We start from the raw sequence: 288358 nt of genomic DNA, 5'->3' as shown, positions 1-288358 counted from the left end.
TTAAACAGGATTTTTTCAGTCTGAAGATCACATTTGCTCAAGATGCAGACCACCCTGACCTCTTATGCAACAGCATAAAGACATTTTTTGCCAGAGGAAAAATTAATCAATGCTCTGTTTCACATATTAATTTTAGTCATACTCATGCTGCCATATAAAACACTGTGACAATCAATGTCACTTATGTTGTGATTAAGTGGAATGCACTTAACACTGCCAGTGATTTTTAGTCATGGTCTAGCTACTGGAGTAAAAATTGCCTGAAAAGTGAAAGACTGCCTCGATTGTATGCAATCAGCATAATTTTTTCTCATAAATTTTGGATAACCATAGATTACTTGAACAGAATATGTATATACTCCAAGATTTTTTATGTTTTGTAGATTAATTAGGTGCAGAAATACGTTGGAAGATGACAAGTAAAATATTTCAGAGGAAAACTTAAATACTAGCGTTGGCAATCAGCCACAAATGCATTTCAGCTGCTTTTCCTAATGACATTCATTGCTCAAAACTATCATTAAATACGTTCATAGTCTGCAAATGAGGTAATCCTAACCCCCTTCTTCCAAAAGGCAGCATGAGATTTGCCATTGGTTTCAGCAGCGACAAGAAAGAGCCTGGGGAGAGCAGTATTCACTTGGAGCTTCGGCCACAGAAGTGAGGTCTGATGCTCGAAGACTTGTCCTCAGCTTTTGTCAGCAAATTAAATCCCTGGATAGAGGATAATGATATGGTGCATATGTCTCACATGAATTATCCAACCCTTCACCCAGTCTGGTCTCTAAGGATTTTGATGGCCCTGCACAATTCCACAAGAGCCATTTTTTGCTCACCATGAACAGTGTTGTGTTTCAACAGTAGGAAGTACTGCAGCTCAGACATGGACAGTCTTGAGTGGGACCTTGCACAGGACATCGTGACTTTCTGTCACTGTCTGTTCATTACTATTTGCTCCAATTCTCATGAGAAGGATTTTTCTGCAAAAAGGAAAAGACAGGAGCCAGGCTACTGGGTAACAGGTGTGATTCCCACATTTTCTGAGTACCAAAACATGAATAAGTAGATTGTGCCTAGAAGGCATTAATTAAATTCCTCTGGTAGGTGCCATGGTATTACCAAGTGCTTTGTTCTCTATTTATTTATTTGTTCTGAAGTTCGTAGTTAAGTCTCAGACACTTTTCCTACAATCCTCTTGTGTATAATTACCCACTAAAAGATAATTCCAGAGCAAAATCCTGGTCCCACAGATTAACTCGCAAAAATTATGCCAATTGCCTTTATTGTCAGACAGACAAGTTAAAACAGCCTGAGCCCAGAGCTTCTGGCCTGCCTTTAGATATGCTTTTAACACCTCAATATGTATACTACTTTCCATCTTCAAAAACATCAAGTAATAACTGAAGGTAAGCCAAGTTTTGCTACCCAGGTGTGAGGCCCAAGGGACACCCAGCAATCTGGTATGTACTCAGACCTGCACATCAGGGCTACCAGAGCTCCTTGTCAGCTGACGCTTATGGAAGAAAAGTTCCAAAGTGGAGGCAAGAGATAAATGGCAGGATTTTCAATGGGATTTGCACCTTCTTATACTGGATTTGATATCTAATACTTCGTATCCCCACAATAAAAAATTGTTCACACAAGCTTTAGAGGATAAATGAGTTCCCAGAAGTGAATGAGAGTAACAATATTGGTTATTTAAATGTACCTCTCTTTATTTTACTTTAAAGACTAGGAAATATGAAACACTACGAGATTATTCACCTGTTCACCAAGGTTTTTACTTATCTGATGATGGTAAGGCTTGAATTGAAAACCAAGGAAAAAAAGGCTCAGCATGATCTTTTTTTTTCTTGACAGGCATTACAGAATGATTTCAAAATATGGCTTCCTGGTAAGAAGTCTACATCAATAATGTATTGGATAAAGAGCTGCAGTATTCCTGATTGTTTCCATGTCTGCTATTTACAGCTGTGATATTTATACATGTACCATGGTCTATCTATGTCAAACATTGTGAAATGGAACCATCCTTCCCAATAATAAGCAAATAAAAATCATATTGGGTTGTTACAATATTTACATACGCAATCCCTCTCCCCCTGAAGATTAATATGCACTTTGTCTAACTTTCCTCCAAAATCAACATTTACTGGGGACATTAAAAGATTATGTCCCCATAATCCACAGCAAACAATTTTCCTGCAAGTCCCCTCTACTGTCAGATGTACTATAATCCTTCTTTCACTCTATCAAATGTAATCCTACTTCTACATCAGAAACCAAAACACAGATGCTGCTGCTAGGACACAGCTTCCTTCCCCCACCCGCGTCATGTCTAACATGAAGAATCCTCCCTTCAACTGCGGCACAGGTTAACTCTGCAGCCCACGTTACATATCTATCAGTTGGAGCAGCTCCAAGCAAAACAGATCAATGTCCTAAGATATTTATTTTAATTTTAATGAACCAGAGGTAGGTTTCTCTGCTGTTACCATCCCAAACTACCTGGTTTGTTATTGTGCAGAGGAATCCATTTCTTTCTGTACTATTTGTGTTTTAGATTTTCTTTTCTTTCTATAAATTACAGTAAAGAGTGCATGATTGAAAACATATGCTCTACTGTAATTTAATATGAGGGTTTTGTTGTCATTGACAAACCACTTAAGTTGAATCCACTGTATTAACAGGCCATCAAAACTCCCTACATTGCATTACCATCCAATATTCAATTTTCTATCTTGAGTTATTCTTTAATAAAATATGAAGTGAATCACTGCACAGCAGGCACCTCGCCAGGCAAAAAGTTATTAAATCAAATGCAGGAGCCATAGGTTTGGCTAAAACACAGTACTAGTGGTTGCTTCATTTCTGCTCTGATTAGTGGCAAGATTTGTCAGAACACATGCCTTACCTCTTACCTGCTCCTGTGACTTATAGCCCAAAATGCTCTCAGCTGCTCAGTAAGGATTTTAAAGACATATGCTTTTCAAAGACATCTGATTTTTTTTTTTTTTTGCTTGGGACCACCTACAAGAGTCCTGTGCTACATTAAGTTTTACATACAGATCATGCAGCCACCTTCAGTGCTGTCAAAAATAATCAATTAAATATTCCATGCCTGACTCAATACATGGCTATAGTCAAGAGGTTTCTTATTATTTAACTACTAGGAATTTTAGATGACGATCCCATTAGGTGCTCTGCCTCCTAGATTTCCTGCTGCAAAAGAAAAATGGCATGGAGTGTTTTTCTTTCTCGGGAAAATTTGATTACATTATCCAGAACTTGACATCATTGAAACAATTTGCTCTAATCAGAACAACCATTTCTGTCCTTATATTGTATCTGTTCCTCTTGACTTTAGACATTGCAGGTTGGAAAGTGCCTCATGCTTTACCAGTAGGCCTTGTGAATACTGAAAACCAGTTATTCAGTACTGCTGGCATGTATTGTATGTAACTGATGCTAAACCTTAATAGGAAAACCATGACCTGGGCAACAGTAGACTGACAGATACAACATGACAGCAGTAGAAGAACCTCTTCCTCTCCCTTGAAGTCAAAGGAGGTCCATCAGTGAGAAATCCACATTAGGAAAAGGAGCAAAAAGGCACCAGAAGGGTTTCTGAGACCAGGAGAGATGCAGCCAGGATATGAAACCCATGCCAAATAGACATGGGAAGGCTGCTATGAAGAGCAGGGAGTGGATGCAGACAAGACTCAGATATGATGGAAACAGAGAGAATACAAGTTTTGATCACAGTTGGGAAGAGGTCTGGTCAGTGATGAATGGTGTGAGAAGAGAACTAGGGATTGATTGTTTGCTCCCTCTTCCACCACAACAGCTAGGTGATAGCAAGGAAACTGTGAAGAGGCAAGCCCAAAACAAACAAAAGGAGATGTTCTCAGGTGGTGTAGTTAAGCTGTAAACATCCTTTCTTAAGGATGTGGGTGTTAAAAGGTTGTATTGATTCAAGGGAAGGCTTGATAGGTATCTGGAGAACAAATGATCTGTGTTGAAAGGAATATAGAGAATAAAACTTAGAAGGTATCTGAGTCTGGTTAGAGATCAGAGAGTGCTTGGGGAACATAGTGCATAGCTCCTCCTGCTCTTACAGTCTTTCCTAAGCATCCACATTTGGCCAGTATCAGTGACAGGATACTGGATTTATAGGTACCTTTAGTCTGGTCCAACAGAACCACTGTCATCTTCTGAATATGAACGTCATGGCTGTTTACCATAGATTTCAGAAAACAAGCTGGAAGCAGACTAATGAAATTTAATTAATCTCAAACAACAGACTCACAAAAGGTTTGCTTAGCTGACATGCCAGTCATTTCAGAAAGCAGTCAAACTCAATATGGTAGAGTTTAATGAGTTGACTTCTGAAATCACTTCCGAAATGCTGAATTCTTCATGAACAATTGAAAAAAATCTACATCATGCAAGTAATACGAGGCTTATCTTGGCAGCTGTGATTGGCTGTGACAGGTTGAAAGTTAATTAGGAAGCTTAACTAGATCTGATAAATTTCTGAGTTTCGCCAGATGTTAATCCTGATGAAACATTGATGCATAAACCCACTCTAGTACCAAGTCACACAGATGAAAGGACAATTACAGCCCTCTGCTGCATGCACAGGCTCAGCAGCTGCCTCTATCTAACAATCTCATTTCAGGCACTTGTCTCAGGTGCTCATGGGTCTTCAGAAGCACTGCAGATTAAACAGGGCTGCCCTCAGTGCTTGTTCCCTTCCTCCTCAGACACCATCACCTGTGACAGGAGAATGAGCCACATTTGCATTCCTGACTAGAGTCAGGTACTTGTATAAAGCTGATACCCACGTCACACTGCACAGGGCACAACCTGGAGTCACAGAAAGACAACGCAGAGATGCTGCTGTACTATCACAATGCTAAACCACCACCAGACAACACTAGGGAACCTGGGCACTGAAGCTACCACGGTATCATTGTCCCCATAACTAGCCTCGTGACATGTTTTGTACAGTCCTTTCTGTTCTTTTCAGCAGCTTTCTCTGCCCAAAAAGGAAGTGCAGGGTTGTCATGAATGAACTATGGGCAGAGCACATCAGGCTGCAGTGAGGTAAGGAGGGAGGAAAGTCTCCCTTACTGCAGAAGGCTGGAGGAGAAGCAGCATCTACGTCTTTGTCTTCATCAGGAAATGGAGGTCCCCAGAGGGAGCTTGCAGCAGCAGGGAGGTTAGCAGGTATCCTTATCCACAGCCCCCCAAAATCCCACTGGGTCCTTTCTCCAAGAACGTTAGCAGTTCTGTTGTACATGGCAGAAAGCATGATCCTCTTTGGTATCATGTGCTGTGACAGAGCCTGATGATACCACCTGTCGTAACTGCAGGTACACTTTGTCACATCACATTTTAGGAAAGAAGCAGAAACATTCTCCTCCCCCACCCCTTCCCCTTCTCCTGAATCAGAGTTATTGCATTTGCTTCAAAGGTCATGAAAGAAGCATCAGCCTTTCTGAAAGCTTGACCTAGATTTTTACTGGCTTCAAAGGTCAAGAGAGGCCCTTTGACAGCGATATAGGACTGAAACCATCTGACGTCCATACAGCTGCTGGGCTGCACTGCCTCAAGGCTGTGCAATTCAGGCACTAAATTTTGTTTCAGTTTCCACTTGGTCTTCAAGATCAGCTGGGAATTGCAATAATTTAGCACACAATGGAATGAGAAGGACCACATCTGAGAGAAAGGAATACAATCCCCTCACATCAGAGATAAAAGTGGCTCTTTTGAGTCATGGTTGTTGCCTTCAAAGCTAGAAATAGAAAGTCATCAGGATTTTTTTTGGTCCTGTTATCATAGGGGAGATTTGCTGAATGATCTGAACTGTTTCTCCTACATACTTTGGGGGTCTGAGGCCCAATTTATCTAATACTCAGCTAGTTTCAGCATGTGATGCTGTGGATGAAATTTAGGTCTACAACACGAAGAATGATTCTAAATAATAAAACACATCCCTGTCAAAGGCAGTTGCAAAATGGGAGTGATCATGTTGTGCATATTTTTACAAAAAAAAGCTCAGTACAAGCTTGCTTTGTGTTAATGTTGAGCATTGACTCAGGCTGTAGCTCTGCTTCTTTCATGATTTCATCTGGCAGATGAAAGATGCTTAAACATCTGGTAAATTCTTCCTGCTGTCACAGTTTGCCTTCTTCAGTGCTGTGACCCTGGCCCATCAGTGAGGTCTGGGTGACCCAGGGGGAAATTGATGGTCGTTCCAGCAAGTTTTCTATATTAAGCAGTCCCATCTCCCATGTGGTATTTATGAAATGGGTTCCTGGGTTGCCACATTTAAGCAGATTGGGCTGAAATATAGTTTAAATACAACAGTGGAAGTAAGTTCTTGCACGTATATTTCTTTCATGTTTTTCCCTCCCAAGACCCAAAACTGTATAGTTTGCACAGCTTTTATAGAGTGTGTGTCTACACAAAGGGGTTCAGACATCCCCAAATGCCTCTTCTGCCCTGCAGAGGACAGATGTCTGATCTGCTGTAGGATGGTGCTGAGGCAAGGTAGGTCAGCTCGGCTCCCAGGCATCTGGGCAAGAGCTCCATCGGTTCTGAGCAAGAGCAGAGCAAACCTGTGTCTACCAGCATCCACCATCAAGACAGACCCACTTTTAGCATTTTTTAATCAGTCTTCCAAAAAAACCCAGTTTTTCCATTTGCTTAGTACCACCCACTTGAGTGCGGTTGCACTCTGGATTTGGACTGTGTGCACTGCTGAGACAGGAATTCACGCTTCATATGTGCTTTATTATCAGAGAGTAAAGGATTATTTATATCTAACTAAGGCCTTAAGACAAGACTGTAATATTGTTAAAATTTCAGAAAAGATCTGGTTTATATTCAGACACTATAACACTGCAGTCAAAACTGGTTAATAAAAAGCTTTCATATCTGAAACAAAACGTTGAAATAGATTTCTTTTTCCCATATTAAAATTAAGGGTTTTCAGCAGTTCAAAACAAACTCCAGAGAAAGAGACAGAAATATACAGGAAAACCAGACATCATATGTTTTAAAGATAGGCCTTGAACAGAACCTGTGAACGTCACCAATGAAGGCTGTAACCTCAGGTTTACTCTGGTAAACTCCTTACCTATGGTTTGGACCTTGAAAGTTTCTCTGCAGACTGTTTCTTCAGACTATTTTTTAACAAACCAACCTTTTTCAAGGATTCTGTGAATAGACAGCATTACGTATATGCTACAGGACAGAGAAGGAGGTGGAGGGGGGGAAATCAGAACCCAGAAAAGAGGCAGGCCCAGAACTGTGGGACACAAATATAACAGGTAGCTGCTGCCTTCTCCTTTATCAGGCCACCAAACATATATATCACTAGCTTCCATTTTAGATAGTTCACATCTGGCAGGTTCATAACAAATATGTTATGAACATAAATGATTTTTGCATTTACTTTAAATTGGAGTCACCATTTTTTCTGTCTCTTAGAAAGACTGCTGTAATTACTGCCTTGTTTTCCCATCAGAAATGTCTGCATTTCAGAGTTCAATATTCTGCGGTCTAGAAACAAATATGACAGATATATATGTGATTTCTGATATTACCCACGCACAAAAGAATTTTAAGGGTTATTGATATGAAAAAAAATTGTGGCATTTCTAATCTAGGAGAGTTTTTTCTTTTAGGGTTTATTCATAACCTGTATGTAATACTGTGAAAATACCTACTTTTCAATTCCTCCCAAACATCACTAGATGGCACTAAGAGCCCCAGCAATTCTTGGTCACAGGACAGTTATAAAACCAAATGCCTTAGGCTTCACTGTGTCAATGTTTCATTACGATTTACAAGACTTTTTTACTGAAAGCAAAGCAGTTTTAAACACCCGTTTATCATATCATATCACATGTGCTCTTCTAATGGATACTGATTTCTCATTTTCTCAAACATCAATATAGTAAATAAATAATTCATACATTGAAAGTTTATGGATCATCCTTGCACTTACTGAAAGCCAGCTATGTTTTGAAGTGCATCGCCTGGAGTCTTTGATCGTAAGATTGTTTTATATCAATATAAATTGTGGTATGTAGTAACATGGTAGACTGGTTAACAGAATAGTTTAACAGCGATAGGATCAAACTTAAACAGAAGCAAAGAAAATGCTGAGCACAGATCTAAATGGCATCTCTCAACTCTGTTTCTGTACGCAGTGTGCCAGCTGCCAAGGACCCAGCAAGGGGACTCTGATCAGAACGCAGGTCCAGGATTTTTATCTCCAATACATCCACATGCAGTCGCCAAAGGAGATGATGTGACCTTAGAAGCTTTTATCTGAATCTCTCCGTAGCTGCAAAATTCAGATAAGCTGAAACTAAGATACAGGCTACTTTTTACCATCTTTTGGTTTTCCCAAGGCAGAATTTCACTTATTTTTTGCTCTTCTCTAGCAAATTGCTCCCCAGAATTTTGTTGACTCGATCTATGCAATTCATGCTGACTTTCTGCCCATTAAATAGTAAGAAAACTGACTATTTGATGAAAGTTTCACAAAACAGCTAGTGGCTAGTGTAAATAACGGGTGATGGCAGACATTTGTCAATACCTAGTTTTAAATTATTTTTGAAAGTGTGTGGAGAAACTTGTCAGTAACTAATAGGTGTGTCTGGGAATATTGTTGGAGTTTAAACAGTCGTGGGACTTAAGACCAGGGGAAAAAAGTCCCTTAAACCAGATCATGAGAGAAATGTTTGTTTCTCTACATGGTGGAAACACGAAGCATTTCCTAAGATCCTAACAAACTCCCTGATACTCTCATGGCCTTGGTCTCTCTTGCTCTGTTCCTGTGTATTTTTAATGCTTCTGGCTTATTATACGCAAATATTTGAAATTTCATTGTTGTAGGAAGGGTTGTGCAGTTTCTAGTACACTGCAGGTGTGTTGGCCAGGTGTTTCTGGCCTTTCTGAATCTACTGTGATTGTTTGAAGACCTTTATGATTGCTGTCATTGAATGATTACCTGCAATTTCAAGGTACAAGCTTTGAAGACTGTTTTAAGCCTCTGCTCCTACTTTCACTCACTATTGATAATAATATAAAATTATAATACTGCAACACTAGGAGCTGTTGTTGATAGTGGTAATAATAATTTCTCCCTCACAAATGACACAACATTCTCTTTTGCTAAAAACTCACTAGCCCCACATCCCCCAAACTGAGTTGAATAAAATATGACACAAAGTTCACCAGAACATCCTAACTGTGATGAGGGGAGGGTTATAAAATTTATAACATAGGATTCCTCTTCGAAAAGAAGTGACTTTATTTAAAAAGCAGCATCGTTATTATTATTTTAGAAACCTTGGCTTTATTCCCAGTGGGTGTAAATATGAAAGAGCACATCACCTTGGTGCTCGAGTATGGTGGTGTAACTGAGCTCAGCGTCCCCTTCCCCATGGGCAGAATCAGACCCATTGGGTCACAGCTGCTGAGCAGCCTCAGAAACCTCAGTCGTAGGCTCCTGTGGGGACAGAAGGGGTTGTAAGCAGAAGGAGAGGACAAGATACTTTAGTAAGGATTTCAACACATACCGTCCAAGAAAACTATTATCTATAGAAAAAAACACTGATTCCAAAGTAGAGTTTTTGGTGCAAAAGTTAACTTTATCCAAACCTCCTAGTAGAAACCATATAAAATTTTTTATGTTTATTATATGAAAGTAATTAGCATTACTGAAGTGAGAAATTGCCTTTGTGCTGGAAGGCGCTGCTGAGTATTATAGACCTATTACAACAAATCTCACATTAAGCTGTGAATATGAAAGTGCCTATGAAGTTTCTAGTCTCTCTAAATCATGAAGGGTACGTTTCAGAGGTAATTCTCAGCACTTTGGATAAATGACACTTCCCTCTAGCCGTAGAGGATGAATTACTCAGCTCTTTCGTTGTTGTATCTTTCCTGCAGAGGGAATTACAGAGAAGACCTTTAGTTTAAATTCTGTTCACGGTAAGTAGAGCTACAATACATACATGTATCACATGTACGTATCACATTATTGGTGGCAAATTATGCATTCATAAAATGAGAATGACCTGTTTACACACGGTTCTCACAAGACTAACATCTGCAAGAGGAAAAAGAAAAAAGAAAATTTAGAGTTCCCACGAGGCAAAGTAATTACACGGAAAAGTCCTAAAATGTAATTTCACTATTTGCCCTGTAACATGCCAAACACCTGCCAGATCCACAATGCTGGCTCCTGCAGGAGCTGAGTCAATTTGGCATTCTGAAGTGTTCAGCGTGTTTCAGGAGGGCACCTTGCTGAGCCTGATACTTCATATGAATAGACAAAATCACCAGTGATTGCAATCTCTGAAGGGAAATATTGCCTTCCATTGTATCTAGATCTTATCACCTAAAGTGGGTGTAATTTGAAAAGATGCAAGGGGATGTAATCAGCTTGGAATGTGCTTGTGCAATTCTTGAACCGGACTTGCAGCACCAATCTTTAGTTTAATTGCATTACTGAAGCCGTAAAAACTGTCTGAATTAGAAGAAAATTATATGTGCAGTCATAGGAAAATCTTGAATATTAAGATTTCCTTTGGGAAAGCTTTTCCCTGTCAACCTTTCTCTCCCATAATTAAACTATTGTGCAAACATTCAAAGCAACCTCTATTAGTGAGTTTATATTAATAACAAAAATCACCACAGACACAAAGCAGACATGAAACAAAAAGATTTCTGTTGCTCTTGTGTAATTCTTAAATCCTGCATATAGCTTTTGCTAGAAAGCTGAGATTCCACTCTTTCCCTTAAAGATGGAGGCACCTGTTTTTATCAGGAAAAGATTAGCAAACGCTTGTTTGAATCTTGCCATTTTTAATACAAGCCACAAATATTGCACACGCAGGCAAAGTCTGACTAGTGTATTTTGGAGGACTGTAAGCAGTCCAACCAGAGGTCAGCTAATGAAACGAGGAAATTTTTCCTTCTCCATGGATCCCTACTCCCAGTCTCCGTATGTGATTCAGCTAATCCCTACGACCCACGTGCTATTAATAGCTGTACTTCGTTTTGTTACTGAACCAGATACAATACCATTAGCACCATGTTAAGGACTAGCAGCTATTCCCAATAGTATTTTTTTTTTTGTACTCTTCTATAACAAAGGTTTGTTCTGTTCATTAAGAAATTCTTCTCTGGTACAATTTGGAAGAACTTTTCCCACTACCTTCAGCCAGAGCAAGACACTATCCAGTATATTTTGTTTCCCTACATATTTTAACAAAACTTCAGTGAATTCATTGTTTCACTGAAAATTCCATGTGATTTCTCTGGGGACAGGACATTAGCACATGTGTTTGTCTATATTGTATATATTAGGCTTTTTCCCCAGGACCAGACTTTCATAGATGACAGTAGCCAATAAACACAGGCATCTGTTTCTTTTCTTGGCTGATGCTGAGTTTTCTTCTTATTTTTTATTTGCTCATATCTTTGTATTTGGACATTTGTATCGGTTGGAATGCTATTCACAGTCCTGAGAAACAAGAGTGTCTACTTCCGTACCATCCGGTTCTCCCACTCAAAAAAGGAGCAGCATGTGTCCCTCTCCTTCTCTCCAGTTTTTGCACAACTAAACAAGTCTAAACTTCTCATAATAAAGAGAAGCATTTAGAAAGAATATCATAACATTGCATATTACTAGTTGAGCCAAGCAGTAAGAGCTTCCTTCAGGCTGAATCTATTGCCTCCAGGCAAGGGAACAGTCTATGGTCTGGATGAATGAGCTCAGCGAACAAGTAGCCAGCTAGGCTAATCCTTAATAATAAAAACCCCTCCCTTACTCCTGAAATGTAGATGCCTTAATCAGGGCATCACTAAAGAGCTTCAACCTGTCCTAGCTTCATAGCCTTCTTCTAGAGTCATCACCAGAAAGACAAAGCTGGTGTCTTCATTATTCTTCTCTCTGAAGGGATTCATACTCCCTCCTGGGTCCTCAGATTCACAGTTCATGGTTTGGACTGTACCTGTTAGAAGCTGCCAGATCCAGTAGCACATTAAAGGTGGGGCTGCCACAACTTCATGGCCCCAGGCCCCAGGCCCAGCCAGCAATGAGGCTGAGCATGTACGCCCAACAGGCACACGCACACAATACATATATACATGTTCGTAAATACGCATAGATATAGCTACACATGTACATGCTTGGCCACACAGACAGAATGCACAGCACTTAAGCAAGCACAGCGCAAAAGACATGACCCTGTTCCCCTCTCCAGCTGATCAGGATGAAAGCCCATTAGTGCAAAGCAAATAAATACATGCATATGACCAGTAGCTGCTGCTGGATCCCAGCCTCCACTGCAGCTGGCAGTGAGACATAGGCACCCCTGGGCTGCCGTGCCAGTCCAGTGGCTGGTACTCTGACCTGCACACACATGCCCCCCTCCCAGTATATGGACACATACACCTCCAGTACACACACCCACCATGGGGATCAGGCACAGGGCATTGCCAGATACAAACTGATAACCACATTTTTTCCCCTTTCCCCTCTATTTTTCCACACTTGTTCCTCCTCAGACGACCTTGATCCCTCCCTCTGCCCCACCTTTCGTTCCTCCCCTAAACATCCCACAACAAGTCTCTTACATGCCCAAAATGTACTTTCCAGCATAGCATAATGGGTCCCATACCCTTGGAGGCAGGAGCTCCCCAGCTCAGTCTGTGAGGCTGTAAGTCTGTAAGGGAGAGCCTGCCAGGCCATGGGGTGATTGCTGCCCTGTGGTAGCCCAGACAGTAGGTGTACTAAGCTGGCACTGATGAGGTTACTGTGTTCCTCTGCCTTACATTTTTCCCCTACTCCTTCATGTCTATGGAGATTAGCCTTAAATCACATAACCTAAAAGTCCCACTTTGCACAGAAATCATTACTCACTAGGCTAAAATAAGTATCTGCCCCTGGTCTTTTTTAGGTGAGTCTTGCTGTCACCCAAGAGAAACCTGGGTCTTCTGGCAGCGTGGTGATGTCAGAGAAAACATCCATCTAACAACAGAAAGCATGGATTTAAATCCTGTGGTGCCATCAGACCTTTACATGTAAGTAGGACAGTCTCTGCTCTCATTATGTATCATATAAGGCTCTCGTTAATGCTTTGTGTAAGGGTCAGAGCACAAACCAGAGGCCAGGTCTCCTCCTTCCAGGTGCCTGAATCATCAGATCACTGACTCATTCTCACAATCCCCATCTGTCACGCCCACTGCTTTGATGAACCCACAGTTTCCTGCACAACATGCACCGCCATATACACAGCAAGTCTGGATGCTCTTCTGAGAGTTTAGGCTTGCAGCTTCCAACCCCCATCAGTAGCAGAAGAGGCAAACCCCAAATTCTTTCCTCTTGAATGCTAATACTTGAACATCTGCTCAAAGCACAAAAAGAAGCAAAGTAGCACTGCCAGCACACTCCAGCCATGTATTTGGGAGAGATCTATCTATCTAATCATTATAATATAAAAGCCTACAGGGCTGAGTCCCGTCTGAGAAACACCACTTTACAAATCATTATATGGCTTAATGTGAAATAGTTGCTGAGCTTTTGTAGATGCCAAAACTTACAAGGAAAAAGCTTGAAATACCCGGCCAATATTTTACGTTGGAAATATGAATACCTGTGGACTTAAAGTATCTTGAGGGTTAGATGGCAATTTTTTAAGAGCTGGATTTTGGGTGTCTATCTACAATGGAAATTTGGAACAAAGTGACTGAGACGGCCAACCCTTCTGTACCTGTAAAGCCTATCTGGCATCTACATTTATTGTGGGTCTACCTTGTAATCCTGATGAGTCGATTGAACCTTATCTTTGCAGTTGAAATATAGGCTCCCAAGCACATGCAGAAGTGCCCTACTCCAAGCTGCTAGGCCTGTGAGCTCTCGCACCCCCATCCAGCACATGTGCTGACACATCTCCAAAGAGCACAGATAAAAGCATGTGCACCCAGCACCTGTTTCAAGAGATAACCGCAGCTTAAGACAGTGAGTCATGCAGTGAGTCACCACCTGAACAGGGACCTCACCTGTGTTTCTAGAATTTCAGCATAAGAAACTTGAAATATTTTTTGTTTTACTACAAGACAAATACATTCAACACTTCCAGCTATAATACTCCCACCTTTTCTCTTTACCTTTGCAACCTAATGCAATAGTCCACTCTAAATTGTACCAATTCTTCAGAAAAAAGTACAAGAATAGTCTTTTCTTATCTGGTTAATTTGCATATGTGCTTTTTTTGGCTGTGGGGTTAACAAGCATGTAAAGAAAGTAACTTTTATTTTGGATAGAAAATCAATATTTCTGTCACCAAAAGAAAAATATCTGGGTGTCTCCTTGGAAAGGTTAAATGATCCTAGAAGTTCTACTCCAATAGACTGACATTTTTTAAAAAATCACCAACTAACAGGAACACACTAACAATTGTTATTTCTTCTAGCCAAAGTTCCCAGGGCTTTTTGCAGCCATTATTCAATAAAAGCTTCCTCACAGCCTTGTGAGAAAAACAAGCATTACTTCCCCTACTTTCTGTATAAATAAACAAGCTCAAGCAAGGTAAAGTGACACCAGGTAACACAGGAAAGCTTCAGTCCCAAATTACTGCTTTATCTGCACCACGGGAAGAAAGGGCTGATATCAGAAAATCCCAGTGCTATTTTATAGTCAAAATGTATGAAACGACCTGTCTATGGATTCATCATTAACATACAAAACTATCTTCCTACGGACAGCAAACCTATGTAATTAACCTGGGGTTCATTTGTCATGCGTTTTTAAGAAATAGAAGGCAGAGAGGGTGATCTTTCCTCCTTCCCATTAACCACACTCTCCTAAGGAAGACACAGTGGATGATGTCACAGCTGTGCCTAAGCACTCTGCACTAAGAGACAAGATTATTTCACCTGCAGTTTAAGAAGCTACTGGTAATAGGAAGTTCTCACTGCAAATATGATGTAAAATATGTCAGCTCAGGCTTCAGGCTAGGTTAATACAAGAAAAATTGTTTTCCCTGGCAAATGCCAGGAAAGGAACAAGCACCTTGGCAGTCACCTGCCTTGGCTGGCATGCAGTAACTTATTAAGGTTCAGAAACCCACTAGTGTGCCTGAACCATTAGAGACAAAACAACATATTACTCTAATTAAAATGCAGCTCTGGAAGCTGCCCTTCAGGAGTAATGGTATGTGCAATGCTGGCTCGATTCTGTTTCATACAGGAGGGAGAGTGATTATGCAGAGTCATGAGTTCACTTTATAGATGGAGGAATAATATTAATGATGGAGCTCTTGGAAACAGAGAAGCATGTGCAAATCTTGTAGGGTAAGAGATTATACCGTCAGTGCTGAATAAAAGCTTGCTAGGTACTAAAATGGTTTATTTTTAGTGGGCATTTTAAATGTCTTTTTTCTGCATTAAGCTGTACCTGCTATAAAGTATTACAAGAACTTACATGGCATTTATTTTGTAACTGTTTTTCTTCAGAAAAAAACTGGCATCAGGTTGGCAGCAGGTGGGTCCCCTCTGTTTCACTCTATTTTGGGACTGCTTTGAGGCAGAGGTGAACAGGCAGCTGGAGAGGGTACAGGACTGGCAGGAAGAAGAAGAGAAGGAAGGAGTGTCACAGGCTATGACCCATCTTCCCCAGGCGAAAGCCACGGGAAGCCAGGCCCCTACTGCTATTGCTGCTGTTGTGGGAGGGCAGGGCACTGTGAGCTGGGAATTATTGCAGGACAAGTGGCCTCAACACACACTGTAATCACCCCTCTGTCACTCCATAACCCCTAGATGTTGCAGCGGCTTCCCTGGACTCTTCCTTCAGCAATCCATCCTGCCCTCTTACCTTCTGCACCTTTTTTACAGAAGAAATGGCCAATGCACTTGGGCAGGAAAATTGAACTTGCTTGCACTGCAGAGGAGCTGAGTTGAATGTGCATGATCCTTCATGGACTGATCTTTCTTCTCAGCTGCTGTGGCTGTGTTATCCTGGTTCGCAAACATTCCCACACTGAACTAGTGATCAGGATGAAAGAGGGTTTCAGTCTCCGCTGCACGGACCTTTGATTTCTAGAAAGTCAAAGAAACTTTATTTTGGAGCATGCTATAAATAAGAAGGCAAAGGCAAACACTACAGAGAAGGAGAAATAATGGCTCCATTTCACGTTCTTTCTCCTGTATAAACATACAGAAATTATCCTATGTAAGTAGGAGGGGATTAGGTAGCTTTGGGGAGGCAGAACATGTTGAGGAATTGCAGCCTTACAACTGAAAGCCAATCCTGAAGTAGTCTTGTGCTCCACAGCACCACCCTTTTGCTTCCCGTGCTAGAATTGGGTACTAGAGAGGGAATTGCAAGTGGTCTGCATCCTAGGGCGATCCTTAGGGAGTTAGACAGCCAGCAGCAGGCAGGAACCCAAGAAATCCATCACAAGCACTTCGTAAAACCTCCTCATTCAGCCTACAGTTTTTCTCCTTTTTGGAGATTTGCTACCTGAGGTGATGTTTTGCTCTGTAGTAGCGATTTTTTTAAGTAGAGTGTTACTGCAAAGCTCAGTAATTAATCCAAAGGTTTCTGACAGCAATCTGCTTCATTCAGTGCTTGGGCTTCAACTGATAAAGTAATTAAAAAACCCAGAAATGGACTAAAACCAACAGGTTTTGGAACTCCATTCTTTTGAGGCAAAAGTGACCATGATTAGCCACTACGTTGCTCCATCCTTCTTCCCCTTCCCTGTTGACTAATACAGTACTGCAAAGGTACTATAGCTCATAAACTCATTAGCACTCACAGGCAAAATGCAAGAAGGTGAACATTCTGTAATGGATTTCAGAATCATCATTGAACTAGAAGGATGAAGAAGCAGATGAGACATTGAAATGCACTCTGAATTTAAAGGGACACTCTTAAAGTCGTCTCAATTCATAGCTAATATTGTACGGACAATTCACTGAAAGGAAGAAATGTTTCATATGTGGAAATAAGCAGGAAGCCAGACACAGAAACAAGGAAAGAACAGTCCTGTGAAGGCAACCACCTTCCATTTCAAAACCTCTGCTTCTCCCAGAGGTACCTGCATTGCCACTGAATATAATGGCAGTATAGTTGTGCCTGCTTTTTCCTTGTATAAGGAGTTATTTTTAATTCAGGCTAGGGACAGCAATAACAGTGGCAGCCTAAGAATGTTTCTTAAGGAAAGGGGAAGACCAGACATCATGTGCTATATCATTTGACTAAACCAAATCCAGACATTAACTTCTCTTGACAAGAATCAAGAGTCTTCAAGAATATTGTGCTGCTTCAAATGACAGGATGTCAGGGTATTCTTTGAAAATAAACTATCTGAGGAATTTCGGGGGTTTGCCTCTCTGTGGATGATCTGTGATATGAATTTCACACTGGTAGCCACGTTGGTAGTGACTGCAATTATTCCTTGTCCACATTTGCAGCTATTTTTTTGTCCAGCACCTACTTGCACACTGTGAACTTCAGCAAAGGATACTTTGTGTGTGTAGGTCAGGCTGTGTGCAGACCAGGCTCTTCTGGGTGGTGCGTAGATCTTGTCAACACTTTTCAAAAGGACATTCAGTCAGAGTAAGCAATTGCCAAGAATAGGGAATAATTAGTATGTCAGCCAGACCACTCTGGAAAGCAGGTTTCCAAAACAAATCTGGCCTGATTCACAGCATTAGGACATGGCTTTGCCCTAAGCAATGTTTGGAGCAGCCAGTCTGTTCCTTCTGGAAAATGCATGAGCCAGAATTCCTCCCTTGGAAGAGCCAAAAAAGGTGATGCCACACTCAGCTCTTCCTCCCTACAAGGCAGTCACATTCCCAGGTCTCTACCTAGGAGACACAGAGATGCTTTGTCTGGGAAGTGTCACCATAAAAAGCCAGGTATATTAGCTCATAGTTTTGCCCCCACTAGTCTCATGGCAGCTGGCAGAAACTATTATTTATTTCCACCTTGGAAACAGGTATTTAGAAAGATGTTTCCTTGCCTTTGTACACCCACTCACATAAATGCACTGAGAAAGCAATTGCTCAGGCTTGCAGAAGGTGTTTCCAGCTGGGCACTCCACATAGCTCCCTTTGCTCTCTGCCCAGGAAGGACTGACTGAGGCATCCGGTCAGCATTAGCTGGTTAAGTGAGTTTGCAACACATGGCAACAGTGGGTTCATTTTGCTCTGACTTTTGCCACAACTCCCCCATGACCAAATAGGTAATCGAGTCTGTCGATCCATCCATCCTAGTGACAGTTTTGGCTGGATACAGCCTCATATTCCCCTCCAACTCATGCCCTTTGATGCAATGCAGAGATTTATTACTGTGAAAATATCTTTTCTGAAATTGAATCCCTTTGAGTACTGAGAGCCACATTTTGCAAAGGGAAGGCAAATGAGAACATTTTAGCAGGTAACAAATGGATGACTGAGCTCATGGTTTTTCTCAGAAGGCATCCTTGGCTTGTGGTCAAATGATTTTGGATACTAATCTGCTAAAAATAATGTGGTGTCTTGCATTCCAATGACAGGATTGTTATTCTACAGATAACACTTCAGGCTGCATGAGAGAATGTGGTTTAGTAGGTCATGCCCTTGAGGGATTTTTTTAACGGGAAATAACTTCTATAAAACCAAAAATTATTTAGTAAGATATTAATTCCTCACGCTTTTCTGCAGTGAGAACACCCAAAGGCACACTGACATAGACTAGTAATTTTTTATTCTGTGAGCATAATTTCACATCATGCTTAAGCCTAAATTAGTTCACAGCATCTTCTTACACTTCATATTTTTGTAGGCATTAACTGTGTGATTAACCCCGGTGTTCCACAGGAGGTAACGTGCCTCATGCCATAGGTCTCCATTGCAGCGTCTAGACTCTGTAGGAGTATCCTGATGATCAGTGACATGCTCTGTTTATTGCTGTGTGAATCAGCTGGTTCCACTGCAGAAACGAGCGGGTCTGCATAAAAATGCCACACATGAAAATTACCCAAGACTGAAAATGACAAAAGCATCATTAGCTCTGAAAGCTACAGCTCACAGATGGCAAGAGCTCTCTGATGCCATCTACAGAAGACACACAAGAGGGAATTAAATGGGCAGGCAGCTCCTGCATGACTTCAGGCCAGGCCAATCAGCATGGGGTTTGGCCAGAAATCCTTTGAATTTCTGATGTAAAGCTAGTGAGCTCTCTTGCCTGAGCCAGTGTTGTCCAACTGGCAACCTGTAGTCAAATCTGGCATATAGGACACTTCCATCTGGTCTCTTTCCTGGAGGAGATGGGGTAGCTATTCAAGTATGAATGACACTTGAAGAGAGAAGTGCCTCCTCTGGAGGCTGTGAATGAGCTGCCACAGTGCTGCTGCTGCCTCTGGCAGGCAGGGGCAAAGACAAACCTTCCAGCCATTGCTGCCTTCTCCCACTTCCCCCTCACTGCCTACAGCAACAGCAGATCTCCCTGAGACAGGCATGGCGTACAGTTGAATCTGCTCCTTGTGGCAAGAAGTTGAGGTAGCAACAGTTTCCAGGAGGTGTGAGTGGCTGGTGGAAAAAGAAGAGAAGGATGCCAAAAAATGGTGAGTCTTTAAAACACCCTGAGCGAACTCACCACCTTATCCAAACTCACAGTTGAGACACTTGGGCCAGGGCAAGGTTTGAGATTTCTTCTCAAGTGGAAGGATATCCCTGGTGCTCAGATATTTCTCAGATGTCCTCACAGAGCTGAAACCCATGCTTTGGTCTGAGGACTTGCTCTCTCCTTTGTCTGGACTCCGCTGACTGGAAACCATCCTGGCTGTGGAGCACCATCCTGCCTCAGCCAGGCATTGCCTGGAGAAACAGACAACAGAAACAGGGAGAGCACCACCCCTAGAGCCGAATCTACTTGGCTAGATAAAAGAGTTCTTGTACTGGGTGGGCCAAACATAGAGGCAATATGACACCAGAGGGTAAACAGTAAGGGAGAAACACCATGATGCCGCCAGCAATACTGCAGCTACAGGGGACAGTACCAAGCCAGGAGCACCTCCAAGGCTCCTTTACAAAAGCAGGCAGCTGGAAATGGGTCTGCCTGAAAAAAGCCCTGGGCCCAAAACTTCACTAGCCACTGACAACCATCTGAAGGCAAAAGGAAGAAAAATTCAAGGGTCAAAGGAAGCCTTCAAAAAGGAAAGATCTTACTGGCAGGACTCTCTAATTCACTATTCACATATGCTAACTGTTCAATTCTTCCTAAGTTTTCCTCAGGTAGTGAAGGTTTTCCTGTCCCCTTAGCAAAGTATTCAGTGCTTGTCAGAGATAATCTGCTTTCCATTAAACCTGGTTAGGGAGGCATTTGGCTTTCTCAGGTTTCAGGGTGAAGCTTGGCTCAGTTTTGGTTTATCAGTTTACTGAGGCTTTGAATCCTGCCCTCATTTTTGAGTTTCAAAGTCTAAGGCTGCTTCCGAATAGCATGAGATAATGACATTTACTGGCAAGAAAAGTTGCTCATATCCTTAAACCCTTGTGTTCTTCTCCATACTCCTGGTTTTAGTTTAGCAGATTAGCCAGTGCATCATAAAGTGAGGGACAGAATGGCCCCGTTCATACACTCCCAATGAATAAGCAAACCCATCCCCCTCTCAGTAATTCCTGTAAGGGTGCTTGATTTGACTTGTTGACACCAAAGGGACATGGGAAACATGAAGGACTCACTTTCTGTGTTTCTCAGGATTATGGCTGAAGAACAATTACAGCTGGAGAGCTGTTTTTTCTAGCACTATGTGTGGTCAGTGCATCTGGCTGCTTCATAAATGCTTTGAGAGAACATTCCAGCATTTGTGGAAAAAAAATGTTAGTTTTGAGTGTCTCTTTTCCAAAGAGATCACGTACTGGTGTTCTTTCATAATGACCATTTCTATTGTACCAGATGACTGATGGAGCATTAATCAGCTTATCTGATAGTCTCTGTGTGCTAGAGCGACATTTTCTCACGCTATTGCTATTGATCCATTACCGTCCCATTAGCTTACAGAATTGACTTATGGAGCACTTTAGACATAGGAAAAGCAGTTACTACACAAAAGTGCCCTCTATTTTTATTAATACACTAGAGCTAAATTCTCAAGGGTTGGCTTGACACCACTGATAAGCAAGAAACTGTAACCTGTCTGCCACTTATTCTTGTAGGTATGTGATACATCTGCGTCTCCTGGTGGAGTTAGTGCTGACCTGAAATGGGATGTCCATTGCTGGCAATAATGTCTCTCTTCTGAATATTAATGGAGTAACTTTCTAGAGGATTACAAAAAGATAATGCAGAGTCTAAGTATGGTATAGTCTAACTTTAGCAATATTTACATTTCTCAGCAAGGCCCTTTCATTATCGACATCAGTTGCCTCTGTCCACTGTCAGTTCCTGCTCCAGCACTGACAAGGATAAAGATGGTCTAGTGAAGAATATTTTACATAGCCTGTTTTGGACAAAAAAATGATACTTTTGGATGCTACTTTTGGTTTCAGTGGACACATAGCTCAGCTTCTTTTTCACTCTTGTATCTGGAACCTGAACCTACTCTCACTGAAGACAGGTGAAAAAATTCCACTGATGTCCCAGGAGGATGATCAATCGCCATAGCTCACATTATGACAACAAGAACCTAAATAAACACCAAGTCTTTCACACAGGCAGGTCTGGCTTTGGGAAGAGGTGAAGTAGATAATAGTGGAAAAGTCTATGCTGGCTCAGCAGCTGTGACAAAGTGGCTCTTGCAAGGCCCCATTTGTTCTGACTGGTTCAGAGAGTAGAGACAAAGCAAGCTCCACAGCCCCAGTAGTACACAGCTATCTGCTGCTCCCTGCACCACTGCCCTTGCTCCGTGCCTGCCTCTGCACCTTGTGGGGAGAGCAGCCACACCAGCAGGAGGCCTCTCAAGCACCAGGGTGAGAGCTTCCCAGGGACTGAGTTAGGGCTGATGGGACTATGGTTACCCAGATCCTCCCTCGAGCCCTTCTTGTAAATAGGGGTAGCATTTGCCTTCCTCCAGTCCTCTGGGTCATCCCCCGTTCTCCACGACTTTTTGAAGATTATGGAGAGCGGCCTTGCGATGATGTCAGCCAGCTCTCTCAACCCCGTCGGGTGGATGGCGTCAGGGCCCATCCATCTGTAGGGGTCAAGCTCGAGTAGTAATTCATGTACTAACTCTTCCTTCGCTGATGGTGGGTCGGTGTTTGCATCAACCGGGAATTTCATTCCCAAAGCCTGAGACCTGACAGTGTTGGTAAAGACAGAGGTGAAGAAAGTGTTGAGGACTTCTGCCTTTTCAGCATCGTTGGTGATTGACTCTCCTTTTTCTGTTTAACAGTGGGCCTGTGTTTTCCTTCTTTTTCTGCTTGTGGTTGACATACCTGAAGAAACCTTTCTTGTTATTTTTGACATCTACGGCCAGTTTCAATCTGAGTTGGGTTTTCGCTTTTCTAACTGCATCTCTTCATGCTCTGACTATGCCCTTGTAGCTCTCAATGGATAATCCTCCACTCCTCCATCTCTGGTATGCTTCCCTTTTGGATTTGAGTAGGCCCAGGAGGTCATGGTTGAGCCAAGACAGCCTTTTGCTCTGCTTTTATGAATGTTATGAATTATAAACCATACATTAAATCTATTTGACTTAAACCAAAAAATTTTCTCTTTCAAAAGCTAGGAGCTCTTCAGCACCATAAGAAAACAGTAATATCTAAGTAGGCAGATGATAATTACACTGTTTCTTTATCGTGCCTGTGAATCTAATGCACATTAATTGGAGTTTTACATGTCACTCTGAGTAAAACCTCATTCTTCAAGGTGCTGAACAGCTTGCCTAACACATGGAGGTGGTAAGCACCACTTCAAGGTGCCAAGCTCCTGTGAGAATTGGGGCCCCCTGTTATAACCCAAGGCTTCTCCAGCTGCTTAAGAGCATTTGATACATCCGTTATAAATTCTGTTTCACGGTGAGAAATCCTTTTATATTTATCTGTCTCATCTTCATGTTTCACTCTTGGCTATCCAGACTTTACAGAGAACTGTGAGTATTGTCAGACTTCTAGGGCTGACAGCTGAGTTTGTAACCATCTTCCTGCATCTTATTTAGAAAGTAATATATAAAAATGTATTAATGTAATAATAAACATGTATATAGTAACTGCAGGCCATATAATAAAGTATTAGACTGAAATCCCACACTCTAAATTCTTTATCTAGCTCAATTCTTTTATGACCTGACTAAAAGTAGAAGTAGGGCTTATTTTTCTTTTGGCCAGTACTTCTCTGTACTCCTGCATTTGCAGTTGCTGTTTCACACCCCGATCCACTGATAACTAAGAACAGGCAAGAATTATCTGAGATACAATTTCATTACTGTAATGATAGCATCCAGGACACAGTCCTTTGCTATTTAGTTGTTATTGCCCTATCTCATGTAATTTCTTGTCTTTCTGACAAGTGCACAGAAGACATTTTATGTCCAATATACATGATAAATGCTTGTCTGTATGCTCAGATGATCAAAATTTCAGCTAAGTTTTTAATTTTGGTAGTGTTATTGTAAGCCTCTTGTCTTTAAAATACTTCAGGTTCAGTCCATTGTACAGTTTCCCTGACCAGGAGCCTTCTGCTGTAGTATTTCAGCTTCCTAAGCGTGTCACTACACATCGTCTGCATTTCTGCTCCCACAGGAATTCCATTTCCTAATTGCATACATAAACCATTGTATTCTTTAGGTACACTGCTCAAGACTGAAGTTCTCAAGACAGGATCTAGGACACCTGGGCTAGTTCTTGCATTATTACAAAAGAAGACCTAATTTTCACAGCTATTTTAGTGGTGCAGTGTTTTGAAGTAGCATTCTGCTTATTTTTATCATTGTACGGTACTTGAAGAAACAAGAAATTATGGATTTCCTATTAAAAAAGGAGAAATCAAACAACTTTTGAAGCCTCCTCTCAAAAATTAGGAGCTGGAGAGTACAATCCATTACTTAATTCTATTACAATTTTCTGCTCATATCAGTGTTGTGCATCAGAATGTATTACCAGCAACTAGCTGAAATTTGTTGTAGACGTTTCAGTTGCTGCAACGAGTGGTTTTTTCATAGGTACACAGCAGATTGCTTTTCTGGATTCCACTGGACAAGATCGGTGGGCTGTTTGAATTGGGTACCATATCATACAGAAGTGATACAGAATGATTCCAGATTTACCAGCTTTACCTCTGATGTGTTAGACATTGTCCAGGCTTTTGCCTCAGCAACACAAAAATTATTTGTTTGAGGAGTGTGACCGTATTGTCATGAGTTACTGAGCATTGATACTTTTCAGTAGTAAAGGCAGGGTTACGTTTTGCTCACCAGGAACAATAAACTAAAAGAACATTTTCCCCACAGTTGTGCTCTGACTGTTATCAAAACTGATTCTATGTAGTTGTTCTGCTACAAAAATTTGTACCTGTTGTAAACTGATGTAAATACAGAGAACACAGACTGGAGATCTAGAGCTGAATGTGCAATAGAAACACAGGAATGTCTGCAGATGCCTGCACTGCAGTGTTGAAAATTCATAGTGAAGTTCTTTCTCCTGGAAAGTTTTGTCATTTATGTCTCGCTCAGAGCCATATGTGCTCTGAATCTTTATGAAAAAAAAACAGAATGAGAAATGTCTTAGTGGGTTTCCTTAAAATAAAGATCTTTTCCTGTATATCACCCCCTTCTAAGCAGACTTACTTTTCTATCTTAATGCTTGGAATGTATTATAGTCTTTAAAATAAAAAGGTAACATCTACTCGCATACCACAAAGCTATTTAAACTTTTTAATAAATAAAAAGGATAATAAATGATAAGAAATAGGAATAAAAATCTCTAATTGTTATAAAAAGCTGATTTTAACATTAATTTACAATAATATTACATAATTATGCTTTCTTGCTAGAACAATGTGGTCCCTTCAGAAGAGACATCTATTACTATGAGTCTTTTAGCTGTTTAAGTGATCTATTAGGTGAAAGCTCTATGACTAACTGCTCATCTCATTCAGTGGCAGAATGTAAACCTTTCAAAAGCTAACCTAGCATATGGTCACGGTTTTTGTTCTGTTTTTTGGGTGTTTTTTTTTGGGGGGGGTTCTTTTTGCATTCAGACGGATGAAGGATTAATTTCAGAGCAAATGAAATGCCTACTATGAGAAGTTGCATTCTGAGGCCCTGCTCAGAATGACAAGGAAATCAAGGATGGCTGGACAAGCCTTGGGGCCAAGGAAATCAAGGATGGCTGTAGCTTCACTTCCCCTTGGCAGACACCTTTGGTTAGGGAATTCCCCAGGGCTGGGGATGGCCTGAGTTCAAAATGTCATTTTGCTTTGGGGCAACTGAACAAACATCATCTAGAGGAATGCTCTAATCTTCTGAGCCCAGTGACTGTGTGACTTTGATTTTTTTATTTTCTGGTCACTTGCCCTTACTCAGTTCAGTTCAATGTAAATAACATTGAATATTCACTGAGCACAAGGGGTCTTACTGTCTCTCTTGTGCTATTCTTGTCCAAGATCACTGGCAGGGGAGGGATAGTCCTGAGATGTTCTTGTGGACTATATTGGTGCAGCCCCACTCAGGGTAGGTGTGTGGGCAACAGGCAACACTAGGCAGTATCACAGCTTTGAGGGCAACTCAAGGTGAGCAGAAAGACCAGGACTTTAGGTGCAGGTGGGGGATATATGTGGGAGGCCATAACCATTCAACTGAGGTAACAGGATGAATGTGCCCTGAATAGATGAGGATTACAGGAGGATAAAACATTGTAAAGTCACCTAAAGGTTACAAAACAACTAAAGGTAGCTGTGCCATCCTGTTGGGGTTAATAAGAGGACAGCAAGTAAAGCAGGGTAAGTGAGAGAGGACAGTGTGGGAAGAAAGAAAAGCTTTGACTTGCTTTGTTTTACAGGTACCAGAAGGAAATAATGCAGTATTCCTTTCTTTTGTCTATGGTTGTAAATGGGAGAGGGGAATGAGAAGGTATGCTTCAAGCATGCTCATCAACAGAGTGAGAAGTCAGGAAAGCAACTCTTGTTTTGTTCTTTATTGGTTCTGGTGGGAGGAAGGGAGCTGGTGAGGGAGGAGAGCAGATATTATCTGCATGTCAGTTGGAGGAGCAGTGAGAAGAGTGGGAGGACAGTGCAACCTTTTGTAGGTTTCTGAGATGAAGAGAGCTGTGAAAACTTGAAATCTAGTTTCCCTTCATTTGATCATTAGTGTGTGGGACACAGAAGAAAATGAAAATCTTCCATTTCATTGTCCAAGGGGCTTTCAGAAAGAAATATAATATTTATTAATGTTGTCATGTCCTTGTGTTTATTGTACTTACTGTATTTATTTTTGTGTTAGTATTTAGTTGGATTGTATTGCACAACTTGTAATGTGGTTAATGTTTAATAAGCTGATTCTAAAGGAATGAATGGAAATAGGATGTTTTTATGAGGGGGAGGAAGAAATTAGTGAAAGGAAATTACTTTTTTTTTCCTTTTTTTCTTTTTTTTTTTTTTTTTTGAAATGTGTTTGAAGAAATTAAAGCAGTGGCTTTTGTATGTACTCTCTATGAGGATAGAAATTTCTCCTTATGTCCAGCCCATTCAGTCTGTGAGTAAGAATACATGTAATATCTTACTGTAAGACCAGTCAGTCAAGCCATCTGTGCCCACACTGTCTTTTACAGAGGCAACACAAGATGCTATTTGGAGAGAGCAGACAGGACCACTCTCTGGAGTCCGTTCCCCTTAGAGTTCCCCAGCATCCACAAGTCTTGGTTAAAAGATGTCAGAAGGTAACATATATTGCTGCCTGCTCTGTTTAAGGAATTTGTCTGCTCCCTTTCAAGCCTGTGATAGTGTATCTCTTTTGTTGGTTTTAAACAAGTTTCACCAAGCGCTCTCTTGTCCTAGCATTGCAAGATTTAGTGAATTTCACTATTGCATTGACCTTTTCCACCATCTCCATAATTTTGTAAATCTTACTCCTTTTTCCTTTCAGCCTTCTCATTTCCTTATTGAACAGCTTCAGCCTTTTCAATCTTTCCTAATAAGGCTGCCATGACATCCCCTCAATCATTTTAGTTGCCTTTCTCTGTACCTTGTCTAACTCCACTGTGCTCTTCTTGAGGACACAGAAATTTTAAGTTCACAAGAGGAGGGTTTTACATAGTGGCAAAATTATGTTCCCTGTCTTATTCTCAATGCCTTTCCTGATGATGATCTACATTTTGCAGGCTATTTTTGTCTGCCACTGAATACCAGGCCAGTGATTTTGGTAAACTGACCATGATGTTTCCAAGATCACTTTCCCAAGTTGAAACTGCCAATTCTGAATTGTGTGTGTAGTGTGTAATAAATAATTATTCTTTTTTATTAAAAATATTCAAAATTTATTCTTTTCTAAATACATTGTTTTTCATTTAGAGAGAATGAAACTAATTTGGTGCCTTTTGGTCCACTCAGTTTTGTAAACTCCTTCTGGAGTTCCTCACTGTCTACTAGAAGAACATGGTGTCATCTTCAAACTTGAGGATTTTGCTGCATTTCCTTTTCCTGATGGTGAAGATATGAATAAATCTGATCCCAACAACAGACCCTAAAGGACTCCATTGCTGATATTTCTGCAACCTGGAAAGCATTAATCTTTATCTCCCATCCTTCATCTATCCTCCAGTCAATAAAAGGTAGTTTCCTGCAATCCTGTGGCACTGTAAGGGGTTTTATTGTAACCTCTGGCATGTAATCTGGTCAAAGGCTTTTTGGAAATTCAAAATACTATTCCCTTTTCCATGTTATGGAACTCCAGCAGGCCAGGGAGGCAGGATACCCCTTCACCCCATGCATACTGACACTTTTTCAATAGGCTGTTTATCGATGTATCCAGCAATCTCTTTCGTTATTATAGACCTTTTCTACCATTTTCCCGTGAGTCAGACTCACTGCTCTGTAGCTCCCAGGTTCCCCATACCAGCACTTGCTGTAGATGGCCAACACGTCTGCAATTTTATGTCTCATTTCCTTCTGAACTCTTGGGTGAATGCCATCTGGTCCTGGTGACATTAACATTTATATCTTCTCTTTGGTCTAAATACTTTTAGTATGCCTGCTTCAAACCAATCTTCCCCATCTGACCTCTCTGCTGTAAAGGATGTATAGCTATTTTGAGACTTCCCAAGATTGAAGCAAAGAACTTACTGAGTTTCTCTGCTGTGTCTCTTTTGTCCCCGATCACCCCTTACTTCCAGTCCTCAGGCAGTCCCATTATTTTCCATCGAGGCTTTCTGCTTATCTGGATAGGGCTGCTTGGCCTCCAGGAGTAACAAGCATGCAGGACCTTCTGGTGTGCTGTCTCCTGTTCTCCCCTGTAAATGTTCAAGTTGTAGAAAACATCGGTATTATCACCTTGACTGGGGTCAAAGCTAACAATTATGTTTACCTGCAGTGCTTGATGAGGACATGCATAATGAAAAAGATCATAGCATAGTAATTAATGACTATTTTTTAAATGCTCAGTAAATAATATTATTTATCTATATCTCTTGCTTAAATTAAACTATAGGCTGTCATTAAGAATGTGTTTGTACTGCATCAGGTTAAATGTCCATCCAGCCTAGCATCCTGACAGTGACAGACAAGCGTAGCAACAAGGCGTACTCCTCCAGTTGCTAACAATTTGCGGTTCAGAGATGCAGTGAACAATTATTCCCTATTCATCTCCACTATGACACTTATGATTTTATAGGCATCTATCATATTGTATCTCAGGAGAATGCTCCTGGCTGAATAGCCTTGCCGATAAAGCAAATCTTTTCCTTTCTATTCCATCCATTTGATCATTGGAACACGTTGCCCAGAGAGATGGCAGATGCCCCATCCCAGGAAACATCCAAGGTCAAGTTGAACTGGGCTCTGAGCAACATGGTCTAGCTGAAGATGTCCCTGCTCATTGCAGGGGGCTTGGACTAGATGACCTTCCAACACCATCATATGATTCTATGATTCTATGATCATCCTGATCCTTCTCTGGACCTTCATCTAGGGATTTTTGGTTTCCTTACCTATTATCGCATCCTTTGCTTGGTTTTAATTGTTTTGTGCAATTTGGGATATTTTTTGTCTGGAGTGTAATGTGAAAAATAGGGCATCCTGCAAACTTGTTCATTTTCTTCCCTAGAGCTCCAAGTAGCTAACAGACTCTGGCACAGGGATTTGCAACTCCTTCTAATCGTGTATACCTGTCCACACTCCACATTCAAAAAACATCCCACATTTTCAGCTGGGATTTCTGCGAATAGAAACGTGCATGCACACTATGCAGAGTGCCCATCATGGCTGTTCACACCCAGTTAAACCTTACAGCTGAACTAGCTTAGTTAGTCAGATGCTCACCATCTGTCAGGAAACTAATTCTGTAAATGAAATGGAGGCAGTTTTTCATAGGATTAACAAAATGAATCAGCATATCATGTGGTGTGAGGCATGCTAGAGCAAGAGAGTTATGTGGCTGCTAGCATGGGAAGAAAGGGCAGGAGCAGTCCTCTGGGAAGCCGCGACCCACGAGGATGGCCAGACTGCACCCATCACTGGTCACCACAGGTGGACCAGGTGCAGTTGCAGATGGGTTGCAGAGTTGAGCTGGGTGTGTGCTGCAACCTGGCACATTCTGGACAAGTTGGACTTAGTGCACACTTGCACAGCAACTGTATTGGGTGTCCCTGCCCTGGTGTTGGCAGCGGGGGGCTGCAGGGGTGGTCTCTGTGAGAAGAGACATGGGACTGCCCCTATGTTGGGCAGAGATAGTTCAAGCCAGCTCCAAAACAGACCTACCACAGGACACAGCTGAGCCTGTCAGCCAAGCTGGTGGCACCCCTGTGAAAAAATATTTAAGAAAGAGTTGAAGACACTGCACAGCAGTTGTGAGAAAGAGGAGTGAGAAAATGTGAGAGAAACAGCCCTGGAGACACCAAGATCAGAGAAGAAGGGGAGGAAGGAGGTGCTCCAGGTGCCAGAGCAGAGATTCCCCTGCCGCCCATGGAGAAAACCAAGGCGATGCAGGCTGTCCCCCTGCAGCCTATGGAGGATCATGGTGGAGCAGATATCCACACTGCAGCCCATGGAGGACCCCATGCCACAGCAGGTGGATGTGCCCTGAAGGAACTTGCAGCTCATGGAGAACGCATGCAGGAGCAGGTTTCCTGGAAGGGGCTGTGTCCCATGGGGACCCATGACGGAGCAGTCTGTTTCTGAAGGACTGTACCCTGTGGGAAGGACCCTTGCTGGAGCAGCAGGAAATTGTGAGCAGGAAGTGGCAGATAGGAGCTGTTATGGACTCACTGCAACTCCCCATTCCCCTACCCCCTGCACCACTTGGGGGAGGAGGAGGTAGAAGAGTTGAGAATAACAGAGTGAAGTTAAGCCAGGGAAGAAGGTCTGGGGTTGGAGGAAGGTGTTTTCATTTTGTCTTTGTTTCTCACTGTCCTAGTCGTGTTTTTTTTTTTCTTAATTGGCAATAAATTAAATTAATATTCTCCATGTCGAGTCTGTTTTGCCCATGATGGTGACTGGCAAGTTATCTCCCTGTCTTTATCTCTACCCATGAGCATTTTCACCTTATTTTCTCTTCTTATCCTGTTGAGGTGGGGGAGTGAGAGAGCAGCTGGGTGGGCATCTGGCAGCCAGCCAAGGTCAACCACCATACTCCGTAACACATGGAATATCTTAACTGCAACTGACTTTTTGCACCTGCAAAATAGAAATACAAAGTACTTATTTCTCAGGGCTGCCCAGTCTGGGAACCTCAGTCAGAGCAGTAGCATCCAGTCTCATTGTGAGACATCTGGAAATCCTGGCAAAAATGTGGTGATGGTGGAAAAAGAACAGGAAAACCCAGCAAATTATTACAAGGAATGATAGAGCTGGCCAGGCTGTACCAAATAATAATCAAGAAAATGTAAGAGTTGATTTATAAGAGAAGCTGATGCAAGATGTCATCCCCAGTCACGGACATGGGAACCACCAGTCCTGTGTACAGCATCACTCTTTCTCCTCCTTACACTCACAGCTGCAGTCAACCTCTTCTGCTGGGCACCCGCCCTGTGCCAGTGCTGGATGGGGTTCCCTGGGGACAGCCAAGAATGGGCTGGCAGGTTTATATGGACCTGGGTGTTCTGGTTAGTGACGAAAAACCTGGGATGCAGTACACCCATGTCACTGCAGGTTAATGCAAGCCTTCCTCTGCCTGTGTTCAGAGAAAAGTGTACCAGATGCAGCCCATGTGGCCCTGATAGCATGCAGCAGGAATGTTTGAGAAAAAGATGGGTTTTTGGACTTTACAGAGTTGTTTATTCAAGTGGGGACTTTACTTTAATACAGTTTGCAGAAAGCTTGGACTTGGTCCAAGCCATCCTTGGCATTTTTCCAACAGGAGGGATTGTTATAGTTTTACTTTCATTGCAGTTGTGGGTATGGTAGGGGCTTGCTAGTTGTAAGTCTTTGCTGTTTCCCACTCTTTCTAGCTTTCTGTTTGTACAGCTGTAATCAGAACATTAAAGAGCTCCTTAAAAGCTGCAGTTAGGTACTGACATTCTCTTCATGATTCTGCAGAGTTTGTTCTCAAGTTCACGTCTTACAGGACATATGTTTAAAAACACATGACGATACAACTACCACAAAGCATCATTCCAAACAGATGAATAAATGAATGAATTATTAAGCTCTGTAAAACCACGGTGTTTAGGAGAAAAGAGCTAACAGCAGTAATATAGAATTGCAGGTGCTGAATCTGCCTAGTTCAGGTCAAATGCCAACAAAGATTATGGCCACCCAGAGATGCTGTCACGCTTGCTAAAGTCAATGGAAAGATTCTCACACACTTCAGTATGAGCTGGACCAGAGTCAGCCATTTCAAAGATGACAGGTAATTAGCACACAGTGCAAAAGAATGAATTTGAAGTAAATTGCCTTGTACTATTCTTTAACAAAATACACTACGCTTTTAAAATTTGTAATTATTCTTTCTCTTTTTACTCATTTCAGCGGCTAAGAACATAATAGTTACTGTAAGATTATTTGGATAGCTGATTGCTTCATTACTAAAACTGAAAATGAGTACAACTCCAGCATGCTGATGATCACGCCCTCTCTGGAAATATGCTTGAAATTAGCTTCCTCCCTCCTGATACAAACATTGAAAAAAAGCAATATAGTAATGCCAAGCATTCACGTGCCTGTAAGATGTCCCAGTTAGGGCTCTTCATGCTATCTCAGTTTGTTCTTCCTTGTGCATAAGTGTTATGATATCATATTGAATTGTAAGTTAATTACAAGATAATCCAACTTCACAAAGGGAATGGGTGATGCACTGGGACAAATCTGGAGCCTGTATGGGTAGAGGCTGTAGGCTGCTTCCTTTAAACACTTAAATAGACATGCAGTGGGTAAGCCAGGGAAAAGCAGGATGGCAAGTGATGACCTTAAGACTAGATAGTTGAGTGCTTTTTTGGGGGACTGAATCCTAACCTGCCCTCAGCTACAGAGTGCTTCTGTGATTCGAGACTATTTTTGGTTTACATTTAACCTGTTGTGTGGGCCAATAAGTGATCCTCATACTTTGAAAATTTAGGGCCCTAATTTTTTTTTTTAACAGTAGAAACTGGCATATATTTTATATTGATAATTCTGGGTTTCATTTCTTTGTCTTTGCCTATAGAATGAGAATAATGATACCACATAATGTAACAGTCTTATTGTGGAGATACCTATAACAATGGGTTTGAATTACTTAGCTTATTCTATTAACAGCACTCCTGAAACCTCTGTAAAGGAAATGAGATTTCTTTTTAATCCATATCACTGGATGAGGTGGGAAACTACTGCAAAATGGCAGTACAGTTTCAAACTATTAAAGACGATCACAATGTCTGTGCATCAAAGGAACAAATGAAATTTGCACAACGATCTCCAACTCTGTCATCCTCTAAGTTCTCACCATGTGAATTTAAAATATTTTCTCTATTTTAATGCACCAAATTTGAACATAATTTTTAACATTTAACTTTCATTTCCAGTGCCCACTTAATCGCCTGAACTTCTGGAAAAGCAGATAGTAATAATAAGATCATGTCTTATTCAACCATGTCCTGGGGTGCAGCAAGCACTGTATTGGGCTGGTCAAGGGAGGGGATTGTCCCGCTCTGCTCTGCACTGGTGCAGCCTCACCTTGAGGGCTGTGTGCAGTTTTGGGTGCCACAGTACATTAAGGATATAAAGCTACTAGAGAGTGTCCAGAGAAGGGCCACGAATTTGGTGAAGGGTTTATAAGAGAAACCGTATGAGAAGCAGCTAAAGTCACTTGGTTTGTTCAGCCTGGAGAAGAGGAGACTGAGGGCAGACCTCATCATGGTCTGCAGCTTCCTCCCAAGGGGAGGAGTAGGGGCAGGCTGATCTTTTCTCTCTGGTGACCAATGACAGGACCCAAGTGAATGGCAGGAAGATGTGCCAGGGGACGTTTAGGTTGGATATTAGGAAAAGGTTGTTCACCCAGAGGGTGGTGGAGCACTGGAACAGGCTCCCCAGGGAGGCAGTCCGGCACCAAGCCTGATGATATCCAAGAAACACTTGGATAATGCCCTCAGACATGGTGTGACTGTTGGGTTGTCCTGTGCAGGGACAGAAGTTGGACTTGATGATCCTTGTAGGTCCCTTCCAACCCAGGACATTCTGTGCTTCTATGATTCTAAGATGCTACACTAAAAAGAGAAGAGTCACAAAAAATTACAATAAGTTTGGAAGCTGTTTTCTGATAGCAATATATACATGTTAGTTATTATAATATCTTTCCTTCCAATTTCTTTTTTCTGTGGCTTTTCTGTGGCCCAGATTATTAACATTCTGCCTCCCTAATTCCTTTCTAGATTCCAAAGGCCCTCAATGAATTTAAACACAGCAGTATTCTGTTTTGCTGTCATGCTTCACTTCCAGAGCTGAGTATATATGGAGATTTAAAATGCAGTCAAGCTTTGCAAGCACAGAAAATGATGCTTTCCCAACTCTAATGAACTTCTGTGTCAGATTCTTTTCTCATTTAGCCATGTTTCTCTACAAATTCAACCATAATGGGCTCTGAGCATCTAAAATTTAAAAAATAAGATACTGAAATAAAGTATGGCCATTAAAAATGCTGTATAATCTTAACAGCTAATACTAACAGCCATGCATGAAGTCAGAAGGGGATGCACGAGAGGCTAAAGGAGCTCTTCCTATTGGAATACGTAGTGGTAGAGGATGAAGGGTCCTGCTAAGCTTCTGTCCCGACAAAATGCTGCAGGGGAGAAGCCCTACCAAAATTCTGCACCTGCACAGTTATTGATCTGCTGATGTGCTTGCAGCTGTCTTCCTACCTGTCATGTTGCACTAAAAACATCTGCCTGGAAGGCTTTACTCTATAGGAGACACGTAGTGAAGTTTTATACATGCAGCCTTTGCTTTGGACTTCCTTTGGGACCAGTAACTCATTAAACCATAATGTTGTTCTAACATAATGGGACTCAAAATATTCTTGGCAAAACAGCATTTTTATATAATACTGCTATTCCCTTCATCCCGAGCAGCTAGCCAAAAATGGTGGAGTTGCTGGCTACTCTTTCTGGAATCAAAAGTGGTTGGCAGTGTGTTTCTTTGTTAATGTTCTCTTTATTTTTAAACACGTACCAAACTCCCTATCTTTGCACTGAGGAAGAAGAAAGAGAAAAAAAATAGATTATTCATTCATTTTTAGTTTTCCTTCAGTCTACACACACCCCTAAAAGTCTGCGTCCATCCATCTATCTCTAGCTGAGGTCATGCTCTAGAGCTAGGGTTAATATTTGGCCTCTGTCAACCTCACTGTTCCCCCATACTCAGCCTTCTCTTGAATGACCTCAGCTTCACCAATCTGTCTTCTATTAATAGCACCCAGCTGAAGCCCTTCTGCTTTATGCAGTCAAATTTTTGCATTCCAATAACTAAAACTGATGACAGACATCCTGGTTTTGACTGAGGGTTGACAGAGATTAATCTGGTACATCATATAAATTAGCATAAGCTATCTAAAAATTTTCAAAATCTGATGTGCCAAGCTTGCATTTACCTTACAGTAAATGTAGAGATCATGGCACTAAAAATAAACTTTGCCAGGATGGAGATTTCACTTTTCTGTCATTAGATCACAAAGACACCTCAGCTTCCACATAACTAATTACCCACCTCAGCTCCTAAATAACTAATTACCCATAAGTTGCAATATCACAGAAGTAATCATTTTTAAAAGCCAGTCAAGTAAATAAAATTAATTTTCCTGAGTAATTAGCCAAGCAGCTATGACTGAGATTCAATTAGAAATTGAATTATGCAGAGCTTGTTTTTGCTGATATTAAAAAAAAAAAAAGCTGCAGTCCATCCCTGGAAGCCTTTGGGTTTTGTTGACATTCCTATCAAGACAACTTCAAGAGTAAAGGCTTCCCTGCAGGCAAATAAACAAATATATTTCTGAGTAATTATTATCACACTTCAGGTAGTGAATGTTGTAAGCCATGATGCTGCATGCTAAGTGACTGACTGCTAGCAACATGGAATTAGCCTTTAGAAATGCTCTGCCTGAAGTGCTGTGTGTTTTTTAAATCAATTAAGAAGCAGTAATAAAGAGCAAGATCAGGTTTGGGTTTTTTTTTTTAAGATATCCAAGAAGGAGAAATGATGTCAGAAAACTTCCCCTTATACTCTGCATGTGACATGGTTACAGTGCCAGTATTTGTTTTCCCTTGAGAAAATGGTCAGCTCTGTTTTAGCAGTGCAGAACAGAACAGAGCACCCCTTCTAGTGACCCTTCTGCAACCACAGAAGGATACAGAACAGTAAGAAAAAAATGCCTTTTTGAAGTATAACAGTTCAAACATTTTCTTGGATGTTGCAAAATTTGGACAGCTATTTGTACAGTTCACCTCAGTTATTTTAGGCTCCCAACTGAAGTGCCTAATTTGTTGCTTTACAGCCAGTGGTGACAGAGATACACCTTTAGAGAGTGACTCAGTCAAGCCAACTGCAAGTGCCTATCGCTATTCATTGATTACAGAAAGGACCAAAGCTTTTTGGAACATGTTTATGATTTTCAGAGGTGTCATAGGGCTGATGGAACTTCATATTGTACACATAGCAGAGTACCTTGTAAGTACAGCCAGCCCACAGATAATAAGACTGCACCTCTGCTTGTTATTATTTTACATAGTAGTACATACTTCAAGCTGCATCGGGGAGGTTTAGACTGGACACTAGGAAAAATTTCTTCACTGAAAGAGTGGTCAGGCTTTGGAACAGGCTGCCCAGAGAGGTGGTGGAGTCACCATCCCTGGAGGTGTTCATAAAACGTGTAGACGTGGCACTTTGGGACATGGTTTAGGAGGCACGGTGGTGTTGGGTCGGCGGTTAGACCTGATGATCCTAGAGGTCTTTTCCAACCTTAATGATTCTACAATTGTATGATGAATTTCCAAGGATATAGGACAGCCTATTCTTGGTCCTGAAGCAATTTTACAAACAAATATTATATCATAATATAAAAATAACCCGTAAAACAGATTAACTGTAACTATGCTATTCTATGCTATTTCATCCAGTCTTACAGTGTTAAAAATTATTCTTCTAGATGACACAATTCCGTATGTGTTATGGTACTTTTGCATAGGAAGTCATATACCCAAAAATTACAGATGCAGATAAAATACTCAAACATTGCTTTAAACTAAAGACAGAAACTGTTATGTTAAATTAGTTATCTCAACTATACTCCAGCACCATGCATTGTATTGAACATTTAGAAAATGGCTTGATACTTTCTGACAATCTGTACAGGGCCAAATGCAAATGGTACAAGAAGGTCCAACTCCGTTTGCGTCATAAGCATTCCATCTATTTGCCTGCAAAATAGTAAATATAGCCAAGGAATGTCAAAAGGTTAAGAGACCACCAGCAGAGCAGAGCATGAACATGTATTATTGTCATGGTTCAGCCCCAGCTGGCAACTAAACGCCATGCAGCTGCTCGCTCACTCCCCCCACCCCTCTCAGATGGGTGAGAGAATCAGAAAAGCAAAAGCAAAATAAAAAAACAAACTTGTGGGTTGAGATAAGAACAGTTTAATAATTAAAATCACAGAATGACAGAATGGTAGGGGTTGGAAGGGACCTCTGGAGATCATCTTGTTGAACCCCCCTTCTTGAGCAGGGACACCTAGAGCAGGGGGCACAGGAACGCGTCCAGGCACGTTTTGAATGTCTCCAGGGTAGGAGACTCCACAGCCTCCCTGGGCAGCCTGTTCCACTGCTCTGGCACCCTCACAGGAAAGAAGTTCTTTCTCATGTTTAGCTGGAACTTCCTGTGTTCCAACTTGTGCCCATTGCCCCTTGGCCTGTCATTGGGCACTATTGAAAAGAGTCCAGTGCCATCACCCTGACACCCACCCTTTAGATATTTATAGGTATTGATGAAATCCCCCCTCAGTCTTCTCTTCTCCAGGCTGAACAAACCCAGGTCTCTCAGCCTTTCCTCATAAGGGAGATGCTCCAGCCCCATGATCATCTTGGTAGCTCTCCGCTGGACTTGCTTGAGCAGTTCCACATCCTTCTTAAACTGGGGGACCCAAAACTGGACACGGTACTCCAAATGTGGTCTCAGTAGGGCAAAGTAGAGGAGGAGGAGGATAACCTCCCTTGATCTGCTGGCCACACTCCTTTTAATGCATCCCAGGATACCATTGCCCTTCTTGGCCACAAGGGCACATTGCTGGCTCAGGGTCAGCTTGTTGTCCACCAGCACTAAAATAAAATAATAATGATTTTTATGATAATAACAATAATGGTAATATAATAAAAAGGAAAAGGGAAAAAGGGAAAAACACAAACGATACAACCACTCACCACCCACTGACTGACACTGCCAGTCACCAAGCTGCAATTGCTGCCTGCCTTCCCTGGCCAGCTCCTCCCAGGTAACATACTGGGCATGACATTACATGATATGGAATATCCCTTTGGCCAGTTTGAATCTGCTTTCTTAGCTGTGTCTCCTCCTGTCCCAGCTTCTTGTGCACCCGGCAGAGCATGGGAAGCTAGAAAAGTCCTTGACTAATATAAGCACTAATTAGCAACAACTAAAACATCGGTGTGTTATCAACCTGATTTTCACACTAAGTCCAAAGCACAGCTCTATGCCAGCTGCAGTGCAGAAAATTTACTCTATCCCAGCTAAAACCATGACAATTATCTTATACCCCTATTATGTATGATAACTTGAATATTTTCCATAATACAGTCATGACACTCCATGGTATGTTTATAACTTACTGTGGATAAAAGTTGCCACTAAAAAGTCTTTGTCTGTGGTTGCTGTTCAATATCATCTTGGATACCACAATATCTCCCTCTATTTTAAGAGAGAAATGGAAGTGCTGAGGTATTTCTTTGCAAATAGGGTCTTCTTTATTCTGAAGTTTGTATTATTTCCCTCCTGTGGGCTGTACGACACAGACACCTTTCACACAGTTGGAGATTTACTTGTTCACCGTGGGTCACTTGGCAAGACTAAAGCCTTAACCACTGTAGTAACTAAGCAAATAGTAATAAATAGTAGGTAACACTGTAGTTAGAGTAAGTAATGCATGTACACAGAACATCACATCAACCTTGGCGTGAAAGAAGAAGAGCAGACCACAAGCTAAAACTTTCTGTGGTGTCTGTATACGGACGAACATAAAGAGAACACACAGGCTCATCCAAAGAGTGATGGGCAGATGGACAAATTAACCAATGACTCTCATAGGGCTGCTTTGTGGCTGTGGCTGTTATCAGTGAACTTACTGGAAGGGCAAGGGCAAGCAGAATTGATTGCCTGGTCCTTCCCAGCGCATTGATGGGCAGGAGCGGCTCTAATAGAAGCATCTCATCTGTCATCCAGTTTTGTGTCTCTTCTTGGGGAATCAGATTAGGCAACAAACAGTCAAAAATCACTATGGCTCAGAAACAGTGCTAAGAAAATATGACTACATATAGAAACAGCAACAGATACAGTAATGCTGTTTCAAAAGTGCAGTTAAATTCAGCTTAGTTTTCTGAATCTGTTGCTCATCTGAATTGAATAGGCTCATGGTGACTGAAAGGGGTTGTAATATAGTCTGCTGAAATAAGTCCTGCAAAATAAGTAAGGTGGATTTCATCCAGCTCTCAAGAGAGACACATCTTCATCACAAAGTCATCGCTGATCCTGCCACCAACTGGCATCTGTGCAGGCAATTTCAGCAGAAGAGCTGTAAGTACTGCCAGAGGACAACGAATGAAATCTTCACTGCTTCTTAGGGATTGTCATTTGGGACAGGCATGAGACACGCTTGCAGGAGCAGAGAGCAGTGAGCGTCTGCATGTACTGCCTGACAGCCTGCAGCTCCCCCATAAGTCCAACTTATGGCCGCTTATCTATCCTTATACGGCTTTCATCACTCAATTACTTGAGCAGTGTGCGTGTGTGTGTGTGTGTTTGTCCCATGTTTTGTGAAGTACCAAAGTATTCCTTCCCGTTTTCTTTCAAATGGATAAAGAACTGAGGTGAACATGCTAAATGACTTACCAGCACATATAGAAAAGTCATTCCCACTCCCACTGCAGTCACTAGGCACAAAGCCAGTTTCTTGAGGTTTGTTTCAGGAATGGCTGACTTCCACCTGGGGTGAGCAGAGGTCTTCAACTTCCAGGCCTAATGATGTAATACATTTTATAGGTTTGATATTTTGCATGTATTTTTTTTTAAGAAAGAATAAGACAGAATATAAATTGCCCTGTATATTCTAGGTATGTAGGCAAGAACACTATTCTATTGTTTAAAAATTATAATACCAAGTATGTAATACTGTCATTATTTGTGATCAGTGTTTTGTTCATCCATTTTTTATTCTTTTGATATTTCATTCAGGATTTCTACAGCCAGTTTAATCAGCTATTAAATTGGTATTTCTGCCCTTACTAGAAGAATTCAAGTGATCACTAATTCAAGTAATCAAATCTACTGAAGAGAAAATAATAAACTGCTCTCCTCAGAAATAACTAGAGACAGACTTCTGCAGGCTGTCTCTTGGAAGAAGTCTTTGCCAAGGTTACTCCTCAGCAACTTACAGTATTCCTTGTTCAAACTAGGTGTTACTAAACCTCACTTACAATCAAGATTTAAATGCCCCCATATGATGCAGCAACATATGGATAAAGAAGTGTGGTGTATAATAAATACATAATTAAAAAGCTCTGTAGGCGCTTAGGCAATTTACTAGACTTACCATATTTCTCATTATTCTTATGAAAAAAAAATAGCACTTCAACACAGGAATTAGAGAAATTATTATTAATTTGCCACGTTTCATCTACTTGTCAGAGTAAAATTCTTATAGACTTAGATCAGCACCAACTTTTATCTCTCAAAAGCAAAATGATTCAAATTTTTTCTGTTGTAGAAGTATCATTGCAAAGGAAATTATACTAAGGTTGTGTACAAAGGTGCAGTGTTGCTATCTTTGTGAAGTTGTCCACCTTTTCACCTGTTTGCTTTGTTTTGGCAACCATATTTCAAAAATAATCTGCTTTAAAAATACAAGGCGTATTTTACATACAATCCTGGAAAAAAACCAGTTTGTTAATTAAATGCACTTATTCCAGTGAGTGTCCCAGCCTTTGTCCCCACAGGAAAGATATGCATTCAAGTAAATATCAAAAAAGTCCCAAATCTTGTCCTGGAGCTAACAAATCATGTGACAACTTTATAATATTTCTTTTTATCCATGTCCTTATCTTTATTTTATGAGTATCAACCTTGTCTTCTCAAAACCAGGTTCCATTTTCACAGTTACTTGTGAAGTACACAGTTGCCAGCAGTTAAATATTTAATAAGAGATGTCAAGGCTACAGTGTAAAATGCTGTAACCTGTTACCACCACATTAATATTCCTTTCTTCAGGAAAAATGTTCAGGAAATTTAATTAGATATGTTTCTTTTCTCAAGGCCTTAGCTTGAAGATCTTAAGCTACAGTAGCATTTGACCTAAATTATTTTTTAATCTGTAGTTTAAAGTGAAAATTGAGGCAGTTATCTCACACAAGGTCTGCATTTACATCACAAAAATCATCCCAGCTAACAGTTTCAGTTTAGCCCAGAAACAGAACAGCTTGCAAGCTCTACATCATGGCCGAAGTACTTTGGCAAAACAATGTGGAAAAACCTGTACTTGTACAGACTTCCACACCTCGAGCCATGCAGTTAGGGATCAATTGATATCCTTTCATAGTTTGTTTTACAAGCTAACAGGGATAATAATACGGTATTTACTGATGTTGCAATAGCTATGTCTTGCAACAGTGTTATCTTCAAGTATAGGTGTGGTTGTGAGTCCCCCTAATGAACCCACAGGTCTGTGGCAGCAAAAAAGCGAGAAGCAAGAAGCAGTAAGTATATCAGTTTGTGATAAAGCCCTTTACTATTGCTCAACTTACTCAAAACTACCTCCTCTACACAATGGAAGTGACCAAAGTGGAAATATACTGTACCATACCTCTGTGTGCACAGCCTGCTCAGATTCAGGAAGCTCTATGGGCACGTTTCGTAAAATCGTAGAATCATAGAATGTCCTGAGTTGGAAGGGATGCACAAGGATCATCAAGTCCAACTCCTGCCCCTGCACAGGACAACCCCAAATTCACACCATGCGTCTAAGGGCATTGTCTGAGGGAGAGGATCTGTGTCGCATGAACCCAGCAATGCTACTGGCATGTGTGTGACAGTATCTCGCTCTACTAGTGAGTCTAATGCAGCCAGAAAAAGACTGTCTTTTCCACACTGCCTACTCTATCCCTGCAATCTTTTTTCCGAATAACACAGTTCATACATACTTGCGTGGAGTCTGATGTATCCCAGACGCATTACAGCTATTGTGCACATGCAGACTGAACTTTCAATGCATGTGCTGCAAATCGGTGTCCAAAATGTGTCCTACTTCCAGTGCATGTGCAATTCAGTTGCGCAGTGGGCCCCACATGCTATAAACCTCTCATGCTGTGCCTATACACTATAGCACATGTACGCACTTGAGAAATGGCTGGATGTCCTGGATTTGTGGACATGAAGACACCCAGACACTGAGGAATCATTGACAAGTGACAAAAAAGCAGTAATTCAGAAGGGGATTCATAAAAGCAGCAGCCTACTGTGAAAATGGCTGAAGTACGAGTGTGCACGCCTGGCAGAGCAGCGCTGCAGACTAGTTTTCCAGTGTGGTCATGATGCGAGTTCAGTCGTAATGCCAGACCACAGTGTAACTGGGGAGTGATGACCATATACAATACAAATAAACTGATTTAGGTTTTTAGATTATTTCAGAGAGCTTGGAAACTATTTAGACAGTGTATCAACTAAACTGTGAATACCAAGTCTGAGGGAATATATTGGACTGGAAACCCATGTCAAAAATTATGAGCATAGATGTAACTAATCTTATACTGGTATTTCTGACTTCTCTGGGTGGGGTGGGGTTCTCCACTCTGCCACATTGACCTGTACCTAAGTTTACTTGTATAAAATGCCTTTTCAGCTGTGTTTTTCTGACTGGCTGGGTACTCAATGGAGTGAAGCAGAAGACTTGAGAAAGTTAACTCTTTCTCTTGCATCCAATATTTCCTTTTTGTCTGCTGGAGAGGTGTTATGTTATAAGACTGAAAAATCCTATCCAAGAGCGAGAATAGTTACCAACTGAGTTCCTAAGTACTACAACATAAAGAGAAATGAGAACTGTCAAAGCAAGCCAAGAAAAACAGTAGCAGGAGCCCAAAGATACATAAATTTTCAGATTGAGTCAAAACCACCCAGAGTTTTTGTATAAATAAAAATATAGGATTTCATTCAAAAATAGCCCATTAAATGTGAAATATTCCAGTACACTAGATGAAAGTGTATCCACAGACGGAGTGAATCTGCTCACTTTGAAGTCAATGAGAGTAAAATTGGGGCCCTAGTATTTTGGAAAGAAAATCAAGGAATAAGATCATCCTTAAGGCAAGAAACTTGAGTGTGGGTTAGCTTAAGAATGCTGTAACAGACAGAAAGAGGAGCTTGAGCTTTGAGATATGCTCAGACACCAGCCTTTCATCTGCTGGCCAGTTGCTCTGTGTTTTCCATCTATGGCATAGTAGTTGTTATCCTGTAACATAACTGGATGTTTGGCTAAGTGGGAAATAAAATTTAGCTACTATATAACAGATAATTTGGTCTTGGATAGGACTCTGCCAGTAACCCTTGCTCACATTTGTTGAAATGTCATTTCATGTGCCTCACACAGTCATGTCCATAATAGGTGTTGGCCAATACAGGCAACGGGAAGTTTGCCATGATTTCAAAGGTGTCAGGATTTCCCCCATATTCATCACATGGCAGTATATTTGGCATGACAGCAAAAATTATATTTAAAACTCATTTATTATGTGCAAAGAGTATTAGGTAAGTAGTCAAAGGTGAATCCACCCAATGCCTCATCAGTGCCAACACATAATTATCTTTACACAAGGCACACCCTTTTGCTTAGCTTACTTTCGAAAATACACATACTTCTCAATTTTAGTCAAGTGAGTGGTAAATTACCACTGTCTTATGGTCTCGTAAGTGGGCAGATTAAGGCTATCTGCTTGAAATCCTTCTCTATTGAAATCAATAGGAAAACTTTCATGAATGTTTCATAGTGCCAGGATCTCATGCTCACCCAGAGGCAGTGTCTGAACATACTGAGCCTACTGGCCATGACTGTTGGCTGGAAGACAGTCAGATGTTTTATCACCTTCAGCAAATATTTACATTCTGCAAATGCGGAAAGAACCATTATACTTTTCTTTAGGAATCCGGAACTCGTATCCTCCTTAATAGATAAGTCAATCTCATCGTCCCTTTAGCTCAGTATTTGACAGTGGCTAGTACTATACACTTGGGGAAAAAAGGTTAGGAAAAAATAATGAGTACAACATAACAGGGTTTTTTCATAGTATGCCCTGATATCCTGTCTATTTGCAATAAAGAAACTTCCAGAGGTCTTGGTTTCAACTAGACAGTTGTGTTTAATGTTAATCAAATAGAATTTCAGAAAATATAATTTTAATGGAATCATAGAAATGTTGGTTAGAAGGCACTTATGGAGGTTGACGGGTCCATCCTCCCACTCAAAGCAGGACTATAGCCAACGTTAAATCATGTCAGCTAGATTTTGTCTAGTCAGGACTGGCAAACCTGCAAGGTCAGAGATTCCAAAACCTCTCTGGGTGACCAGTTTCTCTGCTGAGCCATTCTTATAGAGATAAAGTTATTCCTAATGTCCAAATGGAACCTCCCAATTGCAGTTTTGTGGCTGTCTCTCCTTGTCAAGCTATCTGCCACTACTGAGAAGAGTTGGGATCTATTGCCTTTGTAACTGTCCTTCACGCAGTTGTAGGCTGCTGTCAGACCACTCCTGAGATTCCTCTTCTCCAGAATGAACAAGCTTAAATCCTACAAGCTCTGGTTTATGAGATAAACTAAGCCTAACCAGCCAGCTGATAAGCTATGGCCTATCAGTCAAGTGTCTCAGGTCCTTGACTGTGTTGTGGGTGCTATCCAGTTCTTGATGTCCTTCTTCAACTGGTGATCCTTAAGCTGCACATCACATCCCAGGGACAGCCTCACCAGTGCTGAATAAGGGGGATAAGGGCTGTCACTGATCTACTGACCAGTGTCCTGATAGAGCCCAGTATGCAGTTTGTATTATTCACCATGAAAGCACAGTTACAGAAGGATGGAATAATTTAGATTGGAAAGGTCTGCTGTAGATCACCTGGTTCACCCTAATGCACAAAGCAGGGCTGGCTTCAAAATTAGATTAAGATGCTCAGGGCCTTCTCCAGCCAGGCTTTGAGTATTTCCAAGGATGGAGATTCCACAGCCTCTGTTGGCAGTCTCTCCCATTGTAGGATTTGTGTCTATCTGGTTGATTTCTTCCTCGATGCAGGTTTTGAATGTAGACTCTTGTCCACTCACTGTGCAATTCTGAAACTAGCTCTGTCTTATCTTTAAACCGTCCCTCCTTCATTAGACAGTTTAAAACAGGAATTGGATTACCCTCTTGGCTTTCTCTTCAGGCTGAACAAACTCCCTCAGGCTTTGTTCATCACATGCTCCTACCCCCTCACCATGTTAGTAGCTCATACTCAGCTTAGCATCTGCTGTGACCCTCACTGTCCTTGTCATCAGTGGTGCTACTCAGTCAGTTAACTCTCTGTGTGGGGATATCCTGCTCCAGGTGCAGGACTTTGCACCTCCCCTATCAAAACTTTATGAGGTTTCTTTTGGTCCAATCATCAAGTTTCCAAAGGTCTTTCTGGACTGAAGCTCTACTATTTGGCAGGCCATGCATTACCCCAACTTAGCTGACTGTTAGTAGTTTGCATTACATTTAGTAATTCTAATTTTATATTTTTCTATATTTGACATTGTGCATCATGAAAGGGATATTGGAGCTTTTCCCAAAACGTTTTAGTGTGGGAATGCCAAACCACCATGAATAACATGAATAGCAACTCGTCTTTTTGGAAAAACATGGTGTAGCTTTTAAGTCACTACCATCTCCATAGCTGTTTTCTACTGTCCGTTTCCTTTCCAAGCCAACAGCAGAATCAGTACATAGGTCATTTTGCCATGTTAGGCTAAATTTGAGACAGAGGCAATGCCTTCACACAGAAGTAGATAAGAAAGTCACATACTCCCTCTGAGAGCTGAGCTGTAAGGGCAGTAAGTCCCTTGGTTTTAAGGGTAGCATGTGAAAAGTGAAAAGTGAAAGGAACAGGCAGAGAAGGCGTTGTTTTCATTGCCTGAAGACAGAACCGGGTGTTCATGTAAGGCACAAAAGAAGATATTTTATGTTAAGTAAGACTCTTGACAGAATATGCTGGACTGTGCAATAGTAAACCTGATTACACTGATATGTTTTGTCATACTGAGCGAACCAGTAACATTTCCATGTCAGTTTTTTGCCTCTAAAATGGAATATTACTCATTAGTACTTCAAGGATATATTAAAAAAAGTAATCAGTTGTTAAGTACTGTGAAGAAAAGCATTAGTAACAGCAGTGGTATGTAACCACATCAGTATGGGCATTACTGCTTTGTCTTAGATTCAGGTGTGACCTTTATCATTTAGCATTTATACGCCTATATGTAGCCAGACTGCCAGAGCCCCATTAATATATGCATAATTTTATAAAACAGCTTGTGAAAACAGATAGGCACTCTCTTGCAGTATTATGCTCCGATCAGGAATACAGACTTATTAGAGCAGCGTGAAGAAATACAGATTTTTCTTCCAGTAGAAGATTTTAATATTTCAAAATTTGGAATGAAACCAAGGAGTGTTGAATCTTTTCATGGCATGATGCCTCAGCTCTGGGGCAGCCTGTCAGCATCGCCCCCTGCATGTCTGGGGAATCGGGACTGCCAAGAAGCCACAAGCTGGAAGGTTCTTCCATCCCAGCTCTCAGCACTCTGTCAGCCCCAAAGCGAAGGAGCCTGTAAGCCTGAGATCCCCTAGAACCAGCCAGAAGGGCTGTTGAGAAGACAGACAGGCAAACTGGCAGGCTCAGTTGTCTTGGAAACGTGCCTGGATTCCATTGGAAATTGGTCAAAAATGGAAATTCTCTTGTGGAACATTTTGATTTCAATGAATGGCATATCCTGATGAGAAAATGTTTCATTAGAAATTTTCTAGCCAGATTGTTCACTGCTGGAAGTAGATAAAGCTATTTTATGGATTTATTTATTTATTTATTTATTTATTTATTTATTTTGCACTCCCACGTGGTTTGGTAGGATCAGATTAACGAGCAAAGCACTCTGAACATGCAATGTCATTTGGTTCTGAGGTTTTACTCCATGAACACCTCCCTCTGGCTGAAATCTAAGTTCCAGCTCCACCTTTTAGATCCACAGAGAAACTGTATCAAGAGAAGCACACTGTTACCAAAAGATAATCAGTTGTTCTCTACAGCTACATTTCTTTTATGCCTATAAGTGTTCTTAAGTTCAGAACAGCTCTTGCACAATTAATTGAACTAAAGGCCTGCCTCTGATTAAAGACAGACATTAATACCCAATCAGTCTTAAGTAGGAAGAGAAAATTTCCTATGGAAATCCTGGTATATGTTTCTGTAAGCAGTTCATGGTCACGTAGAGAGCTTGTAATAGTGCTACAAGGAATAAAATCTAATCCTCCAAAAGCAGCTCCAAGAAGTGTAGGATTTTCTGGTTATGTTCTGGTTATTTCAATTTAAAAATGGTAACATGTAATTAACAATCATTCTGTGACTATAAATGTGTTTTGTGGTTAGGTGGGCAGGTATCGCCTAATTGCTGTGAAATCACTGAATATTCTCTTAATGCAAGAGAAATTTTACTGCAAATACTATGAAGACCAAATGTCTTTCCTCAGACAAACATCAGAGGCCCTATCATGCTAAAGAGGAATAAAATTAGTTAAGTAAGTGACCTAACCAAGGTAACAGGCCATATAGATAGGAGAAAAGCAGTGGATTTCATATACCTTCATGTTAGTGGGGTTGTGGACTCTGCCTTTCATGAGATTTTCAGGAGCGATCTTGGCATACAAGATTTAGAGAAAACTGCTATGACATGGGTGCAAAACTGATGAAAAAAACCTGCACTCAGTTGTGTAATGCCAAAATCCCTTTGTGCTGTGTTATCCACAGCGATCTGTCCCAGTTCTAGTACAGACCGCTACTCCCATTAACGTTCCAGATGATGGAGTATCTAATTGTTAAATAAACAGATAAAACCAATCTACAAAAGCCTGTGAGGACTTCAGAGACCAGGATTAACTTCAAGCAGATCTTGACACATAACAGAAATAATATAAAAAAGACAGGCTACAGTTTAGAGTTAGAAAAATGAGTTGTATAAATACAGAACTGGAAACTCTCTGCAGGGTAGCAGCTGTAGAGAAGAGGATGCAGGGGTCGTACACAGCCATAGCAGAACATCAGTCAACAAGATTGCCGTGGCAAAAATGGAAGAAAACCTCATGTAAGAGAACTGTGTGCCATAATTTTATGTTTCTAATGCCTAAATAGGGCAGTTGTGTTGAGGTTTGGCACCAGGTTTCAAAGAAATTGTAATCCAGAGAAGGAGACTGAAAGTCTGGAAAACATGATCTGTGAACAGGGATTAGAGGAAGGGTGACTGTTCCGTTTTCTGAGAGAAAACAGAAGAAAGGTCTTCAAACATATAAAAGGCTAATAGCAAAGGTAAAGGAAATATATGGTTCTCTGTCATCACTGTAGATAGAGGAAGAAATGAGCTTGCACTACAGCAAGGGCAGTTTAGGTTAGATATTAGGATCATAAGCATAGGTAGGTAACGGTATGGATCACTTACAGAAACTAGATTCTCCATCAGCAGGTGGAGATAATACAAATATGAAGCAACAGTCATAAGGAGAGGTTTCTGTATTACTGATTCTGATGGGAAGATGGATTAGGTGACCACTGAAGGTCCCTTTCAGCTTCTTCCTAATACTCTATGAAAACTACATGTGAGTTTCTCTGATCAACCAGCAACAGTTTTGGTGCATTCTAAAAGGAAAGGGTTTAGGGATAATTTAAACCAGCGTACTGGGAGAAACATCTTCGGTGAATTTTTAACAGAAATACAGTACTTTAAGAAGAAAAGTACATCAAAAGGATGCTTTGTAACACAAATCTGTTACAGTAACACTTCTGTCTAGTGTAAATCAAGTGACTTTAGCTTCAATATGTCCTGTCTAGAAACTAACTGTGCAACAGCATAACAGACTCTCACTCCTCCAGTATTTTCCTTTCCTTTCATTTCATGCTGTTTCCATTTGCAGGATAAAAGACTGATTGCAAGTAATAACAGTCTAGAATTCAAGTCTCGCCTAGATTATTTTTTTAAAAAAGTACTAAATAGATTTTCCTTTTGACAAGCCATATTGTCAAAATAATAAAAGGAAGAAAAATCCAAGAAAAAGAAAAAACCACATTCAGGCAAATACAAACAGTAAATAACAAAATTGCTGCCTTATGTTTTGGGAGTGTTGCTAGAAAGGGCCTTTAGTACTTTATTTAGGAAGTGCAAGCCATTTTGTGCACTTAACACAGGCAGGCACATGTACAATCACACATCCTTTGTAACTGATGAAATTTTCTACAGAGACATAGGCTTGAAAGACAGGGCATGAACTCAATGGTGAAAGAAGTTCATGCTTCTTTGGAGAAGATGGCTTTCCTCACAAATGTGGGACCCTCTGCATTTTTTTCTTTGAGGGAGGGGAGGATCTAGGAGATTTCGCTGCCTGGACAATCCACAAACCAGTATTTAAGTTGAGACATGAACACAAGCCTAACAAACTGGGTGAACAGACCCAGCAAAAGCAGATTAGGAAACACCCTGGCACCTGCACTGAACTACTTACAAGCTGCATCTTCCTGTACCTTATGAGCTCTTTCTCTCCTATGCTGTTTGTACAGCACAATGCCATGAAACAGAGCAGGCATTCTCCTGACATTATTCTTTGTACTAAAATTTAAGCTATCTGTAGTTTTATCATATGGAAATATATGTTTTTAAAATTCAGTGGAAGCCATATTGTTAATTTGCCAGAAAATCTACGGTATTACACTTGTACAGTATTGAGCCCAGCAGCATGAGAAACAGTTAAAGTGCTGATGTATGAGGAGTGAGAGTCCTGCTGCAAACAGGAGGTGTCAGCTCTGACAAGGCATCTTGCTTAATGAGACTGTTGCTAATATTGGCTGCTTCTTACACCATACTACTTTGACTATTGAGGTAAGCCTCCTTCAAAGACAATTGAGTTTCAGTGCCCAGGTCAAATCTGTGGTAGGTGGAAGTAATCAATGAGAAATATTCTTTTGTCCTAAACTGCCAAGCTCAGAAAACCACCATGCTTGCGACCAGATGACCAGAAACCCCCTGCTGCATTTGCTTTACTGCTCAGCAAGGCTGAAACTCTGCCCCAGCTGGACTGTGAAGAGCTTTTGAGACAGGAGTTGGCTAGCTGCAGGCAAAGCTGAAGTCTGACTGCAATTCCCTATGAGTGTTACTGTGTTACTTTGAGACACTCAGCAATAGCAGTGAGATCTATAGAGGCATAACACTGGTGGGAAGATGAGAACTGAACAGTATCAGAGGGCATACGGGTTAACTGAGGAGCTGCCACCTTCCAAGTCATTCCAGAAGTTCTCACAGTTCTGATTCTGTTCCTCACAGCTGCGAAGTAATGCCATCTAACCTCAGTGTCCAAACTGTCACAGCTTCAGTATTTTAGTCTCAGAAGAGATCGTTTTTACAGTGTGATTTTATGGTTAATGAGTCATAAGCTCTGCTGCATCACCAGGTATCTGCTCCTGGAGTTTCCACAGTTGCCAGGGATCCTTTCATTAGAGCTGAGCTGCTTGTACCAGCTGAACAATGATGCAGCCTAGTCTGGTCTTTGAAAAAATCCCTTTGGCCTAAAACCAGCTGCATTTGGACCTGCTTCACACAAAGTGTGTTTGCTATCCAAGTTCTCTTTTTCACTTTCAAGGTCAGTCAGATGGCCCCAATACCAGTTCTGCAACGCTCTGTGGTTAGAGCTAGAATCCCCCCTTCAGGGCTGTGCCTATCAATCTACAGCTAAAGATACAATTTCTTTTCTGTGGTCTAGCCAAGCATGACAGTAGCGATGGGGTGATGACCAATGCCTCTGCACTTTTTAGCTTACTCACCATTTGAGGCTTAGAAGCATGGGGTCCAGTCATTCCATGCTGGTGACAACTGTGTGAGCTAGCAGAATCCATAATTATACAGGCTGCTTTCCATTTCTCGATATGTATGATTTAATGGGTTTTATTAAAGGGCCCAGCTGAGTGCAGGCTTTACCCCCCAGATATTTCCTGGGGTGCCCTGGCTTTTTGCCCCATCATTCTGGGAGTTTCTTCACAAGGTGGGATTCTTTCCTTTCCACTACAAAAGCACAGATGTGACAACTACTGACAATGGTTTAAATGTTGGTGAGATACGGAGAGTTGTTATCATGATGAAGCTCTAAGGTGTGGCTGGACATGAAGAGACTGTCCACCAATTCTTTTCTCATCATTTGAGCTGTGTTGTGAAAAACAGAGCACATTGCTCATGCAGGTACACAGGTGGAAGGAAAGAAATTATGATGAAGGATGGAGGCTTCTAGCAACAGGAGGAGGTAGCAGCTGAGGGGCCAGGAGCTTGGTCCAGCAGAGCAGTTGCAGCAGCTGAGTCTGACCCCACAACACCACCAGGGAAAACTGGCAAGTGATAGCAGGGGCAGGCTCCCTGCTGGGGGGAAGGAGGTCTCCATCAGCTGACCTCACCTGCTGGCAAAGGGCTTTTTCTTCTTGCTGGGCCTTGTATCTCAGATATTGAAGAAGGACTGTTGAGGCTTGTGGGGCCTTAGACTATTATCCTCTGCTCCTCTTCCACATGGGCAGCAATGATATTACCAGAGGAATCCATGAACATATCAGACATAACTTATATGGCTGCGGTCATGAGGGTCAAGAACATACAGGCTCACTCAGGTGGTTTTCTGCTTGATCCAGCCAGAGAAAAGAAAGAAAGGGTCTGAGGAGAAGGTGACAGATACTGCAGACACCAGCTGGCTCATGCAGCTGGTATCAATAACAGGGATTTGGTTTTTATGATTATAGACCCTATCTGAGGGTCAACAACTGCTAGGAAGAAACAGGATCCACCTGACAAAGCGGAGCAAAAGCAACTCTGCCAAATGGCTGGCCAGTGTGGTGAGGAGACCTTTAAATTATGAACGACAAGGGAGGGAGATGATGACCTACAATCAAGTAAGGAAGTGGTGGACCAGTTTGGCAAGGAAATGGTGCAGGGTGATGTTGTCGGGGACTAGAGACTTGTCTTAACATTGTTGGCAGGCAAGTTTCTCTAACAAAGCCTGATCACTACAGCAGCTGAACAGAACAGTTTAATCACCAAGGTTGACTCGACAGGAATGTGTGCCCTGTTATCTTGGAGTACATGTCCTCCACGCATATGCTCAGACTCTGCCCCCCGCCCCCAACCCGGACCACCCGGACTCCCCCCCGCCTGGACTGGACAGACTGCTGCAGATCCATGGTGATAGCTATCGCAGCAGGCCCACCCTCTCCCTCCCTCTCGTTCCCTTTTTCACCTTTTTTTTTTCTCTCTCTTTCTTTGCTTTTCTCTGGCGTATCTATTTTTGGCCGAATAAAGTGACTTGGCACTTGACTCTGTTTTGAGTCTTAATTCTGTTTCCGAGAATGTAAAAGGAACCTAGTCACAATAACACATTGGAGTTAATCAGAAGTTAAGCCCAGCCAGGCCCAACCTCCCAGGATTATCTGAGATCAGTTGGAAAGCAAGAGGGTTTAACCTCTGCCAAACTGTTCAACCCAACAGTGGATCGTGACATATGTGTAATCAACAGAACAGGGTGAAAGAGGTCGACTTAAGAAAATGCATATCAATAAGAAAATGCCAACAGTATGGCATTATAGGGAAAGCTCTCATACCTTTTTGGGAAAGCAGTACCGCTGGGTGCCCCTCTGAAGTGCCTGTACATTAATGCACACAGCATGGAGAACCAACAGGAAGAATTAGAGGTCTGAATGCAGTTGCAGGACTACAGTGTCTCATTGGGATCACAGTGATGTTGTGGGATAGCTCACACAATTGAGGTGGTGCGATGGATGGGTACAAGCAATATAGCAAGGACAGGCTGGGAGGGACGAATTGCCCTTTTTGAGAGAGAGCAGCAGGGATGTGTGGAGCTCTGCCTTGGGAAAGGTATGAGCTGGTTGAGAGCTTATGGGTCAGGAAAAATATCCTGCTGAAATAAAGTATTGATAAACTTGGAAGCAAGATTTATATGCTTCCAATGAGGAAGAGTTGTAGTTGGAAGAGTTTCATTGTGTGGAAAAAGGGGAGCTCTCAAGCTATTGCAAGATGTTCAGAGTGGTGCTTGTGATGACCTTTCACAGTGCAACTCATGAACAATGCCATCTGTAGTGTGGCGCTCTCAGGGCATCTACAGTTTCCAACTGGTGATGTTTGTCCTTGATCAGAATGGGTACAATCTCTGTTGAAAGAGTTCCTCAGATGCTCCTCATCTAAAACTGCAGCACTGATTTTGAGGACTTCTAAAGCTCTTTGGGAGGCTGCTTAGATCAATAATGTCAATTGTGGGAACCATCAGATCTCCACACCTACAGATTGGAGGTTTTGCAAAAGATTGCCATTTTGCTCTTTATTACTGCACACAGATTTTGTGTGGGTCTCCAGCTCATTACACATGGCTTATAAGACCTCAAGCCAGCAATATTTCACTGCATCTGCACTAATACCTATGTACCAGATGTTAAGACAAATTATGAGTCCCATATGGCAAAAGAAAATTACCACCTTCCATTTCCTCCTAAATGACAGAATATCCTGTCCTCGCTGGCACCAAATTGTCTGATTTCACAAAATCCATTATATTACATAAGGAATTAATAGGATATTGTATACAGGGAACAGCTCTTGTAACATTTATGGTACTTTAACAAGGAAGATAAAGTTTCCTCTAACCTATACTGCCTATATAATTCACAGAAGCCTTTGGTCTCTACTATTGTCAGTCTGTAAGAGCTAATACCAGATGCATTCACAGGGAGAAAAATGAAATAAGAAACCCTGTGGTCAAAATGTGACATTATTTTGGCAATTGCAAGTACCCTGACTCCAGTGGAATTTTACCCATTTACATACAGATTTCCTTTCATAATCATATGCACTTAACTTGAAATAAAAATTGTCCTAAATAAAGGGGAAAGAAAACCCCAACCAAACACCCAAATCTGAAAGTTTGGGGATGCTTGGACTTGGAGTTTATTTTGACATTACAGAAAAAGGAGGTATCTGTGAAAGATTGATCAGGATCAGTGCATCAGTGACAAGACAGGTTTTCAGGTGTTCAAATCCATCCTCCGGACTTGAAGTTTTGGATTACTTCCATATCCATCCTTTCTATCCACTGTTACTCAGATTTCTTATATCAGAGACCTGACGTTTTGGCTGTTTGCAAATTAACTTCTGATGGCAACAGGGCAAGAAATCAAAAAAATGAGAAGGTATCTATTTTAAATACCTACCACATCATAAGGTGAACACTAAATAATACATTCTCTTTCAGATACACATCCATACTGTTTATATAAAACTTGATGACAGCAGCCAGAAAGATAACAAAATGTTGTTGTATAAGGGAAGACTTTTCCATACACGTTCTTGCCTGTTTGGAAGAGGCAGGAGAGGAGAGAGGAGTGGGCTTCATGTTGTGCTTATACATTTTAGTTTCTATTTATAGTTAAGTGACTCACAACCTGGTGAAAATCACATTTTCCTATTGCTTTGAGGCAAATTGCCTGGAGCATTCTCTAAGTAACTTCTCTTTTTTTTTTTTTTTTTCTTTTTTTTTGTTTTGTTCTGTATAACATGTAAAAGATGGCTTAGGCTTTGCCCCTTATTTAAAAGAGCACTGTAATACTGATCCTATCAGATACAAAGGTAAGTGTTTCCTATGATTCTGCTGAGAAAATTAACCTGTATGCCACAGATTTCCCAAGCTTCGGAGAGCTGGGTCTCTGCCAGCAGTCTGAAACTGGCTCACTGAAAATTTCATGGAAAGATCAGCTAAGGCAGAAGTATTAGTTTATAGCATACGAACGTGAAGTTTAGACTTACAGAAAAAAGTACTTTTAAAAAGCCATCAGAAATTGCTTTGATACCAGAACTGAGACTCATGACTGATTAGCAGAACATCTATTGCCAGAGGCAATAATCAACAGCCTAAAGACAAAGCACCTGAAAAGATTTGCTTCTGCATTTTACCCTGTTTTTGTTTATCCCCATTAGCCCTAGGATGCTAAATAGGGCACGTAGCACACCTAACTTTCCTGTAATTACGTGAAGGAAATGTTTCCATTTTCTTAAAAAAAAACCCCAAACATAGTGCAGTGCTATAATTTCACTTAGTAAAAGTGAGTAGGTATGAGAGAGACAAGAAAGCAAGTTCAGGTCAAATGCTAGAGACATTAGCGAAGAAACTTGTCAAAGATGTGGGTAAGGCCAACAAGGTCATCTTTGTTCAGGCCCAATGTGCCCAAATTCTTAAGATATTTTGGTTTCTGATGTTTGCAACATAAATAGTTACTGCATGTTTTTCTCAGAGTTTAACAGTTTAACAATAAAAGCAAGCTGGTTTATTGTTTTAAATAAATATAAGCATTTTGGATTTAAAAATTGTAAATTTAGAACATGTTACGTCATGATGAAACATTTGGAATGTATCTGGCTATGAAACACATTCTGTTTCATACTGGATTTCTTAATCCAAAGAAGCAAAAATGGTCAGTTAATCACAAACCATAGTGAAAAGGAATATAAACTCTTCCAAGTACAAATATTATTTGTATTTCTTATGGAAGACCTCCACTTAATGGCCACAGCCATTTCGTTATAAGGTAAATTACAAAAAAAAAAAAAATTAGAAAAAGAAAAAGAGGAAAAATTGTAAGGCAAATTAGGACAAAAAGGGAAAAGAGAAACTCGGAGACTTCTTGAGACACGGTGGGGTCTGACATACTCCGTCTTCTTTGGGCTCCTGCCAGCTGCCACGTTTGCAGGGCACTGTGACTCTCCACCCTGTGGGCACTGTGGCACCCTTTCAGCCGCACAAATCATCAGAGGGATTTAATCACGGCCATTCTCAAGTTTTATTACCTTCATTTTGATAAAGACATATTTTGAGGTGTTGGTTGTTGTGCAGATAGTATTATTTCTCCTTCTAATAATTTGATACTTCTGTAATCTTTTTAAAACGTTTGCTTCTACTGCAAATATTTGCTTATCGAAGGAGCCAGCCTCCTTTAGCATACTGACCTTAGTTTTCTGTTACATAGACCGCATCACCCGGTAAGTAATAAGGGGAACGTGGTGGAATTTCATATATTAAGCACTGAAATAACTGTCAAACTAAGATATATCTAGATCATCATTTGGAAGTGAAAGCTATAGTCTTTCTCTTCTTGAGTAATGCTCCCACTGGTTATGTCTTTGCTCATTTTGAGATTACAGCATGCCCAAAATCTCAATGTGTTGTGAGAATTTACTAGAACATTACTTGATGTTCAAATAACCATCCCATACCAAGGAGCGGTTGTTATCAAAACACATTATTTTATACCCATTACAAGGAAGATCTGTTGACTAAGTATGGTTAAAATAAGACATGGAAACTTCCTTTTGTCTACCTGACTTTGATGGCATGTGGTATGCCCTATATATTAGCTGCGGCTTTGCTCTCTACTATGAGAAGTGCCACCCTGCTTGTGCAAAAATGCTCCCTGTGTGGTTTGACAATAGCGGCATTGACTGAATCTGGCTGCCCGCTGCCCCAGAACTTTCTATACCCACCCTAGCAATAGCTCAGCTGAGTGAGTCAGACCAACAGAAGTCTTCTTCCACACAGTCAAATGGTCAGAGCCCTGCCAGTTTGTCACCATCATGGCGGGGTTAGAGGAAAGGCAGTGCCAAAATAAAAAAAAAAAAAAAAAAAAAAAAGGAAAAAGAACCAAAGAACCCGCAGCCACAAAGCACAGACAAGAATAACGAAAAGAAAGGGGTTACCTTTTCTTCTCATGCAATAACACAGATCAGTTCTGATCAAAAAGTTTTTTAAAAGAAAAGCTTGGGTTTCTTTTAAAGCAGAAAATGCTTTTTCTGTTCGGTAACAGGAGATAACTTCTGGTATGTTTGTGGGGTGGGAAAAAAAGGTGTTTAAAACATAAAAGAGATATAGACATTTCAAACAGCCTCCCAGACCCCCCGGCCCGGGGCACCAGGCTGACTTTTGGGCACAGCTGGCACCGTCAGTCCCTCACTCGTGGCTGCACGCACCCAAGTGAGTTTTTGAATATTAGCCTTCATTACATTACCCAAAAAGCTGTGATTTAGAGCGGCCCCTCCCGTGCCAAGCGCCTGCGCCACGCCAGCCGGGATCGATCCGTGTCCCCCTCCCCAAGGCGCCCGGGACCGTGGCCCGGGGGGCTCCCTTAGGGGCAAGGGGCTCCGCCGCCGCCCCCAGGCCCGCACCCACCGGCGGAGCCCGCCGCCGTCCCGCACTCGCCCGCCCCGCCCAGGCCGGGTGGAAGGGGCCTGGCCCCGAGCCGCCCGCGCCGCGCCGTGACTTGCGCGGAGCCCACCCGTGACCAAGCGGGACGGCCCCGCCGGTGGCGGTGGGCGGGCGGGCGGCCGGGCCGGGGCGCGGCCCCGGGGCGGTGCCGCCGCCGCCCCGGTCCGCCACCGGTAGGGGGCGGGCGCGCCTCCTCCGCCCCTTCCCCGGCCTGTGGCGCGGCGGCGCTCGGCTCGGCTCGGCTCGGCTTCCTGCTCGGTTGCCGGCAGGCGGGCGGGGGCAGCCTCCGCGGCGCGGCCGCTGAGGGGACGCTGCGCGACGTGCTCGTGGCCGTACAGCCCAGGTGGGGGCTCGCGTTGTCCGTGGGGCCGTGCGGGGTGGCGGCGGGGGGAAAGGGGGGCAGGCGGCCGCGCTCCCCTCCATGGGGCAGCCCCTGTCCCGCACCGCCGGGCATCCCGTCTCTCTCCTCTGCCCGGGGCCGCCGCCGCCTTTCCTGGCGGCGCAGCTTCCCCGGGCCGCCCGGCCCTTCCCCCGTCCTCTCGTAGCCGGGAGCTGCCCCGGGAGGGGCGAGGCGGGCCGGGGCCCCGGGTGCGGGGCAGGGCGGTGCAGGGCAGGGCAGGGCAGAGCCGGGCGGCGCCCCCAGGCCCCCCTCAGAGCGACCGGCGGGGCGGGGGCGCCGTTCCCCGGTGCAGGGGTCGCCCCTTCGTCCTCTCCTCCCCGTTCCCTCCCTCTCCTTCGGGGGCTGCCGGGCCGGTGGGAGGGAGGTGGGGGCTCCCCGCAGTGGGGGCGCCCCGGTGCAGTTAAATAAGTATTTGCAGAGTGGGCAGCGTCTTGCTGCTGAAACAAAGACTTGGCGCAGTGGAAAGGAGACGGGGCTGCTCTTCGGTGTGTTTTTTCGCTTCTCCTTGGCCGCTGAGTAGCGGATCGTGGACGTTGTTGGCGAACGGGTTTTAAAGGTTCAGCTCCTGTTTGACTGAAACACTAAATACCCCGTTACAGAGAGCAGCCGTGAGCTGATGGAGAATACGTTGTGCACCCAGGTTTGCAGAGAGATACCTGTCGAAGCGGTCCGCGTTCCTCTGGTTCCTAGCCTCTGAGTTGCTGAAGTAGGAAAAAATATAGTAACTGTATGCATTTCTTTCTTTTTGGTAGCTAACTACTACCCTATCTTAAGTTAAGGTTTTGCCTGAGCTGCCGAGGGGGGCTGCATAACTCACCTGATGTCTTGATCTTTCAATTTTTTTTTCACATTTAGAAGAGTTTAAATGATAACGTAATAACTTCAAACTTTTGTAAGGTTCTCTGCTTATACCAGGTATTCTTTGTAATACTGTGTGTGCCCCGTAATGCCACGCAGGCTTAGCGCCTGTGGTGATTCTTTGCTGGTCCTCTTCTTTTAATTCTCCTACTGGTATTAAATAAATACTTTGTTATTTAGGGGGAAAAAACCCAGAAATGGCTGGTTAATGACTGTCCACAAGTCTTTTTTTGTTGTTGTTTTTAAAGCCTGCAAAACTAATCAAGGTATGAATGTCTGCATTAGCGCATTAGCACATCCCCCCGCCCCCCCGGGATTCTTTTAACTGTGAAGAAATCTTTTTCATCTGTTGGTTTATATGGTTGTCTGTGTGGCAGAACAAGTTCTGTAACTTGCTTTAAGCCTGCAGGTAGGCTCTTCACAAGCTAATAATAGCTTGGTGGTGTTGTGTAAGAACATCCAATGACTTTGGGATGGAGGAGACACCTGGCTTTGTGAAGGCCACTGCTTTCATCACTTCGGACCAGTCCTGACCATTTCACCCGGTAGGAGTGCAGGGTAGATAGTTAGAGAAATCACCTCATGGTGCCCACAAGTTACTGCCCGGCCTCTCTAGGGGCAGCCTGAGTGCTTCAGGGAATACGTGCTCTATGGAATATATTCTCAGTGCTTTAAGAGAAGAGTGATAATATAGAAAGAGTTTGAGAATTTAATGTAACTTCGGCAAGCAAATATTTAAAAAGTGAACTGTTACTACCGAACGTTTAGTTTCTGATTTTGTTCAGAAAATATATTAGCATAATATATGGGAAAGGGATTCTTTCCTGTAAGATCACAAGTGGAACAGTACTATTTAAATAGCAAAAAAATACCGATTTGCTGACAGATTACTTCATAGTCTAAAGCTTAGGTGTCCATAAGATGAATCCGCAGCAGCAACAGAGAACTTGTTTCTTAAGATTTGAACTGTTCAGAGGTTGTCGTTCAAATAGAATTTAGGGTATGGTTTTTAAACCTACAGTCCCGTTGAAGTTGGAGGGTTGACATGTAAGGGCTGCAAGCCTTACCACTTCTATCAGCGATCAGTGTCTCCATGAGCCCTAATATAAGTGATATATGTGTTCAGTTTTGAGTTTTTTCCACTAAATTGCTGAGAAACTTTAGAATTTAAGGCATAATTATCGTAAACATGCGTATTTTCTCTGCCGGTGGCTGGCTGCATGACCCTGTGACAATCGTTTTCCTGTCAACAGCACTGGAATTATTGTAATTGTTTCATGGTTTAGAAGGATCCCTCTGGGAAGTTTCATGTTGATCTGAAACCAAGACTGTCCATAAATTCTCAGGATTACTTTAGGAAAAATGTATTCTGCAGCAGTGTCAGAAGTCTTACAGGGAGACTTCATGAGATGGCTGGAGCAAATCTAACAGCCTGATGCTGTACTCTGCTTCCTGACACTCAAGTGTCGGGATTAGCAGACACTACTAGTCTGGCAGGAATTATGTTCATTCTTTTTTACTAGGTTAGCTTTCTTTAGTGAGCAAAATCGTGTGGGGCTGGGGCAACCTGGCAGGTGAGCTCATTTATCTCGAACTTTCTGCTTCCTAGTACTGTCCAGGCCTGAGACCCAGTGACCACACAAAAGACCAGTGATGAGGAAATAACTTTAAACTGGTGTTGGTGCTTGAAACCTCATTTCGTAGCACCAGAATTTTCAACTGGGATGGATGTTAAAGCATCTGTAGCCTATAAGTAGGTGTTCCTGGCTTCCTACTTCATTGTGTAAAATGCTTTGTCTAACCACGAATCGAAGCATAGCCTCCTTGTGCTTTTCTTAATGGTATATGTGTCCCGAAAGGACTTCAGGGTTGTTTTTTTTTTTTCTTTTTTCTTAAAAGAAAAAAATATTTTTCTGGATAACTTGTAGTTCTAATTCTGCCCTTATTTTACCCAGGCTTCTTGAAATCCAGTCGCACTTAAGTTTTTGTAAGGAGTTATCAATAGTTACTTTTTTGAAATGTTCAACTATTTTTGCACCCCATATACAGTGCCATATTTCTATGATACAAAAATAGTTTACATCTTCATTTGCAGTCAGAGCTGCAACTCAGCTTTTTCCAGCTCCTGTTGGAGCTCAGTGCCAAGAGGATATGGAAGAGACTGTGGGAGAGGGAGCAGCTTTGGAAGGCTATCAGGACAGCCGGAGCTGCTGGAGTAAACTTTGCCCCACATTTAGCGTGCACTGCTGTTGACTCAGTTTTAATGGCAGAAAGTTGCACAATGTATTTATATGTACAAAAGCATGGTAGTTCTCATGAGAGTCCAGTTAAAATCTTCATTAACATCAAAACAGATGATACGGTCTTCTCTCTATTCATAAAGCCTTGCTTTCTTCTTGTTACTGGCTGACGTCCTTCCTTTCTCCTGCCCTCTCTCCAGTTTTCTTTTTTTCTGAGGAGAAAGTAACCATCTCCTAGTAACAGAGACTTTTTTCCTTGATCTGTTTTGGTATCACCAGTTAATTGAGTCATCATTTGTCAAACATTTAAGCTGGTATAAGCCAGTACTACCGCTAGAAAGCTGCGGACCTGCTCCCACACGCTTATTTCTGCTTTTGGATCAGCCCAGATATTCTTGCAAGTACCAGGGGAGGTGGTTGAGGGAACAGCCATGGCTGGTGGTTTGCTTGCTGGTCAGCTGAACGTTGGTGACACCTGAATGGTTTTGAGTCGACTCAGGCAGAAATTTATTACAGGAATTTCTGTAATAATTAGTGAATTTCTCTTACAGCAGCGCGGTCCAGAGAGGTATGGTGTCAGGAGTTGTTACAGTATACAGTGAGCGCATATCAGCCTCTTCATGTCAGCTGTGTATAGTGTCTCAGTGGTAAGCTCGCTGTAGTAAGCACCCTTCTGTCACTGAGGGATGCTCCTCCTCAGATAAGTTTATGTGTACTTAATGTGGCGAATTTCTCCATAGGTGACATGAAGTAACTTGCTATCCCACATAGCTTTAATTTTTCCCACCTATGATAGTCCTTAGATTTTAAAATCTCCAAGGATAGAAGATGGCTGTGTTGGATTAGTTAGTGGGGTGTGTACCAATGGTTAACTAAGTATTTAAGTATACAAAGTAGATATATTTATACATAAAAACATAAAAAGAATACATTACCCCTCAAACTTTTTTTTGCTGTGAAATTAATTATTCTCTGGTATGGCTTAATGTGTTTGGTACTGGTTGTTGGAAGATTGCACCTAGCCAGGAGGTAGGTTATGGATCTTTGTTCTAACCCCTTCATGCTAAGAAACCAGTCCAGAAACTGCAGTTTTTGTTGCTGTTTCCTTGTGTCTTGAGTAGTAAGAAGTGAGTCACTCTGGTGGTGTTAAGGATCACACGACTTACACTCACAAGTGATGGCCTGTCCAGTGCTAATATGGACCAGTAGCAAGACATGCCTGTACCACAGGAGCACTGCGATTCTGAGTGTGTCATGCAGGATGGAGGTTATTAGTCACCAACGGCAGTCTCATATCTGCAATATGAGCCCACTATGCCGTGTCCTGTGGGTGTAGCGTGGCCCCTCTGCGTCTTGGGCCTGCTGTGCTCCTGCTGACCCTTCTTCCCCCAGGCTGATACACGATGCTTTCTCTGCATCACCTCAGCCAGTGGTGCTGCCTTTCTGTCCTGCAAAAGGCCAAAGCCAAGTGCTGCCTCACATGGGAGATGAGTGGATGAGAAGGTGCTCTGTGGTAGAGCAGGGGTTTCTGTATCTCTTAGAGCAAGGGGAGGGAGAGATACCAGCAGTGCTCTGAGCTGTGGTTGTCACCTGGGAGTACTTTCCCCAGAGGCACATCCCAGCTTCCTGGTGAGATCAGCTTGCTGCTGAGCAAAGGTCAAAACTCTCCATCATGCAGCCTCAGATCATGCTTAGTTTTTCTTGAGGAAGCTGAAATGCTTGGTAGTATCATAGTGGGTTTTTTTTTTCCAGCAGCAGCATGTGGTGATGTTCATTGCTACTATTGGTACCCTTGATCCTCTCTGCCTTGCAAAGTATATAGGAGCTCTGTGCCTCGCTGTGTCTGTGGTCTTTGTGTGCAGCTCTGTGATGAGGTCGATACAGTGGTCTGTCCAGTAAATGAATCTCACTCGTAACGTCACTATCTCATTCTGACATCTTAAAGCTACTCTCTGGACTCTGGTTGTGCTTGGGGAGAATAGTGTGGAGGAGCAGATTGGTCTTCCTGCAGTAAACTTGGCCCCTTAGAGGAAGTATTTGTAATGCTCCTTTCCCGTTCTGCTTGCTTGCTTGCTTGATAACTTTATTTAAAATGGGCCCCAGCGTGAAGAGATGTGGTGTAACCATAGCCTCAGATAAATTTCTGCAGTGGTCTTTTATGGTTATATCAAGTCATAGTGATTATATGTATGTTAATTGTTCTTCAGACCCATAGTCTTTGTGTACGGTAGTTCTATTGAGAATTGCTGTATGGGGCAGAATAAGATGCATGGTAGTGATGCATTATTCTGATAACAGGCTTGGTAGTTTTTTATTGATAAAGATGTGAAAGCTGTTGAAAGGCCTACTGGATTCTGGCAACACCTTGTTTAGAGTGAGACCTGGTGATCTTGCAGATAAATGCGTTGCAAAGCTTTATTTACTCCTTCCTGTTATGAAAAGACTGAACAGACTGTGTCTTACGAAATCGAGGTGGTAATTTTTTTCTAAAAAAAATCTGACTGAAAACAAATTGGTGGTTTTGAACTTTTGAACAATTGGCAATTGCAGCAGTGCTTCAGTCACAAAATATTTTGTCCATCATTTGGCAGAAGAAAATGTTACACCTCACTCTTAAATCTCTATTGCCAGGTTTATGTACTTCTCTGGTGAAGTTGGAAAGCAAGTGGATGAATGAGATTCAGCAATTTGTCTTGAGGATTTCTGAATCTGAATTTCTCTGAGGAATTTTATCCAACCCTATGAAACACAGGGCTAAGATTCTCTTCAGTAGGTACATCAGTAGCAACGGTACAATTTATCACATACAAATAGTATGGATTTTAGGGGCAGTAAATTAAACTCTGTTTTTAAGTATATGGACAAGCAAATTTTGTGGAATATCTGGGAAGTGTCTTCCATACTTCCATACTTTATCGATTGGGTGCTTATGAGGTTTGGGGTTTTGGGTTTTTTTTTTCTGTTCTGTTTGTTTTAATTGCAAAAGGAATGTGTATTGAGTTTCATTCTCAGTGGGGAGAATGCCTGAGTACTTTTATCTCAGGCTTCCCAGGATTCAGGAGAATTTTTCTGTGTTTGAGGCTGACTAGTTTGTGTGTTGCCTAAGGTGAAAGTACTGGATTGATACCACTGGCAAAAGCTTGCATGGTCAGTGATTTGACATGTCATTTGGGAAACATTTGTTTTGTACATTAAGTATCAAAACGCTCTGACATAATGCTTCTTCTCATTTATATTTCCTTTCTTAGAAGTGAAACCACATATCAGTATTTACAACATAGGTCACGCAACAGTAGCTGAATTATTTTTTAATTTTCAAATAAGTTTGGGTTTCAGTTGCTAAATTTATCTGGGTTTCAGTTGCTAAATTTATCTGGGTTTCAGTTGCAGTTGATAGAAGTAGAATAAAATCTTGTTTTAACTAGCAAACCCTTTTGGTCTAATTCAGTGTTGTCAGAATACCAAGCTGAAACTTACATATATATGGAAGAATACAATTCAGGTGGTATAATTTTTGTAAGAAGGTAATTATTATACTTTGTGGTAGTATTAATCTCAAAGGAGAAAAAAAAACCCAAACGTATCTGGGAGTCTGTAAGTTGTTCCATGTGGACAAACCTTTTGCCTGTGTGGAGTTCTGCCCTACCACAAGATATTCATATGGATGTAGGAGTGCCTGTAGGGAGCAACTACTTGGGCCACAGCCTGTGTCATCGGAAGACACAAATGGTGCATGATTATGCAATAAAATTGAACTACAGTAGTTACTTCTTCAAAGATGTAATTCTTTTCTCTGTGTGCCCTTCACTGGTTTCGAATTAAATGAATTTTGTAAGCATGGTGGAAAAACTAAGTGTAGTCTAGCAGAAGGGTAAGCATCATCTGGGTGAGGAAATGCATCTTGTATTTGAATAAAATTATTATATTAGAAGCCTGGATTCCTAGTCAACTTTAGTCAAAATCGTTCCAAGTCTCTCTTGGCTGTTTGGTCCGTGGCACGTGGTTCACATTGGCACAACCACTGTTTTAAAACCAGAGCTCACAGAAGAATAGCTAATGTTGTCCCTGACTTACCTAGTTCACTGTGCAATATTGAGTAGAAAACCACCACCGCTCTGAACTGCTTGAAAACAACAGACTGAAATGTCTGTTAACAGAGGCTGGATTAAACAAAATGTTTCACTGCATTTTACCAGGTATGCAAAGGTAAAATGGTGGGTTTTTTAGCTGTTCTCTGATGGGGAAAAAAGTATCTGCTAATCATTGAGCAAGGCAGTTTGTGCTGCAAAAATAAACACTATCCTAATCTGCTCAAGACTAGGAAATAAAAGTACAAGCCTTTTTCTCTCCTTTGGTACTAAGTAATTTTGAATGCTTATCTAATTCTAGTACCGTGTGCTTGGTATGCTATTCATATTAACAGATAGTAAATACAGATAAAACCATTATATGACCATTTTTGAAAGCATACAAACTTTTAGATCCTGTTTGGGGAGAAAATTTCCCTCTGAATTTAATTCAAAGCATCCCAGCCTGATACAGATTTAGTATCACATATCTGGGTACAGATTTGCATCTAGTAGTTAGAAAGATGGGGTTAATATTGAAGGGGATGCTAACTCATGCCTTATAGACTACACAGGTTAAGAAAATCTGTCTTTTGTATTTTTCCAGACTTTCATGATGATTTACAGTCACCTTTTGTATTTCTTGTTTATCCATGTAGCTGGAAATTTGTTTTTATTCAATATTTTAGCTACAAATAGATAAGCAGTAACCAGTGGATACTGAGAACAGTCTACCTCAGCATCTTTTAAAACAGGTTTTTAAATTACACCTTGGTGGAGGTAAGAGACAGAGGTGTCTATTACTTCTGTCTTTGCTTTCACAGTTCCTTGCAAAGCAAACCTGATTATTTTAGCCCTTAGTTGTTTTATTTAGGTCATGTAATTATTATCTAGATTCTTCCATTAGGGGATTATGCTTTAAGATGGACTTAGAAAAAAGCTACATCTCGGTTAAAAGTCTAGATAGCACGTAGGGCAGAGCAGAATAATTCCTTTTTGTTTCACACACAGCTCTCCTCTTGGTGCAGTTCACAATGAGCAGTTACACTTTTGCAGCAGTACCATATTGTTGGCCGCAGTGTTAGACAGCTGCTGTAACCTCTCGGATCCTTTTCTTCATTACTGCTGCCTGTTTTATGGCACTTGATGTCCGTTTTGAAGTGTATTACTTTGTGCTTTATTAAATACCATTGTTGATTTTGGGACATCTTTCTAATCAGCTAAGGTCAGAATTCAAAATTGTCTTGACCTTCTAAATTCTTGCCTCTCATATTTGCTTGTTTTTATGTGTCTGTTTCATAAGTATAATCTCTGCATGCCATCAGGTTGCTTATGGAAATACTGTTATCCTGGGGATGAAGTAGACTGATTTGTATGTTTCATTATTATCCATAAAAACATTTATTACAATCATACTTGAAAAACCTTTATAAACAGGAGTACGTTGCAAGTGGCCAAAGCTTTCACACAGTAAGTAGGGCAGAGGCTGTGCCTGAGTGTCCCCCACAGCACTGTCTCTGGGCAAGAGCGTTGAGCAAGGCTGATAAAGAATTGACTGAATTGAATTGCATTCAGCTTGGGACTGAAATCTGGACTTTGTTCAGCGTTATGTCAGCGTGGCACTATTAATAAGGACTGTTTGTGTGTATTTTGTCAATTACTTCACCTCAATAAAATTTTCTCTTCCACTTTGATTCTAGAAAAAAAAAAACCTGCTTGATGACCATAATACCTAATACATGAATGCAGAAAGAACTCAGTCTTGGCATGTTAGAAACTTTATATCTTCTAATAAAACACGTTAATGACTTGCTTGGCAGGGTTGTTATAGGCTCATAGTTTTCCTAAATGAAATTATAAGCTCCCTGTGTGAATTACCTGCCTGGGTTCCCTCAAGACACACAGGTCACTTTTAAAAAGCAGGTATCTGCTGCTCTACTGACTGAAGCTAGTTTTAGTATGTATCAAACTATGTGCAGTAGCTATGTGGATGTATGTACTAAATTTGCCAGATTTGTGTTGAGCCTGTCATCCACGCACAAGTTAATCAACAAGTGGAGCAGAGTAGGGGAAAGCCCCTTCTCTTTTCCTTTTCTTTACTGTAAGCTGCTGTTTTCTCTGGTTTTCTACTTTTATTATGTTGCCTATGTATAGCATTCTGGGCTGTCCTGGGGATTGCTTGGAATGGCTTTGGCACTGGAAACCACAACATCTGGAAATTGCCTCTGCCTTGGGACAAAATACAATGCACAAGGATGGGTGGAGTAGAAAAAAAGCAACCAGTAACCTCAGCTCCCAACTGTCATTCCACATATCCACTCCCTAGTAGTTTGCATCCAGAATAAATAACTCTTCTGCACAGATGGACGTGCAACTCCATGCAGGGAACTGGACTATGACAGGCCAGCGTTCAAAAGGATTTAAAAGCTGTAACTTCTTGTCTTCTCTGGTTCAGTGAGATGTCTACCTTTTCCTTCCTATTCTTGAGGGATTGAGGAACCCATACACTGGGCTGTGCTGGAAGAGCAATTTCTGAACTTGCTGGTATGGCAGGACCAGATTCCTGCCTATCTGCTGGTTTTCTCTTCACTTTTGTTGTTGAGTCCATCATATTCTGCCAGTTCAGAGAGAACTTTCTGTGTCAGTCTAACAAAGCATTCCCTCCTTCTTTGTTTTCTACTATTTGATATTTCTCAGCTTTACATACTGGAATTTTACCATCTTGCTGGACAAGCGTGGCTGGCTGGCTGAGCTTGGCTGAAGGTTAGCATCATCAAAGCCTTGTAAGAAAAAATATCTGCCTGCTACTGACAAGGGGCGTGCCTCCACCAGCCTATAGACCGCAGCCTCTTTGTATTTTTGGGCTCTTTATTCAGGATGTGGATATGACTTACTGTGGTTGAGAGGTCAATGGTCTGAATGGCTTGCCATTGATTGTTCTGAATGCTGGCTGCTGTTAATTGGTGGTGATGGGCAGCGGGGTTCAGAAGCTCTTTGAAGGATGTGGTTGCTGCTGAGAGAAGATGTGTTTGTACCTTTAGCACTGAGATCATAGGAAAAGGAGAGCATGCTCCTCCAGCCTCATGAAAGGTTGCATGAGACTCCTTTGACAAGTAGGAATATCAGAAGTTTAATAGAATAGCTGAAAATCAGTGATATTCATCTTGTGAGCAAATGCATGTGCCACCTGCAGATATTTGACTATGTTGATTGTAACTAGAACTTGTTCTGACTTAAACCACCTTTACCGCTGTCCCTGATAGATGTAAGCCTGCATTTTGCCCCACCTTTCCTTCCAATAGGCCACCCTGGGGAATAACAACTTCCTTCCTCTTGACAGAGGAAAACCAGCATCTGAAGGCACTGGTTTTAGGTTCTTCTGTGGATAGCTTCTTGTTTCAATGCAGTTGATGCTGCATGTGAGGGATTTTTGGGTTTCTTTCCACTGCCCAAGTTTTAGACCTTCACTGATAAACCTTTTAATTTCTGCACTAAGAAAACAATCTGAAGAAAAAGAAAATCTATGTTTCACAGTCGTAATGCTTCCCCAAACCAGCCATTTTGCTTGTGACTTGCAGATGTTGATTGCTTCTCCTGCCTGTTTTGTGGTACACTCCTTGTGCTTCGTGTCTGTATAGGGTTCTGCTGTACTTACCGGGACTGCCTATAGACCCTGCCGCAGGCAGCACTTCTTGCCTCAGTCTCTGTGATAAACGTGAGCCTTGTTGTACTGCCTGACAGAGATACATTATGTTAATGGCTTAATAAAGTGGTTATTTATATTATTGGACATTCATAAGTCAAGATGATACTTAGGTTGTAATTCTGCTGCCCATACTAGATGGAATCTTATGTCAAAGAGGAGAAAAATAGTGTCTGGGGTTTTTTAGTCCATTCCTAAAGCAATAAAAGGAATGTTATTGCTACTGTTTTTGTGTATCTGAGTCTGAGTAACCTCAGTTGTGGTCCTGTGTTTGTTCTTTTTATTTTTTTAAATGATCCTAAAATATGGACTATTAGAAATTCCAACTCCATTTTATATCCCTTCTGTAATTCCAATTTTGAGGTCTGATACTAAAGGTGTGGATTAATGGTCTATAAGCATTCATAAGAGCTCATGGGCTCATTTTATTTCTGGTCTGTCTTGAATTAAAAAAACCAATAAGATAATACTGTATAGGAAAAGGACTTGGCATTCATAAATTATTCTCTTGCAGCTAGAAAATGCTGTGCAATGTTTATCTGTAATGTAGCATTCCTGTATTTATTCTCTAGATCAAAACCCACAATTTTTTCATGCGGAACCTCTACATCACTTCTAAAATTTCTTTCAAGTTGAGGCATAACACACTCATTTTTACTTTTTCTAAATTAAAAACATTTCACACACAACAGATAAGATGCATTTTTTTAATTTGTTGATTGCAACAAATAATGATCACAGTCGGGTGGATGGGGTGTTGGGATGAAGACATTCTGCAGTCAAGGTTGGATCACGTGGTTTCACTTAGTTTCTGCTTTTTTGTTTTCATATTCTTTCATGCTTTGAAGTATGTGTTTTTGTTTATAGTAAAACAAAAAAGCTTTTTAAAGGCAGTGTTGAAAAGAGAAAAAAGCTTGTTCATACTACAGATGGTGGTGTTTATATTAATGTTGATATATTTCTGGGGGTGGGGAGGGGAGAGAAAGGAGCTTGGAACAATTCTGTTCACTGACTTTGAAATAAAATGAGTTTATCTGCCCTGGCAGGAAAAGGCAAAAGAATCTAAGACAGATAAATACTAGCCTTTCACTGGGGAAAAATATCATATATGGATATAATATATGTGGCTAGAAATATAATGGATATGTTATGTCGTTAATATGCTATGAGAATTCCCTTGTAATACAATCTTAGCATTCAAAACCATTTGTCTGCTTTTCAAACTTTGTTGATACTTGTTTTCAAATTCTTATGGAGTAGAAATAAATATTTCTATACTTGTATTTGTTTTTTCCTGTTTATTTCTCTGCTGACCCTTTTGTTGGACACTTTAAGCAATAGCCCACAAATACTGTTTTTGGCAAAGAGGTTCTGAACACAAATAAATGAACTTACTGATACTGATTAAGTGAAGGCAAAAGGTTGTGTAATATCAGTTTTTCCTCCCTAGCATAGACCAGGAGAACTATGGGGGGGTTTTGCGATTGTTTCCAAATGATTTGCGTTTCCTGACTTCTAATCACAGTAGATTTTGAAATAACTTCTGAGGACAAAAGTTTTGATGGTTTTTGAAATCATGGCATGGGACTGCAGAGTGTTAGGGATGCGGTAGCTTTTGTGATGGGGTTGTGGGATGGCTATTTGGATTAGAATGATAGTTTATTACATGTTTTCAAATTTGGCCTAAGTATAGATGATCAGTAAGATCCCTGAATGCCAATAGTTTTTCTTTTGCCATATTAAATGTAAGTAGTTATACATCAAAATCAGAAATAGGTTGGGGTTTTTTTACCCAGAATGGAAGTACTGAATACAGACTGGTATTTGTCTGCATGCCTCGTATTTTTGAAAGTAACTGTTGGCTTCTTCTATTTTTATCATGATAATTAAGAAAAAATGAGATGGTTCAGTTGTGTACTGTTTTCAAGCAAATTCTAATATCAGTTCATTGTAAAAATTTTTTTACATGCTTAAGGAACTTATATGTTGTAAAACAAATTACCGTGTTTCTATTAGATGTTAGTAAAATTCACAATGTTTGCGAAATGTGATTCACATAGGTAACATGTCAGTGTTGGGGGTGCTGAGTGGCTGTATGCAGTCATCCTTGCTCTGCACTTCTTGAATCTAGAGTAGGGGGAAACTAGAGACAGATGTCCATGCTCAGTGCAGCATGGGCACCCACGGCTGAGCATGGCCATGGTGCAGAACCAGCAGCAGCTGTGGCTCTACGGGCAGAGGGCAAGAGATCTGGTACAGCCCAGGAACAACTGGTTGCTTGAGGAGGAGGTGGCAGCCTTTGAATCATAGAATCATAGAATTGTTAAGGTTGGAAAAGACCCTTAAGATCATTGAGTCCAACTGCTAACCTGTCACTGCCAAGTCCACGACTAAACCGTATCATCAAGCACCATGTCTACCCTACCTCTCCATCCTCCAGGGATGGAGAGTCCACCACCTCCCTGGGCAGCCTGTTCCAATGTTTGACAACCCTTTCGGTGAAGAAGTTTTTCCTAATATCCAACCTAAACTTCCCCTGGTGCAGCTTGAGGCCATTTCCTCTCGTCCTATCGCTTGTTACTAGGGAGAAGAGACCAACCCCTGCCTCGCTACAGCCTCCTTTCAGGTAGTTGTAGAGGGCGATAAGGTCTCCCCTCAGCCTCCTTTTCTCCAGGATAAACAACCCCAGTTCCCTCAGCTGCTCCTCATCAGTCTTGTTCTCTAGACCCTTCACCAGCTTCGCTGCCCTTCTCTGGACACGTTCCAGCACCTCAATGTCCTTCTTGTAGTGAGGGGCCCAAAACCGAACACAGTACCCGAGGTGCGGCCTCACCAGTGCCGAGTACAGGGGCACCATCACCTCCCTGCTCCTCCTGGCCACATGATTCCTTTGAGCAAAGTCTGTGTAGGCTGTGGCCGGTTTGACTTTACGTAGTGGCAAGCTCTTCTCAGGAAGAAACTTTTGGGTGCTTACATGGTGTTTGCTCGTAGGCAGTGGTTTTCAGTTTATTCTGAAATAGTCTCAGTTCTAGGGTTGGTGCTTCTGTCACCATTGACCATCACGTGAATCTTCTGGATGCTGCTATGAGTGACAAATGTGTTATTACATTCCTGTAAGGCATAGACTAAAGTATTAGAATAACTGTTCAGTTTCATTGAATGCAATTTATGCAGTATCTAAAGGCCAAAATGCTTAAATCTTTTCTCTCCAAAGCATAGTTTGCTATGTTATGTTGCCAGATAACATGCATCCCAAAGTTGCTAGGACTTGGAAGCAATGCAGATGGAGTTGACGACTTTTACCGCATAGCTTTAGGAAATCAAAAGCTACCTAGATACAACACTGATAAATACCTGTGTCACAGATTGAAGGGTTGAAAGTTGAACGGAATTTGTAGTGGTTGATGGAATTAAATTAATGGGTTTTCAGAACACTTGTTTCATGGAGTACCAAATGAAAGCGATACATCAGAAATCCATCCTAGATCTTCTTCCCTTTATTGTGAGCATTAAGAATTAGGTATTAAGGACAATCATCATTACAGTTGTTGGCTAGAAAACCTGTGGGTTTTTTTTACTGTTAACTCATCACAAAAGTGCTTATTTGGCTGTAATTACAATGACGTGCTTTTCTTTTTCCCTAGGTGGCTATTTTTAATGCAGTAGTATCATTATCTGGCTGAGGACTAAACATGAGAATAGCAGGCAAGTATGCTCAGTAAAATCAGACTTTTGTCACTTGTGAAACAAGTACTATAGACAGGATTAACAGGTTATGACAATAAGGTTTAAAAATTAATGGCATAACAGGCATTGCTGTTCTATTTAATTGATGTTAGTGAAACTCATTTTGGAATTTGGGATGGTCTAAGAGCAAGCAGCTGGTTAAAATGCTTCAGCTGATCTGCAGTGGCTGGGTGAGGTGCCAGGACTTGACATACTTTGGCTGCTAATTCTGTAAGATGATGAAGGAATAAGGAAATGGGCAATTGATGTCTTAAGCAATTTCTTTTTTCCCCCTGCCTCACACCCCAACCAAAAATGCTGTGCACTATTATAATATAGCGTCTGAAACTTCCTGAATGGTTACTGGGAGTTTGAAAGCTATAAAAGCCTTTCCATAGAGGTAAGTTACTGTAGTACAGCATTTGAGAAACTGATTTTACTTGACAGAAGGTGTAGTGATTGTAAAAATAAGGTCTTTGCCAGTATAACACTACAAAAAAAAAAATTATTTTAGACATTTCCTTGCAGTAGAATAGCCTGTGTGGCAATTGAAGAGTTTTGAGTTTCTGCTGCGTTGCATTTATCAATAGCTGTCGGCTCTTCTTGGAGATAATGACACTTTCTTTACCAAGAGAGTTGCACATTATCCTTCTAAATGCATGAAGTTAATCCTGATTTTTGTCACTACTTCTAAACTTTTTTTATTAACTTCAATACATATAACTGGGAACAACCTGCTAAAGTAAATCTGATAAAGAACTGGAAAATGCTGCAATTTTTAGAAGGTAACTAAATCACCTGGAAACTGACTTTTCCAAACCTTTTTTACTATTTTTCTTCTTTCTTCCGTCTAACTACTTTTGTTGCTAAAACCCACAAATTAAGATATGTTAGTTCCTATAGAATGGTTAACGTGTAGTGAACAGGCTGGTTTTGGTTCAAGTGCTGAACCAATTTTCTACATTTCATACCTCTCCCCTAGAGGGAGCGCTCGCAGTTCAGTTGAAAGGCTCAGGATATAGAGTGGAGGGGATGTTTAGTGCTCAGACTGACTTCTTGTTCATCTTCCCTACTATCTACTGAAATAACATTCTCCCCAACTGCCACTTGCTAGATGACACATTCCAAAACCTGGTACCATCTTGTCTTTTTCAGCAGTGCTGCTTTGAAAACCGTTTCTCCACTTCTTAATGCATGTTCAGATCATCTGTTTTCTCTAGTGCTTACACATGGTTCACTACCTTTCAAGTGCAATAATCTTTGGAGTTCTAGCATAATATTTTTATATTAAGTTTGCATCTGTGTTTTCTTACATGGTACATATGTGCTGACACACAGAGGAAGACCGAACTACAAGCAACCAAAGAAGTTGTATCTCTTTCTTCATTTTTCTTTTTCTATCCGTTTATCTCTTTTTAGCCTTTTGGAAGGATTGATTAACATCTCTCATCCTTCTGAAAGCTAATTGGTTTATTTTAAGGTTTTCTGAACAGCCCATCACAGAAGCAGTCTGAGATCTACAGGAGTATGTTTGGGATTTTTTTTCTGAAGGGTTTATTTAGCCAGCAATCTTGAGAAACAGAAGCATGCTGTAAGGTTGCTTTTTCCAAACAGTTTGACATTCTGGGGTGAGACAGGCAGGCAGGGTGTTGATCAGATGCCTCCTCACCTAACTTCTACTCTGAGTCACTTAGGATTTTACACCAAGCATTCTGTAAAGATCTATTGAAAATGACGCTAAAAAATGGTGGGGTTCATGGTAATACTACATACACCTGAATTTCCGTTTCAGATGTAAACTGTTGTGGTCTTGTGCTTCGCGCTCTCTTCCCAGGAGGTAGTTTGACTGTTCAGCACTGGAGAAAGGCTTGTAAAACTTCAAGCTACCTGAGGCTTCAACATATTAGAAGTGGGAGGGGAGAGGTTCTGCTTTTTAGTACTTTTAAAATTAGCTCTTTTGAGTCTTCAAACTCATTTTTTGAAGGTCAGTAATTCAGATTTGTTGAAAAAGAGGTGAGGAGTCTTTTTTTGTTTGATTGGTTGTGGGCTGTTTTTGTTTGTGTGCTGGTTTTTGTTTGTGTTTTTTTTTTTTTGTATGTAATGCTCAGACCTGACTGACCAGAGCAGCCAAGCTACAGTATATGAACAGAACCCTAATCACTCAGTCTTGACCATACATTAAAATAGAGGTAGCTCAATTTTGGGGGTTGGGAAAGAGGAGTGTTTGTGAACAGTGAGGAAACAGGTACACGTGGCTGAGAACAGGGAAGTGGAATGGGGAGAGGTGTGAATTTGCCCTTTGGACAGCAGCCAGTTAGATCAGTTTAGTTAGTTGTTTTCTGTTGAAATCCAGCTTAAAAAAAAAAAGTCTGTGGTTTCTGTTGGCATACTGTGATGTCAGGCAAGCATGATGCTGGAGAAAGCTGAGAGCGGGGTATGCATTTGGTTTAGTAACCTGATGGACTGGCTCAGTTGCACCTTACGTTGCAGTGTCAATTTCCTGCAGATTACTTCTGTTCAGTTAGTCCACAAATGATCATCCTGTTTGAGTTCCGCTTAATGTAATCTGATACACATTTCTCCTGCAGTTAATTTTGGTAAACAATGTTATCATTTGCAGATAATTTTAATGAAACTTTTCTATGCTTTTGAATAGGTGCTGCAAAGTTGGTGGTAGTCGTAGCGATATTTTTATTGACGTTTTATGTCATATCTCAAGTGTTTGAAATAAAAATGGATGCAAACTTAGGACACATATTTGGTAAGTGATGACTTTGTTTTCTCCGGACATCTATTAATATTTACTTGAGCCATAATCAAGAATATCATATTCATTTTGCTTAAAACTTTTACACTTAAGAATTCTGTGGTTTTTTTAATGTGTACCTCTTACTTTTTATAGATATTACACATATATAAACATAATGTGTGTATTAAGCTATTTTCTGTATGAAAATAACCTACCCGTAATTTTTTAAAATTAAGTTTTAAATTTAAACTAATTAAATTTAAATTCATTTAATTTAAATTAACCTACCCTCTTAATCAGTTTGATTCTTTTGCCTGCCAAGTATGCATAATTTTACATGCTTTTTCTGTTTACTGGTACTTACAGTCCTAGTCTGGAGTTGTAAACTTGAAGACTTGAATGACTTTTATGGAAATCTGCACTCTGCCTTTCTGCTGCTTAAGCAGTTCAAAATTTATGTTTTGGGTGGGCTTTTTTGCTTGCACAGGTATACTACTGTGTACGATTGAATGTGCGGTAATCAAAACATTTCACATGCGCCCAGGTTCTACACAGAAAAGGATTAGCAGCTGAGGTGACTTAAAATTCAAAGTCTGTTTTGAACCAACTTCATCTTTAAAGGGGCTTTTTGTTACAAAATCACCATTTTTGGTACATGGGCAGGATTCATGTTATTTAACTCCAGATTACTGCAGTGTGAGCTGACATGTGAACCAGTCGCTAGAGGCATCTTCAATAATCGTTGAAGAGACACGGGTGTCATTAAGGATTACAGACGTATTGTAGATATGTGCATGATGAGGTCACTTGTCTCTTGGGATAGGAAGAAAGGGAGTCCTGAATGCTTGGGTTCAAATATACCTGAGCTGCAGGCTTCCAGTGTTAGGGAAAAGGAATGCCATCCTGGTAAAGCTGTAAGAAGAGAATTAATTTCACTTTAGTGCCCACACCTCCACAAGCCCCTGGCGGTTTGCATCTCCGTGGACCTTTCTGTTAATCGGAGAGTAATAAATTAAGGCAGTGCTTCTAAATGTGGTTCCTGATCATTTTCATTCTTTACTGTGTAAAGGTTAATGTTTTACTGGAACATAACTTTCAGATGTGTTTGGTACTTCATGTCAACCAACCTGTCTTTATAGGGGTACAGAAAGGTTTTAAATTTATAGGATATTTTATAGCAGATGACACTTTAATAGTAACAGCTTGTAAAATTTTCTTTTTGCATTTTAGCTAGATCAGCACTGGATGCAGCTGCACGCTGTGAGTATTCATGTGCATGTGTTATTGCTGTGACTTGCTTTTGCTAATTAATAAGACTGTTGAATTTTCATAGCTAAGAAAGTCTTAATTACACTTTAAACATAATCAGAAACTCATTTCCCTCTTTTCCTGATTTCCTAATATCCTGGTAAAGTCTAGTTTTTGCCAGCATTTCACTTGTAGTTTTGTCTTGTGACTTTTGATGACAGTGCCAGAGCAAGCAGCAGGGTGAGAATAAGAGATAGAATAATGAGGTAGTGCAGGAGACCCAAATTATTTTAAGCTCCTATGAAACTGCAGATAAGATACCATTTGTCTTGTCTTTTTTCCTTGAATTCCTTCATAAAATTAACTGATAGTTCTCTGTTAGCCTACCTATGGTGTTGTCCCTAAAATTCTGGTTTATTTCCTTTTGAAAGCTACAAAACCTCCAAGATACAAATGTGGGATCTCTAAAGCTTGTCCTGAGAAGCATTTTGCATTCAAAATGGCAAGTGGAGCAGCGAATGTAGTTGGACCTAAAATTTGTGTAGAAGATAATATGTAAGTATTTTCACCTGTTGTTTCTAAGAATCTCTTTCAAATGCTGTCTTGGATCACTTTGCACACAAAATCAGTAGTTTAAGTGGTTCTTTGTCATTTTGTTTTGCCAATGGTTTGACTACATGAAAAAATTATATTGTATTATAACTTAATCTCTGATGAAGCACACTTAATACTCTGCAGTAAATGCAGAAAACCAAGTTATTTTAATACATGCAAGATGGCTTACACTTTATTTCAGGTTTACAGACTTAAGTATTAGTTAGACTTTGTCAAGTCAGATACAAACTTGCCTTGAAGTAACTTATTCTTGTGCTTCTAATAGCAATTCAGTGAATTACTATTTTTAAGTAATTACTCTTGATACTTCTAACTGAATGTCACCAGCTAAAACTGCTGTGGAATTGTCTTCTGCAAGTCATCTTTCAAACTGTCTCTTTCCATATGTTCCAATGTCAGAACATATTTTCCACTTTTCTTTAAAGGATTATTTAAAAACGGAAAAATAGTATTTTAATGATTGGTAGTTATTTAATTGTGCTGATGGTAGCTGAAGTTAATATACTTCAAATAATTGTGAAATGAGGAAAGGAACTGCTTGAAATATAGTTTGGTTTTGAGTTTGTCTGGTGTTTCTAACAACTATTTTTAACACAGTATTATCAGTAGTACTGTGCCTAGAGTAGTTAACTGAGTACCTTTCAGTAAGCTCCATAAGAGGAATATTAATATTTATTTTTAGACTCTTTGTTTCTTTGCTCTGAGGTTGTTCCTGCTTATTGTCACCCAGAGTGTGCAGCTTCATATAACACAATCACTCAGTAGTACCTGTCATGTGTCAGAAAAGATACGATTGTTAGCGTTGTTGGAAGGAGATTTTTTTTAATACCAGTTGCCCTTTCAAGCCTTTGCCTTCCATTTGCATTTAAACTATTTTACTGCTTTAGCTGTTTCTCAGCCCGCACTATGAGTACAGCATGGTTCTGATAGCACATACGGCAGTTAGCGCTAATGAATTCTACAGCAAATGGCAACTTGACTGTGAACAACATACCCCATGTAATATAGTAAATAGAATAATTATTCTATATAAGAATAAAAAGTATTGGTTTATATTTTCCATAACTGTACTGTCTGAAGTAACTCTGTAAGATTAATCTTGTATGGTCTTAAAGAGAAGACTGTTTTTAGCACTAACTCTAGCAATTAAGATGTAGCAAAGTTGAAATGGGAGCTTTTTTCCACAACTAAACACGTGCAGTTTCTTCGCTTTGTGTTATTAGTAGAAACAGGAGCACCATTCAAATTTCAAGCTGTTCTTTGAGGCCAACTTAGCTCAAGCTTGCTCGCTTGTGTAGGCGTGTGTTTGCAGCGGAACGTCACAGTGTAGTCATGGAGCACATGCAAAGTGAACATGAGCTCACCGTTGGGACGTACTAACTAAAAGGTGCTAGGTTTTGCTTTCCATTCTTAACCATTGATTCGCTTCGTGACCTTGGACAGTCTTATCTAATCTCTCTGCATGGTATTTTTGTTGGTGTTACAAAACGTGCTACCTTGACATTCTGGTTGCTAGGAAGTGTAATGTCTGTGAAGACTTGGGGTGGTTCACTGATTAAAAGTTGTGGGAGTGCAAGTAATATTTTAACTTCAGGATTGTAGGGTGGGTTTTGTTTGTTTGTTTTAAATGTCTTGCTTACTGGTTAACCAAAAGAGATTGTTGTTCCTGTGGAGAAAAAAAAAAATCCTCTACAGGATATTTCACAGAAGAAAGTGATGTAAAGACAGTAGTTGCTGGCAAGAAATCCTCAGTTCTTTTAATACTAGTGTGCAGCTTGGTGCATAGCTATTGGAGTCTTAAGTCCAGTTGGCCTTGGCAAAAAGCTTTCTGAATTCCTTCTGAGGAGGACTTGTAATGTCTATTTAAATGTCTACCAGAAAATTTGATTAATTTTATATTATCTCCTGCTTTGCTCATAACGCATTTGATTTCTTTCAAAAGCTCCCATAACTTGTTGATTGTAAATTGTTGGAAGAAATCTAAAACTGATGAACGGCTGCCCTCCTGTGGGAAAACTGTCACATTACAGCTGTAGTATTGTAACTTAGTGCACAAGCAATCTCGAGTGTGTAAAGTAGTATCCCAGAGCTCTGAAAGAACTTACTGCCTCTTCGGTAGCTCTTTTTTTTAAGTGACATTTTGTGAACTCACTCCTGCAAAATGCTTTTTTTCCTGATTACTTTGTATTCTTCATACTTCCAAGACAAGGAAGCAGGGAGAAGTTTTCATTAACTGGTCAATGATAGTATGTAGGTTTTTTGCTGTGTATTAAGCATAAGGACGTTGCTTGGTTTATGAGAGCACTAAAGGTGCTGATATAATTCAGAATGCATTTAATGTCTCAATTTTTCTTTTTAATTATATAGATATTTTGGTGCAAAATAGGAATTCTGCTGTATAGAAGTTCAGTTATAGTCTTGTTCTTCTAATTGGAATGACAAATTTTTCTAATTTGAAAAAACATGCTGTAGTCATCATCAAAATATTAAATATTGTAGTTGCTACTTCATGGGCTTCTTTACCAGCAACTTCTCCATGCAATTTTACTTCTTCCAGTAGGAAGCCAGTTGCATGACTGTGCTGCAGTAACCTTATATCAGAATGTTGCACTACATTCCTTTAATAACTAGTAATTCTTGTATCCATACTTGCAGGATTTTTTGTTGTCTGAAATCCATTTTAACTTCTGTGATGTATGTGTGGATTTTCAGCATCTAGTCACCCCAGTATTGAATATTTTGTCTGCTATTTATTTACAGAGAATTTTGTAGTTAAAAGGAAGTCATTATTCTTCTTGGAAAATTGAATGTCCGTTAAATTTTATATGATTAAAGGAATGTGTTCAGAACTTCACTGCCTTTTTTTATTTATGGTTTCAGTTTTTATTTGCCATATGTTTTTGTTGTTTAGAACAGATGCTAAGATGTGACATGAAAATCATGTGATCAGAGAAGAAATAGTCTTCCATAATGGCTAAAATACTTCTGGAGTTCCTCACTAACCAGAACTAAATTCTACATTCCAGCAGAAAATTTCAAGTCTTCTATTTCAGAAGTTATTGAATTAGAGTTTTAATTTTAATCAGAATTTTTGGCAGATGGTATAACTTAGAGGACTAACAGAAGAATATGGACTCTTTCATCTCTGCTTACTAGCTCTTTAAAACCTAAGTCACTGTGCCAAGAGTTACCATTAGCCGGTAGTCTTTCACGGCCTCTCTGAACTACTAATACTGAGACTGTTCCTGATAGTTGTCTATTCAATTTGACATTCCTCTAAATTTTGGCATTTGTCTTCATCCTGGCTGCAAAAGATAGCATCAGAGAGGAGGATTTATGTCATAGTTCTGTGATAGACCATTTCTTGTGTCTCGCCGATCACGAAGTTAGCACGAGAAAGCTGATGTTGCAGCTGTGTAAGGATGCGGTCCGTCCGAAACATTGCTTAGAACGATGTTCAGACGTGACTTGGACATCACGTGATCACAGAAGAAATGTGAAAAAAAGTTTTGAACATAACAGGATTGTATACATCTGCAGCCCCTTCCCAGAGCAAGCTGGGGAGGTTAAAGAAATCCTGATCAGGATGGAATTAACACATCTGTTAGAGCGTGTTTGTAATTAATGAGATCTGTGCACCTATATGCTTACGCTTTAGGGGCTTTCTTGAATCTCAGCTGAAGACTTCTTCACTATCTTAATTTATGTAATTGTTTCAACCCTTACTCCTATTTCTCCTTGTATACGTTAACTCTAGCTTCAGAATGTTAATGCTGGGGCCCGGCAGCAGAACAGAAATCTTATACAGTGCCAGTGAAAAGGGATGAGGAGGTCTGGAAGCTTCCTCTCACTGGAGCGGTATACCCACCATGACCCAAGGCAGCACAGCGTCCTAGCTAACAGTCTTGATGTTCCCTTTAGCTCTTCTTTACAGCTCTGAGGGGCTTCCATCTCATAATGCATCTCTTTCCAGCTCCTTTGCCACTCCGAGTTTGGCCAAATAATTGCTGTCATAGATCATGACAGTTTTCTTGGGATGTGTAACTGTACTCTGAGATTGTATTAATTGTTTAAAGTCTCATCAGTGTATTACCTATTTTTCTTGGATATAGCTTTCCTGTTATAGGTATAAGTAGCTAATTGCTTTGACTTTCTTGTTTCTTAGTGTGGTGCTGCAATATTACTTTTAAATGCCTCGTTCAGTCAGCTTTTAAACTGGACACTTTTGTTCATCATGTGCTTACAAAAAAGCTTAAAATATTGGTTATGTGACTGTGCTAAGCTCCTCAAATTATTATTTGTTTCAGGCTCTTTAACTGCAAGGAATTTTCTTAAATACATTAAAACACTTTATTTTTTGTGATACTTCTAATGTACACACATACTTTGAAACCAAGATGATTAAGCAATCAAATGAAACAGATACAACTGGGGTTATTTGTATTGTTCTCAATTCATTGGTGCCAATAACAGCACACAGATTAGTTCAAGGAGATTTTGTTTTGTTTAAGTACTCATGAGCATGTGGTCTTTCAACTATGTATCTCTTAAAATTTGATTGATCCTATTTAAAAAACAAATATTTCACATCAGAAAATTGTCCTGTTAAAAGTAAAATTGTTTATTTTGTTTCAGTTTAATGAGTGGAGTTAAAAATAATGTTGGCAGAGGAATAAATGTGGCCTTGGTCAATGGTAAGTGACGTCTTAAGTGAGCAGGTTGTCTTAATTTTCAAACTGTTTCTGAAATTTAAGATGAAATACTAAGGGATGGTGAAAGGCAAGCAGGGGGAGAAAAGAAAGTTTTCAGTATATTTATACTGAAATAATGTCAGATCTTAGCCCTTACACATTTTTGTTAGGAAATAGAAAAACTAAGTGCATTTACTTCTAAAAATGTGTGATGAAAATAGTAATGTGGAGTGCTGTGGCGGCTATCTCAGTGATACATCAGACAAACTCCTAATGCACGTATGAAGTGGAAGACGAAATGCTGCTACTTTCGGCTTTGTGTGTTGCCACTACTAATAAAACTTTATAGATTAAATTCTTCTGTTGCTCTCTTCAGTGAAACTTATTTAACAATTCTGTTACTGCATGGAAAGACTAGCTCATTATGCCCTAGCTTGCTGTCAGTATATTCGATTAGTCCATATCTAGAGATCTTGTCCCGTTATGTAATTGGGTTCAGGATTCTTAACTTTCATTAAATCCAAACAAATTTATCTGTGTGTCACTTTGAAAGCTGAACTGAATGATGGTACTAGCAGTTTTGTTCTTAATGTGTAGGAAGCAATTCCTTGTAGCACTGAGATAGCACTTTGTCATTTCACTGCAATATAAATTCATGTTATTTTTGGATTGTACTCAAGTTTACATCATTTAAGGCATGACTTGAACAATACTCACCTAATCCTGTTTTGCCCTCCTAAATTGTCTCAATCTGTTCAAAACCAAAATACCTACCTTTGTATTACACAGCTGCCAGTCTTTGTGTCTTCTGAACTTTAAATGAATGTTTGTATTAAAAAGAAAACTCCGCCTTCCATCAAATACTGCATTTTAGACGTGATAGTAAAAAAAGAAGCTGAGATTACTGTATTGTCCACCTTCTTCTATTTGTTTTGGATATTTAAATCAACTTGAGAATTTCCATGCACTAGCAACACATGCAGTGTAATTTTAATCTTTCTTACTTTCCAAGTGGCACTAAAGAAAGGTAACCTATAGCTGTGCTATCTATTTTTGCAAAAACAGCGTATTTTAAAAAAAATCAAATCTATGAAGTGAATTATCTTTATTGGTTTTAGAGGCTGTGGCTTTTTGTTTTATATTCCACTTGAAGCAAAATCAGAAGTTTGCATCTTCTCTCTTTTTTCCCTTCTTACCTTTTCCTGCACGTTTTAACAAACTACTCTGCTGTTTAAGGAGCAATCTTCATAAAAGATAGCGTTACCGTAGGAATTGATTTATATGGTGTCTTCTGCAGCACTTTCTCTGAAAGAGTCATTAAGAGGAGTTGGGCATGTTGTCTGTAAAATAATTTTGGCTATATTTGATGACACCAAATATTTATTTTCTTTTCTTCCAGGCAGAACAGGAGAACCATTAGACACTAAATTCTTTGACATGTGGGGAGGAGGTAGGTGCAGTTACTGTAGCTGGTTAGAAAGAAAATTTAAATGCCCCTGTTTTCTTTCCTTCCCCTCCCTTCTCCCTGCTCTCCCCACTGCTCCCCCCCCCCCCCCCCCCCTTCCAGGCTCCATTTACTGTGGTGGTTTAAGATGATAGTTAAGGCAGTGCTTTGCCTCTACCTTTTGTAATAGTGAGGAGTATGCAGCTTAAAAAAAAAACACAAATAGTTGAGGTGGGAGGGAATGGTATGGTTAATCAAACACTTGTTCTTCTGAGTAGTTCCCACTAGTGCTTATGTCTTTACACAGTATGGATGAAACTACATAAAAGGAAAGAGTTCTCTGATGCATTTTATCTTTCTTCCACTTAGCATCTTTTTGTAAATTTATAAGTACATTTACAAATATTCTTAAAAGGAGTGGCTTTGCAGGAGGCATTGCAGGTGTTTAAATATGGAATGGTTGCTTGTTATTAAACAGTTTTGTGTTCTGTCTCTCTTCAGATGTGGCACCATTTATTGAATTTCTGAAGTCCATCCAGGAGGGCACGATAGTATTAATGGGAACATATGATGATGGTGCAACCAAGTATGTCATTAATTTATATAGTAAATATTGCTTAAACTTCTAAATGCCATTTTATACTGAAAAAAAATGCATTCTTTATCACACAATCACTTTTCATAAAGTTCTGTTCTTCCAAGAATGATGGATTTGACGCTATGCTTTCAGTTTATTAGTTTTTATAATGCTGATGTGATTTGGGGACAGCAAGGATCAAATTAAAACTAATGGGTTATGTACGTATTTACACAGAAAACTTAGGTGTATACTTTTGTGATCCCAACAACAGAGAAACAATAAATTAGGTACTAAATTAGACCCTTTAGCAGAAATATCACAAGTGTTCAAAAATCTGAAGAGGCCAGAGATTAATAGTTGACTGATTAGCAATCAGTACCCATAATTCTCAGTACACGTAATGGTTTTTCTTGTTCCTTGGAGAAAAGACATTAATACAACAAGATGACAATGTAGCACATATGGTCAGTCCAACAAACTGCTTACTCATAGCTATGAAGAATACATTTGCATGTCAGGCATAGTACTTTTTTTAAACTATACCCTTATCCTCCCCAGTTCCTGAAGACCCTGTAGCTTCTAGCTGCTCTCCTAGAATTTCTCCCCACCTCTTGGGGTTTTTTTGGTGTGTGTGTGTGGTTTTTTTTGTTTGTTTCTTTTTGGGTTTTTTTGTTTGTTTTTAAATGGATGCTGCGAAGGATATCTGTTGTCTTGGAGATGTTCTGATTTTCCTATTGCTGATAGCTCATTCTGTCTTATCCTAGTAAATGCAGATATGTCCAGACATAGGAATGTGACTGTGAGAACATACTCTGGTGGAAACTGGTCTGTTCCATCCAGCACTTTTCCAAAGGATTGCTTTTCGCCTTGAAAATCAAGAGGTTTTTCTTTTTCCCTTTTCCTCTGTTGTTTTAATAACATTTAACTTTTTTTCTAATATGCTCTGTACTTTTTGGTTCAATCTGTCATCCACAGCTTTTCTGTATATTTTTTTTTATATCGGACCAGGTTTCCTATTTCCTATGACAAAATCCTGACTTTGCAGTAAATTTTTGCATTAAATTCTTCAGTGTCTGTACATTCACTGCTTTTAGAAGAAGCGAGCAATTTAATGTTTCTTTATGTTAAGGCTGGATCTTCTGTCTGTTTTTCTACTCACTTGTTTTGTTACTTTTATTTTTGCTCTTTTTCCTTTCTTCTTTGTTTTAGATAAGTACAGTTAGTTTGCTTCAGTAATCATTTCACAGCTGATGTTTTTGAAAGCTTGTATGTAGATGATAATGTCAGCTACACAAGAAGGTGAATTTGGCCCATTCATGCTGACAGCCAGGAACTACTGCGTATTAGTGATATTACATAATTGGCCAAAATCTTACCACTGGTGGTTGATGGTAATCATAATCACCGCTTCTTGAAAACAATTAAAATTGTGAAGAACCAACATGTTTAAAAAATAAAACAGAAATCAAAATAAAAATATTTTAAATATAAGGTGCCCTAATGCTCTAGAAACTTGGAGTGCGAGTTGTGCAGATAACCTCCAAAGAGCTTAATCATTTTCATAATAGCTAAAGTGAGTCATACAACTATATCTCAGTAAGTAGTAATAATCAAAAGTGGTGTGTGTTGTTTAATAATTGGGCAAATGTAGTAACTGAAAAAAAGAAAGAGAGCTGTTGTTCGGAGGTTTTGGCATGATAACTTATCCTCCAGAATCGTTTTCCCTTCCATACTAAAATTATCTTCCTTGGACCTACAGGCACTGAACTGTGCTGTGGGGCAGCATTCTGACTTTTGAAATAATTGACCCAAGCAGACAAGAACTTCTTTCATATATTTAGGTCATTCTTCTAATCTAAAATAGCTTTTACTTTATCTAGACTTCAGCTTGAGCATGCAAACAATGTTTACTTTAAAGGTTGACTTTTTTAGTTGCTTGAGGAATTGCTAACATGACTTGCGATGTATGTATAAATTCTCATAGGAGAGGGTTCTTGGCTTTTTTTGATGTACTGATAGGTTTGTATGCTGGTTCCTTGAGACTATAATATTAAAGAGCAGAGCTCATTAGATCAGGTGATTTCAAAACTAGCCTTATCTAATTCTGAAAGATAGATCTTCCCCAATATTGACTGACTTAAACTATATTTAATCAGATTAAAGCTGAATGGTCTGTTGAACAATGAAAGCTCTAAGGGCATGTGTATTATTCACATACTGAACTTCTCTGTTTTGCTCAAGGCTTAATGAGGAAGCACGGAAACTGATCGCTGAATTAGGAAGCACATCTATTACTAACCTTGGCTTTAGAGACAACTGGGTCTTCTGCGGTGGAAAAGGAGTTAAGACTAAAAGTCCATTTGAACAGGTCTGTGACTCTGTAGCATACTGGTAATTTAACAGCTTATGTTAATTAAGGTATAGCGTGTTTTATAAATACCATGCATTTGTTCAAGATGAATATCTGTTGCAGTACTGGCACACAGTGTTATTTTCAAACTTATTCCTAGACTAGCCTCTTCCTTTTAAATGTACAAAAAAGATTCTTTGGTGATTCACAAATAAGAAAAAAGTCTTATATGGTGTAGATCTTAGTATCCCAGTATTTAGATTATTTATCTTTTTAATGAATGCAATTTAACTCAAAAACTAAAAACTTGCTGCCTAACGCTTGTGTTTTAGGTGCACTAACAATGGCAGACATCTGATAGATAAGTGGTAGTTAAGGCGTTTGTGTTCCCAGCTATTCACTTTGCTCTTCTGGAAAAAATGATTGCTGCAATAGCAAAAATCTGTGAAACAGAGTATGTTTCCATACTTTAGCTGTTAAAATTCAACGTGTCATTGTTGCCTTTAATTGCCAGTAAAGGTAGTTTTCCACAAGGAGAGTAAGGAAGTTGTGTTTTTTGTGAGGGAGTGGGAACTACTGCAGGAGCAGTGGCAAACTCTTGGAGGCACTAAAGTCTTACATGACTGCAGATGGTTGCTTGATGGAAAAATAAACCTCTAATTAAAAAAACCAAACAAACTGAACATTCAACATGAAATAATGTTCTTAGAATTCTGACTATTCATTTTCAGTGCTGTGTAAATTTAGTATCCTTATTCATTTTTTCCTAAGGGTTCATGTTTTAATGCAGTTGGTCTTTTTTTTTTTCCCCATGTCTCTTTTCCTAAATAAACATCCACAATAAATTTTAAAAATGTTGTCCCAGTGTGGTTTAACTGTTTTAAGCATACCCTTGTCTGAGCAAGTTACATTAAGTGGTGAATACTGAGAGATCGTTACATTTGATACAGAGCACAAGAGGCTAATAGTGATGTATTCTCCTTGTCCATGGCCTGAAAATAAGTAAATAAAATGCCTTTTAAAGCTGTGAGTTAAAGCAACAGGATAAATGACTTTACATTAATGGCAGGTTGATGTTTTCTATTTATAGCATATAAAGAACAACAAGGACACAAACAAGTATGAAGGCTGGCCAGAAGTTGTTGAGATGGAAGGCTGTATCCCTCAGAAGCAAGACTAAATGAAAACGAAAGGAAATGAGAGAGAATATGGAAGAAAATGCACTTTCTGCTTATTATTAGGGAGAGGGCAATGAAGGAGACTGTACTGTAAATAATATTTTTAAAGCATGCTGCAACCATCTTGTTGGTGTGTGCATGAGCACCGACATTTTGAATATTGGGATTATTTATTGCTAACTCACATAGAAATCCTTTTTGTAAATATGTCCAAAATAAAATAAACATCAAATTATTTCTATGCAGATTTCTTAAAAGCACAGTATTTAGTTTGCCTGTGGTAAATAATATCTTGTAGATCAACCGGCTAATAAATTGCATATGCGGATAATAAACAGATCCTGACAAATGTCGTACTGTCCTCTTAACAGCGTAATGTTGCTGTATGTAACCTTTGTGGAATATGTAGATTTTAGTGGTAAGTTAATAAAGAGCTTTAATTTTTTTTATCCTCTGCCTTTTTAATGGCAGCATCACTTTTTATTGAAGTTATTTGGTTATTCTAGTACCAAGTGCTCCAGAAATTTATTTTGTAGTCCCCCATCAAAACTGAATAATCAGCAAAGGAAGAATACATGATAGTGGAATACAGATATACCATGAGAAGCACAATATAAATTATTTTTATTAGGGGAGGAACAAAAGTAAATATATAAAGAGTGTGCATGATATTTAAAATCAGCTTGGAAGGATTTGTACTTAATGTGAAAATAGTGTTTACTTTGTAGAAGACACTTGGCATGTTATGCAGCAGTACTGTGGCTAACTTGTTCAGTTTTTATTGCAATTTTTGCACTGCTGCTTAACCATTGATTCTACCTATGGCTGTTCAGCTATAGGGGCTGGTTGCCTAGTAAATGTGAGTAATGGAATAGCTTCCTCTTTTAGTTGTAACATCAGTAATAGATCTCCCATCACAAAGAGCCTGCTAGAAAGCAGTCTGCCTTCTAGTGAGAGTTGTTTCGGGGTACACAGTTACACACTTTTACCACCTATGTCACAGCTGATGTGAGCTGGGGCACTTTGTTCTTACAGGGACACGGTAGGGAAAGCATTGTATCTTGGGTTCTGCAATGTCCGATATTTAAACTAAACTGACAAGCTTTCCTTCATCTTTTTTTTTCTTTTACTTTTTAAATGGAAAAAATGGACCAAGTTGAAGTGGCCTTATTCTTTAGCTCGTATCAGAGCTGTGAGAAAACATTGCTTTCTTTGGAAACTTCTGTTTCTTTTAAGTAGGGCCAGCTTGAACTTTTGCTGAAATGCAGCATGATATAACTGATGGTGTTGGTATTCACCAAACGGGCTGACACAGAATTGGGTGTAATCTCTGGGAGCTTTGTGTCGTGAGATCTTGTGTATAATCTTCAAAAACTTCTAGCCACTACCAATGGGCAAAAACTACAAAGGATTTTTTCATGAGCCTGCTGTGTGAGTTGGAACACAGTGTCACTCAAAATACTACTATTGATGTATTCTGAGAGAATTTTAGTTCTGTGCACTAAAAATTTCAAGAAATATTGGGAATTACTTTGTAAGCCAAATAAATAACCTGTGATACCAGAGTAAAACTGGATTCTGAGTTGTTCTGTATGTTCAACTAGCTTGTTAAATAATGTGGTTTTCTCTCAAGTTTAATGTAGAACAGCAATAAATGCGCCTTATACAGTGAAACTGCTTCTGCTAAATCTTTCAGATTTTCTTGTGTAGGAGGACATGTCAAAATTGTAGATTTTTTTATGAAAGTAAAGCCCCTGTTTCTATCAATTGGAAAATAACTTCTATTTCATAACATTAAGCTATTGTGGAAAACTAATTGTGTAAGTCCTGGAATTTTTACAGAAGTACAGTTTTGTTGGTGTATATGCCAGGATTGAATATGTTGCTATGCAGAATAATATAAAAATAATTTTGAAGCTACTTGGCAGGGTCTTAAGAGAAAAAAAAAACATTTGTACGCATTAATAGTTTCCCTGGACTGCTCTTGTCTTCATTTTTTTTTGGTTTTGAATGCCAATGAATATTTCATCTTTCATTAAACTAAAAAGTTTACATTTCCTCTACAGAATTAAATGGAGAGGAAATAAGACTAAAGGCAGACTTCTTGTAGCCCTTGTATCTTTTAAATTTGTGCCTTTTTTTCAGCAATCTGAATTAATTAAATATATAACTTTTTAACCACTTAAAGTTGCTCTGGCCACAAACATTCTAAACAATGGATTTTAAAGCAATAAAATGGTAGGATTATTTTTGTAACTTCATAAAAAATTCGATTCATGTGATTTTGATGGATATCTTCTGCTTATTCTCTAACCCATGTCCTCATAGCTGCATCATCTATTAAATAAGACTATCTTCAAGGGTATAAAACTTGCACTGGTGTGGCCATGCAAATGGGGTCTCCTTGCTCTTGTCCATCATCCTGGTCTGTTGACTTCTGTTGTGGTTTAGGCCCAGCCAGCAACCAAGCCCCACGCAGCCGCTCGCTCACGCCCCCCTGCAGCAGGATGGGGGAGAGAATCAGAAAAGTAAAAAGTGAGAAAACTCGTGGGTTGAGATAAAGACAGTTTAACAGGTAAAGCAAGAGCCACATGTGCAAGCAAAGCAAAACAAGGAATTCATTCATTCCTTCCCTTCCCATCAGCAGGCAGGTGCTCAGCCATCTCCAGGAAAGCAGGGCTCCATCACGCGTAACGGTTACTTGGGAAGACAAACACTATCACTCTGAACGTCCCCTCCTATTCCTTTTTCTTCCTCCAGCTTTATATACTGAGCATGATGCCATACGGTGTGGGACATCCCTTTGGTCAGTTGGGATCAGCTGTCCCAGATGTGTCCCCTCCCAGCTTCTTGTGCCCCCAGCAGAGAATGGGGAGCTGAAAAGGTCTCTGACTAGGGTAAGCACTACTTAGCAACAACTAAAACATCTCTGCATTATCACCACTGTTTCCAGGACAAATCCGAAACACAGCCCCATACTAGCAGCTATGAAGAAAATTACCCCATCCCAGCTGAAACCAGGACAACTTGCCATAGATCTAGTCATGCCACTCTGTCTTGAGTGGGCCAGTTACAGTATCCTCCTGTTGAGGTAAACTTCCTGATGCTTACTCTTAAGAAGTGAGAATTTCTGATATTCTGTGTGCATTTCCTTTGAGTTACCATGCACAAAGATTACTTCTCTGGCTTCCCTGGTCTCTCCCACAGCTGGTAGTAGGAAGTAGTTGCAAAGATTAAAGCATTTTGTACTGGTAGCTTCTCCCAAAAGTACCTCTGTGTGACAGATCCAGGATGCATATTTTCCTACATGAGATGATGGGAACATTTGCAGAATCTTGCAGACTTGTTGAGACCAGAGCAGTGAGGGAAGGAAAGAGAATGATGGTGGGGAAGTCTACCTCAAAAAGTGCAGCTGTGACAAGAGAGGGGGAGGACACAAGAAGGTTGTAACTTCATCTTTCCTAAGGAGCACCTGGGTCAGATCCAAACCACCTGAAGACTTCATTGTAAACTCAATTGCTGTGCTAGTGTTGCTTTATGTGGATAATAGGAGTCTTAAAAAAGAAGCTGAAGGGGATCTCTGCCTTGATAGGCCCTCTGCAGCTTCCCTGCTCTCTTTCATGATCAAACTTTTTTTTTTCCTTTTCCTCTGGAAACAGCAGAGCCTTTCACAGCTTTACTTTCCTGAGTGCTATTTTGGAAAAGCTTCCCTTTTCCTGGCATGTTTTGATTTCCAGATGCCTTACCATGGCACTTAGTTCCCTCAAACATTGACATGACTACTAAACGCTTGATGCACATGTAACGTCTCCTAAATTGGATTTTCTGCAGGGTGAGGGTTTTTCAAGGATCAGTGTATTAATAAAAAAGAGGCCAAGTGGATAAATTCAAGGAGGAAATTAAGTAATAATAGTGCCACCATAAGTGTTGACTGACACTCCTGTGTAAGGATATGAAGGGTCATAGTTCCTACCTAAACTGACTTGGGTCATGGATACCATGCAAGGGGCTTTTTATTGATGAAATCCTCTTCAGTTTTATTTCTGTAAGGCCAGGCTAAGGCCATACGCTAGCCTTAATGTAAGGGACCTGGCTAAGAAAATCGAAAACAAAGAAAATGGAAAGGCTGGATGGGAACTTTGAGGCCAAAGCAGGAAGGTGCAAGAACAGTTCTTGGCCTGTTTGGTGATACCATAAGGTACAGTAGCTTCTGATGCTGTACCAGAGTCATGAGGGATACTGCTGCTCATCTTCTGAGCAACGTGCTAAAAGGGCACAAAGACCTGGGCTCAGCTGCCTCCCTGCAGGCAAAAAAAAATGAGGAATGACAAAAGACAATGTGCTCTAGCTGAGATGTGTCATTACATTTCTGATTATCTTAATATTAGCTTAAACCCACTTTTAGTTCCTCCTTGCTGCTCCTGTAGTCAGCCCTTTCAGCCTTGCAAACAAGATCTTGCCAAGCTACTCTCCATCATTTAGCAACAGTCTCGGTTAACAGGAGAGGTCCCAGATGACTGGAGGCTGGCCAATGTGACACCTATCTACAAGAAGGAGGGTCCAGGGAACTACAGGCCTGTCAGTCAGCCTGACCTGGGTACCGGGGAAGGTTATGGAGTGGTTCACCTTGAGTGAGCAAACCAGGCATGTGCAGGACAATGAGGGGATGACGCCTAGCCAGCATGGCTTCATGAAAGACAGCTCCTGCTCAACCTCCTCCTATGACCAGGTGACCTGCCTCGTGGATGAGGCAAAGGCTGTGGATGTCTACCTGGACTTCAGCAAAGCCTTTGACGCTATCTCCCACAGCATCCTCCTAGAGAAGCTGGTGGCTCATGGCTTGGACGGGTGTATTCTCCGCTGGGTAAAAAACTGGCTGGATGGCTGAGCCCAGAGAGTTGTGGTGAATGGAGCTAAATCCAGTTGGCAGCTGGTCACAAGCGGTATTGTTCAAAGTATGTGGAAAAAGGAACTGGCCAATTGGGAGGAATATAGGAATGTTGTCAGGGTATGCAGAGATGCGACGAGGAAGACCAAGGCCCACTTGGAATTAAATCTGGCAAGGCATGTCAAAGATAACAAGAAGGGCTTCTTTAAATACATCAGCAGTAAAAGGAAGACTGGGGACACAATGGGCCCACTGCTGAACAGGGAAGGGGCCCTGGAAATGCAGGATGCACAGAAAGCGGAGTTACTGAATGCCTTCTTTGCCTTGGTCTTTACTGCTAAGGCTGGCCCTCAGGCACCTCAGCCCCCAGAGAATAGAGGATAAATTGGGAGAAAGGAAGACTTAACCATCGGTTGAGAAGGATTGGGTCAGAGATCACCTATGCAAACCGGATCCTCGCAAATCCATGGGCCCCGATGGGATGCACCCACGAGTGCTGAGGGAGCTGGCGGATGTTCTTTCTGAGCCACTCTCCATCATCTTTGAAAGGTCGTGGAGGACAGGAGAGGTGCCCGAGGACTGGAGGACAGCAAATGTCACTCCAATCTTCAAAAAAGGCAAGAAGGAGGACCTGAGAAACTATAGGCCAGTCAGCCTTACCTCCATCCCCAGAAAGGTGATGGAGCAGTTCATCCTGGAGGTCATCTGCAGGCATGTAGAGGAAAAGAACATTATGAGAAACAGTCAGCATGGATTCACTATGGGGAGATCATGCTTGACCAAGCTGATAGCCTTCTATAATGATGTGACTGGCTGGGTCGATGAAGGGAGAGCAGTGGATGTTGTCTGTCTTGATTTCAGTAAGGCATTTGACACTGTCTCCCATAACATCCTCACAGGCAAGCTAAGGAAGTGTGGGCTGGATGAGTGGAGAGTGAGGTGGACAGAGAACTGGCTCAACAACAGAACTCAGAGGGTCGTGATCAATGGAGCAAAGTCTGGATGGAGGCCTGTCACTAGTGGTGTTCCTCAGGGGTCTGTGCTGGGTCCAGTCCTGTTCAGCATATTCATCAATGACCTGGATGAAGGGACAGAGTGTAACCTCAGCAAGTTCGCTGATGACACCAAGCTGGGAGGAGTGGCTGCTACACCAGAAGGCTGTGCTGCCATCCAGCGAGACCTGGACAGGCTGGAGAGCTGGGCCGAGGGGAACCTCATGAAATTCAATAAGAGCAAGTGCAGGGTCCTGCACCTGGGGAGGAACAACCCCATGCACCAGTACAGGCTGGGGGCTGACCTACTGGAAAGCGGCTCTGTTGAGAAGGACCTGGGAGTGCTGGTGGACAGCAAGGTAACCCTGAGCCAGCAATGTGCCCTTGTGGCCAAGAAGGCCAACGGTATCCTGGGATGCATTAAAAGGAGTGTGGCCAGCAGATCAAGGGAGGTTATCCTCCTCCTCCTCTACTTTGCCCTACTGAGACCACATCTGGAGTAGTGTCCAGTTCTGTGCTCCCCAGTTTAAGAAAGACAGGGAACTCTTGGAGACATTCCAGCGGAGAGCTACCAAGATTATCAGGGACAGGAGCGTCTCCCTTATGAGGAAAGGCTGAGAGACCTGGGTTTGTTCAGCCTGGAGAAGAGAAGACTGAGGGGGGATTTCATCAATACTTATAAATATCTAAAGGGTGGGTGTCAGGGTGATGGCACTGGACTCTTTTCAATAGTGCCCAATGACAGGCCAAGGGGCAATGGGCACAAGTTGGAACACAGGAAGTTCCAGCTAAACATGAGAAAAAAACTTCTTTCCTGTGAGGGTGCCAGAGCACTGGAACAGGCTGCCCAGGGAGGCTGTGGAGTCTCCTACCCTGGGGACATTCGAAACCCACCTGGACGTGTTCCTGTGCCCCCTGCTCTAGGTGTCCCTGCTGAAGCAGGGGGGTTGGAGGAGATGATCTCCAGAGGTCCCTTCCAACCCCTGCCGTTCTGTGATTCTGTGTGTGATTCTCTTGCCCAGGGCTCAGTTCTGGGGCCATATCTGTTTAATAATATCTTTACCAATGATCTGGACAAGGGGATCGAGCACGCCCCAGTAAGTTTGCATGTGACACCAAACAGGGCAAGAGTGTTGATCTGCTTGAGGGTAGGAAGGCTCTGCAGAGGGATTTGGACAGGCTGGATCAATGGGCTCAGGTCAATTTTATGAGGATTAACAAGGCCAAGTGCCAGGTCCTGCAGTTTGGTCACCACAACCCCATGCAGCACTACAGGTTTTGTGAAGAGTGGCTGGAAAGCTGCCCGGCGGAGAAGGACCTGGGGGTGTTGGTTGACAGCTGGCTGCACATGAGCCAGCAGTGTGCCCAGGTGGCCAAGAAGGCCAACAGCATCCTGGCTTGTATCAGGAACAGTGTGGCCAGCAGGAGCAGGGCAGTGATCGTGCCCCTGTACTCAGCACTGGTGAGGCCGCACCTCGAGTACTGTGTTCATGTTTGGACTCCTCACTACAAGAAACACATCGAGTTGCTGGAGCGTGTCCAGAGAAGGGCAACGAAGCTGGTGAAGGTTCTGGAGAGCAGGCCTTATGAGGAGAGGTTGAGGCAACTGGGGTTGTTTAGTCTGGAGAAGAGGAGGCTGAGGGGAGACCTTATTGCTCTCTACAACTACCTGAAAGGAGGTAGGCTCTATCCCAGCTAAAACCATGACAGGAGGTTGTAGTGAGGTGGGTGTTGGGTTCTTCTCCCAGGTTACTAGTGATAGGATGAAAGGAAATTTTCAGCTCCCCATTCTCTGCTGGGGGCACAAGAAGCTGGGAGGGGACACATCTGGGACAGCTGATCCCAACTGACCAAAGGGATGTCCCACACCATATGACATCATGCTCAGCATCTAAATCTGGGGTAAGAAGAAGGAAGGGGGGACTTTCAGAGTGATGGCGTTTGTCTTCCCAAATAACCATTACCTGTGATGGAGCCCTGCTTTCCTGGAGATGGCTGAGCACCTGCCTGCTGATGGGAAGGGAAGGAATGAACGAATTCCTTGTTTTGCTTTGCTTGCACATGTGGCTCTTGCTTTACCTGTTAAACTGTCTTTATCTCAACCCACGAGTTTTCTCACTTTTTACTTTTCTGATTCTCTCCCCAGTCCCACTGGGCAGGTGGATGGGCGAGCAGCTGCCTGGGGCTTCTTTGCTGGCTGGGGCTAAACCACGACATGTTCCCAGATGCAGCCAAATCATCCTTCCCATTGGAAATCTTGGTGGAGGATGTCTTGATTTATGGCTTTTATATTTAAGCCCTCATAGCTGTCTCAAAAACACCTAACACACAATGTAGCTAACTATACCTTGTGTTAAGTTTTGTGGTGTATTAAAAATAAAATCAAAATAGTGTGTTATCCTTTGAAGTATGTAGAAATGAAAAGTTTCTTTTAGGGCTTTAGAATATATATAGAGAGGGTTAGGGATCAGTACAGAGCACTGTAGTAGTCCAGCCACATTGTCAACTGTGTAAAATGCATAGAAATCACTCCATCCTCTACAGGAACTTTCTGATCCCTGGAGGCAGCCCAAAGCAGCTGGTTAGTTCTGTTCCTCTTCCTCATCTTGCAAGTGGTTTAGAGTGGTTTCTTAGCATTGCAGTTATGGGATAATCAGCAAATGGAAAAAAAAAAACCTGAACCCAATTAATATTTCAAGTTTAAGTGGGCAGAATTGTGTTACCCCAAATATGGTCTCAGCAGAGACTATAGTACAGTTCTGTCTTGCCTTAGTGCTCTTTAGTCCTGAGTGACCAAAAGCAAGGATGACTTCTTAAAGAAGCTACTTGTAGTTGTGGTGCCATAAAATCATTGATCAGTGGAAAATGTGCCTGCCTTGAAGCATCAACCCTTCTTACTGTACATGGCTTGCTTGTTTTCCTGAGAGAGCACAACATTAGCACACTGTGAGGGATCATAAAACTTCTACAGGAGGTGGCTGTAGCATTGAATAATCCCAAAAGTTTGGGTCTACCTAAATCTCTTGCATATAAATCACTAAAATGGATTTATTTCACTAGCTGCTTTGCTTGCAGAAATTCTGTCAATACTCTTCGTTCGTGCCGTGTGAGCTTTTGTTTTGTTGGTTTGTTTTATATTAAAATCCTGGAGTTTTCAATGCATTTGAAGTGTGAAACTGTAGTTGGACAATATTCTGATGTTGGCAGCACAGTCAGCTCAAGGAGTTACTACTCCTGGTCACCTCCCCGAGTTGTTACCGCCATGTCCTCAGTGCAGTTTGCTGCTCCAAACTGAGCCAAAGCTATTGTTTGTGGAGTGTTTCTATGAACCATATAGCTAAACCGATGGATGGGCTGGGGTCAGGGCAGGGGGTTGGGAGCCTGGGCACACGCTCAGCCAGCCTCGCAGGCAAACCCAACCTGCCATAAGACTACAGCCTAAAGCTCCAAAGTCAGCAAGAATAAAACTTAACAACTTAGGTCTCTAAGTTTCTGGTAACTTCTATTGTTTTGCTGCCATTGGCATAATCAGCACTGACTAACCAGAACTGTTTTTTAAAAACCCAAATAGCACATCTTAAACTGGAATTGAATAGTATCTTGATGTTGTGTTCCTCTGCACGTTGATTCTCTTAATGACATATATGTCCTCTGAAAACTCAGTTTGTTTAATGTCAAAATATTATTTAGCACATACTGAGACACAATAGAGTGTCAAATTAATTTCTTAGATTATGGGGCAGATTGGTCCATGCAGGAGAATAGGACATTGTTTCAGTTGTCAGCTGTTTTTTGTGCCACTGACATGAGGCACGATGTACCTTTCAGCACAGAGGGTAAATCATCATCCACATAAATATTACTGCAGTCTGGTTTTGACCCCTAGTATAGCGTCAAGCTTTTTCTCTAGAAAACAGAAATGCTCATGAAATGTGTTTCACTCTGCTCTGCAATCAAATACAGATTTTCAGAGCTTTGGGGAAAATGATTATAGAAGTCTTACCCAATCAGAAGTTTCAGCATTTTAATTAAGGCGTCCTGATACACACATTTTAAAAAAATACAAAAAAAAGTTGGTAAACTGATGATTCTTGACATATTAATAATGAAAATGTGCAGTTCATTTAAAATTACACTGTATAGTCATAAACACAGCAAGGCTGAGAGGAAAATGAAATGGCCAAACCATGAGTTAGGCTCTGATCTTTTAGCCTGTGACAAGCTGTACTTGCGCTTGCAGGCTCAGGTTCAGCAGAAGGTTTCACAAGGTATGTGGCACTGCCTTGTAATGAATCGCTCATCTCTCTCCAGTTCAATTAGTGCATCTAAACTCCACGTATGTGTCTGCCTTTACTCTCTTAGGTGCTTTATTTGTTACATCTCTTAGCTGTGCAAACAAAGTGATAGCTCCCCTTCACCGAAGACCATCCATTTACAGTCAGCCCTGGCATTCAAATTCCACCCTCGGCCAGAGGGATCACCAGTCAGCGTTACTGCTAGCTGTGAAATGAATTGCAGTCTCATGTTCCTATCTGCCACCATATTTGCAGCCCTGCAGAGCTGACAGAGTGGCCAGAGAGGATTAATTCCCGTTTCATTCTCTGTTGAGTAAACCATTGGTTATTTAACAGAACTACCTGTGGAGTTACACAGTTGTTGATTCAGTGTAACAGCAGACTGTGGGACAGGCACGAGTATTTTAGTACTAATTATCTGTAGCTTTAATGTGGAGTTCACAGGCACCATTCCTTTCAGGATTAATTTATTTCAGGGGCGGGTGTGGGTGGGTGCTGTGAATATGAACCACAAGAAAATGTGTTTAGTAAATGCAATTTTAGCCAACTGATTATTGTAATCTTTGCCTGTCCTTGAAAAACTGTACCAGGCTCTGCAGCAGGACTTTCCCTACAGTAGTCATGACTCAGACGGTTACTGTACAATCCTCACTGGCAAACCACAGTTTTCAAACTATGTGGGCTGAGAAACAAATGCAGTGACCAGGTAGCCAAAGCATTAGGCTGATGACCGAGAGACCTGCCTATTCCTTTTTTTTTTTTTTTTTTAAACCTAGGTCTGCCACTGCTTTTTCAAGTGACTTTGAGCATGTAATTTCTCCACAGTTTCCCATTTATAGTCAGAGTGTTACGACTACTATCCTCCTTAGTGATGCTGATTGGACATATGGGTGTGGAGCCCTGTTTCTCAGTTAGGTACTGTTAGCTATTGCCTGCTTGTGCCGATTCATGACCAGTAAAAATTGTGAAAGTGTGTAAAATTCTAAAAATTGCTATTGCAAATCCTTACAAGAAATGAAAAATAAAGTCATGATACTGCATTCACTGTTACTACTGCTACTGCATCTGGGCACTCCAGATCACCTGGCAGGACAAGCGGGATACAGTCAGGAAAGGATTCACATTTAATATTTTTGGCAGGTTATCTAGAACAAATAATAACATTTATTCCACTCTGATACTTCCTGATATTCCACCCTGTGTGATATCTACCATAAGTTAGAGGGCTCAGACAAACAGTGCCTCATTCGGCGTGAAGTCTGTCACAGTGGGTTGATCCTTTTACATGTTTTTAATAAACTTTAGCCAGCAGAGTGAGTTGGTATGAGTTCCACACTTTACAAGACCTAGCCATGACAGTTTTGATCTATGAAGAACCACCCTAAAGTCAAGTTTGCTATCTTGTAAAACCTCTACCTTCAATGAAATCAGTCATCTCGGCTCCGTCAGAAGCCTCAGCCAAAGTGGATGTCCTTTTAACAGCATTTCCTCTGAATGACCAATGCTAATTGTTGCTGTTTACTTTACACATACATTTCACATACTTGTCATTCACTGAAAAGTGCTGCCCAGCACAGAGGCATTCTGATAGCAGTGGAGACAATCTCCATGTACTACACATCTTTGACAAGGGATCTCCTACAGGCAAGGACAAGATGGTGTTCTTCAGTTGCTGCTGCATGCACAGGCTGGCATGTCGACAGACTGACCAGCTGTATTCTTGCAGTAACTCCTCTGATATGTCAGCACTTCAGTCAACAGCACAACTCGGCTCTTAAAATATGTAGCCAGTGCACATGTATTTCTGTTTTCAAAATAACATATATCATTTTCACTTTCAGAAGAGGTTACAATTATCCTTTCTTCAAAAAGTAAACTTGTGGCATTTTTCATAGGTTTGCTACTTTTCACAAACTGCTGCTCCATGCACAAAAAGGCAGTGTGAGGAAACAGGATTAAGACCTTTCCCCCACTCAAACTGTGAATTTCTTTCCATTTTTTTCTTCTAATCTTGCTTGCTCAGATAAGCACGCACGTAGCTACTTTCAAAGAGAAAGGACGTATTATTGCAAAGCTATACAAGAGTATTATAAGGCTACGTGTTCAAAGTCAACAACCTTGATTCTCCAGTCCCAGCACTGGGAAAAAACCTCCACCCTATTAAACTGAGTGAATGAGATTCATCCCAGTGCCGTATGCCCACAAAAGTAGCTGAACCACGTCATAAGTTCCTCTTTGAAAGTGGAGGCATGCTGTCTTACAGATGGTTCTTCCTCTCACTCTCACCCAAGGAGAGCTTTTCCAGAGTGTGGAAGAAGTAAAGGCAGTTTTGTGGAATAAATACTGCAATAGATGTCAGCTAATTTCCTTACTTCTGATGCTACTGCAAAACAATGTTCATATCCTGATCCCATCCAGAATGCTGCCCATCCAGAACCAGTTTTATGGCTGTAACTTAGATAAATTACAATGGAGGTTAACTTAAACAACAATTTCAGCTGTGATAGGTAGAGGGGCTCATGCTCCCGCCTCCCCAATGCACTCAGCTTTGCTTCTGCTTCCCCCTCCAAGGCCCCGACGTTAGTGCAGCAGGAGGGGGGAGCAGCAGCCCCTCAGACCGCATGCACTTGCTCTCACCAGTGATCCGCCCTTGGTGCAGAAAGGGTAATGCCACCTCCCATGAAATAGCTCTCTTCAGGTTATCAGAGGCAAGATGTGTCCTGCTGCTGCCAATGGAGCTTCAAACCCATGACCTTGTTTGCTCAGCCACTGTAGCTTTCATAAACCATGTGCGTTGCCAATTGCCTTCATTGTCTTTTGTCAGTCTTTGAAAAAATAAACTCCTCCCCTCCACAAAACCAGGGAAAAAAAATCTTTTATTAACAACATTTAAGAATAAAAAGATATTCTTTTTGGTACTAGATGATCTCTGAAAAATAACACAGTGTCAAATACTGGCTAGCCAAGCAGGCAAGAGACACCCTGACTGCATTGGCTGCATCATGACTGCCCCCAGTCTCCATGCAATGCTGATGAGAGTGCCCTTCCCCTTCAAACCCACAGAAACAGCCTACCGAGATTTTTTCTCCTGGGCAAATCCCTGAAGCTGACCTTAGGCCCAGGAGTCCAGGACCGTTTACTCCCCACTTCCTACCCCGTCAGAAGTTAAGGTATACTGAGAAGTAAATTGGTGATTTTCCTTCCTTTATGGCTCAGGCGTGGAAGAACCTTTAGGTCCAGTGAAAGGTAAGGTAGTTTTGAGACACAGCCTGGGGCTGCTTCAAGAGACAATCTTTGTCTCCACGCTGAACTCTGAGTGGCTGGTTCCTGCTGGAGCCCCATACAACAAAACGGTGATGACCTCAACACTGAATTCAGTGGAGGTACCGCTAGAAGCAGTCTCATGTAGAGCACCGAGGCACTTACCTCTGCCAGCAGCTTGACGTAGGGCAGATTCAGAAAGAGAGAGAGGTGGTCTCTACAACACCTTCATATCAACAGTGATCAGTAGCATGTCCCATCCATGCTACCAATAGGTGCTGTGGCACGGCCTGTGGAGCCTGTGGGTTTACCTTCATTGCTGGAAGATGGCAACAAGCTGGGGCTCACAAGTCTCTTTTCGGGGTTTTCCACCAGGATGTGTCCTCCCCATCCAAGTTTTCCCAGGGAAGGGATTGAATCTTTCTGTGACAGTGACAGGTATGTTGAGCACCCTTCCCATAAACAGCAGATTTTGTGGCCTCAGGATAATTATCTGGCTAGATCAATGGAGACAGACTGGCTAAATGTGGAGGGAAGGTCCAAAAAGAACCAGCAGATAAAGGACCACTTGGTTGCTGAACTGATGTTCCTAAGATGCTCCACATGAGGCAATGAAGTACCACAACACAGAAGATTTTGTTTACTTCTTCCTGACCTACCCATCCAATAAAGAGTGACAGGGAATCTGGTCACCATCTTTCATGGGAAAATAATTGACAGCTGGGAAATGAATTCCTCAAAGTAACTTTGAAAGCCTCAACCAAACGTCTAAGAAGATTTTTTTTCTAAAAACTAACCATTAATGTGGAAAAAGTTAAGGGATTGCAAACCCTTGCAAGTCCCCTTGACATCAGTGGGAGTTACCGCTTGAGCCAGGATTTCACTGTTTGCAAAATGGATTTAAAAGAATATAAAAAGTGTACAGAATATTAATTAACTGATCATTTCGGAAATCATAGTGTTTCTCATCATTGGGTATTAACTGCAATAATTATAACCACCCTGATGGTAAAAAAAAAAAGAACATTTATGTAATTCTCTGACTAATTTCCCCCTGCACATGCAAATAAAAATCAATTAAAGGCTACTACAATAGTAACAAATATCTAAACAACATATGTCAAAGGCTGTAATCTTATCACATTAGTTTTGGAAACCTTTTAGATAACTTGCATAATTTAAATATTTACAAAATATAAACTTTCTTGTCTTATCAAAAATAGGTCTTTGCACATTTAAACAACAGAAACCCTTTCACATGATGCTTTTTTAAGCCAGACATTAAATCATTGCGGAAAAATAAACAACCTTTCACAGATGTAAAATAAAATTGAGCCAACATATGGAGGGGGAGAAAATGTTATCAATAACAGTTTAAATATTTTAGTGGTGTGAGCTGACCCATAAATTACGCACTGAACTTACTTAGGATGCAACCTAATGAAAAGCTCTAGCTGCTGCTTCTAAAGAGAAAGCAATGTTTTTGGTTTATGGCAGATATCTTTGGGCTGAATCTCGTATCGTTAATTGTGAAAATGATGGTGAACCACCAGCAAGATGGTTGAACTTGGCAGGTTATTGAATACAGTCTAATAGTGGGGTGATGAATGGCTGATTCACAAATTGTGTGTTCAGATACTGACGATATGCCTCCAAACGATTTTATTTCCTTCAAACACCAAACTGTATGTCTGCCCCTCCTCAGAACTGTCCTTTGTGTGTTTGAAAGACAACCTATAAAAAAATCCTGATGTTACTATTTGGTACACCATTCACATTCATCAAGCTGTGCTCCAGCCCCTCTATTCTGGACACAGCTTGCTCCACGCCAATGGACTCTTCTCTTCCACCCAGGCAGTGCCCAGCTCTCTGTGGTCACACATGTTATGCAGAAGATAGCTTTCTCTTACACGCCCTCTTAACTCTTCAGTCTCTGGCTAACAAGATCTTGAGTTTTCTCCAAGATACCTACTGACCACAGGGATCTTCAGGATGTTGTATCTATTAAAGACTTGGAAAGTTCAGTATCTGTCCCTGCTCATGGAGTTACATGTTCAAATGTGTCATTAGGAGTCCTTTTTTTTGTTGTTTTAGCTGTCCCTGTGTACAGGCTGCTGTTCACTCAGTTGCTTTTTCATACGCCAAATGTTGGACTACCTGTTGTTGGCAATACCCATTCCCCCTGAGGCTGATCCCCCTGCAATCCCACATGGTAAGAGTAATCACTGCGTTTTTGTGTGTACCAAACAGTGCGGGATGGCTTGGCCATGTTTTCTGTACTTCATCTTATTTGCAGGTGTGCACGTCGGTCATGGTCTCGCACCTCCGGCAGCGCACGTAGCAGCACCAGACAAACTTGCATTCACACCTTTCCACATGCCTGACAACGTGGGTGTTGTACCCACGCCCACAGCAGAGGAGGTTGCAGCCATCGGGTCCCTCTGAGGTGCGGTTACATTCCCTTCCCTGAGTCCCAGGGATCCCCAATTTTTGGTCTTCGACACAGTAATTGGGCGATTTGTTCACATACAGCAGGTCTTCTTTCCCAATTGGTATTTTTCGCTGGCTTTTCTCTTTCCTGCGTAGCGTTTTTTTCAGTCTGTCTGATATCTGTATGCTGTTTTCATACTTTTCCTTTAAAAAACGGCCAATCTTTTCAAAGGAGGACATTGTTTTCCAACAAGTTTTCACAGCACAGGATCCAGAAACACCGTGACAACGGCAATCCACTGACATCAGCTTTGCTACAGCCTGGAAGCAAATGGAGAACAACATTTGGACGCAGTCTTTCATTCCTTAGGAATACTGCCCGACATCAGTAATACAGAGGTCTCAATATATTTAATATTACAGCTGCCATTGCAATTTCAGTGATGGGGAAGCCAGAGCACAGGACGATACATGCTAGGAATCAGGTTTCCAACTCCGGACTCCCGCTGTGGGAAGCCTGATCTTGAGAAGTGCTCTGCATTTGCATTTTGCAATGGTGATAATGTAGCAATATCAAATCACAATAATGAAAGCTTGTATTTCTGGATGGCTTTTCATTCTGTAGGATCCTAAATACCTGAAATCACACATCCTGTGTCACTTCTCCTACCGCTGGAATGCAAATGGCCCTCGTGGGCAATAGTAGGAGGGGAAGCAAGGACAGGGCAGGTGATGGCACCATTCCTACGTCGGAAGACATTTACTGGGCAGGTCTGTGCCATCTTTTAAGGGTCCCTTGCAGCTACCATCAAGATCATTAAACTTTCACAACAGTCTGTAACTAAGGCCACGGGAATGTCTTGAGGTCGGACAACAGTGTCTGTGTGACCAGCATGGCTCAGCATTGGAAGCAGCGCAGTGCACAGCCTGGAGGCGCCTTGGGGCAGACCTGTGTTGGAAGAGCAGGAGGATGCCCACATCTCTGAGCTCCACGGGAAATCTAGCAAATGAGCCACTGTGCTCAGCAGAGGCATGTTCAACTCCAGTATTCTGGAGCAAATCTCAGTGCTTCCCACTACCAGGATCAAGCCCTGTTCTTGTAATTTAGGCATATTAGTAATGTCATGGGTTTCTAGTGTTCCAGGTTGCACAATAGTCCTATTTAACACAATCTGATAGTTGCACTCACATTATTTTATAACTTTTAATGTTTTAGCAAAATTTCCACAGTTATTACCAACATTAAAATACCTTTAGGTGGGCTACTTTTCCACACCCATGCAGATGCAAACACTGGGCTGAACAATAACTGACCAACAATGGGAATCTGCAGCCTGCATTAAGCTTTTGCAACGCTCAAGAATTTTGGCTCCATTTATACGAGACCAAGCCTCAAAGAACTGGAATCTGTAAACAATCAGTAACTTTAGCTGAGACTGCAGTTCAAATAGTCAGCAAACAACAAATATAATACTTCCTTCTAGAATATCTAATAGTTATATTATAAAATTATACAATGAGTCTTGTGACACATCTCACATTATAGTCTGGAAAAGTGCACAGAAAAATCATCGCATGCACAGATACAGCAAAAGGACAAGGTATCATAATTTTGGGGTTTTTTTTGTTTTACCTTTCCATTAACATACTCTCTGGAGCCATTCTGTAGACTCATATGAGCCATTGGTTAATGGTGTGGAAAGCCCATACTAGTGTCTTCCATTTTACTAAACTTTTCCCTCATATTTAATTTCCCCAATAAAGGCAATTGGGAAAAGTAACAGAAAGAGTGAATTTTAAGTGAATTCATAGTAAGTTTCTCTTTAAACTTCTCATGGAGCAAGGCCAATACAGATTCAAATTATTATTCTGTGGAGGAACCAATATTTTCCACAAAGTGGGGAAGACAAAAAGAAAAAGCCAACTTCATGCTGTTTATTAAAATTCACCCTAAACCTTCACTGACCCCACAGCCCCCACAAATATTTATCACTGTCAATCTTAGCCTTCTTCAAACTGTCTTAGGAAAGAAAAAACAGAACACAAATCTATCAAACACCCTCATCTGTTTTTTCCTTAGAAAGTAGTTTCATTTGTGCCTGTTCTTAAGCCCTGATTCTGCAGTGAGACCAGAGCCCTGAAATCCGGCCGAGCCCTACTGGCCCTATGCAAGACTAGAAATAAACTCAGGTCCCAGACTGCTTATTTGTAGCTCAGGCAGCACGAACGCTGTCCTCAAAGTTTCAGAGCTAGTCAAGGCATGGAGTAGATAAAATGACCCGTTTCTACCCTGTGTGTTAAACTGGGACTTTTCACCATGATAAATGTGGTCACTGAGTCCAGTGTGGTTAAATCCATTGATTTCAGAGGAAGCTGAGGCCTCCTGGCACATTCTGCCCCAAAGATATTGACACAAGCCTGAGCTGATATTTGAATATAACTCTACAAACATTATTAAAAATACACATGACCGAAGTATTTGCTTGGAGTCACATCTCTGATTAATGAACAGGACCTATTTGTTGGTAGAGGTTACTACAGAAGCCAAATAAGCAAGGCATTCAAAGAACCATTAGCAAGAAAGAGCAGGTGTATGCTCTGACCTAGAACAGCCATTAGCCTTTGCAAACTAAACCTGGTGAAGTGATGCACCAATGCAAGAGATATTTCCAGGTGCTGTGGATTGCTTTGGGAATTGGAGATTTTTCCCTATCCTGGAAGAAATAAGAATACTGCAACAAGCAGACCCACACCCCAGAGCACACAGAGGCTCTTTCAGTGGCAGATCAACAGGCAGTAATTCTTGTAGATACTTATCTTCTCTCCTTCGCAGGCTAGTTTCTGTTTAATAGACAGATGTGGCCTTGTGCTTGTGTCTCTAGAATCTATCGATAAGGAAATCACTGGGTAGTCAGAATATGCATCATTAAGATGTAACGGTGATTGAGGCAGATGAGAATTTGAGATCCAAGGATAGAAAGTCTTTGTTAGAATACAGATAACCTAATAAAATGTCAATGGAAAGAGAAAGACAGTATTTACACACAATTCCAAACAGAAGTGATTTAATAATATTTTCCGATTTCTAATGATTAGTCATTTTTATCACGGCAAGTAAGTAGAATCTCAAAGTAGTTTGAAACCACATTGTGCTATAAGATTTATAAGGTTGCAGATGTAATCCTTGCTTTCTCTGCAGTATGCCAGGGTGCTAATTAGGGAAGAAACAACAGGGGGAAACTATACGATTTGGCTTGAGGAAAGAAGTCTACTTCCAAGTCTGCTAGAATCAGGCATAGTAAAATCTGTACGTGTCAGAAGGATACAGAAATTGTCTGGGGAAGTGCTGGACATGTCTGCTGTGTGCTGAGGGCAAGTTACTTCCACACGGGCAAGTAGCCCAGCAGAGGACACATAGAGTCTCTCTCTGAGGATAAATTAATGAAAAGTAAAGGGAGACAGAGTTTCTAAACAGCAGAAACTGATGTTGGAGTCTCAGGCTGATAGGAAAATGTAAAAATGTAGCATATATTAGCAGTGTATGGAAAAATCAGATCAATGCAGGAACTACAAATGTGGTTGAGTGTGAAAGCACTGAGAACATCCATAGCAGTTACAGACATTTGTGGTTTTGTATTGTGTTGCTCAGGATTCTCACATGAAGCTTTGATACAATCTGTTATAGAATGATTTATGGTGTCATTGCAATTGTGCATGACCCCCAGCTGCTCCGATGGGCAAGTTTTCTGGTTGGACTCCAACGTACTTTGGGTTGCCTCTACTGCCAGCACAGCGAGCTGACATCTTGCTTTGGCGGATCACAAAACATGCCGCTGGATTTCAGACCACCTCATGAACTTTAATGAACAGACTTCCATAGCTGAACACTTGGCAAAACTTCGGGACTAGGAATCTTTTCTTGCTGTTTCCTTGCAAACAAAACTAAACGGGCGCCTGTGGAGCCGAGGCAACCTTCTGGTGGGACATGATCAGTGTGGAACTGAGCTGAATCTACCTGAGCTGTTCCTCTTGCCCCTATTGCCACTCGTTGCCCTCAGCCCTGGTGGTACTAGCGCAAGAGCACAGGGTTAAGTGATGAACTAGATACGGTGCTGAACACTGATTTGTGTTAAAAATTAACCTGAAAAAAGACCATTTTTAAACTGACTTCCTTTCACTGATCCAATGCAATTAACAGAGGGAGTGGCATGGGGTGGGAATGTGCGGCTAGCACAGGCAGATGGGTAGAAAGCAGAGACTGGTCTGCAACTAAGGAAAGCGTCAGCAGAATCAGAGTTTGTATACCTCTTAATGCCAATTAATGCTTAATAACTCCAAGCTAAGCTGTCTGTTTGCAGCCACTGTTCTCAACTGTGAGACGGGCTGCCAGTACTTGTTTTGCAATGGGAACCGATGCCCGTAATCAGAGAGCCTAATTTAAGCCACTGGAAGAAGAGAGCAGGACTATTCATGAAGACAACCACACATCCCACTGGAGGTACAGCACTTAAGAACAGTTGCAGACTGTTGGTGGGTCTGTAACCAACCCTCAAGTATCTGCAAAAATAAACTCTCTGATGTGCCAACCTATTTCAGTGAGAGAACACAAGGCCTGCAGATCAAATAAATTTCCACAAGTGCAGAACTGAGCAGAAATTCTTCTGTCAGTGAAAGAATATTACTAAAATGATACTCAACCCATACTGCATGACTCCCCTTATCCTTTAATTTAAGGAGCAGAGGTACCAAACTCACATATGCCCATCTAGGTATACTGAACATTGCAATGCTAAAAGATGATGAACATTTATCTTGTGGCAGAATGAAACTGAAGCTTCTGAGGTTCAGGTCAATATCTTAAACAGTGGACAACTCAGCCAAAGGATCCTTACTGTTTTAAAATTGAAATATCTTGGATTTAACTATGAGATGTAGAAATGTAAAATAGCATTTTGCACAGAAATGGGAAGGGAACACGAGAATTCTGTACTTATCAGTTCCATTTGTAACTCCAAACAAACACAGAAGTATTGTCCCTGGAAGACTGTTCTTGCAAGACACAGAACCAGAAACATGATAGTATTTATTACAAAAGGTCATAAGGCATGAAAATATATTGCGAAACATCCTCCTTGTAAGCCCCAAAAAATGAAGGTCAACATTTTCCAACATCTCCTAGTTAAGGATTTTGAAGCTACAAAAATTGAGAGTTCTGCTAGACTTTACTTCAGCTGATATTGCTGCTAGAAATCCCAAGTACCAACAATAAACATTCTCTTTCACTGGGGCGGTGGTCAAAATATTTGCCTTATCCTACAGTTTTCTGTTAAGTTACAAAATATTTCTGCATGGAAGCCGACTAAATACTCTGCATATTTTCTTCCAAGATAATGAGCAACAAATACACCATTGATACAAAATCAGCAAAATAAGGACCTTCTGGCCTTTCAGGCTTGCAGTCGATGTTTTTTTTTTTTTTTTTAAAAAACCACCACAGTGAAGTGTCTTGAAAAGGAATGAGTATATGTATCGCGTGCACCAAATGGGCCTGTGACAGCACACTTTGAGACCCTTGTTGGTAGAGCTCAGCATTGTGGAAAGCCTGAAATCCTGAAAGGTGCTTAGACCTGACGGATCCTTTTGGGCTGGATTCCACCACATTCCTGGAGACTGACGGCCTAACCTAAAACTCTGCTTTCATGAAGTCATGTATAGTAAGAGATATCACTCAACAAGAATTGCAATAGAAGATACTACAGTTGCATGACATTAAAGATGTGGACTCAGAATCAATTATATTTTCATGCATATAACCAGCATCTAAGATAACTCAGACCCTGTCAGAAATCCTGTCCATGGAAAATGAAGACTTGTTTAACCACATCCTCCAACCCTGTGTAGCTTTAGCTCACTGTTTGAAAATACAGTATCTTCAGCTGAATGCACTCTTCCCCTTTGCCGTTCAGTCCTGTCCCTGTGACGCAGGTGGCCCAACTGCCTGTGTGAGCACTACAGAGGAAATCAGGGAACCGATCCATATTTAAAGAAGTTTATCTTCTAGGTTCTCTGTGTGTGTGTTTGTGTATATGTGTGGTTTTAAAGCTGAATGGTTCCTTGGTATAGCTCCCAGGGCAAGACCGCAGACAGATGTACTGGCACACCTGCAGGAGTGAGTGATAAGCATCAAGGATGGTGTTGGAAGACCATAAGCGAACACTGTCATTGAAGACAAAAGGACAGCAAACCGCTGCTGCTGCTAGCACAGAGCTAGAGGCAGACAAGAGAACAGGGTATCAGAGACACCTCTGTCTCTGCTACCTAAACACAGAAATCGCATCTCTGTTTCTCTTTGAAGTTCTTCTGGAGCCTTTCACTCTTCTTCCCTACACTTTGACATTCACCCTAGTCCATGAAAATGACACTGTCTAATGACAAACATGAGTATTAAAATAAAAATTAATGTCTGTACTGTATATTAAAAGTCATGAAATTGAGACACATTTTTATGGAGATTATTATCTCTTCCCCTAACTATCTCTTTCTCCAAACATGATAAATGACCCTTTGCTCTTTCCCTAAGGAAATAATCACTTAATCTTCTGTTCCTCATATTAACACCCCCTACCACACAATACCAACCACCTTTCCTTGGAGATGATTTAGCTGACTGGCAGCTAATCAAACTCACAGTAACTGTTCTCAGCATCTACTTAGTTTTAAAGTTTGCTTCTTCTGCTTCAGTCCTGAAAAGGGCCTATGTCCCTGAAAGATTTTCTGATTTTCCAACTATATAACTTAATTAAATAAAATAAAATATATTACCTTGTAAACTGTAAAAATTGGTTTAAATTAAAACAGTGTGCAGTGGTACCACCATGGCTTTTATGATGGCTTACTATGGCTATTCCCTGTCTGTGGCTGATAGGAAAGTTGTTTTCGGTAAAACCCACTGATGCTGCTTCTGGTTACAGGAAATTACTGAGTCCATCAATATGCATAGTCAAAACCAGAGGGTCTCCATTTCTTTTCTTCAGTTATAGCTGTGTCACGGCACAGAACAGATTTAAAGTATTATGGGGCCAGGGAGAGCCATTAAACACTTACGAAGTTAAAAACTCCAAGGTAAAGCAGAGAAACTAATTTTAAAGCAGGAACCAGAATCCAAGTCTCTGCCATTCCAGGTGTAAGCCCCAACCACTAGATTAGAGACTCGCATCTCTATGTTGGCTGTTTCTGTCTCTGTTTATCCTCCTCTGAAGAACAGGAAAGGAGAACCCAATGTCACAACCCCCCAACACACACATTTCCTCTGCCACTGTGGGTTTGAAGTCCTTTGGGGTGAAGAAGCGCTATCCAGTATCCTCTCACTTCTCTGACGAACACCCTAACCAGTGAACTACTTTAAAATAGAGGTGCGATTTCCATCCTGTCTTTTAAAAGAACAGGTTAACTCTCAATTTCCTCTCGATTCTAGACTTCTGCTCCCACGTGCAGACCCCAGACTGTGGGTGGGTCACAGTGTCCAGTCTGCCTGCTCGTTCAGTGTTAGAGAGAATTAAAAATACCGGTCATGATAATAAAAGAAATAACTCCTAACATATTATGCTGATAACAAGGCTATTTCAAGTTTGCAACAGAGTATCAAATATCCGTTTGAGAGTACTCTGATTAGCACTTCAGATCTAATTCTTATTTTGTGATTTAATTTTAACCTGTGAAGTTCAGTTACTTAATTAGTTAAAACCAGCTCTGATTCTGGCTTTGTACCCATTTGCTTTGGCAGCATTAGTGCGGTTCTTGCCATTGGCCCCATTTGTACCTGCAGTCGAGGACAGGACTCATTTCGTTGATGCCATTTTGCCAATGAATCCAAACAACAATTGCTGCCATTTCCGAACGGTGACACGTACCTGCCTCCCAGCCTCGTTGTTGTGCAGGTTCATCGCCGCCAGTCCGCTCCCGCTTTTGCCCGTTAAGTTCTTAATGGGCACATCGAGGAACTTTCTGCTGAAGGACATTCCGTAGTGGATATCATCGGAGCAGCCGCCCCAGTGCCAGCCCTCGCTGGCCGAGCCACCGTGGCGCAGGTTCGTGTCGCAGGAGCACTCGGTCATGTTTCCTGCGCTGCACGATCGCGTCACCGAATGCACGAGGCCCGCTGAGGTCACTGCGTATATGAAGGCGGTCTCCTTTGTGCCTACAAAGCAAGGCACGAATATGTCACTTCATAACTCCCTCTGATTACCTTCCTGGCGGAGCTGTAGAAAGCGATTTTACAAGCCAGACTATTATTAAAAGCGAACAGTTACAAGTTTAAAGTCATCACGGCTTGGTCTGTAGAGTTAACTTGTTTAAAGCAGTGGATGTTCACATCCAAAAAAGACTTCAGGGCCTCTTGACTATGCTATTAACGGTACAGTTTCTGGCTGCTTGTACCATGCGATTTTTGGTAAATCCTTTCTAAATCTGGTTGGGACTTTATTTGCCCTAGAAACTTTCAAGCCAATTAAGTTTGAATAAGTAAATAAATAAATGAAAACCCAAACAAACCACACCCCAAACCCTTTACTCTTCACTCAGCTTTTCACTGTTCATATTGATTTGAAGAAGAAGAAAAGGTTAGTTCAGATCTCAGAGGAGGAACCTGAAGCTGTCACGATCCTGGGTTACTTTGGTATAGGGCCAGAACTTACCTCATGCTAAATTTAGTCAACATTGAGGCTGTTCTAACTCACAAGGTTGCAAACAGCCCCAAGAATCTTAAACTAGGCAGAAATCAGGATGGCACAAGAATATTTAGGCCGTGTGCTTTTCTTAGAATAAGCTGGCCATGGGAAAGACAGCAGTATAAAAAGCCTTTAACTGTTCCTATTATACCTTAGAAGAATCATGGAGGGACCTGCCTGGGCCTCTTAAGCCAGTCCCACTCTCCAAGACTTCTGGCATAATGTGTCACAGATCTTTAAACCATGTCAAGCAAGGTATGCTCTCTCAGCAAACCAAAAATCAATGCCTGGCCATTAACTGCAGCTAAAATGTCACTGTATGACTTTTCACTGTTGTAAAAACAACTTGTTATTTCCAGTCTCCCGAGCTCCTGCTCATGGGCAGGGAAGTTCCTGCTTGTGTCTCCTGTTGGTATTAGTCTGTGGTGCTGGTACCATCATAAAACGTTTCCGCAGGACATGCTAGTGAACCCTTGTGGGTTAGCGGTGTTACTCATTTATGCATCTGTAGGAAGAGTCCTTCCCATTGGACAGAAGGACTAACATACAATGCATATGGCTATATATAGTAGGGTAAACTGCTCCCTGGTTTTTTATTTCTATTTCCTTTTTGGAATACGCATCATTTTTTATCACTCATTTTACATTTTCATGATTAATATTTGGGTTTTTTTCACTGGTGTATTGTAGGATAAAGTGAAGACTGCACAACCACAAAATGAAATACTACAATACTTAAGTTCACATCAATGGCTACACCGAAAGCATTGAGCTCTCAAAAGAAACTTGCAGGATCAAGACCTTTGATACTGCTATTTGACACAAACAAGATGTCCCTATTTCAGTGTAAATTTCAGCAATTCTATTATTAGTTCATGTAACGAAAGCAGCTTTGGTCTTGCCGTGCTGAGCAATACCACCTAATTGAGCACATATGATACACTTTAAAGTAACTTACGTGGCATTTGGTGCTGTGAGCAGATTTTTACTTGCAATCAAGTGACTTTTTCAAAATATTACGTGACATTGCCCCACTCATTTAGCAATTATGACATAAGGGGATAAACCCAACATCGGCCTAAGAATAACAACATTTCAACAACAGTTAAGTGGATCCAGTTGAAGGCGCCGTCATCCACGGGCGCGTTAAGCAAAAAATTACAATAAGCAACAATAATTTTGGAAAGACAATGGCAGGTTTTGTCTGCTCGGTGCATTTCGTGTACCTGTGTCAGCCTCCCGGGGCGGTTGCGGTACCCGCCCTCCAGGGCGGCACTCCTCCGCCCGGCGGGACGCCCGCTCCCCGGCCCGCCCCGCCGGAGCCCTCGGGGAGAGGGGAACCGGGCGAGCCCCGCGCCCCTCCCTGCCCCGGCGGGGCGGCGGCGGGCGCACCTGCGGGCCGGCGGCCCCGGCGGGGCGGCCACTCACCGCCGCCGAGCCGGTGCCCGAAGGCGGCGGCGGCCCCGGCGGGGCGGACACTCACCGCTGCCGAGCTGGTGCCCGAAGGCGGCGGCGGCCCCGGTGGGGGCGGCGGGTCCGCGGCGGGCGAGCGGCGGCGGGCGGCAGTCCCAGCGCTCGTATCGGAACTGGCTGCGGCACTCCTGGAGGCCCAGGCGAGCTCCCTCCCGGATGGCGGGCACCAGCTCCGGCTTCTGCTTGCACAGGTCCTGCTGCCGGCGGCTCAGCGGCGGGCTGGCGCAGCCCGGCTTCTCCGGCCCGCCGGCGGCGGCGATGCCCAGCCACCTGCAGAAGCAGCCCCGCCGTCAGTGCCGGGCCCCGGCGGGCACAGGGGAACGCGCAGCCCGCCTCCCCTCCCTCCCTTCCCCCCTACTCACATCCAGGTGCCGGCGGCGGCGGGGCAGAGGGCGAGCAGCAGCGCTGCCCGCAGCAGGCACGGTCCGAGGGGGGCCCCGCGCCCCATGGCCGCCGCATCGAGCCCTGCCGCCCCGCCGCTGCCCGCCGCCCGCCCCCCCGGGGGGCCGCGGGGTCCCAGGGCAACGGTCGCCAGTGGCGCCCCGCTACTCGGCTCTCTCCTCCTCGGGGGGCAGGGGACAGCCGGCGGGAGAAGCCCGGGCCGTCGGAGAGCCCTCCCGGGGAGGACGGGCCGGCGGGGAGGGCGGCAGGAGGGGAAGCATCGGGAGCGCTTGATTCCCTTCAAGGTGAGAAAGTTGGGTTTGATGTTTTCCCCGGCTCTGCCTCCCCCGGCCGCGCATTGGCCGCCCGGGGGCCGGGGCGGGCCGGGGCGGGCCGGGAGCGCGGGGGCTGCGCGCCTCTCCGCGCCTCTCCGCGCCGCGGTGCCCCGGCGCCCCGGCCGGCACGGGGGAGCTGCCCGCCGGCCCCTCTGCCCTGCTGCCCCTGTCCTCTGGCGTCTGAAGCGCTGGGAGCGCCTGCGAGGGGTGCTGGCGGGGGGCCGGGCGCGCCGGAGGGGGCTGCGGGCAGGGGAACCTGGAGGGCTGCGCTGATTTCATCCCCAGAAAGAAGAGAAGGCACAAAATGCTGATGTTAATAAAATGTAACATTCCCCGCACGTTTTATTCAAATTTCCTAATGCTTTAGTAGCGTTAACTGGCTCCAGGGTCGGCATCAGCAGTCATTAGGACAACATTTGTCCGCTCCTGTTAACTTCAGTGACAGACTCTCATCAACTACTACCTCAATAATTGTTAGTTACTCATTTTACACATTAAAAGCCAATGAGTCAGCTAGCACCTGATAAAGAGCTGGTGTTGGCACTCTGGACTTTCAAGTCCTCTTTGATCACAATATATTGCTGCTTCCTTCTGTGTAAGTGAAACACCTGCACTAAAAATAATCTGGGTAAAATGGCAGCTCTGTAAAGGCTTTGATTTGACACCGTTGTAAATTAGCAAAAAAGGCTTTTTTTTGACTGGCAGTGGCTCTAAGTGAGAAGCTCAATAAATCATCTCAAATGACAGATGGACATCTTTAGGAGTACAAGTACAGAAATAATCACATAAATGTGGTGTTCCCCCTGTCTTTTTCCCCATGGATATGCTGAGGTATTTTAAGAGCACAGGCTGTGGTACATTTAGATCTATAAAATTATGGCTCCTTCCTACTTCATGCTCATTTGCCTGTTCTTAAAGGGTCTCCAAAGCACCACCCGTTCTGGGCAGATGCCGTGCGACCCCACGAGCTATTTAAACCTTCCGATACGGCTTGTTTTCTCTGTTCTGAATTGTAGTCTGGAGAGCATCTGCTTGCGGTTGCTGAGGAACTTAGTCCGGAGCGAGGGAAATGGATGGAGGACCACATCGGAACACAGGGAACTGACCATGAAACAGGCCTGAACGAGCCAAAACTGTGTGGGCTGTGTCAGAGACTTATCTAATTATTCCAGGACACATGGTTTATTTTATCCTCATTGCTGCTTCCTGGTTCCACCTACTACAGTTAATTCAAAGCCCCTGGTCTAGCAGCCGTGCATTTCTTATGTGCTTCTTGATCTGCTATATGCATTTATCATCCACTCTGAAACGATTTTTTCTTGCCAGTTCTTTTAACAGGGTTCTTCTTTGTGGTTTGTTTGTTGGTTGGGTTGTTTGGTTGGTTGGCTGGTTTGTTTGTTTAATTAGTATGGAGCTTTTGGTCCTCAATTCTTATAGGTGAATTTTTCTCTAGAAGCTGCAGATTCTTATATGCTGATAACAGTGTAAGATTTAAATTAGAAAAATACTGATTTCAAAAATTCCAATCCTATTTGTAGCATATTTTATATATGATACTATAAATAAATTACCTCTGTGCTGGGTTCCTGTATGCTGGGATCTTATTTTGTCCACTATTTTTTTTTTTTTCCCCTACAATAACCATTAAGTAGTTAGGAAAACCCTTTGATCATATGCACTCCTGTAAAGTGAAACAGTTGCAGCTTGGAGGGCTGACACTAAAACCAGAATTAATATAAATTGTAAGGGACTCAAATCTCTAGCAGCGACTGGAAGCAAACCACATTTTTCCATGACCATCTGATTTAAAGAAGTTTGGATTACTATGTATTTGTGTCCTAATCCCCCATCTGCCTCTTTTCCCATCTGTTTCCCTTACAACCGCTCCCCCATTGCCCACAGCCCCTGCACCTCCTCTCTGGGTGTTCCCCCCCCAGGTCCCCCAGCCTCTTCCCTTCTCCTGTCTCTCAGATCCCTCTGCCTTTTGCACCATCTCTCTTCTTTACTCCCTCCAGCAATATTCTCCTCCCTGGGCAAAAGCAGCACATATGGGAGTATTCCTATACAGGAGTATCTCTACAGTCTAGAGCTATATGCGTGCATGCAAGTCGGTTAGCTGCTAGGAAGGGAAGGGCAACCAAATTACTTTGCAAACCTGCAAAGGGACACAATATTTGGAAGTACCCTGCTGATCTACCAAAATGTATTGAAATTTTCCAAACATTTCTAAATTCTGTAATTCTAATTCACTGGTGCTTCAGAACCCTCTATGCCTGCAGAGCATTGACCTCATGAGTGTGATGCAGAGACAATGAACCAGAATCCAAACCAAGGTCAACTGCCAAGCTTCAGTGGTCAAAATTTAGCATGAATCAGGGAAGATAAATTTGACTTACCGCTTATCTTACCTTCTCTGGACAAGGTGGAGCTATCTGTGGCTATTCATACTAAAATCTCCATATTTCTTCTGTTTTAGAGAAGGCAATACATTGTTGGTAAAAGAAAAAAAGAAGGAAATGTGTCTAAGCTGAGCAGTATTTCCTGACTGGACATTTACTGATTTACTGTTTAATGATGATTAATATGATCTTGACAGATCAGTTACAGGTATGGATTTTTTTTTTAATTCACTGGTAGATAGAGAAGAATACTTAGTTTTGCAGAATCTGTGTGAATAAGCAGATCACTTGACAGATAATATGCTTCAGAGATAGACCAATTATCTCTTTACAAAGTTAGTGGCTAGTACTCTCACTATAATCAAGGCCTGCCATCTTATTTACTAGATGCAGGTACATACAAAGTTAAACACTCTTAACTTTTCTTAAACAAGTCACTACTTCTGAAAGATTGGTTCAAATTATTTTCCCTCTCCTGGAAGTTCTGATGTCCAGCAGATATATGAAAAAATCAATACACCACAGTAGACTGCATTATCCCACCTATACATATGGGCCCTACTGACCAACAGGATCATTATCCCCTTATCTTGAAAAACTGAGCAGAGATAAATGTGCCTTCCAAACAGAAAAATCTCCCATTTTCTCTAAATCAGATTAGCCCTTCAGCTATGGGCTTTATCAGGTCTGGTGACCAAGCACAAATTCTACACTTCTAATGCAACAAATGTGCTTGCAATCCCTCGCAGTGCTTGACTGCACAGTGATGCCCATCAGCCCCGGGAGCTGGGAATGTGCTGAGTCTGCATTGAAGAAACTGGACCCGCGGCAGTATTAGGTGTGGTCATCAAGGTCTGTATGTGTTGTTTGCCATGAACTCTTCTGAGAAAAGCACCCAGGCTGTTTTCAGAGTTCATGTGCAGCAGAGCCTTGAAGTAAGTGTAAAGGTCACTGTCAGCAGCTGTGAATTGCTATGTGCTCACTTATCAGCCACATGGTCTGGGGCAATACCCTGATAGCACAGCGGTATCGCAGTTGTCCATGTACAGCTCTGCATGCTGCCAGGGTTACTGGAAATTGATAGCATGATACTGCAGCATCTGCAAGCCAGGCTTGTGCCTTGGGAGGCCTGACTCAGCCCAGCCATCCCATGCCTCTTTCCTCTGCTTCCACTCCCTTCCTCCGTGGCTTCACAGTGCTGCTTCACAAGTGAGCCACCTTGCTCCGGCAGCGGGGAGAGGGCTGGAGGCAACCCATGCTTGCATCCCGCTCCCGGGCAAAGTAGTGTTGCCTGAGCAAAGCTCTCACACCGTGGGGGCTGTGAAAGTACCGTACCCTCAGCAAGAAAGGACATGAGGAGAGATGTGCAGTGAGACCCCAGACTTCAGGGCAGGGGTCCTTACACTCTTGGTACAGTGCCCCCTTACGCTGCAGCATCTCTATGAGTTGGCATCTCAGCAGACAAGTCTCAGGCCCTCCATAAGCTCAGACTGATAGAAGGAAATTTAGAGGGCAAAAGAGATGCCCCTTCTCCCGTCCCCCGAGATCTCCATCTGCCTCTTGTCCAAAGGTTTAGTATTATTGCTGTTCTCAGTGCTATTTTTCATTTTAATTTGTATAGCCTGAAAGTACAGACATTCTTTGCTAATTTAGACCTGGCATGCTGAGTTCATAAATGACTGGGACAGCAATTAAAGTGCATCCAGTAACAGCACGGTGGCAGATGGAGACCTCACAAACAGGCCTCACAAACGTGTAATGATTCTAAAGCTACCCCTTAATATTATCTTTATAACAGCTGCACAAATCAGGATACAGAACTGCATTCTCTATGTTCATGGATATGTAAAAAAAGGAGAAGTAGAACGTGGAAGGCAAGGAAAGAGCAGATGTCTCACAATCCCTTCTGTTCCTTACCAAAAATCCAGAAGAAAGCTAGTTTAGCCCCCAAGTAAATTTTCTGGAGCCCATAACTCCAGTGTCAGTTGCTAAAAGAATTACTGAGCAATCTGGAAATCCTAGAAATCTACATCTATGGGTGATGCACTGCCAGAAAGTCAGGGCTGAGGACGAGGGGACTCAGGCTGACTCTGGGGTCTGATGTTCCCTGTGGTCGCAAGTCTGAAAGCAGCATCCTGGACTTACAGATATTTACACGAGCGCTTGATATCTGCTCATATTTTGGAGGATACTGGAAGTCGATACTGCTTTCTTTTGAAGCGCTGTTGGCAAAAGCTGTTCCCTGACATGGACGGTCTAAATGTAGGTATTTTCTAGAGTTACTCCAGAAAGATGTATTTGGCATACCAATATTAAGCAAAATGTGTCAAGGGAATGCTGGTAATGCCTCAAAGTGTAACTGAGGGGGGTGTGAAAGATGTGGAAAAAAAAAACCCTTTTAAATTCTGATTTCACCCACTGCCTAATTACTACTAAAAATTAAAATCACTAGTAAAATTGTGTTTGATAACAGTGCACCTTTATGCCATCAATGAATTTCCGTGGTGGTTTTGAGGAGGACAGGAAATGCTCTAGGAGATGTTTGAGTATGAAAACCGGTATCTTTCACTGACATAAAATTTGCTTAATGTTTTTCATCATACTTAAAGCAGCGTTATTTAAACTTCTTATTTTTTGTTTTGTTCATAAAGTGTATGAGATGAGAGGAGGATTGGTGGACTGGCTGGTGTTGCAGGACTTCTAGGAGGTAATTATGGAGTTTGGTGAGAAAAAGTAGCTCAGTTTTGTAGAAGAACCCAAGTAATTTAGTGGAGAGGGAAAGTCTGGAAGTCTTCCTTATTTAGTTTTTAAATCAGACTCCCTTGAGGGTGTAACACCACTGCTTTGTTGCTGCATGTGGAAGCTTTATACAGAGGTTCCTGAGATAAGCAGCGTAAGATATTCCATGTGCGTGCGCATGTGTGCGTGTGTGTGCGTGCACATGCATTGTGTGCACAGAAGCAGCTCCCAGGCAGGTTGCTGTATGTTAAGTATACAACAGGTAAAGAAAGGAGGGGGAGCTGCTCCCCTAAAAGCAGCGCAACTCAGTTCATATTCCTGCCCCAGCTACTAATCTGTGTTAACACTTTCCGCACAACTCTCTTAGAGCAACAATTTTGCTCTATCTCATAATAGCGACATGATTCACACGTACAGAACTATTGCCATTCTGTGACAAGAGAACTGAGATTCAGAAAGATATTTAATTTGCTGGATCAAATGGCACATCATCATCAAAACCATGATTACAGGCTCAGTTTTTCATTGCTAATTCATTTTCTAACAAGTTACTTGTCCTTTGAGTAAGAATATTGACAGAAATGGAAGCACCTACTCTGTAGCTGCCATAACATAAAGCTGGCACTCAATTTATTATATTCTCATTCATTGAGGTACAGATGCGTGCTTAATCCATAAAGCACTTGGTCCAGCCATCAGACTACTTGCTTCATATGTGTGAATTTACCTACAAGGCCACTTTCAAAAGGAGGAAGCTCAGGAAGAAATGGCATGGAATGGTGTTGCGTTGACAGCCACAGGATGCTTGTAGCTACCTGCTACCTGCGATGTGGTGATAGGAAAGAATGAAAGGCCTAATTTTTCCAGTTCACAGTCTTCCAAGTTATATGACAACATTTTAAAAATCCCATGCATGGGATTCAAATAATTCATTATCCACCCTTTCTCCCAACTTCAGTGATCTTACCTGTTTCAGTGCATTAATTTAATCTTTTCTGCCTCAGCATTTTTCTTTTAGACACCCTAATCCTCACTTCATGTGTTGCCCCATTCCTACTCAGCACTTTTTTGATTGATAAAAATAACATAAAATAAAAATAAAAAATCGTACAGCTGCGTCCTGAGTAATCCAAGGCCCATGTAAAATTATATCTTTTCACCACTAATGAGCACAGCAGATGTTAAAAACAAAGGTGCAAGAAACTCCCTAGTAAGAAGGTAATCTGTCCCTTCATAAAGGTTCATTTTAGTGTCAAATGATTGCAGGTTGCCTTGAAGTATCAGGTTTTATAACACTTAGAAAATTTTTGATTGGGTTAACTGATAAGCACCTAATGCCCCCTTGAATCTTACTAAATCTTACAAAACCAGTGTTACACGTTACCAGTTTCCTGAGCCGCTTTCTTACTTCCTCTCCTTAGTGATCCCTCCTTCCCTCTTTCTAACATGTTTTTTTTGGCTGGGCCTGGCACTGGAGTATTTGAACCCACTTAAAACTTTTAGCACCGTTGTCACAGAGAGTCTTTCAGCTTTGGAAATCTTACGGTGTTACATCCCTGCAGCTGCGATATTTATACACTGTTGCATGAGACAGGGTGGTTGTGCTTTTAAATGTGTGTAGCCGCAGGCAAGATGCCAAAACCTACAGGGTTTAGGCTGTCCCCAACTAATTGAACTCTCTGCTAAACTGGTGAGTTATCAAAGTAGCTGGGGTTTGACATCTTAGCAACCTTGTAATAGCATAGACCAAAATCATGTGAAACTGAACGCTGGTGGAGATAAAAGGAAAGAGTTTAGGTTGTTTGGAGATGTTTCTTATTGTTCTAATAATTATTTTTTTGAAAACTTACTTTGACTCTTGTCTTTTGAGATGTTTGAGTGGTTGAACAGCTGCAAAAATGTCCAGTGACTGCCAGTGAAAATAGGGTCAGTGTGGAGCTTGAGCATCTACAATTTCCCCTACTCATGTGAGCAGAGGGGAGTATCCCTTAGCACAGCATGGACGGTAGTAAACGTGCCTTGGGATTCATCCCAGAGAGTAGGGCAAGTCACCCTCCACCCCAGTCCAGTTCAGGAGCTAGAACAGACAGTCTTTGCTGGGAGAGGCAAGTGGGAGGTACGTGGTCTGATGTTGCCCTGGAGGGTCCGGGTGACGCTAGGACTGCATAAACACCAGCAGCTCTGAAGGAAGAGTCTCGGTCCCTTCAAAGTGTGGTGGCTAATCCTGACCCCAACAGTGGAGTCGGGCAAGTTGTCACTCCTGCCTCTCCTCACCTGTCCTGCAGAGACACACGGCTGCTGCCCGGAGGGCTGGGATCTCTTGCCGGTTGCAGTTCCTGCGGTATGTGAAAGATTCCCCAGAAGAAGCGTAAAAGAGCTCACAAACATGGCTGTAAAATTAAGTGCTGAGGTGCCATAAATATCTGTTTTTAACAGCACACACAGTATTAAGTTTCTGTCTTCAATGAAAAATTTATTTACAGCCTCAACACCAAGTTAATGACTTATTCTGTCTAGAAATTAAGCATATTTGTATAGTTTCAATATGCTCACTGCAAATGCTTTCAACTCTCATTATTGCTTAGAAAATTCAATTATCTTGTGATTCGAAATTTTCCTACCCTTTTAGGTAGTGAGAGACAACAGGCAGGACCATCAAGTCTTTTAATTTCTCATATGTGTAAATATTAACCTATTTCATTTCCTAAGTATCCTCAGCGGTTGTGGTAGAATTTACTCTCTCTCACCACTCTGCCTCAGCTGTGCTCGGCACTTCTCTGTGTGAGAGCCTAACAGGTGCTGCTTTACTGCTGCTGAAGTTTTTATATCTATGGGTATTTCTACAGAAGTGATTAGGAAATACGTTTGGATAATGAAATGAGTGTAAGCTATATATGACTACTCAGAATTGATTTCCAGCGTCAGACATCCCATTATCTGTGTTTTAATGGAACATACACCCTCGTCAGCCGCACCCTGGGGGATGTTATCTGCCAGGGTCCCAAGACAGTCCATTCATTCATGGGCAAACATCATGATGATATAAAACAGGCCTGGTCCAGCACCAAAAAAAGAAGGGAAAATGAGCCTGTTTTCTGGAAATTATTGTTGCTATCTTCATCTCATCTTGTGTTTTCCAAGGCTTGTTACACTTCTTTAATATCTCTTGGAGCAAACGGGAGGAAAGTGATAGGGGCTTTCTATTTTTATTGTCAGAAAGTTGACTTGGTAACATGCAAATCCAGTCTCTCTGTGCACTTGTCTGTCTAACCCTCGGGCTATCCAGAATACCGTCGTATGCTGGCCAATAATATAGGCGATTCAATAGGAAAGATTTGCAGACTGACTTGGTGATATTTGGCTTGTGTTTTGAAGCACAATTTAATGGATTCATGATTGTAGGGAAAGCTTAAGTGTGCGATTCAGGTGCAAAAATATGTGAAAAAGAACTCAATATATTTTGGTTTATTGTAGCTGTCACAAATTTTCTATTACCATGGTTTTGAAGCACTGATATATTATTTTTATTTTTACATTTGAGAATGAAAATGCTGTTGTTAGCAGTGCCAACAATAATGTCTCCATTGATGTTCTTCTTCTGGTAAATGTAGAAACTGAGAGGTAAAAACATACTGACAAGGCCAAAACAAAAGTATAAACTGAATCTGGAGGAGAGAGAGTAAATAATTTTCATTATCTTTACCAGTATAGATGATGTGTACTATTATAGAACCAGCAATGGCAAAAACTAACGCAGCATAGTTAGAAGGGAAGCCTAAATACAAAATGTTTGGTGAATCATATGTATTCAAAATGGAGAGGAACATATTCTCAGATCTGGTTATAAAAAAACCCAGAGACTGCAAATATTCCATATGGTCTCTATTTTGTATCTGTCACTACATTCAAGGAATAAATGGCACTATCTGTGCAGTATAAATAAGACAGAAAAATAAATGTCTGCTGAATCAAACTATATCAGACCATATTTATGTCATATAAACTCAACAGTAAGTGTCTACTGGATCAAAACCCTGCAGCAATATTGGAGGACAAAGTTTCATTGTATTATTTGTGGCTATAGAGGGTCTGTATATTAACTTTAAATTTACCTGCCTTACAAAAACAAGCAAACTGGTTTAAAAAAAAATCAGATGTAGAAGTACTCCCTAACTGCAGAATCGGTGAGTTTCAGAAAGTGGCCAGGAGCTATGGAAATGACTTTTTTATAGAACTAAGTTTTAAGACACTTAAAGCTATATGTGAGGTGATGTATTATAAGGTAAGACTGGTTTACAGTAAGACTCCTGAGACCACTTACACATGTGTGAGTGTGAGAGCTGGTGCAATATACTCACCAAAATCCCGAATCTGCTATGCTACAGGAATACAACTCCACCTATTTAGATCAGGGGTCTCCACCTCACGAACACAAAATTTTCCTTCCTTTAGTACGCTGTCACTGTATTAGGACCAATAGAAAAGGAGGACGTGGCTGTGGAAATACACCAAGTGATTTAACCTATACAGGCATATACATCACCCTATACAGATAAAGGGGTGGGCAGGACGCATTTCTATGAAAACAGAGAGTTGATGAAATTCATGTGCTAGCAAACAAAACAAGGTAGATGAAGGAAGAGATGGCTTTTGTAAGAGAACATGGAAAACTGAAATGCATTCCCACCTTTCTTTGATTTTCATCTTCTCACGGCTTTTGCTTCTAACAGATTTTGGTCACGCAGTGGACCCCAGTTGTAAATAGAATGAGTCTTAGATCAGGAGAGGTGTGCTGAGTCCAGAGGCTTGCTGAGATGTGGAGGTTGTTGTAAGTCGGCTCTACACCTTCTGAGGAAACAGCTGTGCAACTTGCCCCTCTGTTCCCTGGCAAGATAGTCTGTGACCCTTATGAAAGTGGCTGCTGCACCCAGGCACACCGGCTTGCTCACAAAACCTTCACCACTTGTCCACCAAAAGAGAGCTGATGGAGGCCACAGCTTCACCAGCTGAGAACTGAACACTAGTCAGCAGGATAAGGTGGTGTATGGAGACCATAAAAATGAGCTCAATCACCTGTCTGTTCACAGGCAGAGGGAAGGGGAGATGGAAAGCATGGAATCCCATGAGAACAAAGACAAAATGATGGAAGTGGAACAGAAAGGCTGAAAGATTTTACAAAGGAATATTCAGTAAAAGGCAGGGAAAGTAAAAGGCTGGGAATGCTTTTGTAATAGATCAGGAATTGTTTGTTTTCAGGATTCATCAAGATGAGCCAGGAGAGCCCGTGAATTGCTTGCATGCAGTCATGTTCATACACAGCATGTGTGCATCCAAGTAAAGCATGAACAAATCCAAAGAACTTTGGGCTTCAGAGGTTTGCTGTTTTCTGGCCATCTGGAAGCCCTTTTGGGAGATCCTTTCAAATTAAAATGTCAACAGTTGAATGAAGGAGTCTAGACATGAGGAAAAGGACGCAGGTAGCTGGTCCACATGTTGGAACTACCTGCAAGACATTAATACCAAACAGCATTATCTACATTCTCGACTAGATAGCTATAAAGTGTTTATGGATCCAGGAAACAGGTCCATTAATAGCAGTAGAAAATTTGGCCATGACAGGGCATTTGCTTAGATGCTTTCATAGTAGTTGTCTCTAAAGCTGTCAACAATAACCTGGAAAGATACTGAGCACTTCTTTTCCTTCAAAAGTAATAAGGTATCATGCATGAACAAGCCAGGATTAGACCTTAGATTTCTGTCTATTAAGTATAGATTGCACTGCCATTCATGTTGTGTGGTGAGAACAAACCTCCAAATATTCCATCTGAAACTAAAAATATAAATAAGGCTTGGCTCCTCAGTATTACTTGGTGAAAGATTTCAAGACACATATAGGGAAAAATCTACTGGTGGTGTGTCCTAACATTTTTACCAGAGCCCTTGTAAATCAAGCCTTGATTTTTCTTTCATTTTATATTGAAGTGACCTGCCACTTGGACATTAACAATTGAACTTTCACTTCAGCAAATTGTCTGTGGCTGAATTACTGTCAAATTACTTACATGTGCCAAACGACTTTTGTTCCTGTCAGTTTTCCTTACCTGGATCTTCTACACTCTGTGTAGAAAGCCTTTGCTCAGCAGAGGCAGTGAGAACCTTGAACCAGGCAACAAATAGTTGGTGTGGTGTTTTCACTTACAAATGTCCCAGAAAATATGTGGCCAGGACAATGGAAAGGGGCAGGATCATCCCAGCTTCCCCAAGCCCCAGAACAAGGCAGAGCCCTGATTACGATGGAGAGAGCAAGGCTAGGTCTTACATTCCCAAATGGGAGAAACTGAAGTAAGGTCACAGCAGGAAGCACCTCTTCAGGACAAGAAAAGTCTTGCTAGATGTGCAAGTGCTAGCCTTGGCCGGTGTACAGTCCTCACTCACTTTGCCTGGGGGGTGCTAACTGTACCGACTCTCTCCCAGTAGCTGCAGGACCGTACTCCGTAGTTTTGTGATGGTGGTTCTGTCATTTGAGCAATGATACCTTACAGGCAGGTCAGCGCACCTGAATTGACCTTCCCACAGTCAAAACACAACTTTTTCTGGAGGGTATCAGCCCAAACTGTGAACCTGGGGGAAAAATAATGACTATATGGTTGATATTCTGTCCCTCAGACCCTAGAAAAAAACCCGATTGCCAGGGTCGGGGCAGCACTGAAGACAGTGTGCCCAATGCAAAGTGCGGTAACTGCCTTGCACAAACTGTGCGGTGTTGTTGAGACAGCCTCCACTCCAGACTGGCTCCTGTGGAGCCACAGATCACTCATTAAAATGACTTGCATCTCTACTGAATTTTAATTAAGGAAAGTGTGAGGAGCAGGTGTTAACTTGTTTTATAGACTCGTTATAGTCCCTAGGGACTCCCTAGTCACAGTTAGATATAGTTACTGAACATTTAGATGTTCCTGATTTTGACACTTTTCGTCTCATTTACAGACCTGTATTTATAGAGGGTATTTATTCATATTAATTTAAGGATATTGTTTTGAAGCCAGGCATTCAAACACCTGGAGCTGCAGGGCAAGTCCATCAACAGGACTTCAGTGGGGAAAGATGCTGTTTCTTTCTGTAGCTAACTTGTGGAGAGATTGTCCATCCTACTTCCAGCTCATCATTTGCCTTTCCCCTCTATGTCTTCAGGGGTGCTACCATTCACCTACTGGCATAGCTGCTATCTAACAGCTTCCCAGCCCAAATAATCTGAAATTGCCAAGGTTAGTTTACACACTTTAATTCATAGAGGTCTCTTCCAGCCTATATTGTTTTGAGTGAACTGGGTTAGAGAGCAATTGCGTGAACAGCTATAAACCACAAAATAACAGGGCAGTAATGTCGGGGGTGTGCTTGTGTGTATAAGGCATGGAGAGATGCTCAGAGCAGTAAATTCTTCATAGAGCCAAAATTGGGTATGTGACCATGTTTTTTTGGCTTGGGTTTCCATCACCTATTAGATCCTTTTACTGCATAGTACCATCAGATGTTCTACTCGCCAGGTTACCCGCAGGGCTGGCTTCCCTCTGAGCCAACACACTGTTAAACAAGCAAGCAGCCCCAGAAGCAGATTTTGAGAATGTACCACCCTAGGACATGCTGGGGAGCTTGTCCTGGTGGTGGTGGGCTTGTGATCAATTTCCTGGTCTAAATGAGCAGAGTGGGGATGTGAAAATGTCTTCTACCCACACAATGAATCTCACAACCACTCCTCTGTATAGCTGACATTCATCTCTCAAAACTTTAGGCACCTATCAGACAATTCTGAGAGTTACTTTAGGTTCCCTGTAGAGTAAGCAATATTGTAGAAGTAAAAGACACCTCCAGAGAATAATTCAGATCTTGGGCTTTCTGTAATGAGTACAAAGAAGCATAGTGTGACCACACTTATAATTAAAATGCCTCAGTTAAATATCTAGAGTTAAGGAGAAATCCAGGTTCTGGTGTCTGAATATAGATAGTCTCTAGAAGTTGTCATCCTTGACTTCCAGGCTGTGTTTTGAGTATCTCTGCAGGCTCTGTTGTATGCATTTCATAGCTGAAGGTGTGCTGTTTTGACAGCTCCATCAGGGCTTCAGCACTGAACTGTTCTAAAGACTGAGGAGCCAAGCAGACAGCATCATGGGGTTACTAGACCCTGACTACTTGTTACTGCACAGAAATGAAGCAATGTGGAATTTAATGACCAGTAATGGGTAGAGCAGTAAGACGTGTTTGATTTGACAGTTGGACTTGATAATCTTGGAGGTCTTTTCCAACTTTAATGATTCTATTTAACCTTTTATCATCAGCAGTAAGCCCCCTTGTATATATGTATTTTATAAAAACTGGGCAGGACACAGTCCACAAAGGATGTTGAAACAGGATTTTACAGTAGCTAATAGATACCATTTGCTGTAAAGAGAGCACAACAAAGGCCCTAAGATGAAAAAAAAACCTATCAGTCCACACAAATCATGCTCAAAATTGTAATCACTCCAGTAAAAACTTTAGTAGGAGACAACATCACATTACTGTATATGAAGATGTGACTGTGATTCTCTATTTTAATGGAAGCCAGTTGTGGGCTAGATCATGCTGGGTGTTGCATTGTCTTATGACTTGCAAGGTCAGGTTTTGAAGGTTTAAAGTATTTTCTGTCCTATTAGGATAAAAAGGGATCAGCAGGTTTTTTTGAATACGTTGGAGGCATTAAAACTATTTTAACTAAAGCCATTGATGATTAACTGTAAATATACAGAATCTTTGGAGCTGGCATGTAGAAGTGAAGGAAGAAAACCCTGCAGAAATAATAAAACTTCTCTGATCTATAAGACAATTTGACTACCATCTGGGGAGGCTGCACAGCCGTTATCAGGCAGAGCAGAAATATTACTTTAAGCTCCTTAATCCCAGAGAATCATAGCAGAAATATGGAAGTTGATAATGACAAGTACAAAAGAAAATATAAAAGACATTTAGGAAGAGGGCAAGTGAGAAACTCCGCCAAATGCAGATCTGGTCTTCAAACCCTGGCAATATCCCACAGAATTTACTGACTTTAAAGGGCTCCTGACAACTTTAATTTTGCCCACTTGATGTGTAGTGAGCTCTTCGTAACTGCCCTGACTTTGCCAAAAGGCATCCTGAGACATCAGTCAAGGATTTTAGTTCTGCAGTCTTCAACCAGGATCTGCCCAATATCCTGAGAGCAGGACCAGGGCAGGCGGTGCTGGCAGACACCAAACCAGGCACTGGGTGTTTTAACTGCGTTGCCTGTCACTGCTCAAGACAGGTAAAAAAAATCACAGTGTTGAAAACACCATCTGCCATGGGAATTTTGTCCCCGTAATGAGGTATATGAAGGAAATGCCTAGTGCAGTGACTGTGTGTGAATGCAGCCCATCTCGCTCTATTAGGCAGGAACATGCAGAGAAGATCCCTCCCTTTATTTCATTCAAGCAAGCAGTGGGAAAAAAGCTTGTCAAAATTTGAGAAAAGACCCCATTACCTGAGACTCAGCTGAGAGGGACTGAATTCTGCTCCTAATTAAAGCAGTTCAATTCTAGAAGAAATAAAAGAGATGCTGAGTAGGTGCTGTGTTTCACAGAGACCTCAGTCCAGATTTCATTTAAACATATATTTTATCTTCAGTTAAGGACCAGTTAACATGGTGTACCTTGCCAAGGCTGTTGAACATGTTTGAGGGATTGCAGGAAGGGCTGCCCACAGCTGCCAAGGAGCTGGCCAAGCAGCCGGATGAATGAACCTAGAAAAGGGAGAAGTCACTGCAATAGAAACTGGAGCTGCAGGAGCCCCCGCTGTGTTGCTATGGGCCCATCTTGCCCATTCAAGTTAACGTCTTAGGTAGTTTTCTAGAACACTTGGCTCTAGGTACTGGCCTAGGCTGACACACGTAACGCTATTGTTAGTACCACCAAACCACAGGCGAGTAAGGTTAAAATGCATAGCATCTTTTTACTGTGTAGTCAGGACTTTTCCATTCAATGAATAGTGTGAAGGTACCAGTAAATACTGCAGGATATGTACCAGCACCAGTACATACATATGTCTGCATTATACGCTGACTGTTCTGGTGTTTTGAAGTGTTAAGCCATATTAGACTTAGATACTTAGAATAGGTATTTAGAATAAGAAATAGAAAAATTAATGTATTCAATATTGTTATACCAGTTGTGTGATCACGGGTGTATAACTATTCTTTTCGGTCCATGCAGAGTACTGGTCATTCTGTCCCTGCATAGCCCCAGCCATGGCTGGATTAATCACCATCAGAGCTAATCAATAGAAAGAATAAATACAGAGAACTATAGTTAGACATGAAGATTAAGTGCTGATTGTAACATCTCTGTTAACTAAATATAGGTAAGGTATGTAGATGAATAAGTAGATAAATATAAGGGTTGAAAAGTTAACTTCTAAGAAATTAGGAAACATAAATGAGACATCGAGCTGACATTCTAAGAAGAAGATCAAAGGACCAACAATGGACCAATAAGGCTCATGATCAGAAGCAGAACTGAGACGATGATGACAAGAACTTGCTGAAGGTGGAAAAATAAGAACTTTTAACTGACCAGAAAAATGAAGAACTGAGAACACAGTGGAAACTTACGATGGACTTTGACAGTGACATAATTATCAGGGAAACCTATATAACCTGAGGGCTGTGTCTTGTTAGTTGCCACACACTGAGGTGGTGGCCCGACTCTGAGTTGTGATTAATAAGGCAAACCTAGTGGTACATGAAGATTTACACAGGTAAAGATGGCAGCGGGGTTTGAAAGATGGTTTGGCTTGGTAAAGGAAAGATTCATGAAGAGCTAAGTGTTAGTGCACACTAAGTACTTACCACAACACAGCTGTTTTAAATTCGTCAGGGAAAATTACTGCCCTAGAGAAGAGGTTTGCTCTACCCGTGCTGTAATCAGTAGATCTTTTGCTGTTGGAATTGACAAAAACTTTAAGATAACAACATTGATATTTTGAAGATTCAGCCAAATTTGCAATAATCATCTATCAGATTTCTAGAAGTTGCTTCTATGATGAAATGGAAACTTCTCAGGTCATCTGAAAGAAAGGTTGATGTGGAGTAGAGCAGGTACAGATAGTCATAACAGGGAGGTAAAACAAGCCAGATACAAGGCTAGCAGGCAAACAAAAAGGTAAGACTATATTTTTCATGTGAGCCTACAGAGGCTTGTTTAGCAGTTTGACTCTATGCCAAATACCTCACTGTACCTCTAAAAAATTGCTTTACTCTAAAAAAGTAATCTGAAAGATCCCTGGACTGCAGTCAACTTAATATCACACATATCTGCATCTTCAAAGCATTCTCTTTGGCTCAGCATAGCAACAGAAACATAATTATTAGTGGTTATTTCAACTTTGAGGTAATTGGATGCCCCACTACCCCACCCAGTAAGCAAATAAATTGACTTTGATGTCCCTTTAATATGTCACAGAAGAGAAAAATAAAGGCCTTCTATTCAACAGTGTGAAAGAGATTGCTCTAAAGATTAACATTTTCAAATTAATATTAAGCATAAAAATAGTATTCATAGTCCATTCTTTCAGCTCCTTGTTGTATTTGAAATACAGCATCTCTGATGACAGAGCTGACTTGTCAAGGCATTTCCCTACGAATAGTGAAATCTGTTTTATTATAGTCAGTTATTGCAAAGATACTCACTGGGATGGACTTGATCATGGTGGCCATCTACCCTGCAATGCTCAAACGTAAATCGCTGTTCAACGTCTAGGGAGTTACACAGGAGATGAGGAGTTATAACTCATTGGACACTGGTACATCATATTGCAGCTTCAGCTAAAGTTTAAAAGGATGCAATAGCAGGTGAGATTACTGCTCTGCATGTCAGAGTATTTATTGTTTTGCAGCACAGTTCCAGTCTGTCTACCTGTAGCTTAAAGTATACCCTGGTTCCACCCCAAACTCCACGTGCTGCTGGGCAGATGTTGAGTAGGAAACACCACTTCTCAGTGTACTTGTTCCCCAGCCTGATTATTTCAATCCTACCACAAATTCCAGGGCCACTCATATCAGTATTAGGAGGTGAAACTCACCGTGACAATTAGGTCCCTTGCTATTTTAATGGTAAGTAATGGGACTAAGGTAAATATATGGGAGGAAAGATCCTACATTATGAATCAGTCTTAATATATTAGAATCATTTTAATGCTTATTCAAGCAAAATGTCACAGCAGATGTGATAATTCTAGAGCAAACCATTGATAGAAACACATATGTTCTCACTGGAATTCAAACATGATAATTCATTTGTTGTCTTAATCCGTAAATTTTAATGTGTATGAGCAAGTGATGCTTCCATGTCAATCTCAGCTCTCTTCATTCACATACCTAGAGATGTTAGATATATTTTAAACTTAAATAATGAAAACTGTACCTTGGTACCTATTTTAGTCTGCATTCCCTTTGTTTATTCCTAAGATTACATGGATCATACATAGTGTCGGAAAAAACTTATTCAAGGAACTCGTTTAAATAAAGATCAATTTGCAAATTGTACCAATGACTTTGTACAGATACATATATATATGTACGTAGACATGTAGAAAAAAGAAAACACACAGGAAAATTTCCACTTGATACATTTGAAAAATATTAAGATTTGGAAAACATTAAGACATCTGGGTGTACAGCACATGTAAACCATTTTGTGGTGAAACCAGAAGTGATGAATTGCACATTTGCTGATATCAGCTAGAGTATAACAAAGTCAGCTCTTTCCTCTTCATCATGATAGCTGATGCTTCAGCAATAGGCTTTGATTAAAAAAACTCAATGTAAAAACCCAGTTCACGTCTTAGAAACATCTGTGTACAGAACAATAACAGTAACAGCATGTGGATTTAAATAAGCTACAAAAAAACCCATATCTTAACAGAAGCAGAATTGTAATACACCTATCATTGATCATCTTAATACCAAAGACACCTGGCTGTATTTTGCATCTAATAATATTAATGACATGATATTGAATCCTTCAGCTTTAAGGTTGTGCAGCCCTGGAGTTCCAGACCCAAGATTATATATTATATCATTTGCATACAATTATATCCCTTATATAATCATATTGCTCAAAACCAAATGCTAACATTTTCAGTGTTTATGTACAGCTCCTGACCCATCTTTCATGTAAAGCTCCATGCCAGGGAAAACCTTACATAGAAATTCAGGGACGTTCACTGTAAGCACAGCAGCAGCATATTATACAGAAACTGAGATAATCACACTGTCTCAGTAAATGCAATGTCATTGTCTATATTGGGAGCTTTTTTTAATATAGCGGAAGGTCTCCTAAATTAAGATATGCCAGAACCTCTTTTTGAGGATCCTTCTATCATCTAGGGAAGCCAAACTCCATATTGCATGACAATTTCCCATCATATCTCTACATATCTTATTGAAGAAGCAAGAATTCAAAGTACTTTAGCTGGGGATACAGACTGTGCTGAGTTTAAGGATCTTTGGCAAATCCTAAATGTGGTGTAACAAATTTCTAGCCCTACTTCTATTTAGGGCAGCCCTTCTGTATGCTACTAAGGCCAATAAGATGGTGATTAGTTCTGTGTTATATTTTTTTATTCCCTGATTTGCTTGTGCTTTCCTTTCCTAAAGGCAGTAGAAGCTAATTGAGGATTATATGTAAAATTGTGAAGGAGGGAGCGCACCACAGAGCTCAGCAGATCCTTCATTAGACTTGTATTTTCCTGGTCTGACTCTAGTGCATGGTGGGAGAGAGTGGTGCCTTGATTGCCTTCTCCATGATGGATTCATAAAAATCCATAACTGAGTAATTTGTAGGGACAACAGTCTTATTGGGTGCCATTAATGGATCACCCAGGTGCTAAGCCTGGACCATGCTTCGTTTCCCATGAGGGTACCACAACTGTGAATGAGTGTGCTGCCAATGCTGTGGCAGGAGACCAGCAGACAGTGCCCCCCCTGCTGTGGTAAATCCTCTCCCTTGGGGTTTCACCCAGAGCAGGTCTGCAAACATCGGTGATGTAGCTGGGCTACAGCATGAAAAGTCGTGTCCCTGCCAACCATGAGATGCAGGCAGTATATTCTGCTCCCATCACATCACACACTCAGATTAAAAACCAGATCCCACAGTTCTTACGTGTGCTTGCAAAGGGGATTTTTCTTCTGTTTGTTGTACTGGCTTCACACATTGGCAAGTATTTTATAAAAAATCATGGAAGAAATGGCACTTCTATGTGGGGAGAATACTTGCTTGGCTTACAGGCCAAGGTAGACACTGAAGCACATAGCTAAGCAGTCTTCCTGCATATGGCCACTCTCCTAAACCGGGACCATAAATAAGGTTATGTTAACATGTTTGCTATATTTACATGTTACATTGAGACAGTTATAATCAGTCTCAAGTCTAAGTACTCTGTCTCTATATTAGGTTTAGAACATGCAGAAAATAGAGTAGACATCTGTTCTAAGATACAAAGAAGGGGCGTGTTTTCACTAAAAACACTAGAGTTCAAAACTTGGCATCATCACTAAAATGCTAATAGACATTTTCCAATTGTATAAACCAAGTGTCTAAATAGATATTGAAGGGGAACCCATCCACATAAAATAAAACTCTTTAAAATGGAATGTAGCCCGTTTCTAAATACATTCAAATATTACAGTATCTCTACAAATAGAAAACTAGACAGTGCTGAAGAGCTAAAGCAGTCCTTTCCAAATCATTCAAGTGTATGTATTTCTCTTTCTTTTCTTTCTTTACTATCATTAATACACAGCTGCTTGAGCTACAGCTGTTCTAGCCTTTCGCAACTGTTCAAGTAACTTCCCCTCTTCTCTCCTTTGCAACCCTCCACTTTCCATTTTGACACAACAGAGTTGCCAGGGCATATCTTGATTTCATAAAGTTTTAAGAAAAGTGCCACATATCCCAAACTCCATTTGTTGTGTCTGCAGCCAACCAAGGAAGCATGTAATGAATTCACCATGGTCCTTCAATTGTCACCCAGGTAGTGGCACATCTCTAGTCCCCATGCTATATCCAAGTGAGGCTATGTGCTGACAAGATCCCTCTTACTTGCACAGAGCCTGCTGAGAAGGATTTCAGAATAAACTTGATTTATTGGACCTCGGACATGATATGGGGACTGAGAATTTCTTGCATAGTCCTCCAGTTGTGATGGCTTGCTTTGGCTGCTGAAATATTTCCCCAGTGTATAGTGCCTTGATAACGTCATTGTTATGTGTGGACTTTCTTCAGAAGGATTGGATTTCACCACCTGCAAAAGAAGTGACATATGTGAGTGCTTTCTGCCTGCACCTAGTAAGACACACAGCTGTGTGTACAGAAATGCCGAGACGGTTCTCCACAAAACAGGTCCTGATACCCGTACCTTGAGCTGCAAGTTGCTCACAAATAGTATTTTAGTGGGCCAACTTGTTATGTTACATACTAATTAAAATGCAAGATCTTATTCACTTAAGCCTTGAAATCTAAATGTGTAGTTCCATTATACTCAGCTGGTTGATTCTGTAATGCCTTTGTATATTAGACTCTGTATTCTTCATTAGGGAAAATTTATCTGATCAAAAAAATTAATACTTAATAGCTTGTCTGTATATTTACCATGGGAAAAAATAAACTCAGGACACTCCTGACTTGCAGGAAGGTTTAAACCCTGCTCTGATCCCAAGCACTGGAGAAATATATTCTGTGTCTCAGCTGTGAGCCCTGTGAGAATGTCTCACTCTCAGGTCTTGATGCAAACCTGGCCCAGCTCCATGTTGAGATGAAAACAGTCATATGTCATGTTTCTCCAAGACGGGAGCTACAGTGTGATTAACATCCCTCTCCCCAGTGCATCACACTGACATAACTACCATGTGGTTCACTAACTTAGTGCAGAAGAATGCTCCTCATTGGCCCCCCCAAATATGTAAAAACTCTGGGATTATCATGTTCAATTTGTATGGAATAAACAAGCATCAATGGGCCTAACGAGAAAGCAAGGGAAAGGTATGGTTGTCATGAGCCTAGTGATTGTGGGGGTGGTGTCCTGTGAGATGCTAAAGGTCTCATTCCAGTGAACACACCGTCACTGGTGAACAATGAAGCAACTTCAAGAGAGGCAAAACTTCAGAACCTTGCACAGGTGCAGGACAGAGTACCTTGACCCAGGCGTTGGCAAATCCAGAGACAGCTGGAAAGGGCCCAAACGGTTACCTTATTTTTAAAAGAGCAAATATATGCTGACTTCTTAGCTCTGATGCCTGTCGGTTTTCCTGCTACATCAATCACAGCAGACACTTGAAAAAGGAGACTTCATTTATTGATGCATATATTTATGCAGAAGCATATTAGCTTTTTAAAATATATTGTATATTTATTGTCACTGAACAATGAGAAACTACGTTCATATGTAACGAAGCTCACAATGAATTAAACAACTCATACAAAATTAAATGTGAGTGAAGGAATAACATGAACAACGGCTTGAAAGACTGGGCAGAGAGACTATGAGGGAGCTGGCTGAACTAAAAGAAGACCAAGAATTAGCCATGTAGAAAATGAATATATCCTCTGATCAATTCGATACAGCTAAGCCAAGGGCTGTTATTTGTTTTCATGCAGTTACTGCAGGTTCATTTTTCTAAATTAGTGCCTTAGAACTTACAACTATTTCAAAACGATGCCACCTTGAACCAATCACCCAAACTGCATTCCTGTTAGGCATAATCTCCCAGGAATGCAATCTAATGTTCATCCAGCAAGCAGCCACTGATTAAGATACCAAAATCCCAAGGTTGCTAGTTCTTATGTTGTGACCATTATTTCATTGCCATTAAATTAGGAAATAAATCTGAATTAAAAAATAGGTTCCATAAAGGTCTTTATAACTGCTGGCCAATCTCTCTCTCCATAAGCATTTGTGAAGAATGAGGTAATTAAAAAATCAGGTTTGCATGTGTACATAGAACTAGAAGTATGTCTGGACAGCAAGTGACAAAGTTATGCAAGATTTTTTGTCCCAGATCACTATAATCCTTTTGTGAGTCCAGATCCCTTGGCAATCTGAGTAAAGATTGTAGGGTCTACAGAGCTGTGGATTTCTATGTTACCAGGGTGACCCGAGTCCCTATGAAATGGGTTGGTGGCGACTCAAATAATTTATCAGATGAATCAGGGGAAATGGCTTTCTGTTTGGCCAGCTAGTGAGAACTAGACAACTGTTGAATACATTTCCGTTCATGTTTTTCTGACTGCACAGAATGTCCAGCCCTTTGCTCCTGCACGGCCATGCTTTAGCTCAGATGGCATTTACAGAGGGGTGCCGTCTCCTGGGAGCTTAGGGGTCATTTTTTAACAGAAAGAAAGTGAAAGTACAAAGCAGTAGATTTAATCCATTTCATCTGGTTTCATAAAACATGAAAAGTGCTGGGTTTTACACAGTGTTCTTGGCTCCATCCTCAGCGGCAAAATGCCATTTTCCTGGTGCAAACTGCTTCAGCACCTGATGAAACTCCACTGGCCAGGATGCAGAAATAAACTAATGACAAAACTGTTAAAACTAACGAGGTATCAAAAGCATTCAAGATCTTTCTTTTTGCTTTCCTCCAGGAGCAAGTCTGGTTTTGGGGGCTGATGGATTCTCCTGAGCACATCTATACCTCTTTCAGGCACAATGGCCTCTCAAGCCTCATTAACAACAGCTCTGCGAGCCAAATTTTCCCCTGATCCTCCCCAGAAACACATTCTGTTGAGATTCCTCCGGCAGAGAAGCAAGGCCAAATCTGCACATGACCTCATACAAAATGATGGAGGAGTGCATGAAAAATGCTGATGACCGATCACGTCCTGCTGTTTTCCACCCAGTTCCATACAAAGCATCTGAAATATTTCACTTTGAAGCTGTCCATTTCACTGTGGAAATGGTGAGCATCAGCAGTGACCCATGAAGACACCAACATCTGGGTTCTAGACAAAAAAGGGTCAATCTAGCTGTCTGGGTGAAATGGAGGGAGGCATTTACTCTACGGGACTATTTATCCATTGTATAAATATCTGCTCTGTGACTTACTCCCTCTCTTCCAGCTCCATTTGGACTGAGTTGTGTTCGTGCCTCTCTGATGTACTGAGCAGAGCACATTAAAGGATTGGTTAACTAACCACGCCTGCTGTGTTTGGTCCCAAAGCAGGACAGAGGCCACAGCAATGGGCTGAAAACATCTGAGCTGCTGAGAAGCCTGAGGTGGAAGCCAGCTGTGAGGTTGACACACAGCACGTGAGGTTGACACGCAACACGTGAGGTCAGATGGGTCTGATAATGCTCCCAAACCTGTGTTCAGTCCCAGTGAGCCTCATACTGGAACAGAGTCCCAACCAGTGGCAGCTGATTTTCTTCCCACTCTCTTTTGAGAATGCATTTGTTGTCCAGTAGACACGATATCTCTTTCTGTGATATTTAAGGAGAAAAATCAAAGCCTTATAGTTATTAATTATTGTATTCTGCTTTATGTAAAGGTGACTGCTATGGCTGGGAGAATTAAATATAATCCACTGGCAACAAGAAAATAGGCTTGCTATGCTAGTCCTTGGCCAGCAGACACCACAAGGAGACTCAGAACCTATGCTTGAATTTTACTATCATCACCACTGAATTTCAGTTTAAACTACTCCTAGGTTTAATTAGCCAGAGTATATTTTGTTTTCCATTGTATACTGTGAGTGTCTGACAAAGAAAACCTTATTTTTAGATCTTTGCTATTTTTGATCTTTAAGGAAAATATTTCACAGCTGTCCTGACATTTCTTCACAGCAAAAATTAGTGCTTCCGCTTCCTTCCTGGTGTCACAGCCCACCTTTGCCTGTGAAGCTCTACGGAGCTTCTGTGCTAACCCTGCACACATCCAGGTCCTGGGAACAGCCTTGGCCAAGAGTGAGGCTTACAGAAAAATAGGCATGACTTGGCAAAAGAAGCAAAAGGGTTTTATCCTTCTCCTGAGAGATTCAGAAAACATTTGTTGGTCTCTCTTATTTGAAGTATTTTGTTTAGACAGAAAACAAATTCCTAAATTCATGCTGGAAAAAGGCTAGCATTTCACTTTTGTGGGTGACAGTCTTTTTTAATATTTATGCACTTTGGAAAACTCTAATAAAAAATGTTCTAGGATTTTCTCCACAAGAACTAAATTATGGAGTTCTGTCTTCTAAATGACACATCATATTGCTTGTGTCATTATTCTAGTCAGTAACCAAATGACTGAGATATTGCTTCCAACTAGTAGCTTCTTACTGGCTCAAAGCCCCTGTCTGACTGTGAAACACCATAGAGCCATTAACTGTCGGTTTCAGAGAGACATCTTTTGTTGCATCCTTTTTTTCCCTCCAGTTTTAACTTTTCTGTAACAATTCCTTCTCATTCTATATTTCATTCTGTGAGAGAATTTGTACGTGTCATCTCTCTTTTGATGACGCAGAGGCAACGAAATGTTCCTGAAAGGTACCACAGTTCAAGTTTTATGGTCCTAAATAGATTGTAATGGAACAAATTGAGGTCGTTTCCTAGTCTTTTGTTAAACAGGAAACCCAGATTCAGTTCATAAGAATGAAGATCCTTGTAGCATCACAGGCAACGTCATAGTGTGCTAAACATGACTTTTTCTATAGAGGTTCCAGAAAGCTTCTGTGATCTAGCAACAAATTAAGGTACGGGGTTACTGATGATCTCAGTGCATGACTCCAGTTTTCAATGAAGAAATACTTTTTACTGGGAATCAGGAACTAAGCATCTGGAATGATATGAGTCTCTGCTATTCCCCAAAGCTTTTTCTGGTTTCCAAAGGGAGTAGTGCAATATTCATGGCCCTTCATTAGGGCAATGAATGACATGTTCGGATTCTCAGCAGACTGACCCCTCATAACAGGGACCAGGGAACTGGCCTTTTATATTAACGATTTGGTGTCATGGGTATGAGAAAGGACTTAGGTGGAAGATACAGGAATAGTCTGGTAGCCTCAGTGAAAATTCTTTACTATCATATGCAAAATTACTGTAATCAGCCTTAATGGCAAAGGGTACCTGCTTACTTGACTACTCAGAAATTACACTGTTTTCATTCGGCGTCACTCCCACTAAGTCAGGGTTGCACTTCTTCATTTTCTATACATAAGGTACAAGAAATCCAACACTAAAATAGATCCCTCCTTTGCTGATGGGGAAGAGCGCTCACTATAAAAAAACATACCACATACTCAAAATACATCTTAAAGAAACCAGAAAAACTTTAAATACCTTGTTTTTCAAACTTTTTACTTTGACTGGTTTGGCAGCCTCTGGGTTGATTTTGCGCCTAGATATAGTAATGTGTTTGCTTATTCATTTTTTATTTAATCCATGGACTCCTGTAATCTGTAATATATAGTGAAGATTGCTTGCCAGAACTTTGAACGAGCAGAAGACTATGTTCTCTATTGCCCTACTCATATATTTTACCATGTCCCTGTTTCACCAGTCCAGTAGTTATAAAACAGAAGACTGAATTTCTATAGATTTCAGACAAAAAAGAAAACAGAACTATGGGCAGATTTCTGTTTGTATAGTCAGTCACTATACCTATCCCAGATAACTCTTCGTGAGACATATGAAAACAGATATACAGCAGTAAGATTGGTCTTTCAGTTTTAAGCTCCATTTTAAATGTACCTGTGGTTCGATGGGAGTCTGCTGACCTGCTCAGTTAGGAAGGCTTAAGAAAAAAACCTGTGAGACTGAGGTATGGCAAAAAGATGAAGTAAGTCCATGCAGAAGCAGCTGGGATATGTAACGCATAGCAACATCCTTTTATACAGCTTACCTTTGCGGAAAAGCATGCTTGTTTTTATTTCAAGGAATCACCACCACAGCTGCTCAGCCCGTCCCGGGCGGTATTGCACTCTGAGCAGTGAGGGGCAAGTGCTGCCGTACAAACTGCTATCCCCGAGGATGTTATTCGGCCTAACTTTGAGTCACACATGCAGACCTTGATACGCACCTTTTTGCTTCTGGCCACCTGACAGTTAAAATCTCCCTTAAATACCTGGGAATGATATAAGCATAAACTATTACCTCATGGAAATGGCAGCCACACTTCCCTTGCAGGAATTCTTTGTAACGTCCCATGGTGATGACAAAGGTGTCAACAACTTCATAGCCGAAATTTTTTGCTGTATCCAGAATAATCAAGTTTTCATTCCACAAGTTTTGCACTTCTGCCTGTATTCCAGACAAAATATTGCAATGTTTTGTTAGAAGGACTGTTGAAAGGTTATTTTATTCTGCCACTGAAATGAATAATAAAACTGCTTTTTTGAATAAAGCAATTATGTTATACTCCAGATGTGAATTACTATAAATTCACTCTTGAAAGTAGCAATTACCCTGAGACTGTTGTAGATTTTTGCAGAAATTTCTTAGAATGGATTTTGCAGCATAAAGATAGTTCCAAGAAAATGTGAAAGTTTCTCTCTTAATTATGCAACAAATCGGGTTGATTTCACAGAATCACAGAATCACAGAATGGCAGGGCTTGGAAGGGACCTCTGGAGATCATCTTGTCCAACCCCTCTGCTAGAGCAGGGACACCCAAAGCAGGGGACACAGGAACACATCCAGGTGGGTTTTGAATATTTCCAGGGAAGGAGACCCCACAAACTTTCAATAAGATCTAGAGTAAAATCAAGTTAGCAGTAACTATTTTTACTTTTCAATAGTTGTGCAACTTCCTTCATAGAAAGAATTCAATGTTGTCTAAAATATAATTACTGGGTAACTGTTTTTAATATATACTTAGCTAACCTGAGGTGTAATTCAGAAAAAAGTTTCCTATTGTAAAGTTGTCTGTAACAAATGGTGAGTTTGTTCCTGTAAAAGAAAAATTCAGCCTCAAATCAAAGTCATTGAGACTGTTGCTTAAAAAGGAGTATCGGGTCATGGATATGTTAGAAATGGTTACACTGAAGAACAGATTATTTTTTCTCAAGATAATGCAGGAGGGCCAGGAATAGAAAAAAGATCAGCCATGTATTTGTCAAGGCAGTGGATTTGACACTGAAGACAGAAGGGCTTTGAGAGTAGCTGGGGTAATCCAGAAGTCCAGAGCACCCAAACCACACGGGTAATTTGGCATATGATTACAATACTGAAAGGGAAAAGAATGTCGGTTATGCACTGTAGTTGATTTCTGGAGGTTTATAAACTACCAGCTGAGAAACAGAAAAAGGCATTCCTGGGAAGCCTTTAATAGTCTTTCTGTCCTTGCCTCACCTACCTTTGATCAAAGTTCTGCTTCTTGCCCCTAGGACTGAACTTCCCTGAAAGCTATGGTGGGAACTACGACAACATTTCTTCATGTTGAGTCCAACCATTTCCCTATCGTATCCTAATATGGTCATCTGGATAAATTATGGAAATGGTTGGAATCAAGAAGACGACATTCAGGAAAGACAAGGCACATAGCACTAACTTAGAATGAAGGAATGGGCAAAAACTGACAGGGCAGTCTCTGTAGCAAAAAAAGAAGGGTGAGAGTAACAGTAAGTCTGACTTCACTTAGTTAACAGTAAGTCTGTACTGACTAAATGAGTACAGCAGTGTGTTATGGTTGCAAAAAGATGTGGGCGCCAGTCCCCAGTGAGATAGGAGTGCTACACGTAAACTGTGAAAGCTAATAATTTTCTCTTTTCAACACCTGTGAATAGCTGGAGCGTTACACGCAGTGCTGGTAGGCACCATTTACTCCGTTCTGCCCTCCGGCACTTCTCAGCCCTGTCTCATCCAGGCATTTTATGTGTTCAATAGAGAACCACCGTCCAAATTGTAAATAAAAATATTGAATTGAATGAGTTACACAGCACACTGAAATGAGCCCATCTGTTACCCTAAAAGTCTTGGACATGATTTAAACTGACTGTAACATCCTATTAACATACAAATAACAGGCTAGATTCACCAGCACATTCCAGCTGCTCTGTAATGTTCTGGCTTCATAGGTTGGTTAAGATAGATTTATGGAGAGCTGTGCAATGCAGCCAGACCAGTGAATCTGATCCAGCATTAACACGGAGGAAGCCTCAGCAGGACCAGTGCCTGACATGGTACGAGGAGCAACCTGCCTATTCCCAGCTCGATTTCTCTACTTTGGCAGCAGCCTTATATCGGAGCTTCTGGTTCCTGGGATGTCTGACTGAGCATGGCATCTCGAGAGCGCTCTGATTGCAGCAGAATCCATGAAATAAGGCAAATCAGTTTGAATCTGCATCAGCAAGCCATATGACCAAATACAAACGTTATTCCTTCTTTGATCCACTTAAAGCTTGCTCAGCAGAGGTTGTAATATATTTTGACTGGGCAGAAAAATTATTGCTGAAATGACAAGTCTTCTGTGAAAATATGCTCTAAATATACTGTAGCTTACCTGTGATAGAGAATGTATTCCATCCACTGGGAGGTGAAACCCCATCCCTATGGATTTGATAATTACCAGGATATTTGATAGATTTTCCCTGTATGGCGAATAAGAAAAAAGACACACATTTTACTTAACAGACACATCAAAAGACGCTTCATTTTTATTTTTTCAAAGTCAGTTAAGTGTACCCCCATAAGAAAACAAATGCAATGTTTGTGTTTAAAATTTTTTGTTGTTTCTTATAACTTATCATATCGAGACTCGGAATAACACCAAACACAACGTTACCTGTTCAACACCTTTTGGATAATTTGCAGGTGATTGGAATTAAGCCACTGAACACCACCTACGATTAATACGGTCTGGTCTGTATTCTCCAGGGGACGTGATCTGAAACCCAGAAAGGCAAAACAACACATGTTGCCTTAAAACAGATGGCAAACATTTTAACTGCATTGCTTTGCATTTCAGTGAACTGTATCTGGCATCCTGATCAGAGGCCTGATGTTGTTTTCTACTATTTTTCAACCACACAATACGGTCTGTATGTGTTATGTTTAATTATTTACTGACTTTAATTGTTAAATGTGTTATACACATTTGTGAATAGAATGAGAATACAAACAAGCCAGCAATAGAGTTTGTACAGTACCTCTGCAGCAGTTGTTCTAGTGCTTTTTCAAAAGTTGGTCTCTGGTTTGCATTCATCCAGAACTGGGGGTAGTAGGAGTAACTGATAAAGGTTTTCCCCTCATTGATATTCTGATAACATTTAACATCATGGGTCTTTTGCCATTCCTGAAGAGTCTTATTCACTCTTTCTATTAGATAGTACATCATCCCTCTGTTAGTTGAGTCACCTATAAAAAGAATCTTTGGACGGAAAAAAAGATATGACTTACTTGGAAGTCGTACTCCCCAAAACCCAAAAGCTAAGAAAAGAATACAGCTAGATTTTTAAACCCCTCTCATAATGTCAAGAAATAGATCCGTGAGCTGCCAGTTCTCCAGCCCTGACGTCTCAATACTGAAGTTCTCCTTTAGCAAAATCTGTGTGATCTGATTAAGAAAAAGCTACATTACGTGTTTCAAAGACAAAAAGTACAGGTTATAGATGACCATAGCTGCACAGTTAGTCCTTAATTTTTCATCCGTGTTGATAATTTCTTTTGCCTAAGTTTATATTTCCTTCAAATTTCTAGTACAGAGTCTCCTGTGATTGCTTGCAGCTTCCTGCCTTCATTCCTCCAGTTTCTCATGTGGTTTGTTCCTGCACAGCATGTCTTTGTTAATGTCTGTCTTCCATAAATGTGATTCATTAGAATTTACACCAAAGTAAAACACACACACACATATATCAATGGATGCAGCTGCTGCCTTATTTGTAGAGGGATGGTCTTTCTGCAGTTTCAGAGGGGGAAGAAAGGGGGTTATTTTGGTGGCAGATAATCTGAATGGAATCCTGGCATATGTGATATGACCACCAGGAAACATCGTGGCCTGAAGGGAGTAGTTAAAAGTGCTGTCAGGGTGACAGAAGTACTTCAAACATCAGCGGTCTTTGCTGGGCTACTCTGATTTGCAAATGAATGAAGAAGTCAAATTTGGGCTTGCTCCTACCCATCCTGTAGACTCCTCTGACAAATCAAACATCTCTGTATCTGGAGACCACAGAACTTAACATGTGGGTTTGTTTTGGTTTTTTGTTTCTTTTTTTAATGTAATTGCCCTATTTTTAGTGGATAGGAGTAGCATTTCCACCTAATGAAGCAGACGTGTAAGCAGTGACAAGAGTCCAAAGGGGAAGAGAACCCAGGTTAACTGTGGTTTGCCAATGAAACTGTGTGTGCAGTCAGTTACTGCCACAGTCACCCCAGCCAGAAATCCACTCAGAGGAGCACAAATGTAAAACTGGGAGTCAGAAACCCCACAGAGCCATAACGCGGTACCAGCCTTGCTCCCTGGCACTCAGGGTAGTTGGCACCTTGTAAGTTAGGTTTTTGTTGTGTTTTATTTTTTTTTTAATTTGATTTGGGATTTGATGTTTTACCACTTCCACCTTGAATATTTGGTTATTCAAATAAAATTAAGACTATACAAGATTACATGTTTAAGAATACATTTCCAAGGCTTTTCTTAGAGATTTTATATGGTGAAATTATCTCTCATCTAATATATCTCTATTTATCTATTTCCTTTGGGAATGTCACAGTTTTAGGGAGTTCCCACTATGAACCAATTGTCAGCAAAACCAAGCCACAACAGCGTACCAATGATGGTTTCCACAGAACAGAAGCAGTTTCAGATGAACATTCTTGGATCTGGTGCAAGGGCCAAGAATAGGCATGACAATGACTTGAACATCTCATGCCCTGCCCCTTGTGAGCTGCAGAGAAGCCCTTGATAGATTAGGTATGGTAGCAGACAAATTTAAACAACCACTGAGCATATAGATGGTCTTTTACCTCCTGTCCTGGACCTCTCAAAGCTGCTTCACAGAGTGAATTCTTAAACAGCTGCTGTTCATGCTTGGACTGCACAACTTCCCTCACATGCAACAGGATTTCTAACTCTTCACATTGTGTCAGAAGAAACCTCTTTAAAGCAGGCTTAACATGACTCAGAGAAGTCAAGGATCCTTGGGTCCTTGGAAGGACCGGTTGGATATTTTCTCTTTCCCTCTCTGACAGACACAAACATGCTCAGCTATTTACAGTTAGGAAGAAAGTCTACACTTACAGTATGTCCTAATTCTAAAGTAGGTTAACCTGAGGTTTTAAATTATTCTTTTAACTTGCAAAATCTCTTAATGTCTCCAGTGTGTCTATATCCATGTCCTTTAATTTCATAAGTCCATCGCTGTAGTATCTAGATGTACATCTATTTAAAAAGCAGTTCTCAGATATTAGCAGGCAAGGATATCATTAAGTTGCAATGTGGGTGAGAACATTTCTGTAAAAACACAGTGCATCGTTAGCAGAATAACAAACAGGCTCTACCAGGTTACACATGTACAGCAGTTGGTAGAACATGCTAGCTTGTTTCTCTTCTACTTCTAATAACATATGATACCATTTGGTTATCAGTGCATATGAGATTTCTCATTGCAAAGCAGCATATTCAGTTATTAATTACTCTCATTTGTCAGATGTGGAATTTTTACCTCAATTTTGCTGTGACTAAGATTCTAAGAGACATTTTCTCCTTCTAACTGTATTTGGTCTACTACATCTACCATTGAATTCAAATAGCAAAACAACACCCTTCATGGGAAAAAAGAAAGAGGAACTGTGGCCAAGGCCAGTGACCATGATGCACAGATGTCTGGTTTTGCCAACACTGTGTATTCTCTAGCAATTTGTGTGAAGCATCATTCTAAATATTTTCAACATCTCAAACACTGCAGAGCATCAAAGACCGAGATCAACTCATCAGCCTCTTTCCCACTTTTTCATTATGTCAAAAACAAAGCCAAACATCCCCCACCCCCAAGCACACATGCACTCAATTTACACTATTAAATACTTTAGCATTGTAGGGCTTTACAATTTCTACATGTACACACCCACACACCAGCAGTGGATCCATGAGTGAGTTTTCAAGTCTGCCCTGAGGTACCCAGCTAGCCAGATTTGCAGAAGAGCTGGCACGATTCTTTAGAATACCAGTACCAGGAATAAAAAGCTATGTAAGATCACTTCTTAAAGTGATAGTTCTAGCCCTTAGGTGCCATTATGCTGGGCACCATATGAAAATATCAGGTAGGCCTTAGTTATTTTCTTGTCCTGAAGAACTTGAAGGGGGTTACAGGAGTCAGAGCAGATTCATTTAGAGTAGTCAGTATAACCAGACAAAATTTATAACCATTAGGGCCCAAGCATAATTCTTCAAACATTATCACAAGACTGACTGTTCATAGCCCATCTCTGAAGGAGTAAGTTCTGAGTCTCAGAACACCTCCATTTTCACTCTTTCACTTGTTATGAAAGCAGGTCAGGAAAATAGATCAGACAGCTAATGCTATTGGCTGTCTGGGTGCCCATCTGGGAATGTACACTTATTCCTAGGAAAAGATGTGGCTGAGGAGGATGAGTCATGAATGAGACAGATGGAAACATCACATTGGTGAGGAATACAGGTCATTTCACTAGGGAAATTAACCTGAACACTCAGAAACAAGTGTGCTAAGAGAATAGTGAAGACTTGATGTAAGTGGGGAAGAGAGAAATGAGCCAAGGTGGACTTGTGGTCGTACTGAAAACCAGATCAGAAGTGTAGGTTATCTTCAAAGATGCCAGTCAATTATAACAACCATATTAGCTTTCAGTCAAGATGTCTCTGACTGTTCAGGCAGGTCTGAGCCATATCAGGACTGTATGACTGGAATCATGCAAACCTGTTTAACTCCAGCTACCACTTTCACAGTAAAATCATAGCACTGTTGAAAGGTATGTCATTAAAACTAGGATTGCAGTATGTGAAACCTATGGTGCCTGCCCTGTAGCCCTGATGGAGAGCTCTGAAGTCTGTCTGTAGTCATCACAGGAGGGTATCAGCAGTCACGCTATGAAGACTCTGTGTGCTGGGATTTTGAAGGGAATGCTCTCCCATAAGAAGACAGAAGATCTCAGATAGAAAGATGGGTGTGCATTTCTTGTAACCCAAGGCATCCCAGGCTGGTGGATGCATAGGACAACAAATCTGTACACACAGAGAACCCATTTGTTAAGACCTTGTCTGCATCTGACAATGTGCTTCAAACTATTGGTCCAACCATACCGAGAGACATGAAAATCCTGGAAAAATAAACAAAATCTTCTTTTCTTCCCCCTAAAAAAATCAGGTGGAAGAAGAGAACATTTGTCAGTAATCCTACCTGCTTTTCAAACTGCCCTTGGGCAGAGCTGGCCAAGCACGTTTTCTTGTGGTATGCAGACCATCAGAAAGCATCTTTCAAAGCATCCACCTTCAGCAAGTCAGCTGCATTTTCAGCAAATGCTTGGAAGACTCAAAGGCTAAAACAATTCGTGTTTAGCCCCAGGAAGAAAACCTATGCCCTTCAACTAACCCAAAGCTTTGATGAAATAAAATAATCATTCAATGTAATTGAATGTGTGGTAACTATGGCCATATTTCTGTATGTTTGCATGAACTTACTGTAGTTTGCGTGTCATGTAGTATTAAATACGATTTGAACCAGGGGCTCTGGGGATGATTCTGTATTTAGCTCTATGACAATAATGAGCAAAATTATGGCTCAGGTGTGTAGAGTATGAAAATTTATTTACAGTCTGGCACAAGGCTTAGTCATGTACTGTTCAGGTCAATGGGGCATTTGTCTGCAGGATGACTAAAGGATCAGGCTTACATAGGTCTATAATTTTACCAGACAAAGAACAACACTTTCACGCAGACAGATGTTTTCAGTGTCTTCTGTTGCAAATGTTTGGTGTGAAAAATTCCATTATAGCTTACAGGCTTTAAAAGATTGCATAAGCATAGAGGAATTCACTTCTTAACCAGACCTATCATTATAAATTAACCACACTTAGGAAATTTAAACACCTGTAAGTCCAAAACACTACTCAACTTTAAAATATTGTTAAGAAATTATAAGTTAAAATTCCTGTTTTAACAGCTGAATTTTAAGTACTTCAACAAATATTGCCTTTTCATATTTCCTGTTCTTAATTACACATGACTCAATGGTACTTTATTATAAGGCTAAACTCTGAGTAGTATTTCTCAATGATAAACAAAATACATATCCCCCCTGCTGTTGAGGCCAGCTCTCTATATACTGCTAATTGGGTAAATAATTACCTGTTAGAACCCCCTTTTCTTCACCTATTTTTTAAAGTTCTGTACAAAAAACAAAGCATCATGTCTTAATAGAATTGTATAAATCTTACAGCAAAAACTCATTAGTCACAGTTACAGAGGATTTTGTTGAGCCACTATAATAGAGATATAATATTTTTGTTATGATTGTCTAATTCTTTGCTTCAGTTAGGACATACATGTGGAGTTCTCTTAGAACAACACAGCCTGGATCTCGTTACTCTTGAGTTTAAAATTGAGGAGAAAAAGGACTGCAGGTATTAAAAGTGGACTGAATGAAAATCTACTCAGCCAGAATCACCTTAGCCTCCACATGTCAAAATTTTCCTGTTTACTGTGTCTGAAATGCAAACATATGACTGACTAGTCTTGCTAACACATCATAAAGCAAAATAAGGCCTCATAAACTGTTTTGTGGATGTATATCCTTTCTCATGTCTCCACCAATCTGAGCGTTATTGTTTCACTACAGGTGGTCTTATGTTTTTATGAAACAGAAACAACTTAGCTCAAACCTAGTTTTATATGCACACAAATTAAAATAGCAGTTAATGATGATGTGAAATCAATTGGAAATCATAGCCAGGGCAAATGAATTTCTTTACAAAGAAAGGAGATAACAGTTTTAGAGATGAGCTCTGAAAAACAAATCAATTTTAATAGAAGACATGAAAGCCGCCTGGAGTTAGAAAACAAATTAGAAAGCATTTCTGGAAGCTTATTTATGATGCAGAGAGGAAAAGTACTCTGTTTTGGTGACCATAAACATATTTCATAAACATTGACAAATGCATAAAAGAAATTAATGAGCAAGAGACATATCTGAGTGCCGCGTTTTACTCTTGTTCTATGAAACACGAGAAAAACAGAATGGTTGCATTTAAAGATACAGTTGATCTTAAATGTGCTGCATTTCAGCCAAGAAGAGCATTCACTTTACATCTTTTTAAGTGCAGTCGGATCAGGGACACTGCAGAGCAGTCGTTAACTCATTGTATGTTTCCCTTCACATTCATTAAACATAGAAAGACAAGGAGGCCAAGGAGGGTTTTTTCCTTTCTTTTTTTTTCTTCTTATTTTTTTTTTTTTTGAAACAGAAAATTAATAGGGGAGCATAAGAGAATAGCCTGCAGTTATCGTAGTTGGAATCTGACAGCACCATAGAGATTAACACCCCTTATTTAAAAGAAAAGACATTATGACAGACACTTATGCTGTTTATAATGTTTTATCATGATGTTTTTAACTGTAAAAAGTAAAGTCAGCTGATCAGAATCCTGAAACCAAATTATATTTTTTCTAGGACAAAAATCAGGGACTTCAGCCTATTGAACCACAAATGTCACTACTTGCTTTACCTGTGGTCCCTGGTGAAATCTTGCATGACTCTGAATTTTTTATGAAGGTATTCAGAAGTGAAATTCAGTCATAAAATGCTGTTAGTGTTTTGAAGGAATGTATGATGTCATTTGACCCAAAGACGCTACAGACACGTGTCTTTGCTCTCCTGAGGAAGGATTGGTAATTATGTGGGGTGTATGGAGGTTTTATTGCCTTAGTTCAGAATGAACTTTGAGCAAGAATTCAGATGTAGTTCATGATAAATGACTCCTTTGTAAAGGATTCTGAACTCCAGAGACCGAAGTTACACAAACCAAACAATCAAAGTCTGGTGGCATACTAAAAATCCCCAGAATACAGGGGCATACAGATTAGTTGAGCCCATTTTGAGAAGCGGACACATGAGTGAGTTCTGTTGTTCTTAGCTAACTTCAGCAAGTTATAATATAAATCAAACAACATTCTAGATCATCTCAGTGTCCTCACTTGGCTGATGATTTTTGCCCTAACGCTTTGTACTCCTGCTTTTTTTGCAACCTGCCTAGATTTCCAGTGTTGAAACCTTCGGCTTATTTTATTATGGAAAATATGATGTCATTAGTTTGAGAAGTCAGTGATTTCTGTAGCACTTAAAGACAAAGTATATAATGGTTTGAAACCAAAGTCACAAATTAGGAAATATATATATTATAGATGGTTACCAGAATCTCTTGTGTAATAAAAATGTATGTGTTCACAAGGATTATATCTGGCTGGCTACTCAATAGCTCCCTTTAAAAAAGATCCAGGTTGCTTAAGCATATATAATATCGTACAATACAACTGACAGCCAGAAGTCTTTTTCAGTGACTACCTGAAAAAAAAATTCTTTTTCTACTTCATTGCTTAGACTCTGTAAAGTAATTGTAAAGTTTGTCTTAATCACAGGCAGAATCAGGACCTTATCACCCAAGCAGAGGACCATGTTTACTCATCTGACTTAGGTATGAAGAAAGTCTCTCTTAATTCTTAAGATCTACTGACATGAGGGAGTTGGTTCAGGCTCTACATTTATTTATTTGGTGAAAGAAACAAAAAATGTTATTGCAAAACACCACACAAAGTTAAAACCACTGGAAATTGATGACAAAAATAACTTAAAAGGGAAAGATATAGGAGAGATATACCAAAAGGGGACCATGAGTTAGAGTGATTGCTTTAAAAGAATAAACCTGTTAAATAGACAACTGTGTAAAGGTAACAGGAGTGATTCAGCAGATTTCTACAGAGCAATGAAAGTTATCAGACAATGACAGAAGACTTTTGCAAAAGATGCAGAATGGGAAACAAGTGCAATTAGTTTTACAGAAATTTTTCTCACATAGTGTTAATGTAGATTGCGTAGGATCTGGCTCTTATCTGACACTAGAATAGATCAGTGACCTCAGAGGGTCAGAACATAGCGGAATCTGAATTAAGAAACTAAGGTCACAAACATTCATTTCATATACGTGGTTTTAATGGACCCCTAACAAATGTTGTCCTGTTTTTGACACTGGTGAATGTAAGTAGTCAGATTCAGGATGTGAGAATGTCCACATAATCCTCCCAGCAGTACCCTGGCAATCCACTTCTATAGTGGCATACTGTTCCTCTGCTGTCCTTCAATTGTCTGACCAAAGGGTGTTTGCTTACTGAAGCAGCCCGATGTCTATGCAAATTAAAGACCAAACCAAAGCTATCAAATTCTTCTATATTTTTTGCTGTGGTCAATCCAGAAGTGCTTGTTTCGTACATGAGAAGCAAATCAAGCTTCTCCTCTGTGATATAAACCTATGTTTTTTTAGAAAAATATGTTAGGAGAAACCCGCAGCTCTATGGTAATGGAGAAAACCACAGGCAGAAATAAAGCCAAATGGCAACGAGGGACTTTGTGCAGGACAAGAAATAACCAGAAAAGAAGGAGGAAATGTTAACTGAAACACTATTATTTTTTTGTATTTGTCTATATAGAAATGCTCTCAGATTTTACCAAAATGCTACTTTTAGTTACTATTTTCTTACCTAGACAATACACTATAAAAATCTTTATAACAATTAATTACTTACTTTCTGGATACTTGTATCCTCAATAAGGTACCTGAGCCTCAGATCAGAGCTCTCTCTCAAGAGTTTTACAGTCATAGCATGCTTATTAAGGAGACCTTGTATTTCCAAGCAATCACCTTAGAAGCCTCACTACAAGAAAAGAATGTGCAAGAAGACTTGGTAAGATTAGTGTGCACAAGCAATGCCATGCATTAGGTATGCAGCAGAAGAAACCCAACTTGCATGTCAAGTGTGAGACAAACTGTGACAACAGTGCAAATCCATCCTCCATTTACAGTCCTTATATACTCACTGCAGGTCTAACAGGTAACCACGTACATCGTAGGTCTTGAAACTCCATTGGTGTGACCTAAGCTCCCATGAGAAATGGCAGCAGGCCGCTGTGTCTGCATATAAGGCTAAATTATAATGGTTGGTTTTTGTCGCTGTGGATTTTCCATCTGAATCTTCCTCCAGTTATAACAAAATGGGATTTCTCTTACACATCAATCATAAAATTGTTTTTAAAGCTTCAGAGCACTAAATATCCAGGTAAATAAAAATTAATTAAAATGTAAAATCTGTTACATACCCTTCTGCCCTCCACACAGCGCTGGAGCTCGGGCTTCGCCAGCACAGAATATCGGCAGCCATGAGGCTGCCACGTTATTTCTCTCCAGTCGCAGGTCCTGTTGTCAGAGCAGCTGAGGCAAGGGACTATCCACTGCCCTGGAAAACAATAATGGCATGTCATCATCTCCTCTGTATTTTTATGAGTAGTCTTATTATACAGCAAGCAAGATGTTTTTGAGTATTTTGTCATGGGAATTTTCCTTAAATTAAATGCCCCCCAACCCTTTGAAGAGACTATTTCCTCCTCTGTGTTACGCCTTTTTCATTTAGCAAGGATGGGAGTTTCTCCATTCCATGAAAGAGCTGCGAATACTCAAGTTTGACAGTCATGTGTAAGTTCATTTTTCATTCACCTTGCCTTTCTTGTAGCATCTTGCCCTTTCTCCATAGAAAGTATATGAGACAGAGAAAGGGAGTGAGGAGGCTGAATGGGAAGACAAAATATTCACATTCAGAAGTGTCTAAAGGGAAGATTCATTCACATCTACCACTAAAAATCTAAAAGTTGGGTGGTTGATTGAAGCTAGATTTTGAGAGCCCCTTGAGAGAAGAATGAATCTAAGATTATGCAGATAATGAGAAAGGATAACTTTCTCTTGGAAATACTAATTTCTTTAATTTGTAAAGAAGCATCCCAGACTACACAGATACATTTCAGAAGATGAAAGTAAGGTGAGATGAATGTCTGTGTAATTTACTAGAGCCCGCTCCCTATTAAAAACAAAATATTACAGATTAGGAGCATAAAGTGGGATTACAAAAGTCAGTGGGTTTTAGGTATCTCTTATCTAAGGTTGAATAAGTTCTCTAAAGCTATTAATTTCCAAAATCCTGCTGGAAGTCAAGAGTAGTTTCTGAACGAAGAGAGAAAACTTTCTAGTTGCCTTTATATTCAGATCAACACAAGAAACACTTTTCTCACCCATACAAGTGCACCATCCTGACAATACCTCCCAGTGTCTATGTAGCTTTGCCAGCAAAACCTGCTTTTGTCTCTGATTAAAGCTGTTATGCAAGGAAAAATGCAGAGGCCTACAGGTCCTTGTGCCAATGCCATCAGGCCTTGCTAGCACAGCTGGGTTTCTCACTGCAGCCCAGCAAACGGCTCCAAAAGTGAATGTTTGCAGAGCAGACCTGGCCTTAGAGTTTGTGCCTGCCACTGCTACCAGTCAGCAGCTCAGAAGCCAGCCGGGTGCGCTTTGCTGTGTGTGACAGGTTGCTGTGACACAAGAAGCCACAGCAAAAACCCAAGGCTGCTGCCTATCAACAATTATCAGGCCAGGGACTGAGTGGGAGGCTGAGTGAAGCAACCCTGCAGGATCCCAGTGGCCTTGGGAGAGACAGCTGCTACTTCAGGAGCAAGGGAATTTCTAGGGAAGCAGCCTGCACTTGCACTGAGCAAAAGTCCCATGCGAATATGTTTTGCTAAGTAGCAGGGTGAGTTGTCTTAGCAGAGAAAATAATCCTTCTAAATAAAACCAACAAAAATTGTTTGTATGGGAGCCTGCACTGGTACATCTAAGGGCAGAATATATCCCACAGTGCTACAGCCATACAGCTGCTGCTACTTCTGCCCCGTGCAGAACACGGTCACCCCACCCTCAGATATACTTGCAGATGATGTGGAGCAAATAATGGCAGATTGGGACTAAACAAAAGCCTGGACACTGACTTTACCGTGCTGTGGATCAGTGAGCACAGCTCAGCTCCCCTTGTTCAGGGTGCCTCCTGGAAACGGCCACTGGACGAGCAGCCCGGTTCAGCATGGCGTAAGGAGAGGAAGGAGGGATGCTCAAGCCCATGGTGCTAGGGTGAGAGTGGGGAGTTGGAGATGCCCAGTGCTCTTTGCCCAGAGGAGTTCCAAACTTGCATCACCTGTGTCCTAATCACCTAGCCGTTTGTCCTTAGGGATAACATTCCCCACTCTTCTCATCAGCCGAGGACTGCTTTAAAGTTCAAAATTCATTAAGGCAGGAAACTAGCATGCTTGTAATCTGGTAATTTATTTGGAAGAAAAGACATCTAAAGTTTGGTCCCTGGGTGAGATTCTATGTAGATTTTTTATCTAGAAGTTAAAGTGAATCTTTATCTAAAGGTACAAAGTAGATAACTAGGTTCTGGAGTAGGGAATGCTCTTCTGGTCCCCATCTGGGAAACCAAAGACTGAGTTTAGATGATTCTTTGTTCTTGCAGCCTCCAGTGCTGGCCATTTTGAATCCCTTCCTCACGCTAGCCCTTCTTTGGCTTTGAGGTCCCTTGCTCCAGGCTGTGGCCTCCTGGCCACCACAGGGGCCAGGCATGCTTTGACACTCCAAGATTTCTATTGCTACTTGTGGAGCTTGCCCTTAGCTCCTGCCATGCTCCCTCCGTACCCCATTTGCAATCCGTGGTTAAAGGGTCATTCCCAGCTTCATAGCAGTCATATGAAGAGGCTGAAAAGTGCAAGGTCTCAGCTAGCACAGCAATAGGTGCCATGCAAACACCTCTTACCGCTTTGTGCCTTTTAAGCAGCAGAGCAGGGACAGAATGGCTGGCTGATTTGAGGTCTGGACTCAGAGACTACCACTGTTGAAGAGCGCTTCATAAATGATCTGAAATTTGTTTTGGGTAGTGGTTTATATTTAAAGAATATATGAAAACTGGGCAGTTTTTTCCTGACATTGTAACTTTTCTTTCAAACCAAATATGTGAAAGTTCTGGCAATGTCTACAACATCTGAGATCCTTTGTTTTATAGGATTTTCTTCTTAACATCCCATACATTTATGAGCCAATCTGGTTTTAGGTAATAAACTAGAAAAGTAGAACTATATAAAATGAATATTGAGGAGCTGAAATGTCTGAACAATAAAAGTTTAAACTTTGGCAAATGGAAGTCGTAAGTACCTTTTGAAAAGCTTCTTCCAAATATTGTGTTTGATTTATATCAATAGCTCTCTAGGTACATTAAGAGTAAAATCCCTCCATTTTTGGCATCTGCTAAAGGTTAGTGGCAAAGGTAAAAAAATGGCAGAAGAAGGATATATGGAGATAAACTCATGTTTATAGGAAGCACTGACAATTAATGATAATAGAATAGTTGCAGGTTTTATATTTATATATATTTTTAAAATGATGCATGTAAGTTTATGCATTTTTAATCCAATTATTAACTTTTCCTATTATAACTTCAAAAAAGTTAGTCAATGTAAAAATAACATTGCATTAAAAGATTAAATGAAACTCATATAAAAGAAGGAGACAACAATGAAAAGTTGCAACCAGTCAATAGTAGTTTGGAAATTAAGCTTATTTTTTATTGCAATTATAAATTGCTTTTTTCCCTGTGTACATAAAGTAGCAGCATGCAATGCAGCTTTCAGCATCACTTCAATCATCCTGTGTTTTGTGGTGCTTCAGCTAAAAGAGTTAGCATTGGCTCTACCAGGAGAAGGAAAGTTTACCTACAATTCACGGAGACCGAGAGAGAGCAGTTGTTAAAGTTTATCCCTGAATTAAAAACTTGTAAAACCAAAGCTTTGTGAAAGCCTGTAAGTTAGAATTTTCATGGGAAGAGAGAAAGTAAACTGGATTTTTGGCTCAATAAAGCAGTTTATCTGTTGTGCACATAAATCTTGTTCTTAAAATATGAGATAAAATAATGCCAGTGTTCCTATAAATGGTTCTCCTAAAATGGTATGAACAGAAATATACTTTTAAAAAAAATCTTTAGGACTGTTTACCTTGTATTTTAAAAATATTAGCCTAAAGTTAAAGAGTTTTAACTCATAAAGGCTGTACACTTAATTTGATAGCTTTGTTTCTTCTGAGTAGGGTTTTTAGCCTCTTTTATTTTTATCCAACTTCCATTGTCACAGCCACAAATGCACATATTTTGCTTTCAAGATCAAAATCAAAGCTTTTCTATAGTGCCAAACAATCATCCATATAAAAAGAAAAAAATATGCTAAATTGACAACTCCAAATTTAAATGTTGAACCTAAACTGATGCTAAAAATAGTTTGTTGATTTATGACTAGTTTACTCTTACATTTGGTTTCTATTTGGCATCCTAAGTCTTTTAAAAAATGTTTTCTCTGTGAATAGGGTATAGAATTTTTTTTGGCCTTCAGCTGCATCTCTGAACAACAAAAGTGAAATTATTTTTAAAAGGATACAATAAATGGCCTTAGGCCCACAAACTTATGTCCAAACTGAAATTTACTGTTTGTAATCAAAGGAGACACTCATTTGGTTGAACATCGGTTTATGTCTCTGCTGGACCTAAATCCAGATAGCTGTTGATTGCAAACAGAGAGCTCTTACAGAATCATGTTAAACTGGGTACAGTTGTGGGAAATCTGGAAATCTGGATAAAGCTAAAACACATATGTCGCAGCAGTGAGGCAGAACATTAGAAGTGGAGCTGTGATCTCTTACCCACCAGACTTTGTAATTGTCTGCACACCAGATTTCCACAGACTGCCGTAGCCTGATTCACCTGAAGGAATTAGCAAAGCTTGGGGTTCTTACGGTCTCTATCAGTTGTCTCTCTCTCTCTGGGAAGCCAAACACATGGTTAGTGCTTGTTGACTTCTGTATTACCGATAATACAACAATACTGAAAAGAGACATAATTTTCCTATGATACCTGGTTCAGACCCCATTGAATCAAAGGGGTTTTTTCTGAAGGAAAATGGATTTTTGTTGCTATAAAAATCATAATTTTTTTCCATGATCCAAACAAGACAAAAAGAAACTTCCCCTGTTGAATATTCCAATTTGTGTTTATTGATTAAAAAAAAAACAACCAGAAAGAAAAAATAAAAAAGAGAAAGAGAAAGAAAGAATTGGTGTAAGTTAAGTGCATATTTGGTAAGGTGCTGAGATTCCTCCAAAGAATCGTGCTGTGGTGACTAGAACAGGAGGCGGTCAGTTCTGCCTTTGGTTAGACCCTGAACTACTGTCTCTGCACTGCATCAGACTAGAAATGAGACATGAAATCCTGGTTGTACTGAACTGCAAAGCAGACTTCTAAGTTTTACCATGAACTTCAAAGGACCTAAGGTTTTGTCTCTATCTCTACCTCAGCCTCTGCCTATGTCTGCACAAATGCAAGCTTTTGCCAGCATAGATGCATTTTGCTGAGATAGTACTTCAGCATCCCTATACAACTAAGCTGTTCCCTGGTGTAAGAACAATGTATGATGCTGACTTCTGCAGAAGTTTTCAGTTTTCTTCTGAGAGGAAACAGGACTTTGCTTGGCTTCTCTGAAAATTTAACTTATTTAAGTAAAAGAGAAGTTGCTGCTTTAGCTGGGAATTTGCAATGGCTCCCATACATGTTAGAAAAATGTTCACTGCCAGGACTGGGACATAGAATCACAGAATCATTAAGGTTGGAAAAGACACTGAAGATCATCAAGTCTAACTGCCAACCCAACACCATCATGTGTCCTAAACCATGTCCCCAAGTGCCATGTCTACACTTTTTTTGAACACCTCCAGGGATGGTGACTCCACCAACTCTCTGGGCAGCCTGTTCCAACGCCTGACCACTCTTTCAGTGAGGACATTTTTCCTAATATCCAACCTAAACCTCCCCTGATGCAGCTTGAGGCCATTTCCTCTCGTCCTACTGCTTGTTACTGGGGAGAAGAGACCAACCCCCACCTCACTACAACCTCCTTTCAGGTAGTTGTAGAGAGCAATAAGGTCTCCCCTCAGGCTCCACTTCTCCAGACTAAACCACCACAGCTCCCTCAGCTGCTCCCATCAGGCTTGTTCTCTGGACTCTTCACCAGCTTTGCTGCCCACCAGCTTCAGAGCTTCACCCACTCAGTTGCCCATATCATTCGGTTTTTACAAATTTGGAATGATTTTCCACAAAAAAACATGCTTTCCAGTTCCAGTTGGAAGTTGTGATGTACATTAACACTATACAGCCCCTTGTTGCCGGTACTGCAAACTCCAGTTCTAGGCTCATTAGACACCTCTTGGCAATTTTCACTTTATGAGCAGAAATTATTCTTCCCTGTTTAATATACTTGTCCTCTGAGACTACATTTTCTGAAGTTTCTTTCCATTTTAACTGTGTATTTTATTCACAATAAGGTTGTAAATGATATTTTATGTTCAGCTTCACTTAGCTAGGTGCAGTATTCGAAAGAAGCGTGTTATGTATCAGGAGAAACAGATTGTCTGGCAGAAGGAGTCTTCTGTGGATTTCGTTTGGGCTTTCTAGTCAGGAACCTTATGCCTTGATAGTGTAGCATAGGATAGGTTGTGCTTCTTTATGATTCACAACTTGCTGTTGATTAAAATACACTGCTAGGTACAACAGTGTCTCCTTTGTGCATTCCCTTCATATAACAAAAAATTAATATATGCCACTGTTGCACAGGAAGTGATGCATTCAGACAGTTCCCACATTCCTTTTACTTTGTAATGATTTTTCCATGAGTTTGTGCAAATTTCCTGCTGTGAGAAGCTGTTTCTATCTATGGCAAGATAAAAAATACAGTTGTGTTAGTGGACTATACAGGAGTGTTGGGTTAATTTTTCATTTCTCTAATAAAGAATTGAACAAAATTACTTATTGCCTACTCCAGCAAGAACTTAAGCTATGAATAGGACTGCGTACCTGAGCAGACCTGTGGATTACTCAGATTTGTTAACGTACACTTGCATAAATCTTCATGCAGCTGTGACCTAAAGACGAATACCTGTCTGACAATCTGTCGTAATCTGGGTTCTCACTAAACTGAAGATGTGTCCTGATGGTATATGTTATTGCATAATGTTTGATTTGTCCATCTTGTTTTTTAAGGTGTCAATATATGTAAAAACACATACTTTACTGTGTGAAATGGGAAAATTGTTTTTGTTTTTCCAAAATAGAAGTGGAAATATAAAATTCAAATGGATCAAAATGTTGTGGGTTTTTTTTTTCTAAAGCTAATTTTTTGAGTAGAAAATCCCTTCCATTTAGAATCAAGAATTTTTATTTTAAATGGTTATGATGGAAATATTTCAATGCATTTTAAAGGCCACATGGCGATAAAAGAAGCAGTGGTGGATCACCGATTAGAAATTATTAAACAAAAATTTGTCATATAAACTAATTAACCTGATTTTAAAAACCTGCAACTATTAAAAGTGATTAATTAAATTTATTGTGTGTAAGTTAGTGCATGTCCCCAGAGAAGGGGAACCATTTTTTTCTAGTTTTATTTTGATGAGGCGCATGAGTTAATTTTCAGAAGAAAATTAAGTACAAACCTTTTGTGTCTCCAGCTTCACAGGTCTTAAATACCGTCTGTGAAATTGCTGAGAGGTATTCATGAGACAGAGGCTGCAAGCCACAGGACTCCTCTGGACGAATGCGAGAACCACAGTCCTGAATTAAAATGAAATCTGTGAAAATGACAGAACTGCACCCATCCATATGACTTTGAAATCCTTTTCAAGGACATTTAAAGAGGGAAAAGTTATTTGGGGTTGGTTCTCGAATTCATTCATCCGTTGCTCTTCAATATATATTTTTAATATGAAATTTAGAACTCTTTTTCCATTCAGACAACAGTTTTGTAATAAATTACCCCAATCCGCAGTAAGAGTACAAGATATTACATTTGCTAAAGATGTAAGAATATTTATTAAGGCAAACTTAAATAACATTGATGTAATGTCATGTTGTCTTTATTTATTGTACAATCTCTACCTATTTGCCCTTAGCATTTTTGTATGCATACCTGCAGTCATATGGAATACATTTCTGTGATGAAATGCCCCAAATTAGCTTCAGGAAACACAGGTGCATAAAGAAAGAAAAAAATCAGGAAAAGAGAAAGACAAAACAAAAATTTCAAGACAAACGTATCTGAGCTAGTAGAGAGGTTACAAAAATTTATTAGGGGCACTGAAGGAAAGGATTTAATATAAATTTAAGCTTCTGACTGGGTCATCATGTGAGATGTATTCCATAGTAAACCTGAGACACTACCATAAGGTTGACATAAATACTTATGTTTAAAAACATTCAACCTTTAATTACTTTTCTTCATAGAAAAGAATCTGACATTTTTTTCATGTTCTAGTTAAAGAAGAGTTCACTAAGACCCATGATTAACACAGAAATAATTTATCTATGTTTATACTTGGATACAGAAATATGGCCTGGTTATTAAACCAACAGAACATAGTAAAGAACTAGAGACTGCTGATGCAATGGCATACACTGCAAACACACTTCATAAGGGGCTGAGTTTCTCACATTTTGAAAATTTCTGATAAATTTTACAGGCATTAGCAGAAACATATATGAGTATTAATTAATGCCAGATGTCTGAAAAATTAGCAGTAACAGCCTAGAATACCAATCAATTTGAAATTATTTTTCTTAAATTTTTCAAGTGGAAAACGTTATTGGCTTTTAGAAAACTTGAACACTGTTCTTTATGGAAGGCCAGAGGTGCCAGCAGCTCCCAAAAATATATTAAGAAAAAATCCAGATAAATAGTGGTTCCCTACCATAAGTTTTAGCACATGTGGGTTATTACATTTAAAGTAATGGCCTATATCAACTTTGTGCCTTATAGTTATAATGCTCAAGCTTCCACTGACACAATATAAATGACATCACAGCATTTGTGACATTAGTCAACTCTTTTGGTAATTTTAGATGTCTACAATATATATGGCTGCATGAGTTGCTCATCTTAGTTTTCCTTTATCGTTTCTGCAGAGAAATACCATTCCTAGGACACATTTTTAATCTGTTTTAGATGTGCATTTCAGGATAAAATGAATCACATCCTAAAAATGCCTTTCTCCCTCAAGCGTAAAAAGAGTTTATAACAATTCAGCGGCATATATCTGCATTAGTTCAGATGAATCTCTCTTCAAATTACTTTGTAAAAATACTCCTCCTCTATAATGCATTGCCCAAACTTGGGCTACTGCCAGTTGTTTCATCAGAAGATAGGAGCATTCTGGGGTCCCTGTTAGCTTAAGAAATAGTGTTTGCTATCTCACATCTCATTGTCTCACTCTAGTTTCTTTATTGTGACAAGCTTACAAAAAGACAATGAGGGCTTTTTTTCACCAAAACCGAAAAGCTGTAAGACTGGGACTTAAAACAGAGATCAAGATCGTTTTATGTCAGGCGAAATTATTATGAAAATTTAACCATGACAATCATCACTTAATGTGCTTTTATTTTTAAATAGTGTATGAAAAGTGCAGTTGTGGCCTTTTCTGGCTAAATTGAATATTAGTCATGGTAATATTCAACAATTCAAAATTTGCCTTTTTAAAGAATTACATATGCTTAGTACTACTAATTAGTTACAAACAAACTACACAAATGGAAACACACTTTTACTGGAGTATGTTGATTTCAAGAAGGAGTATTCCTGAAACAAAAAAGAATAATAAAAAATGTAATCTCTCCAAAAAGAAATTTTTTTTCACTGGTCTTTTCTTCACTGAAGTATGCTGATGTCTATTTTTATTTTCTAAAATGATATTAAAATAAATTTGGAAACTGTCATGTAATATCATTCACCGTTTCCATGAAGTTATGCTACATTTAGGATGCTATGCCTAAATTGGACCAATGAGCAAATGACAATTATGTCCTAATATTGTCAAGGTGAAACTTTACAGTAGGATTTGTGCCACTGATACAGGTGGAAATAAGAATCCATCCTGGAATTTAGTAAATACTGGTGGGTCTTGATTATGCAATGAAAACCCAAAATGAAAGAGTTGTCTCACAATTATTCTGGTCTCATTACATTCCATTGTGGGGGGAGGGGGGAAGTAAACAAAAATCTTCCCACTGACTTCAAAGGCTTAAGGTCATTTTTTGCACAGAAAGTCAGAGAAATGGTAGATTGTGTGGGTTCTTCTGCACAGTTGTCCTGTTCTCTGCTTAATCCTCTATAATGAGGGAAAGCTGTTATGACAAAATGAATGGCACGGTATCTTCTAGTGTTAAACTGTGATGTTGTCTTGGAGCCTCTGGGTCTGGACACACTGTACAGCTATTTGACAGTACTCCTTCAACTAACATTAACATCAGAAAGCTCCTACCTTGCAGTAAAACAATTTGCACAGGACTTCACAAGAAAGCCCGAAATTCCTGAATGTCCTGCCATTGCTCTCAACATAGTGTCATAAAATAACTTAACAGGGATTTTCTTGTTCATACGTCTGCCCAGGGTATGTGTTTAAACAAACAACAATTGATTTTAATTGCATTCCTTGGACAATATCATTAACAACAGTTTCATGCGTCTGTTTTATTACTAATCTTAATCAATATGCAGGTCAAACTATGTAGCTGATTCCCTTTGACTTTGTTGTATTTTTAAAGTATGCAAACCACGAATTTTAAGGGCCACGGCTTGTGTTTAATATGTAATTCACATCTAAAACTATAGAGTCATGAAATACTGTGAATGACTGAATAAGCCTTATTTGTTTCATCTTTACTTCTGTGGGAGACCAATCCTTTATCATCATTAACATATTTAATATAAAGTGCAAAATTAATCTGCGGCAGCCACAGACTCACCACAGCTCCACCGATGTACAACACATTAAGGGCTTTTCTAACTGTCTGCAGATTTTTAAAGGTTTTCTTCAGGTGCTGCAGTGATATGACACCCTTCTTGCCTTGTCCAAAGATGAAACATCTTGTGGTCTTAAGTATGTTTACAAAAGATCACTCATGGCAAAGATGAGAGCCAGACATGTAAACTTAAATGATAGCTCTTTCTCTGTGTCTGTTGCCCCTGCAAACCTTCATTTTTAGAATGCAGACATAAAAAGGCCCTTGAAATGTCTGGCCTAGAATCAAAAGAAAAATTCCCCTGCATTACGTACTTCAGTGCACAGTTAGAATCGACTCTTTATAAGACAGGTTTGGCATTTTACTAGTAAAATTTCTTTTTTCTTTACAGCAGATTTTCTGGACACTAGCAAATAAAAAAGGAATAAAGCTTTCCTATGTACATCTAGATAGCTTTCAGTCAACATCCGTTGATAGATACTTAGTGAACATTTCTAGAGTCCATTGGCTGTGTGAAAAAAGAATTGTTTCTGTTCAGAGCACACTACAGTGAACTTGATTCTTCATAAAGAGAATAAGTTTTAGCCTTTATTAAAAGATCACACAGATTTTTGAGCCTGTTACACTACAGTTTTCTCAAATTATTAATTTGGAGCTATTCATACATAAGTTATTTCATTTATAGTCTAGGTTCCTGATTTAACAGGACTGTTGTTTAGCTCAGCTTCCAATAACCATACTGTATTTTGTTTTGTATATTTATTGTATATGCATATGCACACACAGTTTCACTCAGGTTTACATAAATATTAAAAAAAAACTTACCAGTTTTAAAAAGATATAGATGTGTGTGGTTGAGAGGGGTGGTATGTGGGATGACCAAAGCATTTTAAAGATCATGCATTCATGCAGCTAATATCATGGAATGAATGTCATATAGATAATACCATTGTAGTTGCAATTATGCTTTAGATTAATAGTAGTAAATTAACTATTAATGGATTTTTACTTGCTGTTGTACCTTTTTGTTACCTCTGCCCTAATGAAAGGATTATTACTCTGAAATGGCAGTAATTGCCTACAGATTAACCCTATAAACTTCCACCAAACTGGAAGCAGTTAAAAGGAGAGAAGGTAAGAAGCCTATGACTTTCCTGGGAAAACTCAGTTTGATTAGGGACAAACTGTCCATCTGTGTTCATTCGAATGGTCAGTGCTCCGGCAGTGACAGAGCACCAGATAACAAAAATAAAGTCACTTTTAGCATCTACAGCTGCTACTACCTTTCAGCTCAAAAAGGCATTTTCAAATAGGAAGGTAGCCTTTTCAGAATTTTTCGGGAAACCTAACTCTGTCTGTTCAACGCTGTTGCTAAAACTATCACTTTCAGTGGGATTAGATTTATGTTAATGAATTGAATGCTTTGGATACTCCCACCCAGGATGCCTGTATCTAGATGCTACACTCAGGTTTCTCAGTAAAAGTCCTTCTTGCATTTATATTAAAACACCTAGTGATCAACAGGAACGGTGGGCTCAACACTTCAAAAACCAGGTCATTTCTGCTTAGGTACTCGTGTCTGAAATTGCACCCAGCCCAAATCATTGAAGACTACAAGACTAATAAAGGATCAGCATATCAGAACGTTTTAAACTAAACAACAAGAGAATATAACTAAGCTCAGAGGAATTCATTTTAGCATCGCATACAACCAACATGTCAAAATCCTACATCTTTTTAACATCCAGAGCCCACACGTGTCTGGGAACTAGGGAATGAGATAAACCTGATTCACTAGTTCTTGGCAAAATAGGGAGGAGACCTCTCCATCCATTGAGTTCTGACCCTGCAGTCCTTCGGCCAGCGTTGCCCATCAACCCAGCAGGCCACCCAGCCACCTTCCCTAAGGCACAGCAGCCCTGCCTCATCCTATGGTGCTGCTGGGGCTGCCTTATTTCTTTTAGTTGTTTACGTTTTAGACATGACAGGACAAAGCTTTCTGTGAAAGAGGTAATTTTGAACACCTTTCTGTTGGTCTTTGCAGGCTCGCTAACTTAAGTTTATTTGATCTGGTTCTATTTAAGCTGGCCCGAGTTTCTCATAAAATCCTTTCATGTCTCTTTAGTCCATCTTTTTCTACTACTTTACACATAACTAAAACTGGATGAAAAGTGATTAAAAATGATGCTATGGAAGGAATTCTAATAAAATTAGTCAAAGAATGAGCTCATGAAATAGTGAAATTGTATCTTATTGCTAGGGAATAAATTGTGAGCAGATGGATTAGTTCCACTCTATCAACTTTATTAATATGGCAGTAATAAATGAAGGAACAGTTGGCATATTGACTTCTATTCAACCGTCTCCCTCTGTCCGGCTGCATTATTCAGTGATAGATGAACCTCCAAAGATCTGGAGGCTCAGACTTGTTCAGTTCAATACCTAAATTAACTAGATTGAACTGAAACTCCTGGGTGTACAAAATAGGTCTAGAAAGCTCTCACAAGGAAAGAGGCAGTCTCCCAAGAAATTTCACTTCACTACTGCTTTTGGCTGGGAAACAATGACTATTATTATTCATCAAGCACTGTCTAAGACATAAATGAAGACACTGCCTACATCAAAAGACACACAGATCCATTAAACAGAGACTATAGGATTAATGGGTCGAACTGATGGAGTAATGTGTCTGTGTGTTGCAGCTATGTTTTAAAGGAAAGAAACTGCCACCACTGTGTTTTGTAAGGAACCTAATGTGTTCCATCTGCAAAAATGGGATCATATTTCCCCAATGACCCCAAAAGCACTGTCACAAAAAACACACTAAAAGACTATGAGATGCTCAGTACCACAGGGATCTGGTGGGGGCCATAAAAACACTTTAGAAAAGGAGTCTGGGCACTCACAGGGTTGGAACATGCAGTGCACAAACATCAGTAGGAGACTGGGAATGATATGAAAAGCTGAGATACTGGCCATATTGTCAAGGTGTGGTGGAGACATCAGAGAATGGTTTGAAATGTGGATAAAGTGCAGCCATCAGTCTAAATTACTTTCAAGTTCTTACCATTGCTCTTCATGTTGTTGCTATAATTCTTATTATTTTATCTGAAGAATAGAAGCATACCATGAATTGCAGGATTTTTCTCTCAATCACAAACTTCTGCATAGAAGTATTTTCAGGGAATAATGTCACATGCTTCAACCAGTGACAGAAGGATGTCATATCTACACAATATCTTTACTATCTGCTACAGAGCTTTTGAAAATCCCAGTAGGTGCCCCTCTACAAAGAGAACTGCCTCAGAGCACATACACATTATATGGACAAATAAATTTCATCTTGACACTAGAGCAGATGCAAAGTGGCTTTCTCTGCACTGAGAATGCTAATCCCACAGAAAGCTAAGAAACTGTTTTGAGAAATAAGGACTACTTATAAAGGGAAAATATTGCAAGTTTCACAGCACTATTTTAAAGTCTTTTATGTGTGTGGAGAATATAAAAGAATTATATCAATCTATGAAGGATTTTTAGTCAATTCTATTTTACATCATGTTTAATACTGCACATAATGTCATTTAGACTCTCTATCTGCCTCCCTCTCCTAAACAGCCAATAGCCAAAAGTTCTCCATTTATGAACCATAGAACAAAAATATTGATGAGGGGTAAAATGCATGACTCTTAATCTAGCAAAGACTTGTGAACTATGATTCTGAACAGCTCAGAGATGCAGCAGAATTAGTTGAAGTAAGACACCTGAATGTGAAATCCAACTCATTTAAGAATAAAATATTATAAACACAAGTTTTGGAAAATATTTCAAACTGTACATAAAGATAATGACAGCTTTTTTTTTTTCAATATTTGAAGCTAACATCTTCATGGATTTTTCAACTGCTTTCTGAGCAAACATGATTTCCTAATGCAACTAATGATATTTTTTTCCAAGTAAGAACAGTGATGGTTTCCAGCGTGTATGCTTTATAAACTAAAAACACAAAGCAAGAAAAAAAAGGAATGAAAAGAATTTAGTGTTTCTTCCTCCCTCAAAATGAAGATAAAGCAGGAACAAGGAATAGAAGATAAAGAGAGGCATTTTGCTATTTTAGGTTCTGGTGGTTTTTTAGTTTAAAAAGTGAGATGGTAATGTTGACCTGGAGACTTTAAGAGCTGCATCGGTTTTGGATTCCCACTTAGTCCTCCTCTTTCCCCCTGTCTTTTCCCAGTGCAAGCTCCAAATGTGAAATGACTTGAATTTTGCCAAGTCCCCGATCTGAAAATGGGGAATAACTTGAGAAGACCCTGTGCTTTGACAGAAGTAAATACTTTATGTGATAACCAAAGCAATTATTAAGTATTTATGGTGTTCTCTCAATAAAGTACTGATGTGGCCCTGACTCTTTTCCCTGGTTAGGCAAAAATGTATTATATTAGCTGGGAAATCCACAGCTTTGTGGCTATTTTTAAGGAACGTTCTTTTCTACCCTCCCATGCTCAGTGTATATGGCATTCACAGTTCACATTGCAGAGAGATGAATACTATACACCTTCCTATGTGCAAGAGGTGTTTGAGCTCTAGCCTTGTGCCTTTGATTTTAGACTAAGACCTTTATATCACAGCCATGACAGACACAACAGAACTCAGACTGAACAGCTACCACTGCATTCAGAAAGCAAGAAAACATATGAGAGGAAGAATGAATTGAAAAGCATTACTGTTCATTCATGAATTCTGAAACTGAAATACTCTGACAATGAATTCAATGCACTGAAAAAGCTTATGTTAACCAAGGACTTGGTCCTGTGAACTATACATCTGCTAAAGCTACCGTTAAAGCTGCTTTTCTTAGTAAGTAAAGCTTGTAGATTTGAACTCAGTGTTTCATGGTGTACCATAGCAAAAGTACTTCTTTCTCACTTTTAGCACAAAATCCTGTAGACCTTGCTAGAACATCTATTAAGTTTATTTAGGGCCTGGGGCATACTGAAGGTAAGATTCCAAGGAGATATTTAGGATGTTGGGGACCAATTCACAACTCTGCTTCTTATCTTCTGTACCAGCCTGGGCAGATGAATTGGACTTCCATCCAACACTACTCACACCTGTCATGTATCATCTCAAAACCCTCACTTAGTTGCCACCATCCTCCTAAGTGCTTATGTTTCTTCTAGTGGGCACAGGCAAAACCACCCATAGCTCAGCAGAGCTATGTTAGTCAGCCCCTTTACAGAATCACAGAGTGGTAGGGGTTGGAAGGGACCTCTGGAGATCATCTCCTCCAACCCCCCTGCTTCAGCAGGGACACCTAGAGCAGGGGGCACAGGAACACATCCAGGTGGGTTTCGAATGTCCCCAGGGTAGGAGACTCCACAGCCTCCCTGGGCAGCCTGTTCCAATGCTCTGGCACCCTCACAGGAAAGAAGTTTTTTTCTCATGTTTAGTGGAACTTCCTGTGTTCCAACTTGTGCCCATTGCCCCTTGGCCTGTCATTGGGCACTATTGAAAAGAGTTCAGTGCCATCACCCTGACACCCACCCTTTAGATATTTATAGGCATTGATAAAATCCCCCCTCAGTCTTCTCTTCTCCAGGCTGAACAAACCCAGGTCTCTCAGCCTTTCCTCACAAGGGAGATGCTCCAGTCCCCTGCTTTAGCCCTAACAGAGTTTAAAAATCCCTTTGCTTGATCTGATAGGCATTCTCAGGACATGCCACTGGGAGTTTGCAGTGCACAAAGCATTAACTGGTATTTCCCTGGTAGAACATTTCCCTGTGATATAGTGCACACAGTTTAAAGTCCCTCTTTTCACTGATTTGCAGCAGAGGTTTCAGTTCAAGCTCCCAGTGTCTTCCCTCAAGTCAGTGTGCTATAGGCTGTTCCGGGCAGTTCTGTCTCAGTCTCTCCCAAGGAAGCTGTTTGCATTTGCTTTGTACATACAATTAAATACTGACTTGTAAAGAGCCTTGAACCTGCTCCACCCGCAGGCTAGATGTGTGTAAAGAATGTAGGGTGAAACTGGATGGAGGGAGCACCGCCAGGCTCCCTGTTAACTGTTACCTGCAAAAGGACTGACTGAAGTAGGTACTTAAGTCCCTGAGAGAGCATGTGGCAATTCAAAGTGGAGGACAGGCGCTCCTGTAACAGGAGACTGGATGTTTAACTCCCAGAGAAAGGTACACTTAAGACACATTCCTTTCCATATGATTTTCTGCAGGGCAATACATCTGACTCCCTAATCATTCCGCTGGCTTGTGGAGTCTTATTTTTACAGGCTGAACTCTTCTATTTCAAATTTTAAAAAGGGTTGTACCCAGACACTTTTTTGTGTGTACTTTCTTCCCCCAGTTGAATCAGATGTTCTACTAAAAAAAATTCAACCTTTTTCTGCAAGCTTTACCTCACTAACACTCTCTACACAATGCAGAAGGAGCCTGGTTACACTGCTTGGACACAATGTGTTTCTGTAGGCCTCAGGATGCTTAAATCTCTCTCTTCCCAACTGATTGCCCTGGATTCTCCTGCTCATCCCCTGAACATGAGAAAACGAAGGTAATAGTGATTTTTTTTCAGCAAAATATTCATAATGAACAGCAAGATGGTGACTGCCAAACAGGATGCAGAAGAACTAAGTTCTGCAAGCCAGTTCAACAGGAGGACTGATTTTGTTTCTTTTTACTTCTTCTCATTTAAAAACAATTGGAACGTCAGGATTTCCTTTCCTAGTTTAAATTGAGCTTAAATTGGCCCAAAGGATTGAAAAGATATTAGTGAGCCATGGATGGACTGACAGCAAGATTTCAAGAGCTTTGTTACCTTGGGAAAGTAGACAAAAACAAAGCTAAGGAAATAATAAATAAATGGACTAAATATATAAAAAGGCAGAAAAATTTTTTATTTTGTTTATGTGATGTTGGCTGCAGGGTGAATTAGAATGGGTTTTGTTTAAGAAATTAGTGCACATATTGTTTTATACAGAATGTTCTCCATGGCATACTAGGTTTTGGAATACTCATCAGAGATATGTGTGGTCTGGGGAATGTTGAGGAGGCTCAGAAACACCCAGTGGAAGGCCTCAGAAACTGTTTTCCCAGATAATGCCAAAAACCCCAGCATGTTCCTGCCTTTCATGTAAAGACAGTCTATGTGTGGAGGCCTCACTCTAATGGAAATCACACTTGTATCTGGTGGGCAACAGGAGGTATTTCCCTTTGCATATTTACAGTCTGCACTGATGCACATTTGAAGAGCCTGAGCACACATCCAGCTTCTTGCAGGCATGCACTTTGATGTTGGCTGTCTTTAATGGTGTCTTAGGGAACACACAGGGCCAGATCCTGAGACCAGTTGTGTTAAACACCTGAGTCATTCAATTCAGCTCCCAAGAGCCAAACACCCTTCTCTTCAAAAGCAATACCCCTGGTGAAAGAACCTATGCTTGCTCTCCAGTGAGAGTGGTACAAATGGTTTGTCTGTTCAATACCCAGTCTGTAGTGAAAAATATCACCCAGCTATAGATGGTCAGAGGACATATGGGTGTGCCATGGGGCCAGTCCTGAGCCTGGGGAAGTCCATTTGGTGGAAGGCCACCTCAGCAACTGCTGCTCTTCACCTAAAAGATGCCAAGAAGGAAAGAGGCATGTGAAATAGATGTACGCTGGTGGCAGTGCCCCCATTCTGGGCAGGCATGATCCCTAACACCTTGTGCTTTCCCGCCAGATCAGTGGGAGGCAGGTCATAGCAGCTGGCAGCCCCACAAGTAGCAGCCTGACCCTTCTGTATTTGGCTCTGGTTTTAACGTGGCCTTTGATGAAGGGCCCATCTCTGATAAAAGGTCCATCTCTGAGGCTTTCCTGGCCAAATATCAGCCCCTTCTCTTATTATTAAGACATTAGGCTGTTTGTTTAAGTGAGTCAAGAGACAGGTTCAAAAATCTTGAGAGGGTCTATTTTTAGAAAAAGAGCATTTACACATATCTTTCTAACTGTAACCAGAAAATATTTTATGAAAAATCTATTACTGATGTAAAGTTTAGAGCCTTGTTGCATACACAAAGAAATGGGAAGGCTAAAATTAAGAATGTATAAATGACACTAGAGAAAGTCTCTGTGCAAATGTCCAGGACAGACGGACAGTGCATGGATAGGTCTCCATTCAACACTATCCATATCTCAAATTGAAGCTACTTATATTCAGAAGGTGCTGTATAAGCCTGTGGTAGTATAGAAGGGAAGACCATGACTTTTACTTTAGAGATAGATAGATAGATAGATAGATAGATAGATAGATAGATAGATAGATAGATAGATAGATATGAGAGTGAGAGAATGTGAAGAGCTAAGAAGTGGTGGGGTTCTTTTTTCTTCCTCTTCAGTTAAAAGCTTCAGTAAAAATACAATACTTAAAATGAAATCAGTCGACATGATTCAGGGTTAAGGCTTCTTGTACAATGCACACAATGAAGACTATATCAAAACAAAAAATATGATAAATGTATTTGTAGACAGTATCTGGTTATCATTTATACTTCCCTTTTACCACACTGTGGCTTACCATGAAAAGCATGAAGTCATGAAGGACTGATTTGCCTTTGAAAATCCATATATATTTCATTCAAAAGAACCTTTGAGTTAGAATATTTTCCTTGCTGTCTAATAGCTATGTCCAGTACTAAATTTTACATATCCCCAGCTATTCATTTAACATGCACAGCTGGGAGACAGGAGGAAGACAGGCAAATCTGTTTTCCTAGAACACCTACAAATCTGGCCATGTAGTAATTTATTTTCTAAACTCTAATGGGGTCAAAATTGACTCTAATGAATTTGCAGCACACTTGCTGCTATAATCACAGAAGTGAATTTCACGGGTTTTTTAGTAATCATGATCTTTTTCAAAAGATACTGATTAAAGGTTTGCCTTCTGGTGCACAGCAGACTGAAAATGCAGGCTCCTTACAGCTTGATGGCTTACCGAACAGCAGACTGCATGCAGGTAGCTTTCACACATGGACAGAAACAGATTGCGTGCAGTTAGTGCCAAATGAGCAGATTGAAGTTAGAATTCACCCTGCTTTCTCCAACAGCCTGCTCGCAGTAATTTACTATTGCATGTTCTTTTCATTCAGCTAAAGTAATCAAGCAGCCACTAGTTGAACAAGGCCCCCTCACAAAAAACAACTAATTACTTCTGAAAACTGAAAAATGTGCTTAGTGACGATGTTTATTCTACTGCACAAGACATGATAAGTGATGCTGAGCTGAAGCCTTGTTTTGGTCAATACCGAGATCACATTAGCACAGAGATGGAGCACAGTGGAAATAGAAAAAAAACCTTAAAAATCGAAATTTAGGCTCCCTTAACAATGTACTGAGGCAGTTAATTACAGCTTATTAATCACATAAGTTCTCCTGACCTCCACAAATAGTTTTATACAGCAATTTACTCTCCCTAATAGACAGATGTCTGGAAGATTTCAGTGATTCACTTCAGGTCTGGGGAGTAATGAAGAGGAAGATAATGCAGCCAGTGCAGCACTACAAACATAACTGAATCAAAATGACTCAGGTTGTTCCCCACAAAATGTCATAAACATGTTAACTACTGTTTTTCTTGCAAGGACAGAGGTTACACTTGGGTCTGGGCAATGTTCCAGGCCCAGGCGGTGACCCAATCTACACTCGCCAAGATTCAGCACTTCAAAGAAATAACTCGGTGTAGAGCTAAGAACTCCTCTACCTTTCATATGTATTTGGAGTCAGCCTACGAGGCATTTTTGTGTTTAACTTTCTTGTGTCCACTAATAAAATGAATTGCTGTAAATTCTAGTTTCTGGAGGTGTAGAACAAGTTTTTCCTTCAGCAAAGTTGGCATGGATACATTCACATCCCATAGCAAACCCTCCCACATTATAACTCACATTGTTTTCCTGACTGATAGGATTATTTGATTACAGGCAATGCCCCCCTGAGCAGCTCTGAAACCATGGATTGAATATTATCTTATTGTTCAAATATTTTTGCCTAGACAGATGAACAGTATAGCTGATGGATTGCTCTTGGCCTGCCCATACCCCCGGTTGCTAACCAGATACTTTTCATCTTCCTACTCTTCTTCGGTAAGATACTGGTTATCTGGCAAGAAGAATTTTGCTTGGAGTGTTTGCCCAGTAGTAACTCAGCAAAATCCCTACAAATCCTGAACCAAAGGCACAGCTCAGATTCCCTCTAGCACGAGCTGTCTTCCATGTGGCAAAGGGCATCCAGAACCTACCGTGGACACTGAGACCCGGCCTTGCTGCAGACTTGGCTGTTGTGGAAAACAAACATTTCCAGTTCAAAGCAGATGTGGAGGATGTACTACAGACAAAAGGACTGAGATAATGGAAGGGACCTATTCCAGCAAATATTAGGTTACAGTATATTATGATACAGCATACATTAGATATCAGTATATATACACCGTAATATATATGAGATATATTATACTAATTTAACAAAGGTTAAATTAAGTATTAGTGCAAGGATGCTGTCATCTCACTTTTACTTCTCTTTAATTCCTTCCTTACACATCATTTCTACAGCCTTTTTGTCATTTGACGACAATAGAGGTTGTATAAACTTTACAGTCTTTTTTATAGAAATACACAGATGTGGAGTAATCTTGCTGTGCTGATTCTACCATACTGATCTTTACCCTCTAGCTGCTAACACCCCTTTCTCTCATAAAAATGGCAGTTCTGCCTGACTGAATCAGGGGAGGATACTTGTAGGAGAGTATTTATGTTTGATAATTTCTTATTTCTTTTTAGCTATTTTGATATTACTAGCATGAGGAAGACAGTGAGAAATCTTCAGGGAAGATCAGAAGGAGGAAAGGGAAAAGGGAAGGATATGAGTTAAATAAATGGTAAATGAGTTTCTTAGGCTCCATGGCTGTCTAGATTTTCCATGTTATGAAAACTGAATAGAATTGCTTAAATAATTGTAGCAATTGCTAAAAAATTTTAAGAAAAACTTTAAAATGCCTCTATTTTGCAGTATTAAACTTGCCTTCGATTGTGTTGGAAGCATTACATAGGAGGAAACAACTCAGGATTGACTGCTGGTCTGAAAGCACTGTATTACTATTTTCATATATAGCCCACTGAAAGGAAAACATGTAGCAGATAAACTCTCTTACAATTTTGCACTGCAAAATGTCCATACAAAGACTGATCTTAATAGATCACCACATAGAGATTATGGTGATTAAATAGCCTTCTTCTAGGCTAATGAACTACAGTGTCTAGCATGCTGGGGAATGGAAATGTATGCAGGTCCAACAAATTACCTCAATGCAGCTATGAAAACCCAGAAACACCGAGCCTCCAAATGGCCTTCACATTGCCAAGTCCAATGCCTTGGGGATGACTCCACTTTCTCCTGGTAAAACAGTATAAACTCCTTCACTGTATCATAGTGCAAAAGCAAACCTTCATATCAATGAGACTTGGATGTACTCTAAGGCATTTCTTGCAAAGCAGAAAAGCTGTCTCAATCCTCTTCTGCCTTTCTCACCCTCCAGTAACTGACTGAAGTAGTCAAGTTAGTTCTGAGTTGAAGCCAAACAAAAAAGGTGCTATCATTATTTATGAGTGCTGGTGGGCCACTGGCAGTGTGCTGTTTTTACAAGAAGCTGGGCATTTCCCAAGATATTTTTTTTCCTGTCTTCTGCTTGACCTCAGTGGCAACTGTTGAGTGTAATTATCTCAAAGGTCCACAAGGCTAATGAATACCTCTCCACAGCAAATACAGTGAGTGCCAAAAGTAATCTCTATCCTTTCACAAGGCTTAATAGTGGATGCCTTAAATGCTACGACCTAATGCAAGGTGTAAGTTCCCCAAGCACTCATCTTTGTACCCTACCAGATACAATTCACATACATAAGTTTTCTTCCAATAAATCAACTCCTCAGATCTGCTTGTCCTTCTTTTCTGAAGTACAAGCTCCTTATCTGAAGTTTTGCTCACACAGACAGTAATAGTGTCAAAAAAAAATACAATATCAGATCATGCTATGCTGTCAGAAAAATGACAAGTAAAATGAAAACATGCTGATCATAACTTTATAATGATTTTATCTGGAATAACTTGCCACTTGCAACACCCATATGCGCAGTGTTTAAAGGGTTGTCTGACCACATACTTTTGCTCCACATCTGTCAACTAAGAGCAGAGATCTGTTTGCACGGTGTAGCACTCTGGAACATTTTGATACTCCCACAAGTATTTCTGGCTTATAAAGCAAGAAACGGGTTACCTTGAGGCTGTGGTTTGTTCATCTGTGGTTTATATGTTACAGTTGTAACACTTTTCATATTTTGTAAATTATATTAGTTACTTCAGATGTCAAATGATATCATTTAAAAATTAAAAGACACTTCTAATCATTAATATAAACTAACATATACAGCTTTGAGTCTTTCACATCATAATGTTTTGCCACAGTCAAAGAGCACATCTGATTTGTTTTATACCTCTCAAAAATATGCATCTTCTTCCATACAGTTCACAAAATCACAGAGTCACAAAATAATTTGAGTTAGAAAGGACCTCAGGAGGTTTCTAATCTAACCTCTCACTTCACAGAGACTCAGCTATGAGATCAGACCAGGTGGCTCAGGTTTCTTTGTCTATTCTGGTCTTGAAAACCTCCAAGGATGGAGCCTGCACAACCCGGCTCTGCAGTCTCTGTCACTTGACTGCCATCAAAGTGAGAAATGTTCCCTTACATGCTCCCAGCCAGAAACTGCCCTGTTTCAATTCATGGCCGTCGGTTTTTGTTCTGCTGGGCAGCTCTTTCGTCAAAAGCCTAGCTCCCTCTTCTCAGCAACCTCCTCTTAGATATTGGAAGGCTGCTATTAACTCTCCCTGAAACCTTCTGCACTCTGGGTTAAAAAAGACCCTCTCTCTCAGCCTTTCTTCAGAAGGAAAGTGCTGCAGGCCAAATGTGCCCTTAGGGTTTTTTATGTTGTAGCTTGGCAAGCATGAAACTACCTGAGAACTGACAGTGTTGAGATTCGTCAGAAGTAGGTATTCCTCTAGTTTTGTCAGAAAAGGATGATTAGTAAATATTCTGGGAATTTATATGCCAGACTAAGCCTAGCGGAAAACACAGCTAAGAGATCTCTGTACTCTCTTGAGCCTAATGAGTAGTGCTGAGATGTAAGAGATGCAAGTTCAAATCCTTTATGTACTGATTGATGGGAGTTCAGTTAGTGGTTTAGGTAAAAGACTCTCCAGTGGGATAAGCAGAGACTAACTTTAAAGTAGGGGTCCATCTGGCACAGGGATTCTGCTCCACTTTAGGCATAGTTTGGTTTTTTTTTAAAAAAAAAAAACCAATGAAAAGCTTTTTACTATGAGCTGTAATCAGAATTCCTAATATAACCAGCTGCACACATTTTATTTGAAGGATTGCACGTTTGAAAATTCCTCTATTTGATGTTACTAGTATTTTAACTCCTACGTAGATAATTTGTAGCTTCAATTAAACAAGGAGCTGTAATTTAGCCCTTACTTGGAGTTTACAGTTAAATCTGGTCATCAGTCACCGTTCTGGTCTATAAAGACAAAATATATTTAGCAATCCAGAACTCAAAATATGCATTCATTTATATCAGCCTCTGTCTGCTTCATTAAGGAAATGGACATGGTAGATCCATTTGCAGAACAACCTTTACAAATATTTCACAGTAGTTTTCTGAGTTGTGTAGTATGACAACAAATGCGATTTATTAGAGACTAGCAATAGCACAAACCATTACAGAAACACAAATGAAGAAAAATCTATTGCAAACCTATCTGCAGTTACAGCTAAGGGCTTAGCAATCAGTCACTACGATCAGAGTGTCCTAAACAGTAAGAGTATTGAACAAAAATGTCTCTCTCCATCTTAACATGTAGTCCAGAAAATTAATCTACAGCCTGTGCATGGAAAGCTACCGAGGGGTAGGCTCTTTGACTGTCCTTTTACTCTGCAGAACTGCTTGCTCCAGACAATAATCTCTTTCTTATAAGGGGTAACAAACAGTATTTCTGTGTTTTAATAGATGTGATTCGCTTAGCAGGACAGAGAGGTGAGACGTGACAAAAATTCCCAGGTCTGTGGCAGAAGCTGGAGCAAGTAGGCAGGGTAACATCCTGTTCTTGCTAAACACATGCATGCTTGCCATTCACATCTTCCTGCCTTAAGTTCACGTGTTTAAGGTTGAGCACTTATATCAGTGCTTTGCTGGGCTGAGAACAAAATACCCAGCATTGTGAAGGAACAACTACTTCCATTTCTGCAATTGCTGGTGTTGCAGGCACAGAGCCTTCTTTCTGGAGTATCCTTATTGAAAGAGCCCCTTTCACAGATAATAGCCAGGAAACTTGCAGGTCTTTTCTGAAGCTGCAAGCCAGTTTGCAAAAATTGTGGAAAGGTAGAGTACAAGCTCAATGAATGTCTTTTTTGTCATCATCACCTAAACTATACTTCTGGTTTTAAAAGCGATCGTGATGTCTGATCTTTGAGAAGGGGAAAATAGGGTTGCTATTTACTTCAAGAGGTGCTGTTTTCTTTAATGTCTGGACGGCATGGGTTAGGTTCTCCAACTCACTCCCTGGAGGATTGCCTTTCTCCATTCAATTTACTGAGGACTCTGAGGGACTAATGCCCTAGCTTAGGCATCTGAGAGAGCTGCTCAGATTTGGACAGGGATGAACATCTCCATTTTGTCCAGGGGATCTTCAAACACACTACAGACATAGGGAATTCAGATAAATAGGGAAGTATTTAGGATAACTATGAAATCCAAAGTTGTCTTAAATTTTTTAACTACAACATTTTATGACAGAGACTAGCTATTGACACAAGAGTACTGTATCATTCGTAACTTGGATGTAAAATGATGCTTTGTCCCAAGTTCCTGTTTAAAGGTGTCCTGTAAGTTATGAGATAGCAGCTGAAGCCATCTTTAGTCAAAGGGTAGAGAGTCGCAGCTCCAGAAGTTGATTTGGATATGCCAAAATTAATAGCCCTCTGGAGGAACCAGAATAGTGTCCATTTGCCACAGAGGGAACTTACTGTAAATATCCCCCTAACACCGATGCTCCTATGAAGAGTTAATGCAAAGTCAATGCTCCTATCAAGAGGAATGGAATTAATCCAGGTCCTTATCACTACAAATTAAGTTTCCAAGTCCAGCATTTGCTTATCAAGTGAGAGGGTCAAAACCACATCCAAAATTGTGTGTGTGATGTGTTCTTTCCGTCTTGACGGACATCTACCCCTAAGACACAGACACCATCCATTACTTTCTTTTTTCCAGAAAGAAGACTTTTCCAGATGGTCCTTACCTCCTTTCAAGCTTGGAATTTATAGGTTAAGGAACACTTCCAAAAGAGCCCAGACTGGCAGGCTGGGACTTGAGAACTCAAGAGAATGAAAAGAAAAGTGTATTTTTGAGCCTCTATATTGTATGTTAATTTGCTGTGCTGTTCATATTATTCTATTACAAAATAATAAAAATAAATCATAATGTTTACAGATCAGTTTTTATATTTCAACTGTTTTTGAACAAGTTATGATGTGTTTCACAACTAAAGGTAGGTAAGGAACAGTCACAAAAGTAAGTGACTGGAGCAAAGCTTTATAACTTCATAAGGTGAGGCGTGAACACTTTGAATTTTTATTTCATGGAGACTAAAGACAGAGCCTTCAGTCTTATCACTGGTGGGTTTATTTCTCTACAGTTTATTTAAATTATAATTTGCATTCCTAACAGATGATAAAACCCTGGATGAAGGGAAAAGCCTCAAGGCATATAAAGAAAAAGTAAAATACCCCACAAATTCATACTTTCAGATAAAATTATTACAGGAAAAGTGGTTTCACTGTTCAATTTCGTTCATCACCAGTCTTCTTTTTCCCCACCCCCTTTTCTCTTCTTTCACTTCCTTTTCCAAAACAAACCTTTACGCAAAAATCACATTACCTCTATAATAACTTGACCCTGTATTGGTAAGAGTTTTAGGAATTTTCAGTGGGTAAAGAGTCAGATCCGACACAGGTCAAATAATTTAGGAACACACGCTTTCATTCTGCTAAAATATAAGTATACAGAACATCCAACAACCCACAAGTCTTTAACTTGTGAACATTACATTCATCTTCATTCAATAGTCACAAAGTGGCACCAGAGTTCTGACAGCAGGTTTGAATTACAAATACCTCATGTGCTAGTGGATGCAACCAACATCCTGCTGAAGGAGTTTGCACCACATTCTCTACCTCCTGTGAACATGAAATTCATGTGACTTTGCATGCACGGGTTGTCACACATATTTTATCAGGATTGCTCAGGATGGAAGTTACAGAGCATAGGTTTCATCTGATCAAATATTGACAGATGAAGCACAGACATTACATCTTTATAGCCGAGCCATTCAGAAAACTAAAATAGATATTCAAAAGAGATCAGCTGAACCGGGCCTTAAAACTGCTGATTTCTCCCATCTGATTATAAAGGCATCCAAAGGACAAGCTCAGCTGTAGAGCTTGACATCGTTGAAAAGAGAAGTCAGGTAAGATGGATCACATCTACAGTGTAAAAACTGAGAAAACTGCTCAGGTCACAGAAGGCTTTCCTTTCCGTCCCACTGCCATACTTTCATTTTTACAGAGTGGAGACTGAGCAAAATATTTGGTACAGAGGGTCCAGAGCACCCTTTAGAAATACACACACTAGCTCTTCAGGTCAGCTCTGTGGCAACTCTTCACCAAATGAATTTCTTTAAAGCCTACTCTGAAGGACAGAGGGAATCCACACTATTGTCCTCATCTTTGTTGCTGTCAGAGTAGGCAGCAGAAGATACTCAATATTTTTTCAACAACAAACCAAATATAAAACTTAACAGGTCACAATGTACAGCAATTTCTTTCACAACCTCTAGCAGAAGCAGTCAAAGAACACATGAGCTTCGAATGATGGTTTGGAAACAGTTAATAGTGGGCACTAAGCCACAATAATGAAAAACAGAGCTTTAAGGCTAAACTGAAAACTATACTATTTTCAATACCTTGCTTTCATAGAAAACAACAAAATGCATTCTGAAGAGATTATACTCTTTCACATTTATTTTTTGGTGGATTTACACATTTTTCTGGGCTTCTGTCTAAAGCTGATGATTATTCATTTAATTTATTGTAAAACAGAAAATAATCAAATTCCTATTGAGTGTGGTATACCTTTGATCCATGACTCAGTTTCCATCTGTTCTTTGCTGAAACAGCCACAAAACACAGAGTTATCAAACTAGAAAAAACAACTACAATTCTCCATTTTCTTTTCCTGAAACGCTGTTCTTTCCAGCAGAGGCCTGTGGTTTATTAATGAACCCTTCACACAGAGCCTGGTCTATAGTGCCTCACCTTAATTTGGCCTGTCAGGCATTCAAACTCTGTCAAATCTACAGAACAGAATTTCTTTCCCAAACTAAGCCCTGGTGGAAAGAATTATTAAAGAAGGTGTGGGTGATGTATGGACTCTGCTTTTCTGGGTTTGTGCCTGGAAAAGTCTCCAAAAACATCCCTTGGCTAAGGACATCACAATTTCACCTATCTGGACCAAACATGAAAGTTGCATAATAAAGCCTACTGCTATTTTGACCTTCCATAGCTTTTGCCAGCACTATCTTCCCACACAGAAAGACCGAGTTGATATTTTTAGACTTCTATGGTTATTTTTGAAGTCTTATCTAGGCTTAAAATGTGATAAACAATAATTTTTATCATTAAGCCCAATATTTTTGCTGGCTAGACCAAACATAGCCTCAATAACAGAGACTGTTTGATCTTTTACTTATTACAAATAAGGAAGCCTTGAGCCTTCCTTCACTGGATTATAGCATCAGTACGGCAGTGGAGTGTGTGTAGGTGAAATCTGTAATACAGTGTTACAGAAGGAAGAATGGTAGCCTAATACACTCCTGCTTAATGATGCACCAGTGTGTCTGCAACCACAGTCCAAATTTTATTTCCAGAAACAACCAGATAGATTCTGCTTCCAATAAATTAACAAACGTCTTGACAAGATATGTTCAGCTCTTCTGGTACCTATGTGTTAATACATGTTTCTGAGATGAGGAATGTAGCATCATTAAAATTGAAAAAAAGTAATCATTTCAGTATTTGCATGTGATCACAGGTCTTCTTTTTGCAGCTGCTTTTTTACTGTTTCATTTCTGTCCTATTTCTGTTCTGTTGTTTTAAAAGAACAGAGCTTTACATACTCTGGTTCTGTTCAGCCACACTAGAGCTTAGTGTAAGTTTACCATATGTGGCACAGCTGATGTTAATAGACATAAATGTCCCCTAAAGTAGTTTTCCATATTTCTTTCGGAACAGATGTTTTACTTCTTTTTGTGTCCTTGGACAATGGCCACTCCATAGGACTCTAACTGAGATTCAACAGGACCTGTGTGGTTAAAACATGTTTTGTTCAGCAAAAGTATCTTCCTTTCAGCTGGAATTACCACCAATATCAGAGGAAAGATTTTATCTGAACAGGAAAAATACTAGTAATTTGCCTTCGTTGTGGACAATTGACCAGAAATGCAGAAAAAGTGTTAAATGTTTCCTATGACTATGCTGCAAAAAAGAAGTTATATTAGAACTTTACCTCATTGGGCAATATATAGCTTCTCATACTTGCATACAGCAATCATCTTCAGATAGAAAAGGGCATTTCAAGCAAAACGCTTTTCTCTATCTTGTCAATTCGGTGTTATGAACCCAGTATAGAAAAACATTTCTGGAAAATTTATTGATTATTGTTTAAGCGGAATTTCTGGAAAAAATATTAAGGCAGCAATGTATAGTTTGAGATCACTTAGCCAGCAAGTAAAATGTTGTCTGAAAATGTCTTTATTTTCTATTACATCACAATTCATTAATTTAAGCTACGCATATATAATAGCTTGCTTTGAACAATAGATTAAAGTAATTGCTTTCTTTCTTTTTATACTTTTATGTAGATTATAACACCACAGTTCTGTTGACTTCCAACAACCTCATAATTCTTCAGCAGTCATAAATGAAGCCTTCATTCTTGAGCCCAGCTTAATTTTGAGGTAAAATCTGTATCATGAATTTGTCTTGAATTCAGTGATTTTCTTCTTCAAATTCTGCCTTTATTTCCCTAACGCCCATATGTATGGTTACATGGCTCAGTAACAGAATGTTTACGGGATCAGAAACAAGGAAAAAGTCTTATTGTTCTAATGATGGCATCCATCCCAAAACATATTAGCTACAAATTATTGCTTCCTAAATTTCTCGGTTGGCAAGGAACAACCTGACTTAAAACTCTCTTGACATTTATCTTCACAGAGCAAAGCATTTGTGAGCAAGATTTCTGGCAATAAGAAGTCTCTAAATTATACTTCTCTCTTGTTTCATTGGAAAGAGAAGTTCTTAAGCTCAGATATGTGAAATACAGAGCAAATCGTTAGCAGTTCTATATTATTTCCAGCTTAGGCTAAGCTAAATTCAGCACGACTCAGCTTTTTACAAAAAGAGTCTGAGTTGTGAGAATCACAGACACACAAAGCAGGAAAGAAACCCATGAGGTCATCTAGTTCATCCTCCCATACTGAGGCAAGATCAAGTTTACCAGTGCTTTTACTAATCTCACTTAAAGTTTTCCAGTGAAGGGCATTCAGCAACGTAGCTAAAAAAGTCTGGGAGAAGCCACATAATCTATTACTCATGAAATGCTAAGAAGCAGCGTTGGGTGAAAGGAATGAGCAATAATGTTCTTTGCCAAATACCTGTTTTCCATTTATTATTTCTTCTTTATAGGTCCTTCCTTTGTTTCATAGATGGATCTATAACTAAGTGTCATTAGAAAGGAATTAATTCACAGGGCAAAAAGCAATTCTCTACAGATCTGCAACTATAAAGTTAATTAAAAACAGGGCAATAGAGAAGAGACACTGGCATGAATGAGTTTTTCTCCAAGCACAAAAAAGATTCAGAAAACCAAATCCAAAATTTTAAATTAAAAAGGGTATTTAACCAAAAGACTTGATAACAGAAGACCCCGGACTGTTTATGCTCATTTCAATAAAAAATGTTAAAAAATACAAATTCAAGTAAATTACTAATTACTAATCCCAGTTACTTTCACACGAATATGACTGAGAGTCAAATTCTTCTGAGTGGAGTTTTTGATTGTGATATGAAGGAGTATATGGTATCCTTTGGACCTTAATGAACTGTCTGCTTCAAAGAGTAATGGTAGAGAAGCAAGATGAGTTTTTTTAATTTGAATGTGACAGAAATAAACAGTAGTTTATAAAACTATAAGTAAGAATTGTAAATAATTAGAAGGTATAAGAATAGAACAACTATATTAGCGAACATGCTTCCTCTTCTCTGTTGAACTAACCTGTATGAAAGTACTAGGATATATCTTGTTTTATATTTAGCTTCACATTAAGGCAAACTTGGCACAGCTTCTAGCTTGATGACTGGGTAGTTGCAGTCTGGCTCAGCAGACAATGCTTGTGCTGTACAGTGCCAAAGGTCCAGAGGTTGAAACCTAGCTGCAGTCATGTATAGGATACATACACAGCAAGTCCAATCCCCAGCTAGAACTAGGGTCCCCTCTAATTGGTTATATCCAGTTGTACAGGTGATTTCCAGCTGCTAGGCACAAAGTACTGTCTCTGGTATTTATAAAAGTGAAAATGCTACAGTTAACTCAGACCTTTGAGGGCAGCAGAAATTCTGCTAGAGGCAGTGGAAGTACTCTGTGCTCTACTCCATGGGGCACACACCCAAAGGAGGTGGGAAAAGCTGTATTCACAGGAATAACAGAAGGAAAGAAGCAGTGTCTGACCATATCCCCTGCCCCTGGTTAAGTAACAGTTTAAAAAAAGACAAGCGTTAGCACACTACCTGTAGAGAACTCAGTGTTTTGAAGGGGAAAAATACAACAGAAAAATGAATGTATTATGGGATGGATTCTGGCTTGAAAGGTGTCCAATGTCCTTTACTGACCTGTGGAGTGACCCATGTAGCCGAAGTATTCTAAACAGCCTTTGCACTCAGCTAAGTTTCATGGACTTTAGACCCATGGATTCACAGAGTAATTTAGGTTGAAACAGACTTTAGGAGGCTCAAAGCAGGCAGAGATGTGATAACTCACTTTTTGAGACCTCCTAAATAATTTAAATTCCAGATACTACAGTCTAGCAAACTTTATTTTGAAATAGTCTAGGAGCATTTATATAAGAAGTAACTGCACCTCTGCTGAGAAGCCAGTACCAAACAGCCAACTGGCAGTAACTGAAAGTGATATAGCAGAGAGCTGGTGCATGCCACCATTTGGCTAATGCACCTCTAGTCAAAGGAGTCCCAGTGAAGTGTCTGAACCTCTTCTGGAATGAACAACCTACAGAAACTTCTCAGTAATCCAGTTTTGTCTGAAGTTTCTTGGAGCCTCCATCTGCAATCAATGTCCTTTACTGACTGTTTAGTCCAAAAGATAATTACCAATTTTAATATCTGCTTGATACTGCAAATATTGTGTCTTGTATAAAATCCCAAATGAGTGGAATTTTCCTGACTAGGAAGTGAGGTTTGCATGATATTTAAGGTAAGAGAAACATCTTTTTGCACATCAATCCATCATACAACTGAATAAGAGATCAAATTACAGGCACTGTTGCCTTAGGACAACTCTACTGATTTGGGAAGGTGGAGAACTTAATTCCATAAACCAGTAATAGAAATCTTCTCTGATAACTGATTAGTCACTTACATATTTTGATCCAGGGTTACCACAAGAATATGATTCAGAAGGAACCATTAAGGCCATCAGCAATAGTTACTGGAATAATTTAAGGCTGTGTCACACTTCTCATGAAGGACAACAGCCATCAGGAGGAGGACATAGCAGTACTCATCATGCATTCAGGCCATCTGAACCTCACCTCACCAGTGAGGTAAACTACAGGTCAGAAAGCCAATTGTTCTCTCCTATCAGAGAAAAAAGCTTTGTGAGGAAAAATCTGTTTTTATATATGTAAGAGAAGAACCTGAAACAGATAGGGAAAAACAGGAGAAGGTAATTCAGAATAAGGAAGACAGATAGGAAAACACTGGGTCAGAGGTGGAAGAAGCAGCTGAGAGCTGCTATTCTTTTTATTTTGGGTTAAGACTGGAGGAAGCAGAGGAAGTTTTGGACTGAAGCTTAATTTTATGAAATAAACCCCAAAGCAACCTGCTCAACTTCCAGTCTGCTGAACCAGCTTTCAAAAAAGCCTCTTTGGATGTCCAATAACCAAAGTAGGCAAAGAAAAAGTGAAAGCCCGAACATAAAATGAATCAGTATTTCTGAATTTAATTAACACATACATCAATTAATTTTGAAATTATTCACTTTTTACTGTAGAAGATGCCAAGATGATAATCAAGGGGGGTTTATGCCTTCCATTGAACCCCTATTTTGTGTTAGTCCATGTTTGCTTTAATAGATTATTTAGCTTGTTTTAATAGAATATTTAGTTACATATAATAATTCAAATGCGAAATGTGGTGGTGAATTTCTGAAAATCCAACTACCAAAATGTACCTATCAAATAAAAATAAATTATCCTGTCTCAGAGCTAGGGTTAGCACTGCAAACATTCAAAGAAGCAAATATCTGTTAAGTTTGCGTAAACTGGTTTCATTCCATTGTTCTGGTGTGCTCATTTCAAACGTGAATTCTGAGGTTCCCAGGCAAATTATATTAGTAAGGGGAGTATCTCATTCTTTCAGAGAATGAATAGGTTGGTCCTTTTCTGATTTAGGGTCAGGTGTGTTATGATGCTTTCAGTCCTGTTTTGGAAGCTCACTTGAATGCCTGAACTGCTTATGTAATGTGTTAAAAGTTCATCATACTCAAGCACTAGATTCAAAGTCTAACAAATACATTTTACCTGGTCTTATAATACCCTTATCCAAACTAGCAACAAACAAAAGTTAGGGACAGAAAGGTATCAGTTCCCAGAGGTCTGTATGTGAAAGACTGCTGTTAAGAAAATGGGATATTATATGTCATAAAATCATCACATAATCAGAGCCATAATAATGAGTTACGGTTTTGGCTCTGATCCTCCGAAGTTTCCAGATGCTTTGCAAAACACACAAGCCTATGGTCTGTACTCAGTTACAAAAGCTTCAGTTACTTCGGTGGGGTTATGCCAGACTGGCATAGCAACAGCTGAATGCAAGCTCAGTCCTCATTTTTAACAATGCAATATAAAAAATATAAAACAGCTTAAGAAAAAAAGTGCAAGTTTATTATTGATTACAGTAAACTGCTTCATAATGTCAATATAAAGCATGCAATCTATCTGAAAAGAAATGCATGAATATAAGTAAAATAAAGACAATAAACCAATAAACTCTGTCAAGCCCCTCCTGTGTTGCCAACCTCCTAATATTTTCCCTTCTTTGACATGCAAATAGTTCATGCAGTTTAGTGTCAACTTCTCCGCTGGAAGTTTCAAGACCCATGTCTCACAGTCTGAAATTGCTTTCATGTCATTTGGAATATGTGCTAGTCATCACACACACTTCCAAAGGACTTCTGGATGTTTATTATTGGTTTTGAAAATGCTACCTAGTCATGTGCCCAAATCTTGAAATGTGTGGCCAAAGCTGAGTGTAGAACTGAAATCAGTACGTGCAAAAGTGTGTTATTCAAGGGACTGAAGAGAGTTGGGGTTCTGTGAGCCAAGCACCCTCTCATCCCCCAGCACAAACATTTTCCAAACAAAAAAAAAGGGGGGCATTTTATCCTGCTTACTGCAAGTTAAGAACTGCTAATAACAATACACAATGCAAGTTTCTCCCACTATTATCTGCAATGCTTTTCTTAGCTGCTGCCTTCAATATTTTTTGAGGGTAGCATTGCCTTATACCACCATCTGCTCTCTGTCCGTATGTGAGAGTAAGCAATACTGGGTACTGCCTATTTCTAAAAGCTTAAGGTGCGTTTTCTCCATCTTTATCAGGAGAGAGGGCCTGGGAAAAAATGCCAAGTCTTAGCACCCTGCCAAACACACTGCGGAGAAGCCCTCCCTGGGCTTGGGTGCAAGGCAGCAGAACAGCTCCCTCTGTCCAAGTACTTTCTGCACCATCCAGAGAACTGCACAACTAATGTATCTGCCCGGCCAAGGATTCACAGACCATGTCCTTTATCCCGACCCTCAAAGTCCTTGCTACACATTTCGCTAGCAGCCCCTAAAGTGCTTGGTGGTTCAGTTCAATATTTAAGAGTGCTGTAACCCTGTTTGCAACCAGGGAAAAAAGGATATCAGGGCAGGTTTTCACTCTATTCTGGGCTTCACCATCTGATCTAGATGACCTTACAGTCTTTTGTACTCATCTTCCAGTTTTGCTTGGGACATACCCAATTTATTTGCAAGTTTGAAAGTTTTCCTGACACCTACTTTCCCCTTACAACCTGGGAACAGGAAGGCTCATGAAAATGAAAGCTGTGTGTGAACTTTCCCAGTGACTGAGCTGATGAACTTTGTACTTGCTCCCTAAGGGGAGGTGGATGACTGGGAGCATCAGCTCATTCAGAGCAAATTTCAACCTCATTCCCTCAATCAATTTACATTCTTCTAACAAGACACAGCAGAGTTCTCCAAAGGAAATGAGAAAAGTGAGAAAGTTGAAAGGAAAAAGGAGGGAGAAAGAGAGAAGAAAATTTAATTCCTATAAAACTTCAGGCAGGAGAAACAAACTACAGTAATCGTGTACTGTTATTAATTTGATTTTGTTAGTTTTGCTCTAAACATGAGCTTTAGTTTCTCCAACCCTTTGTAGCAGTCAAAATATTGCAGTGGAAGACTGAATGCACAGATGAATAGGGAGCAGCAGTGGCAGAGGTTATCACAGAGAAGCCGCTTTGAATACCAGAAATAAAATACTGAAATACCAGTGTAAGTGCACCTGCCAGGGACTGAGATCTACTGCTGTAGATGTTCTCACATGGCTATTCTGTTCAGTGAATTTGCTGCTTGCAGAGACAACTGTAGTACTTTCCTTTGGTCACTCTAACCCATCTAGAGTATTTTGATCTCAAGGTTACTGAAACACAAATAAATTCTTCAGTCATGTGTTCCTGCCATTTGTTTAGTGGTACACAGTATGCATACTGCAGAGATGTATCTTGTACATCCATAGGCAGGGACTCTGCTCATGACTGGCCCTGCCTATAGCTTTCATTTAGATTTCAAGTTTTTAGCCACAAGATTTGAATTTTAGCTTAAAAAAAAAAAAAACCTCCTCTAAATAGTTCCACACCCTCTAAAGAATGGAAAAGCCATGTCCTAAGATATTAATGAGAAGATTAAAAGACAGTCCAGCATTGTGGATCTGCACATTTTTGATGTTTCCCCAAGATCAACTACAAATACAGAATTCTTGCTGCATTTGATTAAATACTGCTGGTAAAATATTTTTGGGGAGAAATTTTAAAGGTACATACAAGGTAACTGTAGCTAGTTGAGTACTTCGTTACTCTGTTCAGCTCTGGGGCCCCCAACATAAGAAGGACATGGACCTGTTGGAGCGAGCCCAGAGGAGGGCCATGAAGATGATCTGGGGGCTGGAGCACCTCTTCTGGGAAGACAGGCTGAGAGAGCTGGGGTTGTTCAGCCTGGAGAAGAGAAGGTTCTGGGGAGACCTTATAGCAGCCTTCCAGTACCTAAAGGGGGTCTACAAGAAAGTTGGAGAGGCACATTTTACAAGGGCATGTAGGGATAGGCCAAAGGGAGTTGGCTTTATACTGAAAGAGGGTAGATTTTAATTAGATAAAAGGAAGAAATTCTTCACTGTGAGGGTGGTGAGGCTGAGGCACTGGCACAGGTTGCTCAGAGAAACTGTGGATGCCCCATCCCTGAAAGTGTTAAAGGCTGGGTTGGATGGGGCTTTGGGCAACCTGGTCTAGTGGAAGGTGTCCTTGCCCATGGCAGGGGGGGTGGAACTAGAGGATTTTTAAGGTCCCTTCCAACCCAAACCATTCTATGATTCCATGATTCTATGAAATGAGCAGAAAACATATTCACAACCAGAGGTCTGAATAGTTACCCATGTATGATGCTTACAAGAGAAAAGCTCAGTCACTCCAGCACAAAACATACAAATTCAGTTTTCCCTCTGTCCTTTGATTACTTGTCCTACTTACCAAGACTGGCCTGGTGGGAACCGAGGACATACACACTGTAAATCCACTAGAGGTACTTTCTGAAATTATGTCTTTCACCTTTTTTCCCCCAGAACATTTGCTCAATCTTTATTACTTTACCAGCCAATGAAGACTAACATTTTTTTTTTATTTGAAGGGACATCAATGGTGGACCTAACAAACATTTTCCACAACCATTTGCCTAAACAAAGAGACTAAATGTTACTGATGGACATATAAATAGAAGGAAACACAGAAAGAGAAAAAGAAAGAAAGAAAAAGAAGATATATTCTTTCTTTGTTAGTTCTGATTATTCTAGCAGATTATTACATTCCATCAACTGGCAAAGACTTCAGGAAATCCCAGTGCAAAACTAGTTCAGAAGAGAGGACTCAGGTCCCATGAATGTATAAGCAACTCCTTGATATTTATCAACGGCTGTGTGTAATCAATGAATTAGCTTCTCTGAATTACTAATGTAATAATTCACATAAAATTGAAATAGACCATGTATTTTTTCCTATCTAAAGAACAGGGTCATTTTTCATAGATATCAAAGTATGTCATCATGAAAAAGAGCAAAAAGAATTAGAAGACAAAAGTCATGAGCATTGATAGGCACTACAAATATGTTTCTGTTTTAGGAATAAATAAGTACTGACTGTCCTGTTTTAGCACTGGACAAATGTGAACATGGATACAATTATACACACCCCAGACTTAATAAATTCTGCTTAATACTTTGGGCCTGCAAAGATGGAGACATATGGTATTATTCAGAACAAGTTATCCCACTGACTTCAGTGGAAATGTCCACAGTGTGTGAAGTTAAGCATGCATACCTCTTTGCAGAAACATGCACTAAATCTTCATGTTTTCCCTCTGAAACCTCATCAAGCCATGAGGATTAGAGCGATCCTCAAGTATTTTCTGTGTCTTTTTGCTGTCACCTTATTGTTGTTCAGTTCCTGCATTCTATTAGTGTTCCTTTTTGCCTAGAATTTACTTGGCAGCTCTTAGAGATTTTTGGTAACATCATAACCAATTTCCATCACATCCACCCTCTCTCACAATCAAATTCTGAGGTGTCAAACATCTGCCTCAAAAAAAAAAAAAAGGCAGCAGCAACCACCAAACAAAAATTGTACAACCTTTCTGTCAAGCATTACATCTCTTAGTGCTATTATGGCAAACTACAGATAATTTTATTTAGGAATGGTTTTATTTTAATTAAAAGAAGATAAATCCTCAAGCAATTTTTTTCCAATCCTTTTTCTTTTTTTTCATTTTCATCTGCAGCTTAATACCATGAAAAGCACTAGGCTGTTGGGCCAGGAAAGGTATAGCACAGTGGAGACAGATATCAGAAGGAGTATCAATAGGGTTTTTGAGTTGTGACAACATACTTCATAGAAGAAAATAATATAGCAATAACAGGTCATGGGAATTACCTTAACCTATCAGATCACCAGCCAAAAACTTCCAGGGTTTTGTACAGGCACTGAAACACAAGTATCTAGTGCCACTTGGGTGTATTAAGGCATAAAAATGATACTCAGCATACTAAGGACTTACACAGAAGTGGAAGTATGCACAGTCCCAGTCTCTTTGGGACCAGCAGCTTGGGGTGAGATGTGATACTGAGTTTCCAGTGTGACTAGAAGTGCATATCAAGCCAATTTATCCCTGTTCCCTTTCTCTTCAGAACCTTTTCACAGGGCAGTTCCTAGTAGGTCCCTGGATATTTTTGTAAATATTTAGCAATGATTTCATTGCTAAAGAAGCAATAGTTGGGAACCTCCCTGCTGAAGCATTTCCTTTCCTTGGAGGAACTCAGGCTGAGGTCTGAGTGATTGGAAGCAGTCCTAAACCCTTCTCCCAGCAGAGAATGGTACGGCCAGGAAAGGGCTTGTGCCTTTGTATGTTATTGAGGTCAATAAATGGAGAGCTGACAAAGGAGTAGGGTCCACCTTGTGATACCGGGATAGCCACTTCTTTAAAATTTTAGCCTGTTTTGGGGTTTGTCTAAGATTTTTGTTTTTTTTTTTGCTGTTGTACTTTCCATCCGTGTTGAAAGCAAAGTCACATGGGGAATGTCTGAAGAAAGAAGAAAATAATGGGACAAAAATGACCAGAAAAGAAATTCCTACAACGTAAGAGCAGTCGTTCCATAGGAAAGCACAGGCACTATTTATACTCCAACCTATCACTGGTAAGAGCTGAGGGATGTTGCAGCTGTCTCCAAGCATTTTACACATCAAGGCATCCTGCAGGACATAGGAGGGGTAGGCATAAATAAAACAGATAATTCTAATGAAAAATAAGGCAGTTTCTCACACCTGGAATGGGGATATAACAAAGGGTTTGATTAGTTTTGAGAAACTCTCAAAGTAAAAAAGGTAGCCAGAGCACTGGCCATGGGTTAAGTGAATTACAAAGACTCACAAACCCTTTAAACCAAAGGACCTAGAAAAGACAACATATCTTCAGCAGGCACTTCACTGTAAGTGACAAAGGCTCTATTCTACAGTCTCTGTGAGGAGAAATTTTCCCGTTTTTCAGAGGATTAGACAGAGGGGCCAATGCTCATTTAGAGGCAAAGGAATAACAGAATGACAGGGTGAGACATCAGTCCACCTGTACCACATATTACTCAAATTCTTTACTGAAGCCCAGAGGACTTCTCTGTACGGTGGCTCATTGTCATGGCTGTTTCACTTTTCATGCCACTCTCAGACATTAAGCCACTCACAACTGGTCCTTCTTAAATAAACTCCAGAAGCCTTTGATCTGTTTTCTACAAGGCTTCCCAGCAGATATTGGCATCTACTTTATTTTTCAGACAACACCGATGGAATGAGATTTATGAATAACTTCTGTCCTCTGAAGCAGTCTGGTTGCAAGCAGCTGAGCACATGCCACTCAACGGAAGACTCAGGATCAGCAATAGAGGCTTGTTTCCTTCCTAAAACTTTTGGGAAAATACATTTTTCAAGGTGAAAACCACTGCCAGTGTGGTCAACACATGAAGGCTAACAGTTTCAGACTGAAGATCCCCAACTGTGGTTGACACTAATGTTGAATACTTTTACCCAGATTAAGGTGCAAGGCAGCTTCAGTGCAATGCTTACAGCGGAATTTTAAAATTGATGCATTTTATTACAAAGTACAGGCATCAGCTTCAGAGCAGCAAGTATCTGAGTTTCCAGTATCAGCCACAGAAAAAATTACTAAGAACACTGAAAAAAATAAAAGTCTCAAGTTCTAAAATTAATTGCTCCAGCACTGAACACTGTTCTATTTTTTCCCCACTAGCATATTGCTATTGCTCTCTCATACAGAGTTGTGCATGTAAATGAAAGGAGTCTGAGATATACAGAGGCTCCAGGTGGAAAATATGCTTGATTCAAGACAACAAAACTATATTTAATGATAACTATATCAACATTAAAAAAGGGTACCAAAAGTATTGCAAAGTAGGACACAATAATTCTTTATAAAGAGATCTCACACTGCAAAACCTAGGGATCCAGACATAGCACTAGTAAATGGTTTTGTCTTCTTTGACGTACAGTGAAATATGCCCCCAAACAACGTTTTCAGCAAGTAGGTTGACTGTGTCTTTAGCAAAAGGGCAAGAATTCATTCCAGGGGTGGTAGAATATGCAGAAGTAAGTAAATGACTTTCAGACTCCATTTAAAGTGCAAGCTCATTTTCTTCCAGTAACTAACTAGCCAGACACCCGGGACACCCTTACTGAGGTACTCATGTATTCCATTCTGTTTTCTGCAATGAATCCCACCTTTTCTCTACAAATTTAGTTTTAACTGATCACCATTTTCATTGCAACATCCTGTGACCAATTTATGCAGATCATTATAAATGCTTATATTTATTTCAATTTGAAATTAAGAAACAGATTTGAAATTAAGAAACAGATTCACTGGGTAAGGTTTTAATTGATAAACATTTAAGTTCACAAGCACCTGTAATGTCTGGAGGTTCTTACCTTAAAGGGAACAAGGCTGGACTTGATTCTGACCTGACTGCGACTACTCTGATGTGACTAGTTTAAATTAAGTGCTTCCTTGTTTATATCTACAGACTGTAACCCTGAGCAAAATCAGAAACACTTATCATACATCAGTCGTTCCATGCTCTTTTACAATATGTTGCATTATATTCTGTAAACACCCAACCTGACAAAACTTATCACACAGATAGCACGTTTTATTTGTGCAGCTAAACAAAATGGGTTGAAAGCACACCAAAAAAAAAAGTATTAAATGGCCTGAATTCCAGATGTCTTGCTTGCTCCATAAGGTAACAGTATCTGCTGAGATGATCATGGTACTGTAGTTCTTTCTCCCTACCAAATACATGCAGTAGGAAGTTTTCCTCTGCTCTTTTGTCATCTTCTGTGCTCCTCTCTTATTTCACGACCTTGGAGTTAATCCTTCTATTCTTCCTATTAGCAAGTTTAAGCAGGCAAACTTCAAACAGACTAGCAATGGGTCACAAAGTTTAATGGGCATGTAGATAATCATCTAAATTACATTTCTGGAGCTGATGGGCCAGACAGGCTTAGAGAGTAACTTTACCAGCTTTCACTGTTAATCAGCAAGGATTGTGTGTCTCAGTACGTATCTGCCTTTGCCTGCCTCCCCGAGGGGCTGGGTCATGCTGACTGATTAGCAAAGGCAGCTGCATTAGCTTTCTTCTCCCACAAAGTGTGTTATGGAGGCACAAATGACTTGAAAGGCAAATGCAGCCACGGCTCAAACACCAAGCACTCTCTTCTCATCACTGTGGAATTGCTGGCCCTCCTCTTGCAGATTATGATACTCAGCACAGCAGTTGTTGCCAATTTTCATGATATGTTAACGCTTAGGAAGCCTCACGCTGAAGGCTCTTCTTTCACATCTATTGTGGTATCATCAGGGGAAAAATTCAACTGGCTATTTCATATTCTGATGAATTTGAGAGCAGTATATGAGATGAACTGAAAAGCATACAGTAATTGAACTATCAATAGTGAATGCCCTCGATTTCAGCTTTGAAACCCAAACTGCAGAGGGATAGGTAAAGAGAATAACAGTTCTCTGTAGGATACAGGCAATTTTACAGCTACAGAAATAGCAATGGGTATATACTGTGAACCTGATTTTCTCAGTGAAGATACTTAAAAAGTGAAGTGTTCCAAATATGTGTCCTTTTTTCTTATATTGGTGGATGCGTTTTATATCTACCTTGATTCCAAAAAGACCAAGAGCAGTGGAGGACTGGCTTCCTGACTTTGGCAGGACCTGTCCTTCTGGTGTTAGACTCATCTTGCATAGCAAATACTTCTCAACGATTCATTTTACTGCTCTTTATCACATTGTTAAATAAACACAAAACTAGAGCAATTAAGCTATGATTAGCCACACAGTAAACTTACTTAGGCGCAACATGAGCCAATACCAGCACTCAAACCAGTAAAGACTGTTTCATATATCTATAACTCTGTATAGAAAAGAGTCTGACTAACCAACTAAGAAGCTAAACAACTCTCTGTTTTTGATCTCAGTTAAGGACATTCTACAAGAAGAAACTACCGAGGAACAAAGTAAAAGAATTAAGGACTATGACTTCCTTATTTGCCTCTTAAACTCTGAGAAAGGAAGATGTATCCTGACTTTCCACAAATTTTCACAGGTTAAACCAGGAAACAGCTACGGCTCTGTGACCTAGGTACAACTATTTCTGACTGATATTAGAGAGAGACATGAATTAGGCTAAATACTTCTATAATTTTCCAGTCCACAAAGCACACAATTTCTTAAGCTTCTAAACAAGGGTGACTAAATTTTCCACATTATCTGGGACATGTCCATAATGCAAGGACTGCCCCATATCGTGATAAAACCTTCAGGTCTCAGTTTTGTTCCAAGTATTCACTGAAACATGGGATTATCCCATTTTCCAGTTTTCGTGTGGCAGCATGAGTAAATTACCTACTCTTGGTGCCACAGCATCCTTGGCTCTTTCAATGAGAACAAAAATGGTCAAACGTCTATGCCAGATCATGAAACCCACAGCAGGATTTCAGTCATGTCACATCCTCTTTACCAACATAATGCACAGGGAAAATGATCTGAATTTCAAATACACATTGTGAGTATAGAGCCAGAAGAGGTGATAGCCTTTACGCAATGCAGCAATAAATCACTTCAACCTCCATTGTTCTATTGTAGCATATGGCTGACTTGCAGAACTACCCTTTTTGCTTATATTTTGCCAAATCAGAATTATAAGATCATCATTAAAAGACCAGACAAATTGCTACGAAGAGTTATGGAGTCATTACTATGACTCATTAGTCTTCCCCTTATATCATCTTCATTAACAACCTATATCCTCTACTTCACATTGCAGCTTTCTAACAGTAAAATGTCACAATAATTTCCACTAGCATCAAAAGCTGAGATGATCGAAGCACAGCTATTATTTCTGGAAATGCGATAGCAGGCATACTTTCTTTTCTGTGGAGTCATTCTTTGGCCCTACATGCTAACAAAATAAGTCTAGTTAGGTCAGGTCCAAAGTACACTGAAGTCAATGGGAGACTTTTCCCTGTTCAAAGGGCTTGGATTAAGGATATTTTTATTTTCTTTTACTATTAAAGACATCACAAAAATGAATACAGAAGCTGTTACTAAATCCAAATTACAGTCTGCTAGGAGAGTCTCAGAACTGGGAGAGCCGAGGTATACTTGCACAACTGTGCACTAAGCAACATGCAACTTTTGTGGGCCCTAAACTTGGCATGGTGTTTACTATGCACCCCTCATAATATGTCTGTGAGCATGACAGAAAGTCTTGCAGACACAGTAAGCTCAGGTACCAGAAACAGTGACTCCATATTAACATGGGGCTGGCCTGGCCTGGCCTGGGTGCCATGCAGCAGTGGCACCTTGCTTCTTCCCTCTACTTGCACTAGCTTGCTCACAGTAAGCACTCTACTGCCACATCAGCAGTTTAATGAATGCCACCATTCACAAAAAAAAATGTAACTAAGGCACCACAGAGCCTTGGTGTGTCACACAAAGCTACTGAATTTTAACCTTATGACAGTAACTTCTGCTCTAGTACAAACTGCAACGACCATTTCTAAAAAATTCCAGATGCATGCGCAACATATATTTTGCAAATACTTTGCCCATATGCATGTACTGATTTGCCTGTGACTTATAACCTGGCAGTCTGATCATGGTTGTAACACTTCGTATGCTGTCATACACCACAAGTTATTTCTAATTAATGAACTTTCTCTCCATGAATCAGGTACGTTGACAGAATGCAAACACTGACAGAGATATTTACTCAAAACATAAACTAAATATTTCAGCAAGGCTTCAGAAACTTTGAATGACCTTTTCTTCCTCCCCACCCCCTTCTATTATTGTACTTTTAAATGTGTCATTGAACTTCCTGGAGCTCGTAAAGGAGAACTGCTTAACTCATACTTTGCAGTTCTCATGCTTACATGGCTCATCCAAAGACTTGTAAGAGTTCACACTTTACTGGGTAGTTAATTCTTGTATCCTAATATTGCACAGTTAGAAATGGAAGCATAGAAAAATTGTGAGATACACTCTGACTACCTAATTTGACACAGTTAATGTAGGCAATGCAAAGCCTGAAAAGCAAGAGCTTGGCTCACCAAGGTGATTGAGGCGGCCTAAGCTTGCTTCCCTGTGGAATCAAGGAAAACCAACAGCTGTTAGAGGGTGACTGAGAGTCCCAAAGTGCCTCATCTGTTCTTCTTCAGAGATCTCAGGTGCCTTCATGGGTTGATATCATTCGTATAGTACAGAGGGTATGTCTCAAGAGCACCCAGCTCAGGGCTAAATGCTAGGGCCTGCCTCTGCCTGCCCAGGGTCTGGCTCCAGTGGTGCCCTCCTGGAGGCAGGGACAGCCAGAAGGAAGCAACCTTTCTGCAGTTAGTCAGGCTGGGTCAGAATCCCCCCAAGCACTCAGCCTGTAGGCTGCCCTCAGGCTGAGGCAATTCAAGCATGTGGCTTCCTCTTTTCCCTAAAGGGCTCTAACCATCAGTCCATCAAGCTGTACCTCTCCTGCCTAAGCTGGGCCACAATGCAGAAACACATGGAGGAATCACTGTGGAGGGCAGGGAGAGGAAACAAGAACCACAGAAAAGTATGTGCCACGTGGAGTCTTCTGCAGAAGTTACTGCCACCAGTTCTCCAGCAAAATGTAATTGATTCCAGTGCCGTTACCGGGCCTGTATTATACTGAAATAATCCAAAATAAGAGGAAAAAAAGGAGTGGAAGTGAAAACCTATTCTAAATATGTGGGATGATTGCCTGATAACTTAGTGCAAACAAAACTCCCATAGCCGACAAGAATTATATAAAGACACCTTTTCTGATAAGTTTTTCCAGAGAACAGTGTTCTCCCAGGAGCTGAATTGCCTACCCAGCGTTTACTGTTGCCTGCCTCCTTTCACAGCCACCCACAATGGTTCACTGCTATTATTTAAAAAGACATTTCAATATTGTGGTTAAAGGCAAAGAATCAGAAAAACCTGGGTCTAGTCCAGTCTGTACTAACAGTCCTTGATGGGCTCAGAGATAGCACTGTATCTACAGAACCTGCATCCATGGCACTGGAGGAAATGGCAGGAAGATGTGCCAGAAGAGGTTTAGGTTGGATATTAGGAAAAGGTTCTTCACCCAAAGGGTGGTGGAGCACTGGAACAGGCTCCCCAGGGAGGCAGTCACGGCACCAAGCCTGAAGATATTCAAGAAGCACTTGGACAACGCCCTCAGAGATATGGTGTAAATTTGGGGTTGTCCTGTGCAGGGACAGGAGTTGGACTTGATGATCCTTGGAGTCCCTTCCAACTCAGGACTTTCTATGATTCTATGATTCACTGTATCTGTCTCAGCATCTCCCCATCCTGCAGCACCTTAGGGAGCAGGTATTGCAAGGCATTTGTAAGGCTGAAACATCCAATCATGCACCCCAGCAGTGCCAGTGGGATCTTAATCACCAGTTGGAATCATACAGGTCATTATTTGACTCCCTAACATTTGTAGTCATGCAAGTATGAATTTCCGCTTGGCTGATTGCTGGGCAGATCTTTATCATCTGTATCTTTAATGTGTCATGCACGCCCATGGGATGACATCAGTTTGAAAGGGGAGAACAGCCTGAACACACAAAAGAATGGAATTGCTCTGTCTGATCATTGAGGTTTATCCTCTATGGTTTTGTTCCTCACATAATGACACTTTTCCAAGGCAGCATAATAGCAAAATAACTGTTCAAGTCAGGAGTCACTTAACCGAGTGTTAGGATGGTGGGACATCCTCAGGCTAATGATCATAAACAAAATGCATTCATTGGTGCTTTCTCAGTCATTATTGGCTTGAAATTGTTGAATCACTGAATCAGCTTTCACATGGATTTTTCTCAAAGCACTGGCGGCAAGTTATCTGTCAGTGATCTGTGTAACACACCATTTCCAGTGTACAATGCATCATAATAATGACAAATGTAGCTGCTGCATGGAAACATCTGCTCTCTTCAGTCTCTGCCGATAATTCTGGAGAGGTTTCCTGGAGGTTATCTGGTATTAATCTTGCATCACATGTTAAACAGGAAACTTGGCTATATAGAGAAGACTAAGCACAACTAATATAAAATCAGGAGTGCAAGCAAAATGCAATAAACTGGAAGACTATACGCTTTTCTCCAGGGAGCTGGACCCAACATGGACTTGAGCCTCAAAGTCTGGGCTCTGTAATGTGGCATCCCCAAAATGCCAGGAAGTATCACGGTCCTTGTCAGGAACAGCCTACAGGAGATACAGAAGGAAACTGTAAAGCAAATTTTCATTCCATACTTAGAGGAAGAGATGCCTAAGTTGAAGCACTGCCAAACTCATTTTTCCTTCTGGTTCTTTCTACCTTATGCCTTAGTTGTGCCCATTTTCTCTCTATGGCCTGTTCAGAGCCTGGCAGATGTCTGACAGTGAACTGTGATTATGGGAACCTGTGATTACCAGATGATAGTGCAGCCTAGGTATGAAGACAACTGTGTAGGTGAAAGAAGTGAGTGAGTGATTTCTAGAGAAAACACAGGGCGTTATGTTAATTCCCCCAAAGGACAAATCTATGCTTTGTTGAGATTTTGACACCTTTCCTTAAAGCAGCAGATACTGATCACTGACCTAACAGCTACATCTCTGATGTTGAGATTCAAAAGTTAAGCACAGAAGAGCGTAGATGCAAAAAATATTCATCTCAATGGTTATTTGTTCCTCTGACTCATCTACAAAGCAATGCTTTAAATCCTCACAAGTCTTTGTTATAATTAAGAAAATGTGACAAGCCTTCTCTCCCCCAATGGTATAGATGTTGACAAAGCCATAATATGCTGACTCGACAAAAGATTTTGTGCTGAGATACACACAGAAATTAACCCTCTACTTGCAAATTATCTCAGTGTATTTATTATTTACACCTCTACCTTCAATATCTTAATAAATATACTTTTTCAAAGCACTAAGTTGTGTTATTAGATTTAAGTGCTTGTTCACTTTATACTTACAGTGAATAGTGATTATACGTCCCTTGATCTTTAAATAGTTTAAAACCCCTTCAAATAGTTTTTAGGTTTTCCTGAGCTGTTGTTTGACCATGAATATTTAGGAAAATTACTGACAATTTCAGCAGTTTTATGCAAGTGAATTCACTCACTACCACCTGCTGGCATGTATAATGGAAGAGAATTTAGCCATATGTTTCTGTCACGACAGGTACTCCATCAGTGTAATTTGGAATTGCTCCCCTGAAATTAATTGAACCGTGTTGACATACAGCAGTTGAAGATATAAGCCCTCACCTTTCTTTTTATGGCAGTTTTTCTAACCTACCTCTCTAATCATTTTGTGGCTTTCATCTGAAAGGCCTCCAGTTTAACAATGTGTTCAGTTTGCTACATATTTGCTCCTCAAGGTTATATGAAAACTGCTTTGTCTTTCCTGGTGAGTGGGTTGCAGCCACACAAAACCCAAAATAATTTATGCTTAATAGATTAATAGCAACGCAAATATACTTCTAGAGTTTTGTGTGTTTTCACCCATAAATCACTTCTACAATTTCTGAACATGAAGGTCTTGCTCATTTAAAACCATGTCTCTGCTTTTTTCTGCGCAGCTATAACTGTTCAGTTGCAAGAGCTTCAAACCCAATCTCAATGTGAATTTCTTTCACTAAGAAAGCAAAAGCTGCCTTAAGCAGCACCCACTACCACTCTACTGTGCCCAGCTGCTCATACCTGCCCCTTCCCTTCCCTTGTCTTCACATAGAAAGACTGGGAACCTTATCCTAGAAACTAGTCCACTCGGAAAAAAAGAAATAGTTCTCCCATATGGTTTATGAGTAGCTGCAGGCAGGGAAGAGGATGCTTAAGTTGGCATTCCTCCTGGAAAAAATGACTGTCATACTATGTTCTCACCAGTGTTTCTGAAGAAAATTTAGGGTATAGGCTTGAGTATTTCAGATCCAATAATGAGTGGGGTTTTTGCCTGTCCCAGCCAGTCCATCCTTGAAAAGAGAGTTAGCATAGCAATAGCTAAAATCTTTAACTTATGAGTTATGCCAATAAAAATTTCAGATTTTAATCTCTTTTAATCAAATAACCCTCTTAGAATCAAAACATCTTCTTTTGAAGAAAGCATATGCTTTTCTTTATACTTTTTCCACAATCAGAAAGATATTAAAAAAAAAAAAACAACAGGAAAAGAAGAAAAAAATAACTCAAACTATTTTTTTTTAAGTTTGGGGCATTTTTTGTTATTTTCTGAAAAATTCAAAACCACTGCAAAAAATCTCACCAGCTCTAGATCTGAGAAGACTGAAGAATGCAGTGCATGATTGCTTCTGTAAGGGACATTCTTTTATTCTCTGAAAGGGAAGTAAGCTAACTTTGCAAATATGTTACAGTCTGGCTGCTGATATAATTAGGCTGTATATTCACTTCCGGAGACGCACTTTCTGTGTGTTTTCAAGCAAGACACTCGAACCCAGAGCTGCCAAGAAGGTTAGTTGCTGCTACAACAAGCACTGCAAAACCTAAGAGTCTGCATGTGGCACCCACAGTGTCCTATAGACAGAAGAGATGGGTGGTTTGTGACGGGGGTCACACTGAATCTAATGCAGCTAATGGGAAATACAGAAGAGACTAATGTGCTCCAAGCCTGTCCTACTACAGGACAAGTGCTTTGTTTCCTTCCTAAGCTTTTTTTTTTTCCTTTTTACTTTATGGACATTATTTAATGTTTTCAAGGTTCTTTGAAATCTTTGCATGAAAGCACTGGGCAAAGAGTTAATTCATGTTTCTGTATTTGACAGTTTTTACTTGTATTGTCTGTTATGAAATGCATTGTAACTGTAATAGCATACAGTTTAATATGAAGTAAAAATATTTTATTTTCCTAGGGAAATTTATAACTTGAATTGAAAAAAGTAAGTATTCTCGCATCTTACATAACAAAAAAATGAAATTATTTTGGGTTGTTTTTTTGAAAAGGCTTCTTACTTTGTAAAATGTTTTCTCATCTCTACCCCTCAAAGACTATAGTAAAGTTAAATATAGTTATTATATTAGGCGTAGGTCTCAATTGCTTTTTCATCAATGGAAGTTCAGTAGACAGAAAGAGAAATGGCATCTTGTTGCCAGCTGCACTGCAGCCATTTGGTGTTACACAATCAGCAATACTAGTGTCTCATTATCACCTCTGTTGGACTTATGCTGTCTGGACTCTAGGAAATTAATATGACAAAAGGGTTTATAAACATATAAGAGATAATAAGACTTAAGAATAAGGTGTTCTATAAAAATCAGGAAAGTTTTTAAAGCTGTCCTCCTGTAAGCCTGTTCTCTCAGACCCGAGAAAGGTGTAGGACAGCCAGAGCACCAGCCCACTGCACTGCACTGATGCTAGGAAGTACTTTTTCATGTTTTGTGCAAACACACAAAGAGAACGATACACACTGTGGCTATAAAATATAATATTAGCTATCCATTACTCACAATGCAAATACAAAACCAAACAAATAAACAGAAACCCAAAACACCCAAAACATGGGGCAGCAGGACACTACAGGTACAGAAGTTTGCAGTGTCAAACAAGATTCCCTAAGCACATCACCAGTTACTTTCCATGACTGCAACTAGGCAAAGATTAACAATCAAAGAGGTAGAACTACACACTTTAAGCGAGGCATAGATAAATCTGTTTGCATTTTAAAGATAATGGGCAGTGCAAGAATGTATAAAATATTTTTTCCTTTATGACAGAGTGTACATAGTCTGGGATCTTTCACTTGAGGGTAATGCTGATACCCCTGTCTTAAGAGCTCACTGTTTTTTCCTGCTTGTTTTGTATCCTGCCTATCTTGGTGTCACAGCTTCACAGGTGATAATGAAATGTCACCACTTCTCTCAAGGACACTTAATCTGAATATTGTCAACAATTGCACAAAATTAAGCTAAAGCACAAACCAATAACCTCTTAATTTGCAGTCCATACTGTCAAAATGCAGAATACACAATGAAAGGCAAACCAATCTGCTGAAGGTGTTACAGTGATGCCACAGTTTAACCCTTACTGATTTGGTTTTAATGAGGATACTCTAGCTGCTATCAAAAAATAGAGAGGACAATATTTTTCCCCTTTTGGGGGCTGCAAGTCTTGGAATCACACACTTAACTCAATAGCCTTGAAATTAATCGAGGATTATTCAAAAGCATGAGAATTGTTAGAAGACTGGAAACAACATCCCTCACTCTGCCTTTTTATTGTAACCTTCCTTATAGTATCATCTTGCAGTGAAACCTGAATATCCTAATGGGATTAAACATAAAAGAAATTCAGGAAAAAAAGTCACTGGATTAGAATTTTAACTGAAGCCTTCTGTGAGAAAGACCACACCACTGTCAGTGACCTTTCTCTCCCCATGTGTGATCCCAGTTGTGCCTAGTCAAGTGTCCAAAGAAGACACCAGCAGTTCACGCTGTATTTATCCTTTTGCTTCTAAAACAGGTGTCTTGTTACTAAGAGAACAGGCATTCAGACCACTGATCATGGTGTATTAACCTGCCCTGTAAAAACACATAATGTTCTCTGATATGAAAAGCAGAATGTAAAGATGCTATTTAAGACCTGGGTTTGGTATTGATAAAAAACTTCACTCTAAACAAAAGACAATAAATTCTGTTCTAGTAAATAGGGAAAAGGGAAAAAAAAAGCAGACTTCTGAGTGTTTTAGAATGCTGTTTCTACCTCCAGCTCCAGTCTTTATTTGTTTTATAAATGCACTGTCTGATAAGTTTGCCTTTAACATATCTAAAAAAAAAAGTTTTAGAATCTCATACTGTGTCTTCATAGCCCTCATTAGATACTACAAGAATGCTTTTCATCTCATTTTCCCTCTAAAATCCCGAAGTCCTCCCTAGCTCTGAACAATTATATTAATTAGAGAGCAGTTATTCACAGATGAGCAGAAAACTGAGCTCAGTCAAAAGAAACTTCTAAAACACTTTTCATTTTTATCATTCTAGATCTCTTTGCCTTCACAGAGCTTCAAAGATTCATACTCAGCCTCATAAATGCTATCATAAAACATTAAGAGCAGCGTAAACTCTATTGTGGGAGGATGTGTATGAGGTTGAATTCCTGTTCCTACACCCAGATACATGCCCCAAATTGGGCAACAAGAGGAGCTTCCCTCACATCTTTCCAGCCAGTGTGTTCTCCTAGTAATATAACTCCAGCTCAAACTATTGCTGCTCTCCTTTTCATACCAATTCACACGTAAGGTATCAGGCAAATTTCTGCACACCTGAACTGAAATCTTAGGTATTATATGTTTTTATTATTTCTTTTACTGTAGCAACTACTAGGTTTAGCGCTGAGCCAGTACAAAGAGCAAGAAGATGGTCCTTGACCTTTTGAGCTTCTAAGATAAGTGTAAGAGACGAGACAAAGAGTAGGTAGAGGGCCAGACAGCTCCATAATCAGGCATTCAGATCAGCAGTCAGTAGGCTATGACTACTACGTACATTTTCTCTGACAGTTCTGATTCGCAGATTGAAATAATTATTGTCAACATATAATTTGTTATCAACATTTATAATCTCTTTGGCTCCTGTTTTAAGCCCCAGTGCTTATTTCTCCACAATAAAAAATATATCCCTCTTGACCTGTCCCATCACATAAAATACTCTGCTTCTCCCACCCTGGTCTCCCAACCTGTTCTGCAGTATTTAGAAAGAAACCAGAGAAGGGAAATAACTTTTATTAAAAAGGATATATTGACATATAAAGATCTTAATAAAGAAGATAAATAAAGGTAGGTTTATGCATCTGATATGAACAAGGATGACAGTTTCAACACTATGGTTTTGAAAATCCTGATTCCTGGTGGCAGAATTAATTGTGACTAACTATATTCCTCCTGGGTGCTCTAATATTTAGAATGAACCTACCAAACCTTTTAATCTACCTAAAATCCCACAGATAAAAGCACTGTGCTTGGTTATGATTTACCATGTTTCTCTCCTCTTTGAATTGACTGGCTTTGCCTGCCGTATCAACTACCAACATTTAGTCCTCAAACAGCTCTACTCCAGCCTGTGTCCCAGGTTTTCTGTCTCATGAAGAATATCTTTATCACCATAGTTTCACTAACTGAAATCTTCACTGTTCCTTTCATTATCTTCCTTCCAATTTTGTGTCTAATTCAGCCCAAGCTGCCCTTCCCCAGCCCCTTTATAGCCCTATCAGACAGATTCTCACCCCTTTTTTCAAGAGACCCACTGCTTCCTAAGGATTGTTATTTGCTAGGAGTAATTTATTTGCATTTCCAAACCTATATTCAGATAAATGCGATGTAAGCAGCAATCATCCCTTCCTTTGGAATCATCAGTGGGTTTTTCCATTGTGCTTGCTGGTTTTCTAGAATAAACACTTTTCATTCTTAAATTATCTAGCAGCATTTGTCTTGAACAGTGATAAACACACTGTCATCATAAATATCTTTCCTGGAAAAAGGATTTCCATGACTCCAATGTCTTAGATAGATAGTTATGAAAACTGCAGTCTGCCCACTGCACAGTACACAGGGACTGTTTTTTCACAAGCAAACAAGAGTTCTCTGGTGAGTAAAGCTTTCACTGACCAAAGTAAGGATTAATTAACCTGGAGCTCTCAAATACACTGTAACTGTAACAGGTACTTATGTTGGACTTACTTTTTATATCCAAAATGTGTAAATGTTGTATTTCATACAATTATAGCATTTAGAACTCAGATTCTAATCTCACCAAAACTGTCTCTACACCAGCTTTGGCCCATGTATCCTAATTTATACCACTGGATGAACAGAAACTAGTTAAATTCACTATTATTTTGTATAACAAAAGAATATAGAGACAATACCTGCACAAACCCACACATCATATAGTCATCAAACAAAGGCAGACTAGGGCGGTCCTCTCGATAAATTGTGATTTTGTAGCTGCTCACAACCTGAGGGCTGGGCTGCAAATCATCTGTTACGAGAATGATGACTTTGTTCAGTCCAAGGCCAAGGGGGTAGTTAGCAATGCTGCAAGGCAAAACAGGAAAGAAGTGGAATAAACACTAAAGAAACAAAGATTTACATTGCTTTGTCTGTTGCAGCTAAACTTTACTTGCTCCTTGAGGTTTCCTTTTCTAAAATTTTACAAAATACATATGATTTTAAATAAAACCAGTGTAAAATAAGATTTGTAACAACTTAGAGTTCTTCAGGAAGACAAAATAATGACAGTGAAACTTAGTGAAAACAGCAGTGGTGGTGGCAACAATTCTGACATGAAATCTGTGAATGAAGTCACCAGAGACAGTAATTTCTGGCAGGTCTATGTTCGTGGTGAAGTCAGCAGGGAGACAAACAAGATCAGAGGTGTCAGCTAGCTGTTGAAATTGTCCACTAGCCAAATGTGATGGAGTCCCAGACAAACTGCTCAGAGTGACAGACAAGAGCAAAGCTGGACTGTGCTCTTCTTCCCTTGGCAGGAAAATGAGAAATGCTGAAAGATGCAGAACCTGCACATCCAGGGCTTTTACTTTTCAGCGTAAAGGACATAATGCTATTCTGTTTTCCTTTTACAAGGAAGAAATCTCTTAAGATTTTCACATGTATCCATGTCAACCACCAAGGCGGTTAACATTAAAACACTAAAAAGTTGGGTGGAAGAATTTTATGGGAGCTTCTTTTGAAATTATAAATCAAGATTAATTTCTTATTGAAAATACAGGAAGCATATTAGGCATTATATCAGTAACAACTGCACAGACTGTTTGATTATTAGCAGACATTCTAGGTCAAAGCATCTGCTTCACAGTCAGTAAGAAGATGGTGTGTTGCATAAACACTTCATGCCATGAAGCAAAACTAGCTCTGTAACCATTAAGGATTCTTCCTCCCAAGTGAATCATTTTCCCTGCTCTTCCTTTTATCCACTCACTAATGGCTAGTATGTAAAAAGGCTAGTTCTGTGGTTCTGAGGCATCTGACCCAGATAAACACTTTCTGTCCCTCCCAGATTCCAGAAACAGGTCATGCCCAATGCTTCTATTGGATTGTCCCTGGCACACGCTGCTGTCTGTGAGAGATCTAGCTGGGAAAGCCCAAACTGTCCCAGGGATCATAGTAGCAATTAAACATCATGGATGATTGTGGGTCAGTGCTCAAACCTGATGTTCAGTGATGACTTTGTTCTCTCCGCTATCCTCAAGCTTTATACTTTTCTGAAAGATCAGATTAGCTGTGGCTCTTGCTGATGACAAGATGTCCCACTTAGTGGATGAGGGAAAGGCTGTGGATGTTGTTTACCTAAACTTTAGAAAAGCCTTTGACACCATTTCCCACAGCATTCACCTAGAGAAGCTGGCTGCTCATGGGTTGGATAGGTATATACTTGGCTGGGTGAAAAACTGGCTGGATGGCCAGGTCCAAAGAGCAGTGGTGAATGGCATTAAATCCAGTTGGCAGCCAGTCACAAGTGGTGTTCCCCAGGGCTCAGTTTTGGGGTCAGTTCTGTTAATATCTTTATTAATGATCTGGATGAGGGGATTGAGTGCACCGTCAGTAAGTTTGCAGATTACACCAAGTTGGGCATGAGTGTCGATCTGCTTGAGGGTAGGAAGGCTCTGCAGAGGGATCTGGACAGGCTGGATCAATGGGCTGAGGCCAATTGTATGAGGTTCAACAAGGCCAATTGCTGGGTCCTGCACTTGGGTCACAACAACCCCATGCAACGCTACAGGCCTGGGGAAGAGTGTCCGGAAAGCTGCCTGGTGGAGAAGGACCTGGGGCTGTTGGTCACCAGCTAACTGAACATAAGCCAGCAGTGTGCTTAGGCGGCCAAGAAGGCCAACAGCATCCTGGCTTGTATCAGGAATAGTGTGGTCAGCAGGAGCAGGGAGGTGATCGTGCCCCTGTACTCGGCACTGGTGAGGCCGCACCTCGAGTACTGTGTTCAGTTTTGGGCCCCTCACTACAAGAAGGACATCGAGTTGCTGGAGCGTGTCCAGAGAAGGGCAACAAAGTTAGTGAAGGGTATAGAGAGTAAGACTTATGAAGAGGCAACTGGGCTTGTTTAGTCTGAAGTAAAGGAGGCTGAGAGGACACCTTATTGCTCTCTACAACTACCTGAAAGGAGGTTGTAGCGAGGTGGGTGTTGGTCTTTTCTCCCAAGTAACAAGTGATAAGACGAGAGGAAATGGCCTCAAGTTGCACCAGGGGAGGTTTAGTTTAGGTATTAGGAAAAATTTCTTCACCAGAAGGGTTGTCAAGCATTGGAACAGGCTGCCCAGGGAAGTGGTTGAGTCACCTTCCATGGAGGTTTTTAAAAGAAGGGTAGGTGTCGTGCTTGAGGATATGGTTTAGTGGTGGGCTTGGCAGTGCTAGGTTAATGGTTGAACTTGTTGATCTTAAAGGTCTTTTCCAAACTAAAAGATTCTATGATTCTATGACAATCCTATATAATTCTGATGACAATAGATAATTCTGAATGAGTAAACTTGAATTTATTTCTTCTGTTGAACCCAGCTTCCCTACTCTGACCCATGTAAGCAGACTGCTGGCTGAGGGACCAAGCCTAGGGGGGCAGTAGTTTAGGCCACAGTGCAAAATCAAGGCCTGGGTACGAAAGCTCTAATTCTTTACTGTCTACTGTGTGCAGTGTAATGATGGTCTGTTCCCACACAGTTTTGATGCTGTCAGTGACTGGAGAAGCTGGAGGAGATGCTAGCAACTGTGCACTCCATAAAGCTAGGGTTAATTACAGCTTGAGAACATATTACCACTGCCTTCAGCACATTGACAAATAAATATATATTTCTGAGTGTTGTTGAACTCCCTCTGACTTTCCTGTGAATAATCTATAGATATTCTGTGCTTTTGGAAACACAAAACAATTCTATAATATTCTGGCCTACTTCCAAAGTTAAGGACACTTTCAGTTTTTACACTTATATTTTGTCATTCATACCTTGGCCCTTTCTTCTCGTCAAGGTGTACTTGGCATTGACAGTTAGAGGGTTCTGCTCCTATCTTCACTGTCACCATGTCGAATGGGACTTCTGCATAGTATTCTTTGATCTTTGGGTTAAACCGAGGATTCAAGTCCAGCTGTGGACTGGTGAAGATCTGCCTGATATGAGATAGGGTATCTTTATCTGTTCCAAGAAGGCATCAAAGAAAAAACTGTGAAATGTATGACCATTTTTAAGTAATATGCAACTTCTGGCAGATTGATAAACATGTACAGTGGCAAGATTTTTAACACCTGGTCATTCTGAGACTCATAATCCTGCTACAAGGTCTTAATGAAGTTTTATTGGCACTTCAGAGAAATTTTTAGGCCCTTGAGGGATTTTAATGATTCAGAGTCCAGTGACTCTAGTCAGAGTCACAAAACTCAAAGTCTGAGTAAGCCTTTGAAAATGCAAGGATTAGGTCTGGGAGATCCTGTCTCCAGTTGGTTAACAGAAACTTAAAGAAGAGTTAGGCCAAAATTCACAACCTGCTTAGGTACCAGCCTGTGTACAGGGTTTATGTACATGTGTAATTGCCAATAAAAATCAAAGTGTTAGACATACTCTTACTGTTCATAAGAACAAGTCACATGGAGACATCTAGACCCATGGGGTCATTTGCAGTACAGTTGGAAGAATGTTTTATTAAAATTCCTAAATCAACAAATTCCAGCTCCTTCCCTGTCTATGAAATCTCCAGAATCAAATCCTATTTGCTCAAATGTATCCTTTATTTTGTAGTGTTTGCCAAATGACTCATGAGAATAATTATTTGCTGGCAACTCACTTATGACAAATATTTTAATCCTACCTATTGGGTTCAGATTTACAGTATAATTACACATTCAAAACTTGTTTTGCTCATATATTCTCTAGTATGTGTTTAAAACTGGGTACTTCAGAATATATTCCAGCCAGGAAATTCTTTTACTATAATATCTGAAAAAAAATCTTGTGGCTTGAAATATGGCTTGAAAGGATCATAAAGGATGCAAGCAGTCCTATGTGGGCCTTTTCTACCTCAAAATACCTGCCTAGAGAAAGAAAACAGGGCAATTTCAGCACTCTATTGCACGGATTAAAAAGTAAAGGAAGTTATTCCTGTGGAAGAGCAGAATTTGGGCTACAGTTGTAGGGGAATAGAGGCTTATTAGTTGACACACAGAAGGTATTAAAAAAGATCCTGCAGACGAGTATAAACAGTTCTCCAGATCCTGTATGCCTTACCTACTAAAGGTATCTTACTATTAGCCTAAAAATGAGGAGGCATTTTAAAAATAAAATTAACTGAGGTATTTTCAAAATAAAATATTGTGTAATCAGAATGGTGATGCCAGTCAGCCAGTCCAGGAGCATTTCTGGACTCTGACTGACACAGACGAATTCCTGGAGGCACCATGAGATCAGTAACAGAGGGGAAATGAGGCTCAATGGGTAGAAAACCTTTTCCACCATAGAGCAATTGTTTCATGTTTATAAAATGACCCTGCAGATAATGTGTCAATGAGGAAAGCAACAGAAAGCATTGCTCTCACCAAAGACAAATATACTTTAATTATTTACATATCTTTAAATATACTTTAAATATTCCTACAAGAAGATATTTTAAAGAAAATTCATCTCTTAAGCAGCTCTTAAAAACTCCACCATTGACTGAAGACTGGCCTTATACAAGGCTGATTAAACTCCATACAAGTTTAAAGGTTATTCCACAAAAACTAATGTATGCTAAAGTTCTTGGAAATAAGGGGCAAAGGTCTACTGAAGTGCAGAAAGGGATCAATGAGTGCTGGAATACTCATATTAATATGCACGCATAGCAGTTTAACTGTGTTCTTGAGGCTTATTTAACATAATAGCCCGATAATTGAGTGATTCATAAATGTTCTTGCTACTTAAAAATCTTGGGTTTTTTTACATAACAACCTGCAGGCACTCCATCCACTGAAAGGTTATGCAGAAAAACCCCCAAAATTTGTTCAAGTGATCTCTTTTCTTCTCCTTAGTGGTCTAGAAAGACCTTGACTTACCATAACTGCATTGCCTTTCTTTAGTCTTACTGGAATAATGCAATGCTGAAAGATAAACAGAAACAATTAATAATTTTCTGCTCTAAGCCCGATTCGCAATCCTACAGCAAAAGGAACTCTCATTGTGTTAATTATAAAAAATGCAGTGTACTTTTATTCTTTTCAGTGTGAGATCTTTGCTTCAGGCTCATGAACAATCCCATGGGCTCAGCAGAGCAATTTATACAGGTAAGGAAGACTTTGGTCTTTTATACGCAGTAACCCAAGACCTTCCAGCTGGAATGCAAAATGATGTAATCTAAATCATAGATGTTATCAGAAGTAATACAAACAGGAAAAATGTACCATATATAGAAGACCTTACTCTGATCCCTTACCTTCATGGTTCTTCTTGAAGTCAGAAGGAACATTCTGCTTAGGACTCTCATTTTCTTGAGAAAAATTCCTGTCAATTCAATAGCAGACATATTTCTACGTGAACAGAAGGAACAGAAACCATAGAACATTTTTCAAAAATTTCTATATGGCAACCCAGGGCACATGGTATTTCAATATTCTCCATGGAATTGCTTGGGGAAGGAAGAGTGGATATAGCCAAGACTAAAATAAGCCAACCATATCTCTTAACTGTTTGTATGATGCTTTTTTGAATATACTTGAGGTTAAAGTTAGACTTTGTTCAAAAAGTATTAAATATAAATAAAAGCCTGTGCCAGGGTGAATATCTGTATCAATGTTAGCATGAATTCATATAATGGAACATCTATGTGCTTTGATTTGTTTGCTAATTCAAAAATAAATATCATGTTATCAACATCCAGAGCATACATTTATAAATGCTCAGTGAAAAAAGACAAGTCAATTGCAACAATTCATTAACATGGTAGTGGTGCCCATATTGCTAACTCCGCAGATATTTTTTCCTTCATATAGCATTTTGGGAGCATAGTAGAAGAAAGACAGCAGGATTATCTCCAATACACAAACTGGACCTTTGGCTGATAAGACTTTTTTAGAGGTCCATTAGCATGGACCTTCCTTCTGTAGAAGAAAAGAATCAGGTGGCGGATCTGCGTGTGTCTGTGTGTGCATGAACATGTAGTTTTCAGCTTGCAGCATCTAGACACCACCCTAATTTCATGCACATTCATGACCTCCTTCAAAGGAGGCACTTAACAAGCTATTAGAGAATTTGTTTTCCAAGTTATAAGTTATTTTTCACCCCTCCTTCTGCTTGTCAAGGAAGTAAAGGCTAACATCTGTCAAATATGTTTTTCTCTCCGTTGTTTCTTTTTGCATTGCATAGTCCCAAACCCTATTGTAAAGTGAAAACAAGATGTCTTAAGTCTATAAAGTGCCAGTCTTTAGCTAGAGGACACCTCAGGAGTGTGGCAGCCACCACCAGTGCAAGGCCCTGGCTCCCAAAGGAACTGCAGAACCTGCATGTATCAGTTCTGTAAAGAGACTGTGTTTATCATCAGGCAACATTAAGAGACATATAATAACTCTATCTAATCAGAGCAGGGCATCCAAATGTAATATTTAGAAATGATACTACAGAAAGATACTCAGATTACTGTATTTATCTCTGCTGAAGACTGGGCTTTTTAATCATCAGCACCATCAAGTTTTCCTTTGTCTAAGCTCCTTGCAGCCAGCAGGACCAAGAATCAATGCAGTTAAAGCTCTTCCTCAGGCAAGGAGCAGCTGAGATCCTGGACTCTGCAGAGTACTTTATTTCACAGACTGTCACTCAAGAACAGACCTTCATCTGTATGAGCGGCCCCTTATTTACTTAGTATCTCGGAGGAGCTATCAAGCGCAGCTGCATGCATTGCCTATACACTTTGCAATTAGCTTTAATGAAGCTAATGACTATACATCAGGTACCCGAGGTGACTGCATGCTTGTGAATGTACCTTTTGAGAGATCCCTGCTGTGTACATCACAAACTATTGATGGTGAAGCTGCCCTTTAGGATTCTCTGATTCAGCAAACAAAAAACCAAAAGGATTGACAGAAGCAACAGTAAGGTAGCTCTGATGGTCTAAGCAACCAGACACATAAGCAATGAAGGATGTGTAGAAATAGATAATATCTTACATAAGATTAAATAATAAAAAGGAAAAAATCTGGTCACTTTTGCGGCCTCTGATGGCTGTGTTAGTTCTGGATGGTGTAGTTTTTAATGGGTCATAAAGTCAATGTTGAGACCATATTTCAGTACTCAGTAGAGTCATGAATTATTTGTTTAGATGATGTTTTGTAGGTCTCTCTTGAAAATGAGGAGCCACCGGAGGTAATTCTGTGAAACATGACCACTAGTAATTTTTGTCTATTCAATTAACTGGCAGTGTGAGCACTTTGTTTTGAAGAGTGTTTGGCTTCAGTCACAGAGTTTCCATGAGGGCATTTGGTTCACCAAATGAAGTATCTTGTGCTGATCTTCAAATGAGAAATACAAAATTGCACATTTAAGAGTGGGTTTGGTTTCCTGGCACTTAATCCCAACATTCTCTCATTCTTCCCATTGCAGATCAGTGATCTTATCCCAGACTTCCTTGCCGTTGTCTTCTTCTGCTTCAAGCCCAAACCATGTTAGTTTCTCAAACTGCCCAGGTGATGAGCATGACTGAGTTAAACTCCAATAAATTATTTTCATCCAAAACTCTGTTTGAGGGCTGCTGCTTCTATTTTGACCTAACAAAGGGCTTGCGTATGGGAAAGCTAGTAACACTTTTCCAAATATATCAGTTGATTTCATAAAAGTATTTCCAACTTTATTGACCTGCTTAGGCTTTTCTCTTATGCAAGTACAGTAGGGTTAACTTTTCTCACTAATCTGATTCTCTCGTGCTACTCTGCTGTCTGACATGACCAGACATACTTACAGCAGTACTTCATAGCCCTTATTCTAAAAGAAAGTATTGATGTATGTCTTAGACACATCACAGGTTGAAACTGCATAGAGTTGCAGAACAGTGCACGAACAATGCAGAAAATTGATTTCAGTGCACATGTTAGGTAATACCCCTCAATCACTTTCAGAGAACTTTGTCATTTGCTATACCAATATATCTGACATTCTCATCTAGGCTGTAACCATTTCATTATAGTTTGAGATGACTTTCTAGAGTTCTTCTTGCATCTCCTGTGGAAGGAATTCGGAGGGCTTACTAATACCATTTAAGGTTTCAGTATCTGTCACATAGATGAAATGCGTTAAGAAAAGTACACCAGGAAAATGCTTTAAATCCAGTATCCATCCTATGGATGGATTCATGATCAGTGAACAGCAGAACTGTACAGGACCTAAGTAAGAAGTCATTATTTTTCCCATAAGTATCCATGCTTGTCTAGCTGGACGGTCAGCTATGCAAGTCACTGGATTTTGTAAATGAAAATACCAATTTTGTATAGTCAGAGAAATAAGAACTGCTAATTAAATCAACAGAACAACCTGACCTTAATTGAAGAACTTCCGGAGAAGTGTTCTGATACACAAACTCATCAAAGCTGGGAGTCTCAAAAAAGATTAATCAAAGCTCAAAGAAAATGCATACCTGAGTTATTTGGGGAGTAAGCTCTACTAAGCCCTTTCTTCCTTGCAATTAAGTATAATTACATGCATATCTGCCACATGCATCACCATCACATGCATGTAGCTGTAAGAGTGGAAGATTCTGATTTAGCAATATCAAAATATATGTTTTTTAATACAGTGAATGAACAGAATGGCATTATTACCTTAGCCATTGTAGAAAAATACAGTGCAAAGAAGCAGATTGGCCTATGCCCTGGAGGAAGGTCATGGGACTTCTACATATTTATACACATACAATAATGTTCAGCTTGAAGGAAAAAAAGAGGCCAAGGGGCTTTCTCAAAGTGAGTGAGTGGCACAGCTTAGATTAGAACAGAAAGCTGCTAAAGGTTGGTATGCTTTGATATGCAAACCTAAATATTTTGGCAAAAGGGCAGGGGCTTACACATGAATGCAAGCAGCTGCATCTTTGAGTTACTTTTCATGGAGTGGCCTGCAGTAACAACAATAATTCTTAGCACATGCATGGAACTGTGTATTTTCAAAACACTAATGAACAGTTATCTAGCATAGTGGTAAATATAAGCTTCACTTTATAGCTAAGCAAACAAAGATACAGATGACTGTTGACTTGCTGAAAGTCACACCCAATTCAACAAGAAACAAAATTAAAATGAAGAAATCTTATAGATGCCTTACATAGTCACTAAGGCATTGTCCAATCAAAATATACAAAATAATGTCATTTGCACATTTTACTTGAGACTCAGTGGAATGGAGCACACACATTTTCTAATGTGCCTCTGTTCCCAAGCCCTTGTTTGCAAAATAACATATGCCCATAGTCAGTAAAGAAGTATGTCATACATGTGTATGAAACATCATTGGCCAGGAGAGAATGAACACAGAAAACACACTTCTTACAAATTTTATACTAAACATATAGTATACTACATCTTTTCTCCTTACCTCCATTCATTCCTTTCTCCCTCTTTCCTCCCTCTCTTTCTTCCGTTCTCCATCCCTCCCTCCTTATGGAAGTTAAGATCTCTTGCCAGAACCTCAATGGATTCAGCCTTGTCACTACAATATTTTTCCAGCTTTTCAAAAACACTTAAAATGAGGATCTCAGAGTATAGTGCTCTTTGACCTGTCTCTTGTCTGAGAGAAAATTTAGAGCCACTCAAAATTATTAGTCCCTTTTGGAAAAGTCTTCACCTGAAATTTTATATTTCCTTTACGGTTTTGAATCTAATTGGTGAATAAATTAAGATTATCTTAACCCTGGTAAGCACTTCTAATTTTGAGTTTACAGTTGTTCAGAAACAGCCTACCTAATTCACTTCATACTTCTTAGAAAAAAAATTTCTGTAGCTTCAATTAAGGTTTTAACCCAGAGTCCTCTCTATTAGAAATGGGCAAAACTGTCCAATGTAGAAACCTAGCTGCAACTCTAGTGGCAGAATGGCTGACAGTGCACCATGATGGGATGGTGGATCTTCATCACAACGGCTGTAAATCCACCTACATCTACTGAAGGATTAAGTTTTGTCATGCTCACTGGAGCTACTGCAATTAATGTCATTTGAGAAACTACTCCTGAACATATCATATAATAGCTGTCTTACCATTCTGAAGGATTTGTATGTGTCTCTTTAGTCATTAACTGGAATTGTTCAAGCATACTGGAAAGCAACCAATGCACAGTCAGGACTGAACCAAGCCGCCTCATTGGGTCTACCATGTGATAAAGGTCACGCAGTAAAGTTTGAATCTTGGGTGCAGCAGAAGGGAAAAGCTGAGAAGAGAGACACTGATTAGAGATGACGTTATAATATTTGTAAAATGCAAAGAAGTGAGAAATGATCAGAAGACATTGTATGTAGCATATGGATGGATTTATATTAACACTTAATCCCACGTGTAGAAAATGACTGCCTTGCCGCGCCTTGCAAATCAGGATTACTAGTACTGACATGGAAGTCTAACTCCTTTGACTCTGATTTGACTTCCAGTTCTATTCAACTCAATCCCTCTTCAGAAAGCCTTGTCAGGCTCCAACCCTGATAGTCAACCAGGAGATCTAGAAGAAATCCTAGTATCATGCCGACTTTTTGAACACAGATCAAGTTGCAGATCTTTTATTTCCCCAATACTCGTCATTTCCCTCATTAATCGCCATGCCTATTCACAGACACTGACCATTATTCCTCCATCTCTATTCTTCTCCAAAAATGATCTCACTTGAAGTGTGAAGAAGATGACATATTACTAATTCCACCTGCTATTTTTGCCACTTTTTCATCTATATCTATACCCTGGTCATGATCTCAGTGTTGTGCTCTGTCCAGTTCTTCCATTCATACCTACTTTACTTCATTATAATTCTACTTTCTTACCAACTCTTTAGTAATTTAGACAATTTTCTTCCTTTTCCTTTCATTCTCTTTTCTGGTCTCTGTTTCTGCTTTAGCTATCCTTTTCAATGAACCCTGAACTCAAATTCTCTGTTTTATTTCTTTCTCTCTCTCAATTTAAATTCCAAAAATCCTCTGAAATAAAATCAGGATAACCTCTATCTCCCTACTTCCCCGTCCATCCAGCCTAATACATGCACCAGAGACAGCAAAGAATGACAATGAAAGAGAAATGCTAAGAGATTTACATAAAATACGTATCCAATAAAACAAACGCCTGTTTATTTTACCAGCTCAAATTGTCCAAGATTCTTCAGCTCCTTTATGAAAGTAAGCATTGAATTTATCTCTTCTAAAGACAAACATTGCTCATCTTCTTTGTGGTAAGTTCCATCCTATGAAGAAAAGGGCAGCATATTCTGGTTAAATCACATGAAAAGAAATGTGCTTTCATTAGACCCCAATCCCTTTAGTAATCAAAGGGACAAGTTACAGCAGCTCTCAACTTGCTCTAGCTTCATCCAAAGTCATACTGAGCCAGCTCCTTGATAACTCTTCCCATTTCTCGGTCTAAAATACAGTAGACTGTGCATTAGCTTTGTGTAGAAAAAACCACAACCCATAGAAACCATGGGAAGAGACTGCATAAAGTATAGACAATGAACAGTTTGAAATGTGGTCTGGTCTCCTACAGAGAGCAGACTTAGGTAATTGTCTCATTTGTGTGCATATGTTTGTGGCTTCCTACTTTATCGTGTCACAAATTTAGAACCCATGACCCTGTTTTAGTCTCACCTGCCTGACAGGCAGAGGTTGCAAGGCTAAAGTAGCCCCTGCAAGTCTTGCGAGCAAGGGGCTCCTCAGAAACCCCCTTTTACAAGTGCCCAGGCTGAGAGAACTAGACTTAAAGGAGTTCCCAGCTTGGCAGAAACAGATTTCACAAGTGATGCAAACTTTATACGGACCCTATAAATGCAAAAACTTGTAATTGGTTCTTGCATTCAGAGTGAGACACAAAGTTGTAGGAAACAAAATTTATTTCTGTTGCTCATGAATCTACTTGTTTGAGTTAATCAGTTCTAGGTCTACAAAAATCCACAAACCTGTATATTAAAAAAAAATTTGAAAAAATGGTGGGGAAATTACTTTGTTAAAGTTTTAAATATATCTTTAAAGTATGGTACTTTGGGGAATGACATAATTTGAGAGTGGAATTTTTATTAAAGAAAATTTGATTGTTCAATGTACAGTTTTATTCATGACTTACCCAGAATTCAGTAACAGAGAGTTTTGATTAAATAAATCCTTCATTCTATATGTTGGCATGAACAATTTCAGAAAGGCATACAATTTAGAATGAAATATTTTCAAATACTTAATAGTAAGAAAAACGTGAAGTGAACTACCTTGCTCACAGGTGATCCATATATTTTTTGTAAAGCTTCCATAAAACTGGATGTTGAGGTTTCATTAGATAAGAGAAATTTAAAAGTATCTTCAAGAAGAAATTCTTTGAAAGTTTGGTCCTGAATATTTGATTCATCCTCATCTTGAAAGTCAAAGTTTTCATGCACCTGTTGGAAAGTAATATAAGAATTTATAGTTTGAATATCAAGTCCAGTCTTCTCATAACCACCTATACCAAACTGGAACTAATTCTAAAATAAGCCTTAATAACTCTAACAAAACAGGATTATAATATAGCAAATACTGTACCACATTTTCTGCCAGAACTGCACACCACAATGTTTGCTGACCTCCAGCGGATAGAGCATAATATTGCATTCTCATGTGAGAGCTTTTTTTTCATGTTCGATTTGAAATTTGATAAAAGAAATAAAACATCAGCTTATATGTTAACACAACTCTCTCAGGTATTTAGGATTTACTACATATGAAGGTATAAATTTTACAATATATAAACACAGTGAATAAACTAATGCTTATAAAATATTAATAAATTAGTATTTGAGCATAAATACAAATATAACTTCAAGCTGCATTGGGTGTGTGAATACTACAGTTTCCAAGGGATACTACTCAATGTCAAATGTCATAGTAATTATCAACCATTATTTTTTAGAATAATAGAATAATTTGTATTTTCATAAGAAACCATTAAACACTACTGATTTTCAGCAGTGTTTGGATTATGGCTGATGGCTGAGGCTGCTATACAGGCAGACAGACATTATGCCTTATGTTTAGTTTTTTAAGCAACTCCTGAGATAATTTTTTTACAGCCTGGTATACAATTATTAAATTGTTATGTTGTGTCAAATTTCTTATACTAGCTAAACAAGTCTTGTCAAACTAATTAAGAATATTGTCTTCATGGATTTTTTAAATTGTGCAAACTTTCATGTCCATTTTTCTTTTGTTTTGTGAAGGATAGAGAGATTGACTCGACTGTTGTTACTAGAAACTTGAACAGATTTTAACTGAGGATTAGTTTTAAAAGTGCTCTCCTGTAATTTTTCAGGATATATTTACTTTTTTTTTCTTTTTGTGAATCACAAATGTGGATGAAGATTTTATATACCTAGTTATATATATATTTGCATGTATACACAGAGGTAATGAGAAGTAGCTGGAAAGCAGTACAATTTTTGTTTCTGGCCAGGCTTTTTTGAGGCAGGAGTGGTACAAAACTGGCACAGGGAGTTTATGCTACAGGTCACATTTCTCTGGTTCTGAGGGCCTTGAGGACCATCCAGGAAGAAGACAGCACAATGCAGGTCGAAGAAGGCAGCACAATGCAGGTCAAAGAAGGTGATGAATTGAAGAAGTACTATGCAATTCATGGAGAGCTTTAGCTCTTCAGCTCTTTAGCCGGTTGTGGTATTTTAACTTCTTCCTTTCCTCTTTATCCTGGCATAGTTAATACCCAACTCCACTTGCATGCGATGCTTCCTATAGATTTTTTTTAGATGATATTCAGTTGGGGTGATAAACCCATAACAGTAAAACTGAGATTTTTGCACTCTTAAATGGTGTGGTGAACTTCATCATAGGAACTCTGTCCCTTAAAAACTGGTTTCTACTGCAGTAACTCTCCACTGTTGGGCAAAATTAATATTAACGTACTCAGACATTTCTCAGAGGTTTGAGGGAAGCTGTCAGAGAGGGGTCCCTGCTGTGTTCTTTTTGGTGTAATTTTTTTGGGTCAAGGAATAGTTTGTGTAATTTTCTCACCTCAAGAACTACTGGGTATGTGGAGGTTCCAAATCCCATGTCAAAGGTTAACATTTGAAAACATTGTCTGCATCTGAAATACAATATAACAGGAATCAGATTCAGTGCAGTTAGGAACTGTTGTGAAATATATGCTACAATGACGTACACCCAGAGATCCAGAGAACATACACACAAAGGTCAAGATAAAGCATGTGATACAGACTAAATAAAATTTCTGAGAAGAGCCAGCAGCATTAAACATAGATAGGGACAGATTGTGAGCTGATGAAAACAGTACTATATTAAAGTGTATTTATACAGTTGACTTTTAAACCAGTGATGGAAGTGAAATACAGTGTAGAGGGAAATGCCTTTTCTTGAGAATGAGGCCCTGCAAAAGCTTTGAAGATATCTGGAGGGCAATAGATGGTGAAACTCTTTGGGCTCATTGAAGCCAAAGAGTTGTGCTGCAGCTATGAAGATGTTCGAAGGCATGGACCAGGAGCTCAAAGCAAAGCTCAGGTTACATAAACAAGAGATATCCATCCCGTTAGTAAAAAAATGTTAGAGTTTGGATCACTGTCAAAATAGCTCCATCCCTGTTACACTCCTCCCCTCCTCACTACCCTTTCCACTCACAATGTAAGCTTTATTCCCAACTTGCGTAAGTCAAATAATGAGCTTTATATTACTGCTACTAAAACACCTGGGTTCTCAAATAGCTTTATAAAACATATAAATGTAATAAATAGTAACTTATTTACTATTTACCATAAAAATGTCAGGGATGTGACATAACATATAGAAAAATATTAATTTTAAATTATAAAAATATTACATAGTAAATGTTGATTTATGTGTAAGAAATGTAACACTCAAATAGAATTTATTACAATGATTTAACACCCATAGAAAAGTGACTGTTACTGCCCAGGTATATTTAATCAGGTATGTTTCACAACGTATTCTACAGTGTCTCTTGTTAAGATTGCCTGCCGCAGCCAGCTCTGAACCATCTGGGCTACTCTAAATATTTGACATATAACGCAGGTCTCACTGAAGGAAAATAGAGTTTTGTATATCTTAGGACTAGCCCAATTGTGAGTGACTTCTATTCACTTGTACTGCCTGAAACACTTCATCAGAACACAGCATCCAGTCTTAGGTATTCATCATAGCCTTTTTGCAAACCAGAAACACTGTGGATATTAAAGAGTTTTACTCCCTAAATGCAGCACGTCCTCACTTTATTCTATAAAGAAGTATGAAACAGAAGGGATTTTGTTATTTTAGGAGTCATGTATCCTCTACAATTTTTTTTCTGTTCTAAAGAGCTGTCTCGACAATAGCATAGCAGTGACCACTGCAAGTCACTTACTGATTGAAAGAATTTGGTCCTGAGGCAGATGATTCACTGAAGACCTCAGTTATAAGTAGAAGTTTGCTTATAGCTTCCTTCATGTTGTTGAAGGCTTGTTGGGGAGAACTGCTTTTGAAGAATATCTCAAAAAACCTTTTCAGCTGTGAAAGAGATTACACATTTTTTAACATCTACAGAAAATCAGTGCTTATGATTGTAAACTAAAAGGCTGGTAAAAGTAGAAATTGCCTTAGAATGTAAACTTCAGTTCTTATTCATTTGCCCAGTAAAGAAAAGAGGCATTAAAAGCTCCATGCAGCATACTGGTTGAGAAGGACTTTTTTCTTTTTTTTTTTCACAAATAAGTATATAAGAAACAAGCTGTATTAATGGTTTTACAAAATATTGCTCACAGTCTGAGCTTACTTTGATAAAACCTTTTGCTGTCAACTAGTTCCAGACAACAGAAACCACAAACATTTATTTCTTCAGCAGTAGGCAATAGCACACTCAAAGTAAAAGCTTTTTCTCTTGTTAACATACTGTGCTAAGGGCTATCCCACTTGACCTTGACTATGAATCCTTACCCCAGGTCAACAAGCTTTAAATAGAATATAAAAGAGAGATGTTGAAAAAAACGATCGGCCACCACAGCCTGTGTTTTGACTGGACTCTTGCACATCCTGAGCATTTTAGACTCATGAATCCTCCCAGAGGCATATTCTCTGACATGCATAATGCTGTCCTCTCCATTTCTTTCATCACTCATGATAATTCACCCATTTATCACTTCAGACAGTGATACAGCAAAACAGAGCTGGAGAAACAGAGCCCCAATGAAGAATGGGACACAGGCAGGTTTTGCTGCATCAGTTGTCTGTGCTAAGAAAGGGCCTGCCTTTGAACCACATTATCAATTGCACAGAATCCAATTAATGTCTGAACTGTGTGAACCTATTAGATAATTTAGTAGGACTATATTACCAGATATATTTATATAGCATAAAAGCACTGTCTTCAGAGATAAAAACACATAAAATATACACAAAACATGTTTTGTATTGATATTCAGAAAAAAATATTCTGATTATTTCTAGGAATTTCACTACTAAATTGACTTAGAAATGCAATTATATGTTTCCTATTATCACCTATCCTACATGACCCACTAGGGTAACATGACTGAAGCACACACAGTTCTGTAGACAACCCCACTGAGGACTGATGTGGTTGGCATCTCTCTAGCTGCCTTTGACTACAGTCATGATCCAGTATTCATTGCAAATGGGTTAACAAAGCTTCATCTTTAGCAGAAGTCCGTAACAAGGCTTAATATGATATTTTGGGTCTAAAACATGATCACAGAATCACAAAACCACAGAACGGTTGAGCTTGGCAGGGAACTCTGGAGGTCATCTTGGCCAGACCCTTGTTCAAACAGGGATACCTCAAGCCACATACACAGGACTATGTGTAGACAGCTTTTGAGTATCTCCAAGGATGGAGACTCCACAACCTTCCTGGGCAACCTGTGACAGTGCTCGGTCACCCTCACAGCAAAAAAGTGTTTCCTGATGTTCAGACGGAACCTCCTGCTTTTCAGTTTGTGCCCATCACCTCTTGTCCTGACACTGGGCACCACTGAAAAGAGCCAAACTCTGTTTTCTTCACAGCCTCTGTTCAGACATCTGTACACATTGATGAGATCCCCCTGAGCCTTCTCTTCTCCAGGCTAAACAGTCCCAGCTCTTTCAGCCTTTCCTCATATGTGAGGTCTTCCAGTCTTTTAATGACTTTAGTGGCCCTTCGCTGGACTCTATGCAGTATCTCCACATTCCTCTTGTACTGGGGAGTCCACGACTGGACACAACACTCCAGGTGTGGCCTTGCGAGTGCTGTATGGAGGGGAAGGGTCACCTCCCTCTACTCGCTGGCAACACTCCTCCTAATGCAGCCCGGGATACCATTTGCCTTCTTTACCACAAAGGCACATTGCTGGCTCATGGTCAACTTGGTGCTCATCAGGACCCCCAGGTCCTTTTCTGCAAAGCTGCTTTCCAACTGGTCAGCCCCCAGCATGTACTGGCACATGGGGCTGCTCCTCCCCAGGTGCAGGACTTTGCACTTCCCCTTGTTGAACTGCGTGAGGTTCCTGTGAGGCCATTTCTCCAGTCTGTCGAGGTCCCTTTGGACGGCAGCACAACCCTCGGCTGTATCAGCCACTCCTCCCAGTTTTGTGTCATTAGAGGGTACGCTCTGTCCCAACACTGAGACATTTAATGAAGATGTTGAACAGGAAAGGACCCAGTAGGGACCACTGGGGTACACTGCCAGTTACTGGTGGTGCATTAGGACGCATTCACTGTGCTGACACCAGATCTCCTTACAACGTACGTCTGTGCACTCTAGTCCACAAAATTTTCTAGACAGTGTTGGAGCCTCCCCTTGTGAGCGTGAATACTGCCAAGCATGCTGGTCTGCATTGGCATGGATGAATGCCTTTCAGTTTCTTCAGGCAGCGTATTGCAGTTACATGTAATAACTTTCCGTTTTCCTTTAAAAAGGATACCGTATCACTACCTAGAGCCAGCCATGGGAAATACTTGAGTATGCAACTAATGCTGATCCTCCTTTGATTTTTGCTCTCTTCGATTCCAGTAACTCCATTCTGTTGTTCTGGTAAATAACTGGTGGGTAGGAAGTTGGTTTGCTTGTCTTCCTGTTCTTATCACCTCTGGTTTTATTCTAACAAGTGGTTCTCTCTTCCCAAGCTTTACTGACTAAAAGAAACATGTCACATGTGGAGGTCCGGGCTGAAGGTTTGCAATGCCTGGGACCCTTTCTCCTGTTTCTGATAAAACTATATGTCAGTAGGAAAAAAAGTTACAACAGTATATATGACTAGTATATATCACTAAAGTTATAAAATTAGACCTCTGACTGCCAGAAAATTGCAAAGTAAAGGTTGCACATATAGCCTCAACTCTGCCCTTTGGATATTTGCATCATGTTGAAATCTCGAATTACATCACAATGTATTTTTATGCTGTAGAAAGTTTTCCATGTACTGCAATTCCATGAGTCTCTAAGGCAAAAGAACTGCTATTTAGAAAGAGATTATGCAGATCCTCAGATCACACTCCATTTCATTGCCACAACAGGCTGAGAGGGGTTCTGTGTTTCCTGAAGTCTAAGATCACCAAAGGTGTGTTTCTCCCACAGAGGACTACAAAGATTAAGAACAAGAAGCTGCACATATTTGAAATCATGTCTGATTTATATTCATCTCTGAATGAAATTGTCCCATTTCTGTTCCTTGTTCAGGCCAAAACCTGTTAATTAAACTGTGCATGAGAAATAAAAAATTTAAAACGAAGACTCATCTCACCAAGGTGGGACTACATGGTGGTTCTTCAGCTGACTTTGACAACTATTTCCAGCATCTCTGCCAGATCCTGTACATCACTCATGTTCCTGCTGCACTGGTTTGCGCCTTTTCTTTAGTTTCCTAAATCTGCAGTGGGTATTGAGGGGCCAAGTGAGAAGCTGTGCTGTTTTGCTGTGCAGGGAAGATAAGGAGTTGCAGAATTTTCCAGTTAAAGGTGGGAGTTATTGGAAGGAAGGGAAAGCAGGATAGAAAAAGCCCCATTAGCTCATTTGCTCCTCACCATAAATCAACCCCTAAGCTCCTCAACACAAAGGATAACCAATGCATATATTTCTAGTCAGAATTAGTGAAAGACAGGCTGATTTGCCCTATTTGCACTCACAGACTACTGTTGGCTATAATAGCAAACTGTTTCCAGCACAAGAGGCATTAAAATAAAACTGGCTTCTCCAGTGAACTGCATCTTAGTTACAGCCCTCCTTTGCCAGACTAGGAAAGAGACAGTGCTCAACAGGTCCTCGTTAGGGAATATCAGGTTTTAGGGCAATGTTTATTCTACGCCAATGGCTGAAAATAAATATGTAGTCACTCTGTTTTAGGACCAATAGAGACAAGAGACAAATACTTCAGGTTAAATTCCAATTAATGAAAAAAGTCCTATTCAAACCACTTCAGGTTAGGTTTGACTCCTACGGATTCTACAGGACTCTCAGCAACCGGTAGGGAAAATGTAGGGTATATGGCTTAGGGGTGACAAAGTGTGAAAACCTGCTGCAACCTCAGGTTCTTCTGAGTGCACCCAACAAAGATCTATAAATACCTGTGTTCAGCTGCAAAATATCAAAGTCACTGAGTTGAGGGTTACTTCAGGTGATCACCACTGATGCTTGTTCTCCCACCTTCAGATGAAACAGACTACCTGTTCAGCAAGATTCAATCTCATTGGCTGAGTGTGATTAAAAGCAGCATTGAATAGTAAAAAACAGGACAGAATGGGAAAAACTGGTGGCAATCACAGGAATTTAGTCTGGGAGAAAGCTGACCTCTGGCTGGCAAATTTTTAAGCAGAGGAATAGGGATTAAATTTTAGTGGGCTGTAAAAATGCAGACATGCACCAATATGTTGTACAATGACACCATTGTATACAGAATCACAAGACTTCTCAGGTGCTTGAAGGCATTCATCCACATGCTGGATGCATAAAGTTGGAGGCGTGTTCCACCTATTTATGTAATGCCTTTCAGAAAACGTGCAAATGCAGTCAAATTACATGGATCAAGCACACATTTTCTCTAATGGCAGAATGAACTAAAAATATTCTTAAGATTGATTTTAACTCATTGACCTTTTGCTCACTGATAACTACTTTTGCTTTAGGATAAGCCACTGGAAAAAAAAATTGGCTAACTCATTATTAATTTTACAATGCTTTTTCTCTACCCGCTTTGACATCCGCTTTTTAAAATCTGCAGTCATTAAAACAAGGTTTATGATCTTGGTGACACGGATATCTTTGGCTCCTTAGAAAGACACTGACCTATCAGTTAAAGGTCCGACACACTGAAAAAAATGCAATGCAATTTAATTGACAAAGGAATTCTGATTTGCAAGCTTTATGCACAGACTCATGGACACTCAGAGAAAGCGGAAGAGTGTGTGCCATCTGCAGGGCTGGATGCTATGGTGACTGAGGTAGTTCCCTTGAGAGGATTTTCCTCTGGCAATTTTTCTGTAAGTGGATTTCTTGAGACAGATGCCGGGGCAGCCTGGGGCAGCTAGCTGAATGGTCAGCTGAGGATTTTGCTGCGGAAGAGTATAAATTGATTTAGACAGCCATCTCCCAGCCCCTTCTACCTCCACCCCTTGTTTTAAGGGACCTGTTCAGAGTGTGTCGAGCAGCAGACACAGCCAGACACTGTGTGCACTGCATTGTATACCAACGCTCCACAGAAGATATACATTAATTTTACTGTAATTAAAAAAAATGTAGTGAACCTTCTGGGATTGCCTTCTAGCTCAGTCCCAGCACAGTCTTCCCTCCTGATGAGACAAGAAAGATTTTCCTTGACTAACCTTAGGAGTGGCGATAAAGGCAAAATTATAATGCCTATTTTCACTGCATTTATAGGCTTTGTGTTGATTGTAATAGGTGTTCAGAGGCACAGCTCATGTGAAGAAAATTCCCTCAGGTGTCAAAATCTGTAGAGGAATCCCACCTTACAACACTACATGGCTTATGACTCTGTACAAGTTAAGCGTCTAAGTTCCTTTTATACCTCACTGCAGAATACAGACACTTCAAGAGCATGATTTATGCCATCCTAAGGTAGACATCTCAAAATGGTGACATTAATTGCAGTCTAAAACTGCTCTGTTCCTCCAGTGACTGTACAGAGAATATAAATGAGACACTGAAGACAGGTAGGAGATATACCATCAGAGTGGTCACACAGCCCACCCATGGACAACAAAATCTGTATGCTTGGAATATACAGAACTGTCTGGGAGAATATTTGTCCCAAACTTACCATTAGACAGAGGAAGGCAACCATCAGTGATGTTAAAGAGTAACCAGAAAATGACAAATTGACTTTTGAAACAAGGAAGGAGTCATCTTGGGAAATAATGTAAAAGCAGCATGAAATTTTGCAGCGTGGGGAGAGACTTTGGGGTGGAAACAGCAGCAGTCAAAACCTGGTCAGGCAGTGCCAGAAGTCATCACAGCTTCTGCCTAGACTGCAGGGATGAGTAGGGTATAAGGATGGGCACGGGTCCCACGTGGGTACAGTAAGAGCTGGAGCCCCCACTTCTCCGAGCAGAGGTACACGCAAGAAGTGAAGCTGCACCCCAGGAAAGTGGGGCTGTGTTTGTAACCTGTGCTGCTTATGAGATAGGGTGTGGGTAAATGTGGGTGTGACTTTACCTTCAGGGGGTATTTATAGAAAGATGTTTAGAAATGTGCAATGTTTATTAACATTTTTTAAGTGTCTGGTATCATGGTTTACCTGTTCTGTTACCGACATTGATAGTGAGTGTATTATTGCTACTGGTTGCCAGTTAATTACATATCATCAATTAGCCACTTCTATCCTGGTTTTGGTTAAATAATGTGAACCTGTCAATTTTTTCCTGCAACAGTATCTCACCTTTGGAGGTGTTGCTGAGCTCTGAACTTACCCAGGAGTCAAGAAGACAGAAAATAAGAGGTCGTTTGGGCTACTGAGTAATTCAGTGTAATTTTGAGGTTTACATTTTGGATTTGGTGCATCATACTTTACAGGATTTGTATGAATACATTTTGAAAGGACCTTGCTGGCTTCTAGTTGTAGCCTTTGAAACTAGATAGCAAACAAAGTTATCAGAATCATATCTGAGAGCAAGGTTTACGTCTGAGGACCAAAGCATGACCCTTGAAGAAATGACCCTTTCTGAAGTAATGAAGGGTGTCCTCTCCAGATTGTTCTGCTATGCATCAGAACTGTTGAAGTCTTTCTGATGAATTGGATCTGGAGGATCTCAAAAGACTTAAGGTAATTGCCTCTCCTTGAAAATAGCTGCAGATGTTTTCACTTGAATCAATTCAATGAATCTCTGATAACTTTCAGTATAGGCTCTGTACTCTCGGTTAATTTTTGTACATTCATTCTTCTACTGGGTCAATATTTGGTGAAGTTTCTTCACCAAGCCCAAATACTTTTGGGTGTAAGTAGCGTTTATAGATACAAAAATACTTCATTACACACAAACAAGAATCTCTTTGACTAAACATATGGAGGTATCTAAATATCTAAGGTGTCTGCAAGAATACAGACTGATTCCACACAGAAGACCAGAAGAAACATATTTTGCAATGAAGCTATTTCCTATATTGTCTGCTCGCACAGGCAGACATCTCCACTGATCACAGTATATAGAAAAAGTCCTAAGACATGTAATGGGAGAACAATGTACCTGTAATCAAAACAATGGTTCCAGGATACTTCACAGAGAAAACAGTGCAGTAATTTATCATAAGTTTATAGTGTTAGCTCTAGGTAGGTCTGTTTATTCCACCCCCGATTTATTGTTACAATGTGCCATTTCTCTGCAGCTATAATGCAGCACTTGATGAAGGGGGAAGCCGCAGTACTATTCAGCTATTTTATACAGTAGATTTGCCACTTATGTATATTTTTTATTTACATAAAACTTTTTAAAGAGATGTTATTTAATAGCTCAGAACAAAAAGAATTCTTGTCCCTTTTATAACTATTTCCACGGAGGAGAAAAGGCCATCTGAGAAAGGTTTCCTCTACAGGTCTGAAGCAACCACTAAATTAGGTCTTTTGAGACTGAACTAAGAATGGTTTCCCAACCCAGCGTCAACTTCTTAGTGGAAAAGTGAAGGTGATTTACTAACAGTATTTCCCAGTTCTCTGTGAGCAGGAAAAGTGGATCAGCTTGACTAAGGGAAGCTGGAAAGCAAAAAGGGAAAGATGAGAAGAATCAGGATAACGGGAGGTCAGTTTGGGAAAGTTGGGCGCCACCGAGAGGCATGTTTACAGAGCTGCCTGGATTGAACAGCCAGAGTGAGAGGATCTGTGGTCCAGGAGAAAAGCAGAGAGCTAAGGGCCTGGATAACAGTGTAAAGACTTACTTACAACATATCCAAATGTTGTAAAGAATAATTAGTCTAGATCTCTTACTACCTAAACTGAGATGTTCATAAAGAGAAGAGCAGAAAAGAACTCCAGGAAAAATTTTAACTTTATTTGTGCACTGCATGTCTGATTGGCACAGACATGGAGAAGGTAAAGAAGGAAGAATTAGTCATTCTTTCTCTTAAGACAAAAATTAGGGATATGAAATTAAGTAATCAGGTAAAAGCTTGAAAGCAAACAAATATTTGTTCTCAGGCAACACTTAAATAATCTGTAAAGTCTCATTGCCCTAAGAAGTTGGGAATACCAAAAGCATTAATGGACTGAAAAATCTAGTAGAGAATTGCATGCCATAAAAGTCTGCTGGAGCTTATTAACCATAAAGATATATAATCTGCTTCCAGTTTTGTGTGTCTTGCCTTGCAGGTTACCAGAAATAGCTATAGTCTACCTAAGGATGAGCACCACTATGTGCTTTTCTTGTTACGCAGTGTCGTGATGCTTTCTTGTCTGGTTGTTGCCAGAAACAGAATATGAGACTAAGCATGTCTTTGATCACCCCCAGTCTAGACAGACTTTCATTCTTATATCAGTGAAAAGAGAAATGATAGGGCTCTGGATGCTATGAGGACAGAGAACAGAGATGGCACTTTTGTTATGGTCAGCTTCCCAGGAAGGGGAGCATTAGAGCATTTGATTCTCTACACAGGCTACTTGCAAGAACAGTGGAATGCATATGCTAAGTTCTTACAAAACCTAATGAACAAACTTAATTTTATTCCCGAATAACCCTGAGATCGAATTGATTAAGACTTGATGTTAATTTTCTTTTGTATTTGCTCCTGCTAGTGATGGGTCAAGAATATGGAATTCAAAAATAAAACACAGGGAAAAAAATCCCGAGCCTTTCTGCTGTTTCTAACCATTTTGTTCTTTATCCGCGAGTATGTTTGCATTCTATTTCACGTTACCTGTGGCTATTACTTGAAGCAGTATCAAAACTGGCCACTTGAGGGCAATACTGCAACCTAATACTGCAGCCAAACACTGCTTTTTCAGTGTTCGGCTCTAAGACAGACTTCCACGTCATATTAAAAGCTGTATTTCCTGGGTAGGTAAGGGTCCAGTTTAATTTGCATGTATGTTAAGTTTAAAAAATATTTCTCTTTAGTCGAGTTTCCAAATGCTTAATACACAGAGAGAGAATGTCAGCAATAGTTATAGTGCTTTATACCACAGCAAGATTAACAGCCAACTGCTTTAATAAATTATGTCTGTTTTACTGCACAGCTGGAAAATCACTGAAGAGCATAGTTTCAGCTGAGGGTATCGAGGGTTATGCAAGCACACCAGTCAAGGAATTCAAATCCAGGAGACACCTGACTGTCCATTTTGGATGAGCAACGGGACAGTGCACCAGAGTGGGGGCTGTGCAAAGCTGCCAATAGCACAGCAGAGCCTTCCCAGCTGACACAGGACGTGGCACCACTAAAGTCTATGAAAGTGCATCCCTTCGTTAAGAACTGGGACCAGGATGGGAAAGGTTAATGGCAGGGCAAAGAAAGCACTTCACAGTGTGTTAAACCTTGAGATAATTAATCATACATGACTGTTTCGCACACCAGTTTCTATAAACCAGGAAATTATTCAGGGGCCAGCCCTCTGCTCAATACACATGCATAATGTCGATTAACATGAAGGGAATTATTGCATACATTGACAGAGACCCATCCCTTAATTGGTACCATATGCAAAATAGAAAGCTTCTATTTTATTATTAATTTTTCAAAGCACAGATGGTCTAAATAAGGGTTTTCCAAATTTCCTCAGGGAAATAAGGCTATTATGCAAGTCTCATATTAAAACATTTGTGTGGCAGAAAGCCATTCTCTCCCCTGCATTTCCTGCATTTTCCCAACCAGGGCTCAAACGTAGAGTCGCAATTTTGCCACTCCTTGACTACGCACAAAATCCTCATGCCAGCACAGCATTTAGCTTCCTTTGCCTTCTGAACTGAGATACTGAAATATGTATAATCCAGAGAAAACCTGGCAGCTGGTGAGCAAAACACACTTGAACTCTTCCTGAACTGCCATTTGGCCAATGCTTATTCACGGAGTCATTTGGAAGCCTTGCCACTATGATTAGGATAAGTAAGTCTGAGTTGTAAAAATCATTTATAGTAGTTTACTAACAAAGGAGCAGTGGGCAACGCAGTATTACTTAATTCATGAAACTTCTGTTTTTTCTTTACACAGTTTATCTTAACCATTTGATATCACCTGGTACCCCATCTACAATCTTCTTAAAAAATCTCTCTTCCTTTTATACCACATTCTGGTGACTTCTAGCAATCATAGAGGGTTGTTGTATGTAGGATATAAAATTTTACACTTAACGCAGTAAGTTCATGATAGTAACGTTGTAACCAAATTAACATGAATTGTGGATCAATTTCTCATCAACAGTTTAATTAATATTTAATAATAGTTTAATTACACTGGTATGAGAAAATTTGCTGACCAGAGGCTACATGCACTGAGGAGGTCTCTGAATCATTGTGCAACATTACTGAAAGCAGTGCATCTATGACGGCAATGCAGCAAGTTAAATCTATTCTCATCTGTTCACTTAAAAAAAATAATTGAGTCAGCTGCTCTTGGGGAAAAACAAACCAAACACCAGGAAATTTTTCCAGACAAAAGTCTCCACTATAGGGATGTTCAGTGCCCAGCGACATCAAGGCGTATTCTGTCAATCAGCAGAAGGAGAGGTCTTAGAGATCCCTTCTGCCATTATTGGTTATTTACAGGTTGGAGCTTCACAATGTAACAAACAATTTCCCTTCCTACACAACAGAGTTGGCAGGAACTGAAAGCTTAGGAGCAGGTTCCTTGGCTGGTAAAAATATGCATAGCTTTGCTAGCTGCTTTGGGAGAGACCACTCTGCTGGCATTGTATGTCCCACTGGCAGGAAATGATGGCTCCATGACATTTGTGAGAGCCTTGATGTAATCTCATCCCAAAGGATATAAAAAACTGAATTCAAACCTTCTCCCAAGTATTGTTTTCTGACTTATGATCTCTTGTCTGGTGCCTCTGTAACAAACACAGAAGCCTCTCTATGATTCTCCCAGTAGCGGTCTCTGGCCTCTCCATGAATTCCCAGTGTCTCATTTCTCCTGGAGACTCCCTGACACCTCCCAGGTTCTGTATAGGACACACTGTTTATGCTGAGAGACAGTCTTATACACCCCACTTTCCATAATTTTGTTAATTTGCCTTTCAATCTATACATCAGTACATCATACTTTCTGTGGTGCTTATTTTTTGTTTATTTCTTCCCCTTTTGACAAGTCTGCCTAAAGCTGTAGACGATACAACACCACAGCAGCAGTAACTGGATTGGAACTACTGTAGATGAGCTGCTGCTTCTATCTATCACTTTTATTGCTTCTTCAGCTGCCAAAGTACTCTGTAAATGGTGGCTGGCACCCCAGCAGACTTCCCTCAGTGGGAATTATTTTACAGAGGCATATTGCAATTACTAATGACTACTAGCTTTTAAAGTAGTCCCTACTTCAGCTGCAATAGTGATGCTGCTGGACATTGTGCTATTTTAATAAACATAAACCAAAACTGAACCCTAAGGTTTGAAAGTGAGTGACCATTAGTCTTCCTAAATGAAAATAGAGAAAAACGGATGACAAAATAAAATAACTCCATGGGTTCCCATAGCTTCTGAGTGGGAAAGAAAAAGTAGTTTCATCTCACCTAATTTTGGCAATCTAGAATTTGGCATGTACTCTAAGAATGTCATAGCCCATGGAAGGAAGCAGACACTTTTAGCAGGAAACTAATTTCATTCCAAAATTAGTGTCTAAATTAGGTGGGATGATTTGTTCTCCAGAGGCGTCTGTTTCTCCAATAACCAGAATTAGATAATGAGCTTAGACTAGGCACTTTGAGAGAGCTAAAATTGTAGAACATACCAAATGGCTGGCATCATTGAGAGTCCTTGCAGTGACACCACACTACTCAGACTGATCCAAAGCCAAGACCTGCTCCTACCCCAAGAGGGCTACATAGGCAAAGTGCACCCATCCTCAGGTGGCTGCTGCAGGAGCTGATCTGTGTGACCTCAAGAAATCAGCTACTTTGTGACCTTATTCATTCAAAAGGAAAGGAGCAGCCACAGAACTGTAGTTCCTTCATGAAGAGCTGCCATGTTGCAAGCACTGTTCCTTGCTGAAAGGACAAAGGATGCTTGGAAGGCATGTTTGGAAATCCATAGGACTGCTGAGCAAACTAGGCATGGAGAGAAAGGGGTCTCTCCAGGCACTTGGAGATGTCCAGAATTAATCCAATGAAGGCACAGGTGAAACATCCTTCTTCATAAAACCTAGACGCCATGGGAGGCCCACCTGATTCATGGTATACTTCCTTCCCCTTATTTAGAATTGCCCTGACCTTCCTCCCTTCTGTTTTACGGCACCTAAAAAAGAAATCTAAACAAACCATTTTAAATATTTACTTTACTTTTTTACAACACTGTCAATATCCGACCAAAAGAGGTTACTGCGCGACAGCACCTCCACTGCTGTGCTTTACAGAAAACCTTGCAACTGCTGTCAAATGTCACCAATAAAAACGGGCTCTGAAGCAAGCAAATCCCAGGGCTCTTCATAACCCCCACTGCACAGGGCAACTCTTTTCTCCTTCATGAATCAAACCCCACTAATTCAGAGAAACAAAAGCTGTACATTAGGCGAATATTCATGTGTCAGCTGGAGACAGCAAATAAAGAAGGGGTAAAAGAGAAGAGAAATATTATCTGGTTTTCTGCCTCTGTACTTTGCCTGCAAGAGAAAAAAATTAAGAAATTAAATGCTTTACCTTTACAGAAAAGTGCTTCTTCTTGGGTGGATTCCAGACAGTGGCGGTTGAATGAATGAATGCCCGCAGAGGTGTTAAGGATGTCACAAGCACGTATGCTTTGATGATGACAGAAACATCTTGAGCTTTAAGGATGTCCTTGTGGTCTAGTGAAGCTGATACTTGATTCCTGGAAAGTAATAAGAAAACATAGCATTAATGAAGAAGTTCTGCAAATGAGGAAAATGAACTATAAGAAAATAGTGAAATAGTGAAATTAGTGGGAATAGGAAATTAGCCTTTCTACCCCGGTCCAAGTTAAACAACACAGTAGATTAAACCCAGCAAGCTGGAACAAAGCTTTATATCAAGACTTTTTCTGACTTTCAGTATTTTAAAATCTGAATTTCCAAACATAGAAAGTAACTATGTTAGGAGGGAGTTATGTTTGAGAGTACATATGGATAAATGCATTGCTGGCATGTTGTAATTGTTGCAAACCCAGGATGTTCAGAGTGGAGTTAACAACATTAAAGAAATCCAAGCAGATTAAATAACAGAAGTTCATAGTGCCAAATTTAGCAGGTACCCAAATTTAACACTGACACTTAGTGAATTCAGAAAAAATACTCAGACTATGGAAAGACTGCACTATTGCTAGCACTTTCTTCAATGTAATATAGGGACACAAACATGCGGTAGTGCATGCTTTCCCTAATGAAAGCCATGAACTATGATTCCAAATACTGTGAGTGACTATGACACCTAGAAATAACCCATAATAAATCAGCTAAACATAAAATAATTATGGAAGCTAATGTTGAGTAGGAAGTGACATGGCTTTCTAGATACTGGCCTACAGCTTCCATAATCCACACAAAAAGTATCAGCCATACAAACAAGATAGAAAAATAACAGACCCAAGGAAAAATGCTATTTAAAAGCTTATTACTTGCGGAAATCTGAGCTATCCTTGGACGTTTTCACAAATGTAGTTATTATTCTGCTTGTTAAAGTTTCTGAGTATTAATCTACCTTATAGCAAATGCAATGAGAAAATGACTATACAAATTATGAGTCTCTAAAACTGATTACTGGTAAAAGACACAGGGCTCTCCTCCCATTTCTGTGTAATCTTTGGCAATATGTGGCCTTTCCAGACCTCAATTTTGCTATCTGTTAAGGGATTCCAATAATATCTATCTTAAAGAGACCTTTTTCTCCCCTCTGCAGAATGGTAGGGCCTCAAAACATAAAGTTTGTGAGATACTGTAATATAGGAAACAGCACTTGGACAGCCAGTTCTCAAATATTTCTTAGCTCTTCACTTAAGAGTGGGTCTTTGTGCAAAGGAGTACATATGTGTGTCTGTAGCAGGGGCAAGGCAGGGATGGGAATTGGAAATAGCTCAGCTGCTATGAAACCTAAAAATTCAGGGGCGTCTCTGGGTCTGTATTTCTCTGTCTAGGTGTTTCAATGCCCTCAACATTAAGACTTAGCTGTTCACTCACAAGTTAAAGCTTGGCTAGTACAGAAAAAACATTATGCAAGTATAATTGATGCAATACATCCAAGTGCTACACCTGCTGTTGTCTCCTCTCTTGCTACATTCTGTGTCCCTGACTCCCAACTAAAAGCACAATGAAGCGCTTGCAGTTTCTGAGGGCGGGGTATCATTAGCTTACAGCTGTTTGCTCATGCTCTGCTTCCACCAGTACTGCAGATGGGCTGTACGTGTCCTGTCAGTGCTTTCGCCGCCCAGGGACATGTTGCTTACGGTGCTGGCCCTTGACAGCCCAGGCCGGCCGGTGCACTCTGGGGTGATGATTGGAAGCTGGAGGTCTGAAAAAGTGCCAACGGGATGAGATAGAGAGTCAGCAAAGCATTGAAAGCAGCAGTGGACTCCTGCTGTTAAGGGTAAAATGTGTAAAACACAATAGGTAGAGAGGAGCTACCAGCATCAGCTGAAAATGTAAAATAACAAATGCTGAGAGTATAATCCATCTTGGATCTGCTAGCAGAGAGCTTTACACTCACTAAGCAGCTCCTTCCAGCTGTACCAAACTCAGAGGCTTAGCTGCAACTCCCACTTTATAGGTGACTGCATGAGTGCTGCATACAAAAAGCATCCCTTTCCCCCCTTCTTCTAAACAGAAATCCTTTATTTCTAAATACAGAATATCAAAACTTTGATTCTCCCATAACCCTAATTAAAATTAATGGGGATAAAAATTTATTTGACTTAGGACCAAGGGACTTTGCCACTGTAATCACACAGACAGCTCAGTAAATAATCACACATCCTTGTTTCTAGGTTCACCGTTTAAGGCTACATTTTGTAGTTATCGAAATATGTGGGAGGCTTAGTTCTGCCACCGAATGCACTGGGAGCAGGACTGATGTACCAGAGTCCTCAAGATTACTGAGGCATGTGACTATTAATAGTAATCAAAATATTGTGATGTGAGATCAGTCAACGGGTGGTATGCATTTTCTGCTTTTATTGTGCTGATAAAAAGGCACAGAGCCCTTATATTATGTCATTATTTCATGTAGGGTCGTTTTCATTAACTCTAACACACCTCACATTTCAAGATCTTAAGTAATAGTCAGGGAAAAGTCAAGCTGTTCACATTATTCCCAAACCTTATTACTTATCTTTTTAATTACATACTGCATCGTGCTAATGCTATGAATGTATTTGTATAGCTTCCCTTTTAATGCATGCATTCTCCACTTTGGTGCATGAAATGAAAAATAAATCTGAAGTTGTATTTCTGGTGATGAGCTGTGAGCAGCCATTCAAGGAAAAGAACTATTAATTTTCATACAGATCCTGTTAAAATGACATCGTGATTGTCTATATTTATCAGGTGTTCATCAGATCAGCTCAGTTCAGCCTTCAACTCAACTGGGTTCTGAAATTAATCTGGTCCTTTGCCTCACATGCACCATTTAGCAGGACTAAAGGCTTTGCTAATCAAAAACAGACCCTTATTAATATAGTACCTCATGTTCAGATCATACTCTTATTGGCATCTTTGTGTTGTGTTACGCATTACAAGTGATTTGGGTTTTGTAAGTGACTACCTGTTTGCCGATGGTACAGAGGCAAAACAGACTCCTCTCTGCCTACTGGGCTGTGCAGTGATAACAGGAATAAGCCAGTAAACTGCCATTAAGTCATTTACCTATCAGACTTCCTTCTGAATATGCACAAGGAGAATAAACCAAGTGATATTTAGTCTATATCTGCCCTGTAAAGACACAATGGCATTTCACTATGGCAATTTCCACCCTGTAAAGAGACAATGGCATTTCACCATGGCAATTTGCAACGGCCCCACTGCAGCTACTCCTCTGCGTCATTTCAGTTATCTAACTGAAGTGCTTGTATTAGCAAAATAGTATTCTTAGGCTTTGTCTTTAGGCAATGGAGAGAGAGAGAGACCAGTCCTTGGAGCACTAAGAGAAATACAGGTTCTGAACTACTCTCTGAAACGGTCTGTGGTTTCACTGACTATGCAAGAAAACTAAGCTACTTATTCACGGCTGCAATCCCAGAGTGTTAAGTTTTGGGCCCCTCAGTACAAGAAGGACATTGAGGTGCTGGAACATGTCCAAAGAAGGGCAGCAAAGTTGGTGAATGGTCTAGAGAACAAGTCTGATGAGGAGCGGCTGAGGGAACCACGGTTGTTTAGTCTGGAGAAGTGGAGCCTGAGGGGAGACCTTATTGCTCTCTACAGCTACCTGAAAGGAGGTTGTAGCGAGGTGGGTGTTGGTCTCTTCTCCCTAGTAACAAGAGATAGAACAAGAGGAAATGTCCTCAAGCTGCACCAGGGGAAGTTTAGGTTGGATATTAGGAAAACCTTCTTCACCGAAAGGGTTGTCAGGCACTGGAACAGGCTGCCCAGGGAGGTGGTGGACTCTCCATCCCTGGAGGTATTTAAAAGAACGGTAGACATGGTGCTTGAGTATATGGTTTAGTGGTGGACTTAGCAGTGATAGGTTAGTGGTTGGACTCGATGATCTTAAGGGTCTTTTCCAATCCTAACCATTCTATGATTCTATGATCACACAACTTTGGCGTTCAGGCAAAACCAGAATTATTCAAATACATAAAGACCCTCCACAGTGCACAGATGACTTCACAGATCTTTTTCTGACTTATCCTCACATTGGTAAAAGGCAGGACATAGCCCTCTGCTGTTGCAACTATCTATGGAGTTACTGAGCAAAGCCCTGTTCGCCTGTATCCTGGCACTGTAGCGCATCCATCAGGAACAGCCCAGCATCGTAAGCCTCTAGAGTTCAAACCTCATAGCCTAGATCTTCAAACAGCAAGATACTGATCTGTTGAGCATGAGTGGGATCAAAGTCACAGAAAACCTAATGCAGCCCATGACAGCAATCCAAGCTAGCCCCTTGCCAATGCCACCTAGGGGGGCAGACCAGGGAGAGACACAGGTTGTCCTACCTTGATAGCTACAGCGCAGAGCTGAAAGGAGGCAGAACTGTGCTTCCAGAACAAGCTCCCTATAACATACACACCTTTTACATTAGGCCATAGCTATGTGACAACATTAACAGAACCATGCAAAGGACAACAATGACAGCACCTACCTTCTCAGCTGATCATCTGAAAGTCAAATTATGTCAAAGGTACACATTTTTTAGCAATTGCTTTAGTTAAAATGACCAGAATGTTGGGAAAAGGGAAATGCACAAAACAGAATTTTCTTATTTAAAATAAATCCAATATTTCACTGAAAATTAGAACTGGGCAGCAGAGAAGGGCTGTTCAGCTTGTTACTCAAGAGGAAGTAGAGAGTCTCTTTTCCTTTTTAAAACATTGTTTTAATTGTGTTGCTAAGGTAACAAGTAACCAATATGGTCTTAACTCACAAGGCAGAGTTTGAAAATAATGGTATGAGGCTTGTACCTATATTTAGTCCTCTTAAATGAGAGTTTGAACTGTTTTAGGGAAATAGAAAAGGCTACTTTGACATTAATATTTTTGTCTCTCCCCAGTGGACCATTTACGAGAGCTGGATATAACAAAAAAACAAACAAACACCAAAAACAGGTAGAGACAAATGAAAACACAGTGTCCTGAAGTTTTCAGACTATTAGGTAGAAGCTCCTTAGTATTGCCCTAAGTCATTGCAAAATGCCTCGACATAAAAAAAAAAAAACACAAAATGGAAAGCTGTCATCTCTTTAAGAAGTGAGGGTTAAACAAACTAGGGTGTTGCCAATTAGCACTGAGAATAAAAAAGGGACAATGCCCATAAATTATTCCTCATCCTATAGAACACACTGGTTGTATGGTGCCTTACACACCTCTGTGGGTTTGTGTTAGCATCCACGTGGGAGAGAGCCCATCACAAGATTCCTGAAAGAAGGAAAAAGGGGAGTGAGACTGTCACAAGGTGCTTGCTCCTTTGAGACGACACACAGCGTGTACACCATCAGACAGAGTTAATGAGGGAGTGACAGCCTCTCACTTTGTTAAATGTACACCTAGTAATCGATGAATACAATTATCATAATAATAAAGAGATGTCAGTAGCACTGAACTGCAGCACACTCAGCTCCATCAGTTCTCATGGCAACTCTTCACCTGCTCTTGCACTCAAAAGCAGTAACAGTGTTTATTAGAGCTGTAAATTTGTTAATCAACATTATCATCAATGAAAATTAGCCTGCAGTGCCTTTACTGTTTGCAGTAATTGCCATGTTTTTCCATCTTGAAATCACTCTACAAGCTGTTGTTAATTAACCAGTACTTTTGAAGTGCGTAAATAACATCAACATTTTATAATAGAAGAGGTGAGGCAGGCTCAGCAGTTGATATGCGTCAGGCAGCTTGGGAAACCAAGTTAGAAAGAGTGCTAGCATACTAGTGCCACGTCCAGATTAGATAACCTCTTTCAAAAATCCAGGTCTTAATATCAGTAATTTTTGTAGTAGATTCTAAAGATCAAAAGAAAAAAATAAAAAAGATATAAACTAGAAAAGAACATTTTTGCTTTTAAAGAGGCTATGCAGTAGTTGAAACGCTATACAAACTGCTGGTTTTCCTGAGGAGCAGCTGCAGATTTTGAAAGTACCTTTTGCTGCTGCCATTTGTGATGACTCAGTACAGCAAAGGCCAGATACCTGCTTTCACTTAAAAATAAAAAAACCTTAACTTCCTTGAAATTGTGGCTTGAAGAAGGCTTCTTATGCTGACGTCTCTGAAATGGTACCATTGAAAACACTAACAAACAGCACCACTTTTCTTCTGCCTAGGGTGTTCTCCACGATACCATTGGGCAAGGAAAAAAAACCACTACAAGTTCTCAGCTGAATTCACACATTAGCCCTCTAACCACAGCAACAGGTGAAACATAGATCTGGGACATAGGAACAGCTGTGGGGCACATGTGAAACGAAGGTATAAGATCCACCAAAGCAAGTCAACACCTCTAGATCAAAAAAGTTAAGCACTTTGTCGCATGAACTAGTAGTAGGTACTGTTCTGCCAACTGCAATCTCTCAAAGTACCACATAGTCAAACAGATCAGTTGACAGCGACAACTGGTATCTAATGCAGCAGCTACACTGACATCTAATGAGGCCTTTCAAGTATTTTACATGGCTATGACTTCTTGCTCCCTCTCCCCCCATCTCCGGCTCCTAAGGTATTTACTTGTCTTTGGGTCAGAGTTTTGAGATGTAACATGAGATTCAATGCATACACAATAAAGAATAGCTGATTTAAGAGTTACAACGTGTGACTGAGCAAAGGCTTTATGAATAGCTAGAAGTACATTTGGACAAATTAAGACTTCCTGGAGCAGAACCAGGTCAGTGTTGACATGACTGTGGCCATGTGAACTGGTGGTAAATGGAACGCTTAGGTTAACATGAACATCTGGTGATCCGCAAAGGTAAGGAATTCAGCAGGAGAAGACTCTACTGGTTGAACTAAGTGTGTAACACTCAATTGAAAGAAAAGGAAACAGAAGATGAATGAAAATATGTCCTCTTCTTTATCCTTCCTTTTATATTACCCTTTGATGTTACAAGGAGGGTTACAATATAGTTTTGTTTATTAAATTTTTGCACTTTGTTCAAGATCAAATAGGATATATTTTACACACTTCAAACATGGAGCAAGGAACGATTAATATTGCTGTCTGTGAGAACAAGGTTATTTTGTTTCTAAAGTGCCATTAACTGTCAGATTGGTTAGAAAGCAATTTCAAGAGCAACTGAGTCACCTTGGGAGTCCCTGGTTATACAATGAACCACAAAGCTAGTGATGGGATGAAACACAACTACTCTGGTGTTTCACAACACAACAGGTGCTGTGCTTTGTTCAGCACATTGTTCATTTCTTTCATAAAGGACGTTGTTAGCTCAGCACATTTGTACTTGCAGAGTTTCCATCCAATTGCTTTTCTTTCTAGCAGGAAAAACATCACTTTAAAACATGGAATTTCATTAATCCTGAAAGTATATAAGAGACTTTCCATCTGCATGGAAGCCTTCTGAATATCTTCCTAGATTTTCATAGTGGTGGTCTGTCTCTAGCAGGAGCCTGAATTCTCTCACGGAGGAAAAAAGGAGAATGATAGTCACCTCACATTGTTTCTCATCAGTTTCTGCAGCACAATATTCAGGAAGGACTGATAACAAGTCCTCTTTGTCAGCCTTGCAAGTTTGCTCTCTGACAGGGCATCCCCGTGAGTTAGAAGAACTTCATATTGCATCTTGTGCTGTGATCATCCATCTGCCTGACTGGTGTGGGTTCCTGGAGCACAAAGAGCTTATTTCTGATACAGACCGGGCAAGCTGCATTGCTACAACCTGGTCCTCTTCTAGTATTTACAGCTGGGCAATTTTCCAGCCTTTGTAGGTTGGAAAGGTGTGTTAAACAGCTGCAAAGATTGCTTCACATCAGGAGATACTTAAAAATCTTTCACAGAACCTTAGGCAGACTTCTGAGCACCTCCAGGACTAGGGGATTTTGATCAAAATAAAGCCTACTATCCACTACCTTTTGCTCAGTCATGTATGGCAACCTGCTCTAAGCAGCATAATCATTAAAATAATGAGAATTAAAAGCACCTTTTTTCATTTTTCAGTGTTGATTTTGGAGGAGAGATGATTTCACTTACTTGGATGATCTCCACTACTGCCACTACATGCCTTGAGGTCATTGCAGGCTTGTCACAGAAAGCAGACCTATTCCATTTAATTGCCTCCTGTTATCTATTTGACCTATTGGATGAAAAGACTCTGAAACAAAGATTAGTACTCTCCTATGGCTTACACATTATGATTTGAGGTTGCTAAAGAAAGAGAGAGAACCTTTAACACTCGGTTGTATAACCTATGCATTTAGAAAAGGGTTGTTGTGACACTCAAAGCAGATGCTGGATATTTGAAAGCAGCTAGGAAGACTAGGGGCGATCCTGGCACCCAGTGAAGTCCTGGCAAATTTTGCACTGATTTCACAGGAATATGGTTTCTTGCTTGATACATAACACTCCTGTGATAGTTTTGACATGTGTTAAAAGCTTCATTTGCGATGTGCACATTGCTGCAGGTTCAATATCCCACCCACTACTGACTGTTGATCTAGCTGTTCTTAAAAGGTTTTCATATTCAAAAATGCAGTGGTCCCTCCACTGGGATAGAGTTAGTTTTCCTCCTACTAGCTGGCATAGTGCTGTGTTTTGGATTTAGTATGAGAATAATGTTGATAACACACTGATGTTTTAGTTGTTGCTAAGTAGTGCTCACACTACTCAAGGACTTCTCAGCTTCCCATGCTCTGCCCAGGTGCACAAGAAGCTGGGAGGGAAGGGGGCACAGCCAGGACAGCTGATCCAAACTGGCCAAAGGGGTATTCCATATCATATGATGTCATGCCCAGTATATGAACTGGGGGAGTTGGCTGGGGGAAGCAGTGATCACAGCTTGGGGACTGGTGGTGTTGGTCAGCAGGTGGTGAGTGGTTGCAGCACTTGGGTTTTTTTCTCTGGATTTCACCTCTCTTTCTCTTGTTGTTTTCCTTTTCATTATATTATTATTATTACTACTACTACTTTATTTTCATTATTAAACTCTTTGTATCTCAACCCACTAGTTTTCTCACTTTTGTGCTTCCAATTCTCTCCCCCATCCCACTGGGGTGGGGGGAGTGAGCGAGCGGCTGTGTGGTGCTTAGGCCCTGACTGGGGCTAAACCACGGCACTCTGTAATATGGTTAATCTCAAAGGAATCCACCCCAAATATTTAGAATGGAGAAATTTCAAACTATTTTCATTTCTAGAAATTTAAACTATCTAAAATATGTTTAGTATAAAAAAAAGATGTTTATAATAAAGCAGATCTAGAGGGAAAGGATTTGAAACTGTGGGTTGGAACACACTGAAATTCATGCTAAAAACACCTGTGAAATTTCAGACTTATAAAGGCAAAATTATGATAGTGCATCATTTTGAAATGCATGTGTTGTTTATTTTACCCTTTAAAAACATCAGCAACTGCAGCTTCAGTTTAGATAAATAGTTTACCATGTTTTTACTTCTCTGTTGTGGCACGTGTGTGGAAAACAGTATTTATTAAATACAGGGTTTGCTTCTTCATTCCTAAAGCATCACCACAGTTAAAATATAGGGTTCTTTTTTTCAGTATTTTCTGGAAGGACTGCTTCTGTGTGCACCCTTCACACTAGAACTTAAATTTACAGATAAGCTACAAAACTCTGGAAAAAGCAACTCAGTGAAAGTGCTGGTTGACTGTTACGTGATTAGAGCCACAAGTACAATTCTGTGCCACTAACAGGGTAGAATATAGAATAGTATAGGCCAAGTAATTAAATTCATTTAGCTGATTTACTTCGTTTCAGTCTCCTCGTATTTGTTGTTATTACAGAAGTACATTTTGTCCTAGCTGAGATCTGACCCTGTTTTAAAACAAAGAAAATCCTGCCCCACATAGTTTATAATCAAATTAACTCAAAAGAATCAGGTGGTGATTTTACTGAGGCTCAAAAGAAATGTATGCCCCCTGTAAAGAAGCATGTTCCTGTCACAGAGGTGTTGAATTATTACACCAGAAAATATTGTTAATCTATAATTTCTCTCTTACATAGTGGCCCAGCTTTTCTTCCTCCCCCCACCTCATCACCCTTCCCACTGACTCTAGAGTAACACAGGGACTCTGGGGTCAGGCAGGGCAGATTTGTTAGGCAGGGGGAGAGGAAAGCTGGTGCAGAGTTAGGACCAGAGAGTAAACGTATCATATAGTGAGAGCACAGTCACACAGCTGGACTTGGCTCTCCCTCCCACCCAATTTCATTAGGATCGTGCCTATCCCAAGACATTCTGTGTGATTAATGCTGTTGGCCAGCCCAGCAGGTGACTACATGAGCACACAAGGCTGGGAGATGCTCATAAAGTCTCTGCACTAGTGACAGTAAAAAAAGAAACACAGTAAAAAGGCATACAGTAAAAGCATTACTTTAAAAAGAATTGGTGATATGGATGCATAGAGAAAACAGCTATGCATGGCACAGGCTAGGCCCTGGGAGTGGTGAAGCAAGACAAATGCTTATGTGGAAAGACAGACAGCATGGATTGCTTAGGGAACAGGAAAATCAGGGAGGCAATGCTATAAGCATTTCCACTTCTTTCCCAGACAAAACCTGTCAAAGAGAGTATTTGTGCATACATCAGAATGTCTTTCCTGTGCCCTAAACTGAGGCTGGGCACTTCTGCTCACATTGTGGACCTTAGTCCTCTCCATCTTTCAGCTGACAGTAGTTCCAGGAGGCAAACAAGCCCAGTTCTCAGCCCACCTGTGGTGGGATACCAAGTATGAACACCTGAAATCTCTTTGTCAGTCATTCTCCAAACTCAGAGAGCTTCTAGATTTGGGTTGTTTGCAGGAAGATTTCATTCACAGATCACTGCAACAGCTGCAGCTTTTGCTGATCTGAGCAATAAATGCCAGGAGCCTTCCTTGGTCATTCAATAGCCATACCTGAACTGCCTCATATCTGAAGTCCCATAGAGTGAGCAGGCACCTGCTTAAAAACTTGGCCAAATGCCCTGCAAAAGCAGGAGTGAAACGAATCTTCTCAGACTGAGCAGCAAGCACTAATCAGTACCTTCCATGTTGAATTTTAAGATCCGTTACCATTCTTATACCTCATCACAAACCTTCTGCAACATGTGCCCATCTTCCAGCAATTCCTTCTCTTACTCAATCCAGTTTATCCACACAACATCACATATTTTTTAACTTTTCGTTCCTCTAAACTCTTCTTCCACTCTGATTTTCCTAACCTTTTTTCTCTTTCCAGCTTCTCCCGTCTTCTAAAAAGCAGTTATGACTGTTATGTGCATAATTTTGCCTCCCATACAGATAGAACCAACCTGAATTTTCAGACTGACAAAAAGATTTTCCATTAAAGAGACAAAGCAAAGAAGCAAGCACTGACCTGATATTTTCTACAACTCATTTTCTTTCCTACACTGATACAACAGGGGTATGAGAAGGGGAATGCTCTCTTAAATACAAAACCTAGCAGGGTAAGAGTTCTACAACAACAAATAGAATAACATTTTTTTAAAATACCTTTACCCTTGTACCCACTGCTTATCAATATCAGCACTGTCATACCCACAGTAAATCCAGTGATCCATCCTCTCAGCCTCGCTGCCTGATATTTCTTTCCATGACTTAGTGTGTCTTTAATTAGATCACATAATTCTTAGAGAAGCAACTTTGTGTTTTCACTTTTACAGGAAATTGCTTGGCTCCTTGGGGGGCTGACTAAGTGACAAACCAACTGATCCTCTTCAACAGACACTGCAGAAGCCCCGTTGACTCAAACACACAAGAGTGAAAGCACGTGACTGATTTGAAAGGAAACAAACTCTTCTGTGGAGGAAATACTGATGAAAACTCTTCTCTTCCTGAATAATTTTGCAATTGAGGATCAAACAAATCCTAACAGTTGGAAACTATGCTGTTGCTGGAAAGAAAGGTCTGCTGGAGAATGCAAGCAAAAAAAGAAGCAGAAAGAGCTGGCTTTATCAGATGACTGGAAGGAGAGGAGAATATCTGAAATCTTGGCTCTAGAAGTTTGCTTTAACTTATGCATTTTTGTCTTCTTAACCTGAAATCAGATGTTTTACCCTTCTGATTCTAATTTCACCTTCTATGGGTGAATTTCACTCATAGCAAATGACGTCATGTATCCAGTGATACTGAGTGGGTTTCATTTCTGGGTTGAGACACATTGAAGTCTGGTCTATACAAAGATGACCCATTGTGTGCCACAGTCTAAGTTCCCACTCCTGTCAGTGGACGTCAGTGTAGTCTATACAGTCAGTGTGGGGCAGTTCAGCTAACCCTAAATTATGCTGAAAATAAATGTTGTTTCGGGCACTTCTGTTAATTTGGGGAGCTTATATACCAGGTGTTAAATTCAGGTATTCACATCTATTGCCATCTAGGACACCACAGGATATCCCCCTGAGCTTCCTGCTGCTAGACCAAAAAGGCTGTTTGACAGACAGAACACAAACAAAGGTTCTGTGCCAAATCTGCCTGTCCTACTGGGCATCCTGGACCCTCCATGGCATCTCATGTGCCATGAGACCTTTGTGTTGAGACAGCTACCTCAGCCCCTAGGCCCTGCTCATGTGCAGACACCTAGATTTAAGAGATCTTTTTTTTATTTTATATTTTTTATTTTAAAACACTGCAGCTAATTCAGGTTCAAAATCTTTTTTACTGATAACTGAAAAGGGAGAGGCGGGCCTTTTTCTATCTGTCAGTCCTTCAGCAGACTGCTGGGTAGGTAGGACTCAGAGCCCTGCTGCCAAGCACACATACTACCTTGATTTCAATGGGATTTTGGCATCAGTCAGAAGGGCTTTTTGCTTTGCCAAGAAAGCACTAGTAATATAAGTATGGAATAAGATGCTTACAAATGGCCTTCCCTAAAGAGGAGAAAACACCGAACAGCTTAACAGACCACATACACAAAGTGGCTTGTACCACATTTTATGGACACCAGTGAATATATGCATATTTAAAGGGGAAAGCTCTGTGTGTGGTGAGTACCTCTTGTGTTTGTGGTTTTGTGGTAGCAAAATAATAAAACCGCTGTGGTTGGCCTTTCTCCAAGTAGCAGAGCAAACCAATGTTTTTTAAAGGCAGACTGTTAAAATGTGAGTAGGAACTACCAATTCCTGAAGTCCTTGAAATTTTTAGAAATATCCTCAGCTTTGTCTGAAACTGGTACTATATCAGTATACTTTCTAATTCAGTTTCCAGTGCAAGGGAACCAAAGCACTAGGCATCACTGAAGACGTACTTAAAACTCAGCCAAAACAGACTATATCACTTACGTGGTGTAACATGACTTCACAATAAAGCACTCCCATGGGACCTGGTAGATGTTCCATATACTGCATGTTCCTTATGATCAGTTTTGGCAATTTGCTGCACCAGGAAAATGGAAGTGTCCAATTTAAACTGACCCTCAACATACAGTTCTTTAAGGGAAACACTTCACATAAGTTTTAAATATTGATCAATCTTTACATGAGACAGTAAAAAAAAATAAAAGGGAAAATATGTTATGCTTAGGTTAGGAACCACCTAACCTCAACTTTACTCAAGCATCCAAGTCAAGTATTTAATTGAAGCTACTTGTCTAGGCTCCATCTACAGGCAGTGGTGAGAGGTAATTGGGTATTAAGTACCTGCAGAGGGCAATTCAACACACCTATTTTAAAGATACAGTCTAGGATAAAATGACGTAGTGTTTAAAGGTGCCCCTGTCCCTCTGCTGGCTGAAGGGGAAGACTAGAATACTGCTGCAGAAGATACCTGACTTCTAAACTGTTAAATGAGATTAAATTAATCCTTTCCTTATGTGCTAAATATAGCATATATATAAATAAGGTGAAAAGAAAGAGAAGAGGAAGGGAAAGGAAAAGGGAAAGGGAAAGGGAAAAGGAATCAGATTGATCAATCTTGTATATTTGCCTGCAAACAAGGCTAAATACTAATGGAATAAGTGTGAGGTTGGTTGTTACTGGGTTATGAAAAAAAAAAAGACAAGATTTCTTATAAGCAAAGTTTATATAGGATAGATTATAAATCCAAAATAGCATTGATTTTGGATGTTTAGTGGTGTCACTGAGATAAGAAAGTGTCCCTCTGCAGTTTAAATAGACCTAATATGGTACACAGCAGTTTTTTCCAGTTTCTATTCAAAGTTGAATTTCACCCATAGTAAATTAGAATTCTCTGGCAACTGGCCCATAACCTTTAAACTTTTCTGGTTGATGATCTTAATACACAAAGACTTTTTATCAGTAAACTGTGTCTGGATGGGAACCAAACTCCGACTCCTACTTCTCCGTGCCACAACATTTTTGTAAAGCTGAACAAACATATTACACCAAACCCAGGGCTTTGAAATGTAAACACCAATACACTATATTAACATGAAACAGTCCAAAAATAAGACACTTATAGCCAAATTATTTCTGCAGTATGCAATGGCTAGACAATGCAATACTTTTACCTGAAAAGATACTGCATAACTGTAATTGTATTTAAGTGGCATCTGAAAAGGATTATCATCCTTGTTTCATTTTTTTCTCCTATGCATTCATGACTAAAAATAAAAAGGAACTGTAAGCCTGACTGTCATGTCAGAGGCTTCCTGTGACAACTATTAAAAGACCGTCATTGCATATGCAGATTTGAAGAAATTAGGTTACCTGAAAAAGCTTTTGTTATCTGGCATAATCCCTCTTTTCTGCAAAGGAAATGCTGGATTTCTGGAAGTAGGTTTACCTGAATGTAAAAAGAGAAGCTTTAATGATTTCATTCAGAAAAGTGCTCTTTTTCCTGCAACCTTCAATGGGTTTATGTTTAATTTATCAGAGACACCTCATGTGCAAAACTCCTGTCAGTGTCAATAGCGAATTACAAATTTGCGATTCCTGCAAGGTGTGACAATGAGGTTAAAGTATGGGCTCTTCCTCCATGGCCATCACAAAACAAGATTTTAGACTTATGGCTCTCCTCCTCGCTGCTCAGTTTTCACCCCTTCCCTGCCCCCTTTTCAGTTTCTGCAGCTTCTCTGTTCTCTGCCAGTTATCAATCACTGTCTCCCACTGCATGGAAATAGCCTAGGCCTCTTGAATTGCTGTGCTTGGGAACAGTCATAAGCTAACATATTTAAACCACATCCAGGCTCTGCAACAAAGAACTGTCTTGCACGGTGGTATGGGCATGCCAGCAGCGAGTAATGTTAGTCCAATATTTAAAGTTATCCGGAGATATGGGCCATCTGGTTTAAGGCCCTGCTGTGCTGCAGACTTCCTGAGGGAACTTGGACAATTCCTTTGATCACCTTATGTCTCAGTTATTCATGTGTGAAACTTCTGGACATTGCAGAGCGCTGTATGGATTATTATATTGCCCAGTATTAAAGGCTCAGATATGATAATATGGGTAGAATGAGCAAGAAGCAGTTTGCAGAAGCCTGAGATATTTTATGACCTGAGATCTGAATCCAAAGCATGTCTGTTTCTAGCAAACTGGAACTGCTATAAAAATTTCCTTTGGATACTCTTAGATAAGGCATCCCATTCCAGGGAACCCCAGTGTACATGTTCCTAGCTCTGACTTCTGTGGACATGCAGTGGTTTTTGCACCCTCATGAACTTCATAACTGAACTAAATACATTTCATAAGCAGCTTTATTTCTCCCAGTCCCTCAGTTCAGAGTCTGTACTTTTGGGTCTTGCCATTATTATCTGTGCCATTGTACTTGAAATATAAGCCAAGCTTTATCCATAGTTTGGTTACTTTTTTTTCAAACAAAGCCCTCTATTTAAGTCACTTACATATTTTCACCCACACGTCAGGTGCTTATTTAGACATTTACATATCTAAGTAACCTAAACTGTGCCCACAACATAATCAAGTGAAAAAAAAAAGTGTCCTGAAAATGCTGAGGAATATTGGCACCACTGATGCTTTGGACTGTGAGTAAGCAGATTGCAGTGCCAGAGCAGGGAAGTCCCATGAAGGCCCTGGAGGAGGACACCGGTCCAGCTCACACATTATCTATTGTAGGACCACTGTCACAGTTTGGAGAGGTGCCTAAATTATGTTTACCAAGAGCAATTACATTAGATGAAACTCAGTACTGTTATAAGATGGGAAGCCTAAATTAGTCCATCTTTATCATCTGCTTATGCTATTATTCTGAAATATTGCATGCATTGGCTAGTTGTTTCTCTCCATTCTATATTGTCTTTTTCCAGTGGGTAAGTTGTTTAAATTTTCCTTGACTTCTGTAGACACTTTTGCTGCCTGACATGCTGGTTAAGGGTGGCCAAGAATGCAAAAGTTCAAGCTAAAGAAGAGAAAAGGAAAACCTGACACTCCATTCCAACAACTTTCAGTATTTACGCTGAAATACTTACATCAAAAATAACACGTTATGTCCAAATGAGAAATTGCTTTTGATCACTGGGTGTGATATAAAGAAGAATGAAATGTTGGTATCTGACAAGTATGTCTCAGCAGATAGGAAACTTGAAAACATTTTTTATTGCTGTTAAACCACGCTGCTGCAGTATAAAATGAGCATCAGATCATTTTCTTTTTCTTAGTGAGTACTAAAAATCTGGGCTAGGCCTGTCCTCTCATTCCCACAAAGGATAACACGATAATCTCATACCTTCTGGAATAACTCTAGATGATGCAACTCTTCTATTTGAATGCAGCCAGTACCATCATTTTTTCTGGAAGATAAGCAGATCAAAATATCCCAAGGGCTTACGCGGCCTATCAGGAAAGAAAAGAAGCATATTGAGAAAGAAAATATCATGCAATTCCTATCTGAACAAAAAATACTTAGAGACAAATCCTGAGGAATGGCAAACTGTCAGAGTGCTAAGTACATGAACAGCTACAGGTGGCAGAAGGAAAAAAGGCATATTCACTACCATAGTTCAAGCTTTGCAACTATATTTAGGTATTTCACAGTTGGCTTCTCCTGTTATACCTGCCTACTGATGTCCAGTCCCCTGGTGTCTGACCTGTTTAGCATTCAGAAATGAAAGAGTTCAATAGATGGTGCTGCTTTAATATGTTCTTTTTTTCTGAACTCCTCAACATGCCCATTTATAACACAATTCCACTCTATGCAGTGTGATCTTCTGAGGTCTTTCATTATTAGTACTTAAATTTTACAGGAAGTAATATTGTTCATGCTATTGTAAACAGCAGAAATTTGTAGCCTGAACTTTGGTGTAGCAGTTTCCTAAATATTAGACACTGGGTTGCCAACACCTAGAACTCCTGTGTAAGGGGGAGTTAAGTTGCACTGAGCAAGTAGCCAACTTCGGAGCTAGTTCTGATGCTTCCTTTCTGGGGTGAAGCTGACCTGTGAGACCATGGGGTTCTATTATCAGGAAACAAGCAACACTGGGGTCACAGATGGCTGCTCAAAGAAGAGACAAAACTAAATTGCACCAATTAAAACACCATTATGGATTAGAAGATACAAATAGGTCTTGGAGTTTGCCCATATTGCAGCATGTGATGTGGCATAGGAATACCAGTGTAGCTTCAAATGAGCTTGGTCAGCTCCCTCAAGTGGTTGTTTTTTTCTGTATACAGCCTTCGTAATTTGGACTAGTTAGAGATAGTGGCATCTCTGAGAAGATTAACAGAATCACTACATCTGTTGAGGACACCATGAATAAGTTCAATAAAGAGCAAAACATTTCAGTGACAGGATGACAATTACAAATAAAGAACTTCCAGAGAGAAAGGGCAGCCAGAGAAGCTGTACAGCATCCAAGGCAGGGTATAGCATTAGGTCAAAGCTCTCTGCAGGACAGCTATTTCAGTGACCGGTTGGTTGGTTCTTTTTCCCAAGGTTGGGAAGATTACATGCATTTTATTCCATTTTGTGCTATCCATCTGTGATACCTTCCTAATTTTATTAGATTACCCCCTACATTTGGTCCCACTGATGGCCCGCAGAAGTATTTATTTTGCCTCATTTCCCTCTGCAACATGTAATTTTTTTCCTATTGCAATCACAATTGCAAATGCCAAGGAGGGTGAAGATTTCACTTAAGGAGATTTAACACTCAATTTAAGTTAAGTACAGTAATGAACTGATTGTGCAGAATGGGTCCAGGACTGTGAAAGTAACTATCACCTTTTTTATGTTTATAAGCAGTGTGACAAAGCTGAAGAGATGAATTTTCGGTTATGCTGCATCCATTACTGTAAAGAAATCTTCAATTTCACATTATGAGAACCAGTATTATGCTATAAAAATAATTAAGGCATGTGAAATTTAGGCAAGACAGATTCACTACGTGCTCCTTTGTGAAAGAAAAAAACAAAAAACCGTGGGTAGATAAAAATGACACAGATAGCAAGTAAATGAAACATTAAAGAAACATACAAGCAAATACTTCATTTAGTGCAAAAGATTGACAGTGTTAACAACCTACTCCATGACCTCACCAGCTATGTAATTATCAGATAAGCAACATGTTCTGCCTTTGACTAGTAAACACCTTTGAATAAATCATTATAATTACATATAAACCACAATGCCTAGCTGTGTGCAAATTGAAAGGGAGCTGGAGGGAACTCAATTTCTTAGAAGCAGTTCATTTCCTTCCCTTGTTTATTGTTACACATCCTGGCCAGGGATTAATTTGATCCCTGACTCCAAAGGATATGCTGCATTGTGTATCATTTGCCTTTAGGACACAGCGGAGTGATCAATATGACTGTACTGAAGAGAAGAAAAGGAAAAAGGGCCCTCAGACCAAGTGTGTTTCTGAGCCAGGGCCCAGGAAGTAGAACAGCTAACTGCTAGGAACAATTTTTCAGGAGGGGTTTGAACGCCTGCCATTTTTTGTGTTTTCTATTTAGAGTAATTAGACATCTAGCCAATTATTTCAGTACAGAACAATCAGAACTGAAACATCTATTTATAGAAAACAGGAGACTTCCTATTAGAAAGCAGCGTACACCTAGTGCAGTCTCTCAGATTCAGGCCGACAGAGCAGTCTGAATTCTATTTAAATGTATCAATACATTCTTAATTGACTACACGAGAAAAAATGTTCTTGGAAAAGAAAAATGAGAGGGGCATGTGTTACAACAGTTATTTAGTCTTGGAGCAGACTCTTTTGTGAATAGATATGGCTTAGGAATTGCCCATGTCATTCCTCTCACAGCTTGCTTTTTGTGGAAAATGAACATCTATGATCATGAAACCATGAGTCTGTCTCCCTTCTGCAAATGTAATAATTATAAACCTATATCTCAGCGAAAAAGTGCTAGTGTTGCTAATATTCCAGTAACACCAAATGGCCCCTGTATTTTAACACAGAAGAAAATCCCTTTCACAGACATTATTTCTAAATTAAAGTAAGATGCAGCGTGTGAGCTAAAACAATCTACAATAAAAGAGAAAGGAAGAACAAAAGTGACAGTAATAACACAAATCATCTGCATGGAAAAACTTGTGTTTCAAAATGGTTTTAGAGATGTTTAATGAAGAAGCATCAATAACGTCCATATTATTCCATCTTCAATGTACACACTGTTTCGCTGGTTTCCTGCAGACTTCACACCAGAAGCAGGCTTTGACAGGACATATGAAGTGGAAGGTTAAAATGGATACTTCATATCTGAACAGCTTAACTACTAGCAATTTGCATGAAACTTTTTCCATGTAAAGGGCTTTGCCTACAGTTACAGAAATCTTGTTTGCTTTATTCAGTAAAGCAGTGGAGCCTAGCATGCAGGAGCACTAAATCAGTTAAACAGTCCGAAAGCCCACCTCATGGAGACAGCCTCTGCTGCTTTGTATTACTTTGCATTTGGACAAGCAGAAGATTGGTAACTTAAGATGAGGACATGCAATTGTATGTTCATCCCCTCCCTGAGCATCTTTTCAAACCAAGATTTTTTAGTTGTCTGTTAATTAAGGCCTTGACTACACAAGGAATATTCATTTGCACAATTACATCTTGTTATGCAGGCAAATTCAGTTTAATGTGGATATGGCTTATGCTGGCAGCATGATGCTTTTATTCATCTGGGTTTTTTTGCTAGCTCTTTACCCCTCCTCTTCTCCAGTCTTTGTAGCCCCGTTTTGCAGTCCCATCTTAAAAAGTGTGTACCTGAGATGTGTGTCTCGTGTTTACCTGAGAATATCAGCCTGAGTTGCTAATCCAAGAATCACTAGTACAGCATACTTTGATACCAATCCGCTGTGACCACCTTCAACTGCTTTGATTCTGAATGAGTCAAAGCACGTACTATTCAATTCAGAGAGCAACAGGTTTCAACTGAAATTTGATATCATGTACAAATTATAATTTTCAACAACATACCACTGTTTTCATTGGCTTTGACTCTGACTTGTTACTTGGAATAATTAAAATGGTTAATGTGGAAAAATAACCTAAAAGATAACAATCTAGAGAGAAAAACAAACATGTTTTTAGAAGCAGTGGGAATAACAATGCTGAGACCAATAAAAACATTTAACTTTTTCTATAAAAATATTCTGCAGAGAGTCTTTGTATTCTGATATTATAGCTCACAGTGAACAGAAACAAAATAACTGTAGGATTTAGTGGGGTTTTAAGCTTACAGCATAAGCATTTCATAGATGAACTTCAAGAATTTCTGGATGTTATTTCTAAAATGAAGTAATCTTATTTCTACCTTTGAAATTATCATGTTTTCCCCATAAGCTATGGCATTGGAGTCTGGATTTTGCTGGAAAACTGTTAGATGCAAGCAGCTCTATGGAATTTTTAATCTCTTATGTGTACACACAGAAAAGTATTCTTTGATTTAACCAAATGAGTAAGTTTCATTTCAATACCATAGCTTGAAATGTTATTTTTTCAGTGTTAAGGTCCTCATTCTGAATTTTGAAATGAAAGAATTTTGAAAATCAAATACAATTTTCATCTTTTATGCTCATCTTTCTGTACTTCATTCATCCTGGGAAATGAAAAGGCTGATCAGCTTTATTTTTATTTTAACTTTTAGTCAGTTTCTAATTTTGCACTTGCTCACTCCATCACCCTAAAAATAATCAATTTACAAGCACTAGAGGATAAGATGACAAGAAACAGCCAACATTTTTTTGTCAAGAACCCATCATATAAAACTAGTCTAATTGCTTCTGACAGAGTAACTGATTTAGTGAACAAAGGAAAGAATAGTGATGAAAGTTTGACTTTAGTAAATCTTTAGGCACCATTCCCACATAACATACCTATCAGGTGAGTGCACAGCTATTTGAAAAAATGAACTCTACACTATCAAAATGGATTTTTTTTTTGTAGCAGACCCTCAAAGCCTACCCCCCTATACATTCAGTTCTGTTCAAAGTTCTCATTAACAAATTGAATGGTGGAATAACAACTGCATTTATAAATAGCAAATGACACCAAGTTGAGAGGAAGTATTAGCATTTTGGAAGACATGATCAGAATGGAAAATAATTTTGACGTATGGTCCAAATTCAACCTGAGGATATTCAAAACAAGTTCAAAGTGCCAGAATTTGGAAGAAGAAATCAGATAGACAGATACAATTGGCCAGAGAGCACTACTGCAAAAAATGAGCAGATTCATAAACTGTGTATGAATTAACAATATAATACTGTTAGAAAAAATCCCCAAATAACTTCTGAGTCGTTGGCAAAGATTTACTGGGACCGAAAGAGCTAACTTCCCCTCCTTTAAAATTGCAGTATGAATTTATTCCTTGTCATACAGAATTCTGAATAATAGGGACTATTTCATTTTAGTCATAACCCTGCAGACATTAAGAATTGCAACCAAACTTGTTTATGAGTGTTATATACAAGGAGCAAAAGGTAATCCTTCTGCTGTGGTTGGTGTTGGTCATACCTCATCTGTAAACTGCTTCCCAGTTTTGGAAAACATGGTTTCAGTAGAGGATTACAAGAAGAAGGTGGATCTTAGAAGACCTTGTACTGGGTCTGACTGAGGTGGAGTTCATCCTCTTCCCAGCAGCCCACACAGTGCTGTCTTTTAGATTTGTGACTAAACCAGTGTTGATAATGCACCAATGTTTTAGCTATTGCTGAGCAGTGCTTGCACAGGGTCAGCACCTTCTCTGTGTCTCACTCTGATTCCCAGCAAGTAGGGTGGGGTGGGCAAGAGGCGGGGAGGGGGCACAGCCAGGACAACTGACCCCAAATGAACAAAGGGATATTCCATACCACATAATGCCATACTCAGAAACAAAACTGGGGTGTAGTCTTTGCAAAGCTGCCATTGCTTGGAGGCTGGCTGGGTATCAGTCTGCTGATGGAGGGTGTTGAGTGATTACCTTTGTATCCCTTGGGGTTTTTTTTTTTCCTTTTTTCCCTCTTAACTTCTTAAACTGTCTTTATGTCACCCTAGGAGTTTTTCTTGCCTTTTCTCTTTCAAATGTCTCCCCGATCCTGCTGCAGGGGTGGTGAGTAAGCAGCTAGTGGGTCCCTAGTCGCTGGCTGTGGTCAACCTACCACACATTTGAACTATAAAGAAGAACAAAAGAATTTTGATTTTTTGGGGATGTGTTTTCTCTAAAATAAGATTGAAGCGATAGGAAATGCCTTCCCTATATGTATGGGTTTTGGTTGGGAAAGAGCTAATTTTCTTCATAGTAGCTTGTGTGGTGCTATGTTTTAGATTTGTGACCAAAACAGTGTTGATAACACAGGGATGTTTCAGCTGTTGCTGAATGGGTCTTACACATCATCAAGTTTTTTTCTCTTTCTTGTGTTGCCCCGCCAGTGAGAAGGCTGGAAATGGGCAAGAACTTTGGAGGGGGCACAGCCAGCACAGCTGACCCCAACTGACCAAAGGGATATTCCATACCTGATGACATTATGCTCAGTATATAAAGCTGGGGAAGAAGGAAGTGGGGGACGTTTGGAGTGATGGTGTTTGTCTTTCCAAGTAACTGTTATGCATGATGGAGCCCTGCTTTCCTGGGGGTGGCTGAGCACCTGCCTGCCCATGGGAAGGAGCAAATGAATTCCTTGTTTTGCTTTGCTTATGCATGCAGCTTTTGCTTTACCTATTAAACTGTCTTTATCTCAACCCACGAGTTTTCTCACTTTAACCCTTTTGATTCTCTCCCCCATCCCATTGCGGGGGAGCAATTGAGTGGCTGTGTGGGGCTTAGTTGCCGGTTGGGGTTAAACCACTACACCATAGAATAAATTTTTACCCATCCAAAATCAGTTGTCCTCTTTAATCACTGGAGGCCACAAAGTAAATATTTTAATTTGCAGGAAAGATTATATAAAGAAGGTTTTGAACCGCAACCATGAAGTAGTGGAATATGTTACTTTAGGAGGCTACAGAACCCCTGCCAAGGTTGATCCTGAGATTTGTATGTGATGTTTTTTAAAAGAAATTCTCCTGAGCTCTACTTGAAACATATTTCCAGGCAACTCTGAGCTGCATGGATGGAAAGAGAAGACTTCCAGGAAAAGGTATTATTTAGGTACTGATGCATTGAGCTGTATTCAAATATATATTTGACATGTTCTAATCCTGATCTGTAAAAAAATAAAAGGGTGAATGTAAGTTTTACCTTCATATATCATGAGTCCTTATAGTCTACAGGGAAAAACAAAAGTTAAACTCCTCTGCTCCTGCAGGTTAATGGAGTGAGCAGAGGCTGAACTGAGTTTGGTGAGGAGGCACATATTTCTGGAAGTAGCTGCTTATGCACAAATCCATCTTTAAACAAGACAGAGGAATATGTTTTACAAAGTAGGCTTCATCCCTGAAATGTAGTCAGGAACCAATAGTTGCTAGTCAAGAGTTTAGAGTGGAAGAACTACCAGATGTCTGAAAGATGGAACTTCTACCTCACTGCCTGGGTCTGGACCCTGGGCTGGATTTTATGCTCCTCAGCATCCCAGAGGGCAGCAGCATCAGGCAGGCTGTGTGACGGGGTTTGGGGACATAGGAATTCTACACCTCTGAAGATCTAAGCTTTACTGATAATGCTCCAGGGAAAAATATCCTTTGATGACTATTTCTGGTTACGGCAGCTCAGCCGTCTCACTTGTGCAATGCCACTTGCTGGACCAAATGCTTTCTCTTTGTTAACGATATGGTCTTTTATAAGTTTTTGATATCACTGTTTCATTTGTAGGGTTTTCTTTAAAGGAATGTCTTATATCTAGGTGTGCAGGAATTTTTCCCTTGAAGAAGTAGTTATTGGAGTTATTTTAATTTTCTTTTGGCGTGGCTCTTGATAGTCGTGAGCTATCACCAATTTGAACTTACTACAACAACAGTGAAGAAATGATCACTCTGGTAAGTGAAGATAGTGTAGGAAAAGGCAGCGATGTTTCTGATATTTTCTGAACTATTCTGGAAAGCAGCTGTTCACTTGTCCATGTGCAAACCTCTCCCTGTTTCTCACAGCATGCTCCATGCTACTTGTTGAGACTGACTGTACTCTGCCATAACGCACAGTCCAGTCCAGTAAATGCCTGCTTAACTAGACAAATTAGGCTGAAATCTTTTGGCACATTAATTACGGTCTAGTATTGAAAGTGTAAAAAAAAACCCCACCCTATGTATGAGTCTGAGATTGTTGGACGCAGTCAATTCATTCACAAAATACTTTGTACAGTTGCTGTATAGCTGCCAGGGAAAGGCTGCAGGAATCCTGAGGACAGTCACTATTCACCCGCCTTCAGGATGATCAGGGTTTTATTTTGGCTCAGTTACTCCATAACTAAGAGGATCTGAAGCGCCACAGGAAGCATTCCTCATGGAGGAGAGGTTGGAATGAACCAAGTGGAACCAGTCTAATTCCCAGGACAGCTCATCTGTCCCTGAACAGCTTAGCACAAAACATTGCCCTGTGCTCAAGAATTAATGTACTGTCACATCTGACTTCAGCATTTGGGGAGTGAAATAGCCATTTGAAGACCTATTGTAGTGCCTCACCCATAAAAACAGGGTAATTCTTGACTATTCTGTACCTCTTCTGCAAATACTGCAAAGGGGTGTTAGGTCTAACTAAAAATAGGGAGGAATAATGCTTCCACTCTTGTCTGAAAAAAGAAGAGAGAGTTATTTTATTACTGGTTCCTTAAATCAGGAAGGGCCAGACTGCAAACCGGCTTTTCTTGTCAATCCAAAGCAGAATTTTAAAAGTATAAAAATAGATTAGTGTAACAAGTCAAGAACTACCAGTTTCTCCCAGAACTCTTCTCATATTTGGCAAGATGTTTTCCTTTTTCCACCTGGTCTCAGACTCTAAAACTGCCTTGGACCTGCCTACCAAGTCAGCCAGTTACTATCTTCCTTACTGAAGTAATACAAGGCAGATGAATTTCTCTAAAAGAAGCAAAAGAAATCCATTGCAGGCATAAATACAAGAATGGCGAAAAGAGACACCACAATCGTTTCTCCATTTATATCATATCTAGTCATACAATCCATTAACAAACCTTTCTTCAATCAACAAATTACCTTACTATAAGAGACAACCATGATTTTTCAGACGTGCAGTAAATAAATGATTTAAAGTGATGTTTTTTAATTTGTAGATAACTGGTTGTCTGTAAGACAACAAAAGGTAGTGTACAAAAAACCTGCAGTATTATTGAACCATACCCATATATTTTTCTGTGCACGCAAAGAATGAGCAGAATATTGGAAATAAAAGGAACTAAAATACATTCAAAAATTATATTAGTCTGGAATAGGTAGAAGAGTACTGCAGTATGTAAGACAGATGCATTGGATGATTCTTAGTTTATCAGGGAGAGGCCATGTCAGGCTAAGAATAATTCTCCACTGAGTTGTACTGCAGATTGTAACTCTATCAACATATAGTTTTTATCATAGCATAATCTGTCATCTCAAGCTATGAAAATATGCTGTCATAATATTTTCTGAGTTGCAGTAGAGCTCAATAGCAAACAAAAGGGAAATATGTAGTCCCGACCCAATGGCAAACACATCAGGGCAATTCAAACACTCAAGCCTGTTATTCCACTTCTGTGCTTGCACACTGTGCTTTGGATGAATATTCAGATTACTCTGGTATGCTCTCCACACATGGGTACTGTCTGCATAGCAAGCCTCAGTGAAACCAAAAGCACCTAGTAATCCAATATGGTATGCTCTATTTGTATGCAGGCTAAGAAGGTTTACAACCCTAGTTGCTACCAAACATTGGGATTCTTACTCTATACATATTTAATACACCAGGTAGGCTACCACAGTTCAAGCTGCTAGGTATGTTTCTCACTTGCACTAGAAAGCATTGTGGGACTGAGACCTAACATTCTTTGGGATAGATGTACCAGGTACCTAGTTAAAGCACATAATTGTCACAGATCTGCCAAATCTCAGCTAATCCATCTGTGTGGGTGCTTCCTTGCCTGCTGTGAAGGTGGAGAAGGAAACAGTCTGGCAGAAAAGCCAGACTGAGAGATATTAGAGACAGGCTACTGACAGTGGATTGGGATGAAGAACCAGCTGAAAACTGGAAAGAGAGGATACGCTTGGGGAGAGGAGGAGGGTCATGCAGTTGAGACATACAGGGACCAGACTGAGGTGAAGCAGCTCATGAGGAGGGCAACTCTATAGTTAAGGAAGTTATTGTCCATATGTTCCATCTGTCATAGGCATTGGAAAATTTGCAACGATGTCCCTGTCCTGGTAAAAGAGTCTGGGCCTGAGCCATGCATGGATCAAAGAAAATAAAATATTATCAGATTTTCACACGTGCTGGGGGAGGAAAACCGCACTGCTTCATACAATGAGGAAGAGGGTGCTCAGCTCTCCAAACCTCAGTGGAGAGGGAAGAATAGCTCCACCCTGCTCTGTGCCAAGGAAGAAGACTCTGCCAGACACAACTCACTTTGGACAACCCCCACTGCTGCATGATCCAAGTTATTCTAATTGATAAATCTTGGGACTATATCCAGGAAAGAACTTTATATCCTTGTTCTGTGCACCCTGAGGCAAAGTCATGTGAAAAAGCAGCGTGAAGTCATGAAGGGGAAGGATGTATCATGAGTGAGTGAGACAAATCAAAGCTGAAAAGAGTGCATGGCACAGCTTTTGAGCACCTAACTGTGTGCTATTTGTGTGCATATATGCCCGCTCTGGTCTGATATTCACAAGGTTCTTCAAGATTTCCCACTGTTTATTACAAATTTATTTTATTTAAACTTCAGATAACATAAAGAAAAGTAGCAGTTTAAATATGTGAGGCAGATACCCCTGTCACTCACGGAGCAGAGTGGCAAAAGAATGGAAACAAACACATGCGGCAATGAAGAACACCTTGGGGACAGAAAAAACTCCTCTTGGCTAGATACAGAGAGGTAAGATGGAAAACCAACAGAGTCAATATAAAATCACAAGGATTCAAAAATTCTATTACAGAAACTTTTATTAAAACTCCAATTACTTTTTCAGGGGGAAAAAAAAAAGGAAATTTAGGCCTGAAGCTTTGCTGTTTTACTGTGAGAAACTCAGAGGAACACGCGTGACAGTTTTCAGACCCCTGTCTTTGTTGCCGAATAAGCAAAGTAGGACTGCTGTGATCGCTGGTCTGTGATAAAAAGCTCACCTACAGACATGCCCAACTGAGCCCAGAGGAATCACAGCAGGTGGGGGAACCCACATAGCACCCTGCTCCAGCCGCTCCCAGTGACATCGCAGGAGAGGGATCTGCCCACAAAACACTCTCTTTTATGCACATGCACATGCACGTGTGTACACACACACACGTGAAGAAGCACAGAGGCACGATGTTGAGCGGGGGAACCCCAGTAACCCTGTCAGAGAGACACAAGCCCCTACCCTGGTCCCCTTCAGCTGTACAAGGGGACACAGCCCCAGTGTCCATCACGGTGAGTGAACAGGAGCACCTTGTGGACCTGGGGGGGAAGCGCATTGCCTAAGGGTTTGGGACCCATTATGAGGTGCGTGGTAAGAGCATTTCCCAATTGCTTATTATGGGATGTTTAATGGAGGAACCAAAGGTAGGGAAAAAGAGGTATCAAGGTGGTTTGAAGAGAAGCAAGCATGGGAAAAAGAGGAATAAAGGGATAAAAATGGCTTCTTAGAAGCAGTGAGCTGGTTGCTACTCTTGGCTGGCCACATCCTGTACCTGGTCAGGGCAGTTTATTCTGCCTTCTCATTAAACTCCATTGCCAACTCCTGTCCTGTCTGTGGGACTCTTTCGCATGTGGGTGCATGTGTGTGTCTCCAGGGCTCCAATTGCAGCCCCTGGAGGGGGACCAGAGCTCAGAGGCCCATGTGTCCCTGATGGCAACTGCTGGACCAGGTGTACAAGTGCATGTGAGCACTGGTGAGTGGATGTGGCCATGGGTACTGTTTGTGTTTGTGTGAGTGCTGAGTGTGTTGATCTGTGTGGCTGGCCATATGTGTGTATGTATGTGGTGTATAGGTGTGTGCATGTGCCAGCTAGGAGCACACGCTTAGCCTTGCTGCTGGTTGGATGTGGGAGCATGGATCTGCATCAGCCTCACCTCTGTCAGGCTGCCAGATTTGGCAATCTTGGATGAGTGCATTCATAGGAGCTACAACAAAAACAAAAGGTACTCAGGTATCTTCCCCACTAGACTATTACCAAGCCTGCTAATCCTGTTACTCTTACAAGGAAGAGTCTGGGTGTTTAGAGACGCTCATGAAACAAATGGAAAGAGCTGGAGGCAGGAAAGAAGATTCAATGAGTGGTTCAATAGGAAAGTAGCACCTGGGGAGGAGGAGTTCTACCCAAGGAAACCAAACTGCCAGTTGGCATATACTTTCCCTCCTGCCCTTCACCCCAACCTTTCTACCACTCCCACTTTTTGCATCAGGACAGGAGAAACCTGATCTGAGAAGCCCTCTAACTGATGGCACTTATGGGAATTCATCATTGACTTTAAAGGGCAGAAACTGTGTTAGAGCTGAGAAAACAGCTTCTTCTGTTCTGTGGATATAGAGGAGCCTCAGGGTAAGCAGCTAAGGAGTAGATGGGTTTATTTGTCTTAATGTCCTGTCTTATTCTAATTACAATGGATTAGGATAACTATTACAATGTTAAAAGTATGGTGTTTGATCACCTATGCAAGAAACAAAGGCACATATTTTAAAGTCCAAACGGCAGCCCTTGATCGCTGCATTTACAGCACTCAGGCGTCCTACGCCAACCCTAATTAATGTGTCAGACTCCTTAATACCCAAGAGGCAGGAAACAATCAGAATACTGAAAAAGAGAAATTTGGGAATAGAAGCAGTGGCTAAACTAAACAGCATCAGGACACAGGCTTAACCATTGGCCTGCAATCATTCGCTGTGTTTGTTTTCTTCTCCCTGGGTGGCCATGCAATGCCCCAGGAGACAGCACAAGCCAGTGACAGCTCCTAAAACTCAGCGAAGAGCAGGCCACCCTCAGTCAGGGGAAAGAGTTTTGATATGTGGACATGAGCCATACGGCATCAGTTGTCCTCAGGACTAGAGAATTGACCCTTTTTGTTTATGAGTTAGACAAAACCACAATATTACATTATGATGCAATAATTATGTCATGGCTAATGTAAGGGTGATTTCCAACCATACCCCACAGATACTGTTTTCTACGCAGCACCCTACGCTGCCTTTCAACTCTACTCACCTGGCATGCCACGGGGTAATGAAAGTCAGTGATACAGACATCATCATGACTACCATGTAGAGCATCCATGGAACATGGACTCTAATGTAGCTATTAAAATTATATCTCTAAACATTCTAAAGAAACATAGGGTCAGGCTTCTCACTTTTGAAGGTTAACAGACACAGACACCCCCACATTGTTAAATTTGCAAAAAAAAAAAAAGTACTGTAACATCTAGGATGTAAATCAGATGTGTCATGGAACTGGGTAAAGAATAAAAAAACCTGCTGCTTTCTCCTACCTCACACATCATCCTGTCATAAAGAGGGCAACTTAACTAGTCTACAGTTACTTTCTGTGCTAGTACTTTCTTGAATACTTCTACTCTTAAAACTTTCTCCAAAGGTCCTCTAGCCTTTTTTTCTAAAGCCATAGCACTTCATTCAAGTGAAAATGGGGTTAACATCTGCCAAACTCTATGTGTTTAAAGTCCTTGTCTTCAGCCTCCTCTTTATAGAAAATTACCTCAATTATTTTTTGTAGAAGACTGACTTCTAGACAGGCTCCAGTGACACTTAGTCTCACTGTGGCTGTGAAAACTGGAGTGAGGGATTTTGGGGTTTTTGAGAGAGCTGCTGAAGCCAGATGGAAAGAAAAAATGTTTAAACGCCTGATTCCCATTTAGACAGACAAACGCTTCTTGATTTGGTCCAAAAGAGCTAGGTCTTATTCTTATTTTGTTTATCAGCCTGTTTAACAAAGTACTCCAGTATGCTGATAGGTTTGCTTTTTTATTTCCTGTAAAAAAAAAAAATTAATTCTAGCAAACAGTGGGTTTCTTCCAAATAAAGAAAAAATGGTTTTGCCTTATTTTACCATTTTACACTAAAAGTCCTTTTTCAAAAAACTGATCAATTGAGCTGCATTCTGTCAGACCTAAAATAACTGTGGTTCTGCCAGATTCATCTTGCATTTACACAACGCAGAAGAAAACTCAGTGTATTCTATGTACATACACACTTTTAGTAGTTGCTATAAATTAAAAATGAAACTCCTTTTTAGAGCTAAATATTTATTTTGGAAAGCATTGCCACAAATGTCAGAAACAAAGTCATTAAAACAATAAGCTTGTAATAGAAACACTTTATGCCTTGAATCATTTGTTTCAAACTTTCCAAAATGCATACCACTCAGCTCTTCCCTCCTTTCCTCTACCAAAGTTTAAATATATTTTACTTAAGTGAGGGAGCATTGAGGAAATATATTAAGACTATACTTTTTAAATCTTGCTACCAGTTAAGGTCGCTCAAATGCTACTCCTTTGTTACTTTTTAATCCAAGTCCCTTCCGTATTTTGCACTTCTGCTGTGAAAATGGACATTGTTTTGTAAGGAAACACGCCTGATAGAAATTAAATATATGCAGGTTTTTTTTCCTTTCTAATCAAAGACTAGGTGTCACTTTTAGTAATCATTTTCTGTATGAAATAATTTTTTTCAGAAATCTGAAAGCTCTCATGACCAACTTGAAACTGAGGAACCCTTAGTTTTGAATTCTGAGTACACCAGAGAAGGTTCCTTTCTCTTCAACATCTGTGTAAACTAGGATTACCTCTAAATGGACAACCTCAGGGGCCGAATAAAAGAACATTCAATATTACATTGAAAATTCAACTTTGTGGGAGTATAATGAACATCAGAAGTGTAGAATAATCATTCCCCTCATGAAGGAAAGGTTCCCATTTGATGTAAAATAAGCCAGTGTAACAACAAGATGGTGTATGAAATTTTCAGAAACATGTTCTAACCCATGGGTGGCTGCTGCACTTTTGATGTCTGGGGCATTTTTGGGATGCAGCATTCAAAAGAGCTGTCAGCTGAAAGTGGATGCAGCTGGAGAAAATTGGAATCTGAACCTAGGAATGGAGTGGGCTGGCTGCAAATTACAATGAAGGCCCACACAATATATAAGCTTTTTGCTATCTGAACCAATAAAAGTCATGGTAGCTAAAGTTTAAAAAAAAAAAAAAGATTTCGTTTCAGTGGTATATAATGCCTCTGCCTAAAAAGGGAGCACAATGATGAAAGAGACCACACGTCTCACAGCTGACCAGGGCTCAGAGCCAGTGAGTGCAACAGAAAGGGTGCAGAGCTTCCGGGAGCCAAAGCACCGGGCAACACTAATGCAACCATCCCTTAGAGAGAGTGCTCTGGCGGGACTGCTACAGGCTTCTGGCTAGATTTACTGTCATTCTCCCAGCACCTATATTAGTAGACAATAATCTGACCTTTAGGAACAGACATATGTATTTATAAACCAGAGTCTCTGCTTGAACCCTATAAGAGCCAGGATTCATTTCTCAAAGGCAAGCATTTTAAAAGTACCTGAGTAAATAATTATCTACTGTTACCTTCTTATCCCATAGGCTACAGTTACAAAACATTGCCTCAAACCCTTTTACAGGATTTGCATGTTACTAGCATATTACAAAGCTTGTACTTACACCTTAATCCCCTGTATTTATTTAATTTCAGTGGACTCGTACATTGTTGCTTTTCTTTGGCCAAAGTGTGTATCTTCCTGGACACTGGTGTTTTTCAGATTCTATTAACATGACATAATTTATTCCAGCAGAGTTTTAATTTTAGCTTACTATGTAATCAGAGTGTAATATTTTAATTATTGTAAATTCTAAGTCAGCCCAATAAATACCGCTCTCCACTGGACTCTATGTTCTGTTTATATGACTAAAAAGAACATTCAAAGAAAGGTATGTTTGGTAACTTTGTGACTAAATGCTGTATTTTGGTTTTAACTTGACAAAGTTCAATGTCCCTATACTTTTGTTATGAACAAATAAAGAATTTCCCTTTCTCATGGAAAAGAGTGCATTTGAAATACTGTTCTTAGTACAATTCTACAGGAGTTCTATTTTAGCGATACAAAGAAATAGTTTGTGTGCTCTTCTGCTAGAAAACATGCATATGTTCTGCTAACAATTAGGAAGGAGAATACATATTGTTGCATTTAGATTTTCTACAAGAAACCACAGCATCACATTAGAGAGCAGCATGTATTTGGGCTTGTCAGAAACTGGTCTATCTTGTACTGAAACCAGTGATGTCTGTGGCATGAGATTAGGCATCCACTTTCAACTAGTTGGCAAATAGCCAGGCTTAATTGCTAAAAGCAAAATTTAAAAGTGATCAAGATAATGTATGTTTCTGGTATACATTTTCTTCCTAAAATTATATGAACTTTCATTCTGATGAAGAAGAAGAAATTTAATGAACAATAAGTACGCTTGTAACTCAGTATGCTCTGAGGATCACATTTCTACCTATTTAGCTTGTTTAGGAAGCTCCTTTGCTTAACAACTTACAAAAAGAATACTTCTGCTTTACTTGTCTGAATACTTTGCCCAGGACTCATGTGACATATATTTTGCATTAGGAAACCAACTGGTTTCGTATACTGTCAGCTATATATTTGTACCAACAGGTAACCAAAATGATTTTTGGAAGAGAAGTTACATCTGCTAGATCTGAAGACATACATGTATTTGTATGGTAACCCACAACATACTTTTGTGGCTAGCCTCACCATTATTATTTTGCACAATATTTTAAATGACTGACTTGTGCATTTGCTGGCATGCTATGATCTCCAGTCCTGCTTATTTAACCTTACCTCCACAGGGTTGTTTACACTTTCAGAACCTGATTTCAATTTACTTTAATTTTCTCAGAGACTCTTGTATTTATAAAAGCTGAGCATCTAGTGACCTCTCTATTCCTGACATTTCCTTTACTCTCCAGTATGAAAAAGAACAAAAACCCCAGTGTCCCATTTCTGTTCCAAAAAAACTAAACTGCTTCCTTCAGTGGGTTGGTCCTTGTAATTGAAAATGGCAACCAGATGTTTACAGAACACACCAGCAATTTTCCTTGAGGCCTTTAGTCTTTATACTTGTTTGCTAAAGTTAGTTGGATTTCATGGAAACTTGTCTGAGGCTGTTACAAACAGCAAGCAGCGTCTCCTCCTAACTGTACTCCAAACAACTAAAAATAAAAGAAGGAAATAAAAGTAAAGTTAGAACTAATGCTACCTACGCTCGTTAATGCATTTCAAACTCTGTACAAAACCACTCACTAAGGGAGATTTGGTTCTCTTAGTACTGGTTTCTACATGCTGTCCCATGAAAACCATCCCTATATCAGAGTATTTTATTTGCTTTCTACCTCTCAAACTTCAGCTGGCTATACTCTTAAGCACCACTGATTTTGCACTACCTTCCCTCTTCCCCACTCCTGTCAGGAATAGATTCTCATAGATTTGGGGTTTTTTGAGAATATTTTGGATTTTAAGGAGATGCTGTGAACAACATCTTGCTGGTTCTGCAGTTAAAGCCCTGAGTCACCACAGCTGATTCACACCTGAAATCTCTCCATCTGCTTTAGAAATCACTGTTTTCCCTCTTCAGTTTATCTGCCTCATTCTCTCAAGGCTAGACTTCAAGAGTCTGTGAGTCCAGCTTGTTACCTGACAAGGGGACACACTACACCCAATACAATCTCTTTACCTAATATTTCAAGACCTCTAAGATTAAATACTCCACGGCTCCAGGGGATCCATCTGATTACTTCACTAGCTTTACCACCAAAACAGGCTTCCTAAAATCTAACACAACTTTTTTGTTGTTGTGGTTGCACTTCATGTCCTATTTACTATTGGCATGAAGAACAGATTATTCTTTTTTCCTAGGCAGTAGACTTTTGCATTAACAAGTACCTCTCTTCCCCCAGTCATACCAGTCTTCATACTCATTGAAGAAAGAGAATCACTATGCCCTCCTGTCTCTACCACCTCCTCTCATTCTCACTACTTTTGCTGATATAGTATGCCTTGGAAAATGAAAAGCAGATGTCTGACAGTCACCAGACACAGTGGCCCTGGGGGCCTCCAAAACCCACGGCTGTAGTTTATTCTCTAGACTAATTAGCAGCCCTGAGGAAACCATTACTGGCTGCACTTATGAAGTAGCACTTCTGCAAGTTCCTACCTTGCTTCTGGCCAGATGTCAGCAATTAAGATGATTCTTTTGCTGATTTAGCCTCTGGTCAAAAGAATGAATAGTGAGGAGTACTAGAGGTGATACAGTATGCTAAAGGCACAACATAAGGCTATACAGCAAGGAGCATGCATTTTATCCTAGTTCTGACAGTGACTCACTAGATTTTTATTCTAGTTTCTCCATCTCTAACTCTGCTGTGGCAACTTTTCTCTGCCTCCTAGTCCTACTGTGAATAAAAGTGAACAGACATGGACATTTTCTTCCCATTGGAAGTACAGATTTTCTTTAAAGAGCAATTTTTCCAATGGATAGCCAACAAAACAAAACGAAAAATTGACAAAGACTGGCTAGGAAAATTGCTTTTTGTGAGAATCAGCAGAATTTTCTTTATCTGTCACCAACTGCTGCTTCAGTCATGCAGCATCCAGAGAGAGACAGAAACCTGCAGCTAGCATCACTCCATGTCTGCTGAACACCTGTGCTTGCTCCTGCAGGATCATGCTTCCTGACATTCCCCAAGCAGCAGATTTTACAGGGATCAACCACTGAGTACAAGGAAGCAACAGAACACTCTATAGAGAGCTAATGAGAGGCAGCAGAGGCTATATCTGCCATAACAATACAACAGTTCTCAAAATCAGCATTTTACAGCAAAATTAGTTATGTCTGAATATATTCAGGTTGGTTTAACAATGAGAGGTTATTCACTTCTTGATGTAATACCTAAGTTGCACCATGAGATGCCACCTTAAATGCCAGATGGATCTCTTGGCCCCAGCACATAAAAAGAAGGGCCAAGATTCGCTCAGATTCGGTCCCACGGGTGTTGTCTCAGTCATCCCTTCCCGTTCTTGGAGCAGCTCCACCCAAGCACCACTCCCACATCTGCAAAAAGCCAAATCATCCTCATAGTTGCTGGAACCAGGGCTTAATTTATACAGCCAAATTCTTAAACACAGCATGTTCTTAAAATGGCAGAAAACAGAACAGAGCTCAGTGCATATTGATAAAGTCAGCAAAGAGGAAATAACTTCAGATCTAATATTTTTTGCAGTATGTGTAAATTTAAGGATGTATATACTATATGATCTCCACTTAACAATCTCAGGTGAATGAATAGGACATGAAGCTGATCATGATTTCAGTGGAAATAAATACCAAGAATTACTGACCCAAGAAGTAAATATCGACCAAAGTTAAGATGGGTTCAATATGTGTCTTATGGACAATAAATCACAAAAACCCACCCAAATCAATATATGTACTGTAACGATCTTTCTAATGGTATGGCTTCACTGGATGTCTCTCAAACTGCAAACAGAAGCCTTAGTAAAGTTTAAATACTTAATTGTAGTATTCCAAAAATAGGAAACGATTATGTAAAATCAATGCTATGAAAATGGTTTATGATTCTTTTTCTAAAGTCACATATTGCAATTGCACAAACTTCCACCAAACTATTAAAATTAACATTCTAAGGCAGCAGGGAGCATATAATGTTACATTGCACTCAGTTTGCCAGCAGCCTGAGTAGACGTGCTTTTTTCCATGGCCAAACTGACTGGCTATCATTAAGGTTATGCAGAATCTTTTCCATTCCAAAAGCTAGCAGTAACAACAGAATTCTGCATGTTATTGAAGAATGAATTAAAACTGGCTGGTCAGCTTTGTAGCATACAGCTGCACATGTTTTTTCGAGCCTGCAGTTCTCTGAGATTTGCCTAACTATTAGTAAAGGTGAAGAACTGAGAAATGAAGGAAATGCTTATTAAGGGAAGGACACCACTGACTAATGAGGCAGGCACACTGAGCAAAGGACAGAAAGACTGATGGCTCCAGAAAGAAAGATATAAGTAGTTTATTTATCTTAGAAGATCATCTGGCGAAAGGTTCAGGCAGCAGATAGTAACTAGGGAACGTTATTTTTGGAGGGCAGAAATGTGTTTTAATGCAGCAAATTTCTGAGATAACACTTCCTTTTTAAAGTTTGAAAATGTTGGCAGGCCATCACAGAGCCATAGGGACCCACAGATCCCAGACATGAGAGCTTCTTGGACTGGAAGGACAGGGGAGAAGGCAGAAGGCTCTGAAAAAATATTTGGCAAGTTCTTCTCCAGTATTTGCCACTCTGGAAGAGCCTAAGGGTGCTCTGAAGCCAGGCAGCTCGCCCCACTCACCTCTGATAGAGCAGCACAGCTCTCTGCTGGACTGAGGGAAGGAAGGCCTGCGGCTTGCACAGCTCAGCACAGAAAGCATCCCAGGAGAAAGCCCACATGTGAAGCTGTGAGACACCATTTTCAAACCTGCTGCCAGGCTGCAGCGAAGGCAGAAAATGTCCCAGAGGCTATGTCGCTATGAGCAGATTCTCACATTTTAAAAAAAGGAGGAGGAAGGAAGGAACAACACACCATGCGCACCATCTTCTGCCTCGCTGCCAAACAAAACAAGTGTACCATTTATAGATGTGCTGGCCAATACAACCTGATATCTTTCTCATCAGCTGTTACGCAACTTCATTTGAACTGCATGATTCATGATGGGCTTAGCACTGACACTGGAGACACTGACCATGCCTAAATGGATCTACCCCAGCAGCAGCTGCATGCCCAAGGTGGCAATCCCAGCTCTCCACACTTGACTATCCCATCATCTGCTGCTAACACAGTACCGCTTCTCTATCTCCTTCCTAGAAGCAGATTAAGAGATGTGTTAAACCTTACAGAAAAACCGGCTCTTTTAGGGCTGCCGCAAAAGGAAGACTCAGGGAGCTCAGAGCAGGCACAGACATCATCAGTCCATGGGCTTTTCCCTCCATGTGGGTTTAATTGCTAAGGAATGGTGAAAGCACAGCTACTTTTTGTCCAACCAAAGCTGCTTGAGAATTTACTGACAGAGCTCTTTTTCAGTGAAAAAAATAAGGGTCTGAATAATTTATATTTTACTGCAGAAAGCATCTGTACAGATTTTTCATAGGAAACCCATAAACCACAGTCTTTTTGCTTGGGGGCAACAAAAAAAAAGGTATCATTTTCCTTTTTAGCCAACTATCTTCCACTTACCGAAACTCAAAATGTTTTGGTTGGTCTGTAAGAAGTGACAAATGTCTACTGAAGAAAACTGTTCTTCTGTTTTTCTCTGACAGCAATGAACTCAACACAGTGCTGCAGCCCAGGTGTGGAGGATATCTCTGGAAGATCAGTGCGCAGAGCTGTCACATTTGGGTCTCAAACAGGAGCAGAACTGGTCCCAAAGTTAATAGCGGGCCAGTGCAAAAAAGTTAGGAATGTTTTGCGGTGAACTTTTTTCCATATAAGACTTCAGCTAGACTCTTGGCTCTCAGCCATTCTAAATGAAAAATCTTTTCAAAATTAGAGTGAACTTTGAAAGTTACACGAGTAAGACAGACTGCACAAAAATAAAAGCATTGGATAGAGCTGCTAAATAATTCCAAGTAAGAAGGAATGACTCTTCTTACAGACTTTTCATGACATTCATGATCTATATTTATCAGTCCATTATCTATATCTTTTTAATAGAGGCTTCAAGGAACATATTTTTTAATAATTTATAACACTCTTCTTAGGAAAATATTATGACAAAGCATAGCTTAAAATACCCTTCTCCATAATAAGGAGTACTATCCCATCCAGAACAGTAAACCTCATCATCTACAGGCAAAGAAAAATAACTCTGAGCATAACTTGTTTAGTTCTAAGAGAAGATCATTGGTTTGGTATGCAGACATGCTCTTTTTACTTCTTGTTTTTGAAACATAACTTTAAAGCCAGGCACTTACATAACACAGGGAATAGTTAAAGGCAGACTTATGTTGCCATGAAATGGAATTAGTAGACTCTTACTCTTTACCTTAAATTGACAAGCCTTTGACTTTTTTACATACTCCAACATCTGCTGGAAGCTGTAGGATGTTCCTGGAAAATACCTAAAACCTTTTTGTTACTTTTTTTTTTTTAATTACTGGAAAAATCCTGCAGTAAGTACTGGTGCTAGCCTGTAAAATATAAATACCCACAGTTAAGTTGATTTCTGCAGAGGCAGTGTTTGAAGGGTAAAAACCTGTACTGGAGAACCTGAACCTGAGTTGATCACTGAAGCAAAATCTAGTACAGTGATTTTTTCTAAGTCATAACTGGATTTTGCATACCCACTTCCTTGGCCATTTGAAACAAAAGTATTTCACGGAGGTGGTGCACACGGTCCCCAGAGCACTATATTTTCTCTGCAGCTCATCTGACATTAGCAAAACCTGTGGACACGCTGTGTCTCGTCATTCTGGGATGGAAAGTACTCAAGGCAAGGAGTGGTTGAAGGGTGCATATGAAAACAGATTAAAATAAAAGAGTGAGGTGACGACAATTTAGTAGTTCTCGGTACAGCCTTCCAAGAAAACTGCATGTACCTTATTTTCAAGAAAGTTTCGTAAAGAAACTTGAAATTAGTGGTTGGATTTTGAGCAGCCTCCTCCATGCAAAATAATTATGTTTCTCATCTATGAAGCTACTCTGATTGGTTAAAGCATGAAGCAAAACTGAGCTCTCTGGTAACCCCAGGAATGTGATGCAAGTGGCACTCCCCTTAGCATGAGAAATAACAAACCACACCATTTTTCTACTGACAGAATGGTGGCCTGTGTACTTTTTTCAAAGCCTTCCAGTTCTGAAATTGACTTCCAACAGAAGATCAAACTGATATCACAGTTTCAGTTCATACCTTTAAGGTGTCCAAGAGCACTTAAACATGGCCAGAATACATATAACTCGTGCCCAAAGCTCCTCTATCAGGCATAACATACCCCTACACCACAAAGCTACAGTCCCATGTGTAAGAGATCAACCTTCTTCAGTAGCCTGCTTTATCTGTGGATCAAGTTTTAACAGGAACTAAGAACTAGCAGTAATTTACCCCAGCATCTGCAGCAAGTGCAAAATGTAGTTCTGCTTTATCGTGTTCTTTAACAAGCTTAGTGTGTATATTACAGAACAATCAAAACATTAGCAGAGGAAGAAGTGTACATTCATGCACACAGCTTCTCCATAAAAGAGAAAATGAGAAAAAAACCAAAGGTAGTGGGTAGTTGTTTTGCTATGAAATGCTCTACTGAAAATCAGTCCGTTATTATGCTGATGAAGTTGGTATGAGAAATCATCAGGAACCAAACTGATCCGATTTGGTTGTCAAGACTATGTTGAATCACTCTGTTGCATTTTTTTACGGAAGGAAGTATCTAATGCAAGAACCATCTAATTGTGGAAAATTAGCTGTGTAACTGGGAAGGGCTAGAATTTGGCTTTTATCTTTACTCGCATCTAGAGTTTAAGCTTTACCTCTGTGGAAAAATAGTGGATGAAGGGCTAACATTTGGTAATTAATGAATTAACTAAGTCCAGTTATTCTTACTGTGATAAGGACCCTCAAGCCTGGGATCTTCCATCAATCTCCTGTTTTCAAGGACTGTGACTGTATATCCATGTTTTGCCAGGATGCGCTGACAGAGCTGGCGGTCAGTTTCACGGTGAGCAGGAGGTGCGTACAGAACTGCTCTTCTTGTATGGCTTCTAAAGTACTGGAGAATGGAGTCATTGATCTACAGCAAACACAATGCAAAGACAATGGTTGTGAGATAGGACACTCCTCAGCATATATAGTTGTTATTTTTCACAAAAAGAAACTGGCAACTTACTGTGACAATCCAGGAAATATTTCTGGTATAATTAAGAATTCTCTTTATATCAGGGAATTCTGACCACAAATTCCATTTTGCCTGCCTCTCTGTTTTTTTCTACATTCATATTGGACTGATATTGCAAGGGTTTGAAAGCTTAGGGTAGCAATGGAGGATCTTTAAATTGTGGTCTTCCTTTCACCTTTGGCTGAAACGTGGCCTGTTCTGGTGAGCACTTGCCACCAGAACAGCACTTGCCAGGTGACTTTGACCATGGCCTCAGGCTGTCCTGTGGGTCACCTAGCAGAGAGGACTTGATGGGTCCCATGTTAACTGTTCTAAGGAACGTGGGTCCTACACAGATGGTGAGTGCAGGGGTCTGAGTTCTCCTGTGCAGCATGATTCAAAAACGCAAGAAGAGTACTGAGGTAAAAGCATGCAGAGGAATCCTAAAGACTACTAGAAGCACAGCAGTCTACAGAAAAGTAAGTGTAGGTTTGTCAGTACCTTATTGCCTTATTAGTCCAACATGATCTAGCCCAGGAGGGCTGGCAGAGAGACTTGTATATAGGAGTGAGTGGAAAGGTGTATGATGTCCCCAATGAATCCCAAGGACCTCTTGCATTGTCTACCATTCACTGTCTTCCCACATAGTGCCTCAGGACAAGGGCATCTAGACAAAACCCCTCCTCTGTATAATAGCCTGGGATATGAGCTTCTTGCAAGGAAAAATGGAAAAGAGCCACCCCAAACACAAAGAGATGGTGTGCACTGGACATTAAGGTCCAAAAAGACTGAATTACAGGGTCACTGCCTTCAAGTGTTTGGGAAAGGAGGTATATCATGTCTTACATAAGGCATAAAAATAGGATGCTTCATGTGGGAAACAGGTCACTAATATCTGGAATGGTCTAGCTCTTCTTTTGCAATAAAAACACCATTAACAGACAAGATTTTCTTGTGGTGAAAATTCTTTGTCTTTATGATTGAAACATACCAGCATTTAAGGAATTGAATTCAGGACATGAAATTAGTTCTTGTCAAGTTCATGAATTTCAACCTAGCAGTAGTCAGCAGTATGTCCTTTAAAAACTAAGCTATTCCATAACTTCTAATTTTAGTAAGCTTATCACTGGACATAGGAAGTGCTGCACAAACAAGGCACCACTATTTTTTGCAGAGTAAACCGCAATGAAAAAGAGACAGATGCTTTGATATAAACAAACGTCATTCAAGATGTGTCCAGTTGTTTATAGGCCTGAGATCTAGTGATAAAGTCACTCTTCTCAGCAGTCTGTTCCCCAATTACAGGATGCAGTTTTACATTACACTTGGATGAAGCGTAAGCTTCTCTGAGGCAGTGAGGAGCATGACCTACGTGAGAGCTCTGAGCCTCTAACACCACGTCTGCTTTTTCTCCACAGCAGGCATCCCCTGTGGAAAGCGGGATGAGGGGACCCTGAAAAATACCTTGATACAACACTGTCATAGTCTTCCACGTATATTTGCTAAATGTGCACCCCAAAACCACTTTAGACACTGGGATAGTCAAGTAAAGGTTGATCACATGTTGGCCAGAAGCAGCACAAGCCACACAGGGTAAAGTCACAGGAACTGCATTAGGTAACCTGTCAGATGTCCTCCCCGGCATCCCAGCGTTTTTAAAACACATTAATCAGGTGGCAAGCACAGCATTAGAGCATCTCAGATCACCACAGCACCCACCATTCTTTCCCCTTCTGCCTCTGCCCCTCCCTCCTCCCCTCTTACCGTCTCTCTTTCCTGCTCTCCTGCAGCACCAGCCGCCGCTGGCAGCCCTTCCTCTCCATTTCCCTCCCTCCCTCCCTGTTCCTAAATCCAGCCCTTGCCCTGGCCCCGCGCCTGTGCTCCTTCTCCCCCTCCCTCCTCCTCCAGGCAGTCCAGCCAGACACTTCCCACTTTCCATTTCACTTGCATTGCAGAAAAAAAAATCGGGAGAGAGACACTTCTAACTTTATTTTGCGAGCAAATCCAATTTTCCATCCCATGTGTGCTGCAGTGGCCGGTGTTGTGGGGTGAGCTAAGGACACACAAGGAGCGTAGAGGGGCTGCAGCCCAGGACACATCCTTGTCCGGTTTTAGCTGGCGATTACAGCTTGTCCCACTCCCGTCCCTCCCAGTGCAGCTGAGGGTGTTTGCTGCCTGGTAGGAGGTTCCCACCTTGAACTTGATGGCTCTTTGTGTGCACACCTCCTCACTAACAGCTATTGTGCTTTTTTCATGCTAACAAAAACCACCTTTCTTTGCAAAAGGAAAGCCTCCTGCGGTGTCACTCCTTAAACATTTTGTTTCAAACAAGCTTTAAAAGCTTCTATCTCAAGCACCTAAAGCAACTTTATTTTTGCCTGTGGGCAATACGCCAAGAGCAGCTCTCACAGGGCTCACCCCAGCCTGGCCACCGCCTCTCAGCCCACGCTGGGTGCAACAGGTCTTGGCAGCCTCAGGTCTCGAGGCCTCAGGCCGAGCTTAGGCCCCCCTGCTCCCTCTGTCTGGCTGCGAGGCACTGGGGGATGGGAACTAACAGGCCTCAAGGCATCCCAGGGGCCCTGGGGACCCCATGGTCCCTGGGGCTGGAGGCCTGGGTCCGCGCCAGCCTGCCCGCAGCAGGGCCTTGCAGGGGAAGGGAGCTCTCCCTCCCACCCCAAAGCGAGTGCTGATGCAGACGGATCTTCCCCGGTTCCCTGGGGATTAGCAGAAATGTTTACAACTCTAGTTTGGCAACAGCAAATATTCAAGAGAACACTGATAGTAGCATAAAAAAAAATAAAAGGAAGTTCAAGCACTGGTGATAACTTAGGTCACTTCCACAAAACACAAAGGCAAACGGCCCCGCGCGGCTCCACTGGGCCGCGCAGCAGCCGGCTCCCACCAGGCGCCTTTCACGGGCGGTCAGAGGGCTTGCGATGGCCCTCGGACACGGAGCACGCCACCAGCTGCTCCAGAGGGCTTTCCTTGGGATACACAGCCCAGAGACACATAAAAAAACCTTCAGGCTGCCACTGTCCAAAGCCTCCTGGCGCAGGGCTGGGAGGGACCGAGCAGGCCTGGTTGGGGGCATGCATCCCTGTGCTCCCAGCCTCCCCACCACCACCCAGGTGCTAGGCACGGGGCACTTCTATCCACTAGCTTCCCAAAGAGCCATGGCAGGATCTTTGGGACACCTAGACAATTCAGGGTCCTAAATTTAACAGCTTGACCTGAATGTCTAATCTGGTACTATTAAATAATATGAAGTAGCTCGACACCTTTTACGGTGCTTGCTCAAGATCTGTGCGTAGTGTTGCCAAATTTATTTCCTCTGCCCTTTCCTTTCAGAGCTATTTGCAGTCCAGGTTACAAGATGCAACATGTCCTCTCTGTTTTCTTGCCAAGCCAGTGCTATGTAGGGTGGGTTTTTTTTGTTTTGTTTTGTTTTATACTACCCATTGGCTACACAGAATTTTAAAAAAATTCTGGCGAACTGCATGCTGATAGCAGTGATTCTATAATTTCTTCCAAAGCTCTATATAAAATGCCTTACATCACTGCCCATGCTGATCTAGTTACTACTGGATGTATTTCAGAATTTCCAATATTATAGCAATAGCAGTCATCTTTATACACTTAAAGAGTCTGCTGTTTTTTATGAAATGTTTCTCAATCATAAAAATGCAGTCTGGGCAGAGAGCTGGTATAAAAGAAACAGAGTGCAATAGATGAAAATAAGCTGTTCACATATTTTGATGTTTTATGATTCTGATTTTTTTGGCATTCCTATAACTTCAACGTACAGCAGGCTTAGACCAAAAAACCAGATCCATAACATCTTGAATATTTGAGAATAATTGTTAAATGTCAAATGTTTTCTTCCCCCAACCATTTTTTAGCTCTTCCCCAGTTTGAAGTCTCAGGCTATTTGTTAGCAGGCCAGTTTAATACAGATTCAATAAACCCTATGTGAAAGGAATTGGCAAAGAACATCTGTGGCCCACGTCCTACCTAGGGAACAGTGTGGCTGTCTCCACAGAAATTAATGAGGCTTTACAGCACAGCTGAGATTTCCCATATGATTTAGGATGAGGCCTATGTCAGCTTTGACATGATATACCTGATCTTACAGCTTGCAAACCATTGCACTTAGCTGAGTCACTGACCTCATTTTAGTGCCATAGGCTGTTACACAGATGATCCACAGCCTTAAACTTAAACTTTAAGATCTTAAACTTAAACAAACCACAGTGGCCTGTAAAGTGAATAAAAATGCATAAAAATGAATTTTGTAATTTTGTTTTCAGCTTATAGAATAACCGGAAAAACACAAAAAATCCAAATTGAGCTCCATAAAATTTATTATGGGTTTAAAAAAAAAATCAAAGCAAATGTATATTCCTCTGAGGTCTTAACAAATGAGACAAACAGCCCAGTTTATATAATATGAAAGCCCAAGAATTACGTAACCATCCTTGTCTGAATGAATATAGACATCTATTATCTGAGTTGCAATTCTTAGTTCTGACTGTCTTCAAGTTGCACATAGCTGTGAAGTTCTCTGTTAGAGAGAAAATGTTTTGACATTTTCCTTGAAACCAGTTTATCCGATTCTAGGTTATGAATGTATAAAGATAGAATTGATTGTATTAGTCTCTGAAGCTTTTCTCTGTTGTTCAGAATTTCTGGGTTTTTACAAAAAATTCAAAATTTGGTCAGTAACTGAATCTTATGACAGATAATTACTGTCATTGTTTTGGCCAAGAAGAAAATAGCAAAGATATTTCAAGTTGAGGAGAGAAAAACAGTTCCTTGGCATTTTTTCAGATTCCAAGAGGAGCGCATAATTCCATAAATATTGGTGCATTGTCTCTGCCTGGCAAGGAAGCAAATATACAGTTTGAACTGTTGCCATAGAATTTCATTGACCATCACTTCAACTGCAGAAACAGAATTCTTCTTCCTAACATAATGGCCCAACTCATGTCTGCCTAAGCTTCTCTCAGGAAAGAACTCAAAAACTGTGAATCATCTTTTCAGCTACCCAGTTCTGGTGGTGTTAGTCCCCATGTTGATTATGGACAGTCACTCTTTTACACTAAGCTAGCCAAGACTGTCAGAGTCTTGTCCAATAGCTTCAAATCACTTGACTGCAGCTTACTTTAACCCCTCTGCTTTCCGCAGGTACTGGCCTCCTGCAAAAGAGATATATGAGCTGCAAAAGAGAGATACAAGCCACTATGCAAACCAAAAGACCTTTGCATGAAAGAGGAGTGCAACAGAAATACCATGAAAGAGAACCAACGTTATATAAACAACACCAGCACAGGCAGAGAACTGCCTAAATTCCCATTTAGCCAGCAAAGGAAGTGTCGATTACCTTTGCTGCTAAATACCACTTAGCACAAGAACATTACAAAAAATCCATGAGTGGGATTCCTAGAAACTATTGCATGAATATTAAACAGCATTAATAAGAAGAGCAATAATAAAAACTTAGCATATGGTTCTAATGCCCTACGTCATTCATTTACAGGACTGTGCAGACCCTTATTAATTCCAAACGTGACTTTTAAATTCTTTTCAAAGTTTGCATAAAAGTTCATAGAAATAGTAAGTTGGTCATACTACTGTTATATTGGGAGTGCACACAGCTCCTGTATCGAGAAGTAACAGGGAAGTTAATTTCCTGTTTCACTTTCTGGAGGATATTTAAAAGTGTTGTCTTTATGTTCTGTTAGATTTGGAATGTAATTCTGCTTAGATTTGTCTGCTGAATAAATACAGAAAAAGCAACTAGATTAGTGGCACAACTTTGATGGCTGTTTTCTGATGACTTCATAAATCCAAACCTGGAGTTACTTGCATAGTCATCACCAGCACTCTGAGCTGGAAGTACAGGGCTCTTATCAAAATGCTTTTGCTTTATGATTGCATGTAGTTCATGATACCAACAGCATTGTCTTGAGAACTACCACCTTATCGAAACAGCTACTCTTGAGGAAAGGGGTCCAATGAAGGGCAGGAGTGAGATTCTGCCTCCATTTCCCATTTGCTCGTGCTGCATCCTTCTCAAAGTTCCCTTCCTGCAAAGAGTCTCCACCCTGCCCCTCTTTCCTGGCTGCTACCACAATAGCCTTGCCCTTTATCACCAAAATATCTCCAGCTATCTGCGCAGTAAAAATAGCTGTTTCCTCAATGCCTTTTGCATTTTACACTGAAAAGGGGGAAAAGTTCTGCTTTCATAGGGTGCAATGTGGTTGTGGTATCATTCCAAGGAAACCGGTTGCTGATACCATGACATCTGTCAATTGCTTTCTATTAACAGAGGTTTCATACTAGCAGTTCTTTGTTCTTTTGTGAGGAGGAAAAGAGTTCTCATCCCCCTACTGTACTCTATAAAATAAATATCCTTTTTAAGATTAAATTTAAAGAAGTATCAAACCTCATTATGCATAATGTAATCTTTTCTATCCAGAGCTCTCACCACACTCCATTTCTGCATAAAAGCCAGAATCACCCCTTCTCATTCTATCATCGAGCTTCATTTCTCCTTTTTCACATATTTACATTTCAAAAGTTCCCACTAGCTTTGTCTCCTTTTCTTTCCATTTCCATTCCTATCTCCCTTTCTCTTCCACAGCACAAATCCAGCAACCTCTGTGCACAATCTCATCTGTGCCTTCTGAGGATACTATTACCTCATAGCCATAGTTCCCTACTCTGCCTCCCGTACCTGCCCCAGCCAGTGTCTCTTTTCCCCATGCCTTCTTCCATGACACTCCTCTCCTGCCCCCTTCCTTCCCTGCTTATTCTGACTGAAGTAAATATATTCCATCCAAAAAATCAATAGAAGAAAACCCCAGACATATGCCTTTAGAGGGTGAAGTTCATCAGATTTGTTTTAAATGTCTGCATTAAGTCATGATGAATTTTGCATCAGAGGCAGCTATTTCCATTGACTATGAAGTCCAGCTTTCTGACTCTGACAAGAGAGAGTTTTAAAGTTCTAGTTACAATTTCTCAGCTTTTCAGTAATTTCACTCCTAGTTTTCAAATATAGGTACCTGGGCCTGTAACCTGTGCAAGATGTTCGACTGGCTCTTCCTCTATGTCTTGGTTAGGACTAAAACATGTTTCCTTTCTCTCTTTTTTTTTGTTTTTTCCTTTTCCACAAAGCACCTCTGAGATGTGGCCATAGCAAGCTGTCTTCATCTTATATCTTTCACACTGTCCACTCCCAGTAAACTATATGCTATCCTATTTGTTCAGAATGAAGCTGTAAAAAAACCCCTTTTCTCATTCTTCTTGTTTGCTCACCTTATTATAGCTCATCTTGGAGATGTATCTTTCACACCAAACATAAGTGGCAGGTTGAGGGCCTTGAAAGCGAAGACAGCTTTTTTTGCCATACCTGTTATATTTCATTTATTAAGATGCCAGCCTTACCCACTCATTAAATCCCCATATAATCAGCTGCATGTCTTGGTTTTCTTTTTCTCAGCTGGCCTTAAATGGCCATGGGATGTGAAGCAATGCTTTTGTCAGTATCCATGAAATAATCTCCTTCAAGACCCATCTTAAAATTTTTAAATCTAATATTTTTTTATACATTAGCCATGGTTAGAGAGCTAGTCTGCCAAAACAGTGCCTATCACGCGGGCAATACTGTCTCACTCTTTCCTCCCAACAGCAGAGGTACTACATCTACCTGGGCAAAACCCACGGCTGTGCAGACACCTAAGCTGGCTCTGGCTGAATTAATTCAGAGAGTGGAAACACAGTGTAACCAGCTAATTAGCTCTTCTCAGAACTGGCTGAGAAGCAGAGCTAAATTACTTGAGTGTAATTGTTTTACATTTGGCTGATACCAAACGTATTTCTGGCACAATACCATGTCAGGCAAACCTATACACAGGGCTTGTATGGGGTCTTCCTGTTGATACCTATTTCAGTTTTGATGTTAAGCACCAACTCTTCTCCTTACCATATATATTTGCAAATATGTTGTCATGCAGGAGGTAAGTGTGCCTGGCTGAACATGAAGACAGCCTGCTGCTGGATATATCTCCCTCAAAAGCCTTTAATGCTGGAGATTCAGAAATAAGCTTTCTATTTTTCATGCTACAGATATTAACATTTAATTTTATACTAGAAAATGTTGACCTCTGTTCATGTGAAAATGGGGCTGCAGGACCAGCTCTCCAGCAGCTTTTAAAACTGCTGTAATGTGTGATATCTGAGGGAGAAGCTCTGCGAGCTCTGTCAGGCTTTCCAGGCTATGAATGAAATCTGCATTTTTGCAATTTAAAAAAGGCAGCCTGACTATGTGCCCAGGGCATCTTGGATGTAGTTAAAGACACATTTACAGATTAAATTGCCTATTTCCACTCCCATGCTTTTTCTGCATTTGTCTGGAACTTTCCAAAATGAGAAAGTTCCCTCTGCTTCCCCCACTGGATCACAAAAGGTACCAGCTTTTTTTTTCCTGTTGTTTTTTGTTTGGTCTGTGTTTGGGTTTTTTTGGTTTGGGTTTGGTTTTTTTTTTGAGGCATTTAGTGCTATGCATACTCTCAACGGAGAAATTATCAGACTTTGGAAGGGGATTTTGCTCATGCAATAACAATCATAACTAAATTCTCACAGCAGGCTCAACACAATACTAATTGTTTCTATGAAGGAAGTGAGAATTAAACCTGCCCCTACCCAGTCAGAAGAGATTCTGCAGTGAGGCAGATGCTATGCCTCAAAACCCAGAAACACTGGATGTTACCTAAAGAATATTATCTCCAGCAGAGTCTTCTTTTCCTTAAAAGTTATTAATTAACTTTGATTTCATAAGACTTCTTGTACTGTTTTCTTGAAGTCACTGTGTAACTGCAGGATAGATTCTTTTTAATAAATTTACTTCCTGGGCTCTTTATAGAACAAGAATACATGTGTGACCAATTAATTTAAAATGTTAATAACTTGGACTATATTTTAAAGTACTTTTCCAGGTTCATACATGAAGATTTAAACCAGAGCTTTAATGAAAACTTGTTTCCAAACTAGCTACTGTGGGTGGGCATGTGGCTGTAAAGTAAAATGGTGTAAAGTTTCAACCATGACATCTGTCTTAGATGTTACTGGGTACCCAATAAAATCATGCAAGATAACAGCTCAGCTATCTGAATAAGCAGTGGGCAAAAATACTCAGTTCAAGAACACGCTTTCAAAGTAAAGTGGTAGAGATATTTGGAGATGTTTGTCTTTTCTGTTCCCTGAGATTCAGCCCACACAACCTGCAGAGCATTCTCTGGAAACAGAGAACAACTTAGTGTAACATCCCAACATGTGCAAGACATTTTGTTCTTCATGCTCTAGAGGAAGCTTTCAAGGCAAATAGGGAGCCAGCTATGGGTGGTCTTCAGAACTTGAAGAGGAATGTGTTAGAGTAGCACAGCCCTGGAAAACATACCTATTAGGGTTAACATATACATTTACATCTGTACTATAGGTTCAGCATGTGTGTGTGATAGTCACGTTCAACCATGTATGCTGGAGGGCAATAAGTACAGCATGTTGTAAAAACATAAGCTTCCTTCTCATTTCAGATAGCCAGCACACTAAGTTCAATGTCAATCTGCTTTTTTCTTAGGCAAATTGGGAAGGAAGAAGATACAGATATTTTCAACCAAACAGCATACTAGCAAAACTTTGCCATTATTTCACCAGTTCTTACAGACTTCTGGTAGCCCAAGGTAAGATATGAAATGTTCTTTGCCATTACAATAGCAATGAATAAAAAGGAATGGACTGTAAGTGTCAAAAGCTGTAACACAATATGATCCGCATCTGCCTGCTGTGCTTATTTCCCTTTAAATTGTAATTCTTCTTGTCACATTGTTGAACAAATCCAAATCTGGGTACCTAGTGTACTAAAAGGTCATTAAAATATAAAATTATGACAAACAAAGCATGGAGTAGATTTCTGCAACTCATAAGATAAATCTCTGACCTTCACAAGAAAAAAAAAATCAATTTTTTAAAACTTAAGGTTAAAGAGTTCATGCCAAAGTTATTTCACATATCTGTTTTTGGTTGTTGCAGAAGATGCACTTTACAACTGCTCTCCTAAAATCAATATTGCTGACCTTTCGGACTATGAACCCTGACTAATCAAAGAAGCAGCCGCCTAGTTTTTTTTTTTTTTAATTTGAACTGCCTTATGTGGATGCTGTCCATAATCTGTGAAGTCAGAGGTTGTTTATAGTCCTGGTACAGTTGTATATAAAGTGCCAGCATAATGGTAATTTCACGCTGAGATATCTGCTGTGCTATTAGCAGCCTTCCGTAGGACTGAAGAAAACCTGAAACATTTGTGCTAGTGCTGATTACAGATTCCAGAGTAAAAATAACTACCTCAGTCTGGACCATTTAACAAACCACATTTTCCGACTAAAATAACAGTGTCTGCGTTTGTTAGGTTTTAACACCCATTCTAGGACCCCTATACAAAATAAACATGAGGTCAGGTAACCTAAGGACAAAGTAAAATTTGTGGGACAAAGATTCCAAAGTAAATAGTGTGATTTGAAAATATGAAAAGTGCCTTTTTTTTATTTCTCAAATGCAGTTAAATTCAGCTTTTCAGCAGAATCCCAGTAAAAAACAAAACTGACCAGCAGATAACTCTAGCACAGGGCAGCTGCAGTCCCGGTGTTAATTAACCGCCTCAGTCACTTTCATAAAACCCCACTGGCTCCTGATTTATGTGCCTGTACTGTAAAGCCTCTGACCCGATTCCTAAAGCCAAAATAAAATACGGTCTGTGCAGCAAGCTGAAATCTCCCAGGAGTCAGAAAGCAATGCCATGTTTCAGTCGAAGATTTCAGGATTCCTGTGTTAATAACACCACACTGAGGAGCTGGTAATGGAGATGTGCTTGCGCATATGCCGCTGTCATTAGATCACCCATTTGTTTGTATACAGATCTCAGACTTCCAAGCTTAGGCTAATTTTAGCTGGACTCAGATGATCCTACCAGACTCACTATCCCTCGCTTTGCTAATTATTGCTCAGCACTCTGCTCCAGCTGACTTACCTTTTTCACTGTCTGTGAATTACTGCCAGGAAGGAAGCAGTGAGTGTTGCTTGGGGACACCTCCTTGTATCTTCCTTGCTGTGTTTTAGTCAGTTTATTGGGTGCAATCCCATTAATGACTGCTGAAAGGATGCTGCTGGTCATGAGAGGAGTCAGGGTCTGGCAGAACAGACAGATGGCCACCACTAAGGCCAGAAGGAAGGGACGAGGGCGACAAAGCCTGCGGCACCTGGGGACTTGCCCACAAACCATGGCCTCTTTGCCGTCCTCACTTCACCCTTTGCCACATTGCAGATGCAGTCCAAGTAGCCACGTCTTGCCAGGGTGAAAAAAGTCAAAGGCACACTTTACCCAACACTAGTGAGAGTTTCCCCCACTTCTGCTGCTGAGTGCTTTCCTGGTGCCTGGCAAGAAGTCACGGGTTCCAGAGGAGCAGAGGCTTTGGAAGTACCCTCCCATGGGGTACAGGAACAACCTGTGAAGAAACAGCAAGTGAGCAGCGGCTAGCAGCAGCATGCCATGGGGCGTTCTGTAAGGAGGTCGTCCACACCACACCCCCGGGAGAACAGACCTGCTGGCAGACAGGTGAGGAGCAGAAATCTTCACCCCCTTTCCAGAAGGAAGTCCCAGCCAGACAACAGTATCCAAGAAAGCAAGAGGTTAAAGCTTAATATGTCCTGTCCACAGCTGAAAAGAGTAAGAGAGTGTACCAACTTCGTGAACAATCGTTTGCTGTTTTTTTCTCTCTTGCATTCTCAATTCCCACTTTGTTTTTACAGTTTCCTTCATTCCAGTCCTTTTAAATTACCTCCTTCCTGTCAGCATGCACAGCTTTCTCTCTAAAAGTGATCATTTATCTGAAAACTGACAGGCTATGAAGATTTTCATTTGCGTTTGTTTTGTCCAGATTGTGAGTTCAAAGTTAGGTTTACTTACTCGGTTCTTATCCTGTTAGAAGTTTTCCGTTCTGCTCTAATGGGCTGCTGATTAAAACCACTTGGAACAACCCTGGCTCATGATCCCAGCTCGTCTCACACACTCAGAAGGCAGGCACACGCACATACACACGCCATCTGAAGCCAGTTGGACCACAGATTTCATATAAATAAAGGCTGGACTGCTCAGAGGGTGGGGCTAAACTAGCTCCGCTCTGAGCAGGCACGGGGTTTGGAGACACAGCCTGAGATCTGGATGGGGAACAAGAGGTGTCCTTGCTCACACTGCATGCCTCGAAGCCACCATCACAGCAATTTTTAGAAAACTGCTGTTACAACAATCAGTATGATTGAAACAATATTAATATCTTACAGGCTGTAGGAATCTGAGCAGCATCTGCAATATTTTAATCCAGATTAACAAAAATGTCGTAAAAGGAAGCAGAATTACTTGGATGTAAGCGTCGCTGGCAAAGCAGTTGTCAGTAATTTTCCACAGTAGATATACTATCTCATAGCAGTGTATAAATAAAACTTCTTACTGATGTCAAAGAGGGAAAGAAAGGAGGGCGGACAAAAATACTCCAGTAAAAGCACTTAGTATCTAAGCCTCAGAAGGTCTTAGTTACTACTTCCCCCTGCTGACACAGGACAGGGACGAGACAGATGGGAACAGTTGAGGAACTCTGTTATCTTTATAGAGCTAAACTTCTCATATAATCAAGTTCTTTTAGCTAAAAATGTCTGTATACAAGATGTCTATTTTATCTTCCATCTTAGTTATTTTTGAAAAGAAAGAGTTCTTCATACACTGCCTCATATATAAGAAATGGGCATTGTTGTGATAATTTTGAGCCAATCTGCACAATTCAACAGCAGCAGTAGCATTAGCAAGGTAGAGGCCTAAATAGAGCAATGAAGAGTAGAGTATATATTTCTTTGAAGTGTTGGTGTTTATTCAGCTTTCAGATCCTTTTTTCCTTTTTTCATACTAAAACCATCAATTTGCACGTATAGAAAAATGCCGTAGAAGTCATTCAACACCTCATGCAGAACCCCAGCTGTCACATGCACTGCATTTTAGCTTTCTGTCTGGGGCTGTCGTCGTCTAAATTAGACTCCTGGGTTATCCTGAGCAGGAAAGGGCTACAAAACTTGCCTGTACCCTCCCATGTTACATGTTTACCATCCACACAGAAACTCCCATCTCTGCTCTCTGGAGACAAGTTGCTGATGCTCC

At 40.4% G+C, this 288358-nt stretch overlaps 3 protein-coding genes across 13 annotated transcripts; 1 reads left to right on the top strand and 2 right to left on the bottom strand.

The window, feature by feature from the left end:
* Window positions 1-57655: 57655 nt before the first annotated feature.
* FAM3C (FAM3 metabolism regulating signaling molecule C) lies at window positions 57656-87756 on the top strand. 7 transcript variants are annotated; one of them, XM_075081155.1, is made up of 11 exons: window positions 57656-57801; window positions 58458-58585; window positions 72371-72431; window positions 75109-75213; window positions 76432-76461; window positions 76881-77004; window positions 81700-81758; window positions 83155-83205; window positions 83701-83785; window positions 86021-86147; window positions 87220-87756. In XM_075081155.1, the coding sequence occupies exons 3-11, from the start codon at window positions 72419-72421 to the stop codon at window positions 87307-87309; spliced, it is 684 nt and encodes a 227-aa protein (XP_074937256.1). In that variant the 5' UTR covers window positions 57656-57801; window positions 58458-58585; window positions 72371-72418; the 3' UTR covers window positions 87310-87756. The 7 variants fall into 7 exon arrangements, with proteins under 7 accessions (XP_074937256.1, XP_074937255.1, XP_074937262.1 ...); XM_075081161.1 differs by having other exon boundaries at window positions 57667-57801; window positions 58458-58498; XM_075081156.1 differs by having other exon boundaries at window positions 57697-57801; window positions 58458-58564.
* Window positions 87757-97197: 9441 nt separating this feature from the next.
* On the bottom strand, window positions 97198-114254 carry WNT16 (Wnt family member 16). The gene is made up of 4 exons (XM_075081153.1): window positions 113735-114254; window positions 113383-113642; window positions 111084-111370; window positions 97198-103494 (listed from the first exon to the last, which is right to left on the bottom strand). The coding sequence occupies exons 1-4, from the start codon at window positions 113818-113820 to the stop codon at window positions 103030-103032; spliced, it is 1098 nt and encodes a 365-aa protein (XP_074937254.1). The 5' UTR covers window positions 113821-114254; the 3' UTR covers window positions 97198-103029.
* A 17446-nt stretch (window positions 114255-131700) lies between these two features.
* Window positions 131701-287274, bottom strand: CPED1 (cadherin like and PC-esterase domain containing 1). Of its 5 annotated transcripts, none has more exons than XM_075081148.1 (23): window positions 286755-287274; window positions 286184-286658; window positions 274827-275013; window positions 251340-251446; window positions 249364-249439; window positions 236239-236395; window positions 234575-234743; window positions 221668-221810; window positions 220308-220380; window positions 218519-218686; window positions 217403-217507; window positions 216324-216493; window positions 211529-211596; window positions 211152-211196; window positions 209076-209262; window positions 205975-206143; window positions 159883-160000; window positions 152583-152719; window positions 143394-143614; window positions 143030-143131; window positions 142748-142835; window positions 140401-140547; window positions 131701-134574 (listed from the first exon to the last, which is right to left on the bottom strand). In XM_075081148.1, the coding sequence occupies exons 2-23, from the start codon at window positions 286433-286435 to the stop codon at window positions 134347-134349; spliced, it is 3117 nt and encodes a 1038-aa protein (XP_074937249.1). In that variant the 5' UTR covers window positions 286436-286658; window positions 286755-287274; the 3' UTR covers window positions 131701-134346. The 5 variants fall into 5 exon arrangements, with proteins under 5 accessions (XP_074937249.1, XP_074937248.1, XP_074937250.1 ...); XM_075081147.1 differs by having other exon boundaries at window positions 286184-286870; window positions 287120-287274; XM_075081149.1 differs by having other exon boundaries at window positions 287120-287274.
* Between the last annotated feature and the right edge of the window lie 1084 nt (window positions 287275-288358).

The sequence above is a fragment of the Phalacrocorax aristotelis genome, chromosome 1, assembly GCF_949628215.1.
Source record: "Phalacrocorax aristotelis chromosome 1, bGulAri2.1, whole genome shotgun sequence".
Taxonomy (NCBI): Eukaryota; Metazoa; Chordata; class Aves; order Suliformes; family Phalacrocoracidae; genus Phalacrocorax; species Phalacrocorax aristotelis.
The sequence above is the reverse complement of the archived record's forward strand: the minus strand, read 5'-3'. Positions and strand labels throughout refer to the sequence as shown.

What these genes read in the sequence shown, in the direction of transcription:
- WNT16 (XM_075081153.1), bottom strand. Translation starts at nt 113,820, where the DNA reads ATGGGGCGCGGGGCCCCCCTCGGACCGTGCCTGCTGCGGGCAGCGCTG. An exon ending in CGGGCACCAGCTCGGCAGCG is followed by an intron (nt 111,371 to 113,382) that starts GTGAGTGTCCGC and finishes CTTGCTTTGTAG; the next exon opens with GCACAAAGGAGACCGCCTTC. An exon ending in ACAACGAGGCTGGGAGGCAG is followed by an intron (nt 103,495 to 111,083) that starts GTACGTGTCACC and finishes ATTTGCTTCCAG; the next exon opens with GCTGTAGCAAAGCTGATGTC.
- FAM3C (XM_075081154.1), top strand. An exon ending in AAACTTAGGACACATATTTG is followed by an intron (nt 75,214 to 76,431) that starts GTAAGTGATGAC and finishes TTTGCATTTTAG; the next exon opens with CTAGATCAGCACTGGATGCA. An exon ending in AAATGTGGCCTTGGTCAATG is followed by an intron (nt 81,759 to 83,154) that starts GTAAGTGACGTC and finishes CTTTTCTTCCAG; the next exon opens with GCAGAACAGGAGAACCATTA.
- CPED1 (XM_075081148.1), bottom strand. Translation starts at nt 286,435, where the DNA reads ATGGTTTGTGGGCAAGTCCCCAGGTGCCGCAGGCTTTGTCGCCCTCGT. An exon ending in GCTTGAGGGTCCTTATCACA is followed by an intron (nt 251,447 to 274,826) that starts GTAAGAATAACT and finishes CTTTCCTGATAG; the next exon opens with GCCGCGTAAGCCCTTGGGAT. An exon ending in TGAAGCTGGAGACACAAAAG is followed by an intron (nt 152,720 to 159,882) that starts GTTTGTACTTAA and finishes ATTGTTTTCCAG; the next exon opens with GGCAGTGGATAGTCCCTTGC.